Here is a 288,358-nt window from a genome sequence, read left to right as displayed (position 1 = left end):
CACTCGTTATAATTTTGTTTTTTATTATCCTTTTGTGTTGTGTGTTTGTTATCTCTTTCTACAGGTCTGATTGCCCAAATAATGTGTATTCATTTTAGTTTCAATCAAGTATATCGCCATCATATCCGTTAAAGAAATCCTCCATGTCTCCAAAATCCTGGTGAAATAATAATGACATTTCAGTTTTACTATGTTGAGTATTCGTGGTGTCATTGAAGTTAACCAACAGTAGTGATGCGTGTTCTCTATAGCTACTACTACCTACACGATGATATATCAATATAAGGACTCATAGCTGATATGCAAACACTAAGAAATCAAAAATGTACATGCAAAATATGTTCCACATTAATACTGCAAAAACGATGCTTATCTAAAGTTCTTATAGCCGCCTCTTCTCTTTGAAAATTGTAAATGTACTCTCCGAGGCTTTTTACTAGTGTTGTATATGTGTGACATTTTCCCCAAATGTAACCAAATCTAATTAAGGATTTACTTCAATATATATTCTTTACTGTTCTGGAGCCGAAACGAGAAATATATCCAAGTTAACCCTTATCATTTAATCTAATCTACACAGTACCTATCAAAATTCACTTTTGTTGATGGACTCTTTCTTCTTATTACGTACATCATTGTATCAACCAATTAAAAGCGACGTCATTTTTAAGAACTGATAAGCCAATGAAAATACTTATAGCAATCAATATTAAATCGTTTAGATATATACCTATCTATTAGTCTTTCATCGCTTTACACACTTTACATACCAGGAAAAGGATGACTCATTTTCCAACAGCTAAGCAGACCAATATTTCATCCTGTGGTTTGACGGGTTGATATTATATTTTTGAATTGTGTTTAGCGTTAACAAAAGGATGGATATTATCTCAGATTATCTGTCTATAAGTCGAATGATCTGGCAATAACAGCATACACAACAAGAGTAAGTAACGGATGATAAACCACACACTGTAAAGGAAATACTTTATTAAGTTTTCATTTCAATAAAACGCACACTGACGTCATTATGAACTACTTCTTTTGCTATATGATATATGTGGGTTAGCTGCATTGATTGAAACACGCTTCGCTGACCATCCTAGTAAAACATACAAGGTGATATATCATCGTGGCTTCTAGGAAGTCACTCAAAGTAAAAAATTCGATGTTATTTATCATAAATATTTAATACTCAATGATAACGCCTTGTTCGTGTTAGATAGATCTTGTCTTTCCTCTTGTTTTGGTCTCATGTACTGCTGCTGAGTTCTCGTCTTTCTCCATAGTTATAGTGTATCCCAGGTATATACTGTAAACGTGATTAATTTCGCGGGGGGTTAATTTCGCGATTTCAATATGAAAACTATACGCGTGGGGGTAATTTTCGCGATCGATCCACTTTCGTTTGTAGTTCAAGATTACGCATTTACGCATATTATTAGAATTGATATAAAATAATACGTGTGGGGGAAATTTTCGCGAACAAAAGGAGTCCGCGTAATTAGTGTAAATTTTCCCCTCGCGTAAATTTCAACGTTTACAGTATTCTTTTTGACAACGCTAATACTCTAAAATATTTACCGGTACAATGGTATTCTTCACGCTGTTATACAAGTTTTGTTCTCATGCTTAACAAAGACAAAAGCAACCGGGATTATTAGAATATCCAGGAACATATCATTAGAGGTTTTCACCTAAACAAGAGTTATAAGGTAAAATATATACTTTAATTTAAATGGACATTAAATGTTACTGATGCAGTTATCTTTACGATTTAAAAAGGGAAATGCTACAGTAGAAGCAAAAAGAAAAGCAAATGTAAATGTTATTTTTATTTTAGGATTATTTAGAAACTTTTTAACAATAGAGCTATGGCTGTTATAGCTATAGGAATCGTCAGATAAATAAACAATAACAAGGATAATTAGATATATGCGAATTCACTAGAACATTAGGGAGAAACACAACTGTATTTCTGGTGCTTATGGATATGGCGCCCATGCCATTGCGTCAAAGCCAATTTTTTTTACTCATAACGCATTCGGAATAATACTTTTTCCTAACCATTTTCACGCTATTGTCATACGCTGTTGGTAAATCAGAGATTATGAAATATTCCCCGAATGATACTGTTGGATAGATAAAAAGCCCTTAACACAAATATTTATAAAACACATCCCGAGACTCAATCTCCTTGTACTTCATTTTTATTTATATTTCCCCTCGTTCAACCGATTCAGAGGTGTAATCATGGTTTTGTTATTACGTCACACTTATTCTGCTGTTGTTCTATTGTTGATTCGGTATGACAATAATAGGCAAACAAATATACAGAGGAAATGGTTTGTGGAATGAATATGTATGCCATGCCACACAATTGAATCTGATTTAAGATGTGGAATTATAACAAGAAACATAAAGTTCGATAACAATACACGTCACTTTTTTAATATAATAGTTTACATTATGATTTTTAAAAAGGTAGTTCCATGGGAAAACATATTTCATAGTTATGTGTACCATCTTTATTTAGGAGTGTCTACTTTGTTATCTAACCCTGTTCTTAAGTACACCTTAAGTATATTCATGCATCAAATGAAATGGAAATTAAACAAAATCACAGCTGTGAACCGCTCCAAAATATAGCGTATAAAAGACAAGTTAAAGAGAATAATATATACAATGTATTAACAAATACATCGATTAAGAGAAAAATGTAATTGAAATTGACATGTAAAACAATACTGCTTAAATCAGGTGTAAATATATTTATTGTTTAATCCACAGAAATGTATTGAAATCTTGTTTACCTATATTATTAAACCTCCGAATAATATTAAGGCTGAACGCGGTTCGGTGATATTGAACCCGTGTACCGTTATATCTTCACATAGACAACCTTTAATACAATAACTGCTGTGTTCCCGTCTTGGGCTGGGCTTATAAAGTCTATAAAGGAACGCCTCACGCGGAACAAAAGAACACGATCTGAGCTCCCACTCTCATCGTAACGAACGTGGCCAAGGCCACCAGGTATTTACTGAAGCTACGGTTGGGTGGGCAGGATTTTCACCTACAGTCAGTCAATCTCGCTACGAATGCTATTAAAGCCCCTGTCACCTGTAAGGCTGCCAGTATATCAAAACAAACGTGTGTATAGGCATTGATCGGCACAGGGGAGAGTCTACCATACAACTGAGTCAATCAGATGTCATCTGCTCACAACATTACAACGTAGGACAGCGTTCATATCATATTCTCTGTCTCTTCCTCAACCAACACAGACAGCCTTTTAAGGCCTGTCGCACGGTGATACTTTCATTGACAGTTTCTTTGGAAAATATTTGAAATACACTGCCATCATGAATTTCAAAAAATCCAAGTTGTACAAAACAATTGTCAATGGTGCTCCTGACGCAGTGATGAAGACCCTTTGGGACTACCTTAAAAGCGGTAAGGATGTCAACCTGAAAGATGAAACTACGGGAGAATCATTGCTTCATCTTCTTGTCCGGCACGGAGAAAGGTTCTGTACCCCAGAAACAATCCAGGCTATCTATATGTTGGTATGTAAGGATGTAGATATTGACGCCCAGGATCAAGCTGGCGAAACGGCCCTCCATATCGTGATGAGGAAAAAAGGCACCTACAGGATAATGATGGCAATAGTCAGGTGAGTCATATCTGACACACAAATAGTTTTTATTTATCAACATCAAATATGGCGGACTAGGAATAATGAGTGTTTTCTCTGGTTTTGTTCCGTGTGTGTTACATGTGGTGGTGTACACACATGCTCAGGTAAGATAGACACAGGTGAAAAGCTGGATCGCCAGATAAGCTGATGTGTACATACAAAAAAGGAAATGATCGTATTATGTGTCATATAGGAGTAAAACAATGACATTTAGTATCGATGGAGTGAGCGATCAGACATATACATATGATTAGAACTGTATTTGTCTTATACATTTCTCCATTTTCGATACAGTTTCCAACAGACGGTTATGTTACTGACAGCGAAGCAAGTCAAGCATGACACCTTCGCCACATAAAATCAGTGAATATGGATATTGCTGTGAGGTATGATTATGACCTCGGTTTGAAACTTTACTATGTATTGTGAAATCATTTCTACATTTTATTCATTTCATATCCCCCAAATCTCTTATTTCCAAGGAAATTATAAATCTAAACTAGCACCATCCAGATGTACCTTGCATAACGCACTTCATCGAATATAATCTCAGCATTGAATGTGACATACGACTTGTGACTATTGGACATACATTTGAGCCGTTCGACTTTCATATGCATGACCTGGTATAGCTAGAGCTGTAGTGTGTTTAATTTAAATAGCCACACAAGCGCATTTGTTCTCTTAATTGGTAATCGATATTTAGATGGTGAAAATCGACAAAGCCTGCGGTAACAGGGCATATCTAGCTGGTGTTTACGGTTAATTCTATCAAAGTGCATTGTTCACTGGTCCTGCAATACTCATCATTTTATTACTTTATGTGTTTTGTGCAGATTATTTCTCTCTCTCTAGTATTTCTGAAAAAAATACCTCGACATCACACACAAGTCTTTAAAGCAAACTGATGACAACACTTTAGTTTACTCATTGAAGTCCAAAGCGAATGGTCAGAAGTCTGAAGTATTAATAGACAAAATGTGTTATTTATCTGTATCTGTTATTATAAATAAAATAAAATGGAGACAGATACATTAGAGCTCTATATTAAGTTTATAGATAGTTTATGGAGAAAACAAACGCAAACATATAAGTACATATAATGAAAATACCTCATTCTTTTTTTTTATAGAAAACTTACGAATTGACATCAATTGTCTTTTTGTACCATTATTCCCTTTAATAGGTGTTTCCTGAAATAGAAAGCACAAAATACGGATAACATTACTCGGTGTCGAAATCAGAATAATACCTTCATGTCTACAAATGATATGGGCTGAAAGCAAATTGGAGATGATAAATAACATGAAATGTTAAGTGAAATAAGAATTTCCTTTAGTTTGAATATCAACTCTTAGTCATGTCTTATATTTGATCTACAAGTGTGTACTGTGTTTACATCGACAAGTATCCCAGTCAATGAGTATTCTCATACCATCCTCCCGTAATATTATATATTCACTCCGACAAAACATACATAATCTTCAGTTAATACATACTGTTTTCACTCCGAAAATTTAAGCAATTCTCAAGTATTATACCCCCCCCCCCCCCCCCCCCAACCAATTATATTTAATTCTCAAATATTATCAATGCTTCACCTCGACAAATTATAGTCAATTAGTCAATTGCCAATTATTTTTACTGTTTTCACCTCTACAAATTATGCTAAATTCTCAATTGTTATTATTATTTTCACCCCCGACAATACACTCACAATTCTCAATTATAATAATAGAGTTTTAATCCCAACGATTCTTACACAATTGTCCATATTTATTTTTTATTCACTTCGGCAAATCATACAAAATTCTTAATATTGCTGCTTTTACCCCGACAACTCGTACACAGCGCTCAATCATTATATGCTTTTTCAGCCCGACAAATCATACACAATTCACATTATTATCAAGTGTTTTCAACCAAACAAATCCTACAATTCTCAATTATTACTGTTTTTCACCCCGACAAATCATACAATTCTCAATTATTAGCCTTTTTCACCCCGACAAATTCCAAAACTCTCAATTATAAGTCTTTTTCACCCCGACAAATCATACAATTCTCAATTATTACTGTTTTTCTCTCCGTAAAAAAATCATACAACTCTCAATTATTACTGTTTTTCTCTCCGTAAAAAAATCATACAACTCTCAATTATTACTTTTTTTCACCCCATCAAATCATACAATTTTCAATTATTACTGTTTTTCACCCCAACAAATCCTACACAGTTCTCAATTATTACTGTTTTCACCACGATAAATCATACAATTTTCAATTATTACTGTTTTCACTCCGAAAAATCATACAATTCTCAATTTTTACTGTTTTTCACCCCAACAAATCCTACACAGTTCTCGATTATTACTGTTTTTCACCCCGACAAATCATACAATTTTTAATCATTATTGTTTTTCACTCCGAAAAATCATACAATTCAAAATTATTAATGTTTTTCACCCCAACAAATCATACAATTCTCTATTATAACTGTTTTTTACTCCGAAAAATCATACAATTCTTAATCATTATTGTTTTTCATTCCGAAAAATCATACAATTCACAATTATTACTGTTTTTCACCACGACAATTCATACAATTTTCAACTTTTATGTACCGTTTTCATCCCAATAAATCATACAAAATTTAGAATTATTAAATTTTCTCAATTATGACAATCTTTATAATACTGTTTTTTTCATCCCGACAAATCATACATAATTCTAGGTCATTATATAATGTTTTTATCCCGAAAAACCATTCACAATCCTCAATTATCATATTATGATTCATCCCGTAAAACTTCACAGTGCCCAGTTATTATATGCTTTGTAAACTCCGACAGGTGGTTCAACAAAATATCCCCTTAAAATCGCCAATTATTATATAATATGTACATCCTTACAAACAGGAAACAGATACATAACTCACAATCTCCCGTTATCATATCCTGTGTATACTCATTTGTCTTTTCGTTTTGATATCTGCGATAATCCCGGTATTTTCTAATTCACCATGTATTGTACACCTTTATCTTATTGACTCCGCACGCTTAACTGACCAGTGTTAATTCCCATCTCAGTAGGCCAAAATACGTGCTTACATACAATAATTGACACTTATTTTAATCTGTAATCGAACCGTCTTAAGTGTTAATCATACCCAATTAGCACTCCTCGTTAGGTGTACTTTACATTTCCCCGTTTCGTCTCTTGGTCAAATGTTCTTTATTTGATGATTTAATGATAATTTCAACTCTGTATCAGGTTATTAACAGCTAAAAGACATTGATGGAACGATACATAAAGCAATGTTTCTTACCGAACTATCTGACAAGGCACTAGACTATGTATTTGTTTTAATATCTTACAATTTTAAAGCAACAAACAAGGTTGTCTACCAGACATTTTAGGATAATTACCTGACTTTTAAATGTGATAACACAGACTGATATCTTATCCATCCTACACACAAACAACTATGTATCTGTTTGTAACATCGTCCGGCTGAGGCAGGCGTAAACAAAATCCCTTATCATTAAAATTAGCATTTCTATTTCACACAATGAATTGTGAATTAATTGAAGACGGTTGAGCGACCGCATAATGCATGTGGGTAAGTATAAACCTTCACAGGAGCGACAGGTGAGATAACAATACAGCGGATCACGCAATAATGAATGCTAATGAGTTAACACAGGTTTCCTCTTAACACGCCCTAATCTATAATGACATAAAAGTACACCAAACTACCAAGAGCTAGCAAGTCAAACAGAAATACATTTCGTCTGATATAGATTACATAAATAGTGGCATAATTTTACGGTTAACTTTGAGCAACTGCTCAAATAAAACGTGGTTTAACTATATGTAACGAGCGCTACTTGATTTAGGCCATACAAAATATTTTCAGAATAAGATGATTTTCATTCATACATAACATATGTATTAAACAATGTTAATTTATTTAAATTAACTACATCGTCATGATTAAACAAATATCTGTTTTATATCAGATTTAAAATGTGATTTGCAAGTAATCGTATAAAATCAAACATAGCAATACATCACTTCTGAGCTTTAATGTTGCATTAGGGGATGCAATACTGTAGAAATCAAGCTTTCATTTACCGTTTAATTTTCGTCTTTATTTCACCCTGCAAGAACAGGGCGAATTTAACAGGGCGATTTTAACAAAGTATCGAAATATACTATGAAATAAATAAAAAGTTATCCTCACTGACCCGGATATTATTGTTGGAACCTAATGACTAACGGATATATATATATAAAGCTATCCTCAATGACCCAGATATTATTGTTCTAACCTAATGACTAACGGATATATATAGAAAGTTATCCTCAATGACCCAGATATTATTGTTTAACCTAATGTCTAACGGATATATATATATAAAGCTATCCTCAATGACCCAGATATTATTGTTCTAACCTAATGACTAACGGATATATATATAAAGCTATCCTCAATGACACATATATTATTGTTTAACCTAATGACTAACGGATATTTATAGAAAGTTATCCTCACTGACCCAGATACTATTGTTGGAACCTAATGACTGACGGATATATAGAAAGTTATCCTCAATGACTCAGATATTATTGTTGGAACTTAATGGCCGACAGATATATATATTATATATTATAAAGGATTTTAATCTCTGCTATTTTTCGATTTGTTAAAAGTTCCTAGACCTTTGATGTTCCGAAGAGATTCTTTTAAAATCTTCCCTCTTGCGAAGTAATTACATATCTATACAACATACTTTAATACCATGACACAATCAATGTTTTACCGAAAAAAAATTAACATTTACGGGCTTGATGTGTTTTTCAACGGTCAAAAATAAATATGTTTAGATATCGATCACATTTCATGAGTAGGTAGGTAAGTGTGGTATACATTCGACCATGACTTCCGATAGCAAGGTTATTTCGTTACAATTATGATTTATTTGTTAAATGATATAATTAATAACTAAGCTTAGAAACAAAAATATACCACGTCATAACTGTTTACTACTTCAACTCCTCACTAGTGTTCATTTCGTTCCCTTTTATTCATTCGTGTTTTGGTTTCATGTGATGTTTTGGGACATGGTCCTTACTTTGTGTTGTCATTTTTAATAATGATTACCTTCAGCTAGTAGATATCTGTTATCATACAGACTATTAGTATTTAAACTCATATTTAATCAAACATCAAATCCCTACTGCAGGTTTCTGATCAAAGCCGTGTATGAAGTAAAACCGTCCCTTTGTCAATGGGTTTTACCATGTAAACCAAATAATCATAGGGTTGATAATTGTTCCAAGTGATGTTTTTTAAAAGAGGACGTCTTTGGAAATAAAGGGTGTCAAATGTCTTGATAGGTCATTGGAATGTGACCTATAATCAATCTTTGAACTTTAACACATGTAAAGGATAGAAAAACAAAGAGGAATTTAAATGATGCTTAAACACACAGGTTGACTTAAGTTAATTTCGTGATCTTTTTCTTTCTGTGACCTATATATGAGATCTACATTATTTCACAATATATAAAGGTTCTTTGTATGTTTTCTTTCGTGTCTTTTGTATACATTTTCAATAGTTCTCTTCGTGTACTTGTTCTCCAATTATCTTATGTAAATATGTATTTTATATGAACGCCACTCCTTTTTGTTGTTTTGGCTGTAGGTATTGAAACTTGCACTCAAATGGAGGTTGTTTTGATATTAGTGAATGCTCAATAAATGTTAAATATTGGCCAGCTACATTTTGACCAAAACGACATCTTATAGTTCTGGAATGTCACAAAACACTAAGGCGTAGGTTGAATTGTTATCCATACACATGGTATTTGTCATCAGAGTAGTCCTAGCTTTGATCCCGGCTGAACGCGATCAGTCCGTCCAACCGGCAGGTGTATTACTTGCATGACCGAACATCTATAACGTCTTCTACTTCAGCTTCGATTCTTTGATTGAAATTCGTTTTCACTCATTTCTTCTCTATAAGTAATCACAATTGAAGCGAAATGTCTATTGTTACAACAGGTTTTCCGTTTTGCCTGACCAGCTCTACGCGACTAATACCCCAGTAAATGAGAGATGATTCTGTCCTATCGCCTACTAGGTCAGATCTGTCGTGATCTTTCTATAATCTGGCAATTTACGTTATACCCCTGATGAGAATTTGAATACTTTCCTTGTATAACATGCGCCATGATGTTTACTTAGTTTTATGGATCAAAAGGTTTGGGGTTCATCGCGGTGGATTTCTAGAGTTCGTAAACAGTTAACTATAACGAAGAAAAGATGACATAACTATTCTTTATCTTCATAGATACTGAACGTTTCACCAGAATAAGGATATGGGTTTAAGTGTATACTTATAGAATATTAAGATTTTCTCAAGAAGTATCGTAATAGGATGTATTGTGCCTTCTTATAAGCATCTCAACTGTAGCAGTATAGTTGAAACCAGTCCATTGATACATATACATTACGTCTTGTAGATACAAATGTAGAATGAAATACAGCATAAAGCCTTAGATGTATATATGTGAATTGAAATAGTAATGTCGTATTCTGTCAACGTTTCTGTCATGAAAAGCAATATACATGCATATATATGTCTGTAAACGTTTCTGTCTTCCCATATCACAATTCCGGGATATACTTGGTATATGGGTTGTTAACAAAACGTTTACAACACATGGTTTCTTTATATGGTTATCATACTTTTATCTCAGAGACTTACTTTGTATAATTAAGGTTTCTGATGCTCGTTTGTAAGGTCTGTATATACTTTTTTATCACTACCTCGGTTGTCTGTTTGAAAACGTGACATTTCTTGGATTTGACGTATTTTTTGCATCTCCATGACGATATATTTTTTTATTTGTTTAGGGACTAGAATCATACTGATCATAGGCATTTTCATATAGATGATATGTTTGATGGTATACATTATTCAGAAACATCCGTCGTCAATGGCATTTAATATAACATAATTTAAACCATACTTAATTAGCATTATACCAAAGAAATCTCTATTAAAACCCTATAGATATCTGTAATCCCGAGGTCATGATCAGGTAGACGCCGAGTCCAAGGTTTACTCTTTGGATAGATTGGGTATTGCAGTGAACATATGACACTTTCTCATGATGTGTAACGTTATAGGACTATGCAGTAAGCTTAAAATAGACCATAGTATGGAGTCTTTAGAATATTAAATCGAGCAATGATAAAGCAAACAGTACACAGAAACTGCAAGTCACAAACCTGCGTTACCTGCATCATATTTCAATGGGGACAATAGGTCAATACTTTTATACAATATCACGTAAAAAACGTTCAACACGACTTTTAATAATCGTTTGAAATATGTTAAAGAATTGAGCAACATTTATTAACCGGTTTTGTAGGCTTCTAACTTTTGCCATAGAATGTTAGATAAGATAAATTTTGTGTTCATTATAGGTAGTACACAACGATGCCTTTAGAAAAAGAACTCCAGTTTTCAAAGTGGAACGTGGTAGTGACTGTACATCTAGGCTATCAGCATCCCAGTAAAACAGGACACGTGTTGTCCAGTGAGACTAGCAGTAGCTCAGTACAAACATGGATCAAGCCCATTACTATCCAGTGCAGTGTCCCTTTGTGCAATGTCAAACAGTCAAAAAACGGAGTAACGCCACGTAGTAATGTAATCAATTACAATGTGTCTCTCAGAGGTTTCTCGACCGTCTTTTTTTTTTTTTATCTATGCCTTCCTCTTTGACGGGATGTCATCAAGAACATGTTTGCTCTTTGGATGTACCTATAAGCCAATTATACTGTTTTTCCTAATTTAACTTTCCTTCTGATTAATCAGGTGAACTTCCTTGCTGGTAATTGTCTTCCTATTCTTGGTTCTTATGCTTATATTTGTGATGGTGTTGGCCATCAGTGTAAACGGGTTATATAAAACAAGGCTTGTGTTAAAAATGTGAGTCGTGGTTTATATAACGGGTTATATAAAACAAGGCTTGTGTTTAAAATGTGAGTCGTGTTTTTATTATAACGAGAAATATAACATAAAGCTTTTGTTTAAAATGTGAGTCGTGGTTTAAACAACGGGTTATATAAAACAAAGCTTGTGTTTTAATTGTGAGTCGTTTTTTGTATTACGAGAAATATAATTTCAGACTGGTATTTAAAATGTGAGTCATGGTTTATATAATGTGTTATATAAATCAAAACTTGTGTTTAAAATGTGAGTCGTGGTTTATATAACGTGTTATATAGAACATGTCTGATGTTTGAGATGTGTTGTTTACCACGGACAGGGTAATAGTCATATGACCAATATCACGTCATACAAAGATTGATGAAGTATTGTGTCTTGATGTTCCGATATTGTACAGAAAAATGGTCATTATTAACCTTTATGTTAAGTAACAATGCGTATACTTTTCTTTAAAAATTACGTTTATTGTCCGTAAAAAAGTACATATTAAAAATGAATTGGTATATCGTTAGAAATCACACGTGTGCTTGCAACCGTACGTTGTATTCCTGTTTGTGATGCGAATCATACAAATGACACCCATCCCCACACCTTACACTCTCACGAGGGCTCGGCACCGACTTATATACAATACAGTGGCATCGGTAATATGTGTAAATGTACCTGATTTAGCCGTTACTACATCAACACCCGTACAACGACACCGCCCAAATTAGCGAGTATTTGCCTGGGGTTCCAAATAGATCTACCTGAACAACGCGGTACGGCCACTCAGCCGGGTAATCCTATATCCTGGCTATCTACCTAACGTCCTCTCGGCAGTTCAGATTTTCCCTGATCAGAGCTATTATTTGTTTGCGTTATAAAGTATACATATGACTAATAGTTAGACGTAGGCTGTGTGAATTCCACTGGTTTAAAACCGTTTTTAGATATGGAAGTATATACATTTAGTACATTAACTATTAAGGACATAGCCATGATCTCTTCCGGTATGTAGCTTAAGTATGTGAGTTGTAAAATGTATTCCGAATATTTCTACTCATGCTTTTAGAAGTTTTAGTTCATGTGTTGTTTATTCAAAGACTTTTATTTACAAGAAAGTTAGATACCAATTCTGGGTCCTCACCGCGACTTTACTTATTCACCCACATCTCAATAATAGTAAAATGCCTTATCAGGTTTCACAAGACTGTACCAGTTGGCACCGTCGCCTTTTGTGCAGTTCTCAATGGGATATGATTTGTTTTCCTCGGGATAGGCTAACTTGTGCTATTTTTGATGTATGTACATGTATTATCAAACTATCCTTTCACTATCGTAGCAAACGAAATTAAACGCTACATCTTGACATGTCTACAACCACTAAAATTCCAAAAGCAGGAATTTCCCTCAAGATATCCATCTAAAAGCGACGATATTATTATGCAGCAAAGCATTTTCTGTGTCGTTCTTACACAATATAATTATATAACTTAAAATGTATTGTTAAATCGATTGACATAGTAAATGATGTGGGCTATATACATATCTATGTGTGGAGAAGATGGCCAACAATGTTTTATTTTAAGTACTTCTGTCCATAGTGACCTGTCTGTCAGCCTTTCCGGTGAAGGGTGACGCTGTCTCGCGTTGTACCAGGTACTACGTCATGGCAAATCTTACCATCAACACCAGCAAATTAGCGCCCCACTGTGTACACTGCCGTACCCCCTCCTCCGGTTACCCGTCCGACACAGCATAGCACATCACAGGATACTTACCGAATTTTCCTGATGCTATTCAATCTACCATTTAATATCAGAATATCTGATATAAAATTTATCTGCTTTTCCTCGGGATTGTTGATTTTAATTACAGAGAAAAATGTATACCAGAATTAAAACATTGGTTTGAAAATAGGATATTAGAGGCCCCTCCTAGTGTATTTTCACTCATTTCAAATGGGAAAAAATAAATTACAGTAAATATAGAAAACCTACTGTGTCGTATAGGTTACGGGCTGTGTCCTAGGGGGGATGTCGTATAGGGGCTGTGTCGTATAGGGGGCTGTGTCGTGTAGGGGGGGGGGGGGGGTGTCGTATAGGGACTGTGTCGTGTATGGGGCTGTGTCGTATAGGGGATTGTGTCGTGTAGGGGCTGTGTCGTGTAGAGGATGTGTCGTATAAGGGACTGTGTCGTGTATGGGGCTGTGTCATGTATAGGGACTGTGTCGTGTAGGGGATGTGTCGTGTAGAGGGCTGTGTCGTGTAGGGGATGTGTCGTGTAGGGGCTGTGTCATGTAGGGATGTGTCGTGTAGGGGCTGTGCACTGAAAGGTTATAGCAATACAAATAATATAGATTTATTCTTAAAAAGATATGTCGAAAATATGGTGTTGTAAAACGTTATTAAATCGACGATTGATGGATATTGGTGACCTGAAAATGGACAACTTTATATGTTAATCTCAAAAGCAGTATTAGTTATGGATATATATTTACTAATAAGATATTATGTTTGTATTAGATTTTTAAACATTATCAATACTACATTCACGTACTTAATGTTATATTGGCCAGTAGAGCTGATTTTGAGTTAGTTTAGAGGCCTTATTCAGCGATATGCCCAATTGTACATATTGTACTTTACAAACATAATACAAGTAAATGAGAAAACAGTCTTCATTGTATTTCTTGTGTAATCATGCAATTCAGGATAAAATTCTGAGTTAGAAACAGGTTGTTAAAAACTTCTTTTCGTACAGTTTTAACAAAACAGTAAAACTCAACGTTAAATATAAAGATTGCAGCAAATGGAGCTTTCACCAATAAGAGTTGAGGCGAATATGCCTACCTAACCGACATTAAAACATAAAATGGTTTTGTTTACGCAACATCGCTGATTAAGTTCCAAGCAATATGAAATTTAATGCTTCAAAACAACATTTTGTCAAGGAAAATAAACACAAAAACATGTTTTCATCCATTAGTTGCAAACACATGCCAATATATCCATGGTGACTTCCGAACCGCAAATGACAACCAGATTCCGGAAGAGGCGACCATAGTCAGGGAGTAGAAGACACCCGATACATGATTGATGACTTTTATGTGTTAAAAAGGAAGAAACATACCGATTCTGGGTCCTCGCCGCGACTTTACTTATTCACCCTCATCTCAATAATAGTAAAATGCCTTATCAGGTTTCACAAGGCTGTACCATTCGGCACCGTCTCCTTTTGCGCAGTTCTCAATGGGATATGATTGGTTCTCCTCGGGAAAGGTTAACTTGTGCGTTTTAAGATGCATCTGTTTGCAAGCTATCCTCTGACTACCGTAGAGATTAAACGTTATATCCTGACGAATGCATTTATCATATTTTTGGGAAATGTTTTTTCCGTTACGTAGTTCTACATTGACACCAAATCCTTCCAATTTTAGACATCAGGGAATGTTGGTGTAATTTCATAGAAAAGCAATATAATATTCTCCCCCATCAAATGAATAGAGTCCTGTTTCATTTTTCCTGATGCAATATAACACCTGCATTAACTCTGGAAATGTCCATTGAAAAGTAGGGGTTCCTTTTCAAACCTGCTGTGTTGAATCTTTTTGTCTATATTAATGTTTCCTACGTGTAGTTATATATAATATGTTAAGTGGTTTTGAGATACTTATTTATGAATTACGGTTACTGGATACACAAAGTATATTATACTCTTTAAACGTGACTTCTTAAACGTCTGTACTGTGAATTAGGGTATACAGCGCCATACTCTGTTTACACTTGCACTGTGGTGTGACGTTGGACGAAGGGACCTTTCTAGTTCGACTATCCATGTGCTACACTGATCCCGAGCCGATAACACCTGACATAACTGTGGTTCTACCTGTAGTGTCATACCTGTACAGGTACGTCAGGGTGCATGCAGATATGGTACATATAGGGTTACACTGCCCTGAATTATATGCACAAGAGTAATAGCTATGTCTTGAGTACTTGCCGCTCTTTACGTACATCTAATGCTATAACATTTGCATACTCATTAAAATAGAATATACACAAGGATTGGGTGTAATGTGCTAAAGCTTGCCATACAATTTATCTCTATCTGGATCAGATCTAACACCAAATCCTCTCTCCCATCCTAGAGTTTTCACTTTCATTCGTAAACCATCGAACAACATTTGGGTAATTTAAGGAACATGCATTGGAACCAAAATAATGGAAATTAATCGGTGCAATGATGCATTCCCCTCTCTACTGTACCTATATCTATATATATATCGGAATGAGTCAGATATGTGTCATTTGTTCATCCTTTTCTGCCCTGGGGGTCAAGAGGGGAGTAGTATATGCTTTTCAGATGACTTTGTTATCAGGACTATGGGACCGAACACACGTAGCCTTCCACAGGACGAAACTCAAAGGCGGGAGGTGAGGCAGTCCCAAGCGAAGTATTCGGGAGAATAGTTCTTGTCAATCTATAAATTAAGTAAAATCAATGTTTCAAATGGTAGTCTCTTACGGACCACACACTCTCCCCGCAATGATCCTTCCATACAGGAGTTGTAGAGCACAATAAATTATATTTGTTATGTTTGTAATCGATATAGACGTTTAGTATGAGGAAATTTGTAGCAATGAAGGATACGAAAGATCCACCAAACACACTCACTAAAACGATTCCATAGTGTTACTTTAGCTAGAACAATTGAATATTTTGTCTACGACTATTATCATTGGGATGGCCTGGATTACGGGTAAAGATATTCCAACTCAGTAGAGGAGGGGGTACTGGGCCCTGGATGGAAAATGTATTTGATATGTGTCACGGTTGACGGTATCAGTTTAATAGATATTCTCCACTCCCCAAAAATAGTAAAATGGTAACTGGAATGTAGCATTGCCTTCAAGTTGTGGATTATATGTGACCTATTGAAGTTATACGAAATAGTAGAGAATTCAAACCCAACAGAAGGACAGGAACACGTTATTGTTGAAAACTTCTAAGTACAATACATGTTTTTGAAAAAAATGTTTACGAATAAATCTCTCGAACCTATACTAGTCTATACACCTGTGTTACAGTTCTGTCACAACCTAGGCAGACAGCGGGGACCCCGACGTATTTCCTTGATGGAAGTCATCACCTCAATGTCTGTCCGAATTATTGAAGAGTGATTTGTTATCACTAGTTTATATAAGACCTGTCATAGCCAACCAAAGCATGTATTTAACAACAGGATATACTTTTACGTCATTTTAGATCACAGGGAGGGGTCGTATAGCTTAAAATAATGATACAAATCTTCAGTATACGGTATCTCTCTACAATCAGTGAAATGTATTTGTAATACATATACATGCAGAGACAATATAAATACATGGTGACGTACGTACGTTAGCACCATGTATAATTACTACAACGTTTTAACTCAGATAGGGATATCAATGACATCGATAGTGTTTTGCCAACTTTCTATAAAATATCGTTTTGAAACCACTTGGTGGATCTGTGTACGAAAAGCTTTTACATGTTAACCCGTATATTTGGAATAATGAATCCATCTAAACTATGTAATACTGGCCAATAGACCAGGCTAGTATCTACAAAACAACTATAGAATATACAGTAATACCAACATTTTAATATGTTGTTCCATTCTTTTTACACTATCATGGAACCTCGGATGAGTTGCTTAGAGTACCATCATGAAGGCATATTGTGCTGATTGAAGTCCAATATGGCTACACGTTAAATTTGGATGTAACTTTACATTTTACATTTATATTAATGTGTATTTCAAGATACCTGACAGTTAATAAAGTCATTATATTGAAGTGTCTGTATTTTCAATGTGAACGTAATTTAGACAACCATATAACGTCCTGTACATGTGTATAAAGTCAGGCCATATTTTTCAAGTGAGAATTGTTTAAAATCATAGAACATAAATAGTTGCTTTAATTCTATTTTGGTTATATGATGCAGAGTCTGTTTTCTAGGAGAATTGTTACTAAACTGATTGCCATTGTTATTATGACGTAACAGATTGGTTCTGGGACAATTAGACTTGATTTCATTACCTTTAATCTGCATAGTAAATGAAAAAAGAAAACCCCACTATAATCTCTGTTCGACAACTTTATGACATTAAACATTTTTCGAAACTTTTTTCGCTGAGAGAGTTGTAAGATTTTAGGATTTAAAGATGCCGTGCCTTATTTATTTATTCATTGACTGAAAATGAGTTCAATCGTGAAATTGTCGGGTTGTAATGATGCAAACAAACTCCAAATCAAGATCTAATTCAAGTTGTGTGGATGTGTGGATGCATTCACCACCATTTGAATCATGACAACGAAGCTCTCCATCTCCAGCCTTTAAGATCAACACAAGCTTCTTAATTCATTTTTATTGAACTCTTTATGTCCTACTTCCGGTCAATCCTGACCTTCGTGCGTTATGTTTTCTTCCTAAAGCGTCGAAATGACGTTGAACCAATAAACACATTGTGATGATGCATTTGTATGATGATTTCAGTAGATGAGATAGGAGATTATAATAATCATATTATCCGCGTACCGGATGTACTTATAGTGAAACTATATCTATTTTTTATCATACTTTTATTGGTCTTCTGCTCTATACAGGATTTTCTAATATGGAAAATCGTTGATGGGCTCCATGAAATAAACCATAAGTCTTCTAAATCATAAAATCTAAGGCAATAAATATCTGACTGAAAGAAACAAAACTAAGATCGGTTTCGTGTTATATTTATTTCTTGCAAATTCAGCAATTTTTTTTTTTTTTTTTAATTTTAACCATCTATATGGCCCGTAACCGGAAGTAATATGATTGCCAATATCGGACATTAAATCGTGCTTGTCCCGTAAATAAAGGATAAAGATCAACAACTTTGAAAGTAAACTCGTCGCGAATGCAATAAAGACAGACTGTCTTTCATATTTTATCAGATTTGAGATGGAAGTCTACCATTTATGGCTATGAGATGCCCGGATTACACTGTACGGTGAATTTGTCATAGCTTGCCGGTTTAAAAGCCCTACACAAAATGTTTCATTGACTCGCGTGTTTTGATATCTATAAATCAAATTTAAATTTCTAACATCAGGCGAGAATCAAGGAAAGCCTATTCGTATGTATATAAATCAAACGATACATATAAGATGATGGAGCGCCATTTACAGGACTGGCGGTACACACGTTATCACAGGAGCTCTTCTGTATAATTCAATGTATAATAAGCGGCAAGTAAACGAATGAAATCGTTTCATTTTGTCTGTATTTTCACCTATCGTTTTACATAGTCTGTTTACCCCTACATTCATGTGGCTGATTTTGTTTGCAACCGATTTAAGAAAATCTCATGTCCTGATTTTGAGATAGCAAGAAGGCAATTAAAATGCACATATGGAATCTATCGCCGACTTAATCATCGTTCCATCAAGGGAAAAATCTTTAACAGTTTCCTCATAACACAAAAAGCCTTTTATACAATCGTATTGTGTTTACCAGTAGGGAGACCCACCATCACACACAATTACTCCTCCATTTACACGAGATCAGTCAGGCGTGACTTAGGTTAGAAGGTAGGACGGCTCTGTTACAGGTACATTGGTTATGGAGGCTGCCAGGATTTAATGATAACAAACACCACTCGTCTGTACGTCACCATACAGACTCTCCTTCACTTTTATAACCGGAAGTTATAAAAGCCTATGTATTTAAACTAAAATGGCGGCCACAATATGCTGGTGACTCAAAGCTCCCCTGTAGACAAGTTGTACTTTATTATCCTGTTTATGACTGACAAGGGAAGGGAGACACCAACGCACGTCCTTAATCACCAACGGCTATTTTGAACAAATTTTATAACTCGTACTACAAACAGAAAGTGAAAGATAAATGAGTGGTTTGGGTAGGAAGCGTCATTGTTTTACTAATGAGGGATGAGAACTTATTGGTGGGTAATACAGCCATGAACAGTGCTAGAGTATAACTGGGTCTAGGAATAGGCAGAGAAAGTCATTAATTAACTGAACACCACAGCCCTGCCTTACCGTGTGTATCGGTGTGTTATTGTGACATATGTCCCGATGTATCGACCAAATACTGCAGCACACAATAGCAAAATAAGGAATAGGAAAAGCCATAGATGGCTAATGGAAAAGGAAATATTCTAGATTATCCTTTGAGAAAAAAAACCTTATTTTTTACGGGAGCAAATCATACCGTTGATTGTTTGTGGAATTGGAAAATCAATGCTATCATATTGGATAAGAAATAACAACTAGGGTTGTTATATAATAAATAAGTAATAATTTTAAAAATAAATATATGAAAATAAGAAACAACAAATATATATTGTTATGTAAGACAGTGAAAATAACAGTAATTATAAGAACACAGATTGTTAGCAAAAAACGGCCAGAGATATTAAACATGAACAAATGTACAATGTTCCCTTGTAAACGTTAATACCCGAATAAAACATTTAGTTTAAGTCGTTATAGTTATTCAACTTTACAAGTATCTCGGTCCTGCCGACAGGTAAATCAGAGTCTAAAGTCCATCGACAGTCGTGCCACTTAGTGTAAACTTATGACGTAATTTTCTTCAAGCGATATTCTATAAATTACTGGTTTCCCCATTTAGTTTCTGCTTCATTTCTAGCTATACTTGGCTGGGAACAGTGTTGGGTTAGCTATATCAAAGAAAGGTTTCTTAACAGCTCCTAATGTTTCTAGATCTTACCATAATATCATTAAAACGTATGTATTGACAGTCGAAATGCCCGTATGGTAGAATTTGGGCACGTGTTTAGTTGTACGGAGGTCAGTTTTGATGTACGTGATAAAAGAAAATGCTTCGTCACACCTTTCCACGTGTTCATCACACTGCCAGTTGATCATGTATGACGATGACCAATGGACTGACCCCATACCTCGCGGGATAATGTCCGGTCTGAAATACCACAGACTGATCCTCTGTCCTGTCCCTGCAATGAAGGTTTATACATTCCAAATCTAATATTTATCAATAACAGAATGGAAGACAATTATTTCGATATAAACAGATGAATTACAAAATGACAAATTATAAAAAATAACATGCGGCACAAGCAGCTGACCTTTTCAACTCCGTTTCGTTACGGCTAGGATACAGCAATGTTCGCCACACCAAGCCCCGAAGCGGTGACTGTACACACCATATATTGCAATTATTACTTAAAATATTGTATATTCCCTTGTCTGTAAGGTAATGTGAAGACCGCTTTATCTTACCTGAATTAGATTTAGATTACGACACTTAATGTAATAACAACAGGAAGTTAAATATCGACTTACAAACTAACAGTTTGAGGCATATTTGTGTGATCTTGTGAGCAATTCAAAGCACATTTGATTGGGTTTGTTTGTGATCTGCAGTTTGAATGGGTGTTGCGATTAGCGATTTGAGGTGCATTTGAGTGGGTTTCGATGGCAGTTTTACGACAGAAGAGTGGGTTTCGATCAGAAGATTGAGGGGTATTTGAAATGGTATGCGATGGGCAATTCGGGAAAGATTTGATAATCGTTTGAGTCGATTTGTGATACACAGTTTGAGGTGGTATTTTATGAACGTTTGTGTGGGTTTGCGATAAGTGTGAAGTACATTTGATGAAAGTTTAATTGAATTTGCGATAAGCAGTTTTATTTCAGTGTTTGATGGATGAGAAATGCGAAGCTTATTTGTGGAGTATGCGGCGAGCAGGCGTTGGGTTCATTTGAACGAGGTCCCGTCTCTCGATAACTGCTATAATATAATTTCACCGATATTGGATTCCGGCAGTATTATGATACCTAATCAATTAACTGTCTGTATTACAGGTGCGGGATCGACACGGCTATCAAAAACAATGACGGAAAGACAGCGGAGGAAGTGCTTCTCACAGAAAAACCAGACGGATGGCAGGAGATGCAGCACTGGTATAACAAATACAAGCCCGGTAAGTGGGTCAAATGACCGTCACCTACAGACAATAGTGTCGTCATATACGGTCCATCTGGTGATACCAAATTATCATCGTATACCAGTCAAATGAAAACCAGATAAATAGGTTAAATCATCGTACTGTAAAAGTCATCTTTGCGGTTAAAATGTCGTTATATACAGGTCAAATGAAGTCCAGATAAACTGTCCAAACAATCAGGAACAGGTCAAATACATCCAACTTAAAGAGGTTAAAAAGTTATATACAGGACAAATACATCATATTCTGGTCAAATGAAACCCATTAACCTTTATAAACAGGTCAAATTTAGCACATGAAAATGCAGTTCAGATTCAGAAAAAAATCATTCCGAAACAGAAATGCCACTTTTGGGTTCAAGTAAAAGGTCTGTATAATGTGCGTTTGTAGCTGTATTGAATTACCGGAATCCATTAAATCACAGGTTTTTAAAAGCTAAACACGAAACCAGACAGTTGAGAACAGGAACTGGTGATGTAATAAATGAGTCAAATGTCTGTAAACAAGTATCAGTCCCAGACTGATGCAAAAGTCTATTAAATGGTGGGTGCGTCGATAAGGTTTAGTACAGGTAAATACATGTTAATACAGGTAAAATATGATTACATCAAATTTTACTGATATTGCAATACGGATTTCCCATTGGTAGTAGTTCAAAGAGGTATACTTATAAAAGATTCAGACGACATAATACGAGATGATGGTTAATTAAACCCACAGAAAACAATAAGATCAGAAACACAGACCATACAATTAAAAAGATATTTCATTAGAGCAACAGTATTTCAAATCAATCAGGTATATAGGCCATATACAGGTGAAATATAGTGATGGCCAGCAAAAATACATTTATGCAAGTAACACGGTTACAACTAGATCAACGTAAATCAAATTGGATGCCACATAAGTCAACCAGACTTTAATTCTGTTTTAATTTAAATACAGTTAATGTCAACATGTCAAATCTATACTTTATATATAGGTTAGGTAGGGTTTAAGTCATCATTCCTTATAGTCATACAAATGATGGTACATTGCAGGTGCTTTACGTCTGCATCTAGTACTGCCATAACATAAACTATTGTTGAGAATGAACTGTATATATGTATTTGTATATAAAAGGACAATAGGAATTCTATAGGTAATACATGTACCGAATCATGATTTTATTTCAATGAAGTAAACATTCATGTACCTGTAGGAAGTCCTTCCGCTCCAAGCCAGTACTTAACGTAAAACATGTTTTCACAGTTTATTTCAATTTCCTACATATTAAGAATTAGTGTCTATTCAGCACCAGGATATTCTCACTCCCCTTTATATTATCGAGGACTCGTTAACGTCAGGAATAAAGTAATCCATCATTTCATGCATCTAATACAATTTTGTCACCTCCTGCCCTTACGCTGGTAATAGTTTGATTAATTCAGTGGAGTAATCTTACTAAGATGTCTTCCTAAAGTTCATTTCTTATGTTTTCAATCTTCGTATCTTCAAAACATATGTACTTGACTAGCTGATCCTTGCTAGCTGTTTCTTTGCCCCGGAACCATATCTATACTTCCGGTCTAACCTTTGTTTCTATAGCCTTTAAGATGTTTGTATTGATTCCGTACGCAATTCCCTTAGCCTTATCCCTCAAATAATCTGTCTTTGTTCACTTCTTTTTTTTGTCCTGTTGTCAATAGGAATATTTCTTCACTCCTGGTTCCTTGTGTATTTTCTGTAGCCTGTACTTTTAACATTGCTCGGTTGATTCCCTCCGTGTCTTGACCTTGAAGTTTAACATTTGGATTTGTAAAGAAGGTCAAGGGATTTGTTCCAAGGCACAGACAATGTGTTAAGTCTAAAATTGCAGTTTATCCTCACTTTTTGACGCCCAGCATTAATTGAGACAATATCAGGGAACATAATTAGTCAATTTTGGTATCAGTATGATAAATAAGAATGTATTGTATGCCTAATACTCCTACTACATCACATCTTAGTGAAATGCACAATAAAGAGACCCTTCGAGCAGTTAGTGTCCTTTAGTGACCTATGTGAATTGATAGGGCGTCAAGAAGTACTTAGAAGTTTTTACCCTACTATTTGAATTCCGCCTTTACCCTTGACACGACTGGAGTCCCTGGTTCTCCGACTACCCACTAACTGTTCTCTTAATATATAATTTAATATATAATTATGACCTGGACAGTTAATAAAATATATCCAAGTATATGGTAAAGTCATCTGTTTGGAATAAATCACGAATTTTCAATTAAAGGTTATTTTGGGTTATACCGTCAAATTAACTTTATATCAATAGTAAACTATATCTGAGTACGTCTTTGTTGTCAGCCGTCGTGATGGCGTTAGGCAATATCTGCTTCTGCTTCCCCCTAAGAACTCATAGTACTTCTATGCTTATTCAAGCGCTTTATCCATCAAATAGTTTGTTTTGATAGTAAACAACACGACCAATATTGAAGACAAGAAAGAAATTAGTTTTCAGTGTATAAAAAGGTTAGTTTCAGAGAAGGTTTAAAGAAAGGACTCTTTGTCGGGGACAGACGAGGGCCGAGACAGAATGGTACTACACGTCGCTTGTTAATTTGCTCACTATCCATTAGTGAGGGTTTTTTTTGCTATAAATGTCGTGTTCAAATTACTGGATTTTATCAGGTAATCTGACATTGGCTGTTTATCTGTCTTTAAGCCACGCCCCTCCATCCACCCCATTAGTCGGCAACATAAACACCCTATTGTGTAGTGTCTACTGCACAGAAAGTGCAGAGTGTCAAAGGCGAAATGCCATTTGAAAACAGACTTAATATATATATTTATATGGATTCGTTTACATATAAGAATCATTTGGTGACATGATAGCGTATACTTAGTTATGTTCGAGATATTTCTAATTGCAACGCGATTTTATTGTGTCTACTGTCAGTTCACCCCCTAAAACTTCTTTAGTACATCGATTAATATGATGGGGGTTTATTAACATCAATGGTAATATTATCCTATTTGTAGAATTATCATTAATATTTCGCAACAAGAAAGTGTTACTGTATCGATATCGATACACCATTGGCTTGTTTCAGACAACCGATGACTATTCATATCTTTTGCACACACCCATACAACCCATGGCATCTCATGTTCACAACCCCACGACACCCCTTGTTTATCGAGCAGAAGCACTGTACTAATCCGAGACCACCCTTAGCATCCTGTATTTATCGGAGACAACCCATGACACAATTTATATCTAAGACAAACCAGACAATCCAAGACACTATATGATTTGTTCCAGACGATCATTGAAATATAATATTCCTATGTTTTACAGGTCTCTGGCGAGCCCTTGCAGCTGAGGAGCCCGACCGGAAACTAGTTGAAAAACTTCTTAAAAACTGGTGTCGACTCACTTGCATAAAAGGTGGCAAAGTGACAAGTATGAAGTCATTAGTCAAGGAAGATGTCCGTAAAATTGACCTCCTGCACATGATCGAGGATTATGAGAACGCCAACGAAATGGCTCTTGCGCTGAACGCCGGGTTTGGATTCATTGTTAAATCATGGATGAAACAAGGTATGCTGATTGCAAAACAATTAAAAACAAAACAGAACATATTTTGATGAAATCCAGTTTCATGTATAACTGCCAAGACAATAGGTAAATGCAATGTATGAAATAATACAAGGTTTAGCATACATTATATGATTGCATAAACGTTTCCAATGTATTGGTCTACAGTAACAATATTTAAATTAACATTTAATTGTTACTGATTTTTTTCATTTAATAGGTACGGATTTAATGAAGTCAGTTGACCCGAACACTGCCGATTACTCATACCAATTCAACTACCCAGACTCACCCGAAGTACCACGCCCCCTGTTGGCTGCGGCCTGGGAGACAAACAGCTATGACACTGTCGACGTCCTCATGGACATGAAACCCAACACAAGAGCTCTGTATTCTAACGAACCAGATTCTGTTAATCCTCCCAAACCGCTGTTCTTTCAGGTGAGAATGTGACATTTAAGTAACTTCAAGAGTTCGAAATCTAACAGCAAGTTAAAAAAGAAGCATTGCCTTGAGCTTAGAAGTACCATTTGCGTGATGAAATATTCAGAACATTTTGTAAACTTGTTTTAGTTTATTTTTTTCTCAGTCATAAGTTGTTTGTTTCAGCTCGTATGTGGCAATTCCATTCCCGCTGACGATCGAATTCTCCTGAGGGTATTCAGAGGATCTGATCTTCAAGCAAGAGACAGGGATGGACAGACAATTCTTCACAAAGTAATTGAACACCAAAAAGCAGAAAATACTTTCCGCATTTTAATGACATATGGTGCTGATATTGCGGCACGTGACCGTCAAGGTCGTACGGCTCGTGATTTAGCCTTGAAGTTAAACAGACCGGAATATAGCACATGTGTGGATGAACATATCATAAAACTTGTGAAAGACAAGAAATTCGAAGACATTGAGAGACTTATTCTGCAAAGTTACGACCAACTTTTGAATGTTACTGATAGTGCCAAGAGAACAATGGTTGATATTGCCAAGAAATATGGGAATCGCCACATCTATGAAGTTGTCAAATTGTCAGCGGCCATTCAGGTGAGTAACCTTTTAATCAGATGCAAAAGGACAAGATACAGAAACGGATTTTCTGATGGTGTTATGCGACTCCAATGGCATCAATTAATCATTAAAACTGCTGTATAAACACGAGGTTATACCACACGTGCTATAAACTGTAAATTCCTTTTGATTGGCTTACATGGTGATCTTTGACTTGGATTACTGATAGCAAATAGAAAGTAATTTACACCTGTTTATTTTATGTTTTTTGTTTTTGTTTGTTTTTGTTGTTTTGTATAATTGATTGTTTAAATATATTTCTGTCAAATTTAATACTTTAAAGATAATACAATTGTTAAAACGATTAATTATAATACTCCTTTATATTTCTCGCTAAAGTTCTTGTTGTTTTGTATCTTTTTTCAAAAACTAACAATCTCGAATGAAAGAAACATGATATACATCAACCATTCGTGTGTACTGGGGTCAGTGATTAAAACATCTACATTGTAGTTTACGGAATAAACCTTTCTTTCCTAGGCATACGTTAGACGAGTATTCCAGGCAGTTGCAGATGACAAAATGGAGGACCTCAAGAAACTGCTCTCTTGTAAAAAATACCACAATGTCCGAGACAAGTGTGGACGGACGCTGCTGCATAAAGCAGTTATGAAGAAGAGGAGGACAATGGTCAAGTTTCTCATTGAAGAATACCCTCAGAATCTCAACGTTGGCGACACGGTATGAAGGAAAATTAAAATCCGATACTGAACAGAGATATGAACTTACGGGACATTTGGAAAGCCTAAATTTGTGTGCGTTTTTGTTTTCGTATTTTAATGCTTATTCTATAATTTTGTTGACAGATGGACCGTACACCTCTGCACTACGCCTACCTGTTTTCAGATGACGGCGACAATTCTGTCACAATGATGGTCAACAATGGTGCCAATGCCGAGTTTTGCGATGCTGTAAGTTATTAACATATTCTGGCACATAACACTGCGTCAATTCGTTATATATAAACGATTATCTGTGTTTTTACTTTTAATCAACAATGAAGGATTAAGCAATTTCAAAAAACAAATTATCAATTAATTCTGATATACAATTATAACCTTTTGATATATATGGTATTATTAACCTGAGAACAGATGTTGACCGAGGACGAAGTCTGGTGTTGATATTTTCCCAGATAAATAAAAACGTGTTGACCGAAATCAAAAGGCTATGCTAGTTCAATCAAAAATATTATTGAAAAATAAATGAATGTAAACAACACTTATAATACATATAAAGACAGTGACTGCTATGTGAAACATTTGTAAATTATATCTTTTAAATACCACACAACCAAAACGGTAAATTTGCGCATTAGAATACATTCCGCACACTAACAGAATCAATAATGTAATAAATTTCACACATTCAGAGTTAACATTCATTTATGTTTTAATTGCATGCGCGATATTGCCATTGTTTGAAAATACCAAGGAGAAGTAATTGATAATTTATTTTTAGAAGCAATTAGTCAACCAGCTACTTTTACATTTTTGTTTTTATTTTTTTACGGTCGGTTAATATGACTTTTCTTCTATCAGACATGACAATATTTTCATCTTATCCAACCAGAAAATGCGGAAAATACTATATCATAACAACATAATAATATTTTTCGGTAATATCGGGAAATAGTTTGATTATGTCGAAACGAGTTTCAAACATTTTTGTAAGAGTTTTGAAATATTTTGTCCGGTATTTTTAAAGATGATTATGGGAATTTTTCGTGTCTTTTACGGATATTAGTCGTGAAGATGTTCGTTAAAGGTTTTCATTGTTTTTTCGTCTGTATTTTTTTTAAATATGTATTCCAGGTAGTTTTAACGATGCTTGCAAACGATTTCTTCATTGTTTTATACTGCAGTTTGGGATGCGGCCAACCGATATGACAGTAGCCAAATGTGGCAACCAGAAATTTGGTCAGATACAAAAGGACGTGACAGATCTCGACTTCAATATCTACCTGTCGGAGAAAGATTTCTTAACGTCATTCTCGTCCGCTATACAGGTACGTTAATTATTCTAATGACATCCTACACCAATCAGGAAGGAAGACGCTACAATTTTATGGGTACAATTGTTGAACTTTATCATCATACGATTTTGTGATGAACCTACAATAAGGTAACTAGATACAGATGACTACACTCTCTACTTTATTTATTTTGTGACTTAACTGGATGGAAGCCAGATACACATCGATTTTGTTTATGATACTCATTTTGACGTTAAGTGCAATAAATAATAGTGTAAACAAAAGCAAAAACTATGAATAGACTGCTTTTATTAAGTGAAATACTGAATTTGAAATACCATGGGAACTTTAGCTTTTATTGACGTCATATTTCCCGACCAACAGAAAGGCGATCTAGAGACGGTCAAAAGCCTGGTTTCTGGACTCCGGGCCTTCGGAGACATGTCACAGTTCAGCAAGTCTCTTTTCGAGTGTATTGACCAGAATCAAACAGAAATCGCAAAGTTCCTTATCATGGCTGGTTTCAAGACAGACATCTACAAGCAGGTAATGGGGCAATGCTTAAACATTAACGGCTATTTACAAACAAGAATGAGTTGAAGAATAAAAAAGACGGATATGTATGTATATGCCGGTTGATAATGACTGGAAGATTTGTGGATATGATTTTGACTAGACTACACGTGGTTCCTGTATTATGGATTAGTACTAATTACATCTTGTCATTAGTAAAACCAAATGGTCCTAAAATAAGCACAGGGTAATTTACACTAAATATTAAATGATATATACATAATGCAATATATTCTATAATCAAATTAAACAATTATTGCCGATATTGGATTCCATTATTTTAATACTCGTATACCGAAGGTGACAAGTGAATGTCGCATGAATTTAGTAACGGATAAACCTATCGTTAAGTTAAGGGATAAAGGGAAATGACTCTTCTTACAGTTTAAGCTCTAACTGTTAAATAGGAAGTAACTCTTATTACAGGGAGACCACTCTTATTTCAATCCTAATTTAACTGATAATTCAACTCATGATTACTCTCTATATATAATCAAGATATTTTCACTCAATAACTATCAATGCCATATTTTTTTTCGTACGCTAATCATAAAACGTATATAAACTGTGTGTGCTTCGTCTTCGCTCTTGTGTGGTGCGTTGTCCGTCACAATGGGAGAAAAGAGTTTTATGTATGATATTCATATTAAACTAACACATGTGAAATAAACAAACACTACATTCCAGTATACCGCATGTGACCCCAACGACCCAATGTGTGCAATGATGGAATGTGGCCACAGCATGACGTCACTGAAAGAGAGAGCTACCGAGAAAAAGTGTGATGATATAGTTAATCTTATTGACGGAATTTCAAATGGAAAGGTAATTGATTTTTTTTAATATTTTTTTTTATTTTATTTTTTTTTTTTAATTTTTGCTTCAATTTGATTCCTTTATGTGTTCTGTTCAATTGATTTCTTATATTTCGTTTAGCTTCCCTTTGTTTTTACTTTTGTTTTATTTTGCTATTAATCCGTTTACCATCATTGAATATTCGAGTTTTATATGGATAAAATGTAGCATATTGAATATAAGGGTTGGGTGAATTGAGTTTAGGCTTAAAAATCTTAAAAGATTGTTCAGGTGCTCTTTTTAAATATCTTGCGAGACAAACCCTTTTAATCTCCTGATAAATGTAAAATGTCTTTAGATTACCGCATGTCCTGTTTCAAAGTTTGCCATTGTTTAGTAGACACATGCATTTCAACGTTAAAATGCGGTTCATCATTGAACCAAGCACTTATCTAACTGCATGTTTTATACATGAATAGCTTTTTATTACTTTTTAATTTGTTGATATGTCGGTAGCTTTGACAAATATACAAAATACTACTGTTGAATGCATATACGTAGAGGCAATATCAATCTTGAGTCAGATTTTGGGTAGAAATCAGTGCATCAAAACTAGTATTGAACATAGTCAATATTTGTTATAATATGATCTGGATAATTTTCCCGAGTGTCTGTTTTAAGCATTTTAGTTGATTTATACATTTTAGTTGACTTATACATTTAAGCTACCATTCTATGACATTACCAAACCGCCTCTTTCATTATTATTGATATTATAAGATATTTTGATATAGAGGAAGCTGTAAAGTTGTTTCTTTACTGAATGTGTTAAGATCTTGTCATCATTTTCTCTTCTTGTTTATCGCTTATATAACTATAGATCCATCTGCGGGTGTAAGACTTTTTTCTCTTTGAGCACAGTAGTCAACATATCACAATGTTATCACGTTGTGTTGGATCACCATTGACAGTCATTCCACTAAACTCTCACTTTATTTTCTATATAGTAGTTTTATGGTCACAAATGTAAAATATATATTATATATATATATGTGATAGTGTCTACGGTAACAAACGTCGCATGTGTCGTAGTTTTAATGGTCAGAAATGTCACATTGATTTCTATTTTGTAGTTTCTATGGTCACAAATATGACATATGTTGTATACATATAGATATATGGTAGCTTTACGGTTACAAATGCCACATATATTGTCTATATATATTGTGCTTTTTATGGTTGCAAAATGTTACACATATTTTCTATATGGTAGTTTCTATGGTCTATTTATAAAGTCGTTTCTTTGATTGTTACGAATGTACGTACAATGTACATTGTCTATGCTGTTGCCTGTAATTACAATGATTAACGCTTATAGTCTTTATGATATTGTCCGTGATTACAATGTAGTTCATTGTGACCGAAGAAATCCAACCATACTATTCTATAATAGAGATATGATCTTGTATTATCAAACTATTTTTGTATTGCTATTATTTATTGCAGATTTAGGGCGAATTACCTATGACCATAACAATGTCTTAAAAAACTCCATATTGTCAAATATACCATAAAAAATGAATTATATATCACCCATGTTTATGATATGTTCAATCCTTCAGTTCAACAAACATCATTTACGATAAGGCATTTACGCGTGGTGTTTGTTTTCCCCGTTTTGTATGACAGGACTATGTGACATACGCTTGTAATGTATAACACACTATTGTTAGGTCATGACGATATTAGGTCCACTAGCCCACTGAAAGAAATCTCTCACAAATACATATTTGTCACCGACCTAATCTTGTAATCTTAGTCTAGGTGTATGAGCTGTTATGCTGTAAAAGCATGTCTACTAACTTTCTTCTCTAATGCAGTTTTAGACAAGATTAAGTAAGCCGATATATTTAAAGTTAATGCAATTATTTCATTGCATAACAGAGGACATTTGAAGTGCAATATTGGTGTTCAGTAAAAACGACAGGACGCGCGTACAATAAATATATAATGTATAAAATTATAACTAAATGACGTCACGCTGTTATAGATGGTTTTGGCTGGTCAATTTATATCTTTGGTGATTGATCGTGTGTGTAAACAATGTAGAAGAGGCATCAAAGTGTGATACTGGAGTTATATCGTTCATAGTGTCTACCATTTATGTGATATTTTAACTGAGGAACTGTGCTAGATCCGTTATATCTAGTTTTTATTTTTATTAACATTTGTATCACTAGTTAATAAGAGGCATTTTTAGCACTGGGCATTACTAAGCACAATAATGGAGACATATACATATTGACGAGTTAAATATATGAATATATCGCTTTGAATTCCATGAAGCCATCTACGATACTTGATTGATGGAGAGATCCCTTCTGGTTTCTTTGAATATATATGATTTATATATATAATTTTATTATTGCAGGTAAAATTAGCCAGAGTAGAACCACAAAACGGACTCGGAGAATATGGGATTGCATAGGTATGCATATATACTGAACATAGCATGGCGGATATGACGTCATGTACCGTTCATAGCTGACATAGAAGAGTTTTAAGTTCTAAATTTCCACGGAAGTAATTCCAGTGTGTAATATTCGTGTATTATTGAATCTCATTCGTTTCTACTGTAAGGAATACACGGTAAACATGTGAGTGATAAACATGGTGAGGACAGATGACCATGGTATCCCGGATGTAGAGTACTCGTAGTTGACATTTAGTCATTGTATATACATAAATCATTGTTGAAAGACATTGTTAGTATGCGTTGTGATTCATGTACAGTACAAAGGTGAAAACATGTTTGTGTTGAACAAGCTTGCGCCATTAATCAATCAACTGTAGATAAGCTACTGTTTAGATCGTGTTGTTTAGTTTTACAATACGGTGCTGTGCTATTTCAGTTACACTTATGACACTTTCAATATATCTTCTCTTATTCACTTCTAGGTTTTGTATTTTGACAAGTGTTTTGTGAAGATCAAATCAAAGCCTTAGAGAATATTTTCTTACGCAATTTCTGATATTATTTTGGAAATATGAATATGTATGTTGATAATAAAATAGTATACAGCAATCCCGCATGAATACAAATACTATGAGTAAATTATTATAATACTCAGTTCCTCATTTACTGTAATCAAACTGCTCTCACTCTCTGTGTGTGCGTTGGTATTGGTGTATTTGTCCAAACCCAATATTTACTGTGTATTGTGAATCTCATACTTATCATTGACATCTGTTGTAGTGTTTGTGAATCTCGCAGTATCAGTTTTTATTGTGATTTTACAGCATCAACAATATAAGGTTCAGGTGTCCTATTTAACCAAAAATGTGTTCAGCATATTGTTTTAAATATTTCTATTCACAAAAATGTATTCATCAAACGAGAACAACACTTTTCGACATGGCAATACCTGCATTTCCTCAACATATCGTTAACTATTCTTTCAAGGTAGGTTTTCTGTCTATATCAATACATTTGGGAGGGGAAACATAATTGAAATATGCTAAAAAATACCCACACTACTTCTATTGAAGATATGTTACAGGTGGCCAGTGTTAAAAAGGCATTTTACTGACGTGCTCTTAGTATTAAGGAATCTTCAGATCTTTAAAGGTCATAGTATAATCTATCTTTATGAAGATAAATCTTACCCTGCTTAAAGCTTATAGTAATCTAAGGTAACATGAAAAGATAAATGGTGACTTTTAAGTGCTGAGGTACATTAACAGTTGCCATTTACCTGTGTAGATACTCTTGAAACTTACCTATATAAAGGTAAAACTGTGTGGTTTTCTGTATAACAAATGGTGTGTCAGATGGTGCTATACATAATGAACACTTCTTGCGAGTGAGTGCGTTGATAGTAAATGACTGAATGATAGAACATCTGAATCTATATAAATCAAAAGCTGCATTCATCTCCGGTCACCTGGTATACATTCATAGAGCTGGAGAATACGTATATTTTTATAGAGGCAATGTCTTATTGATGAACTCGAGTCTTTGTTGTGTACCTTATATATGTTGTGAAGTAACAAGAGGGAGCATGTGTCGCAAATAAACCCGACTGAGGATGATGACGGCGAATTGGCATGCAGTGCTCAAATAAGGGTCTCCTCGAGTGCAAGATATTCCCATACTAATGGACAGGATATCTGGTAATCCAAAAAGGGGCTGTTTGAGTAAAGGTTGTTCCCAGAGTTAGGGATAGGATAGCAGGTAGTCCAGTAAGGGGCTGTTTGAGTATGGGTTCTTCCCAGACTGATTGATATAGCAACACATGATTCAATAAGAAGCTGTTTGAGTAAGGGCTGTTTTTAGACTGAGGAATGAGAGAGCAGGTGCTCAAATACGGGGCTGTTTGAGTTAGAGTTTTTCCCAAACTGAGGGATAGGATGTCATATACTCCAATAAGGGGCTGTTCGAGTAAGGGCGATTCTGAGGGGAGAGATGAGGGTGCAGATGTTCCTAAGATGAGGGATGGATAAGTAGGTGCTCAAATCAGGGACTGTTTGGGTAAGGGTTGTTCCCAGACTGATGGATGGGATAGCAGGTGCTCCAATAAGGGTATGTTTGAGTAAAGGTTGTTACTCAAGTATAGTATCATAGTATTATACCTGCTTCACTGTATACAATATATATACTTTAAGTCTGCATTCTGTTCGTTGTAAATGGGTAAAATATATTTCACAGATACATTGTTCTCGTTATATATCAATATGTATTGTTACCAAATTATATATATGTGTGTTTATAATGAAATGACAAGATAATAGTAATGAGATGTTGACGTTTTCGTGTCGTATGAGAGAGGTGTACGTTTTATATATCATTCTGTTATATTAGGAGAGAGTCGTTTATATACAAAATCGTACGTCCAATATTTTGTCATGAAAACAGTATGTGAACCAATAAAAACTTCTGCCTTAAAATGGTATTTTTTTGTTTTTGTTCTTTATATGTATATGTATGGTTTGCAATTATCATCATGATCATAATATCCTCAAGATCATCATCATCATCATCATCATCATCATCATCATCGACACAGAAGATAGAAAAAGAAGGATGGGACCATTCAATACATAAAATTTAATTATACATTGTATGATAGGAGATGGGAAGTAATTATTAACTGCTTATTTAATGGGTATCAGCAACACAGTATTGGAGAAGAAGGAGATTAGTGATTTATAAGTCCGAGATTTTCCCCAGTTTTTCCACTCTTTTCCAAACTTTTCCCTACAGGCTTCTCCTTTACTATTTGCAATAAATTTGTGTGACTCATAAAATTATCTAAGAGCACTAATCAGACCGTTGATGTTTAAAGACTTGTGAAAACATCGCATTTTATAAATATATTGTTTGATAACAAGCAGAATTTCATTGTCAACTTTACAGTTATTAAAATTTTGAGATAGTAATCCAAAAATAAAAGATTGCTTATTGAAATTAATTAAATGGGATAAAAAGACCATCTCATAAAATTCTAAGACTTTCTAATAAATTCTGAACTTCACAACATTCCCACAAGATATGTATGATAGTTTCAATTTCAGAATTGCATAAAGTACAGAGAGGGGAAATTACTAGCTGTGTTTTAAAAAGAAAAGAGTTTGTGGTTAAGATGTGATGATTGACTCTGTACTGAAACCACGGAAGTTTGGTATTTTTGTAACACTAAAGGGAATCTTGAATATCCTAGTCCATATTGTATCATTCAAGTTGAAAACTTCATTCCACTTCTTTTTACCTGTAGGAACAGTGTTTTTTTTTTTTTTATAAAAATATTATAGAAATCCTTTGAGCCTTTTCTGTGTTTCGTGAATAATTCTATGTCCATAGGCAAACAAGGACATGGGATTTTTAATACAGGAATTTCATTTGAAGACAAGAACTTTCTCACTGCTGACAATAGGCTATGATACTGAAGAAAATTAGTTTTTACTTGATATGTGCGAGTAACTTCCTGGAGAGTGTGAAAACATCCAGTATTATGATCTAATATCAAGTCATTTATCATAATTATGTTTTTGTTATAAAAAAATTCTTAAAAAACACTAATTTCTGGCCAACAGTTATATTTTTATTAAACCATAATGGTGTTTTAGGATAGAATCTTTCATAATGCTATTTTTTTTTCGATTGATACATTTATATTGTACCAGGCTTTAAACACATCAGCCCAGAATATATTACAACTTTTTGCACATTTCTGCACATAATCATTGCCACAATTGGCTAGCAAATCAATGTTAATGTAACTTTTCAAAATAGCTTGCCATTTGGCTGTAGACTGAAAAAGCTATCTCACCTAAGATAATTTTAATGAATCTATAAAAATTCAATCCTCAATAGCGTGAATTTGTGTTTGCCCCATTGCAAATTAAGATCTGGTAGGAAGGTATCATCGCTGAACTTTTTACTACCTATCCAAATTACCTGTGTTTTTGAAACTTTACTTTTAAGACCAGAAATTTTAGCGTATCTATTAAGTTCATTAACTGATTCTTTAAGAGATATCTCGGAGCCGTTTAATAACAAGGATGTATCATCTGCGTATTGTGAGAGTAGGATCGGACTTCTATTGACTTCAATGCCTGTTATATATGTGCAGAAATATTAGCTATCAAATTACGACATAATAAAAATATAACAGGCATTGAAGTCAATAGAAGTCCGATCCTACTCTCACAATACGCAGAGTTGTATTGTGAGAGTAGGATCGGACTTCTATTGACTTCAATGCCTGTTATATTTTTATTATGTCGTAATTTGATAGCTAATATTTCTGCACATAGAATAAAGATATAAGGGGCTACCGGGTCACCCTGTCGGCATCCCCTTTTAACATTGAAGAATGAAGACAAGTTTCCACCCTGAATGATTGCGGCGCTGACATTTTTGTAAAATATATTTATCCAATTTCGTATATTTTCCCCAAAACCAAAAAATTGTAATACTTTTTCAATAAACTCCCATGAGACCGAATATATTTGTTTCCAAAGCGAATCAAATAGATACGTGAGGAATGGTTTATTATTTCGGAATCTATTATTTATTTAGATGTGATGTCAACGTCATATGAATTGTTATATGAGTGAGAATGATAAAAAAATCAATGCAAAGTTCATGGCTTTTGAGAATAAAACATTCAGAAAATATTTCCCGATGTTCTTTTAGGTCGCACTACAAAATGTATCATTGGTAATATATAGACATAGGTAAGAGATGCATGGTTTACCTACAGTTATGTCAGAGTTTGTTATCACTACTGCAGCTGCCTGAGCTGTCTATTATGAAGCCGTAAAGCACTTATGCTCACGTCAACAGAAAGAGTATACCCGAAGTTGTCTGGTGGTAAGGATTCTGCCCCCCCCACTGCGGCGGTTCGATTCTCCGCTTGGGAACGTAATTTTGTTACTTTTCATTATCGATTCTTCTGAAATCATTAATCAAAAGTTTCCAGCCATTTAATTATACAAAACTAAATAAAAATATTGGTTTAGTTACATTTCACTGTCGAGCCGCGGAAAATGTTTTTTTTTTCTCAAACGCCGTAAGATTGTAACAATGTTCTATCAATCGATCATACATAACGTTGCGTATGAAGAAATAACACATTTTGATGAAAACAAATAATGAAAAAAGACAAGAAGGAAATCGGCATCACGCATCTATCAATTGATTTACGGAAAATGATGTAATAAAATATGCAGAGGGTAGAAACTTCAGATATATCAGAACTGAAGGAACGTGCATGACACTTTCAAATCATCCAATTGCTTCTAACGGCGTCTGTCACAAACAATGAGTGACATATATATAGGGAAACCTAATGCTGTTACTTTTTCGGAAATAGTTGTCCTTCCTTAGAATATTTAATAAGGGCACGTATCTAACTAACTAACGTCCCTTTTGCATTTCCTTCCACGAAAGCCTATTTTTTTTTCAATTTTTACTCATTACTCATTACTTGTTGTAAATACTAAATTCATACCAAAACCCTTTTCCCCTTGTGTGTCATTTTTGTGTTTTCCATCGACATGTTTACAGAAATATAAAGACTGCATCAAACTGATATACACTGAGAATATTTGGGACGAAAGAAGGTTGTAATCAACAATAATGCTGAAATATACAAAGTGACTTGTTTAAACTGGTATTTTAGTTGTGAAATTACACTGGGTTTATTGTATTCAATATTCATTGAGTAAGTCAGGATGGCCGAGCGGTGTAAGGCGCTGCGTTCAGGTCGCAGTCGGGTCTTCCCGGCGTGGGTTCGAATCCCACTTCTGACATCAATGTTTTACACTTTTTTGACATTTACATGTGACGATATTATATTTGAGTCTGATTAAATCAAATTATATTATCAGATTTCATCAAATGAAAGACTAGAAGGTTTCTCAACATAAAGTCAGATATCATGGTTATACATCGACACCTTTGCACTATAGACATTATTGATTTTTAAAAAGAAACTGGTAAATCACAATGAATCATTTTTCTGGATAACAAAACATGATATTAAAGTTTTATTAGTTAAATATCCCATTCTCTGCAAAATTATCTAGATTGAAACCAAATAAAAATATATTTCCCAAGCGGGGAATCGAACCCCGGCCGCCGCGGTGAGAGCGCGGAATCCTTTTTTTTTTTATCTTTAAAATATACTTTTAATTTTCCCAGCAAATAGGACCCCCGGGGTTGGGGCCCCGAAGGCTCCTCACAGTGCATATAAATCACATATTCAATTAATTTAAATCAAACAATATCACAGTTTTGCTGAATATCACATAATGAAATATCAATGTGAGCCTTGAGTGCTTTTTATCTTTAAAAATAATTTCTTCACAGTTCATTTAAAGCATATTATAGAATTGTATGAAAATATCATATCACAGGCTTTTGCTATAATTCATACATACTAAAAATATCATACGGATTCTTTAATCCTCAAAAATACTGTGCTTATAATCAGATATCTAAGACATATGATGTCAAATCCTCTGATACTAGGGAAATATCAATTTCCTTTAATAAATTGTTATCAACAGCAATATACTTTTTAAACAGCCGATGCTTCTTCTTCATCTGGTAATAGAATCGGACATAGTCAAAATATTTTCGAAACGTGTACTTGAAGAACGTCTTCAAGTTCAATTTAATCATCTTACCAACTACTAGATTACGTCTCTTCAAAATACAGAAACGCACTACACCCAGAAAGAAGTTAATGAAAAACGGATTTGTACGTTTAATTTTCCTTGTGTAACCCAGAAAAATAAGACTTCCAAGAGATATATCCGAAACGTAATTTTGATCAGCAGCCGAAAACAGTTTTTTAATTAACGTTTGAACATAAGCCAAAAAATCCGAAAGTTGTGAGCAGTCAAGAAATAAATGCTGCAAAGTTTCCGAATCAGACGTACAGACTAGACATTGATCACTAACAACAGTGCCAATTTTCTTTAACTTCTCCATCGTAAATATGGTGTTATGTACAATACGAAAGTGAACTTCAATAACATCACAGGGTAAAAAAGGCAAGTACATAATTGCAAAAACTTATGGAAGACAAACATCATGAAAAATATCTGACCAATATTCAGATGATTTCGGCTTTTGAAAACAATAACGAATAAAACAAGCATAAATATCCCGTGTAGTTTTAGGATGGAGTTGTACAGTTGTTCCACAACCATCCGTATAAGTAATTTTAGGTCCGCAGTCTGTTCTTATATTAGAATGCACATAGTTCAAAATAATATGTTTATATTTCACTGGAATGCAACTCAAAATAGTTTCATAATCAGATAAAATAGTATCCCTAGAAATATCTGGGTTACTCTCTTTAATAATATCAGCTACAGCATTTGAATTGAGAAACTTGGAAATAACCTCAAACGTCAAATGCTTGACTTTGACAATACCAGCCTTGGCAAAATATTCAATGAAAATAGGCTTGTCGACATTCAAAAACATAGAATTAAAAAACAAAGGTTGTTCGTAAACAAAAAAGGCGTCCTCATTATAGTACACCTCATTCACTGTCTGAAAGGCATACCAAGCCTTTAACATTTCATGATAAACAATTGGCAGTGATCGCAAACATTTGTTTGGAAACTTACAATAAATTACTTCAAATCCAAGATTTAAATCAAGAATTTTGTTAAAGAAATAGCTACACTTACACTTCCAGGCTGCTGTACAGGACATATCCAGCCACCTAAATAAAAACTTTAATCTAAATGATCTTAATTTTAACTCAATATCAGGCACATTTAAACCACCAACCTTTCTTTTGCCAATGATAGTGTCATATGCCACTAAATGAGCACCATTTGACCATAAAAAATCAATACAAATCTTCTTAATATCAGTAATAGCTGACAGAGGCATAGTCTGTGAAGTAAGACAATACCAACATCTCGACATCAATAAGGAACTAATTACGGTAGCTCTACCTTGTATGGTTAATTGTCTTTGTGACCACATTCTCAAAATATTTCTTATGGAAGTAACTTTAGTGTCCCAATTCTTTTCATTACATACTCGTAAATCTACACCAACATACACGCCAAGAATGCAAATAACTTGTTCACACAATTTTATCCGAAAATTGTCAAGTTCAGCTTGTGTAATATTTCCATTGCCAATACATAATAATTCTGATTTATCTTTATTCACTTTAGCACCAGAACCCTTACTATATACTTCCAGTGTTAAAGTTGTATCGTCCGCATGTTGATACACTTTTGACTCAAAATTGGTACGAGGAACATTGATACCTGAAACATCAGGAGATTTTAAAATCATTTGTCCCAGAGGTTCCGCAGCTAAAACATATAGCATCCCTGAAATCGGACACCCCTGCCTTACTGAGTTATGGATAGAGATAAACTTAGTTAGATTACCATTGTATTTTACAGAACTAGAAATATTTGTATAAAAAATCTTGATCCAATCAACAAAGTTTCCTCCAAAACCAAATTTTTCTAAAACTTTAAATAAATACTTATGACAAACACGATCAAAAGCCTTCTCTTGATCAATTTTAAGGATATATCCCTCACAATCTTCCTGTGTAGTTAGATCAATGATATCACGGACACAAAAAATTGTGTCCGAAATATCACGACCAACCACACAGCACGATTGAAAGTTTGAAACAATAGAGGGTAAAACAGTTTTTAATCTATCAGACATAACACGTGCTAAAATGTTATAGTCTACATTAAGAAGGCTAATAGGTCTCCAATTTTTCAATAGACTTTGATCACCTCTTTTTTTTATATACAAGATTGATAACTCCTTGCCTCATTGTTCTGGTCAATTCTCTATCATCCCAGATACTTTGCACAATACAAGGGAAAACATCTTTCAAATCATCAAAAAAGTGACAATAGAATTCAACGGTCAGACCATCCAATCCGGGACTTTTACCTTTTGACATAGTTAATAATGCTTTTTGTATTTCATCAACAGTCACAGGCGAATCACACCTTACTCTATCCTCATCAGTAACTTTTTTGTCAATAAATGATAAAAGATTATCTATATCACTATCATTTGTTTCAATACAATTATACAATTTATTATAAAAACTGAATATTTCATTGGACATCTCATCACAAGAAGTCAATACAATTCCATCTATGTCCTGTAAACATTTAATAGTATTACAATTCTGTCTATACTTCTCAAGTTTTAAAAAATAACTGGTGTTTTTATCACCATCTACGGCCCATTTCGCTTTTGACCTCAAAACAGCACCATTACATTTTTCCTTTTCAAACTTTTCTAAACTCTGTCTTAATTCATCATATTTAGTACAATCAAAAGGTTTCCCATTAGCTATATCACAAGAAAAACCCTGTAATTTATTCTGAATCCTATAAAACTCGGACATCCGTAACTTACGTCGGTCCTTACCATATACCTGAGAGAATCTCTTTATCTTATACTTGAGATTATCCCACCAAACTTTCGGCTCATCCACATATAAAGGACACTTCTTAGCAGAATTAATTATAGACCTTATTTTTGTATTAAATTCTTCTTCTAACAAAAAACAAATAAAAGAATGTTAAAAGTTAATTAAAGTAAAAATTGAGTTTTTTTTCTAAAAATTGAAAGTTTTTTGTAATGCTGTAGATTCAATTCAAAACTTAAATTATGCAATGCAAACTCTCCCTTCATATTTTCATATTTTTGAACAATTTTGGAAGTGAAATACTTTTTTACCCATGGTAAAATTTTAGAATTCCATCAATCATTGATTATTTCATTGAAACAGCTTTTATAACAATGTAAAAATTTAATTGAATCATTGTTTTTTAATATATATTATTACCAATGATATTTATATTGTGAAATACATCAAAGAAACTTAAAAAACATGATTATGCAATTGTCATTTATGCAGGCAAATTTACCAGGAATGTGTTAAAACTTGTATCAATCATGATCACATTAGTAATTCCTGTTTGGAAATCAATGACATTGTATTTATAATAACTATGATGATCATGTTTCCCAGTAAATGAATGCACAATTAAATAACATCCCCTACTTTAATGAGGTAATTAAAAAATAACAAAAAGCTGTGTACTAGATTTTGGAAACCCTACCACTGCCATGCCAGAATGGTTGACAATTATTGATACATAATATTGGGTAACACCTTAGCTTGTGAATAAGAAGACTGTCACTTAATGGTCAGTGATGGAGACAGCGGAACTACGTGTTGTTTTTGCAATAAGAAGTCAGGAAACTGCTTGGTCAAGTATGAATGTTTTCATCATATCCACTTTATCGAGCAATGCTGCAACATGGACGTTGATCTTTATGAAGAAGTTGTAACCTTCTTACAGAGTGACCCAAAAAAGAGGCAATGGCCAAAAAGAGTATTGGTGAGTACCTTTTATTTTAATCAGTATAATTAATTTGATGATTGTGTGATTTACATTTCATGCATTATGACCAATTCAACGGATACAAAGAAACATATTAATGTACTTTGGTGGTAATAACATATATGTATGCACGGTTATATAATGTTACTCTCACTGTTCATTGGAATTGTATTTAATTGCGATTCTCAAGAAATTAATACTATCACATCATTAAATTGATTTATCTGCTGAGTTTGAATTAAGCAACATTGGTGTACAGTACAATGTACATATATGTGTGTGTGTGTGTGGATATGATTAAAAAGTTAATATAGTATTATAATGTCATTGTGATGAACACATAAATGCTAATGAAAAAACTCAAAAACTATTTTCATCTGCTTTCGATATCAGACCATGCAATTTAAAGTTCTTAGTGTAAAATGAAAGGTTTTATTTGTGACATCACTGTGTGATATGGTTACAATGATAATGTAAATCACAGAATCATCATGCATTTATGGACGATACAAATATATCAATAAAGAATATATGAGTATTTTACAAAAAAAAGCAATCATGGATATATATTCTTGGTATGCCAAATATAGGGTGGATGTATATATATCTACTTTGTGGGAATTGATTGGTGTGTAAATATAAAGGGTATCAATCATGGGTATTATACTCATGTAAATATGTATTTTTTTTGGGGGGGGGGGGGGGGGGGGGGGGGGGGATCAGCATTTTATGGGGATTATAGAACAGTAATTTTTAGGGGAAGATCAGTATTTTTCATGGGGGTAGGTGAGTATTTTATGACCTGTAAATATTACTTAATTGGTAGTGCTATGTATTTTATAGAGGGTAGGTCAGTATTTGATGGGGCTAGGTCAGTATTTTATGGCAGGAGATATTACTTAATTGTTATTGAAATGTATATTAAAGGGGGTAGGTCAGAATTTTATTGGGGTAGGTCAGAATTTTATGACATGTAGATATTACTTAATTGTTATTGAAATGTATATTATAGGGGTAGGTCACAATTTTATCGGGGTAGGTCAGTATTTTATGACATGAAGATATTACTTAATTGTTATTGAAATGTATATTATAGGGTGTAGGTCAGAATTTTATGGGGTAGGTCAGTATTTTATGGCAGGAGATATTACTTAATTGTTATTGAAAAAAGGTAAATTATATAAATTGATATGTCTAAAGTATTTGCCAACACTGTTTATTTAGAAAGTCTGAATTGCAACAGTTGGTCTCCCTATATTATTCATCCTACTTATCAAACCTGATGATGCAATGTGAGGATTCAGGATTTCAGTTTTTGGGAAAACAGGATGACACCTTTATGATAATTGAATTTTATTTGAGGCATTATTTTTTTTATTTAAATTATAGTTTGAAAGTAATATTATCTATATATATATATATACATGTTTATCCTCATATAAGCAATGAAAATATACTATATATATATGGGACAAAGAAGTAATTCAAACAGTGTGGACATGTGCAATGAGGCTTAAATTGTTAAATTTTCGAGGCAATATTAATGCCACCCCTTTATCAAAACACAAAACTCCATACATTTATGTTAGGATCAAGTGTTATCTGGATTATATAGAGGATATCTAACAGTGTCTTCAGTAATATCAAATATATTTCTCGAGTGGGGCTAATATTTTGATATTTTTCACGAGTGCGCAGCACGAGTGAAAAATATCAAAATATTAGCCTCACGAGTGAAATATATTTGGTTTTACTTAAGACACTGTTAGATATTCTGTTTATTACATTTTTTATCAACGAAAACCCTACCTTGTATGCTAACTAGGACTTCAGCGATAATTTGTAAACAAAAAAAGTAGTTTCCACTGTCCAGGCGCTGACATATATGTCGGGCTTTCTGATTGGTCAATTATTTTGGTATTTTCTAATCATAAATTTGATTGGTCAAATCAGTAAAAGTAATATTTTTCACTAGTGAAAAAATATGATATTCTTCACTAGTGAAAAATATCACTTTTATAGAATGAATAATTTTTGATATTTTACTGGTAAAAATGTAATAAACTGTTTATATTACTTCTTTGACCCATATATATAATTAAAAAACATTGTTTTAAAGTAGTCTTTAAAAACGTCTTCACTTTATGCATCATAATTTAACTTATATATTTCAAGTTATTATGTATGATTTACCCCAAAACTTACATAAAATCTTCTGCCATATTGATTTAAAATACATAATTGTGCACATCATTTGTTTCTTTTAAAGTACAGAAAATGCAGATGTTAACATTTAGATAGCATTGAACTTTCTTTTGTAAAAGTTTAAGAATCAATTAATATATTAATCAGAGATGTATGCATAACTTAATTTTCATTTGTATATACACTGTATATAGTTATACAGATTTCTGATATCATATATCCTTGTTTATTTAAATCAGAAAAATATATAGTATATCATGTTAAAATGTACAAATATAGATAGATTAATTGATACTAAATCATTAACACTATAAACTTTCTTTAGCCATATACATGCATGTATATACCTGGTAATATTGTATAGGCCTGAAGGCCACACCTGAGTGCTGGTCACCTATAGCAACTGGTCATGTTCTCACCTTTGCAGCTGATTATAATTAGCCCCCTGGCCCTATCCTCAGGTGTGACTGACAACCTGTTTATTTCTTGCAGGACTGACATGCAAGAATTATGTATAAAAGCTTAGATGATTTAATAATGCTGTCAAGTTTGCTTTTATGTAAATTGTTTCATCACAATGTAGGGGGGATCAATATTTTATGGGGTAGGTCATTATTTTATGCATAAAATACTGACCCGGGTCGGTATTTTATGGGGGGTCAATATTTTATATGACACCGGCCGCACCGATCACACAATGACTCTACATGCCTGGGCGCGCACGAACAGTCACACAGGTAACGAATTTCTCCACACCTGGTACACGGCTGAGTTTTACAAGCCCGTCTAAAATTACCTTGACCTCCACATGTATAACAAACAAACTGCGGACAGTCTCGAAACAAATGTTGGTCTGAGTAACAGAGCGAGCACACCTTCAACTGGTTATCATGAATAACCCGGTAATATTCACTTCCAAATTTCATGGTATAAGGCAGCGATTTCAATGTTTGTGGTAATTTAACTCGCACATATCGAGTGCCATCAGCAACACTAGTGCCCTGATAATATCTACGTTTAATGGGCGACACCAATTCCACATTAAGCTGCTCGAGCTTGCTCACAATGTCAGTGTCACTAACATACGCCGGAAGGTGAAGAAAACTCACAAGGATAAACCGTTGCGTAACATCGCGACATTCAAACCTTTTCCCGTCAATGAGTACACCATCCAACAAAATGTTAATCCCTGCTCTCCCCTCAAGGGTGACTTCAAACAGATTTCCAGATTTTGGAACACACGCAAAAACTGAACCCTCGCCACAAAGTTCGACAATTTCCGTAATTACACGAGCCGCTTTGACATTTATATTGTCTAAAACATCCAAAACAACAGTATTTTCTTTAGTATATTGTCTCTTCAAAACAGAACCTCCGGAGGCCGCCATCCCCGCCGGTAAATCCCGGACACAGGAATCACCGAAATATCACTAACTTTATTAGTTAAATATCCCATTCTCTGCAAAATTATCTAGATTGAAACCAAATAAAAATATATTTCCCAAGCGGGAATCGAACCCCTAGACCACTTGGTGACGTGACCGTATGCGCTTCACGGGATTACCAAACTAATCAGCTCCGGCTGCAGCAGTAGTGATAACCACGGTTCCTCTGACATAAACGGTAAGTCTATATCTGAATGTATTGTCAGAGTAAAGCATTGTAGTAACTATGGCGATCTGTAGAAGTAGTTTGGAAATATTTTCTGAATGTTTTCTTCTCAAACGCCGTAAGATTGTAACAATTTTCTATCAATCGATCATACATAACGTTGCATATGAAGAAATAACACATTTTGATGAAAACAAATAACGAAAAAAGACAAGAAACAAATCGGCAGCACGCATCTAATAATTGATTTTGGGAAGGGAACAGGAGTAAATGATGAAATAGAAAAAGCAGAAGGTAAAAACTTGAGATATATCAGAACTGAAGGAACGTGCATGACACTTTCAAATCATCCAATTACTTCAAACGGCGTCTGTCACAAACAATGAGTAACACAGATATAGGGAAATATAATGCTTTTATTTTTCGGAAATAGTTGTCCTTCCTTAGAGGACTCGCACAACTAAATCAGCCAATCAGCTGGTGTTTCACCTGAACCAAGTCCCTGTGGAAAATGTGTTTCTTAGGTTTGTAGCTGTTTTCCTGAGTAAATAACATAGGAAATGGGTACTTTCTATATACGAGAATAAAGTGTTGGGTCTTGCGGTTTGGAAAATCAAAAATATACACTCCTACTGAAAATAGAATGGCGTAGGATTCGCGGTGTCAAAAGGCGGGAATTCCCCAGGTGGGGGTACCCCAGTGTACAGTTAATGTCAGGGTTACTGTCTTTCGAGTACCCGTGTGCTCTAATATGCCATTAAACCTATACAATAACAACATTTATCCGATAGAAAAAACTTCAAACTTTAATTTGATATAAGTTTGACATCATTTGAACTTCAAACGAGCGAATAAAGGGATGAGGTCACCAGTAATAACATATAGTAAATTATTTAATGAGGCATGTATCTAACTAGCTAACATCCCTTTTTCATTTCCTTCCACGAAAGCCTATTTTTTTTCAATTTTTACTCATTACTTGGTGTAAATACTAAATTCATACTAAAACCCTTATTCCCTTGTGTCATTTTTGTGTTGTCCATCGACATAAATTTCATCTTCATTATTACATTGTTGATTGATCACGTTTGCCGAGATATGACCTGCAGAAGGAATGATTTAACTGGTAGTTCAGCAGTAGAAATACACTGGGAGTTAGAATCACCCATAACTGCATGAGTTCCATAGCATCAAGTGTGTTTTACATTGAGTACGAGATAATTCTGTTTTTGATTTTGATATCAATGCGTTCGTTATTATAACACTTTTACCTCGTGTTTACAGAAATATAAAGACTGTATCAAAATGATATACACTGAGAATATTTGGGACAAAGTAAAATAATAATCAACCAATAATGGTGAAATATACAAAGTGACTTGTTTAAACGGATATTTAAGTTGTGAAATAACACTGGGTTTATTGAATTCAATGAAGCGTAGAGTAAGTCAGGATGGCCGAGCGGTCTAAGGCGCTGCGTTCAGGTCGCAGTCGGGTCTTCCCGGCGTGGGTTCGAATCCCACTTCTGACATCAATGTTTTCCTCTTTTTTTTAAATTTACATGTGACGATATAGGTTAGATTCTGATTAAATCAAATTATATTATCAGATTCCATCAAATAAAAGACTAGAAGGTTTCTCAACATAAAGTCAGATATATTGGATATACATCGACACCTTTGCTCTATAGACATTATTGATTTTTAAAAAGAAACTAGTAAATCACAATGAATCATTTTTCTGGATAGCAACATATCATATTAAAATTTTGTTACGTAAATATTCCATGCTCTGCAAAATTATCTAGATTATATAGAAATATAGATTATATAGAAAAAAATCAAATAAAAATATATTTCCCAAGCGGGGAATCGAACCCCGGCCGCCGCGGTGAGAGCGCGGAATCCTAACCACTAGACCACTTGGGACATATGAACTACGGTGACGTGACCGTATGCGCTTCACGGGATTACCAAAATAATCAGCTCCGGCTGCAGCAGTAGTGATAACCACGGTTGCTCTGACATAAACGGTAAGTCTTTATCTGTATGCATTGTCAGAGTAAAGCATTGTAGTAACTATGGCGATCTGTAGAAGTAGTTTGGAAATATTTTCTGAATGTTTTCTTCTCAAACGCCGTAAGATTGTAACAATTTTCTATCAATCGATCATACATAACGTTGCATATGAAGAAATAACACATTTTGATGAAAAAAAATAATGAAAAAAGACAAGAAGTAAATCGGCCACACGCATCTATTGATTGATTTTGGGAAGGTAACAGGAGTAAATGATGAAATAGAATAAGCAGAATGTAAAAACTTGGGATATATCAGAACTGAAGGAACGTGCATGACACTTTCAAATCATCCAATTACTTCAAACAGCGTCTGTCACAAACAATGAGTAACACAGATATAGGGAAATATAATGCTTTTATTTTTCGGAAATAGTTGTCCTTCCTTAGAGGACTCGCACAACTAAATCAGCCAATCAGCTGGTGTTTCACCTGAACCAAGTCCCTGTGGAAAATGTGTTTCTTAGGTTTGTAGCTGTTTTCCTGAGTAAATAACATAGGAAATGGGTACTTTCTATATACGAGAATAAAGTGTTGGGTCTTGCGGTTTGGAAAATCAAAAATATACACTCCTACTGAAAATAGAATGGCGTAGGATTCGCGGTGTCAAAAGGCGGGAATTCCCCAGGTGGGGGTACCCCAGTGTACAGTTAATGTCAGGGTTACTGTCTTTCGAGTACCCGTGTGCTCTAATATGCCATTAAACCTATACAATAACAACATTTATCCGATAGAAAAAACTTCAAACTTTAATTTGATATAAGTTTGACATCATTTGAACTTCAAACGAGCGAATAAAGGGATGAGGTCACCAGTAATAACATATAGTAAATTATTTAATGAGGCATGTATCTAACTAGCTAACATCCCTTTTTCATTTCCTTCCACGAAAGCCTATTTTTTTTCAATTTTTACTCATTACTTGGTGTAAATACTAAATTCATACTAAAACCCTTATTCCCTTGTGTCATTTTTGTGTTGTCCATCGACATAAATTTCATCTTCATTATTACATTGTTGATTGATCACGTTTGCCGAGATATGACCTGCAGAAGGAATGATTTAACTGGTAGTTCAGCAGTAGAAATACACTGGGAGTTAGAATCACCCATAACTGCATGAGTTCCATAGCATCAAGTGTGTTTTACATTGAGTACGAGATAATTCTGTTTTTGATTTTGATATCAATGCGTTCGTTATTATAACACTTTTACCTCGTGTTTACAGAAATATAAAGACTGTATCAAAATGATATACACTGAGAATATTTGGGACAAAGTAAAATAATAATCAACCAATAATGGTGAAATATACAAAGTGACTTGTTTAAACGGATATTTAAGTTGTGAAATAACACTGGGTTTATTGAATTCAATGAAGCGTAGAGTAAGTCAGGATGGCCGAGCGGTCTAAGGCGCTGCGTTCAGGTCGCAGTCGGGTCTTCCCGGCGTGGGTTCGAATCCCACTTCTGACATCAATGTTTTCCTCTTTTTTTTAAATTTACATGTGACGATATAGGTTAGATTCTGATTAAATCAAATTATATTATCAGATTCCATCAAATAAAAGACTAGAAGGTTTCTCAACATAAAGTCAGATATATTGGATATACATCGACACCTTTGCTCTATAGACATTATTGATTTTTAAAAAGAAACTAGTAAATCACAATGAATCATTTTTCTGGATAGCAACATATCATATTAAAATTTTGTTACGTAAATATTCCATGCTCTGCAAAATTATCTAGATTATATAGAAATATAGATTATATAGAAAAAAATCAAATAAAAATATATTTCCCAAGCGGGGAATCGAACCCCGGCCGCCGCGGTGAGAGCGCGGAATCCTAACCACTAGACCACTTGGGACATATGAACTACGGTGACGTGACCGTATGCGCTTCACGGGATTACCAAAATAATCAGCTCCGGCTGCAGCAGTAGTGATAACCACGGTTGCTCTGACATAAACGGTAAGTCTTTATCTGTATGCATTGTCAGAGTAAAGCATTGTAGTAACTATGGCGATCTGTAGAAGTAGTTTGGAAATATTTTCTGAATGTTTTCTTCTCAAACGCCGTAAGATTGTAACAATTTTCTATCAATCGATCATACATAACGTTGCATATGAAGAAATAACACATTTTGATGAAAAAAAATAATGAAAAAAGACAAGAAGTAAATCGGCCACACGCATCTATTGATTGATTTTGGGAAGGTAACAGGAGTAAATGATGAAATAGAATAAGCAGAATGTAAAAACTTGGGATATATCAGAACTGAAGGAACGTGCATGACACTTTCAAATCATCCAATTACTTCAAACAGCGTCTGTCACAAACAATGAGTAACACAGATATAGGGAAATATAATGCTTTTATTTTTCGGAAATAGTTGTCCTTCCTTAGAGGACTCGCACAACTAAATCAGCCAATCAGCTGGTGTTTCACCTGAACCAAGTCCCTGTGGAAAATGTGTTTCTTAGGTTTGTAGCTGTTTTCCTGAGTAAATAACATAGGAAATGGGTACTTTCTATATACGAGAATAGAGTGTTGGGTCTTGCGGTTTGGAAAATCAAAAATATACACTCCTACTGAAAATAGAATGGCGTAGGATTCGCGGTGTCAAAAGGCGGGAATTCCCCAGGTGGGGGTACCCCAGTGTACAGTTAATGTCAGGGTTACTGTCTTTCGAGTACCCGTGTGCTCTAATATGCCATTAAACCTATACAATAACAACATTTATCCGATAGAAAAAACTTCAAACTTTAATTTGATATAAGTTTGACATCATTTGAACTTCAAACGAGCGAATAAAGGGATGAGGTCACCAGTAATAACATATAGTAAATTATTTAATGAGGCATGTATCTAACTAGCTAACATCCCTTTTTCATTTCCTTCCACGAAAGCCTATTTTTTTCAATTTTTACTCATTACTTGGTGTAAATACTAAATTCATACTAAAACCCTTATTCCCTTGTGTCATTTTTGTGTTGTCCATCGACATACATTTCTTCTTCATTATTACATTGTTGATTGATCACGTTTGCCGAGATATGACCTGCAGAAGGAATGATTTAACTGGTAGTTCAGCAGTAGAAATACACTGGGAGTTAGAATCACCCATAACTGCATGAGTTCCATAGCATCAAGTGTGTTTTACATTGAGTACGAGATAATTCAGTTTTTGATTTTGATATCAATGCGTTCGTTATTATAACACTTTTACCTCGTGTTTACAGAAATATAAAGACTGTATCAAAATGATATACACTGAGAATATTTGGGACAAAGTAAAATAATAATCAACCAATAATGGTGAAATATACAAAGTGACTTGTTTAAACGGATATTTATGTTGTGAAATAACACTGGGTTTATTGAATTCAATGAAGCGTAGAGTAAGTCAGGATGGCCGAGCGGTCTAAGGCGCTGCGTTCAGGTCGCAGTCGGGTCTTCCCGGCGTGGGTTCGAATCCCACTTCTGACATCAATGTTTTCCTCTTTTTTTTTAATTTACATGTGACGATATAGGTTAGATTCTGATTAAATCAAATTATATTATCAGATTCCATCAAATAAAAGACTAGAAGGTTTCTCAACATAAAGTCAGATATGATGGTTATACATCGACACCTTTGCTCTATAGACATTATTGATTTTTAAAAAGAAACTAGTAAATCACAATGAATCATTTTTCTGAATAGCAACATATCATATTAAAATTTTGTTACGTAAAGATCCCATGCTCTGCAAAATTATCTAGATTATATAGAAATATAGATTATATAGAAAAAAATCAAATAAAAATATATTTCCCAAGCGGGGAATCGAACCCCGGCCGCCGCGGTGAGAGCGCGGAATCCTAACCACTAGACCACTTGGGACATATGCACTACGGTGACGTGACCGTATGCGCTTCACGGGATTACCAAACTAATCAGCTCCGGCTGCAGCAGTAGTGATAACCATGGTTCCTCTGACATAAACGGTAAGTCTATATCTGAATGTATTGTCAGAGTAAAGCATTGTAGTAACTATGGCAATCTGTAGAAGTTAGTTTGGAAATATTTTCTGAATGTTTTCTTCTCAAACGCCGTAAGATCGTAACAATTTTCAATCAATCGATCATACATAACGTTGCATATGAAGAAATAACACATTTTGATGAAAAAAAATAATGAAAAAAGACAAGAAGCAAATCGGCAGCACGCATCTATTAATTGATTTTGGGAAGGTAACAGGAGTAAATGATGAAATAGAATAAGCAGAGGGTAAAAACTTGAGATATATCAGAACTGAAGGAACGTGCATGACACTTTCAAATCATCCAATTACTTCAAACGGCGTCTGTCACAAACAATGAGTAACACAGATATAGGGAAATATAATGCTTTTATTTTTCGGAAATAGTTGTCCTTCCTTAGAGGACACACACAACTAAATCAGCCAATCAGCTGGTGTTTCACCTGAACCAAGTCCCTGTGGAAAATGTGTTTCTTAGGTTTGTAGCTGTTTTCCTGAGTAAATAACATAGGAAATGGGTACTTTCTATATACGAGAATAAAGTGTTGGGTCTTGAGGTTTGGAAAATCAAAAATATACACTCCTACTGAAAATAGAATGGCGTAGGATTCGCGGTGTCAAAAGGCGGGAATTCCCCAGGTGGGGGTACCCCAGTGTACTGTTAATGTCAGGGTTACTGTCTTTCGAGTACCCGTGTGCTCTAATATGCCATTAAACCTATACAATAACAACATTTATCCGATAGAAAAAACTTCAAACTTTAATTTGATATAAGTTTGACATCATTTGAACTTCAAACGAGCGAATAAAGGGATGAGGTCACCAGTAATAACATATAGTAAATTATTTAATGAGGCATGTATCTAACTAGCTAACATCCCGTTTTCATTTCCTTCCACGAAAGCCAATTTTTTCAATTTTTACTCATTACTTGGTGTAAATACTAAATTCATACCAAAACCCTTATTCCCTTGTGTCATTTTTGTGTTGTCCATCGACATAAATTTCTTCTTCATTATTACATTGTTGATTGATCACGTTTGCCGAGATATGACCTGCAGAGGGAATGATTTAACTGGTAGTTCAGCAGTAGAAATACACTGGGAGTTAGAATCACCCATAACTGCATGAGTTCCATAGCATCAAGTGTGTTTTACATTGAGTACGAGATAATTCAGTTTTTGATTTTGATATCAATGCGTTCGTTATTATAACACTTTTACAACATGTTTACAGAAATATAAAGACTGTATCAAAATGATATACACTGAGAATATTTGGGACAAAGTAAAATAATAATCAACCAATAATGGTGAAATATACAAAGTGACTTGTTTAAACGGATATTTATGTTGTGAAATAACACTGGGTTTATTGAATTCAAAGAAGCGTAGAGTAAGTCAGGATGGCCGAGCGGTCTAAGGCGCTGCGTTCAGGTCGCAGTCGGGTCTTCCCGGCGTGGGTTCGAATCCCACTTCTGACATCAATGTTTTCCTCTTTTTTTTTTAATTTACATGTGACGATATAGGTTAGATTCTGATTAAATCAAATTATATTATCAGATTCCATCAAATAAAAGACTAGAAGGTTTCTCAACATAAAGTCAGATATGATGGTTATACATCGACACCTTTGCTCTATAGACATTATTGATTTTTAAAAAGAAACTAGTAAATCACAATGAATCATTTTTCTGAATAGCAACATATCATATTAAAATTTTGTTACGTAAATATTCCATGCTCTGCAAAATTATCTAGATTATATAGAAATATAGATTATATAGAAAAAAAATCAAATAAAAATATATTTCCCAAGCGGGGAATCGAACCCCGGCCGCCGCGGTGAGAGCGCGGAATCCTAACCACTAGACCACTTGGGACATATGCACTACGGTGACGTGACCGTATGCGCTTCACGGGATTACCAAACTAATCAGCTCCGGCTGCAGCAGTAGTGATAACCATGGTTCCTCTGACATAAACGGTAAGTCTATATCTGAATGTATTGTCAGAGTAAAGCATTGTAGTAACTATGGCAATCTGTAGAAGTTAGTTTGGAAATATTTTCTGAATGTTTTCTTCTCAAACGCCGTAAGATCGTAACAATTTTCTAATCAATCGATCATACATAACGTTGCATATGAAGAAATAACACATTTTGATGAAAAAAAAATAATGAAAAAAGACAAGAAGTAAATCGGCAGCACGCATCTATTAATTGATTTTGGGAAGGTAACAGGAGTAAATGATGAAATAGAATAAGAAGAGGGTAAAAACTTGAGATATATCAGAACTGAAGGAACGTGCATTACACTTTCAAATCACCCAATTACTTCAAACGGCGTCTGTCACAAACAATGAGTAACACAGATATAGGGAAATATAATGCTTTTATTTTTCGGAAATAGTTGTCCTTCCTTAGTGGACTCACACAACTAAATCAGCCAATCAGCTGGTGTTTCACCTGAACCAAGTCCCTGTGGAAAATGTGTTTCTTAGGTTTGTAGCTGTTTTCCTGGGTAAATAACATAGGAAATGGGTACTTTCTATATACGAGAATAAAGTGTTGGGTCTTGAGGTTTGGAAAATCAAAAATATACACTCCTACTGAAAATGGAATGGCGTAGGATTCGCGGTGTCAAAAGGCGGGAATTCCCCAGGTGGGGGTACCCCAGTGTACTGTTAATGTCAGGGTTACTGTCTTTCGAGTACCCGTGTGCTCTAATATGCCATTAAACCTATACAATAACAACATTTATCCGATAGAAAAAACTTCAAACTTTAATTTGATATAAGTTTGACATCATTTGAACTTCAAACGAGCGAATAAAGGGATGAGGTCACCAGTAATAACATATAGTAAATTATTTAATGAGGCATGTATCTAACTAGCTAACATCCCTTTTTCATTTCCTTCCACGAAAGCCTATTTTTTCAATTTTTACTCATTACTTGGTGTAAATACTAAATTCATACCAAAACCCTTATTCCCTTGTGTCATTTTTGTGTTGTCCATCGACATAAATTTCTTCTTCATTATTACATTGTTGATTGATCACGTTTGCCGAGATATGACCTGCAGAGGGAATGATTTAACTGGTAGTTCAGCAGTAGAAATACACTGGGAGTTAGAATCACCCATAACTGCATGAGTTCCATAGCATCAAGTGTGTTTTACATTGAGTACGAGATAATTCAGTTTTTGATTTTGATATCAATGCGTTCGTTATTATAACACTTTTACAACATGTTTACAGAAATATAAAGACTGTATCAAAATGATATACACTGAGAATATTTGGGACAAAGTAAAATAATAATCAACCAATAATGGTGAAATATACAAAGTGACTTGTTTAAACGGATATTTAAGTTGTGAAATAACAATGGGTTTATTGAATTCAAAGATGCGTAGAGTAAGTCAGGATGGCCGAGCGGTCTAAGGCGCTGCGTTCAGGTCGCAGTCGGGTCTTCCCGGCGTGGGTTCGAATCCCACTTCTGACATCAATGTTTTCCTCTTTTTTTTTTTAATTTACATGTGACGATATAGGTTAGATTCTGATTAAATCAAATTATATTATCAGATTCCATCAAATAAAAGACTAGAAGGTTTCTCAACATAAAGTCAGATATATTGGATATACATCGACACCTTTGCTCTATAGACATTATTGATTTTTAAAAAGAAACTAGTAAATCACAATGAATCATTTTTCTGGATAGCAACATATCATATTAAAATTTTGTTACGTAAATATTCAATGCTCTGCAAAATTAGCTAGATTATATAGAAATATAGATTATATAGAAAAAAATCAAATAAAAATATATTTCCCAAGCGGGGAATCGAACCCCGGCCGCCGCGGTGAGAGCGCGGAATCCTAACCACTAGACCACTTGGGACATATGCACTACGGTGACGTGACCGTATGCGCTTCACGGGATTACCAAAATAATCAGCTCCGGCTGCAGCAGTAGTGATAACCACGGTTCCTCTGACATAAACGGTAAGTCTTTATCTGTATGCATTGTCAGAGTAAAGCATTGTAGTAACTATGGCGATCTGTAGAAGTAGTTTGGAAATATTTTCTGAATGTTTTCTTCTCAAACGCCGTAAGATTGTAACAATTTTCTATCAATCGATCATACATAACGTTGCATATGAAGAAATAACACATTTTGATGAAAAAAAATAATGAAAAAAGACAAGAAGTAAATCGGCCACACGCATCTATTGATTGATTTTGGGAAGGTAACAGGAGTAAATGATGAAATAGAATAAGCAGAATGTAAAAACTTGGGATATATCAGAACTGAAGGAACGTGCATGACACTTTCAAATCATCCAATTACTTCAAACAGCGTCTGTCACAAACAATGAGTAACACAGATATAGGGAAATATAATGCTTTTATTTTTCGGAAATGGTTGTCCTTCCTTAGAGGACTCGCACAACTAAATCAGCCAATCAGCTGGTGTTTCACCTGAACCAAGTCCCTGTGGAAAATGTGTTTCTTAGGTTTGTAGCTGTTTTCCTGAGTAAATAACATAGGAAATGGGTACTTTCTATATACGAGAATAGAGTGTTGGGTCTTGCGGTTTGGAAAATCAAAAATATACACTCCTACTGAAAATAGAATGGCGTAGGATTCGCGGTGTCAAAAGGCGGGAATTCCCCAGGTGGGGGTACCCCAGTGTACAGTTAATGTCAGGGTTACTGTCTTTCGAGTACCCGTGTGCTCTAATATGCCATTAAACCTATACAATAACAACATTTATCCGATAGAAAAAACTTCAAACTTTAATTTGAAATAAGTTTGACATCATTTGAACTTCAAACGAGCGAATAAAGGGATGAGGTCACCAGTAATAACATATAGTAAATTATTTAATGAGGCATGTATCTAACTAGCTAACATCCCTTTTTCATTTCCTTCCACGAAAGCCTATTTGTTTCAATTTTTACTCATTACTTGGTGTAAATACTAAATTCATACTAAAACCCTTATTCCCTTGTGTCATTTTTGTGTTGTCCATCGACATACATTTTTTCTTCATTATTACATTGTTGATTGATCACGTTTGCCGAGATATGACCTGCAGAAGGAATGATTTAACTGGTAGTTCAGCAGTAGAAATACACTGGGAGTTAGAATCACCCATAACTGCATGAGTTCCATAGTATCAAGTGTGTTTTACATTGAGTACGAGATAATTCAGTTTTTGATTTTGATATCAATGCGTTCGTTATTATAACACTTTTACAACATGTTTACAGAAATATAAAGACTGTATCAAAATGATATACACTGAGAATATTTGGGACAAAGTAAAATAATAATCAACCAATAATGGTGAAATATACAAAGTGACTTGTTTAAACGGATATTTAAGTTGTGAAATAACAATGGGTTTATTGAATTCAATGAAGCGTAGAGTAAGTCAGGATGGCCGAGCGGTCTAAGGCGCTGCGTTCAGGTCGCAGTCGGGTCTTCCCGGCGTGGGTTCGAATCCCACTTCTGACATCAATGTTTTCCTCTTTTTTTTTTAATTTACATGTGACGATATAGGTTAGATTCTGATTAAATCAAATTATATTATCAGATTCCATCAAATAAAAGACTAGAAGGTTTCTCAACATAAAGTCAGATATATTGGATATACATCGACACCTTTGCTCTATAGACATTATTGATTTTTAAAAAGAAACTAGTAAATCACAATGAATCATTTTTCTGGATAGCAACATATCATATTAAAATTTTGTTACGTAAATATTCCATGCTCTGCAAAATTATCTAGATTATATAGAAATATAGATTATATAGAAAAAAATCAAATAAAAATATATTTCCCAAGCGGGGAATCGAACCCCGGCCGCCGCGGTGAGAGCGCGGAATCCTAACCACTAGACCACTTGGGACATATGCACTACGGTGACGTGACCGTATGCGCTTCACGGGATTACCAAAATAATCAGCTCCGGCTGCAGCAGTAGTGATAACCACGGTTCCTCTGACATAAACGGTAAGTCTTTATCTGTATGCATTGTCAGAGTAAAGCATTGTAGTAACTATGGCGATCTGTAGAAGTAGTTTGGAAATATTTTCTGAATGTTTTCTTCTCAAACGCCGTAAGATTGTAACAATTTTCTATCAATCGATCATACATAACGTTGCATATGAAGAAATAACACATTTTGATGAAAAAAAATAATGAAAAAAGACAAGAAGTAAATCGGCCACACGCATCTATTGATTGATTTTGGGAAGGTAACAGGAGTAAATGATGAAATAGAATAAGCAGAATGTAAAAACTTGGGATATATCAGAACTGAAGGAACGTGCATGACACTTTCAAATCATCCAATTACTTCAAACAGCGTCTGTCACAAACAATGAGTAACACAGATATAGGGAAATATAATGCTTTTATTTTTCGGAAATGGTTGTCCTTCCTTAGAGGACTCGCACAACTAAATCAGCCAATCAGCTGGTGTTTCACCTGAACCAAGTCCCTGTGGAAAATGTGTTTCTTAGGTTTGTAGCTGTTTTCCTGAGTAAATAACATAGGAAATGGGTACTTTCTATATACGAGAATAGAGTGTTGGGTCTTGCGGTTTGGAAAATCAAAAATATACACTCCTACTGAAAATAGAATGGCGTAGGATTCGCGGTGTCAAAAGGCGGGAATTCCCCAGGTGGGGGTACCCCAGTGTACAGTTAATGTCAGGGTTACTGTCTTTCGAGTACCCGTGTGCTCTAATATGCCATTAAACCTATACAATAACAACATTTATCCGATAGAAAAAACTTCAAACTTTAATTTGAAATAAGTTTGACATCATTTGAACTTCAAACGAGCGAATAAAGGGATGAGGTCACCAGTAATAACATATAGTAAATTATTTAATGAGGCATGTATCTAACTAGCTAACATCCCTTTTTCATTTCCTTCCACGAAAGCCTATTTGTTTCAATTTTTACTCATTACTTGGTGTAAATACTAAATTCATACTAAAACCCTTATTCCCTTGTGTCATTTTTGTGTTGTCCATCGACATACATTTTTTCTTCATTATTACATTGTTGATTGATCACGTTTGCCGAGATATGACCTGCAGAAGGAATGATTTAACTGGTAGTTCAGCAGTAGAAATACACTGGGAGTTAGAATCACCCATAACTGCATGAGTTCCATAGCATCAAGTGTGTTTTACTTTGAGTACGAGATAATTCAGTTTTTGATTTTGATATCAATGCGTTCGTTATTATAACACTTTTACAACATGTTTACAGAAATATAAAGACTGTATCAAAATGATATACACTGAGAATATTTGGGACAAAGTAAAATAATAATCAACCAATAATGGTGAAATATACAAAGTGACTTGTTTAAACGGATATTTAAGTTGTGAAATAACAATGGGTTTATTGAATTCAAAGAAGCGTAAAGTAAGTCAGGATGGCCGAGCGGTCTAAGGCGCTGCGTTCAGGTCGCAGTCGGGTCTTCCCGGCGTGGGTTCGAATCCCACTTCTGACATCAATGTTTTCCTCTTTTTTTTTTAATTTACATGTGACGATATAGGTTAGATTCTGATTAAATCAAATTATATTATCAGATTCCATCAAATAAAAGACTAGAAGGTTTCTCAACATAAAGTCAGATATATTGGATATACATCGACACCTTTGCTCTATAGACATTATTGATTTTTAAAAAGAAACTAGTAAATCACAATGAATCATTTTTCTGGATAGCAACATATCATATTAAAATTTTGTTACGTAAATATTCCATGCTCTGCAAAATTATCTAGATTATATAGAAATATAGATTATATAGAAAAAAATCAAATAAAAATATATTTCCCAAGCGGGGAATCGAACCCCGGCCGCCGCGGTGAGAGCGCGGAATCCTAACCACTAGACCACTTGGGACATATGCACTACGGTGACGTGACCGTATGCGTTTCACGGGATTACCAAAATAATCAGCTCCGGCTGCAGCAGTAGTGATAACCACGGTTCCTCTGACATAAACGGTAAGTCTATATCTGAATGTATTGTCAGAGTAAAGCATTGTAGTAACTATGGCAATCTGTAGAAGTAGTTTGGAAATATTTTCTGAATGTTTTCCTCTCAAACGCCGTAAGATTGTAACAATTTTCTATCAATCGATCATACATAACGTTGCATATGAAGAAATAACACATTTTGATGAAAAAAAATAATGAAAAAAGACAAGAAGTAAATCGGCCACACGCATCTATTGATTGATTTTGGGAAGGTAACAGGAGTAAATGATGAAATAGAATAAGAAGAGGGTAAAAACTTGAGATATATCAGAACTGAAGGAACGTGCATGACACTTTCAAATCATCCAATTACTTCAAACAGCGTCTGTCACAAACAATGAGTAACACAGATATAGGGAAATATAATGCTTTTATTTTTCGGAAATGGTTGTCCTTCCTTAGAGGACTCGCACAACTAAATCAGCCAATCAGCTGGTGTTTCACCTGAACCAAGTCCCTGTGGAAAATGTGTTTCTTAGGTTTGTAGCTGTTTTCCTGAGTAAATAACATAGGAAATGGGTACTTTCTATATACGAGAATAGAGTGTTGGGTCTTGCGGTTTGGAAAATCAAAAATATACACTCCTACTGAAAATAGAATGGCGTAGGATTCGCGGTGTCAAAAGGCGGGAATTCCCCAGGTGGGGGTACCCCAGTGTACAGTTAATGTCAGGGTTACTGTCTTTCGAGTACCCGTGTGCTCTAATATGCCATTAAACCTATACAATAACAACATTTATCCGATAGAAAAAACTTCAAACTTTAATTTGATATAAGTTTGACATCATTTGAACTTCAAACGAGCGAATAAAGGGATGAGGTCACCAGTAATAACATATAGTAAATTATTTAATGAGGCATGTATCTAACTAGCTAACATCCCTTTTTCATTTCCTTCCACGAAAGCCTATTTGTTTCAATTTTTACTCATTACTTGGTGTAAATACTAAATTCATACTAAAACCCTTATTCCCTTGTGTCATTTTTGTGTTGTCCATCGACATAAATTTCTTCTTCATTATTACATTGTTGATTGATCACGTTTGCCGAGATATGACCTGCAGAGGGAATGATTTAACTGGTAGTTCAGCAGTAGAACAATGTTTTCCTCTTTTTTTTTTGACATTTACATGTGACGATATTAGATTTGAGTCTGATTAAATCAAATTATATTATCAGATTCCATCAAATGAAAGACTAGAAGGTTTCTCAACATAAAGTCAGATATGATGTTTATACATCGACAACTTTGCTCTATAGACATTATTGATTTTTAAAAAGAAACTAGTAAATCACAATGAATCATTTTTCTGGATAGCAACATATCATAAAGATCCCATGCTCTGCAAAATTATCTAGATTATATAGAAATATAGATTATATAGAAAAAAATCAAACAAAAATATATTTCCCAAGCGGGGAATCGAACCCCGGCCGCCGCGGTGAGAGCGCGGAATCCTTTTTTTTATCTTTAAAATATACTTTTAATTTCCCCAGCAAATAGGACCCCCGGGGTTGGGGCCCCGAAGGCTCCTCACAGTGCATGTTATATATATCCAAAAGTAAAATTATCAGAATATAATCATCGCATTATCACAGTCTAGCTAATTTTCTCATACTTAATATAAACTTTATTTTATTCATTCAATTCATACATATACAATACACAATCATACAATCATAATGTGAATAGGATTCGGAAACAAGTATAAGACTTATATTAATCCGTTTCCTTTCATGACACATTGAGTAAACGGCAGCAAGTGGGAGAATACGTAAGTGAGCAATGTAATACTTGAATAAATGAAAAAAGGAGATATCAGTGACCTCAGCAATTATAGGCCTATTGCCATTACATCTATTTTAATCAAAATTTTGGAAAAGATTATTTTTAAATATTTATTTAACTATATATCAAGTCATAATATGTTGAGTGTACATCAGTCAGGATTTCAACCCAGAGACTCAACAACTAATCAATTAACTGATATTTATATTTATAATACTATAACTAGTAATCTGGACCAAGGCAAAGATCTACGTTTTGTTTTCTGTGACATAAGTAAAGCATTTGATCGGGTTTGGCATTTAGGACTTTTACATAAGCTAAAAAGTTATGGTATTAAAGGCAAATTATATAATTGGTTTAAGGCTTACTTATCTGACAGAAAACAAAGGGTAATCTTTGATGGTTATAAATCTAGGACCAAACTTATTTCTACAGGGGTTCCTCAAGGATCTGTCCTTGGACCATTTCTCTTCCTTTTATTTATCAATGATATTACTAACAATGTCAACTCTCATATAAAACTATTTGCAGATGATACCTCTCTCTATGTTGTAGTAAATGATAATGATGACCTTCAGACACCTACTAATTTGCTTAATAATGACCTTGAGTCTATATCTGAATGGGCAAAACGATGGCAAATTCTTTTTAATCCAAATAAAACTGTAGCTATGAATTTCACACGAAGACACACTAGCAATCATCCGCAACTTTCATTAAAAATACCCCAATTGTACAGCTTGAACACCACACTCACTTAGGTCTGACATTTAACAGTAAAGGCACATGGTCTGATCACATCTCTAATATTTATAGCAAAGCTAACTCCAGATTGAGTATCCTTCGAATTTTAAAAACTATTGTCGATAGGAACACCTTAAAAACTTGATATGGCTCCTATATTCGACCTATTTTGGAATATTCCGATGTAGTATGGGGTAACTGCACTAAATCTGAATCGGATCTGCTAGAAACAGTTCAATTAGAAGCTATGCGGATAATTACTGGTCTCAGACGTGGCACGTCCCATCACATACTCTATACTGAAACCCAACTTGAACCACTATTTATACGAAGACAAAATCATAAATTAATTTTCATGTACAAAATTCTTAATAACTATGCACCAAATTATCTTACTAACATTATCCAACCTTTTATAAATGTAAATAATACTTATAACTTCAGAAATAATAGAGTTTTTAATATACCGCAGTCAAGAACTACTAATTATATGAATAGCTTCTTTCCTTCTACAATGGTTAAATGGAATGAACTTGATCCCTCTTTACGAGACTCTATGTCAATTTCAACATTTAAAAAGAAGCTTATAAAATACCTAATACACCTGTCTCTAATACGTTTATCAATTGTGTTCCGAGAAAACTTAATATCATTTTATGTCAATTAAGAAATTCTAAAAGTGATCTTAATTTTGATAAATTTCAAGATCACCTAATTGATGATACTTCTTGTAATTGTGGTGCACCTAGGGAAGATCTTACTCATTTTTTCTTTCAATGTCCTTTGTATGATAATATTAGACATTACATTTTTAGTATTCATGACTTATTAGGCTACTTAGATTTGCACTGCCTATTATATGGTATCAATAATGATTCTGACCATTTAAATAATACCATCCTTATAAATGTTGATTCTTATATAAGATTATCAAAGCGTTTCTGTACTTACTCGTGAAAAATACACATATATGATATAATATGATATTTGTATATTAATAATGAAAAATATGTTAACTGTATATTAACAATATTCTCAATGGGAATTACATATAAAAGTGTGTAAGTGGGTGTGCGTGTGTGTGAAAGCTGAATTAGGTTATAGTTAGAAATGTACATCTCTACCGGAATAGAAGAAGACTGATATAGGCATAGCCTGTTGTCTGATTCTTTTGTAAATACTCATTTAATGACTGTAATTAATGTACTTTGTTAAAATGTATTTACAATAAAATATTTTTGAAATGAAAATAAATGAAAAATGGGGAAATTCGGAAAGAGGAGAGATGAAAAGACCAGAAGAAAAAGATCAGAGAGGAATTTTATGCCATGACATGAGATATACAACCTGCTGTAACAGCTGTGCAAACAATAAAGAATAAAAAAATACTTATATACATACTTATATGCATAATGTCATTGTAGCTTAATACACCTGAAGTGATACTGAAATACATGTACACTCAAGCTAAAGCTTTATCAAATCGATAAGACATACATGTATATTGCCAATTTATCATTTCCCAGAGACATATCCACATCCTTTAGTAATTTATTATCAGCAACAATATATTTTCTGAACAATTTGTAATCTTTCTTAATGTGATAATAATGCTTGATGTAATCAAACACTTTCTAAATGTGTATTTGAAGAAAATTTTCACATCCAATTTTGACATATTGTTCACAACTAGATTGCGCCTCTTAAGAATGCAATAACGCACTACTTCTAAAAAGAAATTGATAAAAATGGATTTGTACGTTTGATCTTACGAGTATAACCAAGAAGTATGAGACTTCCAAGTGAAACATCTGAAAGATATGTTTGATCAGCACCCGAAAATAGTTTCTTGGTTAACATTTGGATATAATCTAAAAATTCGGAAAGCTCAGCACAATCTATAAACAAATGCTGTAATATTTCCGCTTCGGATTTGCATACTTGACATTCATCACTATCGACTCTGCCAATTTTCTTTAATTTTTCCAAAGTAAATATGGCGTTATGCACAATACGAAAATGAACATCAATAATATCACAGGGGGAAAATGGAATATACATACTTGCAAAAACTGGTGAAAAAAAAAAACATTTTGAAAAACTTCTGACCAATAGTCTGATGATTTCGGAGTTTTGAAGCAATATCGAATAATACAAGAATAAAAATCACGTGTGGTTTTGGGATATAATTGCACAGCTGTCCCATTACCATCCTTATAGGTAACATATGGTCTAGAATCCGGTCTCATATTATTATGTACATTGTTAAGAATCACTTGTTTATATTGCACTGGAATACATGTCATAATTTTATTATAATCACACAAAAGTATATTTTTAGAAACATCATGGCAACTCTCTCTGACGATATCCTCTAAGAAACTTTGACACAACTTCTAATGTCAGATGCTTAAGCTTAACTATACCTGCACTGGCAAGGTATTCAATAAACATCGGCTTGCCATCCTTTGCCACCCCCGGGCGAGAGAGCGCGGAATCCTAACCACTAGACCACTTGGGACATATTTCCTATGGTGACGTGACCATTGGTGTTTCCTGGCATCATGATAATCAGTTCAGGCTGCTGTTGCTGCCACTGCTGCAGTGATAACAAACGGATCCTCTAACCTTGAATGGGACAATCGATGTAGATATTACCAGTGTGAAACACTGTAGTAACTAATAACTAATTAGTAACTAATGCGTCGTGTAAAAGGACATTTGGAAATTTGTTTTGAATGCTTAATTCTCTAAAGCCGTAAAATTGGAATTATTTTCTCTCAAGCTCTCTTACATATCATTACATATGAAGAAACTAACACATTTTAATAAAAAAAAAATTAAAAGAAATAAAAAGTGCTTTGATAATCCAGAAATCCGTATCACATACAATTTAGTCCTCTTGGGAAAGTCACCGGGGTAAATATTAAATATAATTTATTGGGGGAAAGTTATATACGCTGATGATGTAGTGATAACAAACGGTTCCTATAACAATAGGTATATGACGTATATTCTGTTTCTGTCAGTGTGAAGCATTGTAACAAGATTAGTAACTTAATGGCCCGAAACCTCAAAATTATTTGAACACAAAAGTTCCTTGTTATACAGTATCACATTTCGTGAAGTTGAACTGGCCATGGAAATAAATATTTATTTGTCATACTATACTGTCATTTGCTTTTCACAAACGTCTGTACAAAGAAGCTGTCAAATAGTCTGAAACCGTCAAAGAAAGTATCCAGGAATAGGTGGGAGCCTGAAGCTGACTTTTGACTTCAGGCTTCCGGAACTCGGAACCAACTTCAGGCTCCCGAAATAGTTCATGTTATGCAATATCAGATTTTGTAAAATTGGGGCTTAAATTTTGGTGATTCGGTTGACATCTTTATGAATTCCACAAGGTTACCTTTCGAAGGAAATAGTTTTCAAGGGGAAAGAACAAAACAACGCAAGTACAGTTACAGTCAAATCAAATCTACACTTCTGGAATTTTAAATATAACGACATTCTAAATATAATACCAAGGTCGATAACTCTGTCATGCTTAAAGCAATATGTCAATGTGTCTTGTAACGCATAATTCCATACGTATCGTACATTGCACAGGAATGCATTCATTATTGATACAATCGAGGATACGAGCAACACTGCCGTCATAAACTATACCTTAGGAGTTAAACAATGGTAGCACCTGTTGTAGCATTTCTTGTGTCGACACATTTACGTTGATATACATCCAACTCTTGCACGGTCGCTAACCACAAACAAAACAATTTAAACGAAATAAATTTTGAAAACGATTTTGATCGATTTGAGAAGTACTTATTTTTGTAATTTAAGTGGGGTTATTTTCTATATTTGGATAATAATTATTTTAGAAATTGTTTATAATACATTAAATAATCAGTATACCAGTACAGATATAAAAATAAATACACTGTTATCTAATTGCCCAAATTATAAACATGAAAAAAGATTGATTTTATAAATAGAAACACATCTGTTGAAATTACACCGAATAGCGAATAAATACTTTTGATAATTGCCAGACAACCGTTCGGGATAAACGTTACTCCGTCTCCGTATTAATCTGTCTAATAAGGTATGTCGATAGTATATGTTTCTTGCACAATGCAGTGTTTTCAATACATAAAGCAATGTATAACTGTTATTCTAAAAACGAAGTAAGGATCCATCATTTATAGCCTTATATAAAGCCAATCAAAATAAAGGGTTTCACTGTACCGTGTAGGTAAGTATAGCTTTTCAGCATTACAGCGTTTGTAGTGGTATCAAAACTTACATAACAATGTTGAGACACTACGACGCATTGAACAATAAAAATAGTACCAATTTGGAGAGTGGATTACACGCATTACTATTGTTGAAATGTATTGTTATATCGATATATTGTTGTATCGGTCGATAAATGGAACACAACAAATATTCCATTGCATCACAACGCAAGAACACTGCACAGAAGTATGTATAAACAGACACACCAATTGTACAAATAGACACACCGTTTGTACACAATTTGTCTCTCTTCACCCAAGTAGGTTTCAGACCGAATATGGACCAACTTGTTATTCCTACCGTACAAGAAGGATTTCAAAGAATTTATGATACCTCTTACATCGAGAACGACTCCTCAGACCACGTTTATACAAATTGGTTTTTCTCTTCAATCAAGAATACTTCAGACTAGGTAAGACCAAATTCTCTCACTCCTACAGAAGTCAGATTTCCAAAGTATTTTGCTGTTAACCCCCCTCCCATTTTGCACCGCCCTTCAGATAAGTAACCAAGGCACGAAGTCCAGTGTCTCGCGTATTATACTGTAAACATACAATAACAAAACGCCGCGGAAGAGTGATGAGTGTTTCCTGGACAACATGTGACACAATCAATAGTTACGATATATCTAGTTTGTAAGTTGATTATTTTTAAACTCTTAATTCTCATTATGTATGCACCAAGCAATAAGAAACTATTTATCTATCAATAATGACATTAAAGTAACCACTGATAGACGTTATGCCATTTTCTGCAGGTACAAATGACACTGGGATGAAAGATATGTGTTATTAAAAAAGGACAAATCAAACATCAAATATCATATTTAAACAATATTATCATTTCGTCTTAAATAAGTTAACCCTTTACCGAAAAAAACTTTCATTGGAACAAAATGGATATATTCAATAATCCATCCGACAACAAAAATAACATAACAAGACTGCATTTTGTATTAAGATGACATTATATTACTTTAACCTAGATTAGCATGGTAAAAGTGACGTAGATTTACATGGTTAGATTTTTTTTGTTAGAGTGAAGTAGATTTACATGGTTAGAGGAAAAAAGATTTACATGGTTTGAGTGAAGCATATTAACATGGTTCAGGTAAAGAAGATTTTTTTGTTAGAGTGAAGTACATTGTAGATTTACATGGTTATAGAGATTTATATTAACATGGTAAGAGTGAAGTAGATTTACATGGTAAGAGTGAAACATATTTACATGGAAAGGGTGAAGTAGATTTACACGGTTATAGTGAAGTAGATTTACATGGCTAGAGCGAAGTAGATTTACACGGTTAGAGTGAAGTAGATTTACACGGTTAGAGTGAAGTAGATTTACACGATTATAGTGATGTAGATTTACACGGTTAGAGTGAAGTAGATTTACACGGTTAGAGTGAGGTAGATTTACACGGTTAGAGTGAAGTAGATTTACATGGTTATAGTGATGTACATTTACATGGCTAGATCGAAGTAGATTTACACGGTTAGAGTGAAGTAGATTTACATGGTTAGAGTGAAGTAGATTTACATGGCTAGATCGAAGTAGATTTACACGGTTAGAGTGAAGTAGATTTACATGGTTATAGTGATGTACATTTACATGGTTAGAGTGAAATAGATTTACACGGTTATAGTGAAGTAGATTTACACGGTTAGAGTGAAGTAGATTTACATGGTTAGAGTGAAGTAGATTTACATGGCTAGATCGAAGTAGATTTACACGGTTAGAGTGAAGTAGATTTACATGGTTAGAGTGATGTAGATTTACATGGCTAGATCGAAGTAAATTTACACGGTTAGAGTGAAGTAGATTTACATGGTTATAGTGATGTACATTTACATGGTTAGAGTGAAATAGATTTACACGGTTATTGTGAAGTAGATGTACACGGTTAGAGTGAAGTAGATTTACATGGTTAGAGTGAAGTAGATTTACATGGCTAGATCGAAGTAGATTTACACGGTTAGAGTGAAGTAGATTTACATGGTTAGAGTGATGTAGATTTACATGGCTAGATCGAAGTAGATTTACACGGTTAGAGTGAAGTAGATTTACATGGTTATAGTGATGTACATTTACATGGTTAGAGTGAAATAGATTTACACGGTTATAGTAAAGTAGATGTACATGGTTAGAGTGAAGTAGATTTACATGGTTATAGTGGAGTAGATTTACATGGTTATAGTGGAGTAGATTTACATGGTTAGATTGAAGTAGATTTACATGGTTATAGTGGAGTAGATTTACATGGTTAGATTGAAGTAGATTTACATGGTTAGAGTGAAGTAGATTTACATGGTTAGAGTGAAGTAGATTTACATGGTTATAGTGGAGTAGATTTACATGGTTAGATTGAAGTAGATTTACATGGTTAGAGGGAAGTAGTAGATTTACATGGTTAGAGTGAAGTAGTAGATTTACATTGTTAGAGTGAAGTAGATTTACATGGTTAGATTGAAGTAGTAGATTTACATGGTTAAAGTGAAGTAGATTTACATGGTAAGAGTGAAATATATGTACATGGATAAAGTGATGTAGATTTACATGGTTAGAGTGAAGTAGATTTACATGGTTAGAGTGGAGTAGATTTACATGGTTAGAGTGAAGTAGATTTACATGGTTAGAGTGAAGTAGATTTACATGGTTAGAGTGAAGTAGATTTACATAGAATGAAGCATATTAACATGGTTTGATTGAAGTAGATTTACATGGTTATAATGAAGTAGATTTACATAGAATGAAGCATATTAACATGGTTAGATTGAAGTAGATTTACATGGTTAGAGTGAAGTAGGTTAACATAGTTAGAGTGAAGTAGATTTTTATTGTTAGAGTGAAGTAGTAGATTTACATGGTTAAAGTGAAGTACATTTACATTGTTAGAGTGAAGTAGATTTACATTATTAGAGTGAAGTAGATTTACATGGTTAGATTGAAGTATATTGACATGGTTAGATTGAAGTAGATTTACATGGTTAGAGTGAAGTAGATTAACATGGTTAGAGTGAAGTAGATTTACATGGTAAGAGTGAAGTAGATTTACATGGTTAGAGTGAAGTAGATTAACATGGTTATAGTGAAGTAGATTAACATTGTTAAAGTGGAGTATATTTACATGGTTAGAGTGAAGTAGATTAACATAGTTAGAGTGATGTAGATTTACATGGTTATAGTGAAGTAGATTAACATGGTTATAGTGAAGTAGATTTACATGGTTAGAGTGAAGTAGATTTACATGGTTAGAGTGAAGTAGATTTACATGGTTATAGTGAAGTAGATTTACATGGTTAGAGTGGAGTAGATTTACATGGTTATAGTGAAGTAGATTTACATGGTTATAGTGATGTAGATTTACATGGTTAGAGTGATGTAGATTTACATGGTTAGAGTGAAGTAGATTTACATGGTTAGATTGAAGTAGATTTACATGGTTAGAGTGAAGTAGATTTACATGGTTAGAGTGGAGTAGATTTACATGGTTAGAGTGAAGTAGATTAACATGGTAAGAGTGAAGTAGATTTACATGGTTAGAGTGAAGTGTTAGATTATTACATGGTATATAGATAAGTTAAGTGATTTTACATGGTTAAATTGAAGTAGATTTACATGATTAGAGTGAAGTAGATTTACATGGTTAGAGTGAAGTAGATTAACATGGTTAGAGTGAAGTAGATTTACATGGTTAGAGTGAAGTAGATTAACATGGTTATAGTGATGTAGATTAACATGGCTAGAGTGAAGTAGATTTACATGGTTAGAGTGAAGTAGATTTACATGGTTAGAGTGATGTAGATTAACATGGTTATAGTGAAGTAGATTAACATGGTTATAGTGATGTAGATTAACATGGCTAGAGTGAAGTACATTTACATGGTTAGAGTGAAGTAGATTCACATGGTTATAGTGAAGTATATTTACATGGTTATAGCGAAGTAGATTTACATTGTTATAGTGATGTAGATTTACATGGTTAGAGTGAAGTAGATTTACATGGTTAGAGTGGAGTAGATTTACATGGTTATAGTGGAGTAGATTTACATGGTTAGAGTGGAGTAGATTTACATGGTTATAGTGGAGTAGATTTACATGGTTAGAGTGAAGTAGATTTACATGGTTATAGTGGAGTAGATTTACATGGTTAGAGTGAAGTAGATTTACATGATTATAGTGATGAAGATTTACATGGTTAGAGCGAAGTAGATTCACATGGTTAGAGTGAAGTAGATTAACATGGTTAGAGTGAAGTAGATTAACATGGTTAGAGTGAAGTAGATTTACATTGTTAGAGTGAAGTAGATTTACATGGTTATAGTGATGTAGATTTACATGGTTAGAGTGAAGTAGATTTACATGGTTAAAGTTGAGTAGATTCACATGGTTAGAGTGAAGTAGATTTACATGGTTATAGTGAAGTAGATTTACATTGTTAGAGTGGAGTAGATTTACATTGTTAGAGTGGAGTAGATTTACATGGTTAGACTGAAGTAGATTCAAATGTTGTTCGCCGATATATATTTATTGCTGATATTTCGAGTCCATAGATATTTTGTTATCTTTCTTCTGTATTAGGAAGGAGTAATGATAAATACCCTGCCCTCTACTGAAATATTTTTGTCTTTTTAACTGATATATTTTTGTTTATGAAAAGAATTATACATTACTTTCACCATTTCAATGGGACACTGTTATAGGTACTCATGTTTTAGTTATATACATTACTATCTTGTCTTTTACTGCTGCATTTTTACTGCTATTTCACTGATGAACGTCACAAACAATGTGTTGGTACAATAATTAGCTGATCAGACTAGAGACACAGATATCCAAATCAGTTTCTATTACAGTAGTATTCATTCCAATAATGAATTCCACATTACCTTGTGTCGGAGAGACTGTTTTACCCGGCGGTATAATGTACAAGGATGTCTTTATTATGTTGTTCCACTTAAAACATTTACTCCCGATGACTATCTCCAACCATCTGAAGCGTGAAATTCCTATAATCATATAAGGATTTGGTGTACTTTTACAGCAATTAGGAAGCTAGTTACTGTATTCCTGTGTAAAAACGCCGAGGGTTATTGTGCTGTAGTGTGATATACTGGATTTTTCTGTTAAAATAATTAAAATGGACGTATCATGTACCAGATGCACTTCCGTTGCTGATCTGATGAGACGCTAATTAGTATTAATGCTAAGGTAAGAATGCTTAATTACAAGTATATTGGAGTCATTTTGTTTTTACTTCAGACATACAATACTTTGTGACACCCCTTCAATAGCTTTACCCCCAGGCCAATCGAAGTTTTAGCACCAATAATCACTGTTAAAGTTACCTGTACATGTATGCTAGCAGGTAAATAATTATATATCGTGTAGTTATGAACACCGTGCCGGTGTATCATTCGTGTTTAGAATACGTTGTTCTGACTGTAGCACATATGGACATTTCTTTTCTTTTTCAAATGAAATACATTCTAAAAGTTCAACTTAATCCTAGCTGTCGGTTTTAGCAAAGTGATTTAAAACAAGTCTAGGGGAAATGGTTCATGAGCGGGGATTGATTTTAGGAGAGGAATTTTCATCATTATCATTATCAATACCCTACACTACAATTTTACTGAATACATTTATGAGCGTTACGTTGTTGAATGTCCAACACAGCCTTCTAGTTATACCAGCTGACTTCTTTTCACGTTTTGTTTTTTGTTTTTGTCCATTTCTGAAATTGCTGGCGTCGTGAAATATAGGGGAGATAATCAATCGTAAATAAGTAATACCACAAGGGATAATTGCACAAATTAAGTACGGACATAATTAGTACCTCTTCCGCATGACTGGAATTTAATTAAGAAATGTCAAATGTCATATTTTTAACCACCCTTCAAATATAAATTCATTTCATTATTGTATTTGAGTTTTACATTTGGTAGCTGGAAGCAGAACTATTACGTTCTGACACATTGACCCTATATTTGTCATGAAAACAACACGTGAATGGCATTGTTACTGCGGAATTTAATACAATAATTCATCAATCATTTCTAACAGCGAACTGTCATATTTTCAATAACACTGCACTGAATGTATGAAAAAAGATAATTAAATTAATTTCTCTAGAAATTTGCCAAAGGAGTTGAGTTCGAACAGAAATACACGTTGGCCATAAATTGAAATATAGAAAAGTGATTGAATGCACATCTGAAACACAAACAGCGGTTCTCTAGCTTAGAGTATAGTGATAACTGTCCCCCCTTTTTATTAGTCCGTCACCAATTTAATTGATGTTTAGTATTCTTTAACACTCATCCAACAACAACACATTGATGCTAGAAGTTTGTATGAAAGTTCTTTTGGGATGATAAGTACATGTCGTGTAGTCTAGCTTTCAGTCAAAGAGTTTGGGTATTTGATAAGCATTCTCAATATGGCAAATACTATGTATTATAACATCATTCCTAGCATTTTATCCATGGAATCACTATTCGTGAAATATTTAAATACATGGATGATTTTAATTTGGCGAATGTGCAAGAATATCGTCTTTTTAACAGATTGTGCTTTACTTATATGGACTTTGGTCAAGATATTCTTTTATGTCGACAAAATGTACACCTTGTGTTTTGTATTACTATGAATCTCGCATCAGATTATTGAAAAGTATCTCACTGACCATAGTAAGGGCCGGTGAAGGCATACAGGTGGTCGCCGAATGCTATCTGTGTCTTGTACAAAATATCTTTATGTCAATTCAGGTCTATTTAAAGTAAATATTTACCTCAAAATTTTTTACCTGTAATTACTAGTTTGTTTAACGTCGAGTCGAGTTTCGGAATATCTACGTTTTCAGTGTCATGGATGAATATTTGATCATCAGTGTAGATTATTGTTAGGAATTTTCATTTCACGAAAACAATTGTATTAAAAGGGAAAAGTGACTCAACTGCTGCAACCAATTCAATTTGTTTTCGGTCTATTCACCTTTAACGTTAAAAAGAGGGCCGATTTTTATAATCTGGTTCATTCTTTTCAATATCATTACTACATGTATATCTTTTTAAATGTAGTTTGTAATCGTTAAGCTCCATTTTCTTAACACCTTTTCTGATAAGACGAATTCTGCTCATCAATGATATATATATCTAGAAAATGCTACCCGAAATGGATATGAACTCATATTCAGATATCGTGCAGTTTCTAGCGCGTCGTATTACTGGCGATGCAACTCAGTTTACCGTTGATATTTTCATTGGAGCCGGGATCCTTAAATGAAGTATCGTCCTAAACCCATCTGCTTTTGTTTCATTCATATACATCAAATAACAATCTTTTCGAGAGTTTCACATGTTTTTATGCCTCATCTCTCGGTTTCCATACTTACTCATTAACATTTGTGATGGATATGCATTTTTATCAACTGCAAACATCATTATCATAAGCAAACAGATAGGATTTACGGTATTTAAACATATGTTTCAGTTGATACTACTCTATAGGGTGTAATGAAAAAGGAAGTAAGAGACTTTCTTTCACTTTGAGTATGTCGGTGGGTAAATTTTTCGGATGATAATGAATTAGCGGAAAACAAACGGCAGTGTCTCTTAAATTACGATTATGAGGGTAAAGACTAAATAATCTGAGGTATATCATAAATTCATTTATTCACGTTGAGACTTGTTTCCCTGAAAAATCGTCATAGATCGTTCACGTGAATGTTGTAAATCGTATGATTTTTATGTAAAACCATTAGTACAATTTTGTCATTGCCAAATATATATTAAGTAGAGGCACTTCTGTATTACGTTTGATCTTGTGGCAGATGTAAGAAAAGTTTACATTAACTGAACCACAAATGACGTCAACGTGGATACAAAGTGAGTTTCAAACACCTATCCTTATATTAACCGTGTACCTGTCACGAAAAAATTTGATCAAACGGCATCATGTTAGAATAAACCATTAAACAAGTTGAGTATGAAGGCCTTTGATTTCTAGTTTTATGATATAATTAGTCAATAGTAGAAAAGAAAAAAATAACATTTTCAAATTCAGCGAACGTGATAAATATATATCGATTTTAATTTGAATTGCCCAAGGAATAAACATTGGAAACTTGTACATAAGTACCAGTCAGTTTATCCATGGCGTGTGTCTAATTAAATTTACTTAATGACAAAGAAGTATTTGTATTACGTAAGCCTACGTGACGTTGCCAACGATTACTCAGAAGATCAGATTGGGTTGTGAATTAATAAAATCCGTCGTGACGATTATATCTCATTAAACATTATGTTTATTATTAATATCAGATTGGGTGTTAATATATACAATCCGTCGGGACGATTATATCTCGTGTAAACATCATGTCTAGTATTATCATTAGATTGGGTGTTAATTGATACAATCCGTCGGGACGATTATATCTCGTGTAAAAATCATGTCTAGTATTATCATTAGATTGGGTGTTAATTGATACAATCCGTCGAGACGATTATATCTCATTTAAGCATTTCGTTTATAATTAATATCAGATTGGGTGTTAATATAATCCGTCGAGACGATAATATCTCATTTAAATATTATGTTTAGTATTATCATCTGATTGGGTATTAATTTATACAGTTCGTCGTTATGATAATATCTCATGTAAACATTATGTTTAGTATTATCATCTGATTCGGTGTTAATACAATCCGTCGAGACAACTATGTCTCATTTAACCATTATGTTTATTATTATCATTATATTACGTCCTATGTTAATACTTTTCTTATAACTTCTATACCTCAATGAAACATGACTGTATGCTCCCTGTATTTTTGGGCCTTCGTATAAAGCTGTCTTTTTTGTTTTTCTTTTTCCCAAATCGAGATGTTAGAATGTGTTGTTCTCTTTGCACTTTTTATTGTCCCACGAGAACATCTTTTGTTACTTTTTGTTCCGATTTATCGACCTCGACTGAGATTTACAGTGTTAACACATATTGGCATTCGTTATCGTGTCTTAACACAACATCAACGTCATGGACATTGCCAATCAGAGAGTATTAATTGGTTAGTTTGTATTGACATTAAATGTAAGTGCTTAATTATTAAACAGAGAAATTAAAAAAGAAACTCTGCGCTTTGGCAATTGCAGCATTAGCGGTATTTAAACCTATCAATAAAATTCATGTATTAAGAAGAGGGATAGAGCGTTATCAACTTAACCACTGACAGCAGTAATTCAGTGTCGTAGATCGAAAGCTCGAGACTCGGACGAGATCATAAATTGACGGATGACCTTTTTGTCTCTATATTACGTGTATGACAAATAAATGAAGTGACATTACTAGTGTGCATAGACAGTGATTTTGTAACGGTGATAGGTGTGTGTCTAGTCTAGACAGCACAATCTCAATGTATATCCTTAATTTTACCTACATGTTCGGTGTATTTTTATTCATTTTTTTACATTAAAGCATCTTTATGCTTTTGAAACATATGCATAATGAAAAAAATACAGAATGTGATATATTTTAATGATGATATCACGTGATAATCAATACCGTACTACTTCATAATTTCAATTAAATTTGGGGAAATACCCAATGAATACGGGGAATCTCTAAAGCGGTGCTCCACTCTCTATATGTAAATGAGCGGAAAATGTGTGATGCATGCATGCGTAAACTGGCTTGTTTTGAAGAACGGCGGACTGGCAATCAAAGTCACGCATGAGAATCAAAGAGTCGATCAGCCATACTGACAAAGAAAATGATTAGGTAATAGTAACACCATCTACGACAAACATACACTTTTCTGTTTATCATCCCGGGATTGATTCACGGTCTATGTTTTATGTTTATGACATATTTTACTTATAAACTGTTGACTTAGTGAGCAAATCTGAGGGAAATAAGATGAAGATTAAACCCATTGGGGATTATGAATTTAGTTGATAAAGTTTTATATCTGTAAAAAAAAAAAAGAAAAAAAGAAAAAAAAATCGTAGAGAGGACTCCGGTCCTATAATCACATGTATAGTTGAAATAGAGCTGAAATTATAGATTACACTATTTATAAGATGACTTACTGTGTAAAAAATATAGGCCAAATATTCACTCTGTCGTATCTTTGATAAACTTTGACAAACAATGCAGTTCCTATGAAACTATATCATTGTCATACGTAATCAATTTGTTATTATTATTATTTTTAAATTTTTCATGACTAATTCTAAATATAATAGCATTTTGTCATGTATACTGTACAGAACTTTAATTTTTCAATAATAACGGTGTTCCATGGTTGTTCAATGACATCAGTTACCTATCGCCTGCAACTTGATATGACTCAGTAATAGGTCGCGTGAAGATCGACAATATGATAGCGTTTCAACATACCAGAAATTATTTTAACAATTTTTTTATGTTCATTTTATAAATGGTGGTTATTATCAATACAAGTACATGATAATGAAATATGACTTAACACATAACTGTGTCTTTAAACCTGAGATATATCTATTAAGCTGTAGATATACTGTCCCCATTAAACATGCACCCCGCTGTTTCTCACTGCCCCGTTTCTTTTACCTGTTATCGATACAGTAGTTTATTGTCGTTGTTTGGACATAAGTATGATAAATTAGCCCTGTATGTCGATTTAATAAACATGGACTGGTTTGCACCCACTGTTAATGTAGCAGATAAAGTAAATTCAGAGCACAAAGTAAACCGGATGTGTGAAGAACTGTGATGATGTTAAAACATACCAAGCTGTCCTGTTTGGTAATCTAGGAATACTGACCAAACAATCCTCTTATGTCAAGTATTAAATTATCGGAGATGGACCTTAATTTATAGTTGGTGGATAAGTTAACAAACAGATTATGCCATTTCTGGGGAGCAGAAAAGTCATACTTCATGCTGAGAAACCACTGTACAGCCAGCAAATAACTCCGATATCTGAACGTTATTTGGCAATGTTAAAGAAGACGTTTGTCCATGAATTAATACGCAGAAGAATTCATGAGGAAAGTGTTGTTTCAGCAAGACAGGGCAACTCCTTTCATGGCAAACGTGGCCGTCAGATACGTTTTAAATCGTTGCATTCTGACGTTAAATGGCTTTCACATTCGCCCGATTTAAACTTATTGGGTTGCCTGAAGGATCCTGTCTATTTTTTAACGAATTTAAACATATAATTAACATTATTAGTCAGTAATTGTTATCTAGAAATATTGAGAAAACGACCTTCTAATGCATTGTTCTTGGCGAAATGCTGACCACATTTTTTTCACAATACATGATATTAAAAATCATAAATGTTATAAACTATGTGCGAGAAAAGATTTATGTCATCACCTGGAAAAAATATAGTGCTTTGATGGAAAAGAGTAGTGTCATGAGGTTGAGGAAGAATATAGTTAGTGACTTGTAAATCAAGTCACATGTCGTCGCATGCTGGGGGTTTACATGGGTCGTTTTTGCATGTGGAGGTCATTATACTGCCGTTGCAATGACAAAAAAACAAACCAGTGGTTCTTTATATCTTGTTGCAAAAATTATATAGCATAATTGATTTCCATCATTGACTGATTGTGTTAATACTACAGGTGCAATGTATGATATGCCTAACATCCTATATATATCAACACGAGTTACAGCTACAGTCGCAACTCATATTTTCACAGATATATCAACTTCAAACGATTTTAATCCAAACAACCTCATGCGAAGCTCTGAGAAAGTGTAAACGCATGTGTCTAACGCGATCCATGAACTTTGAAGAACGCATGGGGTATTTTCCTCACAGAAATCTTTTGTTTTGTATATAATCTTTGCATCTTAACCAATCGTTTCTTTGACCCTGATTAGACGATCGATTCACTTTCGTTCAGACGTTTGAGGTATACTGGTTTATATGTACAACAAGTTGTAGTATTGTTTGATTACAATCTGTGCACTCAATCACAGTTATATAATCGTCATATTGAGAGTTAGCATTGATCAAGCATTGAAACACGGGAGTAGATAACCTTACAAATTGTAGGTCAGGCGTGCTTTACTATGAATGAAAATCTGTTATTTGTGATTAATATCAACTCAATCCCAGATATCAAGCCGATTCAGCGCCTGTGATGAGGCTAGGAAGTAATTTAACCAAAATGTAACTGTAACATTTCGATAGGCTCCTTATCAACGTATCAACGTATCAAATAAAAAAGTTATTTATGACATATTTTGAGACCAAAGATTGATTCAATGGTTGTTGAATAATTCTACATCAAGCATTTAAGAACAACGCACGTGGACCTGGATGTTTTAAGGTATATGCCAACTGCAATTTATCACGCATTAACAGGAATAAATAAACATTAGTATAAGAAAAAACAATGTAAATACTGTGTTTGTATTCATAATCAGAGTTGAATTAACTTCTTTAAACTGTTGTTTTTGTTCCGATTAAATACTTCGTTTTCATTAAACACCTGTTCTTTACGCGGCTGGTTTACAATAAGTAGCGATTTTCACAGATGAGTGATTATGAGATGTAATATTAACCATGGATCGAATAAAACACATCAGAAGTAAGGTCAAGCCACATCCGCTCAACACTTCTCATGCACAAGCATTAATATAGTATTTTTATTTACAACGCTTGTATATAAACTCTTCCCTTATCATCTGACTTCTCACGTGTGCATTACGTCATTATTTATGGCAACTTAACCGCTAACGCGATTTCGATTTATTGTTATTTGGTTACACGTTTCTTGGACAAATCTGCTGATTTGACAAGTGTGTATAGAGAATGTTTGTTAACCCTAACCCAGTTACTAGTGACATTAAAGTATTCCTTATAAAACATTTAACTTTGTACTGAAAGGAATTGAACACAAATAATATATATCCAGTATTAACATCAATTGCTATTTCAATTTCAACCCAAGTTTAAGTGTGTAATGAAAATATATATTTTTTATTTATGATTAGCAAATAGACAAGAGAACACTGGCATTAAAATGCAAAGTAGATAGAGATGAACAAAAATACACGGAGACATTTGAAAAATTACCAGGGGAAAACCATGTGTTCTGAAATGATAAACGTTACTACATCATCCACCACGCCTGTCATTTTAATGAACGTCAAGTCTATTTTCTCAAAAGGAAAAATTTAGGTGTTGACAACGAAACCATTAAGGTGTTACGAGCATTGATTTCAATAACGTCACATTGCAGAAATAAATATATTTCATTTCAACAAATTTTATTGTGCCGAAGTATACAATAGGATCAGAAAGCATCCTATATAAATCTTTTCCAGATATAAATAGATTATTTCAAATTTAAATACAGAGAGAAAATTGAAGCAGATGAAGTACAGTGTAATATTGTTTGAAGATGTCATAATGACGACCATTAATCTTGCGTTATCTATTTATCGTCAGAAATCATCCTATCAACCTTATGTTCTATATTTAAATCTAGAGAACTTGTTCAGCCATTATTCCTTATATATAAATTTATAGATCTTGTTCAGTCGTTCTTCCTTATATATAAATATATAGATCTTGTTCAGTCATTATTCCTTATATCTAAATCTAAAGATCTTGTTCAGTCGCTAGTCCTTATATCTAAATCTATAGATCTTGTTCAGTCATTATTCCTTATATATAAATCTATAGATCTTGTTCAGTCATTTTTCCTTATATCTAAATATATAGATCTTGTTCAGTCGTTTTTCCTTATATCTAAATCTAGAGATCTTGTTCAGTCGTTTCTCCTTATTCATGCTGCGCCATTTCATTTCATAACATAATGCATTTTTAATTTACATTCTCACTAATAAGAAAGTGTCATATTTCAATTTTTAAACACGGTATTTTCTAATACATCATGTATTTTACACAATACTTACAGGTACTAGGCCCATTGATAATAAAGAGATAATTACAATTTAATTGAATTGAGGCGTCAATAATGTTTATGTTACAGAGAACACATGTAATTGAAACCGAATCTGATAGTAACGTATGGAATAGACAAAATGTGTACGCCAATTACATCTAAATACATATTCATGCTTTTCAGAAATCAATCACGTTTGGTATTTTATTCAAAATAAACGTTCGATGAAAGATTGTTTGCTACGTGGAGATAACGAAGCCGTCACATATTGACAAGGGGCCACCCTACTGTATATTATCACTGCATACAACAGTGTATGACTACACCCTTGATCGACACAAGTCTCTAGCCATAAGGTGACTGTCTTAACAGTCTCGGTAATACAATCTGTATGTTATTACTGCTGTTTATTTCGATATCGCGAGTTCTTGCTACCCTATTAGAATGTCGTAATCATTGTTAGACCTTGGTCAACTGTCATTGTTCTATACCTTTAAGATATGGCAATTGTTTTCACATCTTCGCATTGCAATTACCTTTTGGCATCAGGTAATTGAAATACTGTTAATTAAGCAGTAGGACATTGCTATGCCTGTGTAACCTTGGAACATTTCAATAACTGATAAAGGTTGGACATCGTAATTATTGTTAGACAGTGGGACAGTGTAATTACTATAAAACATTGGGACATTGTAGTTACTATAATAAGTTGGGACATTGTAATTACTGATAAACATTGGGACATTGTAATTACTGTTAAACATTGGAACATTGTAGTTACTATAAAACATTGGGACATTGTAGTTACTATAACACATTGGGACATTGTAATTACTATAACACATTGGGACATTGTAGTTACTATATCACATTGGGACATTGTAGTTACTATAACACATTGGGACATTGTAATTACTATAACACATTGGAACATTGTAATTACTATAACACATTGGGACATTGTAATTACTATAACACATTGGGACATTGTAATTACTATAACACATTGGGACATTGTAGTTACTATAACACATTGGGACATTGTAATTATTATAACACATTGGGACATTGTAATTACTAAAACACATTGGGACATTGTAGTTACTATAACACATTGGGACATTGCAGTTACTATAACACATTGGGACATTGTAATTACTATAACACATTGGGACATTGTAGTTACTATAACACATTGGGACATTGTAATTACTATAACACATTTGGACATTGAAATTACTATAACACATTGGGACATTGTAGTTACTATAACACATTGGGATATTGTAATTACTATAACACATTGGGACATTGTAATTACTATAACACATTGGGACATTGTAATTACTATAACACATTGGGACATTGTAGTTACTATAACACATTGGGATATTGTAATAACTATAACACATTGGGACATTGTAATTACTATAACACATTGGGACATTGTAATTACTGATAAACATTGGGACATTGTAATTACTGTTAAACATTGGGACATTGTAGTTGCTGAAAAAAACATTGGGACATTGTAATTACTGTTAAACATTGGGACATTGTAATTACTATAACACATTGGGACATTGTAATTACTAAAACACATTGGGACATTGTAGTTATTTTAACACATTGGGACATTGTAATTACTATAACACATTGGGACATTGTACTTACTATAACACATTTGGACATTGTAATTACTATAACACATTGGGACATTGTAGTTACTATAACACATTGGGATATTGTAATTACTATAACACATTGGGACATTGTAATTACTATAACACATTGGGACATTGTAATTACTATAACACATTGGGACATTGTAGTTACTATAACACATTGGGACATTGTAGTTATTTTAACACATTGGGACATTGTAATTACTATAACACATTGGGACATTGTAGTTATATTAACACATTGGGACATTGTAATTACTATAACACATTGGGATATTGTAATTACTATAACACATTGGGACATTGTAATTACTATAACACATTGGGACATTGTAGTTACTATAACACATTGGGAAATTGTAGTTACTATAACACATTGGGATATTGTAATTACTATAACACATTGGGACATTGTAATTACTATAACACATTGGGACATTGTAATTACTATAACACATTGGGACATTGTAGTTACTATAACACATTGGGATATTGTAATTACTATAACACATCGGGACATTGTAATTACTATAACACATTTGGACATTGTAATTACTATAACACATTGGGACATTGTAGTTACTATAACACATCGGGATATTGTAATTACTATAACACATTGGGACATTGTAATTACTATAACACATTGGGACATTGTAATTACTATAACACATTGGGACATTGTAGTTATTTTAACACATTGGGACATTGTAATTACTATAACACATTGGGACATTGTACTTACTATAACACATTTGGACATTGTAATTACTATAACACATTGGGACATTGTAGTTACTATAACACATTGGGATATTGTAATTACTATAACACATTGGGACATTGTAGTTACTATAACACATTGGGACATTGTAATTACTATAACACATTGGGATATTGTAATTACTATAACACATTTGGACATTGTAATTACTATAACACATTGGGACATTGTAGTTACTATAACACATTGGGATATTGTAATTACTATAACACATTGGGACATTGTAGTTACTATAACACATTGGGACATTGTACTTACTATAACACATTTGGACATTGTAATTACTATAACACATTGGGACATTGTAGTTACTATAACACATTGGGATATTGTAATTACTATAACACATTGGGACATTGTAGTTACTATAACACATTGGGACATTGTAGTTACTAAAACACATTGTGACATTTTAATTACTGTAAATCAATGAGATATTGCAATTACCGTTAAAGTTCGGAACATTGTTACTACTGTTAAGATTGGAACATTGTTATGACTGTTAAGATTGGAACATTTTAATGACTGATAAAATTTGGGATATCATTAATTACTATAAAACATTGGGACATTGTAATTACTGTTAAAAATTGGTAAATTGTAATTACTGTTAAACATTAGGACATTGTAATTACTGTAGATCAGCGAGATATTGTAATTACTGTAAAACATTGGAACACTGTAATTACTTTAAAACATTAGGACATTGTAATTACTATAACACATTGGGACACTGTAATTACTTTAAAACATTGGGACATTGTAAATACTTTAAAACATTAGGACATTGTAATTACTATAAAACATTGGGACATTGTAAATACTGTTAAACATTGGTACATCTGAAAAAGACGATGTAAATGTTAGATACTACTCGTCAAACGTTGTGTAACACTATATATTAGATATATCAACAGTAAACACACTGACAAAACATTTTGAAGATGTCGAATAGATATGTAGTACATAAATAAGCATGTTAAGATAATTTGATTTTCCGTTTTTTATCAACCATTAAAAATGCACATGCTAAGTCCTACATACCTTCCGAGAGGTATTATCTTGTTTAAATTGTCATTTGTACACGTGTTGGTATGTGGCCTTTCATCTTACTAGACAGACATGGATTCATGATTTCCTTACAAGCTCACACACACTCTTTATGGTCGCTTTATGTATGTATAGTTGAACAGCCTCCTTGCCGATAAAGAAAGCATTAAGACCATGTTCCCTGTAAAGAAAACAAAACACAAACATACCTCTAATTCTCGATTAACGTATTTCATTTATCTTTTTATAGGATTTTAACAAAGAAAACATTCTGTCTGCTCTTTGGAACGCACACCGTGCCGTCGTGCTAACAGAGTGGCATTGATGACGACGAACACAGGTGCAATATAGAACCTTTCTACAACAACCTTACGTACGGGACGCCACATGGTCATAACTCTTTTGAACCTAGTATTAATGCACAAATGCAAACGTAAAATAAAAAAAACATAAAATCCACTTCGGTATAACTACCTTCCCATCCATCTACAGTAAATATCATGTATATATGATATCATTTTCGCACGACATTAGGTTTGTCTTTGAATAGCGTGTGAACGCTACATATCAAAGGCCATAAAACACTTATACTTTTTAAAGCACGATCCATACCACGTTTAACTTATATTTAAGTCTTTGAAGATTTTATTGTTTCTAATTATTTTTTTATTTATAGAAAGAAATACATGTCCTACTTTCCTTAAACTGATTTGAATAAAAATATACATTATATCCAGCTGTAGATATATATAAAACATAACTGCAACGACTGTTGGTGGATAACGTAAATAACTTTAATACCTATCTGTCATGAAAACAATATAATAAATATACTTCTCAATAACCTGCTTTGAATGCTCATACTATGGCACAGGGCATAAAAGTATATGAAAGAGTTGTCTATCGTAATATATGAATATACGAATATACCTCATCATCATTAAATGTTATTTCTTGACAAACTTGTGTTGTGATCAAATGAAAAAGTCATTGTTGGTTGGTTAGAGTCTTTATATATGAATAATTATACACATTTTCACCCCTTTAATAACAGTGCTGCAGTCAAAACTAGTGTACGGAAGGTCATTGATGCCAAATGAATGACCTATCGTGTCGGATTTTGCAAGGAGTAGTCATATCGAACAAATAAATTGATCCCACCTGGTCATTATTCCTGGGTATCGAGTACAGACATTCCACCCTTCCGCGGACATGGCCATTGCTTTACTTATAATGTATAATGTGTTAGCGATGTTCTTTTTGTGCGAATGATCTATGAAAATATCGTCTCAGCTTTCACTAATTTGATTAAGGAATTCATTCTAGTCTGTCTACCTTTTGATGATAACTCTGTCTAAAACTGATATAGTATGCTTTACTAATATTGTAAACTTTCCCGTACTATGTTCAATGCCATGGTTGTGTATTGTGTTATTCATGATCAGAGGAAAATCATACCTTAATAACATTATATATGAAGACACTGAAACTATAGGTTTGGTTTGGTTTATTTTGTTTAACGTCCTATTAACAGCTAAGGTCATTTAAGGACGGCCTCCCGTGCGTGCGACATACATGCATGTGATGAGTGCATATGTGTGTTTTGGGAGGCAGCGGTATGTTCGTGTTAAGTCTCCTTGTCATAGGCCGGAACTTTTGCCGAAAATATAGGTATACTTCAGAAATTTAACCTGACCGTACACATTATATTAATTATTCTGTTCCTAAAGAGAATGGACTATATTAATAAAGTAACCAGATCAACGTCCAGATATAGTCATCTACGGCACGTCTGTATTACCGTTCCTTGTATGAGCGTCCAAGGTTGACTCCATAAGAAAGGAAATATACAATTTACTTACCATTTGTATGATAAATAGGGAACCGCTCGTGCAGTGTGGAATAGTAGCAGGGGTTTATAACGCTCTGTATGTATCTGTTGACCAAATTTGTCTGTAAATAATGTAAACGTGAAAAAATATGTCCATCTTCATTTTGGTGACACTAAATCCATTTGCCAGTAATGAAACGACTACATACACTATGGTTCTTTGACAATAATACCTTAATACCACGCCTGAATTTTTTAAAGTTGCAAAAAACACTCGCTAAAGCTCGTGTCTTTTGTAACTTTTAAAAAATAACTTACTCGTGTGAAATAAATTCCATATCCAACAACCACTCGTTGTGTAACCTCTATATATACACCATTGTGCTAGGACAATGATATAAAAATAACATATTTTTATTGACATCACTCTTAATCTGACCCGTGGTATGTGTTTCTATATTAGGTATGATATCGATATACATTGCATTCATCACTACCGTAAACATCGATTTTCGGAAACATTTATCGTGTTTCTGATAAAACTCCTGCTATTAATGGCACCACTAGGAGAAAAGATAGTCAATATGATTCACATAAATCTTTCTGATGGTATCTGTGCTATCGTCATAATAGTCAGAAAAAGATAATTATGGATGTTAATTAAAGCACTAACCCACCACCCAACATATCCAGCAAAAAAGCTGTCACTTGATAACTTTTCAATACACATATTTGACCGATCCTTTTTCATAACCACAGTCATAGATTTCTGACAGACTCAATTTTACATAATAATATATAAAAAGTATGCCGGGAAATTAATGGATTATATATTGAATTTTTTTTTTAGTTTATGATTTCTTGATAATGGTACATATTTTTTATCCGACAGTAATTATAGTCACCATCTTTTTTTTTACCGACTACCGACTAGAGTTGATGGTTATACTTTGTTAGTTTCTATTTTTTGTGTAAAAATATGAAGGCCATATTTACATATTCATTATTTACATCCAGTGGCATTGTCTCTTTTGACATATCATTTCAATATGCACTTTGATAAATATTTTATCGCATGCAATTTTATTCTATTCCTTTTCTATACCATGCAATTGCTCCTAATGGGGTTACATTTTTGCCCGTACATCAATCTTCTTTTACACGTCTAAAGGCGATTTCACCTAGTTGATAAAAAAGTATCCCATTATTGTTCTCGATAATGCAAATTTGCCATAAAACGGACAGAAATTTACATATATAATGCAAGCTTTACGTTATGTACCGTTTTTATAATGCGCAGCACTATAAAGACTCAAGCAACATATGTCAATGTGTACTGGCTATAAATACATCTGGTTAAGTAAGATAGCACTATTATGGTTAATTAAGCATGAATATATATGCTATAAAAATTATTTTTGGAGAGATAGAAATAAAAAAATTATAAAATCCTAATAATTCCTTTTTGTTTACAAATGGGTGTTCAGAATACACAGAAAGATGGGTTTTTTTTAGTTGTTTTTTTTTCCTTTATACAATGTACAAGATTTAACAATTTGTTTAAAACACGGGGTTTGTGTGGTAACCCTTTTACGTAACATGTTTCAGACCTACTGTATTTTTATTTTCCTTACTTCGCAACAGGATTTCTACTTCCTTGACCACTTACATCCCTGACGAGTACAAGGACAACACAGTTCTGTGACGTAGTTTTAATGGGCCTTTTTCCTCAGTATCGGTTTTGCAGCGACATTTTTCACGCGCATGCTAAATGGTTTTGTATAATGTTTATTTGCATATTTTTCTAGTTACTATCTCCACCGTGACATGAATAACGCATTAGATTATTTTTAAACAGATCATCCCTATTTAACTATCTGTACTGCTTTTAACGAGAAATTTGATCCATCAATATTGACAATTTCTGTGTTTTCCCCTAGCGAACATTAATCAAATCGTTAACAGAATATGACCTGCTGAAAAACTTGATTAAAGTCATTTTCTGTCAGAATCAATTAGATAGCTTCACGGATGTAAATACAGGGGGAAGTCACGTGTGTTACGTTAAACAGAGTCAGAAGGCTGCTATATGGTGAGTGTAGAACAAGGATGATAAACGTTGACGTTATTGCTTACACGGAGTATAGTACGGAGGTTGTTTAGGGCTGGTACTACAGAGAGCTGTGAGTACGCTAAATATGTCAGACCAGGTACTATATAACTGGCCACCGGTCTCTAGAATATTAATATTATATATTAAATTGAGGTGTATGATTTTGGTCTCGAAGATACGTGTTGAAACTAAGGGGAGATAATTTAGTATTATAATTTAGTGGAACAATTCTAACAAAAATTTAAGGGCTGGTGGCTAGTCTTCTGTATAACATGTAACCCCCATTGTTAACAAAATTTCGTTGTTTTCGTGGCTGCTATGGAACCACGAATATAAATACAACGAATACCGTTGTATGTATTATTGTTATATTATTGCTGCATGATCAATCCTCGAAAATAGTATGCACGCATAGTTCACGTTATACATGATGAAGGATACAATCAATGAATTTCAGGGAAAAGGTGTGTAAATCTGCGGTAAATTTCGGTAAGTACGGGTGTATAAATAAATGCTATAGATACTAAAGTATTAAGATGTTGCAATGAAATGAAAATATGGTCAAGTATAATAGTATACATTAAATGTCATAGATGTTGAGATGATGAATCAGTTAAAAGTAAGGTAAGTATGGTTGTATCAGGGTAAATGTACAGTAAAATGTTTCATCAGGGTAAAAGTACAGTAAATGGTTGTATCATGGTAAAAGTACAGTAAATGGTTGTATCATGGTAAATGTACAGTAAATGGTTGTATCATGGTAAATGTACAGTAAATGGTTGTATCATGGTAAAAGTACAGTAAATGGTTGTATCATGGTAAAAGTACAGTAAATGGTTGTATCATGGTAAAATGACAATGAATGGTTGTATCATGGTAAATGTACAGTAAATGGTTGTTTCTTGGTAAAAGTACTGTAAATGGTTGTATCATGGTAAATGTACAGTAAATGGTTGTATCATGGTAAATGTACAGTAAATGGTTGTTTCATGGTAAAAGTACCCTAAATGGTTGTATCATGGTAAAAGTATACTAAACGGTTGGATCATGGTAAAAGTACAGTAAATGGTTGTTTCTTGGTAAAAGTACAGTAAATGGTTGTTTCATGGTAAAAGTACCCTAAATGGTTGTATCATGGTAAATGTACAGTGAATGGTTGTATCATGGTAAAAGTACACTAAATGGTTGTATCATGGTAAATGTAGAGTAAATGGTTGTATCATGGTAAAAGTACAGTAAATGGTTGTAGCATGGTAAAAGGACGGTAGATATTTGTATCATGGTAAAATGACAATGAATGGTTGTATCATGGTAAAATGACAGTAAATGATTGTAAAGGAGCAAAAATTACAAAGGTAAAGGTGTGGAATTATTGGATGTAAGAGATTATAAAAATGCATGTAGGTTTGCTTGATATAGTCTAGATATGATTGTTAGGTGTGGTCCATAAAGCATTAGGCGCTTACTCTTGTGGAACACTTGGTCTTAAGATCTGTGTTCGAGTGTCCCCATGCATATATATATATATATATATATATATCATATTTCAGTAAGAACTAGAGTTGCCTTTGCATGTGGCATTTTTTCTAATTATTATTTGACAAATTAAGTGGGGATATGTTGGTTTTTGTAGGCATACCATAAAACCATATTAAGTATGTTTAAGATAGATACCAGTGGTAAAGTGTAAGGCGCTGTAAGAATCAGACCTCTTCAACGAAATAGGGTAATAATTTTCATATGCTCTTCTTGCCATGTATATAGGTGATTTATATTCCTTTGTGTGTCATTACTACAATCCATCTACCTCAAATTCTAGCAAAACCGGAGAAAAACGTCAGAGTCAAACTCTAGGTACATCGAATACTAAATGTAAAATGTCTAATACAAATGGTATAGTCTTGTGGAAGCTGAGATCTATGAATCTGAAAAAGAAGTAAGACACAAAAGAAACGTTGCAATGTAAACGGTACCAACTGGTGTTTTCTGGTGACACTATGTGGTAACGGTACCATGTTTTTTATCTCGTGATAAACTACCATTAATCAGTGGCCGTCACCAATCTATATCCCATGTACCCTGTAGAGCCCATACCGGTAATGATGATAGGGACTCACACCCTTATCTAGGGTCGTCGGGCGTGACACGTATTAACGTATTAGGTAGTGTATGTTAAACAGTAGTTATTAGTCCAACAATATGTCCATAAGATGCTTGTTTAAAAAAAAAAGCAGGCGAAGAGGCATACGGAATGGATCAAAAATCTTGCTCAATCACTAGTATATGCTACAAATATATGATATAAGGGTAAATTTCATTATAAGAGTCGCACATGGTGTAAATTGTTCATACAAACTCAATAATTAACTAATCAAACATACTAACATGTCCACATGTCATGCTACAGTGTACCAATGTGCAATATCTTGACAATCATTCCAAATTTTTGACTTCTTAGGTAATAGCAACAAGGAAATAGATAATTCCACTTCTCAAGTCACCATCTTGGCTGTTCCATTGTCTACTTTAATTTGAGTAGACTTTGGAAACGCCAAGATGTGACTGATATATATTATACCTTGTATATTTAGACTCCACTATAATTTTCTAATTAACAGGTTTCACCTGTTTATAAATAAACCTGAATTTGATTTCTGCAAAAATGTAAAATGTATAAAAATGAGTTTAAAGCATCTAATCGTTTGCTATGCTCCGGTTGAAAACTTATAAAGAAGCGACTTTACTGAGGTCGCCCCCCAAACGAACTATCATAAATCAGATGAAAAATTACATTCAATATTCAATTTATTTCTTACAAATGACATATAGGTGGAATCCCTTGAGTCATTCCCCAATCAATATCAACACATGCTGGGTACAGCTCATTATAGACCTTGCCATTCTGTCGGACTGTCGGACACAGTAGGTGTCGAAAAAAAATAGCATTTTTCGGTAAGATCTTTTTGTATTCATATTGAATAAAATATTTGTGATATAATGATGAAATAAACCTTTCATTTACCTGTCTAGTTATGGGGATCGTCTAGATGGAAAATTTGTTTGATCAGATAGATAAGTGTCGCTGTGAAAGATTTATTAGTTAGGTCCCCTGGCCCCTATCCTACACATATTAATGTCTTCAAAAATATATTTACATGTCTTTATATCAGACACTGTTAACGTGTTACAATTATAGAATAACGTAATCGAACTGTTGCCCTGTCTTTTTATTTTCATATTTTAAATTGGCACATGTCTATTATCACTACATATCGTTGATATAATGTAACCGATTTATATAAAATATTTGCTGCCAAGCACAGTGGCTCAATTAGACAGCTTTGATATCAACATTTTTTTGCGTATGTCGGAATCAAAGTGAACGCTTGTGGGCTTCCTCTTACTAGCATGGTTTCTATCTTCTAATATCGTACAGAAGTGAACCCACCCATCTCATCTACTGAATAATACATTCCTTTGTCCCTCGATTCCTTACTGAATTTGATGAAACATACTATTTTATAAACGTGCTGTCACTATTATACTTAAAAAAGTGAATTAATAACGTAGTTAACATGGGACCGCGGTGGCTGTGTGGTTAAGTTGTCCCGACACTTAATCATTAGCCCTCCACATCTGAGTTGCTAGTTCGAAAAACAAGCTGGACAGTTGCCTGGTACTGACCGTAGGCCGGCGGCTTTTCTCCTAATATTCCAGCTTTCCTCCACCTCCAAAACCTAGCGCGTCCGTAAATGTCCATGGTTGTTAATAGGACGTTAAGCAATATACAATCACCTTTTTGTACTTTTATATCAAAACAACCTGCAGGAAAATTAAGGTAGGTAAATAACATGTAACTCTCAAACATGGGGATCAACGAACGTTTTACGCAGTTTCACATTGTTTGATATGTAAAAGATTTGTAGCAATCTATTGAGGAATAATTAGTAATGAAATATTAAATGTAGAAATATTTACAGGCGATAACGTATACATCCTTATGATAGATAAGTATCGAAACTTGATTGTAGAATACAATGGAAACACTTTTACAATACGGTGGACGTGTGATCAATGTGCTAGAGAGATCACAGGTAGAACAACTACATCAACGGTCCATACTAATTTTACATCGTCTCGCGTGATTAAATTGATTTGTAGGTCATGACACAGATCTCGGAGTTGATAAGGTATGAAAAATTCGATACCATTTTCTCGCCAGGAGGTTGAATTTATGTATCGTATTGAAATGTTATTTGTCCATTTATTTAATAAATGTGGATTTTATTAATCGCCTTCGGATAATCTTACTTCAAGTTGGTGGCAATAATGTTTGATGATGATGATAATCTGTTTATTTTTATTACATTTGTTTGCTAGAAAGATAAAGAGATGTATATTTTTGTCATTGTGAGACCACATGGAATCATTGTTATTCCAAATGCACATTTATACCAACACATTTCATTAAACAAAAGAAGTATTGTTTACCGATGGTTACAGATAATTCCGTTAAAGCGTTTGTGGACTCATTGTTTTTTTTTTTTTTTTTTTTAGTTATCTGCTTTCTTCTTTAGCTATCAACTCTTGTCCGACAATTGTCTTTAAAATAATAATTGAGATAAAAGCATGTCTTTTATCTGACCATCAATAATTATGCAAGGACTTTTAAATCAACAATTCGATTTAAGATGACTTTTTATAGTTTGTGTTTGTTTGTACCCTTTTTACTTGCTAAATTGTTTTTGAGATTGGATAAGGAGGCGAGGAGTTTCATCGTTACCATTGCTATCAACTTTCTCAATGCGACATATCAAGACAGACGCCCTTGTCACTTGTTAGTATGTACACTGAACACAGAATTTGATACGCCAAGTATTCCGGAACACCTGGTCCAGCTGTCTTTGTACATTGTTCTTCATAAATCTATGTATCATATATTTCTTTTTCTTTCATCTATCTAAAGTTAGAATTGTGTTTTTTCTTCTGTATGGTAAATGGATTAAGACTTGCATTTTTGTAGTCGTCTGGAAGAAAAAGAAAAATACTACATAGTGTTTTATACCTACGGGGACGATGGTGAACCAACACGTGTCGATTTAAGGAGAATTGTTAGATAAAAGTGTAAGAAAACAACGACGATCAAGTGTAGCATTGTGTGGTGAGGTAGACGTGAAAAGGAAACTTGACCCTGTCTGTTTTGCTCTTGACATTACTAGTGTTGTGGTACTATAATAAATGTCACTCGTTAAACAAATTGTCTTCCTCCGTGTAACCACAAATGTGCCATGGATTGCATTTAAGGTATCCCCTTACTCGTTGTTGAACGGTATAATTCCCTAGGCCCACATGTTCCAGAAGACTGGGTCTTTTCGACTACTTGCAATCACTACAGAAGTCTCCTCTCTAATGTGTGAGGGAGAACACATTTTGTACATATGTTCTGGAATATAAAGGCCCGAACTATAAATAAATAAATGAATAAATGAATACATATGTTTATATATATTTTTCTTTTTATGTAATATTTATCATTATATATCAAAAGTAAAGTTTGATAAGTCACCTACATGTGTATGGAATTTTCAATACGAAATACATATTATATGTAAAAAAAATATAGACGCCGTTACAGTTCATTGAATCAAACAATATTATGACCATACACGTACGCAAAAATATGATATAACCCTTGTATTGATATGAAATATATAACATCGTAATACAATGATGGGGAACCCTATCTGAACTCAGAAAAATGTCCCGGTGCAGCATTACATATTTCATTACTAGCAATATTTTTTTCAGATAATATGACTATATTTCATTCGTAGATCATATACATAAATGGTATACACTGTGGGAATACTGTACTTCGTAGATTCAATTTAAGCATAATGTTCTCTGCTACTTATTTGGAAATGGACTTCGTCCTTCCCACTCGGAAATGTTTAAGAACGAGAAACCATTCCTTTTAATATGTAGTATATTACAGTGTCTATAAAACACATGTTAGATGATTGAATTATGTATGTTAATAAACAGATATTGTTTTTCTACAACAATGCAGTGTCATTGTTATATCTTATCAAAAGAACATCGCAAACATAATTTCAAAAAGTGCATTTCCCGCAATAATTGAAAATCCAATTAAGGGTTTGGTATGAACAATGAAATAATTTGAACAATACGTGTCATTAACTACAATAGATGGTGTATTGTAGAGGAAATAAATGTGTTAATGTAATAGAAAGTATCCACATGGTTCTTTAATATAAAACCATCCATAACGTAAATAATCGAAAATCAGGCCAGATCTTTCTTCACGTTGCAGCCAACAAAATTACACCATTTACCTGATGGTTGGAATATTTGATAAGGTATCTGCACTGGAACATGTTGTTATCATTTGGGTGTGTGGTTTGTATTCCAGTTATTAACGCCCTAGCAACACCCAGAATCTTACGAGGACGGATGTCGAGGCAACACCAAGAAAAAAGTACTTGCAGAAAGAGCAGATAAGAAAATTGCTGAAATAAAACGGGCCAATTGTGTTTACATTTTACAAATGCGAAAACTAATCAGAGTGGAAAAGAGTCATATTAGTAATCTCAAATTTGAACAGATTAGATTTATAAAATAGCCTTGCGTACTGTGTGAAGCAAAGCACGTCTGTAACTTAATCTTTCCTTGTGTTTTTACATATCTGTAACTCGTCGTCTGCGAATAGTAAAAAAACAACTGAAGGTGATATATTATGTATGGACAGTGTCATGGCAGTGCTATCGTACAGGATGCCTACCGACCGGTCCTATGACTGTGTGGGTGTCCCTTTATCTAAAACACATCAACTCACCAGCTTATTTAGGTATATTTAGGTACTAATAATGCACCACATCACACCGCTAATTAGAGTTAGTTATCTCTAATTCTGTCTGTGGAGCAGTTTATACAATCTTACATTGTAAAAAAACACTGGCATAGACCAAATCCGGAACTTACACATAGTGCTAGAGTGTCACCAATTGTAGCTGCAATGAAACGATTTGAAGACAATTATAAATAGGCAAAGATTGTATCAGAGCGAGAAATCCGCTTCCGTCAGTCACTTATCTAATTATCATGACTGGAACGTACATTGATTCTTTCACATAATTAATTAGGAGCGTCTGGCAGTTGATTTTGAGGAAAATAGATTTCCTTTTGACCTGAAAAAATCTAAATCGGTTTTGTTAGTGTTCACAAGACTAACAATGATGTAAGTGTCTCGTGAGATTTTCTCCAGATAAACTTAAACCCAGACCACCTTAGATTTCTCCCCACGGTGACTGTTGTTTCATTCATAAGTAAATTTAAGTCGTCTAGTACAATCGTGAATGGGGGTTCGAGCGGATGGCTGTCCCCGACCTACAACTCTGCTTCCTGCCCCAGGCAAACCAGCCAGTAGAAATCGTTGACCCCCTCTGAACTGATCTGCTTACAATTGAACCGCGAAACCGCGGACTAAGGATTGCTGTAGAAAAAATGAATACTGCATACACGATAAACAATGCACAATTATAGACAAATTGGGCTGGTTTTGAGCCCTATGCTTGAGGTAAATTTCTGATAGCATGGTTGGTGTCAGCGAACCGCTGGACAATTACGACGTGTGTACGTGTGACATATCTGAATTCACGCTACCTGTGTGTATATAGTCACATGGATGTTTATCGTGGCGTCAGACTTGGGGTAGCCCTTTAAAGTGTCGAGGACGCAGGTAAAAGGGAATTACCGTGTACAGGTATATCACACCTGTCAGTACAGGTACATCCCAATACACTGCCGTGTTACCGTTAAGGATTGTATATAAGATATACAGGTATGTGGTGATCTATTATGGAAAAGTTTTCAGATTACACATTTTAGGAATGTACTGTATAGTTACAGACATATTTTACAATACCCTGCTTTTTATTATAACCTGAATCTAAATGATATATGTAAGTTTACTAGCGCTTTGTTCGACTATTATAATCCTAGGGGTCCTGTATTGATGGTTTATTTCAGAACTATTTCATCAATCTTTCCCAAGTATTTCAGTAACAATATTTTCTTATTTCCCCATATTGATTATTGTATAGACATTGCTTCGTATTATAAATTACGATATTTTCCATAAAGATTATTCAAAATAAGAATTATACATGTATATAATTATTTAAACACAATCTCATTATATGAATCAATTACAGTTATTTAAAAATAGAAGGTATTTGTTTTTGATGGGTGATACATTGTTGTAACTGCTTAAGAATCCCTGTTCATGCTTTTAATTTATCATAAAAACGCTCGTTTGAACATACATCCCTATCAATGATTGATAATGTCTATGGTATTGAGACTTTACTGTAAATAGACACCGTATCCTTGTTATCACTAAAACAAGAGAAATTGATTCCCTCAGATACAAAGCTTCATTGGGTTATTTTTTCTAATTTCAGAATACAGAAATCATGCCGATGCTTGCCGATGATAGGACAAAACCATCTTTCGTGCTTAAACTGTACATTGTTAGTGTACTGATTACAACAGGTATGTTAACTTCACTTAATTCAGATATTGTACTAGAAAAAGTCATACGTGTAAAGAGTAGAATTGGATTATTGGTTTGGTATTATACATGATACCGTGATGTAGCAGTATACTTATATAACACATAATACCGTAATGTAGCAGTATAGTTATATTACACATAATACCGTAATGTAACAGTATACTTATATAACACATAATACCGTAATGTAACAGTATACTTATAGAACACATAATACCGTAATGTAGCAGTATAGTAATATTAAAAATAATACCGTAATGTAGCAGTATTTTTTATATAAAAAAGAATACCGTAATGTAGCAGTATACTTATATTACAAATAAAACCTCATTGTTGCAATAAATTATTAATAGTTTAAGTATATTGCCGAACGTAATATCTTTGAAAGCAAGAATCAAGACAAAAACCATTAAACAGAAAATTTATGTTAAAATCATTGATAATTTTTGTGCACGTTTTAAACATGCACTACATGCAGTACTATAAGCTGTTATATCGGGTTTGGCATCCATTCATATGTAGAATCGATAAAATAAAACAGGTGTAAAGCGACACACTATATATACATGCTGCTTAAATAACACATAAATATATGTAATTGTAGTTTAATATTAATCACGATGCCAGCTTTGTTACGGTGTAGTATGTCCGTTGACTCTGGGCCACGTTAGTGTTACCAATATGCTGGTTTCGACTCCAGATCTGTAACATTGCCGTTGAGGCCTGGTGTGACTTTCGCATAGTTTTTATCCAGTTCACTCAATTAGTTCTGACAGAAATGTCACCTCTATTTTATGTCTATTCAATAACAATGGAATGAATGCGATGTCACAAGGCCATTAAAAGCCTCTATGCATATATCTACAACTAAATGAGAAACAAAATGATAGCACGTTGCTGAAATATATGGGATGATCAAATTTCGAGACTCAACAGGTTTTTACAAATTCGCTGGTTTTGTTATATGAATTCACATAATTACGAATGACTCATTTACGCAATGTGTAAATTCATCCTGTTTTTTTGAGCGTCTGTCTGCAATAAGTTTTCTTTCCACAATACAAAAATGCCTGTATTATTTATTGCATGAAGCTAAATCCAGTTTTATGCCAGATTTGTCAGTAGTGTGTTAAAGAACACGGTGAACTATTGATTATATGCTCTGTGATGCAAATTATAAATTGTAAATTTGACAGTTTTAAATTTGATAAATATTTATGAGTATGTTTTGGACTAAAGAACTTGTATTTTGTATCAAAATACAACATTGTATTTAATTGATTAACCTACATTTAATTCGCTTTTTAGAAATAGTAAAGCTTTGAAACTATCACGTTTGCTTTAAAAACCCATCTGATCGAAGTTTTAATACATTTAAATATCATTTATACTTCTTTAACAGTTTTTAAGCATAAACATATAGAAAAATATTGAGTCTATGTAACACTTTTTTGAAGGCGGTTAATAAATATCATGTTAATAAAACATATACTATGATTAGCGCTTTACATCAAACAAATCTTTTAAAATATAGTACGAAGATAATGTAGTTCCAGTGAATCTACGTAAAGAAAAAAAATGGCCAACATTTTTTGTTTAATAACTTTTACGTTTTTAATTAATTGGTATATTCATAATCCCCAGTTTTCGTCTCAGATTAACTATGATTGCCGTGTATTAACACAAATTTAGTAGTGACGTGGTCTAATGTTCTCTTGGAACTGTACCCTAAATATGCATCCATTTCCGCTATGTTCAGTTTAGTTTTTGACAAGATACTCACTTGACGTTACCTTGTTGTGCAGAGATCATCGGGTAACAGGGGAAAACGCTAAAATTGCGTTGATCAGTCCTTTCAACATAGCGCCGTCCAGTTGACGGTAACGTCACAAACAGACGACGTCATGATTATATTAATTATATTAATCCGCTAAGCCTTTTTTCACTGCGCATACGCTAATTTATTCGCAGTCAGAGTTTATTAAGCAGAGAAAAAGGAACAGATGTGAATATTTTAACTTTTAGTGGTCTTGTGTTCCAACTTGTCTAATGTCAGGACAGGTCATATGTAATAGCGGAAGATCGTTGCTTCATTGGATAAATTACTATATGAAAAAAAAATATTGAAGCTAACGAAAAAAATAGATTTATCTTTCTTTTCGTTTTAAAAGTAGACAGTCATCTGTATAAAATCCCATGAACTATTTATATATTATGGCCCTGTTGAGAGGGTACTGATGCCTCATAGTATTGTCGGAGATGGAGCCGAAGGCGAGGAAACTATCTTATCACGAGACCCTTACAATTTTTATAACATTAACTGAAATTGCCGTAGTGATTTATAACAATTGGCTTACTTCAGACATCTTTAAAATTTCACAAAATAGCGTCGAATATCTTATCACAACTTTAGTTCCTTTTTTCGTTATTTAGCACAACAAATAGAATTGCCATCTGTAAGAAAGCATACATTATGGGAACGCTTGTATATAATAGCATGTCCACCATATTGACGTCTTGGTTCACCGCAACGCAAGAGTGACGTAATGTAATAGTGACGTCACAATCAATTCACGTTCAATCTTGCGCCAAATCGAGGGGAAGCATGTACTATCGCCTTTTAGTACCCAGCTGTGTAGCCAATAGAAACCCAGCTTTCTGTCATATGATGTACTAATGGTGCGTATTGACAGGGCTGCAGGGGTCAAGGATAATTAGTGTTAGCTCTTTGTGTTTTCGTTTTGTTGTGAATGATTAGTTACAAGCTCCACTGTTGATGTTTTCAGTTTCATCTCAAACATGCAGTGTTGCGGACCCCAATGTGTTCCCATCCACATCAGAAATAACTGTATTTTCGTCGCCTGGTTACAGTGCTGGCACAGGAAACTACAGCCCGTAAGTTATTGTACCTTCAGCAAAAGTACATTCCATCAATGCATTTTTTTTTTTTATCTCTGAAAGACATGTCTTTCAAATAGCTTGCTAAAACATAATATATGCAATGGACACGTTTTAATACAGAAGTATACACATCCATGCAAAATTATACCATAGCAACTCCCCGGCGCATTCTCCCTTTCAGGTTTGTAAATGAATATATTGTTAGATATAATAACATAATGTAGCATAAAATTTTACTCTAAATCTTGCATTCACCTACCGTGTTTTGAGTTATTTTGGCTATGCTCTATGCAACTCTTAATTTGTATTGAAAAGTTCATAATAATATTTGTATTTTGTACATTCTTCCCCTTCTATATCCTTACCATTGTATATATCCATGGGCACGTTTGAACCTAGCATTATTGCAGAGCCTTGCAAGGAAAAGTAATATGATGTTTTGTTTGCATTTTTTGATATGCCATCCAATCTATTACAAAACATGTACTAAATTCATATTTGAAGAAAAGTGCTCTTCAACTGGGAGATGTATGTTCACTCCTCCATGTGGTTTGCTAGCTTGTATAGTAAGATATAATTAGATAACTGGTTGATTTTCAGTGACATCGATTGTTTCTGGCTAATAGACGCCGGGGCGGCTGACCTGAAGTTATTGATATTTATGACCTACGACACTTCATGTCCAGGCGATAAAATATACATTTTTGATGGTAAGACCAATATCTCTTTGTTTCCCCCTAACGATTTCTTTCCTGTATTACAGAGAAAAATGCTAACACATCACTAGCGTGGCGTGGTAAACGGCAATTAGAGTATCTTGGCTTTATGAATCATTTAACTTTCGTTAATCAACCTTGATTAATGTTTGCTGGTTAGTGTTAATCATTTAAATAAATATGTGACAATGTATTTCATTATCTTACAATGTGACATTATTCGATGTCTGCCATGTTTTTCGATAATAGTGCTCGGTCGTGTTTATCCGATATTATCATTTAATATATATGTACTCTCAGTAAGTTATCGGTCATCATGACCCCAGTCGTTGTGTACTCTTGATCACATGTTATAGTCACGAATCAATCAGACTATTGGAATGAAGCTAGAATCAACGTCGTGGAAATATTTGGACTTTTTCCTTCTGAATTTCCCAACCCGTTCATATCCAGTTAGGCTTCTGGGGCTCTACTGAGACACTTGCTTCGTGAGTCCCTGGAGAACCGAATTGTACTCAATTTATTAACCATGACATTTTAAAGTTTGTTTGTATCTCAATAAAATGCCCAAAGCTTGCATTATTGTAAAAGATTATATTTTTTATTCAGTTATAACTCATGAACTCCTTAGAAATGTTTTATTTCATTAAACATGATTAGTTTAACATTATGGTATATTTGTACAAACTCCATGGTATGATTTTGTCTTTGTTGTGTTTCCTAGGTAACTCTACATCAGATACAGCTCTAGCCAATGGTGTGTGTGGAACCCCTTCGGCTCCAACTCCTTATTCTACAACCCAGCGCTACGCATACGTGAGAATGGTGTCTGATAGCGCTATAGAGAAGGCGGGATTTCAGATAGACGTCATCGCTGCTAAAGACAGTTGTAAGTAAAGAAAAATATTCTAGAAATTGATGTAAATATTGTTAGTTGTCAGAAACAATACATATGTGTAATGCATACACTGTAGCTCACTCGAATAAATCAAATTTTAACAGATTATCGTAATCCCAATATTATTTGCCGTAGAAAAAGTGTATAAGAAACGTCATGATTAAGAGCAAAGCTTCCAGCGCGGAAAACCCTAAAATAGGACGTACTACCAAAATATATACTTTTACAGTATTTTAGAAAATGATGTCTACATTGCATACTTACTGCCCCTGTAATTGCAATACAACCACGTGCTATTGAAAATGTCATTAAGGATAGGAACGTGCATATGAAATGAGATAAGACAGTATACATAATATATACAGTATTAATACTGTTGCTTGTATATGCTACATTTGACAAGGATATACCTAATATATTTTACTTGCTTAAAGTTATGAGCATTTTATCTAAAATTTCGATCTGTCTGTCCTAATGCAACATGTTGGTACTGATCTGATAACAGATGTGTTACATTCACGAAAACCATCCTGTTTTCTTTGTATATAAGTATCCTCATCTTGATATTTTATGTGCATGTTTATATGATATTTCTAAGCGAGATTTTCTTAAATAGATATTTACGACGCTGCAGTATCGTTTTCAATATATGCCATGTGATCTCGTCAGCTTGTGATATATATTTATATAAACACTACCTCATCGCAATTCTTTGTTAAATACACATCTTACTTCTTAAAGTATAACCTATCTAACGCAATGAATAGATAGAATGTACTTAATTGTTCAGATTTCTAGTTTTTCCACAGAGACTGGTTAAATATCCAATCAGTTACAAAGGTCGCTGTCCTGAACTTCAAATTATAAATATTGCTCTCAGTTATTATTACAAATAACCACAGAAAAATATATTTTATATTTGGGTCAATTCGTATCACAAAAACGACCGGATGGATCATCCAAATCAATAGGGAGTGAGGATACAGTGGAAAATATCTTGATTTAAATCGCAACATTAACGGCTGGGCTTCTATTGAAGTATTCCTATCATCGGGGTGTGATATACCACAACTGAAAGCTTTACCTTTACGACAAAGGAATTCATATTAAATTATGTTATTTGGTTCCAAACATTGGATGCGTGAAATTAGAGCAATCAATGCCTACTACATTGACAGGGATTATTTTGACTCGGCGGAATCACAGGGTAATGGATGTTTCCTGTTTGTTTATAAATGTGACATCGTATCTATTTTGGAACCATATGTCGGGACAGGCAACGATGTCCCAGCTAGCCCGCCGGGAATATATGATAAAGTATAACTGATAAATAGGCTTCGATAAATTATTACACACTTAAGCTAACTGACTAATTAAATGCAAATGTACCTACTAGGTCACGATCAAATGCATTAACCTATACAGATGCGTGCTGCGTTAAACCCGTTTCAATCAGCTTGGAATATCATTTATTTAAGTTCCAAACATTTCCTTGTTCCAGCAATGTTGATTGTTTTATACATGTACAAACAAACAAAAGATATATTTACATGTAAATATGTAGAAGAGAGAAATGTCCCCAGAACAGATAAGAAGGCTTTCACTTTCTACAAATCGTTAAGTAATATTTTTAATATTATACACAATTCTAATTAAGTCTTCTTTTAATATGTATATTTTGTAGAATAAAATAATATATATTAATGCTACCTATCAGGGATTTCATAAAAGGAAACCAACTGTAAATCTTTATTTCGTTTTAATACTCAGCTACATTATGGATAAGAATTGTAATAAATTTGAATGATGTTTTGTTTCTCTGTTAATTGACATCTGGATGCTATAGGTTTACAAATCTGTCAAATTTACATCTATTTCTGGAAAATATGGATTATACCCCGCTCAAGTACGTATACGCTGCCGCTCAATATCGACATTATACAAGATTATGCAATGATACATTATTAAATTCAGAACCATTAATCTTATGATGGACTTAATTATCCGGAACGGTTGATACTGTTCCTTTTTGTACCCTAACATTAAAGAGTTAATTAAAGTGAAGCATCCCCAACGGGGCAGTTTTAAAACCTATTCACGTATCTTCTGATGAATCGCCACTTTTAGTTACTACACCGTAAAACTGACGGGGTAGGACGCTACTTCACTTAGTAAGTCATTATGTGTCAACAGACGAGATCACTTTCGGATAGCATGGCAATGTACAGTATAAATTTCTCACGTGAAATGCAATTACGTGTTTATTGGTGTTACATGATTAATAATAAACAACGTTGAAATGGAATGATTCGTTTGTGTCAATTGCTTAATTGTATAACTACCGTTGCTGAAAGCTTTGAATTATTTATGCATTATGTTTCGCATAAAAAACTCAACGATAAACGCTTAAAATACTTAGGTGGTAGCCAAAAACGAAACCCGACAAAATCTTAATGCCAAAATTTTGGGAAAAAATACTTCAATCATTAAAAAATCCTACGCTTTGATAATTTAATGAATATTTACCTGTAATATGTTTATTTCAAAGTTATCATATAAACCTATCAACTTAATTGATACAGTAGTAAGCATATAAACTGTCAATACAAGTTCCTCCGCATTTTATTCTTTCTCATCTTATCTTGTTTAGATTAATCTGTAAAGACAAGAGATATTGTAACATGCAATTGCAAAATAATGTTCTTGCTTTAAGATGTAAGGTTACCTTAAACTGAATCAATGGTGGTTTTCGACCATTAACAACATTGCAATACGTTACTGAAACTTCAGTATGACATCGAGAAAATTACGTAGCTATTTGATACCATTCTAAATTACCCAGCTTCATCTCTGTTGTACTGTCATATGCATTACAAAGTCCTTGCTGTTTTTGCAGCCATTTTCAACTTTGTAACGAATATCGTAAATAGAAAGTCGCCAAGGACACAATAAACATGACGTAAGGTGATTTTTAAAACATATTTATTTAAACGATGAGTAACATTAATTAGACTTTGGCAAATATAAAGTTAAAGATACACATTACTGAGAAAATCTAGAGATGACAACTCCCTCTTGGAGGTAATCCCGTTGAGTAAAGATATTTAATGTGGTTGAATGATAACTCATCTAAACATTAAAACAGGAGGTATTCTATAATTAAAGAAATAAACTTAAACGTACTACATTACACAGAAAAAGAATGGAATAGAACAGAAATCATCAAGTCACTTCCAAGTTTCCTGACAGGTGCTTAGATATCCTCAGTACACTTAATCAGAAGTTGGTCCCGATAGTTTATCTTTCGTTATTCCCTTAATACTCTTCTCAGCGACTATGACGTATGAACAACACAGTTTGTGCTTGTTTAGCTGATGTTATCAGATAGGTCGTACGGGCCAACAAACCTAAACGTCCTCAACGTTGTGTGATTTCATGTGTTACAGCAGGAACAGGGTGCACAGCTACACAGTCCATAACTGCCACAAGCTCGTATCAGATGCTGACCAGTCCTAATTTCCCTGACAAGTACCCAAGGTAAATATTGCTGTATAGACAACGATTGTTCTAGGTTGTCTATATCTTAATATTATCAACACTCTCCGAGCCCGAGTGTCATCATGTTGAAGTCGATAAAAAGCCGAGTGATACTTGTCCTTATCTGGTATTTAGGATATGCTATTTGAGTCTTGGTTAAGTGTCCTATCTATAAACCTATTGAAAAATACAAACATAAAATTCATGAAAGTATGGGCCCTGCATTTTTTTCATTCATAACGCCCCCGCCTCCATTATTTGATGTCTGATATAATGTGTGGTCACGAATGCCTATGCCATTGCGGTAGAGAATGTTTGCCTTTAATATGCATATACATATATATCAACACAAAAATAGATTATGAATTTAAAATAAAGTCTACGTATTGACTCGAAAATAGCGAAAATAAGTCTAACTTAGGATAGCCACAGTACACACTTGAAACGCTTCAAAGATTATCGATTTTTTTACTATCAGCCAGATCAGTCATTGTTTCCCTCTCTATTCACGTAGAGATGCGAAACCATAGTATTACGTAGTATTCACGTTATACTCATATTTAAAAATTCAAATACATTAGATTTGATAATATGAATAATTAGCAACAAACGTGATAGCATTTCGTCTGGGATTTTATCTTGTAAAACCCGATATGTGTGGTCGTGTAGATCAGTTTTTGTGTAAACAATGATTACCATATACAGTAACAGTTATCATGGACAAAAATAAATACAAATACGAATGTGTAATATTATCTGAACATGCATTACAATACAGGGTGTGTCTGTATGTACATATGATATGACATGTCTACTGGTGACGGTTAAATGTTATTACCTAGAGTTTTAATTATCCTTCAGGAATACACACACATGATATTGTCACGGAAATAAAAGATATCTGCAGATGGCGAAATAGTTTGTCACACATCAAATGTCATGAAACTAAATACAAGAAAGAAAGTAAGAATATAGAAAAGTCGATTCAAACACTAGATATCTAGTTACATCAAACTTGTCACCGGGGTCAGGGTAGATAAACACAGATATCAAATTATCTTCTGGCTTAGAAACCCTTTCCTGTGGACAAGTGTTGGAATACTTTTTCTTGATTTTTTATATATATTTCCCCATTATTTCCAACACCCGTGAAAGATAACCGTATAGCCTGTGTAATGCGATTAAAGTAGATTTTACTATTCAACCTATGTAACAATATACTCCTTCTGTCTGGTCATGGATTAATGACTTGCAATAACCTTGTGGACATATGCGAACATTTGTCTGAGGAGAATTTACAGAAATGAAAGATTCCATTGCAGAAATGGGTCAATTGTGATTTCTTTAAACAACACTCCGATCATCAGGGATCGGGCCTATGGGTTCTTTATATAAGCCGTCCAGTATTGTACTAATTAGTCGCGAACTGTCGTCAAAATACATAGATAGATATTTGATGATAAAATTAATTGCTGCTTTCAGTCTGAAATGTTGATATATTTAGATATGTACCGGCATGTTTATCGAAATAATTGCCTTAATCCCCGCTCTGTAATTGTCTATCTATAGATTTGTTTTTATTATGATACTGATGTGAAAATAAAACGCATGCCAAAGTCCTTTGTACTTATTTAGACAATGAAATATATTATAAATCGAAAGTTCGAAATTTGGTTTGACACTCCATACCTGTTCTATTTATAGTAACAGTAATTGCCGCTGGGCACTGACCAGTCCTGACGGATATCTGGAAATAGACGTGATTGTGAGTGATGTGGAGGATGACGACCCGGCGTCCTGCGATTATGACAAATACCTGTTATATGACGGTAGGTGACTCGTTTTTAGAAACATCATCATTTCAAAACATGAGAAGATTTTATGCACCATGTATGACACAAGATGTGCTAATCAGTTTTTTTCTTTTTTTATTCCTTGAATCTTGACGTTCCGAACACAATCGTTTGGGAGCAAATTAACTTTGCCACTTTTTATCAATACCATAATTTGATGCATAATGCATTATTGAAATAGTGTTAGCTGTAGTAAACAAGAAATGAATATTCGCAGGTCTATATAAACATTACAATGTTCTTTAGATGTCATACTCGTTTAGGCATAGGTTAAGGATAAGAGTTTTAGAAAATTGATATTCATTCCAAATGTACCTTGTAGGAGCCAACAAATGTGACAATAACAATATTCAGATGATATGCTCGGAATACCCGAAAGTTACATCGTACAGTACGAATTCCACGGAACCAACAGTGACCGTCACTCTGGAGAGCGACGGTTCCGTTAACAGGCGTGGATTTCTGTTACGTTTCCGGTCCGTCTCTACGCCAACCACGACCACGCCCACTACTACAACCGTCACTGCCACCGCCGCCACCACAGCTTTTATCGCCGCTGTTAGCTCCACAACCGCCCGTACCACAAGCGGTCAACGTAAGTTACATTGACATGGTTGCTTCCTTTCATTACCCGATTGCACCACCTACAGTCAGTAGGGTTTTTGGTTATTAATAAAAATATTCTATTCATTACAGTTTTGGAAATGAACATGGAGCTACTGGTTGGAATCGTCTTTGGGTCACTACTGTTGATATCCTTCACAATTGTCACCGTTGTTGTGGTGGTGAAGAAAGTTTCGATTCCACTTGAGAAAACAATAACACCGGTACAGCCGTACAGACCGCGTCCAGAAGTTCAGCCTCGGGCACGACGGTCAAACGGCAGCACACAGCGGCAATCTCTTCCTAACGGACACAAGACACAGGCAACGGGCATTGGAACGACGCGTACAATCACTGCCTGGTGACGTTATTAATATAATAATGACGTCACAGTTGGACCTTCTTAAAACGCTCAATAGTCACTGACTGTGGTAGCCTGATGACATCTCCATGAGTATCCTACGAACCATCAAACTGCTTGAAATAGGAATATTCAAAATTATCAACTAATCTTTATTCCGAACGCACCGCCATACATTATATTTTCGGATAACTGGGTCCACAAGACCTCTGTTCGGTATTGTATCAAAGGGTCCACAAGTCACTGACTGAAATATATATTGTGAGCGTTAGATAATAGCTTCCACGTTGTATCTACCATGTTAACACTGCCAGTTGATGAACATGGAACAGGATAAGTGCAATATTTCATTTCTACATTCCTTCATTTTGAGAGATCATTTGTTTTAATATATTTATAATGTTGATTAAGTTTGATAGTTAATTACTATCTCAAATGATATGATTTAAATAGCAGCATTTTCCCCTCTCGGCATATTACCGGTGTAGTGTTGGGCGTGTGGTTAAGGTGTCCGGACACTTTATTACTTGTCCTCCACCTCTGAGTCACGAGTTCGAAACCCACAGGGGGCAGTTGCTTGGTACTGACCATAGGCCGGTGGTTTTTCTCCGGGTACTCCGGCTTTCCTCCACCTCCAAAACCAGACACGTATGTAAATGACTCTGACTGTTAATTAGAACGTGAAACAAAAACAAAACAAAACCAAACTTAACCAATCCCGGTGTAGCACCAAAACTACAGAGGAGAAATTATGAATAAAAACATATTAACACATACCCGGTATATGAAATATAAATATTATTACAATTTGTCCTAAAAGGCATTCCGCAATGAAAGAATTAAGTGCAATACGCAAAACGTATAGCAAAGTAATGTATATAGACTGACATGCCATAACTTAAACTGCATAAGTTCCAGCTGTTTTGGAATAAAACGAGCTTCAAATACGGGATACACTTATATTGTATCCTCTCGTATCATACTTCATAATAAATGGAGTTATTTATTATGAAATAATATGACAATAACGATTGCATTAACATTGCATAATGAATTATATTCGTAGTTATCGAGACTTAGCAAGAGTGCATTGATTTATGGTGTAATAAGTAATTTGTTTGGGTTGATACAAGGTAAGAAGAATGTTGGACCAATGGATGTGTGATTGACATAGTGTACGAGTTAAAAAGATTTGCACAAAAGGTTACAGACGAAGAGTAATTGGATGTTGTGTTTTAATAATGTCTTTTATAATAAACCGTATGTACACTTGTTATTTGATATGTCTGAGTTTCCGTTTTAATTTCGATAAAGAATGAATAAAGAAGCTTATCAAAGAGATAAAATGGATTTTCGTTTTGTATACATAATTCAATACGATTTCTGTGTTTATCAAAAGGAATCATTAATTTGAAATAAATCCAAGAATACCAATGTCACCGGATTTACGACATTGATATTGGCGATTTTTTTTTTCATTTTTGGGTGGGAAGGTTCAGAACAACAAAAATTCTAGTCACAGTTTTACTGTAAGTGTCGATTCCCGACAGGTTTTTTTTTGCGGTCTTAAACTTTGCTTAAGTAAATCAAGTATCAAGAATGTGTGACTTTCTTTCCAAACACAATATTGACCTACAAATACATTTTCTGTTGAGCATAGCTAGAAGTGAAAAGTCACATTAGATAAACCCATATATGCAAAGTATTGTTCAGGTATAACGTACAACAGTGTTGACAAAGGAGAAAATCTCCTAACTTCTACACAATAAAACAACGAAAGAGTTATAAACCAAGGTGGCTACATTATTCCAAAACTTATTTCATCTAACTGAATGAAAGGTTTGATAGAAGGGAAGCAACCCCTACGTCATACATCATTGTGCTTGTATTCACACGGATGTTAGGGACATAAGGCTCGTTTTCAAACTTAACTCAAAATAAAAGGACAAAATCCACAACCAGATTACTTGACACCACATCGTGATGTTTTACGCTATTATAATGGCTACACACCATCACTATAGGTAACAATATACATATATTTGCCACGAATGTATACAAACAATCATTGTTGTCTCACACTATCTTTGTTGAATCTCCTTTCAAATTTCAAATTCAAATTAGTAAGAACATTTTGATCATATTTACCATCCGCAAAATCCTAGAGTAAACAATTGATAATTAACACCCCTCTTTATGACTTACCTCACACAATTATACCAGTATCACATACCAATTAGTAAACAAAAAACATCGACATGTAAACGTAATCTTAATTCAAATCAAAAATCAACCATGCATGGATACCAATCAAGAATTACTGGGATAATGATTCTGTTCCAGACGGTTAAACGCCGTGCAAATCATGGATCACATTCAGGTAGTGCCAGGTTCTCAAAATTAATCATCGAGGTTGTGACAGCAGAATAGACATCGACAAATCTTACGTCACAACCAACAAGGGAAAATACTACTTCTCATTGAGTCCATGGAACTTCAAGGGTTTCTTCAGCATACATCTCTGGAAACCCTATGTTGTAAGGTTTTTTTCTTCCAGCTGTCACTTTCAAGCATGTTTCTCAACCAAACTTTCAATGCAGAATCCAAAAATGTGTCAAACGACATTTAGAACAGTAAATGATTAACTCATCTAGAGATTTTTTATTATGATTTTGTTTTCTTATCATACCAGCGGAAAACTTAATTCGGAAAACACCGAGAATGTATTTAAACATTTTGAAGTCGATAACGAAAGTTAAGCCAGATATGCATTTCCTACATGAACCATCATTGAGAATCGGTATATCATCGATGATGCAGAAGAAAGAATACCGACATAATAACAAAACCCTAATTCCATCTCAAATTTGATAATAATGAAGGCAAGCTGGGAACAAATGGTGTATTTGCATGGAGATTATTGAACATATACTGTGAGTAACCGTCGTCTGCTTCATCTATGACACCCGCACGTACGATCGCACTTGTCAAGGTAACAGATACTTTTCCTCTGAGTTATAGTTTTATTTTCAAGAATAGAGAAGGGGAAGACTTGGCCTAAACCCTATACATTATTACGTTTTCATTTTGACTTTCGTTCTTTAAAGCATATTCTTGTAATCCATGTTTAACCTCTTAAGAATGAAAGTTTACCTGCAGACAACTACCTTTTTACGTAAAGTATTCATAAGAAATACCGAAAATGTATCTATTTTGAGACAGCAAAACAGTAAAGAGTGCCAAACAGAGGCAACATCTCATCTAAGCAGGACTCACTCGCAGAACAAAAGATCAGAAGAACGAAAATCCATATCGACTGTTCCGAAATATTTGCTGTTGTGCCTTTGTTAACCAGGTAGTTACCTGGAATGCCGAGAGATATCGATCATGGCGGCTTTGCCTTCTAAAATGTATATTGTTTGGTTATAGCGTATCGAACGTTGAGCCGAATGATACACAAAATGTTTTTATTCATGTTTAGTTATTATTCTCACCGTCTCGTTATTCTATTGTAAAATTCGCAAATCATATTTCACGTTACCATGACTGTTTGGTACAGAATGACTCCCTATTTTCTATTAACTTATTTCGAAAACATTGGACGAAACATGATATCACCAGCACAACATTCTGAAAAGACCATAGTGCTGTTTGGTTTATCTCCCTTCGTACACAGTACCAGAGTACGATATTTCTTTTGTTTTACTCCAAAATATATCTTTATTAACCATTTCAACCAATGACTTAGATAATTGAAAAATCAACTTTGTATGTACTTGTTATAAAGTATGTAGTGTTCGAGAAACCAGACGAACCCTTGGTATGGCACTGTTACCTATACGTGACCTCATTCTAAACGAGTCAGGTTCAGTCATAGGTTTCTGACAAGTAGGCTCATACAATCTATCAAAATATGATACTGTGTGAAACTTAAAAAATGTTTGGCACAAATAACACAAAATATACATAAACAGAGTCAGCGAATTTTGAAAACAGAAACGAAAGTACGGTGGCTGGATTAGCACACAGATATATTTTTAGTTACGTCGAGCGATCGAGATCATGAGTCGGACTATCGAGATAGTAGGTCGAATGCTCGAGGTCATAAGCCGAGCGCTAAACTTAGATTTTACAAAATGCGTGTCCCAAACACCGTAAAAACAGAGTTAACGGGACCCAAAAATGTAACAGGTCTGACAATGTGTTTTAAATCCCTAGCTATTCCCAAACATTGTAGTACCAGGAGACGGAATGCCTGTAAACCAAACTTAACCAACCAAACATTGTTTTTACAAAACAAGATATCAGTATGGAAATTCAATATGGTTATCATTATTGCGTGTAATATAAACAAGTTTATATCTTGAATTTATCAAAAATAACTTTTCTCCGATCGTACCACAGCCCTCCAATCCATTGTTCTATTGTAGTGTCACCAGTTTATGACACCTAAATTCTGACCTATGCTCGTATGACGTGGGTATTTTAATTTGAAACAAAGGATCTCATGTATATATGTAGCTGGCTAATTATGTATAAAGCATTTACAATCTTATCCGTTCGTCTTCACAGTGCATAACACCCGTATACTGTACTTGTACGCGTCAATAGGATACGATCGTCAAGCTGTGTATATCGTGTTTTAACTTACCTGCGTAGGTTAATTAGATCGCTTGGAAATCTCATAAATTTTGTATGAATGACCACCACCTAATGGCGAATACATAGACGTACAGTTACTGATTGACAGGAACTGTTTCCTACCTACCACTATGCTTTGAACTGGAGGTATTGTATATATGTTTTATTCAAATTTACATTTTAGACAGAACATTCAAGTACTGAAGTCTCTTGGGGAAAAAGAAAATTTGCTTTGGCCTACATTCAAAAAGGTCCCTTTCGATGAGGCTGGCTAATTATTGAGTAATACAGCAGATAAGATAAGCTATATAGATATGACGGTAAAGTGCCAAGATCAATGAAGAATTACAGTATAGACGATCAGTGTGATAAATATTCGATAGATACATGGAACAGTAATTAGTATTACAGTTATTTGTTTTATGCCGACTTGGATTCATAAAAAAAACTCTAACATTATTTTAACCACGTGATGACGACAGGATCTTAACGAGATTTCTGACAAAAAACATCGACTAAATCTAAAAGCATGCAGGAAAAAACCCACCGTGAAGAGTACTGGATTGCTGGAAGCATCAGGGACACCAATGTGGAGGATCTCTACACACTCGGCACAGAACTGGGCAGGTAAGTTCCTCCACAATAAATAACAAAGAGTAAGATTCAGAAATATTTATGTTGTCTGTGTATTGTTTCTTGGTATCCGTGTCTGTGTTTCCCTTTGTTTGGGGTTCACATTGTCCCTATGATTGACTTTATGTTGGTGTCCTTGTGTATACTATAAAACACAGAATATATGAATTTGTACAATGAATATTACTGACATAGTTGATATTTGTGTCTATTTAATGTTACGAATGCTGCTACAATGAAGCGATAAAAATAGCTTCAAATCACGAAAGAAAACGTCGGTGAAAATTGCATACTATATAGTACTGGCGTATAACCTTCTAAAGATGTCCATATTAAGGCCTTTCTTGAAAGTATCTCCATTTTACATTTCCATGTGTGAATTATGGTTTATGTTATTGAATTTATTACATTGATTACAAATTGCATTTTTACATATTCAACACTCAGGGGTAAAAGTGCGGTTGTCTACAGATGTGAGCACAATGGAACTAAAAAGGCGTACGCCGTTAAAAAAATCCCTAAACAGGTATGTACTAATAGGATAAAAAAACGTTGGATGTGATAATTGTTACTACATCATGAATGGATAAGTACAGTGAAGTAACGACAGTGTGACACAGAAATATCCTCTCGCTACCACAATACTTCAATATAGTAAATTATAGAAACGCTACTTACAAAGTAATGGATCCAGTACGTGCAGATATATAAGTTGTACAATATATACATATATATTATAGTCTCCCATGGTATTATTATAGTCTTCCATGGTATTTTGATACCTTTGGATGAAAGAACCATGTAGGTGGTCCGGTGACACAGTGGTAACACACTTGCTTTTCACATAGACGCTCGGCGTTTGTTTGATTCCCCAATCGGACGTAAAATAATTTAAAAAAAAAAAGGGGGGGGGGGGGGGGGGGGGGGGGGTAGGGGGATGATTGATATAAATTGGTATAATGTTGTAAGATAAATAAAAGTTTACATTAAAGGAAGAACCATTTGCAAAAGGTCTATTCATCAACAAAGGGTTACTTTACGAAGCAGTACGTACGGACTATTTCGATGTCTCGTACACAAATGTAATTAGATATTGATATCAAAACCCCAGAAATAACCATCGTATTTATTTCGTGCTAAAACATTCAAATATTTTATAATGACTGGTATAACGAATAGATAATATCAAACTCGGTATCAATACTTTAATTAAATGTATCGCTAGTATTTTCTGGTTTCTACATCTAGAACTGTAAATCTGCGTATAAATTAATATCACAGAACAACCGAACAAACATCCAACTAGCTGTTGAACAATTAAACCCTCCGTATTGGTAATCATACGGTAATATCCAACTCAACCTTACACCAGAGCTGGTATAGGCGTGTATACCCATTATCGACCGGTTTTTGATAGGCGTGCTAGATAATGGTTTTACCAGGTTCAGGTGAATGAGTGCTATTAATTATCGCATATATAAAAGACTTGTGTGTCTGTGCTCACCACATTTGTTTTGTTTCTGTAAGATTCTATAAAACTACCACTAATATATATACAATGTACCATACCAATGTTCTCGATTACATTCTATTTAATATATTTAAGCTGGGAGAAACGAGTAACATTTATAAATAATGGTCATTGCTGAAATTTGTGTTAGATAAAAAAAAAGTTTAATTTACATGAAGTAACATTTACTCAAAGGATTTTGGACAAATAATTGGTTTAAATATTACTGATGATAAAATAGGAACTATACAATACTCCTCCGCTTATGTGAAAGGAGAGTGCGCTACCACTGCGCCACCCGACCACCCATAGCCGATATGTTTAAACCAGAGATGTAACTCAGGAATTCGAGTGATTATCATTTCATCTACACCAGTTTAAAATACAATTTGTTTAATTGCAGAAAGGCCGGAAAGTCTTAAAAGAAGCAAATGTTGGAAATATCTTACACATCCGACATCCTAATGTTGTAAGTCCCTGTAATCAATCTGTTAATGAAGTTCCATACACATGTATTTACATATTTATTAAATCCCAGTGTGCTTATTCGCCTCCATAAGCAAAGTGTTTGCAGAAACCATCCCTGTGATGAAAGTATACACCCCGATACCGTAATTCATTCCAATAAAAATTTTAATGTTGTAAGTCAATTATTCTTTGCATAAAACATACCAAAGCTGTAATGATATATCTTTCACATACCACAATAGATAAATAAAATCATAGTCCAATTTACTTTGATTATATAATTGCAAGAAATCCTGAATTAAAACCAAAAGAAAAGATTGATAATTTTCGCGATTATGATCTAGAACATTTTTCATAATTTTAACATAATTTTTGTCTAGATACACTTAACAGAGCTCTATGAGACGAAGACACATATCTACCTGATGATGGAGTTGGTCACAGGGGGAGAGCTTTTTGACCGGTCAGTATCCTCATCAGCAAATGATCTAAACAAATAATTATATCATATGTATGGCATGTTTTAGTTCAATTTAATAGTGATATGGTTCAAAATGTATACATGTACTCGAAGTTCTTTTGAAATATAAAGGCTGAAAATTATAAATCATAGGTTATTTTACCTCCCAAACTAGATTTTGACATTTCTTTCGACCTAAGTTGAGTTTCCACCATCACTTCTTAGGTACGAACACTTTAGGCCGTGATAATCACTGACAAGTCCTAGGACGAAACACCTGTATGATTTATTGTATTTTTGCTCTACTGTATCTTAGTCTTGGTATTGAAAGGTGCTAATGTCATGTGACTTTTTATTCTATTCTTCAGCATTTCTACATATCATTTGAGTAAATTAACATTCATTCATGATTGGGAAGTTAATACAAATAAGATTATATAGCAATTATTAATATTCATAATATCCCCGAAATATAGGTCATTTTTGCTTCAAATGTTCGGTAAAACCGCGAACATTTATCAACCGAATACAACAAAATCTACAATACTCAATAAATACTTTTGCAGAATCATACTTTATTAGCTGTGTTTGATCACATAACCAGCCTTTAATCCAGTGGATTCGCCAGTGTAACATACAGTTGAGCGTTTTCCATCGGTTGCGCCAGTAAACAATTGATTGTTAAGACGTTATAATATAAACAATGACGTCACGTTATCTTAAGTTTGTTTTCAGTTCATACGAGATTTTATGAAACTCATGTCAATGTTGTGATTTTTGCTCGTCAAGGTCCGCAACAATAAAAACTAGTCTACCTATGATTTGCTTCCGTACATAACTCACAGTCAATGTTTAATATCCTTTCTCTAGAATCGTTGCCCGTGGATCCTTCTCCGAAAAAGATGCGGCGGAAGCAATGAGAGACATACTACGAGCAATTAAGGTAAGGCCATGTGTTCTTTATTGTTACACGTATCATACTTACACAGTTTAGGAAAGCATGGTGTAGTACAGCAACGAGTTCGCGGTTCTTGTTTTGAGTACGTCACATAGCCTGGATTTGGTCTAGATGACGCTTAGGATTCCAAAACACTGAGGATCATTAGCGTTGTACTTGTTTCTTCATGTAAGTTTGATTTTGGTTCATATTTTAGGCTCTTCTTTCGATTTCGAGTAATATTCAAGATTTTATCCTTAATGCCGACAAAAGTAAGTTTTAAGAGAATTCGAAAAATTTTGTTCTATAATTCACAAAATGTCATTTGTTATACTATTAAACAAATTCTCCTTTGCTTTCTCTGTTTTAGTGCATCCATGATAATGGTGTAGTCCACTATGACGTCAAGGTTAGACCATATATTCTGTCTGTATAAAATAAGTACACAAGGACATTTTTCCGACATTATAATTTAAAATTTAAAACATTATTGAAACTTGGATCAAGGAATCACATTTGTAAAATATTCAATGACATATTTCCCGAAATATCTAACAACACAGTTTGTGGTTAATTTAGATTAAATAATATATGTCTCTAGGAATGGAATACTTTGCTGAGAGATGTGTAACGGCACTGTTGTTGAGATCAACCATACACGTAGATCGGAAAGAACGCACCATAGAGGTCGTTATTGCCGGAATGTTGGTCTAGTTGTACATGCAAATTATTTAACCTAGAGCTACTGTGAATAATTAGGTTGATTTTATTAATTTAGGGTTCACTTTGCATGTTTATAATGGCTTATGAATCTTAATGTTATTTCAGCCTGAAAATCTCCTGTATGAGAGCAACAAAGACCATTCAAAATTGAAATTAGGTTTGTATGACAAGCAAAATATCATAACATTTTACGAAGTATAGAGAGAAAAGGATATAACTCTCTGATATAGCATGCTATATTATCCAATGATAATGTTCAATATGTTACCAGGCATCACTTCAAGGTAACATGTTGACTATCAACATGTGTCATGTCAACACGTCTAAATGTGTTGTAATATGTAGTATGCTATACAAGCCCTTCATTTTCGACTTTCTACTCAGTAGTAGTGTAAATGTTGTTAGTTGCATCAAGATCTTTCATAATCGACTAGGTGAATTTATGATAAATGTTTTCAAAAAATAAAACGCAAAGTAAAATAATTTGTTATCAACATGCTTTTGCGCTGTTGAAACTGCTAGAACGTCATTATAAATCCTTGGTATTTTGAGTGCTTGTAAACTTTCGATTATGGGAGCAGCAATACACAACTTCAGAAATACAAATGTGATTTTGAAAGTTAAAATGCTTATATGCATTTTTAATCAACATTCAACAAACACAGGAAACATGCACATAATGATATCAAGCAACTGAATAAATAATGTTGTAAGTAATATAAGTCGGGTTATCTCCCTTAACCATACAGAATATGCAGTTTTATTTCATTATATATGTTTTACAGCTGATTCCGCACTGTCTCAAATAATAGCTGGTGACGTAAGGTGTAACTCAGTCTGTGAGTCCCCGGGGTATGTCCGTAAGTATACAAGGTATCTCTTGCTGGTTTTATGAATATTGTTAATGATTGCTGTTAAGGAACACTGGTAAGGATCACTGTTAAGGATCACTGTTAAGGATTACTGGTAAGGATTACTGGTAAGGATCACTGTTAAGGATCACTGTTAAGGATTACTGTTAAGGAACACTGTTAAGGATCACTGTTAAGGATCACTGTTAAGGATTACTGTTAAGGATCACTGTTAAGGATTACTGGTAAGGATTACTGGTAAGGATTACTGTTAAGGATCACTGTTAAGGATTACTGTTAAGGAACACTGTAAAGGATTACTGTTAAGGATTACTGTTAAGGATCACTGTTAAGGATCACTGTAAAGGATTACTGTTAAGGATCACTGTTAAGGATCACTGTTAATGATTGCTGTTAAGGATCACTGTTAAGGATCACTGTTAAGGATTACTGGTAAGGATCACTGTTAAGGATCACTGTAAAGGATTACTGTTAAGGATCACTGTAAAGGATCACTGTTAAGGATCACTGTTAAGGATTACTGTTAAGGATCACTGTAAAGGATTACTGTTAAGGATTACTGTTAAGGATTACTGTTAAGGATCACTGTTAAGGATCACTGTTAAGGATTACTGTTAAGGATCACTGTTAAGGATCACTGTTAAGGATTACTGTTAAGGATTACTGTTAAGGATTACTGTTAAGGATTACTGTTAAGGATCACTGTTAAGGATTACTGTTAAGGATTACTGTTAAGGATTACTGTTAAGGATCACTGTTAAGGATTACTGTTAAGGATTACTGTTAAGGATTACTGTTAAGGATTACTGTTAAGGATCACTGTTAAGGATCATTGTAAAGGATCACTGTTAAGGATTACTGTTAAGGATTACTGTTAAGGATTACTGTTAAGGATTACTGTTAAGGATCACTGTTAAGGATTACTGTTAAGGATCACTGTTAAGGATCACTGTTAAGGATTACTGTTAAGGATTACTGTTAAGGATCACTGTTAAGGATTACTGTTAAGGATTACTGTTAAGGATCACTGTTAAGGATTACTGTTAAGGATCACTGTTAAGGATAACTGGTAAGGATCACTGTAAAGGATCACTGGTAAGGATCACTGTAAAGGATCACTGTAAAGGATCACTGTTAATGATTGCTGTTAAGGAACACTGGTAAGGATCACTGTAAAGGATCACTGTAAAGGATCACTGTAAAGGATCACTGTAAAGGAACACTGTTAAGGATTACTGTAAAGGAACACTGTTAAGGATTACTGGTAAGGATCACTGTAAAGGATCACTGTAAAGGATCACTGTTAATGATTGCTGTTAAGGAACACTGGTAAGGATCACTGTAAAGGATCACTGTAAAGGATCACTGTAAAGGATTACTGTTAATGATTACTGTTAAGGAACACTGGTAAGGATCACTGTAAAGGATCACAGTAAAGGATTACTGTTAATGATTACTGTTAAGGAACACTGGTAAGGAACACTGGTAAGGATCACTGTAAAGGATCACTGTAAAGGATTACTGTTAATGATTACTGTTAAGGAACACTGGTAAGGATCACTGTTAAGGAACACTGTTAAGGATTACTGTTAAGGATCACTGTAAAGGAACACTGTTAAGGATCACTGTAAAGGATTACTGTTAATGATTACTGTTAAGGAACACTGTTAAGGATTACTGGTAAGGATCACTGTTAAGGAACACTGTTAAGGATTACTGTTAAGGATCACTGTAAAGGAACACTGTTAAGGATCACTGTAAAGGATCACTGTAAAGGATCACTGTTAATGATTGCTGTTAAGGAACACTGGTAAGGATCACTGTAAAGGATCACTGTAAAGGATTACTATTAATGATTACTGTTAAGGAACACTGGTAAGGATCACTGTAAAGGATCACTGTAAAGGATTACTGTTAATGATTACTGTTAAGGAACACTGGTAAGGAACACTGGTAAGGATCACTGTAAAGGATCACTGTAAAGGATTACTGTTAATGATTACTGTTAAGGAACACTGGTAAGGATCACTGTAAAGGATTACTGTTAATGATTACTGTTAAGGAACACTGTTAAGGATTACTGGTAAGGATCACTGTTAAGGAACACTGTTAAGGATTACTGTTAAGGATCACTGTAAAGGAACACTGTTAAGGATCACTGTAAAGGATCACTGTAAAGGATCACTGTTAATGATTGCTGTTAAGGAACACTGGTAAGGATCACTGTAAAGGATCACTGTAAAGGATTACTATTAATGATTACTGTTAAGGAACACTGGTAAGGATCACTGTAAAGGATCACTGTAAAGGATTACTGTTAATGATTACTGTTAAGGAACACTGGTAAGGAACACTGGTAAGGATCACTGTAAAGGATCACTGTAAAGGATTACTGTTAATGATTACTGTTAAGGAACACTGGTAAGGATCACTGTTAAGGATTACTGTTAAGGAACACTGTTAAGGAACACTGTTAATGATTACTGTTAAGGATTACTGTTAAGGATCACTGTTAAGGATCACTGTAAAGGATTACTGTTAAGGATCACTGTTAAGGATCACTGTAAAGGATTACTGTTAAGGAACACTGTTAAGGAACACTGTTAATGATTACTGTTAAGGAACACTGGTAAGGATCACTGTTAAGGATTACTGTTAAGGAACACTGTTAAGGAACACTGTTAATGATTACTGTTAAGGAACACTGTTAAGGAACACTGTTAATGATTACTGTTAAGGATTACTGTTAAGGATCACTGTTAAGGATCACTGTAAAGGATTACTGTAAAGGATCACTGTTAAGGAACACTGTTAAGGATTACTGTTAAGGATTACTGTTAAGGATCACTGTTAAGGATTACTGTTAAGGATCACTGTAAAGGATCACTGTTAAGGATTACTGTTAAGGATCACTGTTAAGGATCACTGTTAAGGATCACTGTTAATGATTGCTGTTAAGGAACACTGGTAAGGATCACTGTTAATGATTACTGTTAAGGATCACTGTTAAGGAACACTGTTAATGATTACTGTTAAGGATTACTGTTAAGGATCACTGTTAAGGATCACTGTAAAGGATTACTGTAAAGGATCACTGTTAATGATTGCTGTTAAGGAACACTGGTAAGGAACACTGTTAAGGATCACTGTAAAGGATCACTGTAAAGGATCACTGTTAAGGATTACTGTTAAGGAACACTGTTAAGGATTACTGTAAGGATTACTGTTAAGGAACACTGTTAAGGATCACTGTAAAGGATCACTGTAAAGGATCACTGTTAAGGATTACTGTTAAGGAACACTGTTAAGGATCACTGTAAAGGATTACTGTAAAGGATCACTGTTAAGGATCACTGTTAAGGATCACTGTTAATGATTGCTGTTAAGGAACACTGGTAAGGAACACTGGTAAGGATCACTGTAAAGGATCACTGTAAAGGATCACTGTAAAGGATCACTGTTAAGGATTACTGTTAAGGAACACTGTTAAGGATTACTGTTAAGGAACGCTGTTAAGGAACACTGTTAAGGATCACTGTTAAGGATCACTGGTAAGGATCACTGTTAAGGATCACTGTTAAGGATCACTGGTAAGGATTACTGTTAAGGATCACTGTTAAGGATTACTGTTAAGGATCACTGTAAAGGAACACTGTTAAGGATCACTGTTAAGGATCACTGTTAAGGATTACTGTTAAGGATTACTGTTAAGGATCACTGTTAAGGATTACTGTTAAGGATTACTGTTAAGGATTACTGTTAATGATAACTGTTTACGATTACTGTCTACGATTACTGTTAAGGATTATTACTGTTAGGGATTATTGCTGAGAGTAAATGTTAAAGAATACTCTTAAGCATTACTGTTAAGGAACGTGACGTATCACAGACCGAGAGGGTGACAATAAACGACGGTTATTGCACAGGGACATATTTTTAAAATAAAATAGCCAGAAATACCTAAATAAATAAGACTTTATGCAGAAATATGTATATATATCTAGGTATTTCTGGCTATTGTTTATCTAATATAAGAATAAGGTAATTTGTTCCAATTCTTCTTCAAACGCCTCCATTTAAGTGTACGTTCAGATCATATTCAATCAATTTTGAGTTATATATGTACATGTAATTGCGCTTACATGTCTGATTAAAAACTAGCTCTGCGGGTTTCAAAGCATAGCTATTAATGGTATAGAAAGCCATGGGATTACCCATCGAGTTACATGACAAAGTGATGACGTCGTGTACGGAAACAAGTTGGGCTGTATGGACTTTGATCTAAGTATATCGTGATCTCAATAAGATCCATTATGTTTTCAGCCCCCGAGGTTTTTACTGGAAACGACTCTAAGAAACCTACTGCTGTGGATATGTGGAGTTGTGGCGTCATCGCTTATATTCTGTAAGTATCTATTTGTATAAGGAGGATACGTGCTATTCTTAAAGAGGTTCTTTTTTTCCATTTCCAGGTCAGGAGAGCTAATCTATCTTTAATAATGTCATGTAGTCAAAACTTGAAATATGATCATTTTAAAACGAATAGCATACAATGCTATGTATATACACAGGTAACATATCATAAAAACGAAAACTGGAAATAACAAAATCATTTGTAGTATGAGGCAACGAGATATTTACAATTTATATGATACAGCAATGTATAAAACAATAAGGACAATGCATAACATGACGCATATGATTTATGATACATTACATAAACATAGTACCCACTACATTGTATGTAGCAAAGCTATATGATATATAGTATTTAATGTTTAATAATCAATCCATACTAAAATGCATAATAATACATGCATCAAAAAGAAATAATATGTTACATCATATTTCAGACTCTGCGGCTGTGAACCCTTTGAAAGCCCAAAGCAAGACTATAGTGAGATGTATAAGAAAATTATCAAAGCAGAATACAAGATTGATCCGAAAGTCTGGTCCAAAATCAGTGAGAATGCAAAGGTTTGTACAGCATGCAAAACTTAAGAAACATTTATTAATAAAAAAAGTACACTTACCTTTCGGAATATCTGGTCCCAACTCCAGAAGGGTTAATGACCAGTTACTGTCTTTTCTTTTTGTATATATTGTTGGTCCGTATTATGTCCTTCTATATCAACAATATCGCAATTGAAATTATTTTACTATACATATTTAGAGATAACGTTTGCTATTTCACTGAACACATTCAGAGATAATGTTTTCAAATTCACATTTAGAGATGGAAATTGCTGTTTTACTGAACACATTTAGAGATAAAAATTACTATTTTACATAACACATTTAAAGATTAAGTGTTGATATCAATTAAACGCATTTTCAACGTTTCGTTAAATAGCCCCGTCGAAACAGAAATTAAAAATAACCACATCCATTTATAAACAATATGGTACAACTCCAGCTATATATAAAGTGTGAAGTTGTATGACTAGTGTACCTTTTATCAAACTATATAGGATATGACAACACATTTGTATATGGGTCTTTATTTTGCATTAAACTTGTCACCTTGCAGTTGCCATTTTCAATTCATAATACCCTTTGATGTTTTTGCAGTATGAGGATTATACATAGATATGTTTATATATAAGTATCAGTATACAGTCAAACCTGCTCTAACGACCCCCTGTATATAACGACTGCCTGTCTATAACGACCGGTTTTAAGATTCCCCGTGAGATTTTACTATATAACGACCCTCTGTATAGCGACTACCTGTCTAATGTGGCTAACGACCGGTGATTTCGGAACGGCGGTCGCTAATTTGTTTTCTATAGCGACCGATTTCTGTCAGTCATCTTCTGCTCTCTTCAGTCATCCCTCATAAAATCCCCGGAAAATTCAGACACATCGACCCTGGATTGATTATACAAACAAAGGACCACCACAACCCTGGCCTGAGTATATAAACAAAAGACCCCTACCACCTGTTAGACTATAATTACTGTAGCTGCCCTGGCCTGGGGCTCGGTAAGAGAGGAGTCGGGTCACCATGCGTGTCGGTATTACATTACAACTGTGCACAGGTGGCTTCATTTGACACGGTCAGTTAATTTTGTTATTACAACGAGGATACATCACTTCAATTACAAACACTGGTCATATCTGTCAACAAGATTTACTCACATGAAAGCCAATAATGCCTTTCTTAATCGTAGCTGTCGGTAGAGTGGGGGTACGTAATTTCGCACACTTTCGGTATGTATTTAAATACATTTCCGTCAAATCAATTTCAAATCAAGAAAGAATACCTCACATTGTTAGATGTACAAATGTTTCGTAACATACAAGTGTGCAACCTGATATGCGCACACGTATCACTGCGTAGGGGAGCTGTTGTTAACTTGTGTTTATTGCTGGGTTTGAAGATGATCGGGTACGTAATTTCGCACACCCATCTAACTTCTTTAATTTTGTAGGTAAAAATAGTTTTCAACCATTTTGTAGACAAACAACATCCTAAACTAAGATAAAGCCCAATGACACGATTAAAAAAATCTTTAAAAACAAAATAATGTAAAATTGGAAAGAGTCAATTTACCGCCATTTTTGCTTTAAATAATGACCGCTCCCTACGGAGGTAATGTAAACAAGGCGGTGAAAATGACGGGGTGTCTACAGGTCAGCGCTGTTATTAGTTATACTTCGTGGATTTGTATTAAGTTTTGTTTATAATCTGATCAAATGATATTTTCCTTAAATATTTGCAAATTCTCATGCCAATCAACAACTGGGATTATTTTAAATAAAATATTTAATCATCCGGTATCCATTTTATCGGACGAGAGTCGTATCAGTTAAAATTTGTTTTCAAAACGAATTTAATCTGAAAAGATGTACTTAAAACGGCAAATGTTCCATTAAAGGTTAGCATTAGTCAACATATAAACAAAAAAACACAGTCCTCGACCACTTGGAGCAAAAACGCAAAAAATCGTCAGGTGTGCGAATTTACGTACTGTGCGAAATTACGTACCCTTGCTCTACTAGCGTTTGTACTGCCGCCTGTATGTTGTAAACGCATCTTTCTACATTTCAGGATTTCATTCGAAAATTATTACAAAAAGATCCAAGTAAGAGATTGTCAGTAGATGCAGCTCTCCGACACCAATGGGTAACTGGTATCGCCGCAAAAGGCGATCACCTTATCGAGACCCAGGAAAAAATCCGAGAGTTTAACGCCAGGCGTAAACTAAAGGTACGGTGAACTTATATAATATAGGTCATACTCAATTACATAAAGTCTAGGCACACTGATGTTAACAAGGCAAAAAAAAAAAAAACGCTGATGAAAAGCCACGGCCTGTTGATAGATAGATAAGGAACAGTAATGTAAAGATAAAAGACATTTGCAATAAAGTAAATCAAATTAACATTTATAAAATAGTAATGTAAGAAAGCTAAGAAAAAGGTAATATGCAACAAGATATCGATAAGGTACAAGTATATCAGGTTATGCTGAAAACGTAAAACAGTAAGGTACACCAAGGTGAATCTTGGAGAGGTTAATGTATGATAGACTGAAATAATAATCACTAGACTTACACAAATGTAAATGTATGACATATACTCATATAAATATAGAGGTATGACAGAAGTATATGAATGTAAATGTATGATAGACCTATTTAAATCTACATGTAAGATAGACTTATATAAATGCAAAAGTATGATATACTTATATAATTTAAATGTATAACAGACTTATGTAAATGTAAGCAAAATACTCCAACAATAAAAGGGAACTAGATATCAAATTTCACACATAAGCCCCCACTGCCGAGTGTCCCCAATGAGCCACATGTATAATCAATAACTATAGAATATAGAATAGATGAGACTGTAACAGTAATCTATTGTAGGGTGCAGCAGGCGGAGTCATCTTCGCAGCCAGAGCAGTCAGGATGATGAGCATGAAACCAAGAGTGAAGATACAGCTGGATAACAACAAAATATCCTCAGACGCTTGACAGTGATGGTCAGAGAACAACTGACCTTATTCACTGGACAACGACATATCGACAGTTTGAACAACGCCTTCTCGACAGTTTTACGGAGATACCACACAGAATTATTGAATTAAAGAATATGAATAGTTTGGTAGATAAAACACAATTCAGCTTTGGAAGTTCCATGTATTTCAAATTGTTTTCATTTTAAATCTTCCTTAATGTGACTCAGAAACACGGCTAAAGCTTTTAATACCAGAATCATGGCATAGCAATTAGCACCCTGGGAAAAAGATTTTGTGACAATCTGTCAATCTCTAAACTATTTTACTGCAGAAATAAAGCTAAATGCTAAGTTGTTTGAGAGTAATTTACGTATCAGTACACTGATTTTTGTTTTGTTCAGAGGATGGTATCATTGGTGAATATATGTCGGTTTTTTTTTAGCTGAGGTTGATTATTTTTGCAGATGGTATCGATCGCGTTATATTCTTTATGTTAGTACTACCGATAACATATTTAGCGAATTTTGATTCGTGTGAAGACGAGTTAAGCTGTATGTTTTTTGTTATCATGACAAATCGACCTTATATATGCTTGATGAAGTTAAGTTCAAAATATTGTGAATTTCTTTCCAATCCAAACACATCCTAACGTTCAGAAAAGTTTAGTGACGGAAAGTATCCTTAAAATGAGTATTTCGTTGTGATCTTTAACATTGAAATAAATTTCTATAGATGCATGTCAGAATATGTTTCTCTTCTCCAAAATTCTCATGCATCTAAAATCTAAAACTTATTTAGATATATCCTTCAAGCTTTGACAACACATTTTGATAAATACGGGTACCTTGGATTCCCAACACAGCAAATAGGGGCTTCTTATCCCCGAATCAAACTTTTTGATAAATACGGGTACCTTGGATTCCCAACACAGCAAATAGGGGCTTCTTATCCCCGAATCAAACTTTTTGCCTCAATTTTAAACACCTACAACCTGATGATCATATTTTCATAAAATTATTTCAAAATTGAGACATTTATTAATATTAGCAAACGAATTATTTGTATTAACAACCAAATTATCAATGCTAATAAATTAACTGTTCATATTGATAAATGAATTATTTATATCAATACATACATGAATAAATGCCTCTTTTTCTGCAACGGATTATTATAATTTGGTCATATCGATTCATTAACACATGAGATGTGACAAGTTTTGTTGGTTTTAGAATGGTTGGAATCCAAGGTTTTCCTTACATGTCGTAAAGCTCGACCTAACATGCACATGTCAAAAATGTAAATGAAGACTACTTATGCAATTTGAACTGCACTGCAACTAGAAATCATTCAAGAAGTTTGTCTAGATTAGTCAATTATTTGAACAAGTTCATCAAACAACTTACAATGCAATTTATGTACTCAAAGTGCATTAATTTAAACACCCAAACCTATTTTCAAAGATATCATTTTCAGTCTTTATTTTTGAAAGGCGACATATACAATTGTAGATATTTCGACAGACGACTTTTACTACCAATCACCCATAGCATCGTATACATTGTAGAATTTACAAAACAATAAATACGATTTTTGATAAACATGTTTTGTTGTGTATTTATTTAATCATCAGAACAAATTATGTATTGGATGTATCACAGAAAAGAGCCAGTTCTGCTTTGTGATTCCATTGTTATGCTTTGGAAGGAAAACTTGAAAGCTTCCTTCAGCATTCACATTTATTTAGCTTTGTGGTTCCATTGTCATGCGTTGGAAGGAAAACTTGAAAAACTTCCATCAGCATTCACAAAGAAGAAAAGAGACGACGCTGATTCGCCTTGAGACAGAGTGAAAACTAAAAGTACAGAACTTATAATACAAATCTAAGACACGAAGTTCAAACCATATAGCCCTTTAGCGATACAGCTATGTTGTAACTATAAGTAAATATGAAATACGTTATATTTTGTTAAATTAGAACTATTAATAGTATCTTCAAACTATATACTGAAGGCTGATATTGTTTATGGAAGGGAAGATTTAAGTCACTGGTTTGAGATTCACCTCCAGTTATCCAGAAATTGTATTACTTTCCAGTAATTTTTTTCTTCTATTCCTAACAGATATTTAATCATTGGATATATATTCTATCACAGATGTTAGGATAGGATCGTTGAGAAATATCTGTCTGAAAACGATGTTTGCATATAGCTACTGGAGTGAAATGTTGATATGGCAAGCGAAAAACTTTCTACCATACATCAATAGCATCTGAGCTCCTATGTGTGCGAAAACAAAGGGCCGCGGTGGCCGAGTGGTTAAGGCGTCCCGACACTTTATCACTAGCCCTCCACCACTGGGTTGCGAGTTCGAAACCTACGTGGGGCAGTTGCCAGGTACTGACCGTAGGCCGGTGGTTTTTCTCCGGGTACTCCGGCTTTCCTCCACCTCCAAAACCTGGCACGTCCTTAAATGACCCTGGCTGTTAATAGGACGTTAAACAAAACAAACAAACAAGTGTGCGAAAACATAAAGAAAAAGCTAGAATCATTAAAGATGAAAATATCAGGTACTGTGTGGTTTATTTTTTTAATGTCATATTAACAGTCAGAGTCACCTCAGGACGTGTCAGGTTTAGAAGATTGAGGAAAGTCGGGAAAAAGGATATAATAATGGAGAAATTTCACTTTTGCCAACATTTCCCCATATATCTATCCTCTATCAACGTCGGTGAATAACTAATTTTGTGTGAAAACGTTTCTATGCAATAATAACCTGTTTTAACCTGATGGTGTCGGCCATTGCACTCGGCAATAACCCTTAAGTATATCAATTCACTACAATATTAGTGTCTGGTTTACTTCATATGTGGACAGATACAGTAGAGTGAATATGAAAAAGTCAAGGGTCAGGACCATCAGGTCCAAAGGTCATTGTCAAATTTGTTATGTTTCCATTGACGATGTTGTTATGACGTGAAACAAAGTTGGTCAGAACTGAACGAGTCAACTGACAAAAGTCAAGAGCTTTTCATGGATGAACAGTTTGTGATATGATGAAGCAAAGTTAGTCGGGATTCAACTGACCAAACAGAGTCAAAGGTCAAGGCCAATTTTGTTAGCGTTTCACTGATGAATATTTCGGTCAGAATTAAACATATCAAATGACCAAAAGTCAAGGTCGCCTGTACAAAGATTAAGGTAAGATTTTATACATACAATGTATTTCATTGTTATAGCATTATAATGTACAATTGGTCAGAATTATACAAGTTACTGGTCACAAATCAATGCCACTGGGTCAAAGGTAAAAGTTATTCGGGTCTAAAAGTTAGGACAAAATGGGTATCTGACAATGACCCTGATTGCTGATAGTTGAGGAATCTAAAATTTAAGTAAAACAAATAAAAGCTTAACAAGATGCCCATGGGGCCTGTATCGCTCACCTAGTTGGATTTGGCCAAATGTCAAAATAATGTTCATGTTCAATTTGTTTTGTTTGTCAACCTCAAACAATGCTATATGTAGTTATAGTGTGGGGATCCCAACTGCTTTAAAGAAATAATGAAGTCCAGACAGCATGCATTCATAAGTTTATGGCAAATAGCAATTTAAAGGAATCACCATTATTTCCCCTATGGAGCCCCATCCCTTTGGTCCCTTGGGGGTCAAAATCACCATTTATGCAAAATCTGTTCCCCTTCCTCCAGTGATGTTTTTGACGAAATTGGGATCAAATCCATTCATAACTTTATGACAAGTAGCGATTTAAAGGCATCACCTCTATTTCACCTATTGGGCCCCGCCCTTCCGGTCCCTTGGTGATCAGAGTCACCATTTATGCAAAATCTGCTCCCTTCCGAAAACGGATGTTTCTGATCAATTGGGTTCAAATCCATTCATAACTTAATGACTAGTAGCGATGATGTTTTTGACCAAATTGGGATCAAATCCATTCATAACTTTATGACAAGTAGCGATTTAAAGGAATTACTTCTATTTCCCCTATTTGGCCCCTCACCTCCGGCCCCTTAATTGAGGGTCAGATTCACCATTCATGCACAATCTGATTCCCTTCCCCAAGGATGTTTGGACCAAATTGGGTTCAAATCCATTCATAACTTTATGACTAGTTGTGATTTAAATGAATTACCTTAATTTCCCTTATTGGGCCCTGCCCTTTTGGCCCCTTGAGGGTCAGAGTCACCATTTATGCAAAACCTGTTCCCCTTCACCCAAGGATATTTCGGACCAAATTGGGTTCAAATCCATTCATTACTTTATTACTAGTAGCGATTTAAAGGAACTACCTCTATTTCCCCTATTTGGCCCCTCCCCTTTGGCCCCTCGGGGGTCAGAGTCACCATTTATGCAAAATCTGTTCCCCTTCACCCAAGGATATTTCTGACCAAATTGGGTTCAAATCCATTCATAACTTTATGACAAGTAGCGATTTAAAGGAATTACTTCTATTTCCCCTTTTGGGCCCCGCCCCTCCAGCCCCTCGGGGGTCAGAGTCACCATTTATGCAAAATCTGTTCCCCTTCACCCAAGGATATTTCTGACCAAATTGGTTTCAATTCAATTCATAACTTTATGACAAGCAGCGATTTAAAGGAATTACTCCTATTTCCCCTATTGGGCCCAGCCCCTTTGGCCCCTTGGGGGTCAGAGTCACCATTTATGCAAAATCTGCTCCCCTTCCCCCAAGCATGTTTCTGACCAAATCAGATTCAATCCATTCATAACTTTATGACTAGTAGCGATTTAAATGAATTACCTCAATTTCCCCTATTGGGCCCTGCCCCTTTGGCCTCTCGGGGGTCAGAGTCACCATTTATGCAAAATCTGTTCCCCTTCACACAAGGATGTTTCTGAGCATATTGGGTTCAAATCCATTCATAACTTTATGACTAGTAGCGATTTAAAGGAATTACCTCTATTTCCCCTATTGGGCCCCGCCCCTTTGGCCCCTCCAGGTCAGAGTCACCATTTATGCAAAATCTTCTCCCTTTCCCCGAAGGATGTTTCTGACCAAATCGGGTTCAATCCATTCATAACTTTATGACTAGTAGCGATTTAAATGAATTACCTTAATTTCCCCTATTGGGCCCTGCCCCTTTGGCCCCTCGGGGGTCAGAGTCACCATTTATGCAAAATCTGTTCCCCTTCACCCAAGGATGTTTCTGACCAAATTTGGTTCAAATCCATTCATAACTTTATGACTAGTAGCGATTTTAAGGAATTACCTCTATTTCCCCTATTGGGCCCCGCTTCTTTGGCCCCTCAGGGGTCAGTCACCATTTACGCAAAATCTGTTCCCCTTCCCCCAAGGATGTTTCTGACCGAATTTGGTAAAAATCTAATAATTTTTTTTTTACTAGTATCGATTTGAAGAAAATGTTGACGGACGACGGACGCCGCGCCATGACATAAGCTCACCAGACCTTTGGTCCAGGTGAGCTAAAAATGGAACAAATTTCATCAATTTTATTTTCCAATAAATAATTTATTATAAAACAATTTACATATTCCTCTACATAATGAAAGACTTAAGTAAATATTGATAACTAAAGAAAATAACAATTTGTAAAACGTAGCTAGGTAGAATGTTCTGAACACTTACATGTAATGACAGAAAGAATACTAACCACACTGTCTCAATAATAATTACGGCATATCAGTATTAAAACAATTACATAAGGTCCAAGTACACAAAAATAAAATCATAAATATATATATAATAAATCCTTAATACCAATATCAAACTATCATATGAAACATTGGAAAAAATAACATTGAGCATATTAAACTAAGATAACTGTAAACCAATTTCTTTTCAGAAAATCTGTGCTTATATAAAATCAAGGAATTTGATACTTTCAAATAGAAATGGATATTGAATTTCTAAATTACTTGGTACTTTGTTATTGTATACTTAAGATGTGGCTATTAATTTATATGTAGTAAATCATGAAGTGAAAATGAAAATGTGAGTAAAGTTAGCTTGTTAATTGCTGCCAACTTCATGCAACATGTAAATCTTCAAATTAAGCATCCATGAAACAGACAACCCGGATTATAGTAAATAGTTGATGCTCGAAGTAGGCAATCACTCTGGCTGTTGGTCTTTATTAATATATAGCCAAGTAATTACTGATGACTCTGGAAAAAAATATATAACTATGGTATGGTGAGGGCAGAAAACTTCACCAGTCTGTACATGGTAGTTCCAGTATTTGTCTACTATGTTATCAGGGTCATATCAAAATGAACTGTTATTAAGGAAAGAATTTTTAGTGTTAGTTTCAGGAGCAAGTTTCTACTGCTTGTTTAAATTTGTTTTGTTTTAAGGTGTTTACCACCTCTGCAACAGTCATGGTCATATGAGGATGACTTGTTTAGAGAATACGTATAATTCTACTTTTTGTTGAAGGAATCTAACATCAATTCTACCATTTGTTTAAAGAAACTAATTCTACTACAGTATTTGGTTAAGATCATGTCTATTTCTTTCAATTTCTATTGCTGTTATGAGGTACTCGTTTCTACTGTTTAGCTGAAGCACTTGTATATTAAGGAGTTAAGGTGTCCATTCCTTTTCTCAGTTTAAACTATCCCACTTCTGCAATATGCTCAGTATGCTAGATTTTGTGATTACTGTAATAAGAGAGGCATGAGGAAAAAACACTTTACCATAGCATTTAAGTTAAGCTGAACACAAGGACAATAATGCCACTTCTAGGGACATGTCACAGCTATTGTGCACAACATGGCATTGGACTGATTTTTATCTACAGCCTCGTTAGAGGCTATGTATGTTCTTCGAGCTGTTTCTGCCTCGTTAGAGGCTATGTATGTTCTTCGAGTTGTTTCTGCCTCGTTAGAGGCTATGTATGTTCTTCGAGTTGTTTCTGCCTCGTCAGAGGCTATGTATGTTCTTCGAGCTGTTTCTTTCTGTTTCTGGCTCTCCAGATGTTGATGATACGGTCATCAGCTACAGTGACAAGGCACTCAGGGTCGACAGGGTTGAAGGCAACTCCATTGACGACACCTTCACAATGTTGGAGTTTGGCCAGACAGGTACGATAGCGGCGGTCCCATAAATAGCCCAGAAACTGCTCACTTCCACTGTAAATAAACACATACATTTAGGTATAGATACCAGTTAGCACTTAAGCTTGTTTGACATACAATAGTAATGCATTTCCTGCACACGTACAGCTCTAGTGATATCATAAAAACATCTATAAATCATGGTAGTGTAACCCTGGTAAATACTAGCCACAATATACCGCTCGGCTAGAGAGATCTTCTCTTTAGCTCGATCGGTTGAGCGTAAGACTAGTAAGCCAGAGGTCCCGGGTTCGATCCCTAGCGGAGGCAGTGATTTAAATTTAATTAATCATGCGCTCTGTTACAGTAGAATATGGAGTACAGGATTGTAGAGAAGACATTGACATTGGGATACTGGATCTTAGAAAGGGCATTGACATCAACATTCTGGATCTTAGAAAGGGCATTGACATAGATAGGACATTGACACCTGGGTACAGGATCTTAAAGACAGGAAACAGGATAAACAGGGTATTGACATCGGGATACTGGATCTTAGATAAGGCATTGACATCAGGACACATGATCTGAGATAGGGCATTGACATCGGCATACTGGATCTTAGATAGGGCATTGACATCGGGACACAGGATCTTAGATAGGCCATCGACATCGGGACACAGGATCTTAGATAGGGCATTGACATCGGGACACAGGATCTTAGATAGGGCATTGACATCGGGACACAGGATCTTAGATAGGGCATTGACATCGGCATATAGGATCTTAGATAGGCCATTGACATCAGGACACAGGATCTTAGATAGGCCATTGACATCGGGACACAGGATCTTAGATAGGCCATTGACATCAGGAAACTGGATCTTAGATAGGCCATTGACATCAGGAAACTGATCTTAAAAAGGGCATTGGTATCAAAATACAGGATTGAAGGGAGGATATTGACATCAGGAAAAATGAACTTAGATTGGCATTGACATCAGGAGAAAGGATTTTAAGGCAGAACATTGACATCAGGGAACAGGGTTTCAGATAGGACATTTACACCAGGACACAGGATTCAGATGATTTGATTGACATCAGGTTACAGGATCTTAATTATATAGGAAATTGACATAAGGACCACATGATCACATGATCTAAGACAGGACATCAACATTAGGACATATGATTTCAGGTTGCATATTATGAGTACATGTACATGATCTTTAGATAGGACATTGAAATTGGGACATAAAATCTTAGATATGACTAGCAAGATGCATCAGGACCAATCGTATCTTGTATATAGTGCTAAAGATATGATAAAAAACATGCTCTTACATGAGTCATGTCACACAACAATACATTGATACATTTACCTAGCAACATAAACTGTCACACAGCAATACATTGATACAATTACCTAGCGACATAAGTCCTGTCACACAACAATACATTGATACACTTACCTAGCAACATAAGTCATGTCACACAACAATACATTGATACACTTACCTAGCAACATAAGTCATGTCACACAACAATACATTTATACACTTACCTAGCAACATAAGTCCTGTCACACAACAATACATTGATACACTTACCTAGCAACATAATCATCACAGGAATCAAGACATATGTACCACGCCGGGAACTCGGAGAACCCCTTATGGCCCCCGAATACTAGCTCAGGCACCAGGCGAAATGTTTGTAGATCAATAGTTTTGACTTCCATATCCTCCATCAATTTTGGAAAGCCTAGTTCCACATCATAAATGGCGTATCGACAATTAAAATACAGATATCTGGAAAATTAAATATATGTAATTGTGTCAAAATATGAAAAATAAAGACATTTAGGATTGAGAGAATTATGTTTTCTATTTGAAAAATGTTTTCCATCATATTTTCAGAAATACTAAAATATCAAGAGTAAATTATTTATCCAAGCTGTCATTAACGCTATAATGTACATATTGCTATGTACCTGTGGTCACGAGATAGCTTCATTCCTGATATGTAGTGGCCAGGTAGGTGGATGCTTTTGGTAGGATTTACAGGTGTTGTCAGTTGAGTGGCGGTAATGTTTCCTTGTCCTCCATTTTCTTCTGTGGCCTTCCTTACCGTCTCTTCAAATAATTTCTTATCCTTCAACTTCTTTTCTAAGGTTTCAGGTAAATCTTCTACCCTGTGAAAGGCTATAGCATTGTGCTGTTCTCCTGTCACAAATATCATATATTTATCAAAGGACGGCAATGCTGAAGCAGCACTTGACATCTTCCCACATCTATCACATGCATCCTTAGAAGATTTAGACTTACTATTTGCTTGATGCAAAATGTTGGAATTATTTGCATTGGCATCTCTTTTGCTGGAATTCAAAAAGTCTCTAGTATGATCTCTTGGAGCTATGGTAGGATTTATATGGAAATCTTCACTGAATGTTTTAAGCAAATCTGATTCAATTTCAGAACTTTGCGGAGTGTCTTGCCCTGAATTTTTATGCTGGCTTCTCAAGACTGTTGATTTTTCTGGTTTATGTGGCACATTGGCCACTAGCAAGTTCATAGTACGATGGTGATCACCAAAGAAGGAATAGATGACAGATCCTTCCTCATAAGGACATCTTAGTGGAATCCTCTCTGGCACCTGTGAAACAGAAAGCATACACAGGTACATGTATACAACAATGACAAACTTGGAATACTGACCAGTAAAAAAAATACACTTTTAGTGATTCTGTTTTATTTCAAATACTAATATCTGCCATTCAGTATAATGCATTGCAGTCAACATGTTCCTTTACTAACATACGTACAGCTTACTGGTTCCAAATATTTGACATTTGGACTTCAAAATAAATTATACAATAAGTCATGTACTCCAAATGATGTGACTCTTGTTTCATTCCACCTCCATATTTGCTGGGTTAACAGAAATGTAACTACCAGCATAATACTTGTATTTAACTTTTATTGGATTTTAAACCTCTGGATCCTCCACTAAAAGGATCATTGTCAGAGATTCATATTATCCTTGACCTTTAGACACTAATGACCTTGACCTTTTCCTCAGTGATCTTGGTTTTTGGCTAGCTGACTCCTTGTTTAATTCTGCACAACTTGCTTCATGATAGCATAGCAAAATTTCATCAGTGAAAAGATACTGTTAACCTACTTATTTTAGTGCAAACTCAGAACAAGAGGCCCATGGGGCCTGTATCGCTCACCTGGTTGGATTAGACCAAATGTCAAAATAATGTTCATGTTCAATTCGTTTTATTTGTCAATCTCAAACAATGCTAAATATGGTTATGGTGTGGGGATCCCAACTGCTTTAAAGAAATAACGAAGTCCAGACTCTCTAAGGGTCTGAAAGACCTCAGGAATTGTTTCTAGAACATCCATTCATAACTTTATGACTAGTAGTGATTTAAATGAATTACCTCTATTTTCCCTATGGCGCCCCGCCCCTTTGGCCCCTCGGGGATCAGAGTCACCATTTATGCAAAATCTGTTCCCCTTCCACCAAGGATGTTTCTGACCAAATTAGGTTCAAATCCTTCCATAACTTTATGACAAGTAGCGATTTAAAGGAATTACCTCTATTTCCCCTATGGGGCCCTGCCCCTTTGGCCCCTTGGGGGTCAGAGTCACCATTTATGCAAAATATGTTCCCCTTCCCCCAAAGATGTTTCTAAATAAATTGGTTTAAATCCATTCATAACTTTATGACAAGTAGCGATTTAAAGGAATTATCTTTATTTCCCCCTGGGGCCCTGCCCCTTTGGCCCCCAGGGGAGTCAGAGTCACCATTTATGCAAAATCTGTTCCCCTTCCCTCAAGGATGTTTCTCACTAAATTGGGTTCAAATCCATTCAATAATTTATGACAAACAGCGATTTGAAGGAATTACCTCTATTCCCCTATGGGGCCCCGCCCCTTTGGCCCCTCCTGGGTCAGAGTCACTATTTATGCAAAATCTGTTCCCCTTTCCCCAAGGATGTTTCTGACCAAATTGGGTTCAAATCCACTCATAACTTTATGACAAGTAGCAATTTAAAGGAATTACCTCTATTTCTCCCATGGGGCCCCGCCCCTTTGGCCCCCTAGGGGATCAAAGTCACCATTTATGCAAAATCTGTTTCCCTTCCCTCAAGAATATTTCTGACAAAATTGGGTTCAAATCCATTTATAACTTTATGACTAGTAGCAATTTAAAGGAATTAACTCTATTTCCCCTATGGCCCCTAGGGGGTCAGAGTCACCATTTATGCAAAATCTGTTCCCCTTCCCTCAAGAATGTTTCGGACCAAATTGGGTTCAAATCCATTCATAACTTTATGACTAGTAGTGATTTAAAGGAATTACCTCTATTTCCCCTATTGGTCCCCACCCCTCCAGCCCCTTGGGGGTCAGAGTCACCATTTATGCAAAATCCGATCCCCTTCTGCCAAGGATGTTTCTGACCAAATTTGGCCAAAATCCAATAAGAACTTTTTGACTAGTAACGAATTGAAGCAAATGTTGACAGACGACGGACGGACGGACGACAGACGACAGACGCCGTGCCATGACATAAGCTCACCGGACCTTTGGTCCAGGTGAGCTAAAAATGTAAAATATGATTTATTAGTGTGGACACAAATTAGCGCAGTCAGGAGTATCAAATCCCAAAAATCTTTGTCTCCAGAATTAAATACCACTGATAGATGTATGCATGGGTTATATATGTTCTACAGATAAGTTCACAATTGAACTGTTCTCATTGAAATTACCTGTGAGCTGTAGTCATTCTGTTATTTGTTTTCTTCCCAAATCAGATTATAGCATTCTAAAATTCACCATGCATTATTAATCAGTGTTTGTGCGGGTCTGAATTTTCGCATTTTTAACTTAAAATGAAGAAACTAAATTTACACAAATTAAATTTTCGTGATCCAAAGATATGATAGAAACCTATTTTTTGTGATAATGTTCCCGTGTTTTTTACCGTAAATGGCCCATCATCGAGTTATGTCTATCATTGAAGAGAACTGTTTCTGATGTAACAAAGAATAGATACAGAGTTTCCCCGTATATTCAAAACAATAATAATAAAGATAATTGTGATATTCAAATTTGCTGAGGAAATGGCTTGTTCAAACAAAATGACAAAAAAGGCCCAAAATACACTATGATACTTACATCATCAATAACTTTAAAAGCCTTCACACAGAAGAAATCATTGTTGGCAGCAGTAGGGACATATCCTCCAACACATATATTGTCATTATACCAGTCAGCAAATAGGTGGGGCGGGTCCATAGGCATTTCCTGTACCAGCCGGAAATCTGTATTACATCAATTAATAGTTTAGAAAGACTTGTGGTCCAATACTAGATTCAAATACTTGACTGAAATCATCAGTTGAATTCAGAATGATGCTGTTGAAACATCAAATTATCTGTGACTGTCCAATAACAGATTGACAATTAGTGACAACAGGATTTGTCAGCAAACAACAATGCACGCCAAGTAGGTTAATTTAAGAATTAGCTTTTTAAAAGCAGGTTAAAGGTGACAGTCAAAGTCAGCAGGTCCAAAAATGTAGTACCAATGAAAAAGTACTGTGACAAGGACCACACAGTGGATTAATACGTAAGCTGACACACCATTCCTAGACCTTAAGACTATTACTTAAGCCTGGGATTATTACCTAACTTTCATCATAAACACCTGATTCCTTGACTTACCTTTCATCATAAACACCTGATTCCTTGACTTACCTTTCATCATAAACACCTGATTCCTTGACCTAACTTTCATCATAAACACCTGATTCCTTGACCTAACTTTCATCATAAACATCTGATTCCTTGACCTAACTTTCATCATAAACACCTGATTCCTTGACTTACCATTCATCATAAACACCTGATTCCTTGACCTGAGACTACACCAACCTTTCATTCTCAACACCATTCCTAAGCCCTAGACTTTCATCAAGATCTGAGACTATTAGCTAGACCTGAGACCATAGCAACCTTTCATTCTAAACACTGTTCCTAGACCAAAGACTTTAACCTAGTCCTGAGACTAGTACCTACCTTTCATTCCAAGCACCATTCCTAGACCAGAAACTATGGCCTAGACCTGTAACTATTTACTATTTTTCATTCAAAAACCATTAGTAGACCAGAGACTTTTACATAGACCTGAGACAATTGGCTACAATTCACCTTTCATTCTAAACACTGTTCCTAGACCAGACACTATTACCTAGACCTGAGACCATTACCAGTGTTCGAAAGTAAAGGTGGTCCGATAGCGTGAGGCTATAGAAAACCTGGTCGGTCTATATAAAATGTCTAAATGTTGGCCCGATTGGCTATGAAAAGTTTGAGTCCTGACATACATTACAATTCATGTAAACAACATTCCAATATTTTCTGACAAATTATCATAAGAAATCAGAGCTTACAATCGAGGTGTTTTTACTAAGAACAGCATGTTATTTGCTTCAAACATTTGAGTGAGTATGAACTGGATGATGCAAGTGTTTGCTTGACACAGTTATGCTACTTTCAACAATATGTTTACAAAATGGGTCCATGGAAAAATTACTTGGGCTATGGGATTTCAATTTTCTGTAGACAAATTGTCTAAGGAATGTTCATATATACTTTCATACACTGCATTACCTACCTTTCATCCTAAACACCACTCCCAAGCCTTGAGATTGGGATCCAGCAGCTGGGAGTTGGAACTTGACTCCACAGACTAACAGGTAAGTGTCATTACTATTGAAGGTTGCATACTGTGTCATGTTCCAGTCCAAGGCCAGACCAAGGTCTGCTGTGTGTTTTAGCTGAGTTGGGTTCCCCACTTCCCAGATCTAGAAATCAATAGAAAATAACATTATATACTTGTATGTAAGACAAGAGGCCCATGGGCCTTGACAGTCACCTGAGTTTCGAAAAAATTCCGTTAATTAAATTGACCCCTTTTTTACCCTATCCATCAGTCCAAGGGGTCAGTCATGGCCTACATGTGCATACCATTAAGCTGTCATCCGATGCTGATAATGTTGCCAAAGCAAGAATGAATTCCAATAGAAATCAAACAAATTATAAACAATAGTAAAGTTTATCCCCTTCCCAGGGGCAAACGAGATCTAGACCACAGGGTCATGAAATTCACATTTTTGGTAAAGCACCTTAAGACCCTTTTATCTATGAAGAGTATTTGATTCTACCATATTTAGGTCTGGAGAAGAAGATTTTTGAAATTTCAGTCAATTTGACCCTTTTTGCCCAAATTATCAACTCCCTGGGGGTCAGTCAGGTCTAACATGTACATGCCATCAAACTGTTATTCCATGCTGATAATGTTAACAAAGTTAGAATGAATTCTAATAGAAATCCAACAAAAATAGTCAAAAATGTGATTACCCTATATAAACTATAGTACAGTTTACGACCTACCCAGGGGCAAATGTGAGACCCTAGTGTCATGAAATTCACAATTTTGGTAAAGCACCTTAGGACCCTTCTATCTATGAAGAGTATTTGATCCTACCTTATTTGGGTCTTGAGAAGATAGGTTTTTTTAATTTCAGTATATTTGAACCTTTTTGACCCTGCCTATCAGCCTCTGGAGGTTAGTCAGGGTCAACATGTGCATACTACCAAATGTTCATCCAATGCTGATAATGTTAACAAAGTTAGAATGAATTCCAATAGAAATAATTATAAAACAAATGATAGCCAAAAATATGATTTCATTGTATGAACTATAGGAAAGTTTATCCCCTCCCCAGGGGCAAACATGAGACCCCAGGGTCATGAAATTCACAACTTTGGTAATTAAAGCACTTTGGACCCTTTCATCTATTAAGAGTATTTGATTCTACCTTATTTGGGTCTCGAGAAGAATAGCCCCAAAAGGTGGAGGACAGTTCAATGGGACCTTAACAATCTGTTTACCAAAGGTCAGAGGACAGTAACCAGGACAATTTTACGTACACCATGACCTTGGTAATCTGTTTACCAAAGGTCAGAGGACAATAACCAGGACAATTTTACATACACCATGACCTTGGTAATCTGTTTACCCAAGGTCAGAGGACAGTAACCAGGACAATTTTACGATTACCTTGGTAATCTGTTCATCTAAAGACCTTGACCTTGGTAATCTGTTTACCTAAGGTTGAACGACAGTAACCCAGACAAGTTATAACCATGTCTTAGTAACCTGTTTAATTAACCAAGGTTAAACAAGAGTAAACCCAAACAAGTTTGACAATATTGGTAATCTGTTTAACCAAGGTTTGAACACTGTAACGCAGATAAATTTACAATTACCTTGAAAACATGTTTACCCAAGGTCAGAGGAGGGTAACTGATATAGAGTTACCTTCACTTTGGTATCTTTAGAAGTTGTACAAAACAGTCTTCCATCATGTGAAAATGCTACATCTAAGACCTCATCTGAATGTCCCTCAATCCTCTCACTGAACTGAGTTGGCGCATGATAAAACAAACGTTTATATTCCTGGTACCATGTTTGGTCACTGTCCTTCCGGCCACCTGGAATGTCACATAACTTTTAATTTACACAGCTGAAAATATACAAATGAAATGATTATAAACAATTTCGATATAAACTCAAGATCTCCAACAGAACTCCTTGAAATTCAACTTTTACAGTGTATATGCTGCAGATACAGTAACTTATAAAATGTACAACTGTTGCTACCTTTAGTGTCCCAGTTAGTTTGAGTCAGGATTTTCCACAAACTCTCATCTCTGGCAATTCTGTACCACCTGTGGCAAGTACAACTAGCCCTTAGTAAAGATTTGGCTTCGAGGAAACTGAAGATGTGTAGCAAAACTGGGTCTGGAATAAAATCCTGCCATGGACTTGGATTTGTCATACTAGTGTTATGGAGTTGACTACCAGCATAACAGCATCGGAATATCATCTGACGTTAGGAATCACAGGCTGCATCACCTAACAGTGAACAAAAATATAGAGTAAAGATATTAAATACAAATTAATTATAGCTATATTTCACAAGTGTATGAATATTTTTTATATTTTCCAATAACTTTGAGGTGGTTTAGTTGGAGTCATATATAGTTTTTTCATTTTTCTTCTCCCATTTTGAGTTACTGCATTTTAAACCCAACACAATGTGCTCAACAGAAAGTCTTATAGTGTCATGCGTGTCTTGGTGGGATGAAGATTCCAGGATTCCAGGATCCGGAGGTACTGCAGAACTGGACTACTGTAGACTAAGCACAGTAGTTAAAGATTAATTGTAACTTTCACATGGACCTTGGGTGTTTGATGGACTTACATGTAAATGCCACCACAACCTCTCAACACAAAGAATAAATATCCTATTAATAAAAAAATATCAATTCACAACAAATTTAAAAATCTATATTAAGCTTTAATTTACTGAGTTATAATTATACAGTTTCTTATTATTCATTTAGAAAATAAGCATTAATCAGATATAAATAGCATATCTGGAAGATAAGGCAATTAAAATGCGTTGTTTGATTTGTTTGCACTATTATAAAGCATATACAGTATACCCAACCACAGTGACATCGATTCCATGAACAATCACCCCGATCACAGCAATTTCCTAAATATTGGCACGCCTTCCGCATCGTAACATCGTAGTGCAAAAACAATATGTTGCGGTTGGTTCTGACAGAAGTCGGACACTGTCTGATATTGTTTTAGCTCACTCTTTTCGACAAATACTGATAACTAACATTTGATGAAAATGGCAACATGAACCGAAAAACAATCACGCTTACACGTATTTATGTGTCCTTTACCAGTCGTTCCTTTTCCGTTTTCCTGTTTACAATCCATTATAATCGGAGTCTCAAAAACGATTGCACGGATATAGTCTGGGTCAATTGACGCTTGCAATAGAAGACCTTGCGGTGTGTTTGCTGGTAAAGCAAACCGACTAACGTGATTAACGTAAGCTTATGCGTTATTGAATTAGTTTTCTTACTATTCTTAGTCATTTTCCCGTAAAAATAACCCTTTGATGTCGGCCATATGACTCTCCCATGGACTGCTAAAAAGGGGGACATTTTGATACTGTGATATCAAAGTAGCAATAACAGGCTATTTTTTTAAATTATAGGAAACATTTCATGTTATACATTGTTGGAAAGGTCTTTACAAATAGAGTTAAATGGTGAAAAAATGAAGACTCTACCTTCAAAATTGACAGAGTTATGGCACTTTGAAATGTAGGAAAAACAACTTGATTCTGCCATCAAAGGATACTTTCCTATTTCTTCAAAAAATAAGGCAACTATCTTCAGGAAGATGTGTTTATTGTTATATTTCAAGTCAATATAATTGTAACGAGAAATATCTTTAAACAAGAGGCCCAAAGGGCCTTAACGTCACCTGAGATTTGAAATATTTCGGCCAACTAAATTGACCCTTTTTGGCCCCACCCATCAGTCCTAATGGGGTCAGTCTATGAAGAGTATTTGATTCTAACATATCGTAGATAAGAAGATTTTTGAAATTTCAGTCAATTTGACCCTTTTTGGCCCCGCCCACCAGCCCCTGAGGGTCAACTAGGGCCAACATGTACATAACATCAAACTGTAATCCCATGATGATAATTTGAACCAAGTTAGAATGAATTCCAATACAAATCCAACAAATAATAGTCAAAAATGTGATTTCCCTATATAAACTATAGTAAAGTTTACCCCCTCCCCAGGGGCAAACGTGAGACCCCAGGGTCATGAAATTCACAATTTTGGTAAAGCACCTTAAGACCCTTCCATCTATGAAGAGTATTTGATTCTACCATATCTGAGAGTAGAGAAGAATATTTTTGAAGTTTTAGTCAATTTGACCCTTTTTGGCCCCACCCCTCAGGCCCCTGGGGGCTGGGGACCATATAATTCACAATTTTGGTTGACCTTCAGCCATAGAAACTTTCTGCCAAATTTCATTGAATTTTGTTAAGTGGTTTTCTGCCAAATTTCATTGAATTTTGTTAAGTGGTTTTGGAGAAGAAGTTGAAAATGTAAAAAGTTTACGGACGCACGAAGGACGACGATGGACAAAAGGCGATTAGAATAGGTCACTTGAGACTTCATCTCAGGTGACCTAAAAAGATAAACGACATAGTTTTAATGCTGGTGGTTATCATGTAAAACTGATGGTGAAATAAATTTACGAACTAAGTGTTTTAGCACGAATAACTAAATCATATCAGTTTGAATCATTTTTGGTAATAATAAGACTGCATTTGAATAAGGAATATAATTTATAATATCTATAATTTATAATTATGAAAATGGAAATATATTTGATTATTGAATTGATTTCTTTGTGAAAAAAATGAGTCAAGTGCAATCTGAATTTACATTTAAATTAAAGAACATACTTTTATATTAGTACCGTCCATTAAAACTAGTGATCTCCACTCAAATTGACGACTTTTTTTGTGTAAAAACGCTTGATTAATAGGCTCACTGTACGTTTTTATATTCCATAAGTAGTAAACTACGACTACTAGATTAGAGTTATCCCCCTTCGAAAATCATGGCGCATTACATTTCAGTGTGGAATACTCATCTTCTTTGACCCTGCGCACGGTTGCGCTTCATTCTAAAGTTTTGACAGTTATGTTTTCTGAAAGAAAAGTGCCCCAGGTTTCATAATATCACTGTCAAGGGGGTGTCACAAAGGGTAAGTAAGGAAATATTAACGATTTTATCGGTACCTCGTCTCTCCGCTCCAGTTTCTGTTGCCAAACTATTTTCTTTTCTGGTTTACCACATGTTTAGATATTGCTTTGCATTCCTATTAGTCAAAACACACAATTGATTTCGATTCACACGTGTCTTTATATATATTTTAGGCGTCTTTTGCTGTCACATCGCTACCAAAATGGCAGCGATGACGCCATTTTTACGCCGAGGGAGGCTATGAATAAAGGCGTTTTTGCTGAAGAAAACATCGATAAACGTAATAATCATATGAAAGACAAGTAGAACATACTTCATTGTGATTACTGTGTAGTGAAAATAGAAAGAACAGACAATTATAGTTGGTAAACATGGAATTCAACATTGACCTATTTAACATGGGGCAGAATGGGAAAGTGCCATAACTTACGTATGCCTGTCATTGCTAATCAAAGGGGATGCATCTTATATTTTAATGAAGGATGTAGGGTACTTTACCTGATCTTCGGTCCGTATAAGCATTAGCGTCTATACAACCTTTATTCTTCAAACTTTATTATGTTGTGGGTTGTGCTTAAATATAATACAGTTCTTTTAAAACACACCCATGCAATTCCCCCAATATGTAGCTATATAGTTTAAAAAGCATCAGTTTTAATGTAACAATCTGGGTTGTGGACAAAAAATGCATCACTCACCATCACAACATCAGATGTTGCCAAAATTCTTTCATAGAGTTCAAACACCGGGGCCGAGTGGTTAAGGTGTCCCGACACTTTAACACTAGCCCTCCACCTCTGGGTTGCGAGTTCGAAACCTACGTGGGGCAGTTGCCAGGTACTGACTGTAGGCCGGTGGTTTTTCTCCGGGTACTCCGGCTTTCCTCCACCTCCAAAACCTGGCACGTCCTTAAATGACCCTGGCTGTTAATAGGACGTTAAACAAAAACAAACCAAAACAAACCAAAGTTCAAACACACAAGGCGGTGGGCCTAGACGGTGTTCCAAACCAGATTTTGAGGGTTTGTGCAAATGAATTAGCTCCAGTGCTAAGCCCCCAGGCTGACAACCTGGTTTTATTCCCTTCAACCACGATTCCTTGCCACAAATGATATTAGACTTAACATAATCTAGGGCTGCACTAAATTTAGACTGATGCTTGCGTACACTTGACAGATTTCTGTTCCTAGTCAAAAAAGGGATATATGTGTTGCTGTATCTTGAACTATCATCAGCACTGCTTGACCTCCTATGTGAACGGGTGTTCGAAGATGTATGGGCACTAGTTTTCTCTTTAGGACTTCTATATGCATGGGACTGAAGTTCATTGTTGATGAGACTGAACTAACAGAGCTGTCTAAATTTGAAAGATATTGATATTTTAAAACTATTAAAGGTCAAGCTATATATCAATATTGATTTATGGTGTTACATTTACAGTGCCAAATTACACTTTATGATTCCAAATTTGACAAATTTGCAAAGCTAATGTCTCCACAGGTCTTATGGTACCATACACTACAGTTTTTTAGAACACACTCACACCAATCTGTTGCTAGGTGACAGGGGTGTCATAATATCTGCGACAGAATATGGATTGATTTCCAGGGCCTTGGTTAATATTGATATCACCAGACAATAGAATGAAAAGTATTCTGTAAGATAATGCATCTACGTTACTTACATTCATTTAGGGCAGTAGAGCGTGTTGCAACATTTCATACCACGAAACAGATTCCATGAGATCCATTAAGACCAACTGTAGCTGTGAGGGCAACTTTTGATGGCTGACTGTTAGAGTCATTACATTTTGAAAACCAAAGAAAGGTAGGAAGCATCAAGAGAAGACAGAAAATTGGTAAAATAAGAAACTCAAAACAAATGACATTTCATTGAATGACAAACTTGCATTTGTGTGATATCCATGGCCATCACGTGCACCATCCGTTGTGGTGAGGGGAAGTTAAGACTGGTGACACTGGACACAGGATGATGTTTATCCAGTGCTACCCTGGATCACAAAATAAAGTATACACAAATGGAGCAGTGTTATGATGCCGTATAGTGTAAGGCATTGGAAACTTGAGACTGAATGTATTATGATGTTTTTAACCTAACGGAATAAGAATAAGATATAGGATTACTAGAGAGTTGAGTTGCAATATGTCAAACTATGGGATTATTATCCATAAATACGACTTAGAAAGATGATATATTTGAAGAATTACAATGATGATGGTATTAAGAGCAAACAGCAGACCTAAAAGCTGGTATCAAAAATGATTCTCAATCTGAGAAGTGTGTATAACAGAGTGCATGATTGATTAAATACAAATCAGTGCCTCCACTAAGGGTCAAATCTGGGGCCTTTGGATTAGTAGGATTACTGGTCTTAAGCTCATGCAACCAATCAAGCTGAAGAGGAGTCCTCTCTAGTCGAGCAGTATATTGTGGCTGGTATTTACCAGGCTTACATATACTCCCCAACCAGGGAAGAATCCATCCTCGAGTTTCCAGGGGTAATGTAAAATGTAATTCCTGAGTCTCTATAGGAGTCCAAAACAGACTGTTTGAAGATTTAGATGTGGTAAAAGGAAAAACTGACATGGTAAAATTTGCTTGTTTTACAGAAAGAAAATGCTGAGAAATGTGTTATTATGCAACAGCAGAAGGATTTATACCTGTCTGTTTGTTCCAATGAAGACCAGACATCCAGCATCTTACCAAGGTATATGTAACTTTTTTTACCAGAACTGATATAAGTTTTATAAGATTAAAAATGAATGTGTGCATCTCCAAAATACTTGAGGATTATGGAGATTTAGAAATGTTTGACTTATGAATTGCCACTTTATAATAATCATACATTATATCAGACAATGCAACATGAATTTAGACTGATCCTTTATACCACTTCTCTAAAAGAGTCTGGGGCATCTAGTTACTAAATAGATTTAGAGTAATTTTAAAATATTAAATTGATAAATAGAAAAATGACATAATATTATGTCTTGCAACTGATTTTAAAGTAGGTGTCTCTAAAATGATGTTTTCACCTTAGTTCCTGGCAGCTTTTACCTGTAATTTATTGTATACCAGAGTATTGACTATCAAGGTGAACATTGACTACTTCAGTGGGACAGAACTCTTAGTAAATATTCTCAAAAATCAAAATGGACACATCAAAATATAAACAGGTTGATGAGATAATATAAATGCTTCCAATTTGTTTGAGTGTACATAGTACATCATCTTCGCTAAACAAGGGTTTTACTACGCTAAGTTCCATTTCACATTTCTGTTGTAGTTTTTGAAGTTCAGACAATTGCATATAGACTGATAACACATTTGGTTATACTTGCAATTTAAAATATATTCATACTTTTATTACAGTGGCTAGTGCTTATCAAATCCATACCACTTTGGACAGCAGGAATAGAGAAAAAAGGTTATCTGAAAGAGCAGAGGCAAAGGATGTAGGTCGTCGGTTACAGAAAAATGAGATGCTAAAAGAACGCAGATTCACTGGTTTGGAGAAGGATGATTTTGAGTAAGTACATTATAATTGATGAATATGTTTAATCCTCTTCATTGCCAAGTCCTATTTTTAGTCCACCATCATCAGATGGTGGGCTATTCAAATCGCCCTGCGTCCGTGGTCCGTCCGTCAGTCCGTCAGTCCCTCCGTCCGTCCGTAAACAATTCTTGTTATCAGTAATCCTCAGAAAGTACTGAAGGGATCTTTCTCAAATTTCATATGTAGGTTCCCTTTGGTGCTTAGTTATGCATATTGCATTTTGAGACCAATCGGAAAACAACATGGCCGACAGGCAGCCATCTTGGATTTTGACAATTGAAGTTTGTTATCGCTATTTCTCAGAAAGTAATGAAGAGATCTTTCTGAAATTTCATATGTAGGTTCTCCTAGGTGCCTAGTTATGCATATTGCATTTTGAGACTAATCAGAAAACAACATGGCCGACAGGCAGCCATCTTGGATTTTTAGCCCACCATCTGATGATGGTGGGCTATTCAAATCGCCCTGCGTCCGTGGTCCGTCGTCCGTCCGTCCGTCCGTCCCTCCCTCCGTCCGTCCGTCCGTCCGTCCGTCCGTCCGTAAACAATTCTTGTTATCGCTAATCCTCAGAAAGTACTGAAGGGATCTTTCTCAAATTTCATATGTAGGTTCCCCTTGGTGCCTAGTTATGCATATTCCATTTTGGGACAGATCGGAAAACAACATGGCCGACAGGCAGCCATCTTGGATTTTGACCATTGAAGTTTGTTATCGCTATTTCTGAGAAAGTACTGAAGGGATCTTTCTCAAATTTCATATGTAGGTTCCCCTTGGTGCGTAGTTATGCATATTGCATTTTGGGACCGATCGGAAAACAACATGGCCGACAGGCAGCCATCTTGGATTTTGACCATTGAAGTTTGTTATCGCTATTTCTGAGAAAGTACTGAAGGGATCTTTCTCAAATTTCATATATAGGTTCCCCTTGGTGCGTAGTTATGCATATTGCATTTTGGGACCGATCGGAAAACAACATGGCCGACAGGCAGCCATCTTGGATTTTGACCATTGAAGTTTGTTATCGCTATTTCTGAGAAAGTACCGAAGGGATCTTTCTCAAATTTCATATGTAGGTTCCCCTTGGTGCCTAGTTATGCATATTGCATTTTGGGACCGATCGGAAAACAACATGGCCGACAGGCAGCCATCTTGGATTTTGACCATTGAAGTTTGTTATCGCTATTTCTGAGAAAGTACTGAAGGGATCTTTCTCAAATTTCATATGTAGGTTCCCCTTGGTGCCTAGTTATGCATATTGCATTTTGGAACAGATCGGAAAACAACATGGCCGACAGGCAGCCATCTTGGATTTTGACCATTGAAGTTTGTTATCGCTATTTCTGAGAAAGTACTGAAGGGATCTTTCTCAAATTTCATATGTAGGTTCCCCTTGGTGCGTAGTTATGCATATTGCATTTTGGGATTGATCGGAAAACAACATGGCCGACAGGCAGCCATCTTGGATTTTGACCATTGAAGTTTGTTATCGCTATTTCTGAGTAAGTACTGAAGGGATCTTCCTGAAATTTCATATGTAGGTTCCCCTTGGTGCCTGGTTATGCATATTGTATTTTGAGACTAATCAGAAAACAACATGGCCGACAGGCAGCCATCTTGGATTTCGAAAATTGAAACTGGTTATTGCTATTTCTAAGAAACTAATGAAGGGATCTTCCTGAAATTTCATATGTAGGTTCCCCAAGGTTCCTAGTTATGCATATTGTATTTTGAGACCAATCGGAAAACAACATGGCCGATAGGCAGCCATCTTGGATTTTGACAATTGAAGTTTGTTATCGCTATTTCTCAGAAAGTACTGAAGGAATCTTTCTCAAATTCCATATATAGGTTCCATTTGGTGCCTTAATCTTAACTTTTATATATAGGTTTCCCTTGTTTGAAAAGTACTAGAGGTTTCTTCTGAATTTACACAGATTAGTAAGACTTAGAAGAAGAGAAAAGTAGAGAAAAGATCAATCTGACATGGAACCTATGAAGAACATTCAATGGTGGGCGCCAAGATCCCTCTGGGATCTCTTGTTACAATTGAAGTTTGTTATCGCTATTTCTCAGAAAGTACTGAAGGGATCTTTCACAAATTTCATATGTAGGTTCCCGTTGGTGCCTTGTTATGCATATTGCATTTTGAGACCAATCGGAAAACAACATGGCCGACAGGCAGCCATCTTGGATTTTGACAATTGAAGTTTGTTATCGCTATTTCTCAGAAAGCACTGAAGGGATCTTTCTCAAATTTCAAATGTAGGTTCCCCTTGGTGCCTTGTTATGCATATTGCATTCTGAGACCAATCGGAAAACAACGTGGCCGACAGGCAGCCATCTTGGATTTTGACAATTGAAGTTTGTTATCGCTATTTCTCAGAAAGTAATGAAGGGATCTTTCTGAAATTTCATATGCAGGTTCCCCTTGGTGCCTAGTTATGCATATTGCATTTTGAGACTAATCAGAAAACAACATGGCCGACAGGCAGCCATCTTGGATTTTGACAATTGAAGTTTGTTATCTCTATTTCTCAAAAGCACTGAAGGGATCTTTCTCACATTTCATATGCAGGTTCCCCTTGGTGCCTAGTTATGTATATTGCATTTTGAGACTAATCGGAAAACAACATGGCCGACAGGCAGCCATCTTGGAATTTGACAATTGAAGTTTGTTATTGCTATTTCTGTGAAAGTACTGAAGGGACCTTTTTCAAATTTCATATGGAGGTTCCCCTCAGTGCCTAGTTTTGCATATTGGGACCAATCCGAAAACAACATGGCCGACAGACAGCCATTATCGCTAAATCTTAAATTTTATATATAGGTTCCCCTTGTTTGAAAAGTACTAGAGGGCTGTTTCTGAATTTACACAGATTAGTAAGTCTTAGAGGAACGGAAAAGTAGAGAAAAGATCAATCTGACATGGAACCTATAAAGATCATTCAATGGTGGGCGCCAAGATCCCTCTGGGATCTCTTGTATCAGAACCTGTGGTTTGTTACAGTTCATATTGTGACACTAGTTCCTGTCCAATGTTCTTCCATATGTAACACCATTGATCTGGATCAAATATCTACATTGTATATACCAATATCTGGCTATTAACTGCATCATATTTAATTCGCCCTTCAGTTACAAGTTTTCCTGTTATGCATTTAATTATAACCCAAGTAGAATTTTACCTATCATATTATATATCCAGTAATAAGTTCATTTCTGGTAATAAGCCCACTTATGTACATATAGCTTACAGTTTAGTAGAAAATGTCAAGATTGCAGTTAATCCTGCATCCTACTTTGCCTCAAAGTATTGATGCAGGACCCACTGGGCCTAATTACTATATAATTAAAAGATTGAATGTTAGATTGTATTTAATATTGACAGTAAATGCTATCTAATCTGACATATATTCAATACAATCTGCAATGCATTATTATGATAAAGATCAACAAAGTGCCAAAATCACGTCATCGTTCATAATAATGGAATTGTTCTCAATCAGAATCCTTGCTATGTTTGATTCATCCATATATAGTGGTGTGCAGAGTATTTCAGTGACTTAATCAAAATGGTGAAGCTATCCGATCATGTGATCTAGATTACATCTTTGAGCTCATATATGTAGATGCAGCCCAATTATGCAAATTAACATTGATGTAATGGGACAATACATTGATAAATTATACAATTTCCTTTGACAGTTCCTCATTTCCCACAGAAGAGACACCTGATATGATTATACAGGGGACCAAGTACAAAGATCTACCAGTGGTCTATATCCAGGCCTCTGCCAATAATTTCATCATTACGCTAGCAACTGCTGATGGTAAGATATACCTATAATCTAGAGCTGGTCCTTCACAAATGATATGTCATTACATGTGCACTAGGTACTGCTCAAGGCAAGAAATGTGGCCTCTAACAAAATCATGACTAGTTGATAATTCACTTACAAGTCTATTACACTGTCTAGGCTAACAGTTAAACCTTGATATTTTGTTTTCAATTTTCCCAGAAATCTGAATAATCAACGCAGGTATCAAAAGACAAGTTCTTTCTATCCTAACAGCCATAGCGCATTTAAGGAGTCAAAAACATGCTCCTAATGGTCAAGGAATCGGGGATCAATAAATGACAGAACTAGTGAATCATCAGTCAAAGTGAGCCAGTGTGGGTTATTTGAGGGACTAGTTTTACCTTGATGTGAAGCCATCATTATAACGCATAACTGGTTAAATGAATCAGTCCTGACTGATGATGGGTACATTGTGTTATGGCTAATCCTTAAATACTTACTAACATTTGTATATTTTAATTCACTCACCCTGAATTCCTTTCATTTTGTATAGAATTAAAAGATAGATACCTGTGTTTCGCTAACTCTACTTTATATTTTTCATCGCCCTACATTTGTGGTCTGTCCATCCATCAAGAATCCTTTTTATCACTATTTCTTGAGAGGTTCTAGAAGAATATTTCTGAAACTTCACATGTAGGTTCACCAATATGTCCCTAGTTATGTCAATTCAATATTGAGTCTGATGAGGAAAACAAAATCGCCAGCATTATATATGCCGCTATCTTCATTTTTGACAGTTGAAATATGTTTTTATTATTTCTTCAGAAGTACGGGAAGGATTTTTCTCAAAATTCTTATGTAGGTTTCCATTGGTTCCCAGTTGTGGAGTGGAAGTGGAAGACAGTTCAAATTTGGCACTGCTGTTTCTAATTCACAGAAAGTTCTTAGTTCTCTCTTTGATTTCATATGTAGGTTTCTCTTGTAGTCCAACAATTTAAGTAGAGAAAAGATCATATAACTGATCAGGATCTTTCGATAGTGGGTGCCAAGATTGCTGTGGGATCTTGTTTATTTCTGGCATGTTAGCGGAAACACAATAGAGGTCATGTAAACTATATATAGGACTTATCCCTCATGATGGTAAACAGTAAAGGTCATGTACACTATATGTAGGACTTATCCCTCATGATGGTAAACAGTAAAGTTCATGTACACTGTATGTAGGACTTATCCCTCATGATGGTAAACAGTAAAGGTCATGTACACTGTATGTAGGACTTATCCCTCATGATGGTAAACAGTAAAGTTCATGTACACTGTATGTAGGACTTATCCCTCATGATGGTAAACAGTAAAGGTCATGTACACTGTATGTAGGACTTATCCCTCATGATGGTAAACAGTAAAGTTCATGTACACTGTATGTAGGACTTATCCCTCATGATGGTAAACAGTAAAGGTCATGTACACTGTATGTAGGACTTATCCCTCATGATGGTAAACAGTAAAGGTCATGTACACTATATGTAGGACTTATCCCTCATGATGGTAAAAAATCTAATCCATATTCCAGTTCTGATGTAAGTCTTTTACCCTTAGGAGCTATTACACACTGAAAGCAATGTTTTATAGTACTGATAATTATGTTCTTAAATCTGTAAAAAATACTGATATATGGACATAAAGAATACTTCATTATCATCTCATACATTTATAAGTATCATAAAGGAACAGGTTGTTATTTTTCATTTGTTTTTTTTGCAGGCAGAACAATCAAGACAGCCTCGGGGGTAAGTTGTTATAAAATATTACTTTACTGAACTGCCATCAAAATATCAGTGTCAATCTGAATGAGTCTAGAAAATCTGAAAATTTAATAATACCATGGCTTAATTATATCAAGTGGAAGCTTACATTTATGAGGAAATTATTGTCAGATGCTGAATTCTTATTGTAAATCAAATTTTATTGAAACGTAAAACAATGCGAGGAAAGGAGTTGTCACTCTCATTTCATTTTTAGCTCGTCTCTTCGAAGAAGAGTGAGAGCTTATGTTGTCACTCCGGCGTCGGCGTTGGTTTTCCAAATGTTAAATTTTTGGTGCAAGTGTTGAAAGGCATAGTAATTTATGGTAATATGGTCCCTGTGGGGGTCAAACTATCCCCTGCCGGAGTTGAACTAAAAGATTTTTTGGAGAAAAAACAGATTTTGGAAAATTTTTGGACTTAGAATATTTCTGCGTTAAGTTTTTGGAGCAAGTGTTGAAAGGTATTAATACATCACTTTATAATTGTACTAGGGTGCTGATAATTGGTGATAGACTCCCTCTGGGGTTAAACTATCCCCTGCCGGAGTTAAACTAAAAGATTTTTTTGGGAAAAAAATCAGAATTTTCAAATTTTTGGACTTAGAATATTTCTGCGTTAAGTTTTTGGTGCAAGTGTTGAAAGGTATTAATACATCTCTTTATGATTGTACTAGGGTGCTGAAATTTGGCAATAGAGTCCCTATGGAGTAAGACAATCCCTTCCTGGAGTAAAACTTTAAAAAAAAAATGGATTTTTTCTTTTTAAATCTGTGTTTTTTTGTTTTTGTTTTTAAATCTTTGGACTTTGTGTTAAGTTTATATTGTAAGTGTTGAAAGGCATAGTAATACATGGTATTAGGTTCCCTGTGGGGGTTAAACTTTCCCTTTCCTGAGTTAAACTGAAATATTTTTTTGAGGAATAACACATTTTTTTAAATTTTCGTGCAAATGTTGAAAGCTTTTTAACACATCACTTTATGATTGTACTAGGGTGCTGATATTTGGTAAAAGAGTCCCTATGGAGTTACACTATCCTTTCTTGGGGTGAAACTGAATATAAAACAATATGAAAATGTCACAATAGACAATTTATACGGGTCCACATTTTTCAAGGGAGACAACTCTCATTAGGATATGTTGTCAAAAAATTGAAGAAATATTTAATCTACAACAGCATAGCTTGTCTCTCAAATGTTTTTCAACAATATAATTTATATATATATAAATTGGTATGGTTTTGAAAATTGCATGAATTCACAAAACATAATCTGATCAAGTAAACAATATAAATATTATTAATGCAATTTGCGAAACCATTCCAATTAATATATTTTATTATTTATTGACAAACATTTGCGAGATGAGTTATGCTGTTCTCCAACAGCTCTTGTTAACAGAATTTGTAATTTGATGGCACTGGTGAGCTATTTATGGATACCATATGGTAGTTCCAATGGAATACCTTAAAAATCGGAGGATTCCAAATTTGTCGAAAAAGAACCACTAGAAGAAGTGATTTACTTCAAACAGTGTTGTATAATAAGCCAAATTTACTGTTGTGTCCACCATACATGGGATGTATGTATGTATTTCTGGAGTCTTCCAGTGGGATAAGAATTTTATTTGGAATGTTACTCAGGTGATCTAGATCTACCGGTACATGGTTTTTGAACTCTGTAGCTTGAATTAACATGGCCAAATATAACATTGTTACCTAAAGGTTATTATATTAGATTACCGTTAGGTTACTAGGTAGATATTACTTAAGAATGAAGCTATTAGCAACAGTTTGGATGATGTAGAATTTGTTTTGCAGGGTTCTGTTGGTTTTAAGAATAAGAGGGAATCTACAGCTGTTGCTGCCCAGGTTGCTACAGTGGCAGTTGCCAAGGTAAGTTTATACTGTAATAGTACCTAAGCTTAAAGGTCATGTAAGGTCGTCACTAGTCTCTGCAATGCCTGTGACCAACTCTAGGTCAGTACTAGTCTCTGCTATGGCAGTGACTCGATGTCATTGCTAGTCATTGCTAGTCTCTGCAGTGACAATGACCAAGGTCAGTCTGCAATGACAGTGGTCAAGGTACATATTGTATGACACTTGCGACCAAAGGAGTGCACTACAGTGGCAGTTGCCAAGGTAGGTAAGTCTCTTTAGTGGCAGTGACTAAGGCTAGTATTAGTCTCTGCAGTGACAGTGATCACTCATTGAAGAAGACGTTGACCAAGGTCAGTCTGCAGTAGAAGTTGTCAAGGAAAACTCAACAGTGGCTGTGGCCAGGGCAAAGTCACTACAGTAACAGTGGCCAAGGTAATTCACTACAGTGACTACGGCCAGGAAAAGTCTCTATAGTGTCAGTAGCTAAACTACAGTGCCATTCACCAAGGCAAGTCACTAACTGTAGTTGCTGTGGTAGGTAAAGCTACCCTTTTCAAACTTGGAATACAGGTCAGTATGCATTATATTCTAACCTTTATTCCTTCTTAACTATTTTGCATTTGATCAGATTGACATTCCTATGATTATATTCTAAATACATTCTTGTATTGGTATTTTTTTATGAGCAGGAGGCGAAGCGAGAAGGATTTTATGCAGTACGGGTAGCACTGAAAGGTATCGGCACAGGTAGAGAGGTATGTTGACCTTAAATATTTTCCACTCATTGAAACAAAGATTAAGTGTCTTAAATGATCATCCTATGATATGTATACTCTTTCAAGTATTTTAAAAATTCAATTTTCAATTTTTATATTGTAGTATGCATAGGGTTGCTTTAGATCATTACAATTATTAAAATGATTTTAAAGTGAAATGTTCATTGTCAGGATTTCATCCATCCTATCAAACGGTGCTTTTTTAGATTAGCTGACTTAAAAACGAAAATTGAAGTCACAGTTTTTCCCTTGCCAGTACAATTAAAGCTTTTTCCAATTGTTAATAATTTTCTTTAAATTTGGCACTTGTGTACAAGCAAAAACTAAATGTTAATTACTGAGTTTTGCCCTGCCTATGCTTTGATCATTGAAAAACTATTGTCATTCAAATGTGCATTATTGTTGTCAAATTGAGTTTCAATGTGGGTAGTTCAATTCATATTTCTGGTGATGACAGATTATCAGTTTCATCGGTTGTTAGCTCACCTGCCCGAAGGGCCCAGGGACTTGATCTTGGGCCTGTAGCATGCTGGTGTGAAGGGCTACAAAGTTTGTTCAAATAAATTACCTTGACCTTCATTCAAGGTCAAATGGGTCAAATAGGCTATAATCTTCAAACGACTTCTTCTCAATAACCAAGAGGCCCAGGGACTGGATATTGGGCCTGTAGCATGCTGGGGTGATGGGCTACAAAGTTTGTTCAAATAAATGACCTTGACCTTCATTCAAGGTCACATGGGTCAAACAGGCTATAATCTTCAAACGACTTCTTCTCAATAACCAAGAGGCCCAGGGACTTGATATTGGGCCTGTAGCGTGCTGGGGTGAATGGCTACAATGTTTGTTCAAATAAATGACCTCGACCTTCATTCAAGGTCACATGGGTCAAATAGGCTATAATCTTCAAACGACTTCTTCTCAATAGAATGCTGGAATGTAGGACTAGAAATTTTTTTTAATACAAATAAAACTAGCTTACTATGATATTTGAATAAAGAGGTAATCAACATGGTAGAGCCAGGTGAGCGATACAGGCCCATTGGGCCTCTTGTATTAGATATTTAGTTTCTGGTTTAAAAATACTTCATTGCATTTTTTTTAAATGGGCAGATTATCAGTACCAAATGCTTTAATTTTCAGGCTGGTCTGAAAGCATTGGTCACCGCAGGACTTTCAGTAGTGTCAATAAGTGATATCACTCCTCTTCCATTCAATGGTAACAGACCACCAAAGAAAAGATCCTTGTAATAAAATACAGGTATGGATTGACTCTTGTTTGTGAGCTTTAGTGACATCATTAAACTCTCTTTAAGTTTGGTAACCTAAAAATAGGTAATCTGACAACTTCCTCAGCCTGGTCACCTGACAACAGTCCTGCCTCCTTTTGTTAACTTTGGTCACTTAATTTAAAAGTGAAGGTGTTAATGTAAATCTCTCGACCTACATTTGTATTTTGTGGAAATAAGTCCAATCACCTCATAGCTGAATAGATGAAGTACAGACAACTTACCCAATATGTTTTCCATATTAGTTCTATCATTTCTCCCCTCCGAATGAAGGATACATTGTATTACAAAATATACGAATTAGAAAAATTGGCAATATACATCAAAGCAGCTAATGCCAAAAGAATATTTTTGTCAGTGTTATGAAAATTTGTATATCATATATAATTATGTGTGATGCTGAAAGTAGGAAGACTCACTTAAACCTGGCAGTACTGGTTCTTCTTTTTCTGGTTTCATCACCTAAAACCTATGTGCAGTGTGCTGCCGTTTGGTCAATAAGTGCAGTAATGATTGTCTGGGTGATAATTTTTAAACCATTAATGATCTTGATGAAAGTTAATGTATACCTTTATCGCCAACTGATGAAGTACAGTGCTATGTCATTGAATTATTGCGACCTTGACCTCAAGGTCAAAGGTCAACTGAGAGCAAAAAAAACCCCAAAAAACGATGCCTAGTAAGGGAAAAGGAGAGAAATATTTTAGTTCACAAAACAATCTCTAGTTATTTGTATATTATGCTTGTGAGTTTGTAATTAAAAGGAAACCATTTTAATACAAATTATACTATCATAATTGCTCATCCTATTAATATATACATTTGCCTAAGTGATTAACTCAATACATCTACATGTATGAAGCATAGTACAAACTTCTGATTTTAATAAATAGAAGTTTCAGTTTTGAGCTTGATCATCATTTTTTGTTAATAACATGACTGATTCTTTACTGTAATAAATTGTGTTGATTGATTTGTTGTTTTGACTGTTTATGATATTACATTATAAATATAGTTGTTATTTATTATAATTGATCAATTTTACTTTAACAAAATTCTCCTGTTGGTTTCAGACCCCCTCAGACTGACATCATCATATCAACAAAATATGCATTCAAGATACAGAATTATTGGTGAAATATGTGTTTGATGGGAAAACATCACTTTACACCCATAAGTTAAATTTTGAGGAATTGTAAATGTTTAAAATTGAACAATTATTTCCTAGTTTTTTGAAACTGCGTTATATATACATTGACATTTTATAGTATTATTATGAATCAATAATAAATTGAATGTTCGATGAAATTCAATGCCTCTAGTGTTTTATAAATCATGTGCACCTTTAGTTTCTTTTTTTATCAGAAGTATGTTATTTGAACGAAAATTATGAGAGGTCCATAATATCATGGAGCCAGTTTGATTTTATTTGAGGTTTTAATTGTAGCTGCAAGAGGATGAAATTCAATGCAGTATATATTTACATCTTTGTTATGGGAAACTGTGTATGAATTACTATTTATTAGCTCACCGTGAGCTAATGCTGTACCCCCGGCGTCAGCGTTGGCGTCCCACTCCACTTTAAAGTTTTTGGTATCAGTTTTTGGAAAGCTTCTAAGTCCAAAAGAATACACCTCGCACCCTTCTAATTTGGTTTATACATTCATCAGAGGTCTAGGAGTGATGTTATAGCAAAATCATGCAGAAAAAAATTGTGGTTTATTTTGGCATTTTACCATTTAGTGGACTTCATTTTTTTGTCACGAAAACCCACTTTAAAGATTTTGGGGGTAAGTTTTGGAAAGCTTGTAAGTCCACACCTTATTTGGTTTATACATACATTAGAGGTCTAGGAGTGATATTATGTGACATACAAGTTCAAAATGACATGCTTATACATACATAAAAAATGAATGCATAGTGGGATTGCTGCCACCTGTGAGTGTTCGCAATCATTGATTGCACTTGTATAACAGATAAGGTTCTGTGGTTTGATACTGCAGTATCAATATGGCTGTGGGCATGCTTCAGTACGATTCCATCAACTTGTGTGTTATGATAGCAACTGCTCAGTTTTTACAATATTTGAAAATCACACAGCAATATTCCAGGTCCTTCCAGTTTTATTCAACAGCAATGGTAACGTCCACAAATGTATATGTTCTATGTTATACACTTCAATGTCATGTCCACCGACGACACAAGGCAGCAAGGTTCTAAAATAACGTGGTACATTACGACTATTGAGTGGTATCTCAAACAGTATCCCATGGAGTGGTACATGGACAGACAGAAGACGACAATATTTCTACAATAGACAACTTTATTTGTACAGGTTTTTCCACAGTTAGTTCCACAGCCATTTAAATCAGATAAAAAGTCTTTTACAGATCATAAAAATATAAAGTAACATCATAATAAAAGTTAATCATATTTCATATATATCACCAGAAAATTTCACCAAAGAAACCCTACATCCTATTGAAACAATAGCCTTGGATTCATTATGCAGACATAGAAAATACAGTACAGAAAACAGCAGTATTGTTTTTCAATGAAATAAAAAATACATATAATTTTAATAATTTCAGCAGTTTTGTAATATCACATGGTAAATGTCTTTACCCATTTGAATTGTCAGGCACTGCATTATACTAAGTGAGATTGGGCATACATTGCCTTAAGGACGATACTTATTGCAAATGTCCTTGGGATATTGTAAATAACTTCATTGAAAAACCTGGTACGTTTTCATGAATCTTTTCTAATGCTCTTTTTCTTTTAAACTGTGATGCTTTTCATATTTAAAATATGAAAAATCTATTTTTAGTTAATTATAGATCAAGGACCCGGTAGTGTTTCCTATTTTTGTTAAATACCTAAATTCTAGATTTCAGAAATATTATCAAGCTTTTTATGGGACTGACAAATAAGAATCCATATCATCTCTGAATTACATTTCTGTAGAAAAAACTCATTGTAAACTTTTTCAAGAATAAAATGAAATGTAAGATTTAGTATAATGTACACAAAAACAATGAAACCATTGATTCATAATTCATTGGTTCACATGACATTTTACATATAAAATAAGTTAACAGCATGTCTACACAAACTCAAAAAACATGTTCAAACCTGGTTTTGAAGGATTAAGAATGTTTAATGGTTTATTGTGTTGCTGATGAGAAAAGCAGATGATGTTGTTTTATGAGATATTTACTACTTATTGCTGAAAAATGCAAGAGCCGATACATGTTATTAATCATCTTTCAAATGTATTTTAGAAATTCTTAGTAGCCAGATATTTTCTTCTGCAATTTCAACATCATATTGGTAAGCTAAAAGTTGACTTAAATTAAAGCACATAATTATTAATATACTAATTCATAAATGTCAATGCACTGTTCGGTATTGAATGTCTACGCTGAATTGAAACGCAATTCAGGGATTCTGTTTAGTATATATGTAATAACATGGTACCTACATAGATGAGATTCAAGTAATTACATGTATACTTTCACAGTTGAAATATAAGTAATTACATGACTGTATACTGACAGTATAGTTTCTTTGATAAATATTTGCAAAATAAATGATTGATAGCAAGTTTTAAAAGGAAATAACTTTAAAAATGAAAGTGAATGTTTTTGTTTTACAAATATTAACACAAAGCAACTCTTCATCAGCAAGAAATAATGTTAAAATGATTGCATCATTATATTTTTATAGCAACAAGTCATCAACAAGTTCATGTATCAATGTATCGGACATCGAAATATAAAAAATAATACAACAGGACAAATTAAAGCAGTTACCGGTACACACATTATATATATCACAGAGGTAAGAGGTCAACAATCAAGTCAAAGGTCAATCACCTTGAACAAGTCATTGATTTACCAAACCTGTAAAAAAATTATCATCTTGTTTAACTGTCATTGCCACACTCAGAACATTACTTATTACAAAAATACTGTCGAAGCCTCAAAGAGGACTATTTAACAGTACTGTCTCTGCGTACATCTCTTAAAAGAGCCTGCTGTCGAAATGTATTTGACCAAATTAGACTAAGACAGTTGTTAATATTGTCCAAACCTCTGAGAATGCCATAAGACACTTGTTCCGTTCAGTGTTGGTTGATAATTGCAGTCACTTACAAGACTACAAGACTACACCCAATATTAGAGAATGTTCTACTGCATGGAAAATGAATATGGACGGGATATCAGCAACATAATTTTGTTTCTTGAGTAATACACAGTTTTAAAGGTCCATCAGTTCCTGTCCGGCAGAAGATTGCTGTTGTGCGAACAAGGACTTATTCAGCAGGGTGGTGGCAAGTTGGTTTGGAGCTTGAGATGTTGCTATGTCATTTGGGAGGCGAGTTGCCCTTGCAGTAAGAAGAACTGTTTCTGTCAAGGCCTGGTGCATAGAAAACAATAACGTTATGTAAGTATATGCTGTATGATGTGATAAAGTACAGGGAACCAACTTAGTATGGTACAAGTTCTCATTGCAATTCAGTTTAGTAAACCCTGTTCAAATTTGATCATTTTGAAAACAAAAATACTGAAAGTGTATTAAATTTCTTTCAAAAATAAAAATAGACTGCTGAAAGTGATAAGTGAATTAACAGATAATTATGTAAAGGGCAAAGTTCAGAGGCATTGTCAGATTTGTAACTCTAAACTTACTTTAAGCCTCCTCTTGGCATTGAACTCTTTGATTTTCTTGTGGGTCTCGGCGAGGTGCTCTCCCTTTGCAGCTGTCCCCTCTGTCCAAGGGTGTGTCAAGGCGGCTTCCTCTGTAATCCTTTTTTTAGGGTCTTTCTTAAGCATCTTTCTTATGAAATCCTAGGAAGATAAATATTCATATAGTTATCAATAAAATTACCCTTAATCGTATTTGTTCATTACACTCGCTATCATGGCGGACATTATATATATCTTGCTAAGTATAGCAATGTTATGCAAACCACCTGCATAGCTTGAACTAAGGTCATGGTTTGATTTTTAGGTCACCTGAGACAAAGTCTCAAGTGACCTATTCTAATCCCCTTTTGTCCGTCGTCGTGCGTCGTGCGTCGTCCGTCGTCCGTCGTGCGTCGTCCGTCGTCCGTCGTGCGTCCGTAAACAATTCACATTTTCAACTTCTTCTCCAAAACCCACAAACCAAATTCTATGAAATTTGGCAGACAGCTTCTATGGCTAAAGGTCAACCAAAATTGTAAATTATGTGGTCCCCACCCCCTAGGGGCCTGAGGGGCGGGGCCAAAAAGGGTCAAACTGACTAAAACTTCAAAAATCTTCTTCTCTACTCTCAGATATGCTGGAATCAAACACTCTTCATAGATGGAAGGGTCTTAAGGTGCTTTACCAAAATTGTAAACTTCATGACCCAGGGGTTTCACGTTTGCCCCTGGGGAGGGGCTAAACTTTACTATAGTTTATATAGGGAAATCACATTTTTGAATTTAATTTATTTTATTTCTATTGGAATTCATTCTAATTTTGTAAACATTGTCAGCATGGGATGACAGTTTGATGACATGCACATGTTGGCCCTGACTGACCCCCAGGGGCTGATGGGCGGGGCTAAAAAGGGCCAAATTGACTAAAACTTCAAAAATCTTCTTCTCTACTCTCAGATATGCTGGAATCAAACACTCTTCATAGATGGAAGGGTCTTAAGGTGCTTTACCAAAATTGTAAATTTCATGACCCAGGGGTTTCACGTTTGCCCCTAGGGAGGGGCTAAACTTTACTATAGTTTATATAGGGAAATCACATTTTTGACTTTAATTTATTTTATTTCTATTGGAATTCATTCTAATTTTGTAAACATTGTCAGCATGAGATGACAGTTTGATGGCATGCACATGTTGGCCCTGACTGACCCCCAGGGGCTGATGGGCGGGGCTAAAAAGGGCCAAATTGACTAAAACTTCAAATATCTTCTTTTCTACTCTCAGATATGCTGGAATCAAATACACTTCATAGATGGCTGGGTTTGAAGGTTCTTTACCAAAATTGTGAATTTAGGACCCTGGGGTCTCAAGTTTGCCCCTGGGGTGGGGCTAAACTTTACTATAGTTTATATAGGGAAATCGCATTTTTGACTCTTATTTCTATTGGAATTCATTCTTATTTTGTAAACATTGTCACCATTGTGTTACTATAGTTTATATAGGGAAATCACATTTTTGACTGATTTGTTTTGATTTCTATTGGAATTCAAAAAGGTTCATTAAAATAAACTGAAATATTTCAAATCTCAGGTGACCGTTAAGGCCCATGGGCCTCTTGTTTTTTTAAAAGGAATAATGTCATATATGGTGTCCAAATTATTTATACATTCAATCATTTATCTTTTTAGACATTTCAGATGGCTATAGGTCATGCTAAAATTTGTTCTTTTGTCATTCATTAAATTGTTGATTCAAAATGTGGCTAAACATGCAACTCACAACTGAAAATGGTTAAAACTCAAATCAACTTATAAAAAATTGGATCTATCATAAACTAAGAGAAATCTCAGTAAATTGCTGAAATAACTTGTTCAGAAATTGTAAAATCACAATGACATTCCGCCACAGCTAAATATTATGATCATGAGGAAAACAAAAAAAAGTTTCAAGATTTGTTTAAAATTAAGAGGGGAAAATGTTTCAAGATTTGTTTAAAATTAAGAGGGGAAAATCTCCTAACAAACAAACTCCAGACAATTTTCTCCATTGATGGACAATGCCTGATAACACGCTATCAAATTCAGACAGTGATATTATGTAAAATGCCTGATTTTATCACCTTTGCATTCTCACTAATATCGTCCCACCATGGAGAGTCAAACTGGTACTCAGCTTTGAGGATCTTTCTATAGAAGTCTTTCTGGTTATTGTCGTAGAAGGGTTCATATCCACACAACCTTTCAATCAAAACATCATGTCAAAACATTTTCATCACCAAAACAAAACAAAAATTAAACAGTTAAGATTAAAGTATTGCATGATCATGATTATTGTTGAAAATTATCAAAAAGTACATGCACTAAGTAGAATGTTTCATCAATCAAAATACTTAAATGATATACATGTATAAAATTGGGTAAATATGATAAAGAAATGATTCATTGTTCTTTCAAATGTTAAACCACAAGATCAAAATATTTAATCTTACAGTGGTATTATCATTTTGTTAGTGGTATGCTGTCATCTGATACTTTGGCAGGTGACACCCCGTTCTGCAGTGGTATTTTCAAATTAGCAGAATTCACAAAATGTCAATTGCTTCATATGGATATATTCACTACTTTGCATTTAAGACAAATAAACCATATGGCTTTTATCAAAGATTAGTGTCATTACAATTACTTTAAAGCATTTTCAGTTTTTGCCTATTTTACATTTCATCATCATTTTTATTTTTCAAATAACAAGTATATTTATTTATTTAGGTATTTTATTCAGTTGTCATGGTAACAGGATTCTAGGATTAGCTTGTAAATAATTCCAAATAAATACAAATTGTTCATCAATATAACATACAAAATGTAACAGATCACTCCACAGCTCCACATGTCCACTGACTTGTCGTATGGCTTCCCCATCAACACTTCCGGAGCTGAAGGTATACATATCAGATACAATGGAAAGAAACAAAGAGGCCAAATGGGCTGGCCTGTATCCTTATATACATATACATGACATAGAAATAAATTATTCTCTGCATGCACATGTATCACAACTATGACTTTCAACTAGGTATATATGCACATGTATCACAACTATGACTTTCAACCAGGTAAATAATTGTAATTTGATATTGGTTGAAATATTTGATTTTGTATTTTCAGTAAATTATTGTATTACAAATATAATTTATTCTATGTATTTTTTATTCTTTAATAACTTTTCATTTCTTCATTTTAATATGACTGTTATTATTTTATTTGATGAACAAATTAGATTTCAAATTTCTTCACATGATAAATCAAACCTAATTATAGATATTGACACCCTTAAAATCAAAATGGTTACCGAATGTCAACAAGACAATTACCCTAACAAGTGACTATACACTCACCACAGTACCCAGGAGTTCCACACACAGTAGACATCAACACATCACTGTCGAGCATTTTTGACAACCCAAAGTCAGCTGTTGAAACAAAAATAATTTTGATATATATACCCCACTAGGTAATTGGATTTCTGAAAAAAAGTGAGTGGAGTTCAATTAAAACTGTTTGTTTCGCTTTTCTTCAATCACATTTTATACCAGAATTTAAAATTCAGTATTTATCTTTCTTTTTTTTTCTTTTTTCTTTTTGTACAAGACAGTTGTTTTAGTAAATATGCATTGTTAATATATATAATTTATATGTGTATTCAACTTGTTTGACTGGAAATGGAATGTGATATGATTGATAATACCTACCAATTTTAAGGGGCGAGTCATCTTTGCTGCTCTCATATAACAAATTCTCAGGCTGAAAGGTGAAAAAGCAACAATGTAAAAAGGTATTTTGAATCAGACTTTTTTTTCATTAAAATTATCTATAAAACTGCTGTGTGATTTTCATTTGGTAATATTTTGTATTTGGGAATTAAAAAAAAAGTAACAAAGACATTTTATTTCATTATAACACCAATATCAAACTTCATCAATTCTACAACAATATTCATCATCATAAACAATATACAAGTGTATAGATATTAACAGTAATAGTTCATAATTCAATTTAGTCAGCATTGAAAATTGTTAATGTAACCAAGGTAAATTCTTGATCTCGATTGATTGAGCCGGAGGTCCTGGGTTTCATCCTTAGTGTAGGAATTGAAATAAATCCTAATTGTTTTATCATGGCGTCTGTTTGAATTATAATTGTATTATCATGGTGTCTGTTTGAATCCTAATTTATTATCATGGTGTCTGTTTGAATCCTAATTTATTATCATGGTGTCTGTTTGAATCCTAATTTATTATCATGGTGTCTGTTTGAATCCTAATTTATTATCATGGTGTCTGTTTGAATTATAATTGTTTTATCATGGTGTCTGTTTGAATCCTAATTTATTATCATGGTGTCTGTTTGAATCCTAATTTATTATCATGGTGTCTGTTTGAATCCTAATTTATTATCATGGTGTCTGTTTGAATCCTAATTTATTATCATGGTGTCTGTTTGAATCCTAATTTATTATCATGGTGTCTGTTTGAATTATAATTGTATCATCATGGCGTCTGTTTGAATCCTAATTTATTATCATGGTGTCTGTTTGAATCCTAATTTATTATCATGGTGTCTGTTTGAATCCTAATTTATTATCATGGTGTCTGTTTGAATCCTAATTTATTATCATGGTGTCTGTTTGAATCCTAATTTATTATCATGGTGTCTGTTTGAATTATAATTGTATTATCATGGTGTCTGTTTGAATTATAATTGTATTATCATGGTGTCTGTTTGAATCCTAATTTATTATCATGGTGTCTGTTTGAATCCTAATTTATTATCATGGTGTCTGTTTGAATCCTAATTTATTATCATGGTGTCTGTTTGAATTATAATTGTATTATCATGGTGTCTGTTTGAATTATAATTGTATTATCATGGTGTCTGTTTGAATTATAATTGTATTATCATGGTGTCTGTTTGAATTATAATTGTATTATCATGGCGTCTGTTTGAATCCTAATTTATTATCATGGTGTCTGTTTGAATTATAATTGTATTTTCATGGTGTCTGTTTGAATTATAATTGTATTATCATGGTGTCTGTTTGAATCCTAATTTATTATCATGGCGTCTGTTTGAATTATAATTGTATTATCATGGTGTCTGTTTGAATTATAATTGTATTATCATATAGGTGTCTGTTTGAATTATAATTGTATTATCATGGTGTCTGTTTGAATTATAATTGTATTATCATGGTGTCTGTTTGAATTATAATTGTATTATCATGGTGTCTGTTTGAATTATAATTGTATCATCATGGCGTCTGTTTGAATCCTAATTTATTATCATGGTGTCTGTTTGAATCCTAATTTATTATCATGGCGTCTGTTTGAATCCTAATTGTATTATCATGGTGTCTGTTTGAATCCTAATTTATTATCATGGTGTCTGTTTGAATTATAATTGTATTATCATATAGGTGTCTGTTTGAATTATAATTGTATTATCATGGTGTCTGTTTGAATCCTAATTTATTATCATGGTGTCTGTTTGAATCCTAATTGTATTATCATGGTGTCTGTTTGAATCCTAATTTATTATCATGGTGTCTGTTTGAATTATAATTGTATTATCATGGTGTCTGTTTGAATTATAATTGTATTATCATGGTGTCTATTTGAATTATAATTGTATTATCATGGCGTCTGTTTGAATCCTAATTTATTATCATGGTGTCTGTTTGAATCCTAATTTATTATCATGGTGTCTGTTTGAATCCTAATTTATTATCATGGTGTCTGTTTGAATTATAATTTATTGTCATGGTGTCTGTTTGAATCCTAATTTATTATCATGGTGTCTGTTTGAATTATAATTGTATTATCATGGCGTCTGTTTGAATTATAATTGTATTATCATATAGGTGTCTGTTTGAATTATAATTGTATCATCATGGTGTCTGTTTGAATCCTAATTGTATTATCATGGTGTCTGTTTGAATTATAATTGTATTATCATGGTGTCTGTTTGAATTATAATTGTATTATCATGGCGTCTGTTTGAATCCTAATTTATTATCATGGTGTCTGTTTGGATTATAATTGTATTATCATGGCGTCTGTTTGAATCCTAATTTATTATCATGGTGTCTGTTTGAATCCTAATTTATTATCATGGTGTCTGTTTGAATCCTAATTTATTATCATGGTGTCTGTTTGAATCCTAATTGTATTATCATGGTGTCTGTTTGAATCCTAATTTATTATCATGGTGTCTGTTTGAATCCTAATTTATTATCATGGTGTCTGTTTGAATTATAATTGTATTATCATGGTGTCTGTTTGAATTATAATTGTATTATCATGGCGTCTGTTTGAATCCTAATTTATTATCATGGTGTCTGTTTGAATCCTAATTTATTATCATGGTGTCTGTTTGAATCCTAATTTATTATCATGGTGTCTGTTTGAATCCTAATTTATTATCATGGTGTCTGTTTGAATCCTAATTCATTATCATGGTGTCTGTTTGAATCCTAATTTATTATCATGGTGTCTGTTTGAATTATAATTTATTATCATGGTGTCTGTTTGAATTATAATTGTATTATCATATAGGTGTCTGTTTGAATTATAATTGTATTATCATGGTGTCTGTTTGAATCCTAATTGTATTATCATGGTGTCTGTTTGAATTATAATTTATTATCATGGTGTCTGTTTGAATTATAATTGTATTATCATATAGGTGTCTGTTTGAATTATAATTGTATTATCATGGCGTCTGTTTGAATCCTAATTTATTATCATGGTGTCTGTTTGAATTATAATTGTATTATCATGGTGTCTGTTTGAATTATAATTGTATTATCATGGCGTCTGTTTGAATTATAATTGTATTTTCATGGTGTCTGTTTGAATTATAATTGTATTATCATGGTGTCTGTTTGAATCCTAATTTATTATCATGGTGTCTGTTTGAATCCTAATTTATTATCATGGTGTCTGTTTGAATTATAATTGTATTTTCATGGTGTCTGTTTGAATTATAATTGTATTTTCATGGTGTCTGTTTGAATTATAATTGTATTATCATGGTGTCTGTTTGAATTATAATTGTATTTTCATGGTGTCTGTTTGAATTATAATTGTATTATCATGGTGTCTGCATACCTTCATGTCTCTGTGAACAACTCCATTTCCATGTATGTACTACAAATGAAACAAATCAGTCATTATCAATTAATGTATTTGTTATAAACATTTCCATGACAAATGTTATCTTGCCATTAAATCATTTAAATGTGTAGTTTTATTATGATAAGGAAAATGTTATTAAATATGATAGCATTACAACAACATCTCACAACTTCTCCATGAACATAACAAAATATCAAGTTTTGTTGAATTAAACAGGCACTTTTTAAAATAAGTTATTATACATTATTGTAACTACCTTTAAAGCTTTTAAGATGTCATGCATGGCTTCAGCAGCATCTTTCTCCGAGTATGACCCTCTTGCAACAATTCTGTGAATGGAATTCATAACCATGAGATTTCAGTTATAAGGGACATAGATAAAGTATATACATGTACTGGGATACTGCCAGATAAAATGTTAATATCTGTCAATCATTCACTGGATGCAGTACTAATAAAGTCTGTCTATTCAACTCAACAGAATCAGATCAATTTTTAGGACCTCCTGGACATTGTTTTTGGCTGAAATGGTTTTATAGGGACAGATTTTTTCAGCACTTTCAGCCACAAGAAGTATACCTAGCTGGAAATGATGGATCTACACGCTGAGATAACTAATGGTTGATGGATCTACACGCTGAGATAACTAATGGTTGGTGGATCTACACGCTGAGATAACTAATGGTTGATGGATCTACACGCTGAGATAACTAATGGTTGATGGATCTACACGCTGAGATAACTAATGGTTGAGGTTGATGGATCTACACGCTGAGATAACTAATGGTTGATGGATCTACACGCTGAGATAACTAATGGTTGGTGGATCTTCATGCTGAGATAACTAATGGTTGAGGTTGATGGATCTACACGCTGAGATAACTAATGGTTGGTGGATCTACACGCTGAGATAACTAATGGTTGGTGGATCTACACGCTGAGATAACTAATGGTTGGTGGATCTTCACGCTGAGATAACTAATGGTTGATGGATCTACACGCTGAGATAACTAATGGTTGGTGGATCTACACGCTGAGATAACTAATGGTTGGTGGATCTACACGCTGATATAACTAATGGTTGGTGGATCTTCACGCTGAGATAACTAATGGTTGATGGATCTACACGCTGAGATAACTAATGGTTGGTGGATCTTCACGCTGAGATAACTAATGGTTGGTGGATCTTCACGCTGAGATAACTAATGGTCGGTGGATCTACACGCTGAGATAACTAATGGTTGGTGGATCTTCACGCTGAGATAACTAATGGTTGGTGGATCTACACGCTGATATAACTAATGGTTCCAGTGAATCAGCTTACCTTTCAAATAGTTCTCCTCCTGTCACAAGTTCCAATACCAAGTAAATCTTTTCAGGAATCTCATAGATTTCTTTTAAACCAATCTAAAATAGCAAAGAAGACGTACAGTACAACTGCAAGCATACTGGGTATTGCAAAACAATATACATATGTCTTCTACCTTCCCCTGCTAAAAATAGTAACAGTGATCTTGACCTTGACCCAAAAACCTGAAACTCAAACTTGTCCGAAATATTATGGTCCTTTTATCATCGTTTGAAGTTTGATCAAAATGCCTCAAGGAATGAAGCCACTAGAGAGCTGACAAACTTTATAAGTGGAAACATTGCATGTGTATGATGCTGGAATTCATCAATTGAACCTGCCCCCCCCCCCCCCAATATTATATAACCATGATATAAGCAAGGCTACAACAACTATTATATATATACTTTTAAAATTAGATTGTACAAAAACCTATGTACCTATATACCGGTTTTATTTAGGAATCTAACATGTACATGAGTGACTATACTGTCATATTGAATTTATTAATTGAATACATGTTAAATAAATGGCTTATGCCATGAGCCTAGGTGGGTGGCATATCTAATTATTGAAAGAGTTTAAGAAAATTCATTTGACTTAAAGCCATGATGATAAGATATCACATAACTCATATTTATGAAAATAAGTTACAGGAAATATTTTTTTGAATCTGTATAAGACAGGCAAGTTTTGACTCTGACGTTATGTGATTTTTCTCTACAGAGACGATTGTGCAATGTCATATAGTTATTGCGATTTCAGATTATTTATGACGTTACAATATTGTTAATATTACATGTATCTTGCAACATTTATGACATGGCTGTATATGACACTATAGACATAACCTAAAACATTGTTACTATCAGTGAAACACAATTACATATTAACTACTGTCAACATACTTTTTAAAGTAAACATAGTATTACATATCCATTATACTTGGTAATACATATATAACATATATATATACATAAAAATCAAACTCTGGTATTATCTTCTTGAGATACATATCATTTATATGTGGATTAAAGATATATTTCTACTGACCATCGACACCCTGATTACGTCTGCTTATTGCATATGTATATATTCTCAGGGCTTTTTCTTAATGATTTTGGATGGGGCATTTTTGTCTCATTTTGGGGAGAAAACTTAGGAATTGGGAAGGAAATTTTCAGGAGTAACCTGCAAATTTTGGCAACTGGCTTGATTATCAACTAAATTCGATTGGGAATGAAGCCCATTCTTGTCTGTCCCCAAAAAAGCCCTCATGCTACATTTGATAATCCTAGTGTAGTGTAGCACAATCAAAGAAAAGTAACCAACTATGATTGCTGACTAATTAATGTGTCAGTTTGAAGCTGGACATTTTTTTTTACACTTTTATGACATAAAGATGAGAGATGGGCAGGTTTGATACTTACCACATTATTATGTTGTAGCCGAAACAGAATTCCTACTTCTGTGGTGATCACCTTCCTGTCAATCTTTAAAAGAAGCATTACAATGATACAATGTTACCTTGAATTAAACAGCTTGATATACCGTAGTCTAACATGACACATAGATCTAAGTCTTTTCAAGCATTAGCTCAGTAGAAATGAAAAGTTAATGTATTACACTATTTATCGATTAAGTTTAGATACTTTTAAAATATTTTGTTGTATCAGAATATCAATAATGTCATTGCTATGAACTTCTCACAAAATGGAAGTATTAAGGGTATTATTTGTTGGTGTAAAAATTAAATGAATCGTTGTAATTACCTGTTTTGTGATGATCTTTACAGCCCAGGCCTTGTTGGTCCCATTGTGTTCACATTTATATACCACAGATGTCGCTCCTCTACAGGCAATGATGACAATTCACAAAAAATCAAATTATAATTAAACTTAACAGGAATGCATCATTTAGAACAAGTTCATATATATATGAATGTAACACTTTATCAAGCTGTTAGCTATAGACATCTGTATGAGGTGTTAGCTATAGATTTTGTCTGTATAGAGGTGACAGCTATAGTTGTTGTCTATATGGAGGTGACAGCTATAGATGTTGTCTGTATGGAGGTGTCAGCTATAGATGTTGTTTGTATGGAGGTGTCAGCTATAGATGTTTTCTGTATGGAGGTGTCAGCTATATATGTTGTCTGTATGGAGGTGACAGCTATAGATGTTGTCTGTATGGAGGTGTCAGCTATAGATGTTGTTTGTATGGAGGTGTCACCTATAGATGTTGTTTGTATGGAGGTGTCAGCTATAGATGTTGTTTGTATGGAGGTGTCAGCTATAGATGTTGTTTGTATGGAGGTGTCACCTATAGATGTTGTTTGTATGGAGGTGTCAGCTATAGATGTTGTTTGTATGGAGGTGTCACCTATAGATGTTGTTTGTATGGAGGTGTCACCTATAGATGTTGTTTGTATGGAGGTGTCAGCTATAGATGTTGTTTGTATGGAGGTGACAACTATAGATGTTGTCTGTATGGAGGTGTCAGCTATAGATGTTGTCTGTATGAAGGTGTCACCTATAGATGTTGTCTATATGGAGGTGACAGCTATAGATGTTGTCTGTATGAAGGTGTCACCTATAGATGTTGTCTATATGGAGGTGACAACTATAGATGTTGTCTGTATGGAGGTGACAACTATAGATGTTGTTTGTATGGGTTGTCAGCTATAGATGTTGTTTGTATGGAGGGGATATCTATATATGTTGTCTGTATGGAGGTGACAGCTATAGATATGTCTGTATGGAGGTGTCACCTATAGATGTTGTCTATATGGAGGTGACAGCTATAGATGTTGTCTGTATGAAGGTGTCACCTATAGATGTTGTCTATATGGAGGTGACAACTATAGATGTTGTCTGTATGGAGGTGACAGCTATAGATGTTGTCTGTATGGAGGTGTCACCTATAGATGTTGTCTATATGGAGGTGACAACTATAGATGTTGTCTGTATGGAGGTGACAGCTATAGATGTTGTTTGTATGGGTTGTCAGCTATAGATGTTGTTTGTATGGAGGGGATATCTATAGATGTTGTCTATATGGAGGTGACAGCTATAGATATGTCTGTATGGAGGTGACAGCTATAGATGTTGTCTATATGGAGGTGACAGCTATAGATGTTTTCTGTATGAAGGTGTCAGCTATAGATGTTGTCTGTATGGAGGTGACAGCTATAGATGTTGTCTATATGGAGGTGTCAGCTATAGATATTGTCTGTATAGAGGTGACAGCTATATATGTTGTCTGTATGGAGGTGACAGCTATAGATGTGTCTGTATGGAGGTGACAGCTATATATGTTGTCTGTATGGAGGTGACAGCTATATATGTTGTCTGTATGGAGGTGTCAGCTGTAGATGTTGCCTGTATGGAGGTGACAGCTATAGATGTTGTCTGTATGGAGGTGACAGCTATATATGTTTTCTGTATGGAGGTGACAGCTATAGATGTTTTCTGTATGGAGGGGATATCTATAGATGTTGTCTGTTTGGAGGTGACAGCTATAGATATGTCTGTATGGAGGTGTCAGCTATATATATTGTCTATATGGAGGTGACAGCTACAGATGTTGTCTGTATGGAGGTGACAGCTATAGATGTTGTCTGTATGGAGGTGACAGCTATAGATGTTGTCTGTATGGAGGTGTCAGCTATAGATGTTGTCTGTATGGAGGTGACAGCTATAGATGTTGTCTGTATGGAGGTGTCAGCTATAGATGTTGTCTGTTTGGAGGTGTCAGCTATAGATGTTGTCTGTTTGGAGGTGACAGCTATATATATGTCTGTATGGAGGTGACAGCTATAGATGTGGTCTGTATGGAGGTGACAGCTATAGATGTGTCTATATGGGAGTGTCAGCTATAGATGTTGTCTGTATGGAGGTGTCAGCTATAGATGTTGTCGTATGTAGGGGTCAGCTGTAGGATGGGTGACAGCTATAAGAGTTTGTCTATATGGAGGTGACAGCTATAGATGTTGTCTGTATGGAGGTGACAGCTATATATATTGTTTGTATGGGTTGTCAGCTATAGATGTTGTTTGTATGGAGGGGATATCTAAAAATGTTGTCTGTATGGAGGTGACAGCTATAGATATGTCTGTATGGAGGTGTCAGCTATATATGTTGTTTGAATGGGGGTATTGTCTGTATAGGGGGCAACTATAGATGTTGTCTGTATAAGCGGTGGTGGCCAGCTCACAATGTTATCTGTATGAGATGACAGCTATATAGTATGATGTTTGTCTAGAGGTGTTGTCCTATATAGGTTTCAGCTATTAGATGTTGTCTGTATGGAGGATGACAGCTATAGATGTTGTTTCTGTATAGAGGTTGTCAGCTATAGATTATTGTCTGTTATGGAGGTGACAGCTATAGAATGTTGTCTGTATGGAGGTGACAGCTATATATGTTGTCTGTATGGAGGTGTCAGCTATAGATGTTGTCTGTATGGAGGTGACAGCTATAGTTGTTGTCTGTATGGAGGTGACAGCTATATATATTGTTTGTATGGGTTGTCAGCTATGAGGGGATATCTATAGATGTTGTCTGTATGGAGGTGTCAGCTATATATGTCGTCTGTATGGAGGTGTCAGCTATAGATGTGTCTGTATGGAGGTGACAGCTATAGATATTGTCTGTATGGAGGTGACAGCTATATATGTTGTTTGAATGGGGGTATTGTCTGTATAGGGGGCAACTATAGATGTTGTCTGTATAGAGGTGCCAGCTACAAATGTTATCTGTATGGAGATGACAGCTATATATAGTATGATGTTTGTATAGAGGTGTTGTCTATATAGGTTTCAGTTATAGATGTTGTCTGTATGGAGGTGACAGCTATAGATGTTGTCTGTATAGAGGTGTCAGCTATAGATATTGTCTGTATATGTAAGGTGTCAGCTACAGATGTCTGTATATAGGTGCCAGCTATAGATGTTGTCTGTATATACATATATAAGATCATCTGATGCCAGCTACAAATGTTATCTGTATGGAGATGACAGCTATATATAGTATGATGTTTGTATAGAGGTGTTGTCTAAATAGGTTTCAGCTATAGATATGTCTGTATGGAGGTGTCAGCTATAGATGTTGTCTGTATGGAGGTGACAGCTATAGATGTTGTCTGTATGGAGGTGACAGCTATATATGTTGTCTGTATGGAGGTGACAGCTATAGATGTTGTCTGTATGGAGGTGACAGCTATAGATGTTGTCTGTATGGAGGTGTCAGCTATAGATGTTGTCTGTATGGAGGTGACAGCTATAGATGTTGTCTGTATGGAGGTGTCAGCTATAGATGTTGTCTGTATGGAGGTGTCAGCTATAGATGTTGTCTGTATGGAGGTGACAGCTATAGATGTTGTCTGTATGGAGGTGTCAGCTATAGATGTTGTCTGTATGGAGGTGACAGCTATAGATGTTGTCTGTATGGAGGTGTCAGCTATAGATGTCTATATGGAGGTGACAGCTATAGATGTTGTCTGTATGGAGATGCCAGTTATAGATATTGCCTTTATAGAAAGTGTCATCTCTAGATGTTGTCTGTATGGGGGGAACAAGGGGGATGGGGGGGGGGGGGGGGGGGGGGGGGTTATAAATGCTTTCTGTGTTCATGTGGTGTGGTGGTGGTGATCAGTACATTAAATGTTGACTGCACAGGTACATCAGTTTAGCTATATGTACAAATATACAGTCCCTTTATAAAGGTTTTCAGCTATGATATTGGTGGGGTGCAAATCTTATATGTAAAGTGGTACTCACGGTCAATTTAAACACGAACTATATAACTAATATATCTGGCTAATTATATTTGTATGACATGCAATTGTTGAAAGAATTAAATATTAATTTTGAGTATTGGATTTTGTCAGAGAATGATTCGTGAAGTCACAATTATCATGGCCATTTTTTCTCCAAAAAACCTCACATGGAAACTTTTTTCTCTCATAACTCTCCATGTTGGATAGAGTTTGCCCATGTAAGATAGCTATGTAAGATTAATCTATCTTAAATAGCATTTCACGCGCGCTGAGTAATCTCCGTTCAAGGGGGACAACTCTCACAACGTCGTCTGCTTGTGTTTACATCCGACAGTCCTTATCGTCGGTGTCGGTTTTGAAACGTTGGACTTAACTATAAAAATACATACATTCTTAGATAAATATATATCATATCAGCAGTAAACCAATAGGGCCACACGGTTAAACGATTAGACATTTCATCTGAGCGAACATATAACTCCGTTACTGTAGACTAGGCCTACAGGCCTGTTGTAACAGTTACAGTACAGTAATACAAGCTGGCCTACCAGACAGCTTTGTCATTTGTCATTAAAAAAATGTAAACACACACAATCACCTGGCAATGACAGGAAGTAAAATAAAAGCCATACATAAAAAAATATAAAAAAGAAAATGTCAAACATCACAACCTATGAAATGGTTCCGTTTGCGTCAGCAGGGTGGCCTGGAATTTGTTTACTCGTACTGTACTGTCAGTAACTGCTAGGCCTACTCAGTAACCTGTGTATTTGGAAGTTGGGAATTGGCTCTTAAATGAACGAACATTCGGTAAAATAACACCCCTCGATGTTCATATAAAATATTTATTTTAATTGTAACTCAGAGTCTATATTTGTGTAGAGTAACCATGAAAACTAACTGACATCCTAGCCTTTCAATATGTCAGATCATCGTTATCGACGGACCTACCTTCGTCATTCCATCAAGACAACCGGTTAAACACATATAATCCTATGTCACAGAAAAGATCGAATACTCGTATAGAGTCACTGTTCGCTGGTTCACACACGAAGTTGCCAAAATCACAGTGAATTTAAAATTACCACCCACGAAACATCGCCGCGTCATGGCGATCGAGATCAACATCACTCTCAATATCCTTGAGCTATGAATGGAATTCCAATGACAGTCGTGACGTCATGCAGTGACGTAGTATTTTATAAAAAAAAATTTTGACTTGGCATTTAAAAGTACAGTACTAGTGTATTCTGTGAAATGATAAAATATGTCGAGGTGCAAATCAAATTATATGTAAAGTTGGAAAACTCATTTCAGCGTTGGCTTTCAGTATTGTTGATAGAACTTCTTTTTCTCGGATGTTGACAATTTGATCACGGCCACGTAAAAGTCGGTCAAGTTACGGTAATTTTTATCGGCGAATTGTTCATTCGTTCATCACTTAACCACAAAATGAATGAAATTTGTGTGCAAACTTAGTTTGCCAAAATAAGGTATGATCTTTCAGAATATCACAAGTATTTTTAGTAAAAACGTCAAATAAAGAAATTAAAAAATTGAAGAAAATGGATGGCTGAGGGACACTTTCGCCAGAAATTCGGTAATGATATGAGAGAAAAAGACTCTTTCATTATGTGTGTATGTAGGATAGAGATATTCCACCCTCGGGATCACAAAATGTGGTAAAACCCTCGGCAAGCCTCGGGTTTCACCACATTTTGTGACCCGTCGGGTGGAATATCCCTATCCTACATATACACATATGAAAGAGTCTTATAATCTGTAATCAATATGTACATTTTAATATGCCCTGTCATTTTGTGTCATGATCAATCGGTTGTTTGAACAATATACTCAAATCAAAGTAGAGATATCACAACACTACACAGTTGACAGTTTTCAAAATAATAATAATAATATGGCATACATAAACAACTGTTATCACCATGTTATTTAAATGTACATATATATTTTTACAACTATATACAATTAATAGGCAAAACAGCCAGGGGAGATAACCTATACCAGACACGTCGGTGATACATATCAAATGCATGAATACCAAATCTATCTGCTATTCATTTTGAAAAAAAAATGTATATGAAATAGTTTTAAGGCTTGGAGGCGAAATTATTTCAACGAATCTGTTATATATGCAATGATAATAGACAATCGGAAGTGAAACTAATGTAAATAATCTCGTTACTACGGCAAAAACGGGCACCTGACCACGAGTGAATTACCTGCCAAGTTCCGGTCCGAATGTATAATTGTCCTCAAATTTCTGATCTCGTATGCTTTCCTTTATCCAGTAATCCTGCTGCTGACCTTTACTCGACATGGTTACACAAAATGCGTGTTCGATAATCCACCCGAAGCGAATTCCAGTGTCTATCAATTATGGATTGTTGTTATCACGTGACCTAAAAAAAAAAAAAAGAGCTCCGATAATGCGGGGGACTAATAAATGATGTAAAACGCGTGAAGATGATAACAATAGAAAAATGATACATTTATATAATTATTGGGGTTGTTGGAGAACACATATCCATGCATTGCATATGATAAAGAGTCCGATAAATTTACAGATAAATTCCGAAAAAGGGTTCTAAGTTTAGTAAATCTAATTTACTTCCGGAAGAGGAAAACTAAAAGGTACCGAATGTCAATGAAAATAGATTGAAACTACAGTGCATTATAACAATTTCATATTGGAAAGATATGCATTGATTGTGCATCTGTTCAAAACCAAGTAACATTTTACTAATACTGCTTGATAAAATTTGCACACTTGACATGTAATTGTTTTGCAGAGGCAGTCACGTGGTTGAATGGTTCGGCACATCATAATTTCCCGGTATTAGATTTTCCTTCGTGTCCAATGTTTGCTCAACATTGTGCTGTTCCTTGATATCAGTGAAATGCCTTTGTATTTATCCTTATACCATACTGTATGCTTCACAGTTTAAAAGATTATTAGCTTTAAACATGCAAGTCACCAGTTTTGACGAATTGTATATAGGTCTCTGATGTAGGCTATATAAATTACGAAAAACCAACTTCCGTTACAGTGTTTTTCAAGTTTATTTTGAGAAAATCTATTTAGCCAAACCAGAGATATAGGTCTCTGGCCAAACTAGGGACATTTTACTGGTAAATTGTGTTTAAAATTTACATGACAATATTTTATTGAGAGTGGCATGCTTACCAATTTTATAACCATGCAGGTTTGGGGAAAACACTTAACTTAGGCAAACTTGCCTATTATTTACTAATGATAATTATATTTACTCTGCAATTTCCACCGCATTGTCGGAATACACCCATCATATATATTTTTGCTGTATACAGCAGTGATGGAAAACAGCTGTGTTTTGGAATCTTGGCACGTGTGTCAATACGATAAGCCTTTAGCTACTTCCAAGTAAAACAACGTTTAAAAGACGAACATATTTGGATTTATAATAATTGATACCGTTTCACTCCAAAATGATTATTTTTGATGACTATTGCCGGATAAATAGAATACATTTTTGGCTCGGGACAGAAAGACAAAAGTGGCTCGCCATTAGGCTCGCCACTTTTGTCTCTCTTTACCCTCTCCAAAATACAGCTTATATTTTAAGAACCTGACCATGTATCCCTATATACACTGTATATGCAAGTTGGGTGATTTTCCCAAACCTGAATACGCAAATCTGAAATGTTAGCTTTATATGATTGCACACCAGTTTTATGATATTTCACTAAAATTAAAATTGACTCCTTTATTCTAACCTGTTTTATAAAATATTTGCTGTTATAGATTTTATGTACAATGTATTTTTTTTTATTTTTTTTAGTTTTTGTTTAAACAATCAGCACGATTCTGAATATCAAGCTCATTTTTAGGAAAAGAAAGCTAAAATATTGAAATAGGAAGGAGTAATGAAAAATACCCTGCCTGTGACAGGTTTCGAACGAGCGACCTCTCGCGATCGCTTTCAATGCAAACATCCTACCACTAGTCCGAGCTAGTAAGATGACCTTATACTCTCTAGTTTTACACAACTCCCCCCTTCTTCACAAAGTCTTTGACCCGAAGACAACTATAACCCAAGTTCTTTTTTTCCAAGAAAGCCTCCCAATCTCCTATTAGCTTTCACTTGGAGTGGTCAATGGCACCAAATCTGTAATAGGGAGGAGAAATGAAAATTACCTTGCCCATATGCATGCCAGGCTTCGAACTAGAGACCTTTTGCTCTCAAGGAAAACATATCCTACCACTAAGCTTAAGGGAAACTCTCACTAGTCTGAGCTAGTAAGGTGACCTTGTACTCTCTACTTTTACAATAACATTACTGTTATCATGCACAATAAGCAGACCTCAAATTCACCATAGTAATCAAAATTGATGGCATGATAAATGTTAATAAAATCAAGAAAAAGAAAATGCATTGCAATGGAGATCATTCAAAGCACGCAGTTATATAAGCAGGAAAAACCACTGAGTCTTGAGAATACAGACCACTGCAGAGTTTGCTATGATGACAAAGTTGTACACAGTTATGATTATACATGTATAGTCATAATCATTGCTTAGAAATAAATATAAATTCCTATTTGGCTTCAAATTCTGAGCAAAAAAAGACATAATTATTTTAATGTTGCAAAAGTGTTGCATTTTCAGGATTTCAATCATCAATAACCATATTGACTATTGATAGACTATAAAAGGTATAAAGGTTATTAGGTAACAAGATATCAGACAAAAGTCACAATATTCAAATAACCAAATTTCAAAATATTTTCCTATAAAGCAGATAGGAACTTATGGATGGTAGTACAGTAGCCAAAGAATACACTTATGTTAAATAATAGTTATGTTATATTTTCAGGTTTTAAATTGTGAAGACAAAAACATGGATGAACTTACAGCACAGCTAGCTGCTGACTTCTCTGTAAGCAGTGACCCAAATAGCATCGCAGCACAGCACCCTAGATATTCACAATACAAATCTCGTGGCGATGTCCCAGACCAGAACACACGAAGATCAAAAATTCTGAAAGCACAGAAGAGGTAGGAATATTCTACTCCAACAATACCATGTTTATCCTGTAATTAGCCGAAGTCTCTGGCGCTTATGTAACTGACCTCCGATATAATGTAGGGGATTGAATTATTACAGCACAGGGAAATTGTGTAGATCTATAGGAGTGGGTTTATTACCAGGCATGGGTGAAGTACCAGATAGATACAGTATAGGTTTATGTGCTTGATAGTGATAACCATAATAACATTTTATTATCATAATTTTCAGTTCTGAATTAAAAAGCAACGTTATTTGATAGGTAATCTCCTTTTCAGTTAAATTTTATGTAACAAAACTTCAGTTTATTATATATACTTTACATTATGACTTGGTGTTAAATTGTTGTAATTTTTGGTTTTTAAATTATTTAGACAAAGGTTTGATTACCTATGCCACACCCGATGTCTGTCAGAAGACACGTGGGAAAAGGCTGATGCAGAGTCTGTGGCTTCCAATGACAGCATGGAAGTGCAGTTGGAGGGTGAGGAGGTGAAACTCAGAAAGCCTGGAAGAAACTTTAAAAATCAGGTACAGATAGGTATACATTATGCAAGTATATAAAGATGGATTTTACAAGAAATATCTATTTACAAGAAATATCTATTTACAACCTGAAATTCAATAAGTTTTATTTTCTCCCTCCATACTGTCTGTCTGAAAATAAATATTGTCTTACGTAGTTATATCAAAGACCAGAAAACCATGAATATAGGATGTGCGGCTCGTGTATTTCATTTCCAGCATGATAACAGTATTTCACAAAGATTTACTGATATGATTGATACAACCTTATTGTTGTGTTTTGTGCCCAATGAGACAAAGTCGGTGTACAGTTCAGCCATGTTTATTATAATGCCAAAACGAGGCGCACACATACATGTGCTCAATGCACAAGTACCAGGACTAACTAGTCGATAAGTAATGTACACAGATTACTACAACTCCCTTTCTTTTGAGTTTATGTAAACAAACTGATGGTTATGTACACATGTATGTATTTTTATGATTCGCAAATAATTAAATTTACCTGAAAATTTCACTTTTGTTGGTTATTTACGAAAAGTGTTATTATATTTTAGAGCAGTTCTTGGTCTGAAAGATAACTTATTTGAACAGTATATAATATAGAATTATGGCTAGTGAACTCTCCAATGACTAGATATAACTGAGTAATCAACAACAAACACAAATTACTGTCCAAGTCACTTGCACCAGGTTACACATATCCGGATTTCTTGATCCTGAATAAGTAGATTGGCACTTCAGAAAATAAATGAGTTATAACACAAATGCGAACAATTCCATTTCATGGAATTTACAATAAAGGGGATTATTATGCCCCTGAACACAGTAACACAACAGATCACTTGGACATGTCGAAATCATCAAACCTCTTTGGCGCACGGATTGTCCTACCACTTCGAGTGTTGCCATGAGATTGAGAGACGCGAATTGGAGTACTTGGAGGATTCGAGCGCGATTCTATACTCCCACTATTACTTGTTTGTGTTCCACTTCCGGTTCACGTTCCGGTATCTCAAAGTCGTCAGATATAGGGCATTCCGCGACATCTGGTTCACTGATTTTGAATTCGACCTCAGCTGACTTTCTGATGTGTCTCCTATTTCGTCGAAACACTTTACCTGTGGGTGTTCTCACCTGATATGATCTAGGTGACTGACTCTTTACCACCTGACCAGGCTGCCATTTGTCATTGTGACGGAAACGTACCATGTCATGTGGAGCCAACGATGGTAATTCCATTGACGTACGATCATGAACATCCTTCTGCTTATACTGAGTTGTCTCCCTTGTGTGACATACTGTAGAGCGGTCTATGACTCCTGGCTGTAACCGTTTACTGCTAACTGGAATGACAGATCTCAACTCCCTACTCATCAGAAGTTTCGCAGGCGACGGTGTGTCGGTCGGTGTGTTACGATACTCCAACAAACACAGATAAGGATCCTTGTTGTCCTTCCTGGCTTTCTCTAATAGCCTTTTTACTGTTTGCACTGTTTTTTCAGCCAAACCGTTTCCTTGAGGATAGTGAGGGCTGGATGTAGTGTGTCTGAAACCCCAAGTCTCGGCAAATCTTCTGAATTCTCCAGAACTATACTGGGGACCGTTGTCGCTCCTCACCTCAGAGGGTATGCCATGTCTGGCAAATATAGACTTGAGCTGTGTGACGACACTTTTACTAGTGGTGTTGTCCAGTTTACCAATTTCAAAGTACCTGGAATAGTAGTCTGTGACCACTATATAGTCAGCATTGTTCCATGTGAACAAATCTGTTCCCACAACACTCCAGGGATATTGAGGTACCGGTGTGGGAATTAGTGGTTCCTTCCTATTTGTTGACTGGAGATCCATACATACACTACACTTAGAAATCTTGTCCGCTATTTGGGATGACATTCTGGGCCAAAACAGTAGTTCTCTCGCTCTCCGTTTGCTCTTCTCGATTCCCATGTGTCCCATGTGGATTTTCTCAAGCATTTCTGTCGGGAGAATTTTAGGTACAACTATGCATTTGTTACGGAATATGATTCCATCCATTGTAGTTAGTTCATTCTTGTGAGGCCAGAAATCATGAATTCTGGTGGGAGCCTCATAACGATGATCGGGCCACCCAGTCTCAATTATCGTTTTTAGAACTTGGAGATTCTCATCCTTTGAGGTTTCTATGCGGATCTTCTCCAGTTTTTCATCCGTTACTGGAATGTTGTCCATTAACATGTGGACATGACACTGGATCTCCTCGTCAAAACCATCCTTATGTCCTGTTGTCTTAGGCAAATAGGCTCGTGATAAGGTGTCTGCGATCAGCAATTCTTTCCCAGGCTTATAAACAAGATTGAATGTGTATCTCTGGAGCCTGAGCAATATACGTTGCAGTCTTGGAGGCGCTTGTGCTAACGGTTTCTTCATGATTGCTTCCAAAGGCTTGTGATCTGATTCAACGATCACCTGTGTGCCATAGGTGTACTGATGGAAACGTTCCAAACCAAACAACACAGCAAGTAGCTCCTTTTCTATTTGAGCATATCTTGTCTCGGGTTCTGTCAACGCTCTTAGACGCGTACGCGATAGGTTTCCGATCGTGCATGACCACGCCACCTAAGCCTGATTTCGAGGCATCAACACTGACTGTCACTGGTTTCTCTCTGTCATAGAAAGTGAGTACAGGTTCACTGGATAAAATGTTCTTAATTGTGTTGAATGCTTCCTCCTGTTCTCGTGACCATTCAAACTCAATGTCCTTCTTCATCAATGCTCGAATAGGTCTAGTCACCTCTGACATGTTTGGTATGAACTTTGCCAGATAGTTAATGGTTCCTAATAGTCTCTCCACACCTTTCTTGTCAGAGGGAGCTGGCATCTTTGTGATTGCCACAACCTCTTTCTGGATCCGGGCGTACACCTGTGTCTGATAGTCTGTGTCCAATGTAGTCCACCTCTTTCGCTTTGAGAACACACTTCTCGCGATTCAATGTCGGACCTATTTCACGACATCGCTTTAACACAGAGTCTAGTCGCGCATCATGTTCCGCGTCATCTTTACCCCATACCAAAATGTCATCAATATCTTGTTTCAACACCTGGTAAGTCCGCAAATTGCTGCGCGATACGTTTCTGAAATACCTCTTGCGCACTATTTATTCCGAATGGCATTCGTAGGTAACAGTATCTTGCGAAAGGTGTCGAAAATGTTGTCAGTTTCTGACTTGACTCATTGAGAGGAATTTGCCAATATCCATGATTAGCATCCAACTTGCTGAATATTTTGGCCCCAGTGGTCCTTGTAGTGATCTCCTCAATGGTCGGAAGGTGGTAATGCTCTCTTTTTATCGCGTTATTGAGGTTTCTAGGATCCAAACATATTCGAAGTTTTCCAGTTTTGGGTTTCTCGACTACGATGATTGAGTTCACCCAATCCGTTGGTTCATCGACCTTTCTGATTACTGCATCGCGTTCCATCTCTTCAAGTGTTGTGCGCAGTTTATCTCGTAGCGCTGCAGGTACTTTGCGCGGGGGGTTAATTACAGGTGACACCGATTCGTCAAGACGAATGTGATAAGCCTCTTTGAGACAGCCTAAACCTGTGAATACCTCAGGGTACTTCTCAAAATGTTCTTCACTACTCACAGTCTTATCTAATTCTGTGCTGAGAACTACCTTAATCAATCCTAACTCCTGTGAGGACTTAAATCCTAGCAGAGGGACTTGATTTGTGTTGGTTACATAGAAATCTAACAGTCTTTCCTTGGTTGCTAAGGTACACTTTCCAACTACTGGTAACTTATACCCTGTGTAACTGGTAAGGGTTGTATCACAGGCGCTTGCATAGAAAATATCACTTTCGATTTTTTTTTTTTGATATGACAGCGGTATGTGTAATGTGTAAGAGGGAAGGTTGGCAACTACGCTACGAGCGAAACGGCACCCCATCTCACTTCAATCGACTAAAAAACACATTTATTCAAACTGACACGGCGCACACTACATGCGACCGTCATCAGAAAACATTCATCTTTAACCTACCGTGCCACTCAATACGAATTGTTACATCCAAAACACAATAATCCGTGAAAACATCACCGAATTCCTCGCTCAGAACGCCATTTCTCAAACTGCTCCCTGAGCCTGTCCAGATTCTTCATTTACATACGAGGTTCAAAGGTCATGCGATTATATGATCGTCAGTCGTCAGGTGTACTTTTGGGGGTCATCTCTGCATGCATTTTGTCCGGAAAATGCTTCGGCTCGCTGAAGAGTTTCATCTAATTTACGATTATTTGAAGAGTTTCGTCGATGAACGATGATTTATAATCATAAATTATTCATTATTTTGAACGTTAGATTACCATGCACCGTATATGACAGTACACAGCAGGTGCAGATCCAGGAATTGGAAGGGGGGGGGGGGGGGGGGGAGATTTAGTGTTAATGTGGTAATGCGTGCGCCATAGGCGGGAGTCGAATTTTTTTTTGGGCGAGGGGTCTGGGGGCCGAAATTTCGGAAAAATTAAATGATTAAATGATTATAGCAAATTTTGCAATCTTTCGAGAATAAGATTTTCGATAAGTGGAAAGGGGGGAGGGGGCATAAATTGATTCACACAGAACGTCACTATCGTATCGTTTTCTAAATAATGAAATAATTGTCACAAAGGTAGAACAAAATGCTTATTTATTGATTAACTTTTGTCAGTTTACTGAAATCTGGACGAACAAAAAGAAAAGTGAATCACGAATAAGACTGTCATCAGGTTACTGGAACGTATACATGTGTACCAATATTACTTACTTCAGACCAGTTCATTTATTTCTGCACATTTTACAAATATCATGTCGTCGTCAAATACAAAAATCATACTTCAGACCTGCCAAACGATTTGTACGTTGTGATCTTTGATCCATCATCAATTTATTTTCATTTCCCACGATATTAGATTTAATGTTTGCTAGAAGTTCTTCGAGTTCAATCCAAATTTTATGAGTACATCTATCACTGTATGATTATCGAAATATTGAGTTCCTTCAGTCATTTTGTTTTAAACCCCTTTTTATTCAAATTTTCGAAACAGCATTACTTTCTTACTTGATTTCGGTTTTAATACACTCGATATCAGTTTGCCCCTTAGTGTCTACAATCAGGGGCGGACAGCGAAATTAAAGGGGGGGGGGGGGGGGGGGGTCCGCGGGTACTCCTCCTGAAAAAAATAGCAGGTAAATGCAAAATCCTGCATTCTAGTGTATTTCACGATAGATTCATACCTAGTGTGTTTTATAAAAACAAGTATATGAGAGATGTCTTTTAATGATTTTATATTATTATTTCGCTGATTGATACGGGAATTCGTTTTTTAAGATACCCTTACTTTGACAATTTTAGGGGGGGGGCTTTAAATCCGCCAGTGACAATGTCAAAGAGTTTAATGCATTGTAAAATGTATTCTTTGTAATACTCATTATCCATTTATTCCACTTTACATCGCTCGCATATATAAAATTTAAGTTATTGATGATTTACCTGATTCATTGAGTGTGTAAGCATCAAACGCTACTCTAATAACAATCAAGCTGGCTGAAGTGCTTACAGAATTATGAAACTGAATTAAAATGAGAAAGAAAAGAGAATACTTGAGGGGGAAATACATGTAGTGGTTATTTTGTGTCAACGCCAGACTTTTATAGTATTTTAGGGCTAACGCCAGAATACCCAGAACAACCTCTTATTCTTATCGGTATTGTGTGTGGTATATACATTTTTAACTAGTCATGTAGGGGTCCATTTTTTAAAAATTGAAGATTGGCATAGTCCTAAATAGATGGCAAGTACAATAAAAAATCAAAATATCAAACAACTATCAGCTATTACCCCATCAAAATTTTAACTTCGAAAAATTCCAACTGATACTGCTTGTTCATGGTATACGTATAATGTCCCGGCCCTGTCTTGAACAAGTTATTGAGCACCGTTATATGCAATCTTTTTGATTGAAAACGAAGTTCAACAACTACCGAAATGATGCAGTTGAAGAAAAGGAAAGGACGATCTCATCACTGCATGGCATTAAAACATGCTATCTTATTAGTCCGTGATATCGCAAACGACGTCCTGTGCATGCACCTGTGAAATAAAGTATGCCGAGATGACCCAAAAAAGTGCACCTGGTGACAGTCGGGTTGTATTGGTCTTCCCGAGTGTGATATCAGGTTTCACATTCTTGACGACATCTAATGGTATGACATTGGCCTGTGACCCAGTGTCGACCTTGAACTTGACATTGGTATGTAGCAATGGAAGATCCACCAGCATTTCATCTTGCTTTATTTCTGTTGAGTGTACTGCGCCAATGAAAAGGTTGTCCATTTCAGGCATGTCTTCAGAAACAGAGTGAATTTGACCTTGGTTAAATGTTCCTCTTGACCTACACATCTTCTGAAAGTGATTGGCCTTGTGACACTTTAAACACTTTCTCCCATATGCTGGACACTGACCCTTGGGATGTTTAGTTCCACATTTACCACATGCGTTTGTGTTCGTCACTTCACTGTTATTAACTGGACCTTTCCTTACAGGTGTTCTGTTTGCCTTTGGGCGCGTTTGTTTCTGCCTGTCATGTTTTTTTGTTACAGCAGCAGCACATACCTCTTCACCAGAATCCTGAATGGTTTTCATTCTCATTTGTGATTCTTCATTAGCTCGACAAATCGACAAAGTTTTTTCTAGTGTTAGGTCGTTGTCACGGAGCAGTCTCTCCTTTATCTTGTCCGATGTGACTCCACACACTACCCTGTCGTGTAGCATATCATCTTCTAAAGTTCCAAACCGACAGTTCTTTGCTATGATTTTTAACTCTGTCACATATTGATCAATGGATTCTGTTTTACCCTGCATTCTGGTGTAAAATCTATGTCTCCATACAGTTATGTTCTCTCGTGGGGCACAATAATCCTTGAATTTCTTAAAAATCGGATTGATTTTATCGGTTTCTGTCTCACCAAGGTTCATGGTATTGAAAATTTCTCTACCGTCCTGTCCGATTAAATACAGGAAACATGCACATATGTCCTTCTCATCCCTACCTGCCATAGCTACTTTAAGATATAGTCTCATGGATTGCTCCCATCTTCGCCATCTTTCCGCGAGATTGCTGTCACTTGACGAGAAGTCCATCTCGGGTGGAGGTCTTATGTGCTCCATGCTTCTCCCACGTGTTCCAACGGCGGGAATCCTGTGTGGAACGCTGACCGAACTAGCGTGATTCGTTTCAGGGTATAAATTGACGAAACTCGAGTACCTACAGTTCATTTGTGGTAAACACTCCTTCCGGTGTCTTACTCACGCTGCTAGGCTGTCTATCGCTCAAATTCATCCCGTAGTTCTGACATCATGTTGTGTTTTGTGCCCAATGAGACAAAGTCGGTGTACAGTTCAGCCATGTTTATTATAATGCCAAAACGAGGCGCACACATACATGTGCTCAATGCACAAGTACCAGTGGGGCAAACACAAAACGCGGACAATTATAGACATGTCCTTACTGAACAACAGCGAACCTCGCTATGTCCAAACTCTACACGCCACGTGACGGAACCTACATGCAATTAATATAACAATATCATACCTGTACAGGTTATGCCGCTTATAATCTCAGGAAGGGAGATAACTCGTACAACCTTATACACTTAAGTTGACCGTAAACACAGTAAGAAATACATTTATGTGTGGAACATGTAATAAGATCTCCTTGAAACTTTGAGCATGTTCATTTAGGCATGCCATACTTTATTCTTGCAGACCTTCCCAATTTGGAAGGGAAACCCCAATATTGTACCTTGAACTTCTTAGGTTCATAATATAAAAAATCCTATTTAGTCTAGAAAAAAACTGGCTTAAAATATGTATTATTTAGGTATACGTTTGTCAAATATAGGGGTCTATGGACATACTTTCTTATGCTTGAAAATGTACTGTTTGCAGTCTCCCTCAAAAGAATTAAAAGAAGTCGATAGGTATAAAATTTATAACATTTTGAGCGTGACTGGATAGTTGTGTTTGACATATGATATTAAGTGATTTTTTTTTTACCTTTTTGCAAAGAGGCCTGTACCTTTTCCATTGGGAAAAAATGGTGTTATTTTCTTAATTTTGAGTGAAAAGGTACTTTCTCCAATGTCGAACATAACCATTCTTGTTTAATATGCATGATTTGAAAAAGGGACTTGTAGAATTATTACATTGACTAGTGAAAACATTATTTGAAATGTATTATGATAAACATTATGTCATATTAATTGACAATTACATACACATTTCTGATTGGGAAAATATGAACTCAAAATTGGGGAAAATAAAGCAAAATTCCTCTAGGGGAAGCAGCCTTTTTCAGCCCCAAATAAAATCACTGATATTTGGGCCTCTTGTAAATACATGATCTGATGTAAGACTGCTGCCAGCCATTTTTATCTTTGATTTAGAGGTTGTTTAAATTGCTTTCTTAATTGACTTTAAGTAAAACTTGAGCCAAAGTAAGATATTCTGACTGCATGACCACCAGTGGACATTTTGAATTTGGTTACTTCTGCTTCTCCTTAAGGGATCTCTTGTTAGACTTTTTCTGGAATCATTATATTAAATAACCTCACAACTTTTCCTTTCAGTTGATGATGTCTGAATGGCTAGTAGAGGTACCAGAAGATTTTGCTGAATCGTGGTGTACAGTCATCTGCCCCTGGGGAAAGAGGTGCCTGGTTGTTGCATCAAGGGTAGGTATAATGACAGTGAATCCTGTACATTGTATTTAACATTTAGATCTGATATACCCAGTAGTAATTGGACTATTGCCATATTTGACCTAATTAGCGCACTGCGAGCTTAAAAAAACACATAAGGAGTGTGCTTAACAAAACCATGTACAAAGAAAAATGTTCATGTGAAAGTTCTTGTTTTCATTTGTATGCCTTTATGTAGCGAAAACAAATCTAGCCTAGGGTATTTGGTTAAATGACTGATATCATGTTGGCAGATCAGTGTGTTATGGAACGTTTATATTTGTCAATTAGTGCACCCGTCCTTTTTTCCTAAAGTGAGGCGTTGGGTGTTCTTACAGGGGTATGTGTGCTTGTTAGGTCAAATATAGTTTGCTGAATAGTAATATAGACATAGTAATATAACAAGACAATTATTAAAAAAGTTCTTCAGAAAAAAAAGGCACTAAGAATTAATCATTTCAAACATTACCAATACTGTAGTCTGTAACTGGTGACATACACTAAAAGGAGACACATGTGTTTTACAGGGGAGAACCACTGCCTATTCCAGGGGAGGATACAGACTCAACACATTCTCATCAAATCTACCAGGAGGTTGTAAAAGTCAGCCTGGGCGTTTCAAAGGTAAGATATTGTAGCACTAGAAATTTGAAATCAGTGTAAAAGTCAACACGTAGCACTAGAAATTTAAATTAAGTGTAAATGCAAGACGGTTTGACCAGTTGTGTTATAAACTTTGAGCTTAATTTACATGCAGTGTTTATAAATAGTCGCATGAAAATAGGCACTTAAATAAATTTTAGTTTGTTATTAGTGAAAGAATTTTCAAATTACTGTGGGAACTATACCAAAGAGTGTATTTTGTTGTCTGTAACTATAGAGAGCAATATATGAACACAATATCATCACAGTGGAGGTCAGTGGTCTAGTGGTAGGGTACAGGGCTATGTGATCAAAGGGTCACAACTTCAAGTCCTGGCATGGGCCCTTTGTTGTATCCTTGAACAAGATACTTTACTCTGTTGTGTTCTAGTCGTAAATGAGTATGTGGTAGGGCAGTGCAAAGACATTTACTGGTTGCTAAAGGCCAAATAACCACGGATAATATGTACATTTTTTTTTCCAAATAATATTCAAAATTTAGAGGAATTATTGTTTTACAGTCATCGACAAGAGCTAAAGGTATTTCAAAAATGAATGATTTTTGTGTTTTGTATTTTAGACAATGCCATTCTAGATTGTCTCTTCAATGAAGCTGAGGGTACATATTATGTGCTGGACATAATGTGCTGGAAAAATCACCCCGTGTATGATAGTGAGGTGAGTATACAAAATATCACTGTATGATAGGGGAGTATAGAATTACCCTGTGTATGGTAGGGGGAGTATATAATTACCCTGTGTATGTTAGGGGAGTATAGAATTACCCTGTGTATGGTAGGGAAGTATATAATTACCCTGTGTATGGTAGGGGAGTATAGAATTACCCTATGTATGGTAGGGGAGTATAGAATTATCCTGTGTATGGTAGGGGAGTATAGAATTATCCTGTGTATGGTAGGGAAGTACAGTCAAACCTGTCTAAAGCGACCGCCCAAGGGGAGACAGAAAAACGGTCACTATAGACAGGTTGCCTTTATAGACAGGTCAAAATTATTGCACCAACCAATTTACTTAAACCTGCCATAAAATTTTTCATTGAACAGGGCATTCAGAAGACCAGTCAGAAGTTAAATAAATGCATAAACTTTATAAATCTGAAGGGTTTAATATTTAATGATTTGTGGACCCAAACACAAAACATAACTCAAAATGGTCTTATGGATAATTTTTTTTAAATATTTTGTTCTAAAATAATGCTATATGTATCTATCAAATTATCTCCCTTTCTTTCATAAATAAAGAATACACAATAATTAATAAATTAATTATATTTGTGTTACTACTAATTATTTTGTGTTATAGTCTTACTTCTTAAAACCAATTTTTTTTTTCTGACCCAAATTGAAATCCGGATATTTGTGTCAGTTTACGACTTTTTATTAGTATTGACTAATTAAAGATGGCGGCAGTACAAACGCTAGTACCGACAGCTACGATTAAGAAAGACATTATTGGCTTTCATGTGAGTAAATCTTGTTGACAGATATGACCAGTGTTTGTTATTGAAGTGATGTATCCTAGTTGTAATCACAAAATTAACTGACCGTGTCAAATGAAGCCACCTGTGCACAGTTGTAATGTAATACCGACACGCATGGTGACCCGACTCCTCTCTTACCGAGCCCCAGGCCAGGGCAGCTACAGTAATTATAGGCTAACAGGTGGTAGGGGTCTTTTGTTTATATACTCAGGCCAGGGTTGTGGTGGTCCTTTGTTTGTATAATCAAGCCAGGGTCGATGTGTCTGAATTTTCCGGGGATTTTATGAGGGATGACTGCCGAGAGCAGAAGATGGCCGACAGAAATCGGTCGCTATAGAAAACAAATTAGCGACCGCCGTTCCGAAATCACCGGTCGTTAGCCACATTAGACAGGTAGTCGCTATACAGAGGGTCGTTATATAGTAATATCTCACTGGGAATCTTAAAACCGGTCGTTATAGACAGGCAGTCGTTATATACAGGGGGTCGTTAGAGCAGGTTTGACTGTATAGAATTACCCTGTGTATGGTAGGGGAGTATAGAATTATCCTGTGTATGGTAGGGGAGTATAGAATTACCCTGTGTATGGTAGGGGAGTATAGAATTACCCTGTGTATGGTAGGGGAGTGTAGAATTACCCTGTGTATGGTAGGGGAGTATAGAATTATCCTGTGTATGGCAGGGGAGTATAGAATTATCCTGTGTATGGTAGGGGAGTATAGAATTACCCTGTGTATGGTAGGGAAGTATAGAATTACCCTGTGTATGGTAGGGAAGTATAGAATTACCCTGTGTATGGTAGGGGAGTATAGAATTACCCTGTGTATGGTAGGGAAGTATAGAATTATCCTGTGTATGGTATACGTAGGGGAGTATAGAATTATCCTGTGTATGGTAGGGGAGTATAGAATTATTCTGTGTATGGCAGGGGAGTATAGAATTATCCTGTGTATGGTAGGGGAGTAAAGAATTACCCTGTGTATGGTATGGGAGTATAGAATTATCCTGTGTATGGTAGGGGAGTATAGAATTATTCTGTGTATGGCAGGGGAGTATAGAATTATCCTGTGTAAAGAATGAAGTGTAGTGAGGGGCGATAACTCATTAGAGTTATCGTTCCTTACGGAACGTAATGATAATACGAGCTAATTCGCCTATTTTGCCGGATATAATAGCGATTTGAGGACAGAAAAATTGACACATACAATTCGGTTGATACTTTGAGCCATTGTAAAACTCGGCTCGATCTAGGTCTGGGTGTATCTGGTATCCCTGTGGAAAATCGTTTTTGTGAGATATTTTGGGTCAAACATGCCAAAATCGACATTTTGACCGAGAGGTTCTGTTTAAATCGCCCTCAAAATTCAGAAAAAAATCCAAAGATACATTGTATATACAACGGTCATACTAAGAGATAAATGTTTCCTGAAGAAAACAGTCTGTTTAGTTTTTCGATATCTTTAGCAGAACGGACACAATATTGTTTTGAAAATGGCCTATTTTTTCGACCTTCTCAGTATTTTTCCACTCGACTGGGGTAATTTCCTATAAATAGGCTGCCTGTTTTGATGACGCAAGGCCAGGTGTTTCCTTTCCGTTTAGCACGGTTGAACAGATGGACCGGGACGGCATACATAGTTATAAGCATTAAAATCATTACAGATCAACTGGTTTTATATTTGTTTTGCGCGAGTCATCTTGATGATGTCTTTTAAAGCCTGCATTAACATCAACAGGTCCGTAAAAATTGCCGTATGAAGTTTATACGGAATAGAAATTATACACGCACTTGGTTTGGTCGTCTTGTCCGCATAAATAAAGGAAAACTATAGAATAACGCCATCCTGAACTCATCAAGTATTATCACTGAAATGATTCCCCGATGAGTTCCGGATGGAATAACACCGGGGACTTCACGCCGCTTACTCGTTCAACTCCAGGCTTTAGCTGCATTCTAAGTGAGTTGTATTAAATTTTCCCGTCAGGACCAGGACTTTTTAATATAATGTTATATTAAAAGTGACATTGGAGGTTACATTTGTTCTATTATGACCATAATTAATGCTTTCCAGGATCAGTATTCATCGTCAACCCAGACCAGCGTTCAATTCTTTTCTATAACAAATCTAAACTCGTACGGAGTCGTAGGCTTCCAGTTGGCCTAGTGTAAATGTTACGTGCTTATTAACGTTTTTGAGACAGGTGACGTTTAAATATGTAATATTTAATTTCTTAACTGTTTGTTTGTTTGATGAAATTACTGTGTCGTTAGTTGATGCTTTGATGTCTTGATCAGCTGATATTTGTTTATGTTGAGGAGCAACGACGTTTCGAGAATCATATCTCGTACATATTAGCTTACGATGACACGAACTTTCAAGGAACTACTGTGCATTTACTTAAGTACACACTAGCAGTATATTGAACAATTCTTTTTCAGTAATAGAAGTTTTTTTTCAAATTTTTAATGAAATATTTATATTCTAAGTAATGCTTTAAATTTTGAAATTAAAGTCTCTGACCTGCCCTTTATAATTAAGTTTATTGGGATGGTCCCTAGGACAGTGTCAAATTATATCATATTTTGCATTAATAAATAAATGAAAAAAGTTTTCAAATATATTTAAACCCTTCACTTTTATGCACCAAAGAAAACTGTTATGCACCAAAGAAAACAATATGCAAGAAAGCAGTTCTGATAAATTTAAGCTAAAATATTGTCAATTATTATGTTGCATTAAGTAAAATTATGTTGCTTTGGGCAGAGACATGTTATATATGTTATATGTCTCTGCTTTGGGTGTGTAGGAAGATGTCATGTATTTTTTTTATCTTTTGAAATTAAATTAATTTCAACTTATTACAAAATAGGTATGAGATGGAAAATTATTTGCCAAAATCAAAGAGCTACCAGGTTTTAGCTATCACAGTTAAATTTTACAAAATAGTTGACTTTGGAATTTATTGAATTAGTAAATTTTCAGATATCTATAAGTTGCTTTATTATCAATTCCACATCAACATATTTCAGCTTTTTGCTTACATGTGCCAAAGAAAACCAAGTGCGAGAAACCTGTTCTGACAAATTTTACTATGATTATGTCAATTGTTATATCACATTGAGTTAATTAACTAATTTATCTTTTGAATTTTTAATCTGTTTCAACTTATTACAAAGGGTATTATGGAAAACTACTTGTCAAAATTAAAGAATTACCAATATTTTATTATCACTATTTTTACAAAATAGTTTTTCTCCAAAATTTCATCTGCACACAGGTTGCAATAAGTAAATTTTGAAATGTCATATTTCAACCTTTCGCTTACATATACCAAAGAAAACAATGTGCAAGAAACGAATTCTGACAAATTTATACTTAAGTTTTTTGAACTATTATGTATTTATTGTGTTGCACAAGTTTTTTGAACTATTATGTATTTATTGTGTTGCACAATGTTAGGGAACCATATGTAGTTTTTTTAGCCCACCATCATCAGATGGTGGGCTATTCAAATCGCCCTGCGTCCGTGGTCCGTGGTCCGTCCGTCCGTCCGTAAACAATTCTTGTTATCGCTATATCTCAGAAAGTACTGAAGGGATCTTTCTCAAATTTCATATGTAGGTTCCCCTTGGTGCCTAGTTATGCATATCACATTTTGAGACCTATCTGAAAACAACATGGCCGACAGGCAGCCATCTTGGATTTTGACAATTGAAGTTTGTTATCGCTATTTCTCAGAAAGTACTGAAGGGATCTTTCTCAAATTTCATATATAGGTTCCCCTTGGTGCCAAGTTATGCATATTGCATTTTGAGACCAATCAGAAAACAACATGGCCGACAGGCAGCCATCTTGTATTTTGACAATTGAAGTTTGTTATCACTATTTCTCAGAATGTACTGAAGGCATCTTTCTGAAATTTCATATGTAGGTTCCCCTTGGTGCCTAGATATGCATATTGCATTTTGAGACCAATCGGGAAAAAAACATGGCCGACAGGCAGCCATCTTGGATTTTGACAATTGAAGTTTGTTATCACTATTTCTCAGAAATTAAAAAAGGGATCTTACTGAAATTTCATATGTAGGTTCCCCTCGGTGCCTAGTTATGAATATTGCATTTTGAGACCAATCGGAAAACAACATGGCCGACAGGCAGCCATCTTGGATTTGGACAATTGAAGTTTGTTATCACTATTTCTCAGAAATTAAAAAAGGGATCTTTCTGAAATTTCATATGAAGGTTCCCCTCGGTGCCTAGTTATGGATATTGCATTTTGAGACCAATTGGAAAACGACATGGCCGACAGGCAGCCATCTTTGATTTTGACAATTGAAGTTTGTTTTCACTATTTCTCAGAAAGTGCTGAAGGGATCTTCCTCAAATTTCATATGTAGGTTCCCCTCGGTTCTTAGTTATGCATATTTCATTTTGAGACCAATCGGAAAACAACATGGCCGACAGGCAGCCATCTTGGATTTTGACAATTGAAGTTTGTTATCACTATTTCTCGGAAAGTACTGAAGGGATCTTTCTGAAATTTCATAGGTAGGTTCCCCTCGGTGCTTAGTTATGCTTATTTCATTTTGAGACAAATCGGAAAACAACATGGCCTACAGGCAGCCATCTTGGATTTTGACAATTGAAACCTGTTATCGCATATTTCTAAGAAAGTGCTGAAGGGATCTTTCTCCAATTTCATATGTAGGTTCCCTTCGGTGCCTAGTTATGCATATTGCATTTTGAGACCAATCGGAAAACAACATGGCCGACAGGCAGCCATCTTGGATTTTGACAATTGAAGTTTGTTATCGCTATTTTTCAGACGACAGACAGCCATTATCGCTAAACATTAGATTATATATATAGGTTCCCCTTGTTTGAAAAGTACTAGAGGGCTGTTTCTGAATTTACACAGATTAGTAAGACTTAGAGGAAGGGAAAAGTAGAGAAAAGATCAATCTGACATGGAACCTATAAAGATCATTCAATGGTGGGCGCCAAGATCCCTCTGGGATCTCTTGTTTTTATATCTTTTGAATTTAAACTTTACTTGTATAAAGGTATTATAGAATATTATTCGACAAATTCAAACAATGACCATAATTTTACTGATAACCATTCTACAAAATAGTCTTCTTCATAATGTCATCACCACACAGGTAAAATACTGTAATACAGGGACAAGTGAACATGTAAACAGTTTATATGTCTTTTTTTTTTTAGGCCAACACCACCATATGCTTAATTATTTATTATTGAGGGGCCGCGGTGGCCGAGTGGTTAAGATATGTCATGACACTATCACTAGCCCTCCACCTCTGGGTTGCTAGTTCGAAACCTACGTGGGGAAGTTAACTGGTACTGATCATAGGCCGGTAATGTTTCTCCTGGTACTCCGGCTTTCCTCCACCTCTTAACCTGGCATGTCCTTAAATGACCTTGGTTGTTAATAGGATGTTAAACCAACTACACCAAGTTGATTATGATATTATATTTATAGAAGAAGTATAGAAAAGTTTGAACAGTTGTCCTGCAGAAGAAAAGGGAAGCTGACAATCAGGCCGGCATGTGCTGTTGTAATTGTGTCTTTGGGCAAGACCACTTTACCCTTATTGATCTGGATGATTTTTACCTCAAATGATGCATGACATTTTTAAAACTTAGAATACTGCAAGTGCATTTGTTCCTGAGCTGAACTTAGTTTGGTTTGTTTGCTGGTTTTATCACCACACATATGGTTTAGTCATGCAAGATAATTTTGAGACTTGGTCTCCTTGTAGTAGTTGGTGACTACCTCATTGAACAACACACTAGAACCCTGATTTTGACATCATATTATATAATATGCATGACATTTCTTAATCTTTGATTGCATATGTCACTATTTATGGATTAGAATACCGCGAGTACATCTGTTACTAAGCTTAACATAGGTTTGTTTGTTTGTTTGTTTGTTTTATCACCACGGTTCAGTCAGGATCATTTTGAGGTTGGGTCTCCTTGTAGTAGTTGGTGACTACCTCATTTAACAACAGACAAAAGGCCCTGAACTTATGCTTGGATAGATGCCAATTGATGTCTCATAATCAATTAAAGTGTCATATTCCAGAAAACTGTAGAATTTTGAGAATTATTATTATATAGGAGGTACCAGTTATATATCACTGTATCGGAGGTATATACATAATGTATTGGTATAAGAGGTGACTACCTCATTGAACAACACACCAGAGACCCTGAACTTATGCTTGGATAGATGCAAATTCATGTTTCATAATCAATTAAAGTGTCATATTCCAAAAAACTGTAGAATGTGTGAGAATTATTGCACTGGTAACCCCAATAACTTTCAATTTCCTCACGCCAGTATGAATTTTTAAACTTAGATAAATGTCGCGTGTGTCAATTAAGTGCAAATGAGGAAATTTAGTGCAAGTGAGGAAAATCAGTGCAAGTGAAGGTATTAATGCTAAAGGAAAGGAATTTATTTGTATTTATCTGTCTTTCATGGTCAAATAGAGTTATCGCCCCTCACTACACTTCATTCTTTCTGTGACACTCCTTTAGGTGTCACCCCACTAGTATGGTAGGGGAGTAAAGAATTACCCTGTGTATGATAGTGAGGTGAGTATACAAAGTATAACTCTGTATGGTAGGGGAGTATAGAATTACCCTGTGTATGGTAGGGGAGTATAGAATTACCCTGTGTATGGTAGGGGAGTAAAGAATTACCCTGTGTATGATAGTGAGGTGAGTATACAAAGTATAACTCTGTATGGTAGGGGAGTAAGGAATTACTGTAAATCACTTATATTTCGCAGGTACTTAATTTCGCGAACTCACCTAATTTGACTTATTCGCGAATACATAATTTCGCGAATTCTGATCTCAAAATGACTTTAAATTCGCGAATGACGTTAACAGGTCGGCGATATTTCCATGTTGGTAGCCATTTTGTTGATGAGAGTCATGTGACGGTACAAGAAAAGTCATGTGATTCAATCATGTGATATCGGTGTCTGGACATACTGAATTGTATTTACCTTACCTGTATACATGCTAAATGGCTTACAAAGGCGGTGTCAGACATTGAACAAAACCCACGGCTCATTAAGAATGCCTGGAAGATGACGGGACTACAATAGGTTGTGAGTTAACGTACATTGTAATTAATGTACGTGTGTATACAGTGATACCGATGAACAGTTCTCGGGACAGTCTATTGTGAATAATTTATACTCCAGGCGATTATTTGCTCTGAATGTTTGAATTAAATAAATAATTTGTTTGATTTCAACTTTGTTATGGTAAATATCTTTTCGAGAATCAAGCGATGTGAAGTGCTATATATACATGAAACCTTACATAACTTACAACAGCGTGGGTAAAAAAGTAGGACGTATTCCGGGTGACCATCCGGGATCCTCGGGACCGTACCTATTGTACTTTAATTAACTACATGTAAAACATCGTCTAGAAGTTAATTAAGTCCAAGTTCAACCACAATATCAGTGTTCAGTGGCGGTTTTGTGTGTGAAATTTTGGTGTTTTGTGATATAAAAACACACTCTGATATAAGTATATAATATATCACTCTATTATTACTTTAACGGCGATGTTTGCTCACCAACTAAAGATTACGGTAGATTCAAAATGGATGCCACTTAGTACTTTTGTCATTCTTATACAAATATTCGCGAGGGATTTGAATTCGCGTTTGACTCTCCTCGCGAATTAACGCGAAAATAAATCCCACGCAAAATATAAGTGATTTACAGTACCCTGTGTATGAAAGAGGTAAAATTTAAATATCACCTTCGTATTTAGATGAGTATAAACATTATTTTGTGTGTAATCATTGAAATTTGAAAATTGAAATATCACCCATTATAAGATAGGGCATATGGTGAGTAACTATGGTTATACCAAGGCAGGTATAAAATCATACAGTAGGAAAGCAGTGAATATTAAAATCACCAAAGTGTGCACACCATGATACACTTGTGTTACAGGTTAAGAAAACCATATATGGCGATTATTTAGAAAAAACACCCGTGGTATGAAAACAAGGCAGCTTCATAATTGGCCTGTTCAATTAAGAGGGACAAATTTAAACTACCTGTGTAAAAAAAAAATGATAAATAAAGGGGCATTCCTTCATTTGGACATCAGAAACATGCACAATTTCTATTGATGAAATCTATGTTCGTACTATGATTATATGAGTGTTTGTGCCTATAAGTAATGAAATTAACGCTGAAATGTAGCAGAAAAAAGGCGTAGTGTAGACAAATATCTTATTTTTTTTTGTGGTAATTAGTGATACTTTGGGTCGAATTCAGAATTTTCAGGACTTTATACTCGAAGAACTTTGGTTTATCTTGATAGTAAAACTGCCTTATGTACAGATTAAACTTTTACTATTTGGAAAAAATACATATTTTCCAGTAAGTTCAATTTTGACGACCTAAACTTTTATTCAAAGATGTAATGCCTCTTTAAATTAAAGAAAATTGTACTTATGATGTGTTCCATTTTGGCCATCCATCTGAGAAATTTGTGTGATGCCTTCAGTTAAAAATCAATCCTGTTCTTTTAAAACACGAAAAGTTTCCTACATTTTCTTACTGATGATTTTCCATATCACATGCAGAGTATGGATGGAAGACATGAAAACAAAGTGATTTTAAATTGTGATGTATTGGATATTGAAAATGATTATTTTGTTCTTTCTTACAGACAGAGTTCCGATTTTTCTGGCTGCACAGTAAGTTCTCCGAAGAGCCAGATCTAGGTATAAAATCTGATGAAAATCCTGTAAGTACAACATATATTTGTCACCAATCTTGGCTATCCATGTTTGATACATTTGTACATGTCGAATCTCATAGAATCTGGATATCGACCATGTTTGGTTGAAATCAATCTCAGCTATTTAGGCATTCAAATTGTGCAAATAGATGGGCTGACTTTTTGTTTAAAGGTCTTTTAATGAGTTTTGCAATATTTCTGACCAACTGTTGAACACATTAAATTTGTATTATATTTGTGGATTATTTTAGCGTTTTAATGTGTGTTTAGTGGAGACAAAAAGTATATGAAAGTAAGTGCATGCCTTAATCGCATATAACCAGTAAGCCAAAGTTATGAAAAAAAGAAAACTGTCCATTCTCTTGTTTGCTATGGAAAGGATTTTTGTTCAGTTTCCCAGTATTCAACCCTTAATTGTTAACTATTATCAAATGTATGCTTGTATTTCGTTTGTTTTATCTTCCAGTTTAAATTTGTGGCATTACCAAACTTTGTCTGCACACAAGAGTCTATTGGCCTGGCTATAAACACTGCAAACTTTGAGGTATGATTCTATATAATAGTTGTTTTTACCTTATGTCATGTGAAATTCATCCGATTAAAATATAAAAGAAAAAAATGCAACTGATCAATTTGAATCAAATTTGTCATGAAAATTGTAGTGTACACCCATATACCACTGAGATACATGTAGAAATAGAGTGATATTCCCCCTTGGAGCTAGACACAAAACTGGGGATTGAATTTTTTTTTTTTTTTTCAGAGATATAATTCCTAATCTTAAAAGTGAGTGAATATATTGTTAACACAACTCATATTCTAAGGAAGAAAGAAACTTAAAATGATTTATGTTTTTATTTTTCTCTATATAGATTGATGGCATACTGTTTTACCACAAGAGAACACACTACACATTCGGATCAACACCCCTGGTGGTCTGGCTGAAACCTTACATGGTGCCAGAGATCCTGAATATTCAAGTGATAGACAAAATCATGGAGAAAAGACCTGACTCCTACACAAACTATGCTGCTCACATGACAGCAGTGGCTACAGAGAAGGAGAAAGCAAAAGAACTGAGAAAACAGAAGGAAAGCGAAAAAAAACAAGGTGTGAAAATACTTCAGAGAGAACACGGTAAAGGAGATGGTAGTGGGCAGGATACCAAGAGTGATGGGCAGATTTCAGGTGGTGGATCTGGAGGAGGAGGAGGAGGGAAACGTGGCAAGGGGAGGCGGAAAAAGGGCGGGGCTGCGGCCCATATGGATGTGAGTTACCAAGATGATACATTAGAAAGTGTGGAGGAGGAAGGTATTGGAATAATGGAGGCAATAGAGGCCCCTGGTGGGACCTGAAATATTATAGAAAGTATTCTTGCCTTTGCTGGAATCTTAATGTCTCATTGATGTTAATGGGAAGAGATCTAGCTATATTTCTGGCTTTGGTCATTTTACCACGAGTGGTCTGTTTCTACATCTGATGTGTAGAGAATTATAACTATTAACATGTCTCTGTGTTAAGATCACAAATCTTTGGCCGGCCCACTTTGGTGTCTATTCCAAATCTCCTTGTGGAAACACATTTAGGCGATTATTTAATGATGAATATTCAAGAAAATTTCACAAGTAACTCCTTTTGAAATCATTCATCAAGTCATTTTAAGAAAATTCCAGATCTAATATGATATTTGAAATTTCTTACTGGATACAACTAAAAGACACTTTGATAATGTTCTTTCAAATCTCCTTTCGTCATTGATCCATTCCATTAATCCGTCCTAAAATCGATTCTAGTTCCACAATTCCTCAAACCTACTATTAAATAGGATCTTCTTCAAACCTGATGAACTTGTTCAGTATGGGGTCTCATTGTGACTACACTGCCTGCCAGCAGCCATTTTGAATTTTGTGACATTTGTAGTTTGTTATGGCTACCCTATTTTTCAAGAACTTCTTGAAACTTTCTGGAAACGTTCAACAGGAGTTCTAACAGCTGTGCACTTAATATTTTGATTTTGATTGGATTATCAAGATGGCTACCAGCTCCCAGTTTGGTGATTCTGACATTTTTTTCACATTTTTTCTCAAGAATTATTTGAAGGATTTTCTTGACACTAGTGAAAGGGACAAGTTCAGTGTATGTTAAAGTTGTACATGTGTATGCCACATTTTGAACATAATGTAATAAATGTAAGACTTTATATTGAAATGTATACCAGTATCATTTTGGCCATTTACGATGTGTGTGTCAGGTGAGATTCTGATCGTTATTTACAGCTTAGTTTACCCAAATATTGTACATGGGAAATGTTGGGAAGTTTTAGAAATAGTGCTAGCTTACTTTGTAATTTGTATCTATAATCGTGTGGAAACCATTGCAACCGTGATAGGACGTTGCCTATGGAAAACAGAAGTGGAATCTGTGGGATTGATTCGATAACTACACTTAATCACATATCAAACAAACTTTCGTTCATAATGAACTATCGGGATGTGTTACGTACTTGAAATACAGGATTTTCGTCCTTGGATTACGATCACCGAACCACGGAAGGGACATTATCGTAAAGCTAAACATCGTGACTGAGTGTGTTGTCCTATTCGCGGCGCCATCTTTGTTGATGAAGGAAGTGATGTAACGACTATGTTATAAGATAGGGACCGATAAATACTCTCTAAATAGTTTAGATAATTAGTAGATATATTGTATAAGTGATTTGGAAGAATCTGGTATCGAGTTGTGAGAGCGAACAGAGTTTATTTATTGAAAAGTCTGCGGACTATGTTTCATGTTAGTAGCATCGATGCACTTCCGGTACTATAATAGTTGTGTATACCGAAGTGCCGGACAAGTTTACAAAAGCTTTCATAGTGTGTAATTTCTGACGGACAAGTCATTATCTAGTATTAATTTATGTCTACATTTATTATAAGCCAAACGGACAGGCGACCGGCAATTATTTTGGTATTTTATTACAACATTGATTTTATTGTCCGGTGACGAGATTATGGTCCGGCGCCGGACAAGCGCTGATTGGTCAGATTCGATCACGTGGTCGCTGCAAAAGTTTATAAAGGCGCGGAATTTCGACTGGCTCTCTCAGATCTGCTCAGCCAGCGACAGCACTAGCATCATTCTTGCAAGGTACTTATACCTATACAGCCATACAAGATGGCTTGGGATTTTATGGAATATCTTTTTATATTCTACACTTAGTTAACTTAAGACTAAATTGTATCTCTAAATGATGGTAAAGTTTTCAGTATAACAACTTTATTTACATGTAATATTTCATGGGTTATCTCCCATTTACTAATAATATACTGAGGTGGTACATCTGACCAGCCGGCGTGTCCGATATTCTAATAGTATGCCACTGTAGGGCTATCGCGAGCAATCTCCCACTACACTAGTGACTTAGAGAGAGAGTGAGATTAAGAGGAAGGCCATATAATGTTGTACAAATGTATAGATGCTCCTCGCTAATAAATTGACCGACTTGAACTTAAAGAATTCTGTCTGTTGTGTTTGAGAAGTTACCTGGAGGAAATCAATGAATCGGCATTCCTGTTACAAATGGTGTCAGAAGTGGGATGTCATAATTCTCAATGATATCCAGGATACGGACCTCGCCTCGACGACTTGCTAGTGTAGTGGAACCCTTGTATATATATATTTAGTTATTTAAATGTTATGTTATAGTTAACCAAGTCTATCAATTTATGATGGCCAACTCACCGGATCGCGACATAGTATTTCGACACGAAACGGAACCTGATGAGCAAGGTCAAGGTGACCGCGATGACATAGCCAATGACGAGACAGCAGAACTTGAGGAATTTGAAGAAGCATCTGGTTACATAGAGCCAAACCGCATTTTAGAGCCTATCGGGCGCTTCCAACCAAGAAAGACTATTCAAATGAAGCCTGAGAAGTATACGGGGACAGAAGATTGGCAGGAGTATATATCCCATTTTGAAGCATGTGCTGAGTTGGGGAGGTGGGATAACAATGAGAAAGTATTGGCCTTAGCAACATGTCTTCGTGGACCAGCACGAACCTACTACATTAGTTTGCCTGCAACTGACAGGACGAGATATCAGGGTCTTATTGAGAAGTTAGAGCTACGCTTTGGGAGCTCCAGACAACAGAATAGATGGCTGTCAAGATTCGAGGCTCGTAAACGTCAACAAGCTGAAACTATAGCTGCCCTTGGGGATGACCTCCGACAGATGTCGCAAAGAGCATACGCAAATCTTAGTGCAAGTGCCCAGGAAGCCCTAGCCTTGAACCAACTTTATAAGAGCATTTCTTTGGAGATGAAATGTCGGTGTATTGACAAAGATTGCAAGACTGTAGAGCAAGCTGTGGAGGTGGTAGAGAGATATGAAGGGATACTGGGAGAAGATGATAAGAAGAGGTCAACAGTTCGAGCTGTCAATGAGCAAGTTCGTCGCCCCCAGGATGGTACACCACCGGACACAACAAACAACTCCAGTGGCATTGAAAGTTTGCTGAAGAGGCTTGAAGAACGTCTTGAGAAGCTAGAGAGCAATCATAAGAAGTCATATGGAGGTACAGGACAATCCAGACAACAGAATAGTAAAAGGACTTGTTACATCTGCCAGTCCCCTAACCATTTCATGAGGGATTGCCCGGATAATAGGCAGAACCAAAATGATAGCCAAAAGAACCAGGGAAACTCCTACCCGTCCGCTCAGAGGGCCTAGGTGTGACGGAGGACAGGCCCGACGGAATTGAAAGTGTGATGTGGCTGGGAAATGTTGGAGAACCATATAAGAAATGGGACAATGGGTTATACATAAAAGGATATATCTGCGGTGTTTCCGTAAATTTTTTGATCGACACCGGCTCGACAGCAACTTTAATCCCGACATCCATATTTAACTCTGTAAATGAAAATCTCAACCTTACCCCCAGTTCGCGTAAGCTGTTAGACGTGAACGGTAACGAGGTCACCGTTCAAGGATGTACAGAGCTGGGGATTCTTATTGGCGATACCATTTATCCAACACCGGTTACCGTTTGTGACATAAATGGAGAAGCTATCCTTGGACAAGATTTCCTGCTGAAAAATATTATTAGGATAGACTACAAGAAATTGGCGCTGTGCACAAAAACCAACGACATCCCTTGTTGGCTTGGCGGAGAAACACAGATGATATGCAAGGTTTCGGCAAGTGAGACCACCGTAGTTCCACCTCTTTCACGTGCTTATGTCCCGATTTCGATATCAGGTTCAACCCATTTAGCCGATGCTGGACTCATCGAGATGACAACAGAGGGTATATCCGACCAAACAATACTTTTACTTCCAGGTATAGTTGATACTCGGTCAGAGCGGAAGGCTGTAACTATTGTGAACTTAGAGAACTGCCCTGTAACCCTGTACCCAAACATGCGACTGGGGACTTGTGAATCCTACTACGAGGAATCTATCCCAGAGGTTGTCAGGGCTGTGACCGATGCGGAATGTAACGACAGCAGTTCCAGTGACCAGGAAGTCCCATCACATTTAACGGACCTGTTGGAGAGAAGCTCCGCTCATATTTCAGCAGATGAAAGGAGGCAATTGGCATTATTGCTGACTAAATACAGTGATGTTTTCTCAAGGTCATCTAGTGACCTAGGCCGGACAGACAGAGTTCAGCATAGAATCAATACTGGAACTGCCCATCCCATACGGCAACCGACACGCAGACTACCGCTTGGTAAGCGAGATATCGAAAAAGCAGAGTTGGAGAAAATGATAAACCGTAATGTCATTGAGCCATCTAGTAGTGCTTGGTCTTCACCAATTGTACTAGTTTCGAAGAAAGACGGGACTACTCGATTCTGTGTGGATTATCGTAAACTGAATGATGTGACGGCAAAAGATGCCTACCCTTTGCCCCGAATAGACGAGTGTCTCGACTCTCTCACTGGCGCCAAATGGTTTAGTTGTATGGACTTGAACTCTGGGTTTTGGCAGATAGGTATGCATGATGAAGACAAAGAGAAAACAGCATTTTCTACCAGTCAAGGATTGTACCAGTTCAAGGTAATGCCATTTGGTCTGGCCAATTCACCATCTACATTTGAACGACTCCTTGAGGATGTTTTGCGAGGACTTCAGTGGGAGATTTGCCTGCTGTACATGGACGACATCATTATACCAGCAGTCAGTTTTGAACAGACTCTGACGAGACTCGAATTTGTCTTTATAAGATTGCTTGATGCCAACCTAAAGCTAAAACCATCAAAGTGCCATTTCTTTCAGAAACAGATCCAAGTTTTAGGCCATGTAGTCTCTGAGGCCGGAGTACACACAGACCCAGCGAAGGTAGAGGCAGTTCAGACTTGGCCACGACCCACCAGCACAAAAGAAGTACGCAGTTTCCTGGGACTGTGCAGCTATTATCGCCGCTTTGTTAAGGGTTTTGCAAACCTTGCCCGTCCCTTACACCGGATCAGTCAAAAGAACCAAAAGTATCACTGGAACGATGATCACGAATCGGCCTTTCAGCAGCTTAAAGCAGTCTTGCTCTCCCCGCCTATTCTATCATATCCAATCCCCGGTATAGGATTCATCCTTGACACCGATGCAAGTGATCAGGCAGTTGGAGCAGTTCTTTCCCAACTCCAAGATGGCGTGGAGAGAGTTATATCTTACTTCAGTAAATCCATGAACAATCATGAACAGCGCTACTGTGTCACGAGGAAGGAGCTACTGGCTGTAGTTTGCGCCCTTAAGAATTACCATTGTTACCTGTATGGGCAGGAAATACTTCTTCGCACAGACAATGCAGCTGTTACATGGATGAGGAACCTCAAAAACCCCACTGGTCAGGTAGCTCGATGGTTACAGGAACTAGGGACATACAACTTGACTGTAGTACACCGTCCCGGACAGAAACACTTGAATGCCGATGCTCTATCTAGACGCCCATGTAATACCTGTCGACGTCAGCAAAACTTAGATGATGAACCTGGTGTCGAGGATCCCAATGATGAAGATGAGTGTACCTATGTTAAGGTTGTAACCAGAGGACGTAGAAGAGAACAAATTCAAGAGACTATCCAGAACCAAGCATTGCTACCTGGTTGGGAGCCAGAACATATTCACCAGCTTCAATTACAGGATCCGAAGATATCGCCAATAATGGTTGACAAAGAGGCCGATGCAACTAGACCCGAATGGAGTAGAGTGTCTGGTTTATCAAGTGAAGCAAAATGCCTGTGGCGCCAATGGGAACGACTAGAGGTTAGGTTCGGTATGCTATACAGAAGGTGGTTGACTGACAATGGAGGATCTCATCTGCAACTTATAGTCCCTGAAGATAAGAAACAGGAAGTTCTGAAGTATTATCATGATCTACCAACTGCTGGTCATCTAGGTGTAGAGAAAACCATGGAAAGAATAAAAACAGCATTCTACTGGCCAAACATGAAAGCATCTGTGGAGGAATATTGTAGGACATGTGGATGCTTCGCTCGCAAAACTGGAAAGAACACAAAACATGCTCCAATGCGGCAATTCATAACAGGTGGACCAATGGAGAGAATTGAAATCGATATTCTTGGTCCATTGCCTTTGACAACCAAGAATAATAAGTATATTCTAGTTGTTTGCGACTGTTTCACTAAGTGGACAGAAGCATACCCGTTACCGAACCAAGAAGCTGTTACTGTCTGTAGGGTCTTTGTAAATGAATTTATTTGCAGATTTGGAACGCCACTCCAGATACATTCGGATCAGGGAAGGAACTTCGAATCCGAGACTTTCCAACAGATGTGTAGCCTCCTGAAAATAGACAAAACCAGAACAACAAGTATGAGACCACAGAGTAATGGTAATGTAGAACGCTTCAATCGAACACTGACAGCAATGTTGACAATGTACTGCGAGAAAAGACAGTCCACATGGGATGAGTTGTTACCCCAGGTTATGATGGCCTATCGGTCATCTGTTCACAGCAGCACTCACAAGACTCCAAACATGATGGTTTTTGGTCGAGAGGTAGTGATGCCTATGCAAGCTGTTGTCGTGCAACCTGAAAATCAGAGAGAAGATGATGTTGATGAAAATGAATACGTACACAATCTACAGAAGACTCTAAGCAAGACTCATGAGATGACTCGAGACACATTGAAACGAAGCAGCGAGTATCAGAAAAGACGATACGATGTACGAGCCAAGAAGAATGTGTTGAATGTTGGACAAGTTGTGTGGTTGTATGAACCTTTACAGAAGAAAGGTGTATGCAAGAAGCTGACGTGTGCATGGAAGGGTCCTTGTGTAATCCTGGAGAGGATAGATGATACGACGTATAAGGTCCAGAGGTCAGCGAAGAAGCAACCCAACTTGTACCATATCGACCGACTGCTTCCGTATAGAGGACGCACATTGCCCGTGTGGGTGAAGAGGATGGTGAGGGAGGTTACTACAGCAGAGTAAAGCAGTTGCAGTATTTATGTGGATGGAAGTCAGCTACATGCTGAGCTCGCCGTACTTAACGCATGAGGTGGAATTCTGTTCTAGCCCGGAAGTTTTGACTGTTTGCCTAGGTGACGCAAGCACGCTAGATGGGAAGAGAGCTCTCGATGGATGTGCGACTGGCTTGATCACCCAGTTAGGACTCATCCGGCTCGGCAGGTCCATAATTGCGTTGGATAGCCGAGCACTTAGTCATGTAAAGCTCGAAGCTAGTAGAGACTGAAGAATTGCCACGCGTTTGATTTTGTTGAAAATATGTAGCTGTATTGCTGAATTATTGTTATAACCAGCCTTCCTCTTCGTCCACTCCATGTAAATGTGCCGGTTCCGCTAGTTAAAAAACGTAGATCCAATACTTACCTGAAGATATACCACCTCAGCATTATTGCGATAGTTCATGATGATAAAAAAAAATGCTAATAGCTTGATTGTATCTCGCCTTCAGATGACATCGACTGTGACAAAAGTTTTCAACTGCTGGCTGTGCTCATCACACACCTCCTTCAGGTCAAATAGGGAGTTGAAGAGTCACCTGATGTCGTCGCCTCATTCAGTGCTCAGGGTTATCTGTCCTTGGTGTTTTGATGAGGAGAAGACCTTCCGAAGGGTAGCAGACCTCCAGCCGCACTGCCAGAAGAAACATCGGAAAACTCTTGGGTCAACAGTGGACAGCTTTTTGACAGAGGCTAATGGGTTTTGGCTGGCAGTCCATGCGGATGACTACCTGAAGGTTGTTAGCCCCACAAGATGGGAGGCACCGGAGGCTGTCCAGGCACGTGAGGCTGTCCTCGACTGGCTACGGAAGGTAAGGAAGACTGAGAAGACCCAGTCAACATTCCGGTCTGGATGGGAGTTATCTCGTAGACGACTACGATCGCCCTCAACTGAGAGCCAGTTCATTCCGGACTATGATGAAGACACTCAGATGTACTCTCCAACAAGACCTGATATGCCGCTTCCTGATATTATGATTGGACACATATCACTTACCAGCAGGAACGCCAGGGTCGAATTTCATTCCAGAGACCAGAGGACCTTCTGGACAGCCGAGTTGGAGGAAAGGGCTCTTTCCAATGCATCCATCATTGCTAGCTTGGCAAGAAGGATCCCAACCGCCGTTCCCTCTACCGTAGCCAGACCACCAGTCCGCCGGGTCCTGAAGGGGTCACAGTCTGCCCTCAAGATGAAGTTGTCTTCTGTGCTTGGAATCGCTGACAAGACCATTAAGACAGTCTGGGAAGGGGAAACAACATTGCCAATCGTTCGCCGTCGATGCCTAAGTCCAGCACCAAAGAAGAGGAGAATGGAGCCAAGCTCGGAATCCACCTCCAGAGAGAAGATGGTTCCAGATAAGGATGGCAAAGACGAGACTGCTGGAGAAGCTGCTCCGGAAGTAGAGCTCATCATGCGTCCTGAGTGTCCATCCCCCTATGAGGACACTCAGAGAGCGCGAGGGGATGAAGGGGACGGTGAAGTGCCAATGACGGAGGGAGACACTGACACAATTCAGGAGGGCAAGCAACTGGAGGCAGTGAAGGAAGGTCCAGCGTTGACAAAGCGTCCTGAGTGTCCATCCCCCTATGAGGACACTCAGAGAGCGCGAGGGGATGAAGGGGACTGTGAAGTGCCAACGACGGAGGGAGACACTGACACCACTCAGGAGGGCAAGCAGCTGGAGACAGTGAGGAAAAGTCATGCGGTGGCAAAGCGTCCTGAGTGTCCATCCCCCTATGAGGACACTCAGAGAGCGCGTGGGGACGGGACTGTGAGCCCGCCAGCTGCTCGGAGACAGGCGGAGGAGACAGCCAGCTGCCAGGTCTTAGACCTGAGTATCGACAGAGGGGCACAGATACTGGATTGTCAACCACCGCCAGCCAGTGCTGGAAAGAAGAAGGGCTGTCATGAGGGACACCAAACAATGAGGGAGCCGCCAAAGACAAAGGAGTGCCGACCCGTTGAACTGCAGTCACTTCCAGCCCAAACTGAAGATGGGAAGAGAGCTGAACGGATCTTGAGGACGGGGTGCATGCCTCTCGTTGCGCCAGCCAGGAGAGCTTGGGCTGAGGAGCAGGTATCCATCTCCTCTGTTCGGTGGCCACCATCTCAGTGGAAGGCATTCACACCAGGCCAGAAGCTGCGGGCATGGGAATTCGCTGCCATGACCCTGGAGAGAGGTGACTCCATTGAGATAGACGTAACCCGCAGCCGAGGGGACCTTCTCGATAGATACAACATGCTTGGACTGCCAGGAACTGATATCCCACCGGTTGAAGGTCCAGCCAGAAAATCAAGGTATTATACCTATGAGGTATTGAGGGGATTGGTGCACTCCAGTAGACCCACCGTAGACCAGCTACATTTTCTACGCCAAGTGGAAGTTTCCTCATCTGTGAGAGAAGTTTCCACAGATTACATCGTGAAAACATTGGATGAGGCTGGGATACCATTACGACTGTGAGGGCCAGTGATTGAGGAACAGTCTACTCGCGTGGATGACATTACAAACATTGAAAAATATAATGAACTTTTTAGATATATCAACCAAAATCCGGGAGTATTTTTGACTTGGGAGGGGGGAAGTTGTAATAAATGTAAGACTTTATATTGAAATGTATACCAGTATCATTTTGGCCATTTACGATGTGTGTGTCAGGTGAGATTCTGATCGTTATTTACAGCTTAGTTTACCCAAATATTGTACATGGGAAATGTTGGGAAGTTTTAGAAATAGTGCTAGCTTACTTTGTAATTTGTATCTATAATCGTGTGGAAACCATTGCAACCGTGATAGGACGTTGCCTATGGAAAACAGAAGTGGAATCTGTGGGATTGATTCGATAACTACACTTAATCACATATCAAACAAACTTTCGTTCATAATGAACTATCGGGATGTGTTACGTACTTGAAATACAGGATTTTCGTCCTTGGATTACGATCACCGAACCACGGAAGGGACATTATCGTAAAGCTAAACATCGTGACTGAGTGTGTTGTCCTATTCGCGGCGCCATCTTTGTTGATGAAGGAAGTGATGTAACGACTATGTTATAAGATAGGGACCGATAAATACTCTCTAAATAGTTTAGATAATTAGTAGATATATTGTATAAGTGATTTGGAAGAATCTGGTATCGAGTTGTGAGAGCGAACAGAGTTTATTTATTGAAAAGTCTGCGGACTATGTTTCATGTTAGTAGCATCGATGCACTTCCGGTACTATAATAGTTGTGTATACCGAAGTGCCGGACAAGTTTACAAAAGCTTTCATAGTGTGTAATTTCTGACGGACAAGTCATTATCTAGTATTAATTTATGTCTACATTTATTATAAGCCAAACGGACAGGCGACCGGCAATTATTTTGGTATTTTATTACAACATTGATTTTATTGTCCGGTGACGAGATTATGGTCCGGCGCCGGACAAGCGCTGATTGGTCAGATTCGATCACGTGGTCGCTGCAAAAGTTTATAAAGGCGCGGAATTTCGACTGGCTCTCTCAGATCTGCTCAGCCAGCGACAGCACTAGCATCATTCTTGCAAGGTACTTATACCTATACAGCCATACAAGATGGCTTGGGATTTTATGGAATATCTTTTTATATTCTACACTTAGTTAACTTAAGACTAAATTGTATCTCTAAATGATGGTAAAGTTTTCAGTATAACAACTTTATTTACATGTAATATTTCATGGGTTATCTCCCATTTACTAATAATATACTGAGGTGGTACATCTGACCAGCCGGCGTGTCCGATATTCTAATAGTATGCCACTGTAGGGCTATCGCGAGCAATCTCCCACTACACTAGTGACTTAGAGAGAGAGTGAGATTAAGAGGAAGGCCATATAATGTTGTACAAATGTATAGATGCTCCTCGCTAATAAATTGACCGACTTGAACTTAAAGAATTCTGTCTGTTGTGTTTGAGAAGTTACCTGGAGGAAATCAATGAATCGGCATTCCTGTTACAATAATAAGATATTCAAGATGTTTTATCTGCAGTTTGAACTTAACAGGTATTATAAGTCTGTATGTGAGTTAAGCATGCCACAAATATTGTTTCAAGATGGATGCCAGCAACTATTTTAATTTTGAAAAATCTTCTTACCTAATGCTACATAATTAAGTGTGTTAGTTAGTCTACCAATTGAAAGACACTCACTTTAAAAGGATAATCACACACAAAGGAAAAATAATCCCAGAACTTGTTACTACCTAGAGAGGGATTAGATCAAACTTAGAAAGAACTAATAAAGATCAAGTGATGGTTGGCACAAAGATCTGTCTGTGATCTCCATGTTAATCAATACTGAATTCATTATTTTGAAATTTTTGCCCCCATATATCAATGTAAAAACAGCCATTTTAGTATTTGGATGTTCCATCACTTTCATCCATGGATCTTATGTTGAACACATATTAAGATCAGTCTGCAGAGATAAATGTAGTTTTCCTTTCCTTTAAATACAAAAACAAAAAAATTATGATTTATCAACTCCTCCTATACAGTAGTTGATATTACTCTTCCACCAGACAATACATACTACCTAATTAATGCCAGTCAGTACATAATTAAATAGGTAATTGGTATAAAATCGTCACAACATACTATCATGATCAGTGATGCTAACATACAGCAGTTTTAGGTTTACAATTCATCATGTTGAAACTTTGAATAGCTAAACAGATTATCCTCTGTACAAAAAGTTCACTTCCATTACCATGAATTAAAGACATAATGTACAATGTTATATCATTTGGCATGTTAAATAGGACATTTTTTCAGAGAAATATTTTCTAGCTATGTCTATAACTATATATTTTAAACTTGACACACATTATAATTCATAAATGTGAGTGAAAAATTTCCCTTCACAATTGTAAAATTATGATGGGAATTTTGTCAATAAAAGTCAGATTTTGAAATTTTGTGTTTTAAGTTTTCTTTTTGTGGAAAGTATTCAAACTTGGTTGATAATTATCTGCTATAGTTTTAAGTGTGTGGATCACGCTATAGCATAGTAACAGTATACTAGGGATTAGTTGGATTATATTCCCAGCCCAAATTTGGTTAAATGTATACAACACCAGATTACAGCTCCAAGTTTGAAAGCTAGGCCCATTTTTAAGATGATTTTAGGTGTTACTATACAACATGACCTTTTATCAACACATGCAATTTTTAACATGTTATTATACTAACTTCAGAATTAGATGTTTTTCCCCAAAAATGTGTTTGAAAATGAAAGGCTTAGAACAGTATTAACCAATTACAGAAACACATAATGTAATGTTAACATAGAAAAATGATATATGCGTGAAATTGAAAGTGCTACACTGCTGATAGTGGTGTCAGTAACAGTATTGCTGAATGTGGAGTTAACTCAAAAACATATAAATACATTGTAATGTAAAGTTAACACAGGGACTTGTAAATAGTGTAAATTAAGTAAACAGGGGCACATAATTAATGTTAAGTTAACACAGGGGCTTGTAAATAGTGTAAATTAGTAAACAGGCACATAAATAATGTAAAGTTAACACAGAGACTTGTAAATAGTGTAAATTAAGTTAACAGGGGCACATAAATAATGTAAAGTTAACACAGGGACTTGTAAATAGTGTAAATTAAGTAAACAGGGGCACATACATAAATAATGTGAAGTTAACACAGGGACTTGTAAATAGTGTAAATTAGTAAACGGCACATAAATAATGTAAAGTTAACACAGGGACTTGTAAATAGTGTAAATTAAGTAAACAGGGTACATAAATAATGTAAAGTTAACACAGGGACTTGTAAATAGTGTAAATTAAGTAAACAGGGTACATAAATAATGTAAAGTTAACACAGGGACTTGTAAATAGTGTAAATTAAGTAAACAGGGTACATAAATAATGTAAAGTTAACACAGGGACTTGTAAATAGTGTAAATTAAGTAAACAGGGGCACATATATAAATAATGTAAAGTTAACACAATGTAAAGTTTACACATGTACAGGGACACATAAATAGTGTAAAGTGATCACGGGCATGTAAAGAGTGTAAATTAAGTTAACATGGGTGAAAAATAGTGTTTAGTTAACACAGGGGCATGCAAGTAGTGTAAAAGTAACACAGAGGCATACTAAGAATGTTTACACACTGTCAGGAACATGTGCTAATTATAAGTTTACACAGGAAAAGTACCTGGTACCAATCAAAATTTGTGTAGAAGCTGCATGCTAAAGTTAACACAGAAACATGTTCTTGTGTCATATACAGTGTAAAGTTAATGTACACTGCTGCTCTGTTTGGTACTGGCCTGGACATTGCAACAATAGCAATATTAAGTTGGTATGCTAACAGTATAACACTGAACAATTCTAGTGATGTGAAATTAGTACACGACCAATTCATAGGTGGAAAATAACTACAAAAAAGGTAGTTAGGTGCAATACATTAACAAAGTTGTGAAGTACTTGGGGCCCTGCATCACATGTTTTCTAGTAATAGCATGGTGTCCCTCCATCTATCTGTCTGCCCAAACTTTCTGAAAATTCACATGGTGTTACACTGTGATGTGAGGATGTGTAATTTTAAAAAGTTCCAAAGGTCAAGGTCAATTTATTAAGGTCACTTGTTCACTAACAATAGAGCTGAATATGTACTGTCAAAAATACATCATGTAAGGCCTTTCACAGTAATCTATTTACCTTAGAATTTAAGGTTTAGTCTCCTTTGTGGAATCATTCATTAGACAGTGCTTTAGTTTTGTGGGTAGCAACTTTTGTATTTACACATATTCTAACCATGAAAACAACAAAAGTTTTTACACAACCTATGTTTCATGTTATACATGATTCAAATGTACTTAATTTTATTCACAACTTCAATACAAACTTTACTGATCATATGGTAGAATTATAATTACTCCATGTGTATAAAACACTGTTACCTTTGTCATGCACCATGTTGTACAGGTGATATTGTAGACATTGAGAGGAATTTTACATACCTGTTTAGTTAGGCTTAAACATATGATAATCACTTTTCAAGATCATCAAAAGTCCAAGAAGGCAGGGTATCAGGGGATTAAATACTGGTAGTTACAACAGTCTAAACAGACCACTGCTAACCATCATTTTACGAAGTCTTTATCTAGAACATACAACATTTATAGCCCGACTGATGTAATAAACTGACATCAGAAACTCCAGGAAATTTGAAGACAACTGCGTATGAAGATTACTTGACAAGTTTTCAAGGTCACTTGGATAGAAAGAATCAAAACATCAATTTTTCATGAAATACTGAATATATTGAAACACCAAATTTTAGTGGTGTAACAATTCACCGATGCATTGATGTATTGAATCGCAGAATGGTGCATCGATGCATCGTCTATCCTTGATTTGTATCATGATACCTGATTGGTAGTTGACTAACATTAGCTTACGTTTTGTAGTAAACAACATGGCTGACAATTTCTTTCAAATCCAAATTATCTAAATTCAAGAACGCATTGTACAGGAAACAGACACAATGTATGCGTTTTGTAAAGAATGTAGACAAAGACTCAAATATTCCGGATACCACAAACAAAAATATGAATGGAATACCAGATATATAAAAGGTCATCAGTTTCTCATATATCGTGATATGTATCATATCGTGATCCCTGTACCCACCCTACGAAACACAGCTCTTCTAAATTTGTGACATATTTGTGTATCATCTACAAGAAGTGGAATATCGGGGCTGAAGATCAAAGGTGAAATCCATTTTCCCCAATCAAGAACTTTATAGTCCTTTCAATATCCTGAAGGTCAAAGTTAATTCTGAAGTGTCTAGAAGTCAAAGGTAACAGTCAATGTCCTGAAGGTCATAGGTCACCATGTTGGTGTCCTAGAGTTATAAGATAACACGTTGAATGTCCTAAAGGGTCACCATGTTGGTGTCCTAGAGTTATAAGATAACACGTTTAATGTCCTAAAGGGTCACCATGTTGGTGTCCTAGAGGTTAAAGGTAATGCAGCTTTTGATGTGATGAATGTTGGAGAAACAATTTATTGTTTTCATGGGGCCAAGATGGCTTTTAAAACATTAATTATAAGGTCATTATTGATTTATTTATTAAATAATGATTTGATGAGGACAAGTATCCTACTGTTAAAGTGTAACATCAAATCCATCTTTGGAAAGTGATCAATTGACCCTGATATGTATTCAATCTTAAAACAGTTGATTAGATTTAAATGCATATTCAGTAAAGTATTGGTGAGATCCATGCCCTTTTTGCCAGGTGATGTTCTCTGAGTGGATGACAGAAGTACCAGAGGATCTAGTTAAAAATTGGTTCATGATTATCTGTCCTAAAGGCAAGCGGAACCTAGTGATATCAGCACAGGTGGGTAATATATGTTTATAATACTACAAGGGTAGTTACCTCATTAGGAAATCATGTAGATGTGTTGTCCAGGTAGCAGATTTTAATTGTAAATAGTGTACATAGTGATATGATGATAACATATTTCAAACTTCTTCTCCAGTTCTAGTGGAGCCATTGAGCTGTCAGTTGATGGGGATGTTAAGGAAGAGAAGCCAAAAAAGTTTTTTTTTTATTTTCGACCTTGTAAAATGTTCAACCTTGTAAAATGTTTGAAATGGCAGCAGTAACAGCCATTTTACAACATGATTGCGTAATCATGGTTTTCCAGAACAACACCTATTTAAACTTCTTCTCAAGTTCCACCAGTGGGATATTCAGCTCTAACATTTCTGAAATGAGCTAGAGATGGCTGAACGAAGATTTGTTATTTTTGGGATCGGTCCAAAATCCAAGATGGCCGCCAACTTGAAACTTGGTTTTCCTGAACAACACATATTCCACCAGTGAGATTCAGGTCAAACTTTCCCGAAATGATTCAGATGGTCCTCAGTAAGTGTCGTTATTTTTCGGGTAGCTCCAAAATCCAAGATATTATTTCATAATTATGGTTTATTGAATAAACGTTTTATGTTAATTTATAAGTCTATCCCATATAATGCATGTGTTATATCTCTCAATATATATATATATACCAGTTACAATTTTAACAATTTGCCTGTCCGTAATGGATGATTAACCATCCTTCTTTGTTGTAGGGGAGAACATTCACCCAATCTAAACAGGGCCTATTACTGGAGGATTTCCCATCTTGTCTACCAGGAGGGAACGTGGGAGATCAGAAAGGTTTATAACTAACATATACTATAAGATTAAACAATTTTGGTGCAGTACTCGGCACATAACCACCTTTTAACAGGTTTACAGTAACTAGTGCATTGATGATTGGCTCGCTCATGTTACTTGCTACAGAAATGGTGTAATAGAGGTGGAGTTAGCACAATTAATGTTTAACTACTAAAATAAGATTAATACTAAAAGCAAGTTCACAGTAATTGAAATGACTATCTATGTTTATCTTCAAGCAATATTCAGAGTACTTTTGTATCAGTTTGTCAGTTTTTGAAACATAAAATCAAAGTGTAACAACAGTTGGCTTTGTCTGGCAAGGCAAGGTTATAGGTACTGCTTCAAGGTTTACGAGATATATATTTTCAGAATATCATGTTGGATACTCATAAATAGTACTATATTCTTGATCTATCTAAGGAAAGTCGTGTATTGATCTTTTGTAGGAATGTCTGTACTGGACTGTATCTACAACAAGAAAGATGATGTTTATTATGTATTGGATATGATGTTTTGGAAAAGTCAGGATATGACTGATTGTGATGTGAGTATACTTATGAAAGAAATTTTTAATGTGTAATTGTCATTTGTTCGAAGATACCGAAGGTTGTTCAATATCACATGGGTTCATTTTTTGCTCTATATGAGGATGTTATAAAATCAGAAAAAAAATGAATCTTGAAAACAGAAAATTTATGTGGTTCATTTTTTCTGTTTTATTTCCGCTAAGAAAACTTATTTTTATTTTCAAACTTTTTGTAAAAATGCAAAAAATTGACTATGAGCTTCCATGTAGGAAGTAATCAAGACTTTCTATGGTTGAAAGATATTCAAAATGGTGTTGACAGTGAGAGTAATTACTTGGCTATTGTTAAGAGGTATATATTACCATGATATCTGTCATGACTACACTAGGTTTAATTGATTACTACATTAGAGATTTTAAATGTACTTTAAACATCAATGTGTATATATTGTATTTAATTTTAGTGAGAAACGGAAAATCAAACAATGACTTATCTGTTGCATGACTTATTGAGTATATGTAAACTGATTAATGTCTCATTGTTTTACACTGTGGCTGAATTTGATGTCATTTATTCAGAGTGAGTTCCGCATTTTCTGGATGAATGAACGACTTGCGGAACAGAAGAGCATAGGTCGACGGACCAAGATCAACCCTGTAAGTATCTTTACCTTCATCCCTATAAAATTGTTTCATCCTCAGACTATTTTTGAAAACTTAGTGAATTCTGTTTAAAATGCATTTATTAGCTCACCTGGCACACAGGGCTGGTGAGCTTATTGCATGGCGCTGAAAACAGTGTCCATTCGTCAACTTTTCATATAAATTGGTAATTGTCATTAACAAGTAGGTGGATTCTTGGGGGAAGTGGAACTAATTTTCGAAAAAACTAGGTATGAAGCAAAATTAGTCAGAATTAAAGAAAGAGACAACTGAACACTGGTCAGGGTCACTGGGTCGAAAGTCAAGGTCAAATTTTGTATCTTTTCTCCAATGAACATTTTGTTATGACATTATGAAACAAAGTTGTTCTGGATTAAACATAGTGTCAAGTGACCACTGGTCAGGGTCACTTGGTCAAAGTTCTATGTAAATTTTTGTATCCTTTTTCCAATGCACATTTTGTGACGATATGAAACAAAGTTGTTTGGAATTAAATATCAAATCATCTGACCAAAGGTGAAGATCACGAGGTCAAATATGGTATCTTTTCACTGATGAATATTTTGTTATGAAATTATGAAGCAAAGTTGGCAGGAATCATACAAGTCAGCTGACCACAAGTCAAGGTCACTGGGTCAAAGTTCAAGGCTATTTGGGTCCTAAGGTCAAGGACAAATTGATCTTGGACAATTGTCCAGCACTAAATAAACTTTACAATTGAGTATTATACAAGTATACAGAGGTTAAATGAAACAAGAGTCACACCAATCTATATTTTGCTTCCTACTTGCTCTTGTTTTGAAGTCCAAATGTCAAACTGAACCTCAGCAATATCGGCAGATGTCCTTGATTATTACGCGTGATATATAGCCACATGATGGGGTCTTTTCTAACCTGTCAGTATTCTAGTTTGCTTTGAATTTTTTAAATATTTTTTGGAACCAGAACGCTAAATTAAGTTCAAGGAAAAAGATTACAGAAATACATGGTACTAAGAGGTAGATCCCTAAATGGGAAAACTATTGGTAATGTAAGTATGGGTGCTTTGCCATAATAATTGAAATATCCAGGTGAGCAATACAGGCCCAATGGGCCTCTTTTTAATTATACCAGTTTATAATTGTGTCACAAAATGAGCATACATACTAGATTTATTTTGTACTGATAAATAGTCTTTTCAGGCACAGTATTAGTATTATTAATAACATATTGGCCATAATGTTATTATCTATGGTTTATTGAATGATGTTCATATATCATTTCAGTTGTGTATTTTGTATTGATTGTCATGTAATGTTTTGGTTATAATGATATGGTTATTAGCTCACTTGTCCAGCGTGAATTTTTTTCCATTGAAACAACTTCTTCTCAATAACCAAGTGGCTCTGAGTGAGGAACCTGAAATATTTTGGTATGTAGACTGATGGAATGAAGGGCTACACAATTTATTTAAATGAATAAATTAGCCTACTCTGATATTTGAATTAAGTGGTAATCAGCTAAGCATTTGCAAAATTACCTAGATCAACTTCAAAGTTACGTTAGAAGCAGATGAGCGATGCAGACTGGGCCTCATGTTAATTATAAATCCTACCTTTATGTGATGTATACATTAAGTTATAATCATATTTCTATAGTGATATTCATTTTGTAATAATAATCATGTTGTGTATTATGTTATATCACAAAATGTATCTTTGTGACAGAATTGATCAACATTTCATCACATATTTAGTACATACTGCTCCGTTTGATTACAGCACAAGTTTGTCCCATTGAAGTCCTATGCCTGTACAAAGAAAGTGATGAACCAGGCTATGAGCTCCACCGATCTTGAAGTATGTCTTTGTGGTAATAATGTGTATTTAAATGAAATTCATCCTTGACCTACTTTGACTTTCAATATCCTGATGACCTAGAACTAAATCAAGAAACCTTGCTTTTAAAATAAGGATTTACTTTTGAATTTTGATTCAAGAATATAGCAAAGGTCACATTAAAAATGTTGCACTTTAAAATTGTGTGACATTGAATATCTTTGTTGTTGGTTATCATGTAAGAATAAATACCTTAATAACAAGTCTATAGTCTGAATTCCTTTTTTGTAGGTTGATGGTGTCCTTTTTTATCATAAGAGTCTTCCATACAGACCTGGTGTGTCCTCTCAAATCCTCTGGTTGAAGCCATACATGATGTCCGAGGCCCTGGGGGTGGATGTCTCACCACAGCTTGCGGCAGCACCAGCCAGTTACACAACATTTGCAGACCATGTGGAGAGTGTTAAGGAGGAAGAAGGGGAAAATAAATCTGGTAAAGCTGGTGGACGACAAAAGGCTAAACCTTGTATTGACATTGACAAGATTGTGGAAGATATCGGTGACCTGTATATCAGTAAGAGGCAACTGGAGGCAGACACTATCGGGCCTGTACACATCCGTGACCGCCCCCAAACCAGTGTGTGGAGAGCTGAACAATCGGGGAGGAGACATGGTGATGGACTTCTGGGAGATCCCAGACAAATATACGGGGCTGATTATTATGATCAAGGAGCCTATCATCAAGGCTATTACAATCAGTGGTATAGCAATCAAGGATATTGTGATCAAAGCTATAGAGGCTACCAGGACTGGAATAGCCAGAACTATGGTGGCTACAGTAGCAACCTGCCTGCTGTAGGGGCCCGAGGGGCCTGGGGCTATGAGGAACACAAGAAAGCTAGACAGCCCAAGGGAAGGGGAGGCTTACTCAAGCTCAGTGCCATGGATTCCTACAAGCAAACACACAAGATCTTCAAGGAGTAAAATAGCATTTTAAAGGTGTATGTGTTCATGTGCGAAAGACACTGGTGCAAGCAGTCAATCAATTCAAAGGTTAAATAATATGGTTCAAGATTGTTCTTAATATAATATTTTGTTTTCTATATTGGTGCTGATATATTTAAGTTGTACCAGAGTTAAGAAACGAATTTATTCTGAGAGACTACAAACATGACAATTGTATGATATTGAGTTCATGCTGAATAAATTCTTATTTTAGAAATCTAAATAATATTATAAATGTAATACTAGCCGCAATATACCGCTCGGCTAGAGAGATCTTCTCTTTAGCTCGATCGGTTGAGCGTAAGACTAGTAAGCCAGAGGTCCCGGGTTCGATCCCTAGCGGAGGCAGTGAATTAAATTTAATTAATCCTGCACTCTGTTACATAAATATTCTTTGTGCACACACATCTGAATTTATATTTTTGTTTAGATATCTAAAATATATTCTTTTTCTTAACAAATCTAAAATATGTTGTCTTTTTAGGTTAATTTTTGAACAACTGGGAATATTCTTGGGTTTTGCAATGTACTCTTTTGGTTAAAAAATCATAATTTACATGTATCAATTCTTTTTGTTAGATCTTCAGTATGAATGGTATCATTCTTATAAAATTATGAAACATTTTCAGAAATTATTGTGGCTGAAGAATATCTAGATAAAATATAATTATCTAATGATTACCAATGTGTTCAGGTGTGTTTTGAGAATTGATACACATATAATTTAAGCATATATTTCATGATGCACGGATAGGTTAAAGAGGCTTGCCCGCAGAGAGATCAGAAAAATTGGCTAATAGAAAAAGATTTTTTACACATGACAGATTGTTGGAATTGTTGAGTTTTTCATTTTATTTTCCTTATAAAACGCTGAAAAGTGATATTAAAACCTCATTTTATAAAATATTATTTATTTAATCGCAACCCGCAATAAGTCCCCGCTATAAAGTGGAGTCTAATTTGATTGACACATCAAAGAAACAAGCACGTGCACAGTGCCGCACAGTGATAACTTCAAAGGCAGCGGCGATTTACAAAGAAGATTTGCCGTTATATTCCATACATTTCCCTCTCAGGTTGAGTTTTAAAACGTCTTTTAAATACATATTCTGTAATTGTTTTCAAGAAATAAAGTCGGAAAGCCTCTAATTTTGTCACATAGAAACGTGTACTGAAGTTTATTTAGTGATCGGAGATGTGCCGTTTACCGGTCCGTCTGCGGGTAAGCCTCTTTAATATTTAAGCCCATTTCAAGCTTTTCTCAACTCAGTTCATAACTTGCCAGTCATGTAGCCTAATAGGGTTTGAATTGAGCTTACTACCAGTCTGGCATATAATTGCTACTGTAGCACATGTTATTGGTACAATCAGATGTACAGGTCGTACATTTTCATTTTATGTGCGACAACTTTACTGATCATTACCTTTATATATAGAGATGTATAAGATGAAATGTATGAGTCAATGTTATTTACTATTATCTTACTGTAATGAGTGACATGAGTTCACAAGTGAATGAGGTATATTTTCATTGCTTCCTTAGCTTTAACCATCGAACCTGCAGAAGTTTGTGTAGGATACTGTTAGGTATTCATATTGATATCATTCTGCATTGTCTAATCAGTAAATCTTTTGGCAGGCCGATTGCACCTTTATAAGGACTTTTTTCCCCTCATGACCCTGAAAATGTGAAACATAATAAATATATAATTGAAATATGACTACAGGGTCACACTTATATTCCATTGCTTTTGTTCCAACAGATTTCTCACTTTGTTATTTATATTTGACAAGTTATGTCACACGATCTTTCTATTTTATATCTGTGGATACAGTAAGCTGTATATGAACTTTGTTACATGTATATGAACTAAATTTAACATTCTAATGATAAAATTAAATCACATTTTAAATTCAATTGCTGGATTTTCTTTTTTTTTAAAGAGTTTAATGTCTTGCTTTGAAATCTTACATTCAATTTTAATGAAAGCTAATTATGTGTTCATGTTGAAAGAAAAATGTATACAACATACATGTATTAGTCAAGTGTTTAAGGTCACTGTATAGAGATTTTTTAGCTGACCTGAATTCAGTTAACAGTGTTGAGGTCATTTAAGGTCATTTGCTAACCTGATTTCAGTTACAAATGTCCAGGTCAATCAGTTTTATAAGGTAAAGCAATTGAGAATAGTTGACCTTAATTCAGTTTTTCCTGTGTTAAGGTTACTAAGTCCAGATGACAACTACACTGTTTGTTTAGATGAATCCGCTAGGAAGTAGTGTTTGTCACGACATTTTATTTTTTTAAAGACTTAAATTTGTTAATTATACAAAGGCATTTTGTTTTTGATTTATTTCATGTGTTAACGTTGTTGTGGTACGTTATTGTGATACTTTCTTTAAAATATGATAATAGTTGGTTGGCTGAATGATTTGATTGCAAGTGATCTTGTGTTTTGAGTTTCATAAGTTTCAACATTAAATAATTAAATCATTAGAAAAATCTTGTGTTATTTTGTATATAAACAAGCATTCTGTAAGTATTGCTAAAGCAATACATCATACATGTCAACAGTCCCCTACACAGGAAAAACGTCTGCAGGTATATTTGACCTGAAAAAATATTGACCTGAAAATTAGGTCAATTTCACGTTAAGAAATTTTCAGGTCAATTATAATTCTGGTTCTTTTTAGGTGAATTTGACCTGAATTGACATGAAGACATTTTGCCTGTGTACTGGTCCCCGCTAAAAATAGTAAAAGTGACATTGACTTTGACCCAAAAACTCTGAAAATCGATCTTGATCTGTATCTACTCGTACTAAAGTTACATAGCAACTTCAACCAACATACCTTGAAACATGGCTGAGAAAAGTGAAAAGGAAAACTGAGTGGATGGCCAGACTGACAAGAGGAAATCTATAGTTTCCTCGGTTTTGTCGGTAGGGGACTAATGATGCATTCTGGGTAGTTGTTCAAAGATTTTAACTTGCCTGTCAAGAGTTCATTCTTGGGTCATACTGACAATCCAACAACTTCAGACATTTTTTTCTTAAATAAAGAAGCCTCTTGCCATATTTGGCTATAGCATACAGAAAACAGGCTTGAATAAGTTTCTTTAAATAAATGATTGATCCACTTTCATGTTAAATACATCACCAGATTCTTCAGCATATACCTTATAATTTACTGCAGTAGTATAGCATGTAGTATGTCTGGCTATATAATTTTATTCAAAAGAATTACCCATTGTACTTAGCGTCATGTATATCACAATCATCAACAGCTACTGAATGACTATGGCCAGGATTCCCGGTGTCGTAAAATTTTGGCAAGTAGCATGCTATGACAAATTAAGCTAGGGATATCTAACCGACAGGAACAAGGTCCACTTTCAAGGTTCAGATGTGTTAAAATCCTTAAACAACTTCTAAATAATAAAGACCCATTATGTTATGGGTCGTAACATTTGGAAAGTTAATTTGATCACTGTAATGACTGGGAATTCAATTGTCGTGTGATTAATGACCAAGAATTCAATTGTCATGTGATTAATGACCAAGAATCAAATTGTTGTGTGATGAAGGACCAAGAAAACGATTGTCATGATATTTGGGCAAAATTTTCGGCATTTCCTTTGTTATCAAGAAGCCAATAGTTATCATATTGACGCTGTAGCATGCTATGCATTTCCTTTGTTATCAAGAAGCCAATTATGAATACAATGAATGTTGTTGTATTGTATTATTGTAGAATGTGCTAACCACGAAAGTTTGTATCCACTGCGACAACTCAGTCGGTAAGATCGCTGGTCACTTAACCTCAGGTGAAGATTCCAGTGGCATGGTTTGACACTCCCTACCCATGTTGGTTTGTGTTTCTTGGGAAGCTGAGAAACAGGCCTTGTCTGTGCTGTCATGGTTGTGTCCTTTGGCAAGACAATCTATCCTAATTGCTCTGGATGGCATGTGATGGCATTGTTCAGTAAGGTTAACTACAAGGAGACCCACCTCAAAATATCCCTGGCTCATGGGGTGATTAACCAGCTACCAAACAATATGTAACAACAAAATAATCTGAAGGCTCCAAACCTTGAAAGAAAGTACACACAAACATTTCGTGTAACAATAAATTATATTGAGGCTATACTATCAATTTTAGTCGGAATGTTCTAGGTTGTATTTGTGGCTGGGCCTACAAATCACAAAAGACATTATTTGATACTTTAAAATTTAAATATTTTATTTTCTATTATTTTTACACATGTATACACACATCAGCACTATCACACTTACAGTACACCCCCAACCGATTATCACTGTACAATAAACAGAAATCTTTCCCTAAAATTTGCATGAATTTGAAATGAACAAGAATTGAAATCTTGGGAAGGACTGTTTATACTGTAATTTCATCATACCTCATGATCCCATGAACTCTAAGCATGAGTATCTGTCTCATTCCATACAGAAATGATAAACAGAGAGTTTTGGAAGATAGATGTTTCTATAAATACCAATATTTCTATATTGTACTCTGTATTAGTAACCTTACCCAAGTCTATTCAACCATATACATTCAAAGCAATCTGATATCTATTGGTGCTGGTGGGTAGGCAATCTGGTAATAGTTTCTACCAATGTACAACACAGTCCCAATACCACTTCAGTTTGAAGGAATTGTCTCCCAATTTGTAACATGATCCTCTAATACCAGTACGTTTTTGGTAGGTGTGGATTTTTTTCCTCTTCAATCCCCATAGACTCCAGAATTTCCTCTTCAAATGTGGCCAGTTTGGGTTCAAATGTAACCTCAAGAACGTCTTTTTCTGCTGTATCTCTGTTGCCCTCTGCAAAACAAATCAACAGTAGAACATCACATTAAAGACGATAAGTTTAACAAATACCTTTCAAATAATATAGACAGTTTATGAACTTCAATTCATTAAAAAGTCTGCATGAGAAATTTTCTGCACAACGATTTTCTTTTTTTGTAAACTATTGAGACATGGTTTCCAACATGAGGATATGCAGATTTTCGTCAAGTGCATGCGAGTGTATACATCTGTCATAACTTGATTACTAGTTTAGTAAGTGCATGTGTTTACACTCTAAATTGTGATGTAAAACTGGATTTGAATGACCAACCTTTGGAATTTAGAATTAATTTGTGACAAGGATCTATTTAAAAGTATTTTTCATATAGTACTAATGACAAATGGACTAAGCTACTACTGATGGCAAGAGACATCACTCTGGTGAAAATGTAATCACCTTGCTAAAACATCAAGGTTAATCTCTCCAAACTTATACTAACTTCTAACAACTTATTTACCTATTATTCATTCGAGAACTCTTGTTACTACGGTATTGTTCTACTTACTTTTATAAGTACTTATGGAACCAGATTCAAGTTTCAACTTATCCTCTACATCCTGGGGAATGGGAATGATTCTTCCTGTCCGTTTCGACACTCTCACCTTTTCTCCGTCCTCTGAGTAGCGCCATTCAAATTCTGTAGGTTTTCTGCAAACATTTTTTTTTTTAATTTCATGGACAAACATTTGTTAATGAACGGAGCTATGTCTTCTGATAAGAACTTTGATATGGTGGATATAATAATACTTGATACAATGAGAAATAGCGAAAACAAAGGATTAAAATACTACTGCAGAAAACTTTAATTTAAAAAAAGTTATCATCTTATATCTTATCTAAAAATATGAGCGCTAGCCCTTTCTTAAATTTTACAGAACCAAAATGTGGTTCACAGATAAACCTAACTTCTGATGTGAAATTTTGCACTATGAAAGGGGCTTATTTAAGATTAAATACAGTAATCAGTGTTGTTCTGACATACCTATCAGAGGGGTCAACTAAGGCCACTTCTGTTGTAACCAGAAGGGGCTTCTCTTTGCTTTCACATTTCCCAGGGTCAGTTGGTGTGTTTCCAGGCTTGTATGAGTACTCCTATTTATAAAAAGAAAAGTTTTTAAACAATCTTCATTTACAATTGCTTAATATAAAAAGGCTTTATATGAAAACAGATGACAATAATGATTTTTATGGGAGGCGTGCCTCACATTATAGCATCAGCTATAGGATTTCATTGCGGAACCAATCGTTTGGTACCTCAAGCGGCTATCTTTTTTTTTTGTGTTCAGTGACCTCACAAACTCAGTCACATGAGGGTTGGGTGTTATAGGGGCTCTAACAGAAGAAAAAAATGCAGAACAGGAGAGGAGAGTAACCCAGACAGGAAAAGATAAAGAATGTTGACAACAATGGCCAGGATGATTTGATAATGACTGTAGACATGATGATGAATTATTCTATTTGCATCAAGAAAATCATATCATTTTTGTCAATCCAGTTAAGATTAGACTTGTAATGCCCACTCTTCCAAGTTCACCCTTAGCCCAGATACGAACAATTTCCATGGTAAACTGTATCAAACAACTGTTAAACATAAATTTGTAGCCATTATAATGAACTATGTAATCAGACAATATCTACACAGCCAGGTGAACATTTTATGAATATCTAAAACTTCTTTTCAATAACTAATAAAAGTTTATTACAATTATGCAACTTTCATATTGTATTGATATAGTGAACTATAAAGTACACTGGCCCACAGGGACATTACACAAATTTCCAACCCACAATCCATCTTTATAATAATCATATATATAATGTACACATATTTATTGCATTTTTGCTTACTAATAAAACTTATATTTTCACTGCAGGGAATAAGCAGAGAAAAGATAAGATTTTGCAGTGAAAATATAAGTTTTGAAGTGGAAATATAAGTTTTTCATTTTTGACCAATCAGAGGGAACCTTTGTATTCACCTCATGAATTGAAACTTGCTAATTTTTTCCAGTCGAATGGAAGATAGATAAATTGGTTAATTTGCTCGATTTCTGAAATATTCAGACTAGTTTTTGTCTTTTTGACAAAATACTCACGTGACGTTAACTATTCATGTCAAGTTGATGTTAAGTAACGTCAACAAGAGATGATGTCATAAATTATGTTTACTGATTCCTGCACTTTTTGACACTATTAATTTTTCGATGTTTTTAATTTTGTTTTTAAGTACAATGCAATAAAAAGAAAATTGAATGGTTTCCCATTTGATATACTTCACTCGTATGACAGAATATTTCAATATTTTTCACTCGTGCTTCGCTCCTTTGCACTTTCCCATGATTATGGAGAACTCATGTTGAAGCATTGTACAGTGTGATTATAACTTACCAGATGCAAGCCCTGAACGAAGCACCAGTTCCTTTCCTTGACAATTTGTGATACATGCCCTTGTTTCCCTTTATCAACACCAACTAGAATCTCCACCTGTAAATCACAAATTGAGTCCAAGGTACCATACTATATTTAATATGTATTGTTTTGTGATTGTTCGTGGATATGAGCATTTCAGCTGCATAGTTAAATGGCTAGCTTTTGTGGCTGTGCTGTTGAGTGTTGTTTCTGTGTACCAAAGTTAAGCCATGTCAAACGTGATCAGTTCTTGGATGGTGACTGCTCATGATCAATTGTACCCCCAGTGCATGTTATAGAATGATATATAATAAAACACCCATTTAAGTTCCACATGCATGCATAAGTGTATAAGTATGTTTCATTGGTTGAACTGTTTGTATACTGTACATTATAAGAAAGCATTAAAACATTATCAAAGTATCTTTGAAAAGTACTCTGAAAACAAAACTGGTTTATAGTTAAAAGAAACCTTTTCCATGCCCTGAAATATTACAGTTGACAGACAAGTCCCTATGGGGTTTTCGAAAATACGGATAAATGACAACAATGTGCATGATAAACAAGACCATATCCCATAAGTATGATAGTTTTTGGATAATGTAGTAACTTTTGTAGTGGCCTAAATAAAATGATGTGCTTTTTGTGTGTATTTAAAATTAACAATGTTTTGGTCTGACGTAATGGCGGCATAATTACAAAACTAGGTCATGTCGAATAGGACCCAATTGATTTTCGAAATTACGGATAAATGACAACAGTGTGCACTATCATCAAGACTTGTCCCATAAGTATGATAGTTGTTGGATAATGTAGTAACTTTTGTAGTGGCCTAAATAAAACGATGTGCTTTTTGTGTGTATTTAAAATTGACGATGTTTTGGTCTGACGTAATGGCGGATTAACCAGAACATGTCGAATAAGTTCCAGTACATCGATACACACATGCGCAAAGCCTAATTTACCTGTGCTTGCATGTGTTTGATAGGGGACAAGGCGCTCTCGATAAGGGATATGCTTGAGTGGTCACGAATAAAGGGAGCCAACACTTGTACGGGAAAATAGCGATTTTACTTATCTCTCTATATATGTCTCTGCTTTTACTTACTAAGTCATCTTCAAATATATTCCATTGTTTAATTGGCTGTAATGGTGGTATCTTATTCTTCTTCTTGTATGTCATTCTTGCTTGCTCACTCCACACAGGATTTTCATCATAATGCCACTTTGAACTTGTATATTCACCAGAAACTGGTACCCATCCAGTATGAGGTTTCCATTTTTTTCTGCCAAGAGTATCTTGCATTGTTCTCTCTAAGTAACGCTTGACATACTTGCTACTGTCCTTCAGCAGAACTATTGTAAGCCTCATCCTGAAACAAACAATACAGAAAACAGAATCAAGAAAAATGAAAATACACAAAGCAGACTACATATGGAGACATGACCCTCCATTTATATGATTACGAAATATGTATACACAGAAAGGTTTCACCATAAAAGATACAATATACAAGATTTGTTTTTCTTAAGAGTTGTACATCCTGGAGGATTGACATGTACATTTGTCCATTATAAAACGATTTATTCTTCTCACCATCATTAATTATATAATGAAACATCACATTTGACTCCTGTGACGAGTGTCCCCACAAGTACCTGTAACTTACACATATGTTCCTGACGCATAAGCAGGGGTCAACATTAAGGCTTGTCCAGCACTACGCTGCCAAACTTATTCTCTGTGTTCATCGGCGGGCCAGATCGGATATGGTAGAACCAATGCTTGGTTTATTTAGAATATCTGCGGAAATTGACAGGAGAAAGCTGTGCTTCTTACAGAAAGTTATCTCCCTTGACTGCTCTTTTCTGGTTAAAAGGATTTTCTTAGCGCGACTATATTCGTTTCTGAGTGCGCATGCCTTCAAACCTGGATGTCCTCGCGCCAACGGGTACTTCCCAGATATAACCAATGTGCTCCAGAGATATAAACTATTTCCGTACCTTGTTACATATACTCAAACCTACGTCTTTCCTCCGAAACGGCAATGGAAACGTCTAGTAAAGGCGGCTATATCTAGTACCGAAAACAAAGCCTTACAGGATCGCATGGCATCTGATCGCGATTTTGAGTTGTTTCGTGCGTGCCACTGCTCATATGGACCTTACGTTATGTGGCAAGTCGCGGAATCTCTATCAGACACCCAGATAATTCAATCGTTATGTGCAACATTGACCTCAAGCCATGTTAGTGCAGTGTGTGTCTTGTGCAACCAGCCCTTCAGCGATGTCATCGTGCATAGCAGCTCCATCTGCCCCCACTTCAGGGAATCACGTGAACGTTTCCTACAAGATATTCTGAACGATTTTGGCCGTGTTTTCAACATCGTGACATGCGAGAACAACGCATCATTTGTTCAAGTCCTACTAGGCGCTAGTAAGAACATTCCATTTGATGATGATATTTGCAGGAATCGCTTCCTTATGAAGGCGGCTCGATTCGTTGTTAGCGTCACGCGCTTATTCTCGCCCTGATTCTGATGTAAGTACGCGATAGTGAGTAAGCTACATAGTAGCTACTCATGGAAAGCGCGCTAAATGAACTCTTCACTTATTTTGATATTCCTTTTTTTTCTGTCGATTTTGTTGTATTCCACTTCTCTCCTTTGGGAGGAAATAAAGTTTGATGATGATGATGATGAAGGACTAAAGTGGCGACATATGCTGATACTATCAGGCTCGCTATTTATTACAAGATTTAGCATAAATAGTATTTCAGATATTTATGCACTATTGCATTTCTACAATTATGTTCATGTTTTAGTCAGTTTATTTCTATTCTACTAGATTCCACTTTATATTAGTTTCTGTAAATCGAAAATAGGCAGTCAGTAGCATTTTTTTTTTCTTCTTCATTATGTAACTTGGACAATACACCAATAAATATCAGTAATATAGTTGTCATTGCAATGTTATCGTTTTACTGCATGACACACAGACATTGAAAAAACATCATTAAACTTAATTGAAAATTTTCAAGTGGGACAAGTGATAATTCCATTCGGACAAGTGAATATAAATGTTACTTGTCCAAAGGGACAAGTGCAGAAAAAAGTTAATGTTGACCCCTGATAAGAAGAAGGATTAAATAATATATGTAATAATTTAATTTGTCTTCAAATGTGTCAGCTGCAGGAATATCTGTTAATCTGAAAATTAAACACGTGCAATCTCTCCCATGGAAAATCCAATAAGTTTATACTTAATCATGAACGTCATTCGTACAAATCCATTGTGTTATGTAATAATCCTTGTGTATTCAACTTACCTGACTTATTATCATTTGAATATATATCGCCTAAACACTACCATTTGACTTCACATATCCACACCACCTTGGTGTACTCCTTGGTGTCCAAACACAGGAAATAGAATTATGATGGTCAGTTACCTCCCTTGACAAGGTCCATTCGATCAGGAAGTTCGAGGCCCAGTTTAATAAAAAAAAAAATTACCCACTCATTCTGAAATAACCCGCAAAACTACTGTCACAGTACATGATGTACGGCAGATCATCTTATGGATAAGCTAATATACAGTAAAGTGCCAAAAGTATTCGGTCACGTAATGTTTTTACTGTATTTACAAGTCTCTGATTTCATGTATTTTGATATTTTCATTTAATTTTTATGACTTCCTTTTCAATGGAATTTATTGAATTTTCACATACATGTAAATAATTATTTGCTCATTCCTCTAATAATATTTGCATACATTTCTGTAGATGATTTCAAGAGATATCTTCACGTTTAAGCTTTTAAAATTAGCAATGAAATAAAGAACAAAGTGACGTCACATTTCGGGCAAGGTTCATTTATTTATCTAATTTAGGAAAATAAAGCAGCGGAAAAGTATGTAAAAAATATCAGGTGAATGGGCTAACGAAGAATGAAAAACGAAGTCATAAAAATTCATAAATTTGTCAAAATGCATGAAATATGTCGTAAAAATATTACGTGACCGAATACTATCATTACGGACACTTACCCTCAATCACTTTGGCAAAAAATTCAGCATATGGAATATCTTTAAACAGCATGAAATATTAGTGTATCTATGGTATGCCAAAAGTGTGAAATAAAGCATATACATCATTCCTTTAAGGAGAAAAGATATGATCCTTAGGGGAAATAGTTTTCGCCATTATGTGTTGACCAATCATTTGGACAAATTGTGAAAAATATAACCTCAAGTAGAGAGATATGATCAAGTCAAACAATGACAAAATAAACCATAATTTATCTAAAGTTAAAATCCTTTGAAATTATGTACTGTATAAGCATATTGCAGGTCATTTGGGTTTTACCAATTTAATTTAGATATCTTTATCTAAAATAGAGAATAGAGATACAAAAAAAAAAGTATATATTTTTATTGAAAAATATAGATATCTCTATTTAAATTATAGATATATGAATTTGAATTAAATATACATGTACATAATTGTGTTTCGATTAGAAATATCTCTATTCAAAATAAAGATATCTCTATCTAAAATACAGATATCTCTATCTAAAATACAGATATCTCTTATTACTTAATAAATAGAGATATATGTATTTGAATAGAGATATCTCTATTCAAAATACATATATCTACCTTTAAATACAGATATTTGAATTTAATAGGTGAAAGCCGTAATTGTTATCATGCCAAGCCGTTCGGGGTTTTACCCATTTACTTCAGACATTTTTATTTGAATTAAAGATATCTGTGTTAATTGACAAAATACAGATATTTGTATTTAAGTTAGAGATATCTTTAATCAGATAAGATATATCTGTATTGATAGAGATTTCTTTATCTTAAATACAGATATCTCCCTTTTTTAATAAATAGGGATATCTGAAATCGTAGAGATGACAAAATTGAACTCGGTTTTGACATTATATATATATATTACTGATACCATCTTTTGGATACTTTTGTCGTTATGTAAAACGGCGTCTTTATTGTCATTAAGGTGGAGAAAGCTAAATCATATTTGATGTAAGCACTTGCGTAGTCGTTCTAAAATTTGATATTTGAACATAGTTAAAACCTATATTGAAATGATATGCAAGCTCGGGCTTAGGCCCTAAAACCCCGAAAATAAAATAGCCGTGAGAGGCAACTAATTGAATCACGTACTGTTTTGCCTTAGCGGCATAGAATGGACTGAATTTGATCTGCTGCCCAAAATGAGATCTGTATACGTGTATTACAAATCGCCAGTTTTCACCTGGACAAACACAACCCGTCTCTGTGTAAATTTATCCGCTATCCACTGCGCCACCGGACCAATCATGGTGATGATTCATCTTTTATTTCATATGTTCATAAATCGTTGGACATTGAATACAAGTTAATGGAAAATGCCATCTTTATGTAAGATATAAAAACCATATGTACTCTAAAATATTATCCTCGTGTCCTGTAACATTGTGTACTCATGAATTGCATGATATATAGGCCTATGTATCTTGGAATTCTATTTGCTGTGTTGTATTTTGAAATAAATTGAATGGAAATTAGTGTGTATTTATTAATGAATCATCCTCGGGCATATTAAAACAACACGTGCAACAGCGGGTAATATATAGTGTTCGCAAGGGGGATTGACACGTCCATATGACCGAGAATGAAAAAAGAGAAAACAAATAATAACCCCAAGATCAGCTTATTGTCAAGAGGTAGGACCCTGGGGTTAACTTTTCATTCTAGGTCATAGGTTGACTTGTGCAGGTAATTCAAGATACGTGGATAGCGGTACATCGACCTGTGTTACCTGTTACAATGCCAGTGTATATATTAGCCTATCTATTGTATATTAAATTAGCTAGTTACAGATTGAAAATATAACAACCACGATCTCCAATATAACACAAGGTCATCGGGAGTGCTCTATTTTTAATATATATATATATATTTAATAACATCTATTTATAAGGTATGATCTGTCACTGTACTCTAGGTAACGCCTACAAGTCTCGACTCGTGGCGTGTACGGTACGTACTGTATTGCGGGGAATCCCCTTTAAAAACGTGTAACGTACGTATACAAGTGTATGCAAGGTAGGCGTGTTCTCCTTCGGCACAAGTAAAAACAGTCAGAAATGGATTGTAATCTCGTGAAACCAAGACATGGTCTGACAGAATGTAAACTTCACTTCACGTCAAATGACCACGATTGTGGTCAAGGTTTGCTGGACATAGTGGATAAGACACAAGTCGAGCGGTTTAAAGGTGAGTGTTACAGTGTTACGACACCTATCGACGATGTTGTGAAATTGTACAGACTATACACCGACACTGAACCGAGATCGCCGGTGTCTGAAACAGGCCAGTACTGGTCCCCGATAGGCCCACCGCCTGATGAATCCGGACGCGCGGACAGATTCGATATACCGGACAGACCCGATATTCCGTACACAATGTCGAGTTCAGACGTAAGGTGCAAAGACACAACGGAGGATGTTTTAATTGTGCCAAAAGGAATACTGTTATATGAGGGTTTATCATCAACAACGGACCCCTTGGGTGCTGAAGACAAAAGGTGGCAAATATTCATTCCGAAAATAGTGGTAACGCCACTTCTTAGGTATCAGAGAGAATTAGTCAGTGGTCAAATGACAGATGTCAGAAGACAGTTCCTTTTGGATAAGATTGACAAGATTCAAACACAGCTTATGACAGAGTGGACACAGAAATACATATCAAATGTGCTATCCGGTGAGAAATTTGACATTTTGTATCTGCTGGTGAAAGGCAACAATGCAATAAATATTCCTGGTGAAGTAAGGAAACTACTTCCCGCGTTTTAGTGGTGTGAGTGTACATTACAATGAATTACGACTGTCACTACTTGCAGACCTAGCTGCTCGTAAATGCTCATAAACCCGTAATTGTATGCAAGGTGTCATGTGATGTCTGATGGAAGATGTTTGGTTATATGTCAGATTCGATATGTTTTATAAGAATACATATGTGTGTGTAAATTGAATGCAAGCATAATCCTGCCACCCTTATCCCAAAGGCTTAATTAATAGTCCGAAGGTCCGTTAGTCCGAAAGTCCGTTAGTCCGAAAACGGGCAGTATATAGTATTTAGCACTAATAGTTATTTGTCGATGTAAGCTTCATACCAAGTATATATGTGTTTCATTGTTTATATGACTTGTGGATACATACATAGTTTCGGACTTTGGGGCCTACGGACTGTCGAGGTGGCCGAGTGGTTAAGGTGTCCCGACACTTTATCACTAGCCCGCCACCTCTGGGTTGCGAGTTTGAAACCTACGTGGGGCAGTTGCCAGGTAATGACTGTAGGCCGGTGGTTTTTCTCTGGGTACCCCGGCTTTCCTCCACCTCCAAAACCTGGCACGTCCTTAAATGACCCTGGCTGTTAATAGGACGTTAAACAAAAACAAACAAAGTCGAGCATTCAGATTATAAAGGTATTTTTTTAATATTGATGTCTCATTTTTATATAATACATTTGTATATATACAGTATTTGCATTTGAGAATATTGTAGGTATGCTGTCCTCAAACCCCAGGGACAAATCTTTGATGTACCATTCATCTGCAGCTATGCACCCATAAGCAATATTGCTTGATACAGTTTTGATGCTTTAGATGCCAGTTGATGCTTTGAGTGTGTGTTTGTCTGTTTTGTTAACAACATCTTTTAAAATAAAAAATATGTATACTTTTTGAAAATAAATTGACGATGTGCCCAACAATGGGCATCGTTTAATACGAATAAATGCCTGTCTCATTTATTATTCGTTGAAATATTCAGAATACATCGGGTACCGACAGAAGTATGTACATGTATTCTCGGGAGGGGAAGAGGATATAACTCCAGCCCACTCCCCGATCTCTCCTCATTAAAGAGGGTCCGAGTTAGGTGGTAGAGGAGGCGGAGGGGTTAATGATGTGACGGGTTCCTCTCGACTTTACATACATTTATGTGTATAGCATGCCTTTATACTATAAATCATATTAACAATCTAAGCCATACTAAAGGTATAGACGCACTTGGGTGACAGTACACATTTTTCGGCATAGCCGTCTAATTTTGTTTTGGCCCCGGATATGACGCGACAGGTGGCGTTACTGGTCAAGATGAAGTATGTGATTGGTCAATGTAGCGGTCAATGCAAAATGCAGATATACAGTTAAAAACGAAACAAAGTTAAAGGGACCTCACGGTAAACCAATATTTATTTTGTATTTTTTTATCATATTATTGGGTATATCTTTTGAAAAAATAACCTTCTGAACAATAACCATTCGAATTTGATGTATGTACATAAAAACATCAATTATCAATTATTAAAAGGTTATCACTCTGAATATGCAAATTTGGTGACATATACGATAAACGCATGCGCACAACAAACTAAAACACATGGAAACAAAAATGGCTTCCAATGTGAATCGACTGCGGTTGAAAACGATAACAGCTTCCGCAATGAAGAGATTAATTGGAAAATGGGTAAAACACAATCCTAGAATTAAACTTGGGAAGCAGTACAATAGATTGTAACAGTTCAAACATGAAAACAGCAGTAATACGGACGCCGCTCGTATTCTGCTTGATTGTTTGATAGTAGGTCACGACAATCTCGGTAATATTTACACAAACTCGGTAATATTTACTCAAACTCGGTAATATTAACACAAACTCGGTAATATTTATACAGTCTGTACGAGTACATCGCTACTATCACTATACTATATAAACAGTGTTTACACTTATTTACACATAAATATGTGTGCCGTAATATATACAGAACGTGTTATTTAACATTTAAACCACTGTGTATAATATCGTTATCCAACTAACCCAGATGGAATATAGATATCGCCTTGTAAACTATCGTGTGTTTGTGTTGCCACGATTTCAAAACAGTCACGTAATGATTTAAAAATAATTTCCGCGCTAAATTTAGAGGGGGATTCCCAACTACATCGAGTGGTCAAGCTGGACATAGGGATTGACTGTGAACATTGGAACAGCACAGAAACATAACTGGAAAGGAACAAAACGCGTACATTCAGTGAAAATTGCAACGTTTTTACCGTGATGTCCCTTTTAGATTGAATGCAAGCTGAATAAGTGGATGCATCTATTCAAATGACACATTTGCAGTCTTATTATCACCAAAAATGATTCAAACTGATATAATTTTGTTATCCGTGCTGAAACTGCGCATTTATTAATTACAATGTAGTTCGTTAATTTATTTCACCAGTAGTTTTACATTATTTAACCACCAGCATTAAAACTACTGTATGCCATTTATCTTTTTTAAAGATATTTCTTGTTGTTTATAAAATCAATTATATCTTATCTATATTAACAATACATCACAAAGACAAGTCCTATTAAATCTATTGCATTCTTTTATTCTCAGTGGCGTTGGTACAGACAAAAAATAGCCAAGTCACTGTTATGCAGTGCATGAGCACCCCCCACCCACACCGGAATTAGTTTTAAGTTTGATTTCCTAAAGTGAATATGATTCGATTTACGTTTGAAAACAGCTAAAACGATAAAAAAAAAAAGAGCAAAGACTGCTAATATACCACAGAAAGTCTGCCAGGCATTGAGTATTAATGACGTCATTGATCTGGTCTACTACAGTGATGTTCCAGTTCATAAAAAAGGTGATAAAAGTGATGTGAATAATTATCGCGGAATTAGCCTCCGGAGTTGTATGGCGAAGCTCTTCACGTCTATTCTGAATAAAAGACTTGCAGAGGGGTCAGAGTCAAATGACGTTTTAAGTGATGATCAGTTTGGATTTCGACCCGAATATAGCACAGTTGATGCTATTTTTGCGATCCATGCCATTATTACAAAATATTTTGACGCTGCTCGACAAGATATGTTTGCATTATTGGAGAATTCCTCAAATGTAATTTGTATAGACATGTAGTAGATGATATATCACTTCAACATTATTTAAGTAAATATATAACAAAACGCAATATAATTGCTTTTAGTAGATTACGTTTCTCAGCACATACTCTGTACATTGAAACTGGTCGATATCAAAATATTGCAAGAAATGAGCGTTTGTGTAAAGTTTGCCACTCTGGTGACATAGAAGATGAATATCACTTCCTCTTCATTTGTCCAAACTTTCAAGCCTTAAGATCAAGATGCATTAAGACTTATTACGGGGAAAAAAACATCAGTATTTAAGATGATCCAATTAATTAGTACAACTAACTTTAAAGATTTAACAATGTTATGTAAATATGTATATGATGCCACACCATTAAGGAAAAACTTGATATAATTTTTTGGGGGGATTTAAAAAAAAAAAAAAAAAAAAACAATTTCACAGATGTCCATTCTCTAAGATATTGTTACGTCACTGCTATATTGCTGTGACCGCCAATTTATTGTATTGTATATATGTTATATGTACTGATGAGCTGTAAAGCTTAAAGTCAATAAAATGAATTGAATGACCATCTGATGACGTCATAGACAGTAATTCGTACCAAGTCCCTATTCTTGTATCAACCCGACCTAAGACGCGGGTACTAAACATACATGGATGAAAAGATAAAGAATGATTTTAGGGTCACATTGTCATTTTGAGAAATAGTAGTTTTGCGAAATTTCCAATTTTTAAATGAATCGATATTTACTTGTATGATATATATTATACATATGACTATAACGTACATATACAGGGTGCTTCCAACACTATAATATTTAGTTTTCCTTTGTTTTTGTTTTTGTGTGCGTGTGTGTGTGTTTTTTGTTTTGTTTTTGTTTTTGTTTTTTGTGTGTGTTTTTTGTTTGTTTTTTTTGGGGGGGGGGGGGGGGGGGGGGGGGCGGTAGATTTGGATGTACTCTACTGACAAATCAGGACAGACGAGACGGATAAATGACTGCGCGCGTAATTCTAGTCTTGTTCCTGGGTGTCTTAACGTACACTTGAACACAAGTTCTATCAATTTCTTATCACTTCTTTTCTTAATATTATTTCTTTCATTATGATTATTTGTTATTACATTTTTCTTTGAATATCGATGTGCATGCAATTGCGTTTTTGTTTCAGTGTTGGCTACGCCATGTATGTGACAGTATAGTAAAGTTCTGTTTTCTGATCACTTATCATTTTGATAACTTATATATTTAATTAGCTCTCTCATTACGTTAACCTGTTTGTAAAATCTTCTTAATGGAGTAAATGAAAATGATGTCGATGTAGACAATTTTAGACATATTCCTTGATCAATATGCACACGTGTTATTTGTATAAGTAATTATCATAATTGTAAAAATCTGAATCGATACACTCCCAGAATGTTAATACAAAATTAATGCTGGTGGTTTTCTCATATATGTATTTAAAAAAGCAACGTAAACTACTCTTGAAAGTGCATTTTGTTGGAAGTGTTGAAAGGAGAATCGTCAAAAGTGCTGGCTGGACCCTGTATGATCTGAATAGAGAAAGCTGAGCTCTAGGCCTATGCTAGAGTTCATTTAAGGATTGAATACAGTTATGTTGAGGTGTATGGGGGTATAAACCTCGAGACAAATTTTATAGCAGTTCATATATATGTTTATGGCACACGCGTTAATTGTGGTCACTACCTAAACACATTATATTGCCAAAATTAATTTGAACAAGGGATTGCCACAATTTAATTTTTTGCAACTTTGCAGACATGATATTTATTCGTATTTGATAACAATGATCAACGTATGTGGATCAAAGTCTAATAATTATTATCTACTATGTAACAATAAACTGATTTCATATGCTGGAGGTGTAGATCTACTGTAACCGATTACATCAGATGTATATATATATACTCTATATGAATATAGAGTAATCAAACTGACACATCAGCAATTTTAAAATCGCAACATGTCGATATAGGTATTTTAAAAATAGATTTCTGGTCACAATACACGTACCCACTTTAAAATGATTACAGTAAGCTAATATAAAATATAATGTTAGATTTAAATAAATACTATAGAGTCTTCTATATTCTACTTTTAAATAAGTACGCATTATATAAGTTACGTTCTTATTTTGTACCCCTTGTGAAACTATTGACTACCAACAAATCATGTGATGTCATATATCTATTTTAAAGTCACGTGTGATACTTATTTTTAGACATCAGCCGTCAGGTTCATTCTTGCACAATGATGATCTTTCTGGAACGGCTTATGATTCGTGCAATCTAGTCACATGACTTACTGTGGTAGTGGTATATATATATCCGAGAGAACAGCGCAGAACCAGACACGAACACTGAGAGAAGAGAACAACAGAGAAAATTTGCTGAAGTTAAACACAGAACAAAGGTAAGTTAGAAACTTCATATAATATATCAGTATATACCTTTATATTCTACTTTAATATTAATATATAAATAAATAACTGCCCAACGAACACTCAAACTTGTAAGGATTCTACTGCAGCGTTAGAACTTAGGTGTTGATAAAATCTAACCCGGACGTTGTATGAAACTCATGAAATCCAGAAGTATGTCTGATCTATTTCGCCATTTCAAATATTTCATTTTATAACTGGTACATCTCTGTTAATGAAATAATCGAGTACTTTTGATGTTATCTTAGATTGATGATAACTTGTGAGTTTTTGTTTGTCGTTGGCGTTGTGCATGCGATTTCGTAGCGATTCCCGCCATGGGAACAAAATATATATATTTTGGCATTAATTTACTTTAAAAAATCATGTTTGGAATAATTGAAACCACAATTTAACTGATAATTAGTGTTTATTTTTAACAAGCAAGCTTTTCAGAGTCGTAGAAATGTACTTGTATATTATTTCAAGATGGCGGCATGTTTATGCGATATATGTACATAATGAATTGTGACGTCATTACCGGATGTTTGAATCAGCTGATGGTGGTCTCATAGGGTAGTTCCGGTACTAGGCCTAAATTCTGAGATACGACCTCTTCTTAATTTACGCGACGTCCTACTGAATCTTTTGACAACGGAAATGTTTAAATAATACCATCATTTTGTTATAATTTTGAAAAAGTAATTCGTTAGGAATTTTGTTTCATTTTTTTTTCTGGATCAATCGGTAAAAATTTGGCTGTTATTCGAGGTTGTAACAACTATTCAATTTAGATTTTATAATTAATCCAGTTATCAACATCATATTTTTCAGAACCATGCAGATCTTTGTGAAAACGCTTACTGGAAAAACCATCACCCTTGAGGTTGAGCCATCAGACTCGATCGAGAATGTGAAGGCCAAAATTCAAGACAAAGAAGGTATTCCCCCAGACCAGCAGCGTCTTATCTTTGCTGGTAAACAACTGGAAGATGGCCGTACCCTTTCCGACTACAACATCCAGAAGGAGTCCACACTCCATCTTGTGCTCCGTCTGAGAGGAGGAATGCAAATCTTTGTAAAAACCCTCACTGGGAAAACCATCACCCTTGAGGTTGAACCATCAGACTCAATTGAGAATGTGAAGGCTAAAATTCAGGACAAAGAAGGTATTCCCCCAGACCAGCAGCGTCTCATCTTTGCCGGTAAACAGCTGGAAGATGGGCGCACCCTTTCCGACTACAACATCCAGAAGGAGTCCACACTCCATCTTGTGCTCCGTCTGAGAGGAGGAATGCAAATCTTTGTGAAAACCCTCACTGGGAAAACCATCACCCTTGAGGTTGAGCCATCAGACTCCATTGAGAATGTGAAGGCTAAAATTCAGGACAAAGAAGGTATTCCCCCAGACCAGCAGCGTCTCATCTTTGCCGGTAAACAGCTGGAAGATGGGCGCACCCTTTCCGACTACAACATCCAGAAGGAGTCCACACTCCATCTTGTGCTCCGTCTGAGAGGAGGAATGCAAATCTTTGTGAAAACCCTCACTGGGAAAACCATCACCCTTGAGGTTGAGCCATCGGACTCCATTGAGAATGTGAAGGCTAAAATTCAGGACAAAGAAGGTATTCCCCCAGACCAGCAGCGTCTTATCTTTGCCGGTAAACAACTGGAAGATGGCCGTACCCTTTCCGACTACAACATCCAGAAGGAGTCCACACTCCATCTTGTGCTCCGTCTGAGAGGAGGAATGCAAATCTTTGTAAAAACCCTCACTGGGAAAACCATCACCCTTGAGGTTGAACCATCAGACTCCATTGAGAATGTGAAGGCTAAAATTCAGGACAAAGAAGGTATTCCCCCAGACCAGCAGCGTCTTATCTTTGCCGGTAAACAACTGGAAGATGGCCGTACCCTTTCCGACTACAACATCCAGAAGGAGTCCACACTCCATCTTGTGCTCCGTCTGAGAGGAGGAATGCAAATTTTTGTAAAAACCCTCACTGGGAAAACCATCACCCTTGAGGTTGAACCATCAGACTCCATTGAGAATGTGAAGGCTAAAATTCAGGACAAAGAAGGTATTCCCCCAGACCAGCAGCGTCTTATCTTTGCCGGTAAACAACTGGAAGATGGCCGTACCCTTTCCGACTACAACATCCAGAAGGAGTCCACACTCCATCTTGTGCTCCGTCTGAGAGGAGGAATGCAAATCTTTGTAAAAACTCTCACTGGGAAAACCATCACCCTTGAGGTTGAGCCATCAGACTCCATTGAGAATGTGAAGGCTAAAATTCAGGACAAAGAAGGTATTCCCCCAGACCAGCAGCGTCTTATCTTTGCCGGTAAACAACTGGAAGATGGCCGTACCCTTTCCGACTACAACATCCAGAAGGAGTCCACACTCCATCTTGTGCTCCGTCTGAGAGGAGGAATGCAAATCTTTGTAAAAACCCTCACTGGGAAAACCATCACCCTTGAGGTTGAACCATCAGACTCCATTGAGAATGTGAAGGCTAAAATTCAGGACAAAGAAGGTATTCCCCCAGACCAGCAGCGTCTTATCTTTGCTGGTAAACAGCTGGAAGATGGCCGTACCCTTTCCGACTACAACATCCAGAAGGAGTCCACACTCCATCTTGTGCTCCGTCTGAGAGGAGGAATGCAAATCTTTGTAAAAACCCTCACTGGGAAAACCATCACCCTTGAGGTTGAACCATCAGACTCCATTGAGAATGTGAAGGCTAAAATTCAGGACAAAGAAGGTATTCCCCCAGACCAGCAGCGTCTTATCTTTGCTGGTAAACAGCTGGAAGATGGCCGTACCCTTTCCGACTACAACATCCAGAAGGAGTCCACACTCCATCTTGTGCTCCGTCTGAGAGGAGGACAATAAACTGAAAATGTGTTCAAGTTTTAACTTTGACAGTTTTAGCTTTAACATTAAATGTGCTTTGATTAGATGATACAGACTGGGAATTTATTTCATTGTTCGACATTTCCAATATTGTGATGAACATTATAACATGTAATTTCCATGGAGCCAGTATTTAGGTCCTAAGCCAGTCAAGTGCACATTTCTTTTTAAAGTGTAATGGCCAAAGTGTCGGTGTTAATTGGAACAAATAATCTAATTGTGTCACTGTAATTTTGTGTTCATTAGTGAACCATTGTCTTTCTGTGATGTATGTTTTTAAGTTATATATACTGTCTTATTAAAATTGATGAAATTAATGAAGATGTTTGTGATTTGAGATTTAGTGTACGTATTTATCCTCAAATAAGCCTTCTCCCCTCAATTGTAATGTTAAATTATTTGTAAATCACTAACAAGCTTCCTACTATTTTGGATAATATATACAATTTATACCTAGTTAGTGTCGACACAAACGATAAATGATGCAACGCAGCTTTGCAAAGCGAAGTAATTCTTCAATGAAGGTTTTATTTTATCGAAATTGCTTGAGAAAGTGACTCCGATGTTTAATCCAGGAATGACCAAACTCAATTATGTGTCTGAATGAAAAATAAGATTTTTTAGGAAAGGTGGTGGATTGATAATTTAGATCGTGCTTTTATACATGATTGGATAAGATTAGACTGACCAATAATGTTGGGTCAGAATAGCTACTAGAAATATAAACATTTGCTAACACTTGCAATTGACTAGCGAAGTACAAGTAGCTTCTAAAACTAGCAAAATATAAGCTTAAATGATCGGACTTTGCAACAAATTTACAGGTCTTTGGTACGCACTGGGTAAATATGTGAAATCCAAATTTATTTGTCTCGTTGTGGGACGTGTTACTTTTTCTTCGGCAGCAATATATTGTCGTTAAGTTTCGTCTTGAATCTCCATAAACTAGCAAGGACATATAGCATTCCAATCTATGGATTACATGCATTTTAAAGAAATTGATACACAAATAGAGAGGACCATGCATAGATGTGCATGAAGCCGTTAAATTGCAAAATTTTAGTTGCCATGGTTACTGGTCACTATTCATAGGTTTTTCTTGTCCGGACAACTAAACTTGTGAACCAATTTTTACAAAACTTAATCGAAATGGTAGGGAACGTGCAGATGTGCATGCAGCTGTTTAAGGGTCATCTATATAGCAGAATAGTGTTGAATTTCAAACACGAATAAATACCTAAAGATTTGCACAAAAAATGTGATGTAATATACCAAAATGTTTGTTTGGACATGTAGCTTCTTACAATCACCAATAAATTGCTATAGATGCTACCAGTTTCTTCTATAGAGTAACTTTGTGGTAAGATGTAGCATGGAATAATTCTAAGTCACGCAAATAATAAAACCTGAAAAATAGCCAAGCTGTTATGTTCACAAGTGTCTATAGCACAGGGTATACGTAGGAGCATTTGTTTGACCGGATTTTACTGTATGTACGTATAAACACTTATTTTGTTTTGACCTTGTAATGCAAATGGCGGCTGAGAATAATATTACATAAATATGGCTAAGAGGAGGCATTTCAGTTAATAACAATACTCCTATATCGTACTTTTAAGACATCTTATCATAGTAACATGAACATTTTGAAGTCAATTTGTTAAACTGGTGAGTTTGGAGCCTTTTTCAGAAATAGGCTTATTTTACCCCAAACTCAACGGTTGAACATTTTTTCATAAAAGCAGTCTTCTTGCCACTTCAAGAATACTTTATATTGTCTAATAAGAGCATTTTTGATGTTTTAAATACCTCCTGATATGCCATATTTGTGTTATATCATTCACGACCGCCATTTGCAATTCAAGGTCAAAATAAAAACAGCGTTTATACATATAATAATGTCAAAGCTGGTCAAACCAATGCTCCTATTTTGTGCTTTAGACACTTGTGAGCAAAACGACATGGCAAGTTTGTGTAATATATGGGATACAAATGAGTTAATTATGTCCCCCTGAAACATGCATTTTTCTTACGTTTTGTTGAAATTTACAAACAGCTTAACAAATTACATGTTAACAGCAAGTCCCACGGTTTGCCATGATACATACTAAAAGTTCATCATGTTACTTCTGTGACATTGCACCATAATAGGGATTTATAGGCCTGTAAAATATCAATGTTTTGACTGGATTTGCTGTTAAGATGCCCCTTAAATTACTAATTTTTTGTTGACATGGTAACTGGTCACTATTAACAGGTTTTTATTGTCCAGACGACTCCTCCAAAATTGGTGGGCCGATTCCAATGAAACTTAACACAAATAGAGAGGACCATATGTAGATGTGCATGCAGCTGTTAAAATTCCAAAATTTTGGTTGCCATGGTTACTGTCACTATTTATAGGTTTTTCTTGTTTTGATAACTCTTCCTAAACTTGTGAACTGATTTTAACAAAACTTGATGGGAATGTTGGGGAACATGTGCAGATGTGCATGCAGCTGTTTAATTAAATTCCAAATGGTAACTGGTGACTATAAACAGGTTTTTAGCTCACCTGGACCGAAGGTCCGGTGAGCTTATGTCATAGCCCGTCGTCCGTCCGTCAACATTTGCTTCAAATGGCTACTAGTCAAAAAGTTCTTATTGGATTTTTACCAAATTTGGTCAGAAACATCCTTGGCAGAAGGGGATCAGAATTTGCATAAATGGTGGCTCTGACCCCCCAGGGGTCGGAGGGGCGGGCCCTATAGGGGAAATAGAGACAATTCCTTTAAATCTCTACTAGTCATAAAGTTATGAATGGATTTGAACCCAATTTGGTCAGAAACATCCTTGGGGGAAGGGGAACAGATTTTGCATAAATGGTGGCTCTGACCCCAAAGGAGCCAAAAGGGCGGGGCCCAATAGGGGAAATAGAGGTAATTCCTTTAAATCGCTACTTGTCATAAAGTTATGAATGGATTTGAACCCAATTTGGTCAGAGACATCCTTGGGGGAAGGGGAACAGATTTTGCATAAATGGTGGCTCTGACCCCAAAGGGGCCAAAGGGGCGGGGCCCAATAGGGGAAATAGAGGTAATTCCTTTAAATCGCTACTAGTCATAAAGTTATGAATGGATTTGAACCCAATTTGGTCAGAAACATCCTTGGGGAAAGGGGAACAGATTTTGCATAAATGGTGACTCTGACCCCCGAGGGGCCAAAGGGGTGGGGCCCAATAATGGAAATAGAGGTAATTCCTTTAAATTGCTACTAGTTATTAAGTTATCAATGGATTTTAACCCAATTTGGTCAGAGACATCCTTGGCAGAAGGGGAACAGATTTTGCATAAATGGTGACTCTGACCCCAAAGGGGCCAAAGGGGTGGGGCCCAATAGGGGAAATAGAGGTAATTCCTTTAAATCGCTACTAGTTATAAAGTTATGAATGGATTTGAACCCAATTTGGTCAGAAACATCCTTGGGGGAAGGCGAACAGATTTTGTATAATTGGTGACTCTGACCCCCCGAGGGGCCAAAAGAGTGGGGCCCAATAGGGGAAATCGAGGTAATTCCTTTAAATCGCTACTAGTCATAAAGTCATGAATGCATGCATGTTCTCAAAACAATTCTTGAGGTCTTTCAGACTTTAGAGAGTCTGGAATTCATTAATCTTTAAAGCAGTTCGGATTCCCACACTATAACCATATATAGCATTGTTAGAGATTTACAAATAAAACTAATAGAATATGAACATTATTTTGACATTTGGTCTAATCCATCCAGGTGAGCGATACAGGCCCCATGGGCCTCTTGTTATTGTCCAGACAACTCTTCCAAAACCTGTGGACTGATTTCAACAATACTTGGGGACTAAATTATCTTTCTTATGAACAACACATATTCCAGCCATTCTGAATTTCAGAAATTTGGGCATGCACAGGTTGTCTTAGTAAGCCTCTAAATAACAGTTCCAGTTGTCCATTGACTAGTGCAGATTGCAGGGGTATTAGTACGCCATCCTGGCGACAGTTTTAGTTTTTTTGGTGAACAAGATGTCAAGGGTCTTAACGGTCACCTAAGTAATAATATGTTTTAGTCATTGACCATGCCTTTCGGCCCCTAGGGGTCTGTCAGGGCCAATGTGTGCATACCATAAAAATGCCACCCCATAACGATATTTTTACCTTTTTTAATCATTTCCAATGGTGATTCAACAAATTATGCATATAATGTTATTTTCCTTGTAAAAACTAGGACATTTTAACACCACCCCAGGGGGAAACGGTCACGAATTTCAAGCACCTTTAGACCCTTTTATCTATAAAGAGTATTTAATTCTACCATATCTGGGTATTGAGATGATTTTTGAAATTTCTGTAAATTCGGCCCTTGGGGGTCAGTCAGGGCCAACATGTGCATGTACCATCAAACTGCCATCCCACACTGATAATTTCAACAAAGTTTAAATTATTTCCAATGACAGATCAACAAATGTTGCCTATATGAACTAAATTATAGTAAAGTTTACCCCCTCCCCAGGGAGAAATGTGAAATGCCAGGGTCATGAAATTCAAAATTTTGAAAAGCACCTTCAGACCTTTCAATCTATGAGAAGTACAGTATTTGTTCCTACCTTGTTCCGGTCTTAAGAAGGAAGATTTTGGAAATTTTAGTCAATTTGACACCTTTTGGGTAAGAGACCATATCAGTTACAATTTTGTAAGGCCTTTAAAAGTTGCTGCACAATTTCCTTGAAATTTGTTTCTATTTTCTTTTGCAATTAATTATCAATATATTTACACACATACCAGGTATGTTTATTAGGTAAACAAGGTGTTAATGTACTATCACTATAGTAACATGAGCTGTTTTGGAAAAAACAATCTTTTTGGAGAATTTTGGAGTTTGCCTTATAAAACTTACCATACTGACAATGGCTAGATATCATTTACTTAATGCATGAAATCCTTGTATGACTGCACTAATGTGAAAAAGGCTCGCATGCAGTTCTAAAATCTAATGCCAGAAATTTTTGTACGATATATTTTTATTTATAAACAAATAATTGAAGAAGTTGAAGGTGTCTTGGGATTTTTATTAGTTTGCAACACAAACACATGGATAGATCTAACAGACATAATTAGCTCTCACTCATTTCTAACAGACTTAGCTCTCACTCGTCTTTAGTAACAGACTTCGCTCACACTCGTCTTTAACAGACTTAGCTCTCTCTCATTTCTAACAGACTTAGCTCTCACTCATTTCTAACCGACTTCGCTCTCGCTCATTTCTAACAGACTTCACTCTCACTCAGTTCTAACAGACTTCACTCTCACTCAGTTCTATTAAACAGACAGCTCTCACTTAGTTCTACCAGTCTCGGCTCTCATTTGCACCTTGAAGCTCTGACTTGGATCTGAAACATGTTTTACTTCACTCTGTAATGTGATAGAGTGTTACATTTTATAGATAGACCTACCATAAGGACTCGACTTAAACCTCTTGTCATGAAAAAAATTCACACACCACTAAGTGAATTATTGATCAACTTTATTGCAAAACAGTGATATAATAATAAATAGTTCCAGCAGTGATCACAGGGATTACCACTATTCATTCAGATGATCTATGCTTGTTTGTCCACACAATCTGGGGATTTCTATTTTACACCCAGCCTCACTGACAAACAGTAATGGGAGTCAGAGTAATGCAAATACATCTACATGTATATAATTATCCATGCATTTGTTCAGATTTGTCAGATTGCCTGCGTACTTAGGGCCAACACTTGCTCTGTTTTTTTTAACAGATAGTTTGCCTTCCATTGATTCTGCAGCATTTAATCTCATAACAGAAAATTAACTTGTTGCCATATCATTTCTTTCCTCAGATGATACATTTGAGGATGGCCACATTTAGTTTTCACACTATTCATCAGCCCATGTCACTTGGTTGTTCATAGCAACGACGTAGATTCTCAATATCTCCCAAAATCTCTACATAGTCATCCTCCTCCATACCAGCATCTAGATAACGGTGGTGTTTACGTATGTTCAACTTGGTGGCCTCTGTGTGGAGTGTGTGAAGTAGCTGAGCAGTGTCTGATGTTATCTGTAAGCTTGTCATCACTGGTACACTCTCAACTCCTACGCAATGGAAACACAGGTTATAAAGCTAATAATATTCATAACAATCAATTTCTAATTTTTAACAAAAATTGTAGTTTTCTCCATTTAATTGAACCTCCACACAATTAAGATACAAATCATAATTTGTCGTCATATGTCTCTCGCTTTAATATTTGAAATCTCTTACAATCAACCACAGACCCAAACCCAACTATCATCGGTTGTATGCAGAACAAGTGCTTGCATGATAAGATAGTCGAAAATAAGCAATACATAATAACAAAGAAATTAATTAATTGTACATGATAACAATTATTCCTTTATCTAATAAACAATATTGTGCACAGTTACAGATAAAAACAAAGTTCATGCGTAAAATAGTCTTTGACATAGACACACGATTTACACACGGGAGTCGCAAATGACAGCATAATATTCTATGAAAACGTTACATATATTATAAGAATATAAATGTATATATTGTACTCATATTATCTATCTTTAAATCCGTTTATATTGTTCTCCAATTTAACAATATTAATCAATAAACAGTCCGGGGAAATTGATCGACCGTACGCGTGCTGATTTTGTATCAAAGGTGAAGGCCGCGGTCAGTGTTTTATCGGCTGCATAATCATGCATTGCCACAATCTTTTGAACAGAGTAAAAACATTCCGCATATCATTGTTACTATTGCATCGTCGTATTCAGAATTTAGGCATATATAGATAAATCAATGACAGACAGGTATTTTTCTTTGCATTTTTCGATGGAAGATATGTAATTTATCGTTTACCTTTTCCTTATTTTTTTCGGCGGCCTTGTGCATCAAAACAGTAAACAGAACACATCGGTTTGTAGACTAAAACGTGCACATTTTATTCTTAGTTATGTATACCTGAACGTTTTACTTCACCTGAGCACCTGTATAAACAATTGGATGATGCGTAACCGACAGCCGGAAACTAATAATAGGCTCTGTTTACACCGTTACGGGTGATCGGTCACACTCGGTCAATCAGACGAGGCCAGCAAATTTTACCTGAGACAGCATGACGCCTCGATGTTCGACACAAAAATGGAAATTTTGGTATAGTTTAGAAGGGAGGGACCACAAAATATATTCGACACAACCGCAGTATTCGATTCAACAGTGTTCGAGTCATCCGTGCTTAATTTACTAAGATAAAGAAGGGAAAAAATCGGGACCGAACGAAACGTTCGACTCATCCGATGTATTCGATTCAACCGTGTTCGACACAAGTGAGTTTTACTGTATCAGGTTTAATTTCCTAAAATGATTGAATAGTATTACATTTTGTTTTTTAGTTTAATCTGTGCTAATGTTTTCATTGGACATGAAGACAGTGAGTCAATCTATTTGTTTGATTATTGTCAAGTAAATGAACAGAAATAGATTGAAAAATTATTTCAGTAGTACCTTGCAAGTCTGGTCGATTGGTTGAAGACAGAAATCCATTTTTGTTGACATTTGGTTTAAAAACATGAGGACAAGGGGAGACAACCTTACATGGATCCTGCAAAACTTTCCCAGCACTGAAAGTATTGCATAATACAAGATTCATATAGGTCCATTATGTATTTACAACCCAATACCTGAAAAATGTTATGGTCTATTAGGGTAAGAAAAAATAAGAAACAATTTAATGTCACTTTGAAATAATTGAAGACAATTTTTATCCTTCAACCATTCATTTGAAGAGTTAGAATTTATCAATTTTCTTTCCATATCATAAACGATGACTTCTCATTTATCTTATAAATGGTATTAATGTAAGTTATAGGTTAAGTACAGCTGTATAATATAACAGATAAAACAATTCTGAGAAGAATTATTAACGACAATGTATGCATGTATAATCGCCCGAGACCGGAATATACCTGTGTGAGGTTGGGAATCTCTCCCTGAGATAGACTTGTAACACATCTTGTACATTATCACAGTTGTTGAATGGATTTGGAGATCTCTCATCCTGCACAGATCTGTAAGTAAAAAATGTTGCAGTATTGCAATTTAATGCTAATGTCTTAGAATCTGGGTGGGTGCTCGCAAATAAAACCCAACCCCACCTTCCCTTTTTTCACTTCTCTATCAGTAATAGGAAACATGATAGAATATTAAACACAGCAATTACTTAGTTGGGTAAATAAGAAATAAGTATGAAATCATTTGCTCATTTTCGATTATTAAGGGCTATTCCAGTAAAATATCTACCCAATGGGAAGACTTTCAGTTTTTCAAGCAGGAACTATCGTAAGAATTGGGCACAATAACAGAATGCTTTCTTTTCCCCTGTGGGATATACTGTAGGTACATTTTAATGAAATAACCCTTTATAAGTCCTACAGGTTCATTGATAGTAATAAAGGGACATTTTCTGGTTGCTTACAAAAGACATTATCATTACCTGTATATGCATTCATGAATGAGTAAGGAATGATCAATAACTTATCAGATATTGACAGTCGATGATCATGAAAACATAACAAGACATATATTGTTCTTAATTGGAAGCTTAACACTTGACAACACAATACAGGTAGGATTTTAATAAAGCATAGACTTCAATTCATTATAAAGAGGTTAAATAATAACAATGTGTTATTACCTAAATTTCCTTAACTCAACAGGTGATACGAATAACAGGGTCTTCTAATAACAGGTGTTATGATACGAATAACGGGGTCTTCTAATAACAGGTGTAATGATACCAATAACAGGGTCTTCTAATAACAGGTGTTATGATACCAATAACAGGGTCTTCTAATAACAGGTGTTATGATACCAATAACAGGGTCTTCTAATAACAGGTGTTATGATAACAATAACAGGGTCTTCTTATTACAGGTGTTATGATACCAATAACAGGGTCGTCTAATAACATGTGTTATGATACCAATAGCAGGGTCTAATAACATGTGTTATGATACCAATAACAGGGTCTTTTAAAAACAGGTGTTATGATACCAATAACAGGGTCTTCTAATAACAGGTGTTATGATACCAATAACAGGGTCTTCTAATAACAGGTGTTATGATAACAATAACAGGGTCTTCTAATACCAGGTGTTATGATACCAATAACAGGGTCTTCTAATAACAGGTGTTATGATACCAATAACAGATTCTTCTAATAACAGGTGTTATGCTACCAATAACAGGGCCTTCTAATAACAGTTGTTATGATACCAATAACAGGGCCTTCTAATACCAAGTGTTATGATACCAATAACAGGATATTTTAATAACAGGGGTTATGATATCAATAACAGGGTCTTCAAATAACAGGTGTTATGATACCAATAACAGGGTCTTTTTATACCAGGTGTTATGATACCAATAGCAGGGTCTTCTAATAACAGGTGTTATGATACCATTAACAGGGCCTTCTAATACCAGGTGTTATGATACCAATAATAGGATATTCTAATAGCAGGTGTTATGATACCAATAACTGGGTCTTCTATTAACAGGGTTTATGATACCAATAACAGGGTCTTCTAATAACAGGTGTTATGATACCAATAATAACAGGTGTTATGATACTAATAACAGCGTCTTTTTATAACAGGTGTCATGCTACCAATAACAGGGTCTTCTAATAACAGGTGCTATGATACCAATAACAGGGCCTTCTTAGAACAGGTGTTATGATACCAATAACATGATATTTTAATAACAGGTGTTATGATACCAATCACAGGGTCTTTTAATAACAGGTGTTATGATACCAATAACAGGGTCTTTTTATAACAGGTGTTATGTTACCAATAACAGGGTCTTCTAATAACAGGTGTTTTGATACCAATAACAGGGTCTTCTAATAACAGGTGCTATGATACCAATAACAGGGCCTTCTTAGAACAAGTGCTATGATACCAATAACAGGGCCTTCTTAGAACAGGTGTTATGATACCAATAACATGATATTTTAATAACAGGTCTTATGATACCAATCACAGGGTCTTTTAATAACAGGTGTTATGATACCAATAATAACAGGTGTTATGAAACCAATAACAGGGTCTTCTAATAACAGGTGTTATGATACCATTAACAGGGCCTTCTAATACCAGGTGTTATGATACCAATAATAGGGTCTTTTTATAACAGGTGTTATGATACCAATGACAGGGTCTTTTAGTACAGCGGTAACAGGTGTTATGATATCAATGACAGGGTCTTTTTATAACAGGTGTTATGTTACCAATAACAGGGTCTTCTAATAGCAGGTGCTATGATACCAATAACAGGGCCTTCTTATAACAGGTGTTATGATACCAATAACATTATATTTTAATAACAGGTGTTATGATACCAATAATAACAGGTGTTATGATACCAATAACAGGGTCTTCTAATAACAGGTGTTATGATACCATTAACAGGGCCTTCTAATACCAGGTGTTATGATACCAATAACAGGGTCTTCTATTAACAGGTGTTATGATACCATTGACAGGGCCTTCTAATATCAGGTGTTATGATACCAATAATAGGATATTCTAATAGCAGGTGTTATGATACCAATAACAGGGTCCTCCAATAACAGGTGTTATGAAACCAATAATAACAGGTGTTATGATACCAATAATAACAGGGTCTTTTTATAACAGGTGTTATGACACCAATGACAGGGTCTTTTAGTACCATGGTAACAAATATTATGATACCAATCACAGGGTCTTTTAATAACAGGTGTTATGATACCAATAACATGGTCTTCTAATTAATAACAGGTGTTATGATACCAATTAGAACAGGTGTTATGATACCAATGATAACAGGTGTTATACCAATAATAACAGGTGTCATGATATCAATAATAGCAGGTGTTATGATACCAATAATAACAAGTGTTATGATACCAATAACAGGGTCTTTTTAAAACATGTGTTATGATACCAATAATAACAGGTGTTTTGATACCAATGATAACAGGTGTTATGATACCAATGATAACAGGTGTTATGATACCAATGATAACAGGTGTTATGATACCAATGATAACAGGTGTTATACCAATAATAACAGGTGTCATGATACCAATAATAACAGGTGCTTTCATCACCTGAATACTGCGTTATGTACATGTAGTATGGTACATGGGGGATGATCCATATCCTACATAAGAAAAGTAACAACACTCCGACTAAAGCAAGGTTCTATTATTACTAATAGATATCACAGGATTCAAACCTTTTGGTGATTTTGTTTGGGATGCCTCGTATTACAGTTGACTGCATCATGGGGCTGACAGTGTTTTTCACATGAGGAGTCAGAGAAACCCAGGGAAGCTCATCACCAAGAGACATCAGGGAGTCAACCAAGAATTGGTCTTCATCAATTGGAAACGGAAAACTCGAGCTCACAGACGCTACCTATCATACAAAATTATACATATATTTTGAAAACCACATAATATTAGCAGCCAACAGTCTGAAATGCCTATTTCTTACATTATTGGTATGATATAGTGTCATATCTTACAGTCATGTAATAAATTTTGTAATGAACATGTGCAATAATACAATTGTGACGTCTTAAATACACAAATATGCGACATCGTGATGACATCACATGATTGTTTTGCTGGTGTAAAACTTTTCATTTGAGTAAAAGTCTTATGAAGAAATCAGTTTTTTCTCTCTCATTAATACGACTGATGTGATAAATACAATCTTACACTTGCATCAATGGAATATCAAATTTAATGTAAATGTTGTCATGGCAACATTCCTAACACAGTAACATGTAAGCTGTCATGGCAACATTACTAACACAGTAACATGTAAGCTGTCATGGCAACATTCCTAACACAGTAACATGTAAGCTGTCATGGCAACATTCCTAACACAGTAACATGTAAGCTGTCATGGCAACATTACTAACACAGTAACATGTTGACATTGTCATGGCAACATTACTAACACAGTAACATGTTGACATTGTCATGGTAACATTACTTATAGTGAAATGTTAATATTGTCATGGTAACATTACTTACATAGTGACATGTTAATATTGTCATGGTAACATTATTATAACGTGACATGTTAATATTGTCATGGCAACATTACTAACAGTGACATGTTAATATTGTCATGGTAACATTACTAACATAGTGACATGTTAATATTGTCATGGCAACATTACTAACAGTGACATGTTAATATTGTCATGGTAACATTACTAACAGTGACATGTTAATATTGTCATGGCAACATTACTTACATAGTGACACGATGTCAAGTATTTACCTTTCTGCCCAGAGAATGAAAGGTGTCTGTCAGGTCACGCATGTGTAGAAGAGCAGGTTGTCTGTAAGGAGAGGTAACTGAGTCCAAAGTGGCAGCCAGGATGGCACTGGTGTGGTAGTCTATTGACTGCAACACATATTTAACCATAATATCACACTGACAATGAGTTATCATGAGAGGCTGAAAAATCACAAAATCAAAAGTTTCATACTTTACACTATTACTACCATCTAAAAGTTTCAGTGTCTTTTTTTAGTTTTTAAATCTAAAGTGGACAAATGATTAACTGGATACTGAAGAAATTCTGTTGTGGTCCAACTCTCTATATATAATTATGATTTTGTAAGTATTTTAATTCTTTATTCATTGGTGTTTATTAGCTATATTTCTATATCAGATTTATACATTTTGTAGAGAAGTAGTATCCATGTTGTTGGCGATTTAGTACCTTTAACAATTATAAAGTGAAGAGAGAACCTTTTCAGAATAAAAGGTAATGTGAATTTGGTAATACAATGCTGTGGTCTTAGCAAGAACCAAAACTGCTAAGGGGTTCTAAGATAGTACAGTGATGTTGATCAGGACAGGGCACACTGTGTCCCATTCAAATGGGCCAAATGTGACCTTTACCGCTTTAATCCTGATCGAAGATCACTAGAATTGGCTAGTTGTAAAATACGATGTTGTGATACTATAATGTAAATTTGATCTGTTGAAGGGTTCTCAAGATATGTCTTTGGATTAACATAAAATGGCATGGACATAAACAATATAAAGAGTGAAATGTTCGCTCTAGTGACCTACCTTATACTGTAAATGTGGTAATTGTACTGCTGGGCCTATTGTTTTCCATAGACTGTTAGCCAGACACATTGGCACAAGTAACGAACTGTTGCTCCAACATTTACTCAAGCTAATGGCAGAGTTTAAGATTCTATTGGCACGATTTTGTGGTGTCTGAAATCAATGATAATTAATGATTAATTAGAATATACAAAACTTCTATGTGAAATTATTAAACAAGTTTTTTACATTACACAAGTTAGGCAGCCTTATTTTTAAACTGAAGACTCTGTAAAATTCATATAATGGTTAACTTCTAGTTTGAAGATAATTGGATACACAATGAATATTGGTCTAAATGTTTCTAAAAATGTCCTGACTTAACTCATTCCTGACTATATATATATTGTATAACAAATGATATTACAGACAGAATATCTGATATATCTCAATGGTGTGTTGAGTATAGGATCTACTTACATTATCAGGGAGGTTGTTTGGTGCGAGAGCAAAAGTGAAAATGCCTTTGGAGGAATACTCATCTTCTAGGTGTTGTAGGATATTGGAACCCAAACCACCGAAGCCATCAAATGCGTCCAGTAAAACCTGAAACCCCTGAAATAAACAACACAAAATGATACAGGAATTACCTGGTTACATAACATCCTGAAAGGCTCTTCAGATCACATGGAAGGGCACATCACATGGCACATTGGTGGAAAGAAGACCCCACCCACTTCCCCATATGAAAGAAGACCCCACCCCCTTCCCCATATGAAAGAAGACCCCCCCCCCCCCCCCCCCCCCCCCCCTTCCCCATATGAAATCTAAGAAATCTCAGAAGAATTTTCTGTAATTCATGAAATAGCATTTTTTTCTGAATCAGACTCAAAATCAACGGGAACTAAGGGAAACCTATACATGTATATGATGTTAGAAACAAGGTAAGCCTACATACAAAATATAAGAGAGATCTAAGAAGAACTTAGTAGAAATATTAATACTAAACTTCAACTGTCAGCCATGTTGTTTCTTGGATCAGACTAAAAATCAAATAAGCACAACTAGGGACCAAGGGAAATCTAAAATGCACTCATGAAGTTTAATAAAAATCCTTCCAGTGGACACCATACTGCAGGTGTTATGATTCCACACTCTTGTATGCGAACATAACCTTTGAATTATCGAGGATGACTGATGCCTTACTCGCAATGACATTTTGAAATATGATGGCAAGTTGGTTACTATATTCAATGTTACATACTGAAACAAATACATAACTGTAGCAATATATAGCCTTTGTCAAAATACTGTACCCCCCCCCCCCCCCCCCCCCCCCATTTCAGTTGATAGCAATAGACTCAGAAATCTTGTTTAGAATCATGCTGCAGTCTAAAAACAAATGTGTAATTAAAGCCACCTGTATAGCTAGCTAGGTGAATGTCACACAAGTTTTATTTTCAATTTTCAGCAAAAAAATAGGGAGCACCTGTTGAAAACAGAACAAAAAAGACATAGTCATTCAGATCCCCTGCCCAGGGAACCATGCAGTCACAGGCATGGTATCTCACTTGGACAGGTAACCACTCAACTGGTGTACCCATGTGTAATGTTTAATGAAGTTCATGTAAATGGTTTTAGAAATGCTGTATTTAGGAAACACTTGAATATGTGAATTGGACTATCTGTTTCCATTGTAAACAAAGAAATATCCCAACTGGAATGTCCTCCATAGCAAAGGGCACTACTAGCTCACTTGATAGATGTGACTGTAAAGTTATCTTGAACAGTTTTGGAGATATGATCCGGAAATATCCCCGGACAGATGGAGCCTGTGTATATACCTAGCCAAACTTTGTTGGGTGGGGGATAATTACAGGTACCCCAGGTGTATAAAAATAATTTTCCCATGAGTATACATTCAAGTTACCTGTAAATGGTCACACTCCTCAATAAAAAAGTGTAGTCTGTCCTCAATGTCTGTTCTTGTCTCATAGTTCAACATCACTTCCTGTCCACACCCGTAAATGTCGAATGGCTGCAGGTCACTAAGATTATCGAGATGAATTATAAATATTATAGAAGTATATATGTATGTGAGAAGGATGTCAGCTGACACATTAGATAGAAAAAACAATGTAAAATTTAATGTGCATGAAATTGAATGTTTTAATTTTAACAGAAGTCAGACCAAATATGGAAGAAAGATATTTATTGGGTATCAGATATGCAGCACCAGATTTTTTTTTGTGGGAAATCTTTACTATGTAGAAATTTGGAAAGAAATATTTTTCAACCATTTCCTTAAATCATTTAACCACTACAGTAATTCCACTATTAAGGCTATTATTTAAGAGTTAAATCTTCGGATAGACTATTTACAGTCACAAAACCACCAATTAATTTCCCCTATATTGTTACATTCAGATTTAAATACTATGTTTTTACTATAATGTGTTCAATACTTTTGTAACTTGAACACTGACTTGTCAAAAATAGTCTACAATAGAGTAAATTAAACCGGAGATTAACCCAAATGTTAAATTGATATTACTGCTTACCAGTCACCAGTATATACTCCAAAAATAAAAACTAATATATAAACCAGCAATTGAGAAAAGGGCTCTTATAAGGACATAAATGAAAATGGAGAAAACAAGAAATTTTGTGACTTTATAATTAATTGACAATTTCGTGTTTTTTTTCCATTGACAATGACATGTCACTTCATTGTTTTGATGGGCAAAAGAATTTATTTTTCCAAAAAAAAAGAGATTTTGTTATACAATGTACATATTGTTCATATTATGAAACTTTAGTGAACTTATCACTTGAGGGGTTCAGGAAATACAAATTTTTTATTTCAAACATTGTCAAATGTGACTTTTTATTTTTATGAACCATGACCAATTGATCATTTCAGAAATCTTGGCTTTCTGGATACTGAGACAATCTCTGTTAACAATAGTATGATGGACATACAGCCAGATGAATGAACTGGCAGACAGTTATTAATATAGGGCACCCACAATACCATGCAGGCGCCTAATTATTCAATAACAGTAAACTGAACAGTGACCTACCTCTTGTGACGGTACTGTTCTACAATGTGAATGGACTTTGGGTGAAGATACGTCCTCAGGTAGTCCGACCATACATCCACAGACTCATCAAGGTCGTAGAATTTACTACCCATTACAGCATCACCTGATTTTTGTTTCTTTTCTGTGTGTCAATTATAAAGAAATCAAATACAGGTTTCTGTTCAGTTACAGAACACAAAAAATATTTTGATTATAAGCTACTGAGTTTTATTACATTTTTAGTGGTATATAATCAGTATCACCTACCTTAAGTGGTTAAATATTTGGTCATTGTCTTCAAAATCATGGGTGAAGGGATGTTTTAAAGGATCACTAAGTAAGAAGGCCTCATATATTAAATATTATTGTATAGTTATCACACTAATGTATGTAATACTATGTAGATGTAAAGCTACATGAATCAAGTAAATGTATAACAGTTAAAATTCTTATTTTTAAGATTAAGAGAATTGTGTCTTTAGAGCAAGAACAAGAGGCCCAGTAGGCCTGTATTGCTCACCTGCTACAAATGTAACTTTTAAAGTTGATCTGGGTGCACGTGCTATTCTGAATACCTGTTCTTTCTTATATGAGAGAATTCTAGTTTTATTCAAAAGTTTTGTAGACTTCATCCCATTGTGTTATATCTTATACTGTCCCCTATCTCCATTTCATGATCGTGTTATATCTTATACTGTCCCCTATCTCCATTTCATGATCGTGTTATATCTTATACTGTCCCCTTTCTCCATTTCATGATCGTGTTATATCTTATACTGTCCCCTATCTCCATTTCATGACCACAGGCCTTCTGGATTTTCTGCATTTGACCTTTGTGATCTAGCTAGAAAGAAGATCAAGGTCAATTTGATCCCATTATATACTTTACTAATGGCCAATATCCTGAGCCTAAGCCTCTTGGTTAATCAAAATAAGAAAAAATTGTTTAACAAATTTTAACACATTAGACACAAAAATTGGTCAAGGTCATTTATTGAAACACACTTAGCAGCAATTCATCCCAGTTTGCTACTAGTCCAATAGTAAGACCTTGGGCCTCTTGGTTATGAGAAGTCATTTAAAGATTTTAACATGTTTGACCACCTATTAAGTACATCAACAACATGATTTATTAACATGGTAACTCCTCAACCAGGCACACTAATAGCCCAATATCATGACCCCGCGCCTCTTAGTAATGGAGAAGACATTGTCTACAGGAAAAGTTGATACTGAAATGATGGACAGACAATGGATGCTGCACCACAGCATAATCATTGTTAAATTATTATATAGTTGTAACAGAACGCATGATTTATTAGATTTAAATCACTGCCTCCATTAGGGATCAAGTCTGGGACCTCTGGCTTAGTAGTCTTATGCTCAACCGATCAAGCTACAGAGAAGATCTCTCTAGCCGAGTGGTATATTGCGGCTAGTATTTACCAGGGTTACAAGGCAAGAATCTGGCAGAACTATTTTAGATATTTATCTCTACAAGTAATATAATGCTGCATCATTTTTCTTGGTTCAATTTTTGAAGTGTATGATTAACAGTAAAAGATAGCATTAATATAAATGCTGCCATACAGCACTGCCTAATGTGTAGATATACATGTATGTCATACATTGCTGTGTATTTTTGGCCCCCCATTGCAGATTTTTTTTTCATGTTCAAGTTTCATGAGCCAGTATAAATTGAAACTTGGAATTGCGCATTAAGTATGAAAACAGATAAAAACCTGATTGTTGCAGTAAACAAACGACCATGACTCTCCACCTTTGACATGACCAACTAACCTTTGACCTCATTTCCTGCGTCCTTAATCTCCACATCATCAATGGATTCTTGACTGTTATTGCTTCCTGCACTGTCTCGCATATACCCTTGTTCCTGTCACAGAAATGACAAGCAGGGTATACCTTTTAAAATATGAAATCACTATCAACAGCGATGTACAATTAGTCACACCAGTGGTTCAGACATATGTTATAACATCACAGATAGACAGCAAATATCAAAAAAGATTCATTACCTTTAAAACTGCTCATCAATGGGCACACATAGGAGAATGTACCAGTACATGTGTTATAATTGAAATTCTTCATTCAAATATTTACTGAGGAAATTAAGCCAAAATTGTTGAAGATAGTATATCTATAAACTATAAGGTAAACTTGAATAACTTTAAAACTGGAAATATTTGTGATGTGAAAATTTTCATTTACCCTGGGTATTTTGCGATCATAATCTCCACAAAAAAACCCACATGTGAACATATCAATATGTGAAAATACTTAAATGCAAATATTTCCACCAAATAAACTACTAAAATATACATAATTTATATGCCCAATGACATTGCAGAGCAAACATATATTTTCAGCATGACTGATCAAGCCACCAACCTCTTTCTCCAAGTCTACTAGGTAGGTGTTTTTCTTCGGACCATCTTCCTGATGAAGTGTGACGTCCCCAGTCCTTTAACAGTAATGTATGAAAATTAGTACATGTACTTACAATGAAACACTGATAAGTATAAAGTAAAGTGTATATATTAGGTGATTGACAGTAGGTATCTGATAATAAGCCAGAAATCAGAAATTATAGATTGCACATTTTTGGTTCTATTATTGCCATTCATTGGTCATGTATTACCAAACTCATCCCCTTCCAAACACCACACACACACACAAATGACAGGTATTTCAGTGTATCTTTAGATGCTATTTTTGCTCTCCAATGTTTAATTAATGGGACACTTAGAAAACGGAAAAGGTTGTACTGTTGTTTTATCGACTATAAAAAGGCATTTGATTATATAAGTAGACAAAATCTTTGGTTTAAATTGATTAAGGAGGGTATTGAAGGTAAAATGCTGAAGATTATTAGAAGTCTATATGATAATGTAAGATGCTGTATAAAGCATAATGGTCTCTCAGACTTCTACGAAGTGAATTGTGGATTATTCCAAGGGGAAATATTGTGACCTCTGCTTTTTACACTGTTCATAAATGACCTAGAAATCAATTTTATCAATGATAATTGTAAATCAATAGAAATAAGAACAATTAATATATTTTTACTCATGTATGCAGACGATACGGTGCTGGTGTCCGAATTTCCTGAAGAATTACAAAGCATGCTGAACTTGTTACAAAATTATACAAGGAAATAGAGCTTAACTGTTAATATTAATAAAACCAAAATAGTGGTATTTAGAAACGGGGACAATATTAGGAATAATGAGAAATGGTTTTACAATAATGAAGAAATCGAAATAGTGAACAAATTCAATTATCTTGGGCTAATGATGAATTATAACGGGAAATTTTTCAAGACACAAAAGAAAACTGCCGAACAAGGAAACAAGGCTCTATTTGCTATGTCTAATGTTTGTAAACGTAATTATTTTAATATAGAAACCTCATTGGCAGTCTTCAATACATATGCTAGTAGTATATTAAATTATGGGTGTGAAATATGGGGTTTTCACAAAGCTCCAGACATTGAAAAGATCCATATCGGTTTCTTGAAAAGACTATTAGGTGTAAGGAAAAATACTACAAATGCAATGGTTTATTTTGAATTTGGTAGAGTCCCATTGTTAATAGTTAGAAAAATTAGAATATTCTCCTATTGGATGAAGCTCAAAAATACTAATAATTGCATTTTAAAGGAGTGTCTTGAAGATATGGTAGCGAATAATGATAACTGGATAGTAAATTTAAGACAGGAGTTAGACAAAATTGGAATCGGATACATATTCAATTTACCCACAGTTCAGAAGGTTGATTTAGAGATTTTTAAGTTAAGGTTAAAAGATATGTTCCAGCAAGAATGTTTAACAATAGTAAATAATTCTTCTAAAGGAAATTTGTATAAATATTTAACTATGTGTTTCTGTTTGCAACCATATTTACATAAACCCATTAATACTAGATGTTTGAGAAATATTGCCACAATACGATTATCGGCCCATGATTTGCTTATTGAAAGAGGGAGATATAGAATTACAGAGAAATGAACGAATATGCACATTATGTAATAATAACGACATAGAAGATGAATTTCATTTCATAATTAAATGTAATTTTTATAGTGATATTAGATACAAATATTTGAAACCATATTACAGAAGGAACCCGAGTATGTTCAAGTTTGTTCAGTTATTAACTACAGAAAATGTAAAAGAATTGTGTAGGTTAGGGAAATATATCGGTCTAGCCCTTGAAAGAAGAAAGTCAAATTTGATTTAAGACCAGATGTATTTTTTGTACTCTCACTCTATCTCATATGTGTATATTGGGTTTGTATGTGGCTGGGGAGGGGTAGGGGATACATGTGAGATTGTATGTATGGTGAGTATGGGCATAATCTGATTGAAGTTATGTGTAATTAAGTTTTCAACAAACACACTAATTACATCTAATTTCAAATAAATTGAATGGGCGAAAGGCGTATGGTGAAAGTTGTGTGCCAGGTAGATACTTGTGCTGTTATGTTTGCCTTTGTATATATATAATGTATCATGTCTTGTGTTATTGTGATAAGTTGTAAAACTTAAGCAAATAAAGAATCTGAATCTGTATCTTGTGATTACCATTGGATTTCCTCCTGGTTTCTGTAGTCGTAGAGATTGCCTTCCTGTTTCAGGGTGTTCAGACTGCCCTTCAGATCAAATGCAACAAGTCTCGGTGTGTATGTCACCTCTCCCTACACATAAAGCATACACACATGATGTAATGGTATTGTAATGTTATTACAAAGAAAAGGTGAAACAGGCTCTTTCTACATGTATATCAGTTATTTAAGCATTGAACTGCTTCCAAATGAAAGCAGTTCAATGCTTATATTTACAATTTTTTTTATATAGATTATATAGATTTTTAAAGACTATATCCAGGAATTTTGCTCCGACGATGAATGAACAAATTATTATCGTCAAAGACGAAACAGCCTTTTCAACAGCCATCTTTTGTTATCGCCGACGTGACATTTATGACATCACTATATTAATGACGTCATAATAAAGATTTGGAAGTTATGGACTCATAACTTCCAAGTGAGCTTGGTAAAGTTATATAGTGGGGCTGCAGTGTAAATGTAAATATAGTTCTATGTCTATATCAGAAGATCAATGAAAACATAATTCAGCAATACCATTTTTATGCATGTACATGTATTATGATGGTTCATTAGGTAACAGAATTATAAATGTATTTCTTAATAATATGTAATTACCAATAAAAATAAACATACTAACGAACACTTAGCAAAAACATTCTGTAAATGCTATGTAGATAGTTTATATGGAAAATATTTATATTATATACATGTTCAATGCACATTATCTTCCAACATTAATCATCCCTCATCATGGAATAGTCAGGTACTATAAATTGTTAATGGAGAAACACCTCCGAATTTTTGTATTTAGAAGACTTACCCTAAGATTTTTCCCTTCTCGAAATAGTATGTCATGGTCTATATCTTTCTGTGCTGGTGCCAATTTTGGATCATAGATAAAAGATGACTCCTGAAAATTAACAAAAATCCACTAATGCTGCATAATCTCATTTTAAAACATTAAACAACATACCTTACATGTATTATATTGTATGTACGTAAAGTTACTCAGCAGTTACAGAGTAAAGAATTTAGTAAGGTGTAAGGAAATAGCAATATTGGTTAACTAGAGGACAGGAGGATGTTCCAATCTTTGATTGTCCGAGGAAAGAAGGATTCCTTCCTAACAGACGTCCTACATGAGATGGTTTGGACAGAAGTTAAATTACTATGCCTGATTTGTCTGTATATATTTGAGAGTTAGGTGTTTAGTGGTAATGGCAACTCTTTTTATGATAGATTTTATACAGCTTGGTCAACCTCACATCATTTCTGTGATCAGTAAGGCTGCACCATATCAGATGTTTCTACATGTTGCTATAAAGCTGGAGGTGCACATATTATAGCAGTTGGCAATGAAACAGGCAGCCCTGCACTGTTCGGTATCTAAATTATCTACATGTGTCGGAGGAGTGGAAAAATGCACAGCCAGATTGGGGTTTGAACCCAGAACCTCCAAACACTAGCTGGATGCTCTACCAATTCAGCTACCTGATCGCTGATAATCGACCAGTTCTGACACTCTTCCCTCCCTTTTGAAGTCTTCTACCCCGAAAACCTAACTCACAACCCAGGTTCGGTAATCTCCTTGTCAATTATTCACCTCACTTGAAACAAGGTTTGGTCACAGGCACTGAATCATAATGTAAGAGAAGTGGGAAAATGCACTGCCAGATCAGGGTACGAACTAAGGACCTCTGAACACTTGCCGGTTGCACATGCTTTACCAATTGAGCTCGCAGATGATCGATCTTTGATGCTGAAAGATGCAACTTTGACATTGCACCTCTAGAACCCTAGCGTGGAATTGGTGTTTTCAGATAATTTTTTCCATATGGGTACAGTTGTATTCCACTTTAATTGGAGGTGATGGTGGTCCCAGATTAAGTCTCATGACCATGAAGTATGTATGGATGGCAGAATGTTACTAGAGACAGAATTGGTCAGAAATCTAGTTAGAGGGCTTTTCCAGGATGGAATAGGTTTGATTTAGTGTGTTTAACTTTGTTTCAACAGCAAAGGTTTGATGATGAAAAGCCATTTTCCATTTAGTACCCCATAGGGCTAATTTATTAAGATATATTTGCAGGGTTAACTTATGATATATTCCCAGTTGTGATTGATTTGATTTAAAATGAATAAGATAATCTAGCCAAAAATTACATACATTTTTTGTGGACATCCTAGAATATGAAATAGTACTGGACATGATCCATACAGTAGGTACTTGTGGACAGTAGAGTGATTTTTCATTAAGTATGGCGAGTAAGACATGGTTAAATCGTTTGATAGCAATCAGATACTATTTTTTTTAAAGTTATAATGATAACAATCCATGAAGTGGCATTTAAAATTATTGTTAAGACCATTTCGTGGATTCTTATAATTATAAACTTTTTAAAGTGAAGTATCTCATTGCTATAAAACGATTTATCTTTGTACTATTCAACACATCCAAATGGCATCCACACTCCTGTCCAACAGAATATAGGCCTACATAATCTGTCAATTTTATAAACAAACTCTTCTACTTTTAGCAATAATATTGTCCGTTTGTAATATTACAGGCGACGACAATGATATCTTAAAGAATAAAGACAGACAGCTGAAATATTATCATCGTGAAAGCAATTGTTTGATAATGGTAACTATAAATATGCTAACAAACTCAACTGCTCATGGTCATCTTGTCATCATTATTGATCATGTCATGATGTAATGGTAACGTTTCATTATCAGGGCTATCGTTTGCACTTTCCATTGAGTAAATTTGATACGCAGATGAAAATATCGTCTTTCACCTGAATATTCCACCAATGGGCCCCAACAAAGTTACTGTAGTGTCCTATTTGTAGAGTTACAACTTCCCTCGTGGCCATGATAAATGCAGCTGATGGTTTTGTTTTGTGTTTACCTAATCGAACAAACCGGAAATGCTCTACCCGGTTTTTGTACATTCCGGATAAATCTGACGGATAATCTAGGATTTCCAAGATAGGTCTAAAATGTGACGATGTACATGTATCTTGTGCTGTTCTATAACGCGACCTACAGACATCCAGTTGGATACATTATGTCATTAATTGCATAACGTGACATTTATTTGTTTTTGTTCAGTAAGACAATTTGCGTTTAGCATGCCATCATGATAGAGAAATTATATAACAGATACCCAAATTGGAACAGTTTTTAAAGAAAATCGTATAAAAAATAGGGAATATTGGGACTGTGTAAGACCACAGGCGTCTGCTTCTGGTAAGTATTCACATAAAAAAAAGCAAACGCCTGCGATAAGACCACACATGTGACCGATATATATGTGTGCGTGTTTTAAATTGAACATAGCAACAATTGTCATCAAACTATCAAACGAACAGAATAAAAAATATCAAAACGTTGTTTAAACAAACGATTTCGAAGAGTTCCTGTTTGGTTTAAACTTTCTTTTATTCAGGCATTTCAAAACATATATAGTTACAAAATTGAATGTACAGAATAGGAAATAGAAACAAGTGTCTCAGACACTTATGTAAATCTATCACCTTATCATAAACAGCAAATACATGTACATGTATATTGAGGATGGACAACATATTATTTGCCATATAAGACCATTAATAACAATGAATAAAAAAAGTTTAAGCAAGGAGAAGAAAAGGAAAAGGATGAATATTTGGTGTAGAGTTTAGGTTGTTGATACAGACAACTTGACTTTAGTACAAAAACATGCTTTTGGGATAAATAAAATTTTATGAAAACCCGTTTGTTTTAAGTATATAATCTTGAACAGATAAGACGATGACCTTATTTTCTTGTGGTGAAAGTGTCTGGTTCCCAAATAGTAAGATATCTGTTGTAATATAATTATTAAAAGGTAAGGAATATAAATACTGCCTTCTTATGTCGTCGTACCTGGCACATTCTAAAAGGAAATGGATAGCGTTTTCAACTTGGCCCCACAGACAAAGCGGAGATTGAACAATATTTTTTATTATATAAATAACTGATTAGGGAACTACATTCCATTCGTAGACGAGCATGATAAATTTGACCCTTTCGGGTTCCAAATGTGTAGTGGATAGGTATTTTCCTGCTTAACTGTTGATCGAGGTAAAATTTTAGAGTTCCTGTTTACAAACACTGTTTTCCAAAGACGGAGACATTGTTAATAATCTGTATTCAAACTGTCACTCGGGAAGAAATAAGGCAAGTCAAGGTGTCATATAGTCACATATCAAAGTTGATTTTATTTGAACGTATTTTCTTGTTTAGACACAACTGGATTGGGCACACGTTTTTAACAAACAACTCCTCACAAATATTTATTACAAAGATTGTGATATCGACACAGTATACTTATAATTATTATAAAGAAAGAGAAGCAAAGAAGGAAGACGGGAAGAAAGACAGATCTAGAGATCTAAGAGTAAGATGATGTTGCTACATTAGGATATACTACACATAAGTGTTCATTAACGATGTACACAATATACATATATATCTTTAAATACACTTCATTAAAACTACATTTAATTAAAAACTAATGCATGGCAAATTCTAGCCACACATCCAATACACGTCACTTATCCATTGTCCACAAAAACACATTCCTTAAATCCTTCATCGGGTCACTCCTGAACTTTATAGGTTACTCATTCATATGCCATGCATTTCATTGTTATCATAAACTGCAAATGATATACGTAATATATGAACCAACCACAATATTAATATCAACAGGTAGGATAGGGAAAAACATATAGATGTTACTGTTCACACGAATAGCAAAAGGTAAGTATGAGACTTGCTCTACATAAGGTTCCATTGATACAGGGGTTCCTCGAGGCTCTATCCTAGGTCCTTTATTATTATTTTTTATTTATATCAATAATATTGTAGATGTTTTTGACTCAGTAACTCGTCTTTTCGCAGATGATACCTCTCTTCAATGTTCTTCCTCTCCCTGTCTTGAAATGCAAACTACATGTACATGTGTATCTTAAATAAATACATCTGAATACATGGGCACGAACGTAGGGGGTTCATGTGGAAGAATATTATTCTTCGGTAAAAGAAATAAAATGTCTTGAGAAAGTTAAAAATTTTATTAAAACGAGATGCTCTGTTGAGAACATTTCACCTATTTTAGAATAAGCGTGCGAATTATGGGATGGGTGCTCTAGTTTCGAATTAGAAAAGTTAGAAAAAGCGCAACGTGAAGCTTCTAGAAACATAACGGGTCTCCCTTTATATGTTTGTCTCTATTCTTTAAAGTTCGAAACATGTTTAGAAACATTATCTGCTAGAAGAAAAAGAGGAAAACTTCAACAATTGCAAATTAACCAAACACCCCTACCGTACGAGATCAGACTGGTTACCCTTTGACAAACATAACTATATGACTATATTTCATATTATCAAAAAACGCTCTTCCTTCTTACCTTCAACACTTCGCTGTTGGAATACTCTGCAACTATATCAGCCTCATTTAATGTCTTTAAGGATTCCTTGAAGCATGATGATGTATCTTCTCCATCTTACTTTGGCATTGGGGACCGAAATTTTGAAATGTTATATACACGAAGCTTAGACACCAGTGTTCTCTCAACTGACCTATTTCGGGTGAACCTTGTGGAAACCCCTAACTGTAAATGTAGACTCATTTGTGTGAAAATATTTATCATGTTTCTCCTAATGTAGACATTGTAATAAAATATGTTTAAACTATAATTATATCGGTAAGAAGTATTGATTACTGGACGGACGGATCACGGAAAAACGGCGATATTCCACGAGACGGATACGTATGGACGGACATAATGAAATAATAAGATAACGTGTCATTTTCGGAAAAAAATGGTTGACGTTTCCGTTTTCATAGTCAAATAATTTGAGCGCTAGAGAGTAAGAATTGGCCGATCCCCAATGTCCTTTTTCAGCAAACGCATTTGAAAGATCGCAAAACACAACACAAAGTTGCATGACTCTTTATTGGATTTTTACATGTAAAAAAAAAATCAAAAAAAATTCACAAAAGTCTATATATGCATTTTTCATTGTAACGCTCTTTGTATGGTTTTGGTCTTATAATTGAGCGTCCTCTAAATCAAGTAATTCTACGGGGTCTGCTCCAGAGACAAAACAGTCCTTTGTACTTGGTGGACCATCGGTAAGCCAGTACAGTGTGACCTGGTAGGATGGCGTGCTACCATGTCCGGGTGTGATATTTCAGTGTGGTGGCGGTATCAACGTTAACGGTATCTCCATTCGTGGACACGGACCTTGGTAAACACTATTGCGGAAACAGAAAGCCACAAAGAAACATTGATCGTCTTTGAGAACAGTAGAGAGACAGTTATTGGTTTGATGCAGCCATGTTTGACCCGCTGAGAACTTTCACCCTTAATATCATTTATGAGTATTGGAATGATATTTAGCATGCAAGTTTTATACTGAAAGATCTTTAATCTACCGGAATATTAGCCTAAAGGTATGTATAAATCAAAGGTAAAACATCGCTAATTCAGCATAATGCACCTGATATTTCCACAGAGACTTCAGAATTTGTTACAGTCAAATAAACATATTACATTATTAAATATCATCATATTTTATACTTCAAGTAAATCATTTTTATTGTACAACAGTTGTGAAACAAGTGATGTACAACTACATATAGTTTATAACTATCATTAATATGCTAAGCGAAGGGGTGTCGGTATTGGGGATAACCAGGGTATTGGAAACTTTAAAAAAAAAAGAAAAAAAGAGGTGAAATAATTACTTTTAATCTAATTTCTTTCTCCCCCCCCCCCCCCCCCCCCTCTTTAAAAATAACTTCGTCGATTTTGGCTTCCTTTGTGAATATCTGCAATATTTTGTGATGCATTTAATATCAGTTAAAAGACGAGTTTAGAATATTTTGATAATATCATGATCAAAACGTGTCTAAAACTGGGAAATGTAGTTTGAGTGGACAGTAGGAGGAACATTGTTTCAACTCAAAAACAAACAAACAAGCAAGCTGTCAACAAGAAAATAATTGATAACACAAAGTCTTACTGTATCCAGCGGAAGAATTTTACTAATAACACCTCAAGCTGTTTATAAGGTTAGACGTTTTACTGTACTTTGATACGTCCGCAGATATCGTCTGCAGCCTTTGATCATAAGCCGTGAAATTACCTTATTAAGGTTTGAAGAATATTTCTGTATTTATTTTTATTATATTTTTATTGAAACTTTAAAGAAAAAATTGTATTTATAATCTTAGGTTCTAACTATACATTCACCACTACAGCGTGGAAACAAGACTGAAAGCAATTAAGTTGAAAGCAAGGGAAGTAACTCTGGTAGGTCAAGATGAAAATTTCCCCACTTTTAATTTCTTTTAACATATTTTCATTAAAGATTTAATCGAAATTGAACTCAGTCACATCCCTCCATTAAATGCTCATCGCGACTAAACCACGAAAACAGAGAGGATGTATTCGTATCTTATGTAAAGATCAGTTGTATGTCAATAACAATGCCTATATCTTACCTAAAGTTCAGTTGTATGTTAATAACCATACCTATATCTTACCTAAAGTTCAGTTGTATGTTAATTATCATACCTATATCTTACCTAAAGTTCAGTTGTATATTAGTAACCATACCTATATCTTATGTAAAGGTCAGTTGTATGTTAATAACCATACCTATATCTTATGTAAAGGTCAGTTGTATGTTAATAACCATACCTATATCTTATGTAAAGGTCAGTTGTATGTTAATAACCATACCTATATCTTACCTAAAGGTCAATTGTATGTTAATAACCATACCTATATCTTATGTAAAGGTCAATTGTATGTTAATAACCATACCTATATCTTATGTAAAGGTCAATTGTATGTTAATAACCATACCTATATCTTATGTAAAGGTCAATTGTATGTTAATAACCATACCTATATCTTATGTAAAGGTCAGTTGTATGTTAATAACCATACCTATATCTTATGTAAAGGTCAGTTGTATGTTAATAACCATACCTATATCTTACGTAAAGGTCAGTTGTATGTTAATAACCATACCTATATCTTATGTAAAGATCAATTGTATGTTAATAACCATACCTATATCTTATGTAAAGGTCAATTGTATGTTAATAACCATACCTATATCTTATGTAAAGGTCAGTTGTATGTTAATAACCATACCTATATCTTACCTAAAGATCAGTTGTATGTTAATAACCATACCTATATCTTATGTAAAGGTCAATTGTATGTTAATAACCATACCTATATCTTATGTAAAGGTCAATTGTATGTTAATAACCATACCTATATCTTATGTAAAGGTCAATTGTATGTTAATAACCATACCTATATCTTATGTAAAGGTCAGTTGTATGTTAATAACCATACCTATATCTTATGTAAAGGTCAGTTGTATGTTAATAACCATACCTATATCTTATGTAAAGGTCAATTGTATGTTAATAACCATACCTATATCTTACCTAAAGGTCAGTTGTATGTTAATAACCATACCTATATCTTACCTAAAGGTCAGTTGTATGTTAATAACCATACCTATATCTTATGTAAAGGTCAGTTGTATGTTAAAAACCATACCTATATCTTATGTAAAGGTCAGTTGTATGTTAATAACCATACCTATATCTTATGTAAAGGTCAATGGTATGTTAATAACGATACCTATATCTTACCTAAAGGTCAGTTGTATGTTAAAAACCATACCTATATCTTATGTAAAGGTCAATTGTATGTTAATAACCATACCTATATCTTATGTAAAGGTCAGTTGTATGTTAATAACCATACCTATATCTTATGTAAAGGTCAATTGTATGTTAATAACCATACCTATATCTTATGTAAAGGTCAATTGTATGTTAATAACCATACCTATATCTTATGTAAAGGTCAGTTGTATGTTAATAACCATACCTATATCTTATGTAAAGGTCAGTTGTATGTTAATAACCATACCTATATCTTATGTAAAGGTCAATTGTATGTTAATAACCATACCTATATCTTACCTAAAGGTCAGTTGTATGTTAATAACCATACCTATATCTTACCTAAAGGTCAGTTGTATGTTAATAACCATACCTATATCTTATGTAAAGGTCAGTTGTATGTTAAAAACCATACCTATATCTTATGTAAAGGTCAGTTGTATGTTAATAACCATACCTATATCTTATGTAAAGGTCAATTGTATGTTAATAACCATACCTATATCTTACCTAAAGGTCAGTTGTATGTTAAAAACCATACCTATATCTTATGTAAAGGTCAGTTGTATGTTAATAACCATACCTATATCTTACCTAAAGGTCAGTTGTATGTTAATAACCATACCTATATCTTATGTAAAGGTCAGTTGTATGTTAAAAACCATACCTATATCTTATGTAAAGATCAATTGTATGTTAATAACCATACCTATATCTTACCTAAAAGTCAGTTGTATGTTAATAACCATACCTATATCTTACCTAAAAGTCAGTTGTATGTTATAACCATACCTATATCTTATGTAAAAGTCAGTTGTATGTTAATAACCATACCTATATCTTACCTAAAGGTCAGTTGTATGTTAATAACCATACCTATATCTTATGTAAAGGTCAGTTGTATGTTAAAAACCATACCTATATCTTATGTAAAGGTCAGTTGTATGTTAATAACCATACCTATATCTTATGTAAAGGTCAATTGTATGTTAATAACCATACCTATATCTTACCTAAAGGTCAGTTGTATGTTAAAAACCATACCTATATCTTATGTAAAGGTCAGTTGTATGTTAATAACCATACCTATATCTTACCTAAAGGTCAGTTGTATGTTAATAACCATACCTATATCTTATGTAAAGGTCAGTTGTATGTTAAAAACCATACCTATATCTTATGTAAAGATCAATTGTATGTTAATAACCATACCTATATCTTACCTAAAAGTCAGTTGTATGTTAATAACCATACCTATATCTTACCTAAAAGTCAGTTGTATGTTATAACCATACCTATATCTTATGTAAAAGTCAGTTGTATGTTATAACCATACCTATATCTTATGTAAAAGTCAGTTGTATATTATAACCATACCTATATCTGATGTAAAAGTCAGTTGTATATTAATAACAATACCTTCATATTACGTTAATGTCAGTTGTAAGTTAAATACCATACCAGTATCTTACACATAGGTGTATTGTACTTCAGTCTGGGGAAATTGTCAAATTCTCATACGCAAAACGTCATTGAATCCATTATACAATCTAACATTTAACGTGTATAGATAGCTAAAAAAACGTAAGGTTAGTATTACCTATGCATAAACGCGAGAAAATAACTTCCTTTCGGTGATATAGGACTACTGACGGTTGAGTAAGTTTACCACTGTGCCTGCAGAATAAAGCTTAATTGTGAACACATTTAAAAGTTATTCAAAACAATGTACATTGAAAGCTTTTGGTTTTTGTATTGTCTTTGGGCTCATTCCTACAATAAAAGCCATTTAGAACCAGACAACACCACAATTGTAAAATCCCCTCATTAATATGGCGTGTCACACGCTACTACCTTCAACCAGGTTTAAATTTTTGCAAACCATTCTGTATTATATGTTTGTATTATATATTTGTAATCAATAATTGTAAGTGTATATATGCAGTGTTTTGTATTACACCATATACATGTGTATGCTGGAAATATAAGCTCAAACATGTATTTCTGTTCAATAAAATAAATCTGGTGATCTCATCTGCAGCTTACAATAACGTTCTAATGATTATTGGGAATTATGGTTAAAATGATACCCTTGGTTTTATCAAACAGGAATGTTCTTTTCCGCCATTATGGCCAATAGTAAAGAACTAAAACATTGTTTTTTTCCTGATACAGGTCCTCAGTTTATCAGATAAAAATATGTTCCAGAAACAATGATTTCTGCTGTAGGACTGTGGACTGTTCATTCAAAATTGGATATAATGATGTTTTCACTGTAAGATAATCGAACATAATATTTTTACATTAATAGATATAAGGTTTCGGGCATTTTCTTGCCGTTTTTTTCACAGGTTGCGGAGTCAGGTATACCATTCAATACTGACTAAAATAATACCAAATTAGCAAAATTTTCCAATGTGATGCACAATATTATTGTTGCATGTGCATGTACCATCAATCATGCATGACAATTCAGTGAAATGCGATATTCTTGGGAGTAAGATATTAACTCGATTTGATTATGAAGCAATGCTTTTTTTCTACATCTAAAGACAAAAAAAAAAAAAAAAAAAAAAAATCGTAAACTTGCAACGATTTTAAGCCATATTAATAGTTCAATATTTTTTTCTTCAATCCGACATCCCAGATGAAAAACATTTTTTTTACATCGCCACCTACAGACCTGCCTTTTCATAAAGCAGGGGATGCCGCACCTTGTCCACCGCCTATGCCAGCTGTTAAGTCGAATGACTTAGGGTAACCCCGCATGTGACTGAACACCACTAAGGCTGTTCAGAAAAACTTTAGAATGAAAACTACGATAGATTATGGGGCTAATACACCTCCGGAATCTCATCTAGATTTTGGCATTTTCCAATCAATTTTTATAGACTCTTAGTTATCAACACTTTCGGCCCTAAGTATCACCGATTCCGTTATTTTTCCTTATGTGCACACCCTGATAAAACATTTTGTGTGATATAAGTGATATGACAGTAACTAACAAGCTATGTAGCTTACATATGATAAACAACGATTCCTAGAAGGACCAACTAGCTGTATGGTGTAGTTTGATTCATCTTAGACTCTAAGTTATTTAGTATCTAACTCTTAATTTATATCAACAGTTTCTAATATCTTTTGTGTGTTACAACTTTTTCAGAATTCTGGAAGTAAACTATTATTTCTGTAGACAACTTGAAAAGAAGTTTCAAGATTAAGAGTTAGATTCTGAACAGCCAAAATGAATTTTACTGAATCATACAGAGGTTTCGTCCTTCAAGGATTCGTCTGTGATACTAAGGGGTTAAAGTGATTATGGGAGGCAGCATAGGACGTAAGCTTAGTACTTGCTGCCGCCCAAAACATGAAATTATCTTTTGTCTTCTTTTTAGCAGCTTCATTCTCCCTAATGTCTCCCTTGACACTGCCTCACTTTTGGCCTTTAGTTGAGCGTTCGCCCCTGTGGGGAAGGCTGTGGGTTCTGTCCCCGGGCCGAGACATACCAAAGTCTATAAAATGGTAGACGTAAGATGCTACTCCTGTTTAGCGCTCAGCATTTTTGAGTAGGACGACAGGTTCACCCGTTGTCAGTATAATGTGACAGAATGAGGTATCCTGCTGGATGTCTTCGGCAGTCTACTTCAGTGAGATAGCACTATAAAGTCAGTTCTGTACTATAACAAGGAGACAAACACAAATATACAACAACTCCAAAAACACCAACATTCACTACACGCATGCATCTCGTACACAGGAGAGGCCGTACTTAAATAACATGGCTGCCGATGGGATGTAAAACAATTCGAAACGAAAGAAAACGAAACAAAACCAACGTATATTTCCCTGTGCTGCAAATAAAAAGGATTTAACAACACAGACATAGTTTTTTGTTTTTATGTTTGCCCCAAGGTCTGTAAGGCACAGTGATGTTTTCTTTTGTAACAATGTACTTAAGGCATCGTAATTGTAAAACTGAAAGTGAATTTATAATCAGAGCTACGTGTACCATTGTCATTGGTGTATAATTAACTTTGACCTTCTTATAAATAAACAGCTCATGCACGATCCCCGTAGACAATATCCCTGGCCACAATGACTCTGCTGCATGTATGTGTACATTTCATCGTTGTTTGGATATAGAATATAAACACTGCAGCCATACTGCATTACAATTGGAACTTTGTGTCATGTAGAAATTATTTCCTGGAAGTATTTTTGTAAATTTTGGAAAAGAATATATTTTCATAATATATTGAAGTGTATTTACTTACATGATATCATTAACATGCATGGTAGAATGAAATTTTGGCTTCAGTAATGGTTTTTATTAAACTTAAATGTCAGACAGATGTTGAGCTCGTTATCCGATATCATTATAAACCATGTTTGAATTATACCAGTATTTTAAAACTTTGCTATATGAAAACCTATAACTTTTAATAGGTTTACGTTGGAGTTCTCCTGATGATGGTGACGGGCACGCAGGCCACATGTACAGCATGTGGCTGCATACCTGCAGACCCCTCAGATGTAGCAGAAGACGATTACCTCTTCGAACCCCTACGGTCTGAAGATTTTCAATTGTTCCAGTAAGTATAAGTCATAACAAAGATTAACAACCACAGACGGAGAAAGTTACAATCGTGACAAAATTAACCGCATCTGACGACACCCGGTTATATACTGTATAGTAGGTCATATTTGGGGGATGATATTATTTTACTCTTTTATTATATAGCACCAATGTTATTACTCAGCAAATATATACAGTGTAAATGTATTTTAACGGTTTTTCTGTATAAACGGCATAAGTTTTACAAGGCGTGATTGTACTAAGTCATATGTCATTTGAATAGTACTTCCATTTACAATTTAGCTGACATAGACGATGACATTGAGTTTCATTGAACTATTACAGATACCGGATGTACGAAGCGGCATGGGACAATTGGAATGTCTACAATTACATACGTTCCTTGCCACCCCGCTACGAAAAACCAGAAGAACCGTAAGTGTATAGTATTTGTTTTTTCAATACTGTATCAAAACAATTTATTTAACACACACTCATTTGTTAACGTAATACGTACAACTGACCCAAAATTTGCATCTGTTTAAGAGGGGTTTCCTCGTATTTACGCACAATTTTCGATCCCGTGAAAACATTGAAAAAGTGAAAAAGTTTTAAGCTTTACGTTAATACCAAATTTGTAAAGTAACTCGCAGTACCAAAAGCAGAGACATATATATGTCTCTGCCAAAAGGTAACAACATGAGAAGACTTTGTTTCGGTTTAACAGTTTAAAATGACGATGTTTTGGTCTGACGTAATGGCGGATTAACCAGAACATGTCGAATAAGTTCCAGTACATCGATACACACATGCGCAAAGGCCGATTTACCTGTGCTCGCGTGTGTTTGATAGGGGACAGGGCGCTCTCGATATTAAGGATATGCTTGAGTGGTCACGAATAAAGGGAGCCACCACTTGTACGGGGAAATAGCGATGTTACTTATCTCTCTATATATATGTCTCTGCCAAAAGGTCACAAAATGAAAAGACTTTGTTTCGGTTTAACAGGTACCTGTATTAGATACGCCTGCTCGGTAGGCCAGGTCGAGAAAACTCTATATTTGGAAGTAAACAGATAATCATGCGACAAAATGATACCCCATGATGCTTTAGGCATTTCCCCGTTCCAACCAATTGTACAAATGAAATATAGACAAGTGCACTGTCATTACGTAATTATGAATCAGGATGCTTCAGACCAACACAAGTGTTTATAAATCTGTCCATAAAGAACCTCTCAAACAACACCAAAATCCAGTAGAATGGTCATTCTGTCGGCGACTTCCTAATGAACTGTCAAAAAATATAAGGAACGGTAACTTTGTACTTTGTAGGGTTGTGACATCTTTTGTATGATGTACCGTACGGGTATCATGAAGTTTAACATAAGTTACGGCCCTGGGTTCAGTAATACTGGTACGCTACGTACATGAACATAGAGAACACGTGAAATTCTGTTTACAACGACACTTCGAGACTTATGTGAATTATTAACTTAATTTTAAACAAACGCTATGTAGAGTTTACTTGAAATGACCAAAACAAAAACGTGACGGTGAAAAGAAAGCTTTGTATATGATGGACATTTATTTAACAGATGACAATTTGATTTCCGATCTCTCAATTAAAATTGCGTCCTGCGCGGAGTTTCTCTCCGAATCGCACAAAGCACGCGCTTGTGTTCAGTAAACGCGTAGTAACACTGTGTACGTGTCTAAATTTAACTCGCGTAATTGGTTGGATAGGGAAAATGGGTATCATGTTTGTCACGTGATCGTCTGTTTCCTTCCAAATATGTTTTCTCGAAATGACTAAAAATAATTAAATGTTTTTACTGGTAACAAAAATTGAGCAAAAAAAATCCGGCAACTCATTTTTTAATATATTGATAACAACAAATTAAGTACTGATGAGATGATGAAACTAGGCGTATTTCTTAGTGAGTATCTTAAAGGTTTGAGCCCAAGAAAATGTAGCAACACACATGGTGCAGTCAATTAAGTAAAACAAATAAAGGGCATTTAAATTGATATACAAATATTATTGAAACGTTATTGTTTGATTATGTAATTTTTCATATCTGTCCCACTCATAAACGTTATAATAATGATTCCGTCATGAATTGAAATCGGCCAAACAAACATCTTTTTCCCCACCACATTTGACGTTTAAACATGAAAAAATGCATGCCATCTGAAAATGCAATAAACAGTATCCTAAGCTTGTTTCCATTTCACATGAGATCTTATCAACTTGTCTCGGTTTTTTTTCATTTTTTTTGCGAACCTTGGAAAAAAGAAGAAAATCCATGAAATGAAAATGGTATTGGTGTAGAGAAGATATATTTGGTGAAGTTAGGTAATCAGCAAAACCACATACTGTGACTTTAACGATGTATCGTCCATACTTTGAAAAATGATCACGCGTGATCTTCTATACATTTAACTACACAATGCAACATACAATGTACCACTTTAACTCCATTTATTTCAGAGAGCAGTTTATACATTTTGTCATAACCTGGCGAGCGATTAGAGTTTTTGGGTCAACAAATATAGCCAATTTTATCTCTCCATGTCACTCTACTGACAGCAAACTGACGCAATCTTTGTGTCCAATCTTGACCGATACTAGATCATCACTTGACCAAATTCTTCAGTAAGCTAGAGCCATATTTTGTTTGCGTTCTGGACGATTTCTCCCGGGGTCCGGGAAAATGAGCGAACAACTGCACCTACACCATAACTGTGTGTATCTCTGTATGTTTAACACACAGCTCAATGATACAACGTCCAGGCCTGTGGGTGACACGAGTTCCACGCCGCATACATATTTGAAATAGATGATTGAATGTCAGATTTATTACATATATCTCCATTGCAATTTTGTTACATTATGTAATGGTCCATACACACCCAAATAGTAAACCACATAGTAAATTTGGGCCAGCCAGCACTAGAAACAGGCATTTGAAGTGAATTAGGGCCAAGCAGCACTAGAAACAGGCCTTAGAAGTAAGCTACAGTAAGTAAGTAACACTAGAAAGAGACATTTGAAGTAAATTAGGACCAACCAACACTAGAAAGAGACATTTGAAGTAAATTAGGACCAACTTACACTAGAAAGAGACATTTGAAGTAAATTAGGGCCAGTTTACACTAGAAAGATTGGTTTGGTTTGGTTTATTTTGTTTAACGTCCTATTAACAGCTAAGATCATTTAAGGACGGCCTCCCGTGTGTGCAACATGCATGCGTGTGGTGAGTGCGTATGTGTGTTTTGGGAGGTTGCAGTATGTTCGTGTTAAGTCTCCTTGTGATAGGCCGGAACTTTTGCCGATTTATAGTGCTATCTCACTGAAGCATACTGCCGAAGACATCCAGCAGCACACCCCACCCGGTCACATTATACTGACAACGGGCGAACCAGCCGTCCCACTTCTTGTATGCTGAACGCTAAGCAGGAGTAGCAACTACCATTTTTAAAGACTCTGGTATGTCTCGGCTAGGGGACAGAACCCAAAGCCTTCCTCACAGCGGCGAACGCTCAACTAAAGGCCAAAAGTGAGGCATTGTCAAGGGAGACATTAGGAAGAAGAAAGTTGTTCAGAAAGAAGAGAAAAGATAATATCCCAAATTTAGTCGCCTCCTACGATCATGCAATGGGGGCAGCAGGTACAATTCTTACCCCCTACCTGCAGGGCAGACACTAGAAAGAGACATTTGAAGTAAATTAGGACCAACTTACACTAGAAAGAGACATTTGAAGTAAATTAGGACCAACTTACACTAGAAAGAGACATTTGAAGTAAATTAGGACCAACTTTCACTAGAAAGAGACATTTGAAGTAAATTAGGACCAACTTACACTAGAAAGAGACATTTGAAGTAAATTAGGGCCAACTTACACTAGAAAGATACATTTGAAGTAAATTAGGGCCAACTTACACTAGAAAGAGACATTTGAAGTAAATTAGGGCCAACTTACACTAGAAAGAGACATTTGAAGTAAATTAGGACCAACTTACACTAGAAAGAGACATTTGAAGTAAATTAGGACCAACTTACACTAGAAATAGACATTTGAAGTAAATTAGGGCCAACTTACACTAGAAAGAGACATTTGAAGTAAATTAGGACCAACTTACACTAGAAAATGACATTATATAATGTAAGAAGTGTTAAATAACATTTTCATCAGTGGTCTTTTTCGTTGCAAAATATTTTCTTTTTTTTTCAGGGGAAAACAACGATGTCGTACAGACTTTAAACAGATTTTTGGATACTACAAAGCGAATGGACAAGTGTTATGCTATGTTGTTTATCCGCATATACAGAATCCTAAAATGGCTCAATGTTTTGGGTATGTATATTCATCTTTTTTGATCGATAAGTTATTTTTGCGATGAAATAATTTTATCTTTGTCAAACCATCATGTTTAACTTTTTAACAGAATCAATTTTTTAATCAAATCTTTTCGTTGTATGATTTTAATAATGCTGGATATTTATTTTTGTAATGAGCAAACTTTAATTAAACTAGTTATGAATACATTTCAACGTTATTGTAGTGAGCAATGTTGTGGAGAGAACTCGTTTTGTGAGCTATGCGCCTATGTACTGACGAAATACCTTGTCTACTGTGACGCCCTTTATACCGATAACGATGGATGCCTTTTCGGGACGGATGCACTGGCCGCATCTGTACCTGAAGACATTGACGAAAGCGACTGGAACAGTCGAAGAAAACGTGAAGCTGATGACTACACCTTTAACGCTACCTTGTTAGATGTAGAAAAACGTTCATATTGCTCAGAAAGTCGGAGTTACTTCGCATTCAAGCACGACTATCTGCCCTGTTTGTGCACATGTAGAGGAGAATGTTGTTAATCAAAGATCGTGCATGACAATGTCTTTATTTCAATAAATGTCTTTAAACACCAAAGCATAATATATTGATAACAGAGACAAATAAAGTGCAACAACAAATTGCTGTTTTACGTTTTATTTTCAGAAGGTATATATGTCTCATGTATAACGATATTGAATGCGCCCAACGTTTACCACTTCGTCAACATACCTGATCCGATTTTCCCAACCAGTTTTATCGCATCGAGAATACCTAGGTAAACGTTTAAATCCCATCCTAAAACATCACATATAGACAAGGACACAGTATAAAAATGGCACACCACATTCTGAAAGCATTCTATCACACTGCAGGTACAGAATTACTATCTGAAGTGATTGCAATGAAAAAACATAAGCTTATTCACTTAGATGTCGTGACAACCATCACTGATCAGACACGATGTTTGTAACTGCCAAATAGTATTTAATACAGAAGAAATATTTGAATATGCTACATCCCTATCAGCGTATTGGCTACCTGCCACACGCAGGCACGCACGCCCGCACACACACACACACACACACTCTCACATACACCCCCCCCCCCCCCCCCCCCCCCACACACACACCCCCTCACACACACTCACTCACCCCCCCCCCCCCAACACACAAGATGACGACCACACTATAGAAACAAAGCTTTATAAAGGGTGTTATAGTGGTGTAACGTAAATTATTTAACTTGTGGAGGGTGTTATAGTGGCCTAACGTAAATTATTTAACTTGTGGAGGATGTTATAGCCGCGTAACGTAAATTATTTAACTTGTGGAGGGTGTTATAGCGACGTAACGTAAATTATTTAGCTTGTTGAGGGTGTTATAGCGGCGTAACGTAAATTATTTAACTTGTGGAGGGTGTTATAGCGACGTAACGTAAATTATTTAGCTTGTTGAGGGTGTTATAGTGGCCTTACGTAAATTATTTAACTTGTGGAGGGTGTTATAGCGACGTAACGTAAATTATTTAACTTGTGGAGGGTGGTATAGTGGTGTAACGTAAATTATTTAACTTGTGGAGGCTGTTATAGCCGCGTAACGTAAATTATTTAACTTGTGGAGGGTGTTATAGCCGCGTAACGTAAATTATTTAACTTGTGGAGGCTGTTATAGCCGCGTAACGTAAATTATTTAACTTGTGGAGGCTGTTATAGCCGCGTAACGTAAATTATTTAGCTTGTTGAGTGTGTTATAGTGGTGTAACGTAAATTATTTAACTTGTGGAGGGTGTTATAGCCGCGTAACGTAAATTATTTAACTTGTGGAGGGTGTTATAGTGGCGTAACGTAAATTATTTAACTTGTGGAGGGTGTTATAGTGGCGTAACGTAAATTATTTAACTTGTGGAGGGTGTTATAGTGGTGTAACGTAAATTATTTAACTTGCGGAGGGTGTTATAGCGACGTAACGTAAATTATTTAACTTGCGGAGGGTGTTATAGTGGTGTAACGTAAATTATTTAACTTGTGGAGTGTGTTATAGTGGTGTAACGTAAATTATTTAACTTGCGGAGGGTGTTATAGTGGTGTAACGTAAATTATTTAACTTGTGGAGGGTGTTATAGCGACGTAACGTAAATTATTTAGCTTGTTGAGGGTGTTATAGCGGCGTAACGTAAATTATTTAACTTGTGGAGGGTGTTATAGCGACGTAACGTAAATTATTTAACTTGTGGAGGGTGGTATAGCGACGTAACGTAAATTATTTAACTTGTGGAGGGTGGTATAGTGGTGTAACGTAAATTATTTAACTTGTGGAGGGTGTTATAGCCGCGTAACGTAAATTATTTAACTTGTGGAGGGTGTTATGGTGGTGTAACGTAAATTATTTAGCTTGTGGAGGGTGGTATAGTGGTGTAACGTAAATTATTTAACTTGTGGAGGGTGTTATGGTGGTGTAACGTAAATTATTTAGCTTGTGGAGGGTGGTATAGTGGTGTAACGTAAATTATTTAACTTGTGGAGGGTGGTATAGTGGTGTAACGTAAATTATTTAACTTGTGGAGGGTGTTATAGCGGCGTAACGTAAATTATTTAACTTGTGGAGGGCGTTATAGCGGCGTAACGTAAATTATTTAGCTTGTGGAGGGTGTTATAGCGGCGTAA

General features: G+C 35.3%; 11 protein-coding genes and 15 non-coding genes across 35 annotated transcripts; 15 read left to right on the top strand and 11 right to left on the bottom strand.

The window, feature by feature from the left end:
• The first annotated feature begins 2,765 nt into the window (after window positions 1-2,765).
• On the top strand, window positions 2,766-34,684 carry LOC117334138. Of its 2 annotated transcripts, XM_033893606.1 has the most exons (12): window positions 3,366-3,676; window positions 21,608-21,726; window positions 25,085-25,327; window positions 25,545-25,765; window positions 25,934-26,365; window positions 26,870-27,070; window positions 27,196-27,300; window positions 28,254-28,397; window positions 28,749-28,910; window positions 29,625-29,762; window positions 30,613-30,626; window positions 32,164-34,684. In XM_033893606.1, the coding sequence occupies exons 1-12, from the start codon at window positions 3,366-3,368 to the stop codon at window positions 32,165-32,167; spliced, it is 2,094 nt and encodes a 697-aa protein (XP_033749497.1). In that variant the 3' UTR covers window positions 32,168-34,684. The 2 variants fall into 2 exon arrangements, with proteins under 2 accessions (XP_033749495.1, XP_033749497.1); XM_033893604.1 differs by lacking the exon at window positions 30,613-30,626 and having other exon boundaries at window positions 2,766-3,676.
• A 3,280-nt stretch (window positions 34,685-37,964) lies between these two features.
• Window positions 37,965-38,048, top strand: Trnal-cag. The gene has a single exon. It is a non-coding gene; the product is annotated as a tRNA-Leu (tRNA).
• Window positions 38,049-47,931: 9,883 nt separating this feature from the next.
• On the top strand, window positions 47,932-48,015 carry Trnal-cag. Its single transcript has one exon. It is a non-coding gene; the product is annotated as a tRNA-Leu (tRNA).
• Window positions 48,016-48,340: 325 nt separating this feature from the next.
• Trnae-cuc lies at window positions 48,341-48,412 on the bottom strand. Its single transcript has one exon. It is a non-coding gene; the product is annotated as a tRNA-Glu (tRNA).
• Window positions 48,413-49,951: 1,539 nt separating this feature from the next.
• Trnal-cag lies at window positions 49,952-50,035 on the top strand. The gene has a single exon. It is a non-coding gene; the product is annotated as a tRNA-Leu (tRNA).
• Window positions 50,036-50,360: 325 nt separating this feature from the next.
• On the bottom strand, window positions 50,361-50,432 carry Trnae-cuc. The gene has a single exon. It is a non-coding gene; the product is annotated as a tRNA-Glu (tRNA).
• Window positions 50,433-51,970: 1,538 nt separating this feature from the next.
• Trnal-cag lies at window positions 51,971-52,054 on the top strand. Its single transcript has one exon. It is a non-coding gene; the product is annotated as a tRNA-Leu (tRNA).
• A 325-nt stretch (window positions 52,055-52,379) lies between these two features.
• Window positions 52,380-52,451, bottom strand: Trnae-cuc. Its single transcript has one exon. It is a non-coding gene; the product is annotated as a tRNA-Glu (tRNA).
• Window positions 52,452-53,989: 1,538 nt separating this feature from the next.
• Window positions 53,990-54,073, top strand: Trnal-cag. The gene has a single exon. It is a non-coding gene; the product is annotated as a tRNA-Leu (tRNA).
• A 327-nt stretch (window positions 54,074-54,400) lies between these two features.
• Window positions 54,401-54,472, bottom strand: Trnae-cuc. Its single transcript has one exon. It is a non-coding gene; the product is annotated as a tRNA-Glu (tRNA).
• Window positions 54,473-56,012: 1,540 nt separating this feature from the next.
• Window positions 56,013-56,096, top strand: Trnal-cag. The gene has a single exon. It is a non-coding gene; the product is annotated as a tRNA-Leu (tRNA).
• A 327-nt stretch (window positions 56,097-56,423) lies between these two features.
• Window positions 56,424-56,495, bottom strand: Trnae-cuc. Its single transcript has one exon. It is a non-coding gene; the product is annotated as a tRNA-Glu (tRNA).
• A 1,538-nt stretch (window positions 56,496-58,033) lies between these two features.
• Trnal-cag lies at window positions 58,034-58,117 on the top strand. Its single transcript has one exon. It is a non-coding gene; the product is annotated as a tRNA-Leu (tRNA).
• A 326-nt stretch (window positions 58,118-58,443) lies between these two features.
• On the bottom strand, window positions 58,444-58,515 carry Trnae-cuc. The gene has a single exon. It is a non-coding gene; the product is annotated as a tRNA-Glu (tRNA).
• A 1,538-nt stretch (window positions 58,516-60,053) lies between these two features.
• Window positions 60,054-60,137, top strand: Trnal-cag. The gene has a single exon. It is a non-coding gene; the product is annotated as a tRNA-Leu (tRNA).
• Window positions 60,138-60,463: 326 nt separating this feature from the next.
• On the bottom strand, window positions 60,464-60,535 carry Trnae-cuc. The gene has a single exon. It is a non-coding gene; the product is annotated as a tRNA-Glu (tRNA).
• A 28,315-nt stretch (window positions 60,536-88,850) lies between these two features.
• On the top strand, window positions 88,851-109,680 carry LOC117334970 (deleted in malignant brain tumors 1 protein-like). 2 transcript variants are annotated; one of them, XM_033894841.1, is made up of 9 exons: window positions 88,851-88,944; window positions 97,358-97,448; window positions 100,257-100,365; window positions 100,972-101,081; window positions 101,812-101,976; window positions 105,432-105,522; window positions 107,227-107,351; window positions 107,698-107,970; window positions 108,072-109,680. In XM_033894841.1, the coding sequence occupies exons 2-9, from the start codon at window positions 97,370-97,372 to the stop codon at window positions 108,341-108,343; spliced, it is 1,224 nt and encodes a 407-aa protein (XP_033750732.1). In that variant the 5' UTR covers window positions 88,851-88,944; window positions 97,358-97,369; the 3' UTR covers window positions 108,344-109,680. The 2 variants fall into 2 exon arrangements, with proteins under 2 accessions (XP_033750732.1, XP_033750731.1); XM_033894840.1 differs by lacking the exon at window positions 88,851-88,944 and adding an exon at window positions 96,379-96,735.
• A 3,829-nt stretch (window positions 109,681-113,509) lies between these two features.
• LOC117333954 (calcium/calmodulin-dependent protein kinase type IV-like) lies at window positions 113,510-128,153 on the top strand. The gene is made up of 11 exons (XM_033893373.1): window positions 113,510-113,607; window positions 114,061-114,139; window positions 115,527-115,592; window positions 115,972-116,054; window positions 116,922-116,994; window positions 117,359-117,397; window positions 117,817-117,868; window positions 122,907-122,988; window positions 123,437-123,560; window positions 125,638-125,796; window positions 126,461-128,153. The coding sequence occupies exons 1-11, from the start codon at window positions 113,510-113,512 to the stop codon at window positions 126,566-126,568; spliced, it is 963 nt and encodes a 320-aa protein (XP_033749264.1). The 3' UTR covers window positions 126,569-128,153.
• A 3,891-nt stretch (window positions 128,154-132,044) lies between these two features.
• LOC117334430 (F-box/WD repeat-containing protein 5-like) lies at window positions 132,045-143,497 on the bottom strand. 5 transcript variants are annotated; one of them, XR_004534169.1, is made up of 8 exons: window positions 142,352-143,465; window positions 142,010-142,182; window positions 140,300-140,489; window positions 138,800-138,945; window positions 135,601-136,262; window positions 135,218-135,418; window positions 133,392-133,682; window positions 132,045-133,352 (listed from the first exon to the last, which is right to left on the bottom strand). XR_004534169.1 is itself a non-coding variant. In XM_033894053.1 (8 exons), exons 2-8 carry the CDS (start codon window positions 142,575-142,577, stop codon window positions 133,481-133,483), a joined length of 1,800 nt encoding a protein of 599 aa, XP_033749944.1. In that variant the 5' UTR covers window positions 142,578-142,606; window positions 143,431-143,497; the 3' UTR covers window positions 132,045-133,480. The 5 variants fall into 5 exon arrangements, 4 of the variants coding, with proteins under 4 accessions (XP_033749944.1, XP_033749947.1, XP_033749946.1 ...); XM_033894053.1 differs by having other exon boundaries at window positions 132,045-133,682; window positions 142,352-142,606; window positions 143,431-143,497; XM_033894056.1 differs by having other exon boundaries at window positions 132,045-133,430; window positions 133,470-133,682; window positions 142,352-143,466.
• Window positions 143,498-143,502: 5 nt separating this feature from the next.
• On the top strand, window positions 143,503-159,573 carry LOC117334429 (30S ribosomal protein S11-like). Of its 2 annotated transcripts, XM_033894051.1 has the most exons (10): window positions 143,510-143,602; window positions 147,041-147,173; window positions 147,977-148,074; window positions 148,740-148,896; window positions 152,629-152,753; window positions 154,491-154,516; window positions 156,350-156,424; window positions 157,099-157,164; window positions 158,326-158,443; window positions 159,545-159,573. In XM_033894051.1, the coding sequence occupies exons 3-9, from the start codon at window positions 147,984-147,986 to the stop codon at window positions 158,431-158,433; spliced, it is 648 nt and encodes a 215-aa protein (XP_033749942.1). In that variant the 5' UTR covers window positions 143,510-143,602; window positions 147,041-147,173; window positions 147,977-147,983; the 3' UTR covers window positions 158,434-158,443; window positions 159,545-159,573. The 2 variants fall into 2 exon arrangements, with proteins under 2 accessions (XP_033749943.1, XP_033749942.1); XM_033894052.1 differs by lacking the exon at window positions 147,041-147,173 and having other exon boundaries at window positions 143,503-143,602.
• A 1,201-nt stretch (window positions 159,574-160,774) lies between these two features.
• LOC117335094 (calcium/calmodulin-dependent protein kinase type IV-like) lies at window positions 160,775-179,933 on the bottom strand. Its single transcript, XM_033895016.1, has 12 exons — window positions 179,720-179,933; window positions 173,471-173,549; window positions 173,129-173,191; window positions 171,675-171,757; window positions 170,607-170,679; window positions 170,324-170,362; window positions 166,907-166,958; window positions 166,553-166,627; window positions 166,015-166,090; window positions 165,278-165,395; window positions 163,166-163,324; window positions 160,775-162,893 (listed from the first exon to the last, which is right to left on the bottom strand). Exons 1-12 carry the CDS (start codon window positions 179,815-179,817, stop codon window positions 162,735-162,737), a joined length of 1,074 nt encoding a protein of 357 aa, XP_033750907.1. The 5' UTR covers window positions 179,818-179,933; the 3' UTR covers window positions 160,775-162,734.
• An 80-nt stretch (window positions 179,934-180,013) lies between these two features.
• Window positions 180,014-225,407, top strand: LOC117335093. Of its 2 annotated transcripts, none has more exons than XM_033895014.1 (15): window positions 180,014-180,131; window positions 182,354-182,535; window positions 182,920-183,076; window positions 191,723-191,827; window positions 192,361-192,457; window positions 193,056-193,153; window positions 202,721-202,798; window positions 203,259-203,336; window positions 203,665-204,060; window positions 219,583-219,687; window positions 220,425-220,512; window positions 220,962-221,059; window positions 221,621-221,698; window positions 223,465-223,542; window positions 223,813-225,407. In XM_033895014.1, exons 2-15 carry the CDS (start codon window positions 182,378-182,380, stop codon window positions 224,503-224,505), a joined length of 2,307 nt encoding a protein of 768 aa, XP_033750905.1. In that variant the 5' UTR covers window positions 180,014-180,131; window positions 182,354-182,377; the 3' UTR covers window positions 224,506-225,407. The 2 variants fall into 2 exon arrangements, with proteins under 2 accessions (XP_033750905.1, XP_033750906.1); XM_033895015.1 differs by lacking the exon at window positions 180,014-180,131 and adding an exon at window positions 180,141-180,333.
• A 3,343-nt stretch (window positions 225,408-228,750) lies between these two features.
• Window positions 228,751-235,252, bottom strand: LOC117334803 (probable 39S ribosomal protein L24, mitochondrial). 2 transcript variants are annotated; one of them, XR_004534236.1, is made up of 7 exons: window positions 235,141-235,252; window positions 232,921-233,185; window positions 231,792-231,887; window positions 230,386-230,495; window positions 229,909-230,051; window positions 229,081-229,375; window positions 228,751-228,994 (listed from the first exon to the last, which is right to left on the bottom strand). XR_004534236.1 is itself a non-coding variant. In XM_033894610.1 (6 exons), the coding sequence occupies exons 2-6, from the start codon at window positions 233,182-233,184 to the stop codon at window positions 229,233-229,235; spliced, it is 756 nt and encodes a 251-aa protein (XP_033750501.1). In that variant the 5' UTR covers window position 233,185; window positions 235,141-235,252; the 3' UTR covers window positions 228,751-229,232. The 2 variants fall into 2 exon arrangements, 1 of the variants encoding a protein (XP_033750501.1); XM_033894610.1 differs by having other exon boundaries at window positions 228,751-229,375.
• An 8,817-nt stretch (window positions 235,253-244,069) lies between these two features.
• Window positions 244,070-247,445, top strand: LOC117334173 (polyubiquitin-C). The gene is made up of 2 exons (XM_033893646.1): window positions 244,070-244,204; window positions 245,046-247,445. Exons 1-2 carry the CDS (start codon window positions 244,089-244,091, stop codon window positions 247,105-247,107), a joined length of 2,178 nt encoding a protein of 725 aa, XP_033749537.1. The 5' UTR covers window positions 244,070-244,088; the 3' UTR covers window positions 247,108-247,445.
• A 4,742-nt stretch (window positions 247,446-252,187) lies between these two features.
• On the bottom strand, window positions 252,188-270,926 carry LOC117334603 (protein misato homolog 1-like). Its single transcript, XM_033894300.1, has 14 exons — window positions 270,818-270,926; window positions 268,837-268,926; window positions 267,991-268,103; window positions 265,796-265,868; window positions 265,187-265,280; window positions 263,387-263,528; window positions 262,234-262,351; window positions 260,784-260,918; window positions 260,325-260,477; window positions 259,521-259,646; window positions 258,460-258,641; window positions 255,141-255,242; window positions 254,680-254,795; window positions 252,188-253,256 (listed from the first exon to the last, which is right to left on the bottom strand). The coding sequence occupies exons 1-14, from the start codon at window positions 270,893-270,895 to the stop codon at window positions 253,045-253,047; spliced, it is 1,734 nt and encodes a 577-aa protein (XP_033750191.1). The 5' UTR covers window positions 270,896-270,926; the 3' UTR covers window positions 252,188-253,044.
• Window positions 270,927-280,850: 9,924 nt separating this feature from the next.
• LOC117335200 lies at window positions 280,851-286,334 on the top strand. Its single transcript, XM_033895186.1, has 5 exons — window positions 280,851-280,881; window positions 281,218-281,363; window positions 281,693-281,782; window positions 285,586-285,708; window positions 285,917-286,334. The coding sequence occupies exons 1-5, from the start codon at window positions 280,867-280,869 to the stop codon at window positions 286,233-286,235; spliced, it is 693 nt and encodes a 230-aa protein (XP_033751077.1). The 5' UTR covers window positions 280,851-280,866; the 3' UTR covers window positions 286,236-286,334.
• Window positions 286,335-288,358: the final 2,024 nt, after the last annotated feature.

This window comes from Pecten maximus, chromosome 9, assembly GCF_902652985.1.
Source record: "Pecten maximus chromosome 9, xPecMax1.1, whole genome shotgun sequence".
NCBI classification, from domain to species: domain Eukaryota; kingdom Metazoa; phylum Mollusca; class Bivalvia; order Pectinida; family Pectinidae; genus Pecten; species Pecten maximus.
This window is presented reverse-complemented; position numbering and strand designations above follow the sequence as displayed.

Excerpts from the sequence above, each read along its gene's own strand:
- LOC117335200 (XM_033895186.1), top strand. Across the intron at positions 281,364-281,692 it reads GAAGATTTTCAATTGTTCCA|ATACCGGATGTACGAAGCGG; the intron begins GTAAGTATAAGT and ends GAACTATTACAG. Across the intron at positions 281,783-285,585 it reads TACGAAAAACCAGAAGAACC|GGGAAAACAACGATGTCGTA; the intron begins GTAAGTGTATAG and ends TTTTTTTTTCAG.
- LOC117334173 (XM_033893646.1), top strand. The coding sequence starts at position 244,089 with ATGACTTACTGTGGTAGTGGTATATATATATCCGAGAGAACAGCGCAG. Across the intron at positions 244,205-245,045 it reads AAGTTAAACACAGAACAAAG|AACCATGCAGATCTTTGTGA; the intron begins GTAAGTTAGAAA and ends CATATTTTTCAG.
- LOC117334603 (XM_033894300.1), bottom strand. The coding sequence starts at position 270,895 with ATGGCCACGAGGGAAGTTGTAACTCTACAAATAGGACACTACAGTAAC. Across the intron at positions 259,647-260,324 it reads TACCACATTTACAGTATAAG|TCAATAGACTACCACACCAG; the intron begins GTAGGTCACTAG and ends TATGTGTTGCAG. Across the intron at positions 255,243-258,459 it reads CCAAACAAAATCACCAAAAG|ATCTGTGCAGGATGAGAGAT; the intron begins GTTTGAATCCTG and ends TTTTACTTACAG.
- LOC117334970 (XM_033894841.1), top strand. The coding sequence starts at position 97,370 with ATGCCGATGCTTGCCGATGATAGGACAAAACCATCTTTCGTGCTTAAA. Across the intron at positions 101,082-101,811 it reads TAAAATATACATTTTTGATG|GTAACTCTACATCAGATACA; the intron begins GTAAGACCAATA and ends TGTGTTTCCTAG. Across the intron at positions 107,971-108,071 it reads CCGTACCACAAGCGGTCAAC|TTTTGGAAATGAACATGGAG; the intron begins GTAAGTTACATT and ends TATTCATTACAG.
- LOC117334429 (XM_033894052.1), top strand. The coding sequence starts at position 147,984 with ATGCTGAGAAATGTGTTATTATGCAACAGCAGAAGGATTTATACCTGT. Across the intron at positions 148,075-148,739 it reads ACATCCAGCATCTTACCAAG|TGGCTAGTGCTTATCAAATC; the intron begins GTATATGTAACT and ends CTTTTATTACAG. Across the intron at positions 148,897-152,628 it reads TTGGAGAAGGATGATTTTGA|TTCCTCATTTCCCACAGAAG; the intron begins GTAAGTACATTA and ends TTCCTTTGACAG.
- LOC117333954 (XM_033893373.1), top strand. The coding sequence starts at position 113,510 with ATGCAGGAAAAAACCCACCGTGAAGAGTACTGGATTGCTGGAAGCATC. Across the intron at positions 117,398-117,816 it reads TAGTCCACTATGACGTCAAG|CCTGAAAATCTCCTGTATGA; the intron begins GTTAGACCATAT and ends ATGTTATTTCAG. Across the intron at positions 123,561-125,637 it reads AAATCAGTGAGAATGCAAAG|GATTTCATTCGAAAATTATT; the intron begins GTTTGTACAGCA and ends TCTACATTTCAG.
- LOC117334803 (XM_033894610.1), bottom strand. The coding sequence starts at position 233,184 with ATGAGGCTTACAATAGTTCTGCTGAAGGACAGTAGCAAGTATGTCAAG. Across the intron at positions 231,888-232,920 it reads ATATATTTGAAGATGACTTA|GTGGAGATTCTAGTTGGTGT; the intron begins GTAAGTAAAAGC and ends TGTGATTTACAG. Across the intron at positions 229,376-229,908 it reads TTCCATAAGTACTTATAAAA|AGGGCAACAGAGATACAGCA; the intron begins GTAAGTAGAACA and ends TTTGTTTTGCAG.
- LOC117334430 (XM_033894053.1), bottom strand. The coding sequence starts at position 142,577 with ATGATATTCCGATGCTGTTATGCTGGTAGTCAACTCCATAACACTAGT. Across the intron at positions 136,263-138,799 it reads CTTTTAAAGTTATTGATGAT|GTGCCAGAGAGGATTCCACT; the intron begins GTAAGTATCATA and ends TCTGTTTCACAG. Across the intron at positions 135,419-135,600 it reads AAGCTATCTCGTGACCACAG|ATATCTGTATTTTAATTGTC; the intron begins GTACATAGCAAT and ends TTAATTTTCCAG.
- LOC117334138 (XM_033893604.1), top strand. The coding sequence starts at position 3,366 with ATGAATTTCAAAAAATCCAAGTTGTACAAAACAATTGTCAATGGTGCT. Across the intron at positions 25,328-25,544 it reads TAAATCATGGATGAAACAAG|GTACGGATTTAATGAAGTCA; the intron begins GTATGCTGATTG and ends TTCATTTAATAG. Across the intron at positions 27,071-27,195 it reads ATCTCAACGTTGGCGACACG|ATGGACCGTACACCTCTGCA; the intron begins GTATGAAGGAAA and ends TTTTGTTGACAG.
- LOC117335093 (XM_033895014.1), top strand. The coding sequence starts at position 182,378 with ATGGATGAACTTACAGCACAGCTAGCTGCTGACTTCTCTGTAAGCAGT. Across the intron at positions 193,154-202,720 it reads ACCCCGTGTATGATAGTGAG|ACAGAGTTCCGATTTTTCTG; the intron begins GTGAGTATACAA and ends TCTTTCTTACAG. Across the intron at positions 221,060-221,620 it reads AGGATATGACTGATTGTGAT|AGTGAGTTCCGCATTTTCTG; the intron begins GTGAGTATACTT and ends TCATTTATTCAG.
- LOC117335094 (XM_033895016.1), bottom strand. The coding sequence starts at position 179,817 with ATGTCGAGTAAAGGTCAGCAGCAGGATTACTGGATAAAGGAAAGCATA. Across the intron at positions 170,363-170,606 it reads ACATCTTAAAAGCTTTAAAG|TACATACATGGAAATGGAGT; the intron begins GTAGTTACAATA and ends TTTCATTTGTAG. Across the intron at positions 165,396-166,014 it reads GGAGTGATCTGTTACATTTT|GTTGTGTGGATATGAACCCT; the intron begins GTATGTTATATT and ends TTTGATTGAAAG.